Source organism: Lonchura striata, chromosome 1 (assembly GCF_046129695.1).
Source record: "Lonchura striata isolate bLonStr1 chromosome 1, bLonStr1.mat, whole genome shotgun sequence".
NCBI classification, from domain to species: Eukaryota; Metazoa; Chordata; class Aves; order Passeriformes; family Estrildidae; genus Lonchura; species Lonchura striata.
Genome location: NC_134603.1, coordinates 96820317 through 97080223, shown reverse-complemented (window position 1 = coordinate 97080223; position 259907 = coordinate 96820317). Strand labels below are relative to the sequence as shown.

At 39.7% G+C, this 259907-nt stretch overlaps 3 protein-coding genes across 8 annotated transcripts; 2 read left to right on the top strand and 1 right to left on the bottom strand.

Annotated features, from left to right (window-relative positions):
- Positions 1 to 29806: 29806 nt before the first annotated feature.
- On the bottom strand, positions 29807 to 126617 carry PIGN (phosphatidylinositol glycan anchor biosynthesis class N). Of its 4 annotated transcripts, XM_021552344.2 has the most exons (29): positions 126570 to 126617; positions 113292 to 113552; positions 109194 to 109315; positions 107989 to 108087; positions 103298 to 103404; positions 97452 to 97576; positions 96094 to 96224; positions 92216 to 92332; positions 88317 to 88357; positions 86739 to 86798; positions 85550 to 85642; positions 83619 to 83674; positions 69088 to 69166; positions 66831 to 67013; positions 63403 to 63539; positions 62334 to 62433; positions 62130 to 62222; positions 60985 to 61076; positions 59196 to 59307; positions 55186 to 55294; positions 52134 to 52236; positions 49733 to 49835; positions 47507 to 47593; positions 44786 to 44841; positions 44230 to 44305; positions 42887 to 42960; positions 40028 to 40070; positions 38248 to 38300; positions 29807 to 30202 (listed from the first exon to the last, which is right to left on the bottom strand). In XM_021552344.2, exons 2-29 carry the CDS (start codon positions 113516 to 113518, stop codon positions 30079 to 30081), a joined length of 2802 nt encoding a protein of 933 aa, XP_021408019.2. In that variant the 5' UTR covers positions 113519 to 113552; positions 126570 to 126617; the 3' UTR covers positions 29807 to 30078. The 4 variants fall into 4 exon arrangements, with proteins under 4 accessions (XP_021408019.2, XP_021408021.2, XP_021408023.2 ...); XM_021552348.2 differs by lacking the exon at positions 42887 to 42960 and having other exon boundaries at positions 30091 to 30202; XM_021552346.2 differs by lacking the exons at positions 38248 to 38300; positions 40028 to 40070; positions 42887 to 42960.
- A 383-nt stretch (positions 126618 to 127000) lies between these two features.
- On the top strand, positions 127001 to 203680 carry RELCH (RAB11 binding and LisH domain, coiled-coil and HEAT repeat containing). Of its 3 annotated transcripts, none has more exons than XM_077786085.1 (29): positions 127001 to 127499; positions 143524 to 143613; positions 151393 to 151464; positions 151574 to 151629; positions 151739 to 151852; positions 153783 to 153986; positions 154076 to 154167; positions 155141 to 155449; positions 159787 to 159862; positions 160249 to 160344; positions 168966 to 169011; positions 173065 to 173087; positions 176821 to 176892; positions 177663 to 177803; positions 178296 to 178460; positions 179136 to 179283; positions 181151 to 181307; positions 181851 to 181974; positions 182704 to 182752; positions 183139 to 183218; positions 183950 to 184056; positions 184625 to 184724; positions 188741 to 188823; positions 189744 to 189807; positions 191345 to 191483; positions 191834 to 191950; positions 192934 to 193022; positions 197765 to 197835; positions 201908 to 203680. In XM_077786085.1, exons 1-29 carry the CDS (start codon positions 127016 to 127018, stop codon positions 202026 to 202028), a joined length of 3489 nt encoding a protein of 1162 aa, XP_077642211.1. In that variant the 5' UTR covers positions 127001 to 127015; the 3' UTR covers positions 202029 to 203680. The 3 variants fall into 3 exon arrangements, with proteins under 3 accessions (XP_077642211.1, XP_031359797.2, XP_077642209.1); XM_031503937.2 differs by having other exon boundaries at positions 168966 to 169078; positions 172997 to 173087; XM_077786083.1 differs by lacking the exon at positions 151393 to 151464 and having other exon boundaries at positions 168966 to 169078; positions 172997 to 173087.
- Positions 203681 to 211274: 7594 nt separating this feature from the next.
- On the top strand, positions 211275 to 237193 carry TNFRSF11A (TNF receptor superfamily member 11a). Its single transcript, XM_021530548.2, has 10 exons — positions 211275 to 211556; positions 223801 to 223882; positions 224307 to 224432; positions 224982 to 225125; positions 226223 to 226316; positions 226663 to 226757; positions 227634 to 227741; positions 229589 to 229641; positions 231288 to 232140; positions 236293 to 237193. The coding sequence occupies exons 1-10, from the start codon at positions 211503 to 211505 to the stop codon at positions 236673 to 236675; spliced, it is 1992 nt and encodes a 663-aa protein (XP_021386223.2). The 5' UTR covers positions 211275 to 211502; the 3' UTR covers positions 236676 to 237193.
- The last annotated feature ends 22714 nt before the right edge of the window (positions 237194 to 259907 follow it).

Below are 259907 nucleotides of genomic sequence, written 5' to 3'. Positions count from 1 at the left end.
GAAGAGAAAGCGCAAAGGTGTGTCAATCCTCTTCCCTGGAAGCAGCTTCCATGGCAAGACTGGGAGCATGGCTGCAGTAAAAAGCACCAGCAAAGTAACTACTTCTTAAGCACTGTGATACCTGAGTGTGACTGAAATAACTGTGGACACCCTAAAATATTTCTAGTTTAATGCTTCCCAGAGCCACAGTTTTGGATTATGCTTGGAGGCTCTAGCTCAGGACAGGCTCGTGGCAACTCTGTGGCTTGGCTTGACCCTTGGCACTGATCTTTGGTCTCCATCAAGCAGGAGACCACACATCCTCCCTCGGTGCCCCAAAATGCCTGGGTGTTGGCTACAGGGACTGAACACAAAGCTGTGGGAATTGAGCAAATCCTCACTTCCAGCCTAGTTTACATTTGCAAAGGCAAAAATTACTGCAGTGGAATTGTTAGGCCATCAGCCTTCCAGGCTGAGGGTCATCTCTTTACATGGCCATTGGGGGACATAGGAAAAAGGTATTTTTCCGGCTGACCTGCTGTCTTCAGAGGTTTGCATTTTACCTTGCTCTCAGACTGATTTCTCACATTCCACATTAAATTATACATGAGCAACTGGTAACTTGTGTGCAGGGTGAGACAGACCCACAGCAGCAGTTCCCATGCTGAAGAACTGCTCATACACTTGCTTATTCTGTCAGAGGAGCTATGCTGAGATGGATATTTGTGTCCTCTGCAAAGGAAAAAACAGTGGTTGTAAACTGGTGCACAGGCACTTATTTGACTGACATACATCTAAACCCAGCTTCTTGGGGATTATTCCATGAGTAGCTCCTCTGAAACCATTTGGGTAGGCATGGAGGTGCAGCACGGTCCCATTTTGTGGGAACAGTACTGTTTGCACAGGCTCATCTGGACAACAGAGAAACTCAGCTTGCTTAGCTCATTTTAATATATTCAAGTAAAGGAAAGGAGTCTCAGCAATGCACAGGATAAGAATAAGTTCAGTCTTGGTCCAAAAGTGAAGTAGGGAGTAAAATTATTGCTCTTCTACGTGTCTTCTAACAGTTCACACTGAGCATCAAATCTGGACCTTATCTTGATTTCCAGCACATGCAGATTTTTTCCCCATTCACCAAAATATTTGCAGTCACAGGTAAAAGTACCTTTTATTGGTTTTACAGTCTCCTTATATTGCTGTAAAAGAAACAGGATTTGACTCAGTAGGAACTATGTGTTGCTGAGCACAGAGCAAATTCCCAGGGCTTTTTATTGGATTTCTCTATCTGGTACTAGGCAAATCCTCCAGGGGGATCAAAATTACTGCAAAGTCCAAGAGGAGCAAAAGTTTCACAATAAATAGCTGGCCCAGATCCAGCAGGCAGCATGGAAGGTTGCCAGGTGCTATGCCTGAAGTAAAGATGGCTGGAATCTGCAAGTCAGGTCCCAGCAGTGTGAGCAAATTCAGGGTGATTAGTTGGCAGGTCATTGCAGCATGCACTGGAGTCAGAGGGAAGTCACAGAGGTCTGCTGAGCAGGTGGCAGAAGGTCAGGGAGGAAGAGGACATCAAAAAGAGGTGAAGATAAAGTCTATCTGATCAATGCAGAGAAAAAAAGCCCCTTGCTGTTAGAGAAAATAGCATAAAGGCATGTGCAAGTACTTCATTAATCATCTGCCACATGCATAAATGGTGTCAACAGTATCTTGCTTTTAAAAAGGGCTGGAAAACCATTAAAAACATTTTTTAAAAAATCCACACACTTTAAAGTGTATCCTGTGTTGACAATAGCATGACCAGCAGGTCAAGGGAGGTGATTTTTCCCCTCTACTCTGCTCTTATGAGAACTTGCCTGGAGCACTGCGTCCAGCTCTGGGGCCTGCAATATAAGAAGGACAAGGATCTATTGGAGCAAGTCCGGAGGAGGAACATGAAGATGACCAGAGGGATGGAGGATTTCCTCCTCTGTGGAAAGGCTGAGAGGGGGGGGTTGTTCAACCAGAAGAAAAGTCTCCAGGGAGACCTTATAGCACCTTCCAGTACCTAAAGGAGGCCTGCAAGAAAGCGAGAGAAGAACTTTTGACAAGGTCATGTAGGGAGAGATGACCCTGCTCATGGCAGGGGGATTAGAATTTGGCAATCTTTAAGGTCCCTTCCAACCTAAACTATTCTTTGAAGATGCTATAAATTTGCTCTATAGTTAGAGAGGAAGTACAGAAAAGGAATTCTGCTGGAAAATTTCTGCAATATTTTCTGTGACTTATACCCAGTCCAGTTGCCTTTCCAAAGATGCTTTATGAAAAAAGTGGGGACAACCATTCTGTAATGCCTCAGCAATGAATGAGTGAGGCTCTGAAACCTGAGCAGCATGCATACTCTGAGAGAAACAATCATGCAGAGATTTGAGAGCAGCCGTAAATTCCGTACCCTGAACAACTGAGGCATTCTGCCCACGCTGCAGAACATCACTGTTAAGAACTTCCCCCCTCTGAAGGCAAGCCCCTGCTGCCAGCAAGGACAGCCTAAAAGGGCTATGGTAGAAGCTGCTTCTCCAATATGCTCCCTTTTCATAACACTGCTTTGGGGCCAACCCAGAAATCCTCACCCTCACCTGCAGGGCACACTAGGAACTACTATGAAATACAAGTTTATCAGTTCTAGAAATATGGCTGTCAAGTATGAGCATCTGGATCAAAGCAATTTGAGAGCAGATTCCTATGAACTGTACTGAGATATAAATCTTTTGATGGACAACCATTTCTGATAAGGCATTTCCTGAACAGGATGAGGAATCATGGTTAAATTCCTAGGAACTGATGAGCAGTTCTGGGGAATGGGAAAAAAGCATGGCAGGCCTGGACAAGGAGGGCAGCACTGTTTTTTCCTCAACATTTCTACAAACATTTCTGGGGATTAACAACATGACAGATATAACTGAAAACACTGGATGAGTAGATCAAACATATGGAAGAGCTATTTACATTAGGCTAATGCAAGTTTATGTTTTCAATCTGCATAATTTTGCTGTGGTTTTAAATCTCAGCAAATGGGCCTCTTCTCCTCCTCGACAGCTTCACAAAGTCATCTTATCCACCCTTCACTGCTGCATCTCTGTCTGTGATAATGAGATTAATAAGACTTGTAAAATAGCCTGTGATCTCTAGGTACAGGGTATCTCCACACCATAGAATTGCTGGCAAATAAACATGGCTTTTCTATCCCACTCACCCAAAGCTTCAGGTATGGATATCACGTTTGCATCAGGCACACCAAGCTCAGTTGCTTTTTTATCCTTCAGCCCAAGGAGCCACAGGGAGTGAATGACCTGGGTTTTACAGCTCAGGAGGTCATGACTGGGAAGAAGAGTAGAGAGCCTGTTCTCATGCTCAACTTAGATCTGCTGGAAATCACCCCTGCCCAAACGAGGCAGAGCTTTAGCCTCATCTGTGGCTCACATGGCCTTCACCAGGAGCCACATGCTGAGATGTCCAGACAAGTGCTAGGAGGAACATCCAGGGCTACAGTGCAGCAGCCTCTGCTGGGGCTCCTGCCATCCATCCTCAGACAGGAAAACATGCAGGAGGAGCAAAGGAGAGGAGGCATGACCTTCCAAAACACCCTGCAGAGGCAACTCCACACCAGCTCTTTGGAGAGAAATAGTTTTAGTCACCACAGATAGATGATGTGAGACAGGACTTCTACCTACTGCCACCACAGTGTAACTTGCAATAATGAGCAGTAAATGTAAACTGTGGAGTTTCCTACCACCTACAGGATATTTCTAGTATTAGGGAAGTGTGTGTTTGTGTTTCTGTGTGAGTTTGCATGTATATACAAGCTGATGTACTTAAATGATGTTGGTTATTCCTAGGAACATGGATGAAGACAAGCTCCATTTATCCTGCAAGATTTGTAACAAAGGAACAATTTAATCCCTACTTAGGCATCATGCAAGAGAATGGGACTGAGCAAAAAGGCAGCTCTGCCTAGGGTAGCTTGTGAAGACAGTTCAGGAAACCCCAGCAAATCAAATCAGAATGTGGGGATTCCTTTGAAAAGTCTGAGCTCAGTGCCTGCAGTGCCAAGCTACTTGTAGAGATAAGATATTGCTTTTGACAGATGAATTTTGCAGAACCTATTTCTTGATAACAAGTGACACCAGCAAAGCACAAAATGAGCAACCCTTTCTTTAATTCGTTAGCATCTTTGGAAAGTGCAAGAGCATTGTCTCATATGAGCATGGTTCCACCCAAGGAGACCATGAGATTTACAGTCTGCTGGCATGAGGATAACAAGGTCTAAATCTGACCTTGATGTTCATTAATTCAGGTCACATTCCTACCAGTGGCGCTCAAGTTCAAGTCCACCTCTTCCAACTTAGCAGAACACTATTATGCTGTCATGTTTCTACAATATCTGCTAAGAAGCAGATGCAGTGAGGTCATGGTAAGCTTTGGTCATGTGGGAGCAAAGTAAATTCTCAGAGCCTTTAAAAGGCAAGAAGAGATAAAAGAGAAGCAAGATTTCCTTGAGGAAGGGGTGATGCATGGATATTGCAGTGTCAGGCTTCGTAAACACAGCTGCAAATCTCCATGTAGAGTCAAGCTGCTTTATGGGGTGTTTATTACACATCTAGATGGATATCTCTTTATATATTTATAGAAAACAAATATCCACATAAAACACCCTTCTGCAAGCGCTACTCAGGCCTCTTCATTGCAAAGAAATTGTTACAAGTGGGATAAGGGAATACTGTGAAGCATTCAGATCAGAGCGGTGAGTACAGGTGAGCCATCCCAACGAGCTCAATGGCATTACAGTCCAGCACTCTGCAGTAACAACATCAAAACATCTTCTATAGTCCTGCAAGCACTGCCACCACTGAGTCTTTTAAAGCAGTTTGAGGCCATCAATCAGCTGCCAACATAGCATCAATGCAAGGAAGAGTCACCAAAATAGGCTGTAGCACTGCAGTATCATTGGACATACAATAGAAATTTGCTCTAAAAGAAATGCAGACATAAAACCGAATAAAATCAGTTGGCTCGGTGAGGGATCAGTCTGGTTTATCAAAACATTTGTGGACACAATACCTTAGTTTGCTTTCCTGCAGGCAGTCACCAGGAAAAGAAATATGGCTAGAGGGATACCTGACACTAGATTTGCACATTTATAGTAAGCTCTGCACAGATTGTTCTCAACTTATAACCAGCAGTGTAGCAGTTTGCTGGTTCTCATATCTATTTTCAACTAGATCAGCACCCAAATCTCCAGCTACATCTTCTTTTGTGTCAAAACAAAGAAGAGGGCAGGAACAAATAGCCAGTAAGAAAGGCATATCTCCTTTACAGTGTCTCTTCGCTGGCACAAGTTTTACAGCCAAACTTCCTGTTAAATTTCCTCCATACCTTGCATCACACCTATGAATTCCAATATCACCTGTATGTACCTTCTTTTCTCACCAAATTCTTCCAGATTTCTTTCAGAGGGGCTATATACCAGTCAGCAGAGACTAAGATAGAACTAGAAAAAAGAGCTAAAGAGCTGCGTATGGGGACTAGCTCCAGCTGAGAGAATGATGACAACTTCCAAAAGTGCCATCAAAGACTTCTCTACTCTAGGACTGACAGGTGCTGAGAAAAAGCTCTCTTGCTACCCCTTGGCCCCCTGGCACTGGAACAGTAGGACATGGAGGACTGAAGATACAGTGGTGTCTCTCTTGCTGGTGGAAACCCTTGATGTGGCTGGACAAGTATTGGTGCTAACCCAGCAAAACACAGATGCCACGCTCCTGACCACCTTTTAACTGCATTACACACCAATACATCAGAGCATGTTTCTTCAGTACAGGCACAGCTGAAAAATTTGGAAAATAAAATACCAAAATAGCTGAGAAGAATATCTGTAACCATCTATTGGAGGTAAACATGAGTGTGCATAAGTCCATGGGACCTGAGGGACCTGAGAGATGAAGTCACCAAGCCACCATCTGTCATTTTTGAAAAATTGTGGCAGTCAGGTGAAGTCCCTGATAACTGGAGAAAAGGAAATATAACTTCCATTCTTAAATATGGGCATGGCCTGCAGGTCAAAGGAGGTGATTCTCCACCTCTACTTTGCTCAGACTCCACCTGTGTGCATCCAGCTCTGAGGTTCCCAGCATAAAAAGGACACATAAATGTTGGAGCAAGTCCAGAGGAGCAACACAAAGCTGATGAGAGGACTGGAGCACCTTCCCTGTAAAGACAGGCTGAGAAAGCTGGGGCTGTTCAGCCTAGAGAAGAGAAATTGAATGGAGATCTCATAACCACTTTCAAGTAACTGAAGGGAACCTACAGGGAAGCCAGAGAGAGACTCTTCATCAGGAACTGTAGTGATAGGACAAGGAGCAATGGGCACAAATTGAAGAAGGGGAAATTTAGGTTAAATATTAGGAAGAGATTCTTGACTGTGAGGGTGGTGAGACACTGGATCAGGTTATCCAGAGAGGCTGTGGACACTTCAGTGTTCAAAGCCAGTCTGGATAAGACCTTGAGCAACCTGGTTTCGTGGGAGGCATCCCTGCCTATGTGGGAATAGATGATCTCTAAGGTCCATTCCAACCTCTTAACATTCTCTGATTGAAGTAGTTATGTAACATTTATTGCATAACTGTCAGATATTATGGCATCTGTGGGTAGCCTTTATTACTTCCAAATTTTCTTTCTGTATTTAAAAAAAAAAACAAAAAACAAAAAAACACAAACTTCCTAATCACACATCTTTTCCTCACAGTTGACTTCTCACTGTAGTGACTAACCAGATATACCAACCACCTCAACAGAGATTCTCTTAAATTGTGGCCCACACTTAATATTTTCAGCATAGCTGCAGCAAGAAGTTCCGTTTTATGATTTAGAAACTGAAGTTTTCGGTTGCAATAACAATTTTGCAGTCATTATGTATTTTGTTAAGGGAATTCTCATAAACTGCTCCTGCATCAGGAACACTTTACCAGCAAAGAGTTTCTGGTGGAGATGCCTGGCTCTAATAAAAATATTCCACTCTTCCAAAGATTATCTGATTAGATGGGAGGCTTTTTCCTTATTTATTTTTCTTCTGGGCAGGCTTAGTACCCAACAACCCAGAAACTCCTTCAAGGACAATACAAGGCACTCTGAATCATGGATGTCTCAGACACTCTCATGCCTGCATCCCCTCCCACTGAAGGAAAAGTAGAGAAGAGCAACTAAATCCTCCCCCAGCAAAACTGAGGGGTGACAGGCAACGTAAGCTGCTTCCTCCTGCTTTTCTCTCCCTCCATGTCCTCCCTCTGTGTGTGGCTCTGAGGAGGGTGGTAAAAGGTGCAAGTTGTCGTGGGTGAAGGAGAAGCAGCATTTCTCACAGCTGAATTTTTGCCAGCATGAGCTGTGGTTCATGAACTCAGCCTCTGGCCCAAGGCTAAGTTCAATTGTGTCTGAAGTCTGATGAAATGCTTTGCATTGCTCTAATATAATTTTTTATTTCAGCTGAGATTTTTTCCAAGGCAGGAGACAATTCCTCTGCCTGACTAAAATAAACAGGCTTTGAGTGCAGTTTGTAATGTATTAAAAGGGATTTGCTTTGTTAATTTTCACAAATACCAAGTCTATTCTGCAGGAATATAAAATGGACAGTAAAAAAATAGGTGATCCATCTAAGGATCACAGAGGTTCTCTTCTTCACATCATGTCCAATGGAGATGATCAAGATCCTGAACTTAAGGATTTTGTATTCATAGTGAAAACTTTGACTGTGAAAAGATATTTCTAATACTAAATGGCTCTTTATGAGACAAAAATGCAACAAGATCTAACGGCTGGAAACTTAGCTAAGAAGATATAATTAATTTTAATAATCACTAACCATTGAAAGTAATTAGCTGCTAGATCAAACTACTGAATAATGATAATTTTTAAAAATCTTAATTTCTGGCTTCATTTAATTGAAAGTACATGTTCCCTTATAAGGTACACAGTAGCTCAAACAGAAGTCACAGGGCTGAAGCAAAAATTACTCAGAAAGATGCTATGATCTGCATTAAACAGGTCAGGCTGGATGATCTAATAGTCCCTTCTGGCCCTAAATCCTATGAATTATGAATCTAGGGTGCTCTCCTTGGAGAGTTTGAAAATGCAAGGTTATAATCCACTGTCATACTGCAAGCCAACCACGGCATCACCTCAATGTCCAAAATCTGTTTTATGGCCATCTCTAAAGGGATAAACTTTACTATTAGGGTATTAAATATTTCAGAGGAATAGCTAGCAGATCTGATATGTGGAAAAATTCCCTTTAACAAAGGGAAAGCAGGATAGACATGCACTATGAAAGTCTCTGGTCCAAGGACCTCTGTCTGTCCAGTAGAAGCCCCATCTACTTCTAGACTCATGTCTTGATGTCACCCTAGCAGAGCCACAGAGACCTCAGCTGAGGATACAGGCTTTTCCTCACTGAAAGGGCAAATAACCTGACTGCCCATCTACCCCATCTCTCTGTATTATAGGCAAAATACAGGGATTAAGACTCTCCTACTCTAGGTACTGCTAAACAAGCAGTACAGCAAGGCAGTGCTTATGTGGACACACTGACACCAATATTAAAACACAGGTATGTGGATGCCCCATCCCTGGAGGTGGTCACAGTGAGGTTAGACAGGGGTTTGTCCCTGCCCATGGCAGGGGGTTGGAAGGACATTATATTTAAGGTCCCCTCCAACCCAAACCGTTCTATCATTCAATGATAACAAGGAATGAATTTTCAATAGGCAACTTTAAGCTATACAGGGGTTGCTTATTTTAGTTGCAGACTAACAAGACTGCAGGTTGCAATTGCCTCTATGAACTCAGCTCAGACTTTGGGAGACTTCTCTGCCCTGACACAGTAACACAATAAAGACTGGTTCCAAAGCAGCTCAGCTCCAGAAGATGTCCCACTTTTGTGTAACAGGAGCCCAAGCCAGCCAGCCAACCTGGCAAACACAGAGGAGTTCTTCCCTTGGCACCCTCCCACCACTGGCACAGCAAGATCCCTCCATACCCAGGGTGAGCCTATGCTCAGTAGCCTCACAGGTCTGGCTGGATCCAGACCATGCTGCCTGGTAGAGCAGATCTCCAGGGCTGCAGCATGGGGTGCTGAGCCATGATCCAGAGCTTTCCTGGACTTCCTAGTGCTACTGAGGGGAAGGATTTACTTCTGAGGATCAATAAAGTCTGGGAAGCCCAAAGATATCCACTGAAATAGCATTAACATGCCTGAACCCAAATGTCTCCTCTTTACAGAGGCAAGAAGAGCTTCAGAGGCCTTTCCTGTGTGGCTTATAGACAGAGGAGGGCTGACTGATCATGTACAAATGTTGATAGTGAAACAAGTGTGTGAACATAAAGGCTTGGAACAATTGTGACCATACAAACCTCTAAGGGAATCTAATCCCTGCAGTATCAGAACTGCTGAAGTGATGTTTGAGAGCAGAGCAGGGAATGACACCAGAGAGGATCATCCCAGGTTCCTGCTCTAACAGAGTGTGACCAGGCAGCTGCTCATGCCCATGTGACTTGTGTTAAGCCCCTTGAAGCATCCCTCCATTGCAATAGTCAAACCACAGAACTCTTACCCATAAAACTGCTATAGAATGAGCCTGAATGCTTTTCCTAAAAGCCTGATCCAAACCTGCTGAAGAAGATACTGCATTTAACTTCTGCAATCAAGCCTAACAGGTGTTTTTTAATATGCCACTGCATTACTCAGAATGCCCTTTCTCTCCCTTCACAGTCACATGGCTTTCCTACTGAGTTTTAGAGGCAGCATTTTCAGCAGGCACACATCATGTGAACAAACCAGAAAATTAACAGGTTGGTGATTTGCTGCTGCTGCTCTTGTTAAGTCAAACAGAGAGAGCACCCATGTCTTCATAAAGCCCTGCTACAAAATCTTCAGCCAGCGAGAAGTTAGGAAGTTGCTGCTCCAGTCAAATTACCCTGAGGTCTGCTTTGAACTATTCTGTAACCAAGGAAAAATGAGGGACCAAGGGTTTTCCTTCCTGGCCGAGTCTTTTTATCTGCTTTGGCCAAGAACTCTTTGCTTCTGGAAAGCTGGGTCCCATTCCTTAGATTGTGCTAGGGCTGTATGTGGGTATGAGGCAGGTGGGAGCTGTAAGCAGCAGAGCATTGACTGTCTCATCTGGGACAGGGATTAATGGTTTTGAATCACTGTGCTGAGGATCTTCAAGACTTGGGCAAATAGATTAAACATCATAATAAAACATATACTGAAACAAACATCCTTCTTTAAATGAGGAATAACCCCACTCCAAGTCTAACAAATGCATGTGCTTTGTCTGGGTTCCCTTTGTGTAAAGAGCGAGTTCACCAATATTGGTTCAGAGCAATGTGTTGAGCTACGGATTGTGAAAGGCACATCTACCACAATAATGGAGCTCTATAACAGCCTAAACTAAAAACACTTGGACAGACACATGTAGCTAAAGGACTTCATACTTCAGTGGGCAAAACCACAAAATACCAAAATAATTAAATTTGTCCCTCAGAAGCCTTGAAAATAATTAGGTCAAGTTTCCCTATTTCATCCCCTCCTATTTTATAAGATAATTATGAACAACTCAGTACACCCAGTTTTCTGGAAGCAAAATTCTGCACATTCTTCTTTTTCATTTCTGCTTCCAAAGAAACAAACAAAAGAAAGAACAACTGAGTCTGAGCACAGTTAGGTCTGCAATATGCCACTGGCTTTCCTCCACACAGCCCCCTTTCAGTTAAACCAGCTGATTAGCTCCGAGATGTCTGTCTCTGTAGAATCTCTCTTCCCAGAGCCAACAAGAAATGGAATTGTGGCTGCCTGAACCAGAACAGTGCTTCTGGGATTTTTTTCATACACTCACCCTGTGCAGAAGAGTCAACATAATAGTGCAACATGACAAGATGTTGAGCCACAGTGCCAAGACAACTTGCACACTTTGCATTTTTCCTATTAGAGATGCATCAGTGGTTCTGGAAGGGAAGAGAGAAAGAGGAAAAGAGAGAAAATACTGCAGAGGAATCAAGTCCAGCTCCAAAAGCCTTTGTGTTTTCATTTTCTATCAAGATGAGGTATGACAAGACACTGATGATTTGTAGATTTTAAGTACGGTACAAATTTGCTCTTTATTAAAACTGTTTTCCCAGGAAAAACCAAAAAGCAAAAAACAAAAACAAACAAACAAACAAACAAAAACACACAAAAAAAAAAAAAAAACAAACAAAAAACAACCAAAAAAAACCACAACCAAACACCAAAGCCAGGACCAAAAGAATAAAGGACCAGAATATTACAAACTACATAGCATCCTCAACTGCACACTTCATGCTAAGATGAGCAAACAGAGAAAAAACTAAAAGCAAAACCTTCTTTCTGAACCTTCCTCACAGTTTTTGTGGGAAATACTCCCCCGAGATCACACTACCAAAAAAAAATGTGAGTTCCATTTCTTCTCTTAATACCAGGAATCAAAAAATATGGAAAGTTTTGAATGCATTTTCCAATTTTCATTTTTGTTCCGAGACCTGGTTTTAGGCTGGTTTGTCCGGACATTTTTGATTTAAGGGAAAGAGGGTTTGTACGTTATCTCTGCACCCTTCCACACCAGGCTTCTCCCCAGTGCAAGTGCAGGGTGTGGCAGTGGCCAGAAGCTGGCCTTGTGCTGCAGCCGCCCCCCTTCAGCATCCCCCCAGATGGGTGCTGCTGGCATGGCCCTGGTCAGGACTCAGCCCTGCTCTGGCTGCCCCTCTCCAGCCCAGGGAGCTGTGTAGCAGGGAGCCTTTCAGCCCCCCCAAGCATCCAGGCTGCCTGCTCTGAACCTGAGCGAGTGAGCAGCACAACCCTGCTTGGGTTGTCACCCACTTGCCCAGGCTTAGTCCCCACAGCAGAGCACCAGGGCCACCACTGCCCTCGGGCCCATTTTTGCAGCCCATCCTATACCGTGACCTCATCTCACAAAGAGTCTGTGACTCCTCACAGCTCTCGAATCCTTTTAATTTGTCGTGACAGAGAAAGGGGTTGCCCATTGCTGTCTCTGTGCTGGAGGTATGCACATATCTGTTCAGTCATAAGGAGACAGCTGCTCATTTTCAGCCTTTTTCACTGTAAATATATTGGGAGATTATGGGGCAGGAGGGTAGTATAATTTCTAATGGAAATTACCTTAATTATAAATTAGAAACATTAAGAGGATTAGCCTCACAAAGGAAAGTATTATCTCATAATTGTTATAAAAAACCTACTGCTCTGCTGTTTTAACAGTCAGCTTAAAACCTGAAGGCTGATAAAAGAGTTCATTCTCAGTGTTCTTTTTTTCAAGTAAAGAGAAGATATTTGGATTGACTTCACTCCCCACCCCACCCCACTTCTAAAGTGTCTCTAAATTGCACCACAGCATTACTGATCCATGAGCTGTACTGTAGATGTTTGCTCTTAAAGGTCCACAAATCCCAACTGTTTGTTAGGTGACAACCTATGCCTAGGGCCCTGGCAGCCTGGCAGAGATTATTAACTTTACCGTTTAGTTGGCTTCCTGATAGAGATTTTTAATCATGTGAATTACTTTTAGAAGGGCTACATTAAGAATTTCAGAGCTGCTTTATTATCTATGAATCAAGCCTTGGCTGCACATTCAGAACATCATCCCTACTTGAGAAGAGCAAACATACGTATGCATAGGGATATAACAAATGAGTCCTTCAGACCCATCTTGACAATTAAGTTCATGGATTTACATCCATTCTAAAGATGCAGTAGAAAAAGGACAGAAGGTCACAAGTTTCTTTCCAATATAAAGCCAGAATTTAGCCCCAACACAGCTTTGCTCTATAGAAGTGTAAGCCTGAAATTTGCCAGACCTTAAGTAACAGAGGGTTATTTTTTCAGAAAAAAGAAAATTAACTGAAGATTTGTTTTTTCAAATATGGCTCAGCAAACAGTTACCTTCTGTTGAGACTCTGACTCCTGCACTGAACCAGTAACATTTCTGCACAGGAACTTTTCTGCAGGAGTAGTTTGTGCTCTGATAAAAATTTAAATATAGAAACTAGGCAAAGAAGAGCTACTTTTTTAGATAGAGATCACTTTTCAGGAAAACATTTGCTCTTTGGCATTGGCTTTCAGTTAAAAGTGCTTTCTACCTTTTTAAAGATCATAGCATGAACTCTGAAATATGGGGAAGGGCAAGGCTCTACATCAGACTTTCTTTATCCATCCATAGGGTCACATCCATAGGACTATTAGGCAAGTGCTACAGACACCTTTGGGAGCATGGAAGAGAGGGAGGTACACGCCAGATGTGCATCCTCACCCCCATCTCTGCATAAAGCTCATGCAGAAATAGGGCTGGCAAGCACAGCAAGCTCCTTCCTGCTCAGAAGAGCCCGTGCTGTCTCCTTGATGGTGGCAAAACGCCATTGTCTCGGCAGGAAGCACTGAGCCCTGACCACACCAGGGTGGAGTGCAGAAACTTCTCCTTAAGGCCACCAGCTAGGCACTGGAGGACCCTGGATTCCTTGGGCTTGCATCTGCCACAGACATTGATCTAGAAAATGGTTGCAAAACCAGCAACCTGCTGCCAAAAGAGGGAGAGCAAAAGGTATGGGATTTGCCCTTCACAGGCTATGGGAATTCCAGCATCTCTTCTGCAGCTCGTCGTGCTGGGAGTCCCAAAAACCTCACAAACTGGGAGCCGAGCACCCACCATGTACGTCCTCAGATCACCACTCGGTCATGTTTATACATTTAGGCTGTATGCAAATCTTGTGGCGAGCTATCAATTATAAATCCTCAAAGGCTTTTGCACTGTTATAAATGATATAGCATGAGAAATGTTATAGTCACGGCACAAGTGTTTTCCGAAGCAAAGGCATACAGCCCGGGGCCAGGAATGAGGTAATTACTTGTACAGTAGAAATGTAAATTCGGTAACCTGAAGCGGGGGTGGGGGAACACAGAAGCGATGCAAGTCCTTACAGAGCCAGGTCCCAGGGGTAAATCTCAGGCACCAAGACGCAAGCAGATAGGAGGAAGTTTTTCTGTGAAGGAATACGACAACCAGAATAGTCAGGTTTAAAATCAGAGGAAGAGGTAACAGAATATCCCAGCCCCAGTAGCGGCAGATAATGAACTACTCCAAAAAGCTAGCCGGTTGAAGGAATAGTCAGAAAAAAATAAATACTTAAAGCTAAGTAAAATATTAATAATTCTTTTATTTTATTAACTTTATTCTAGTACCACATCCCCTCAGGCCTAAGTAAACACCCTTTATTGTTCAGTCTCATCTAGTGAAAATGCTGACTGCCTAGAAACATAAAGCAGAGGGTTTCCAATCCTTCTGGGGTGGAATCAGATTAGTGTGCTTTAACAACAAACAACAGCTGAATTTAAAATAAAAAACATTCCTGGGATATCACAAACCTCCCCAGAGAGGAGGGAAGCTCCTTCAGGAGCAGCTGGGCATGGGAGCACTCTGATGTTCAGAAGGGGGTGGGTAGGACCCTGGGCACATTGGGTATGCAGCACAGATCCATGAACAGTGCTAGAAGACTCTCTGCCTTGACATAAAAACCATATGCCAAACTCCTACACAGAAGGAACTCAGGACACCCACCTGAAGGAATCCGAGGCAGGAGGAGGACCATTGGAACCATCAGGAAGACCCCAGCAACCCCACCTCTTGGGCTTAGCAGGAAAACCCTTATTTTCTAGCTGCTTCCCATCATTCTCCAGCCCCTCTGTCTGAACAAGTCAACTGAAACCCATAGCCCAGGGGCAGCTGTCCAAATGGAGAGGGATAAACCAGCTGTGTTTTGGCCAGACCTGATTGAAAACCCCAGTCCTACAGTCAGCAGTGCACCAGCTCATCAGCTGGTGAAAATCAGCTCCACATGCCCACCATAGGTGCAACTGTAGGAATTTGCATTCTGCAAGGCTCTGTTGAATGCATCCTGGCTTCCTTTTCAGTGTCAAAATAAAGCTTGTTATTTGCTGAGGTTTGGGATAGGGGGTGGGAACATGACAGCAAGATCCTGAAATGTTTAAATAAATAGAGGCAGCAGTGTTTTGAGGTACTGCTTGATCCTCTCGAGTCTTTGCCCAAAAAAAAAAAAAAAAAAAAAAAAAAAAAGGATAAAAAAGTGTGGCCTTGTGACTTTTTTATAAAACCCTGCTGTATCAGAAAGTTCAAAATATAAACAGCTGCTTTTACTGACTACATCAGTGCAGCTGGGCTGCCTAATCCTTGGGTAGCAGTGCTTATAAATACTGCTCAAACAGGCAGGTTAGATCAGATTTTCCCATGAGCTCACCCAGGATGGTTGGCTTTCATGGACAGGCACGCTGTTATCTCTTTTAGCAGCCAGTGTTTTAACAGCCTGCTTTTGAAAGCCAGCCACAGTTTTCAAAGAGTCAGTCCTGGGGAGGAGGAGAAGGAGGTGGCAGAGGAGAGTATCTTTCATCACAAAGCTGACACAGGAGAAGCTGTGCCTGGATTGATGCCACTGGAGAATGTATCACTCACTGTCAGGCAGAGCCAGGCCATTTCCAACAGGCAGCAACCAAGCTGCTGCAGAGCCCTGGGCTCTCCCCGCTGGGCACGGGCCTGTTGAGACCAAAGTGCCCCTGGAACACTGGAACCTGTTTTTGCCTGGGTGGTAAAGTGTAGAAACAAAGGATAAGGGTCTAACCTCCTCCCTCTGCATCCCTGAGAGCATCCCAGCACCTTGGTACTCAAGGGATGGGGTCTTCCCACTGTAGCCCCTCACCCTAGAAACACCAGTGGGGGAGGACAGAGAGATGGGACATGCATATTTCAATGAGGATTGTTCACCTTATCATACAAGCTGGGGTTTTAACATCAAAGGGCAGCAATGCTTCCAGCTGGACCTCCTGGCACTGTGGTTCCTGCCCCTCAGGGGTATTGATCCTAGTGGCATGGTCACCTCCATGAAGGGTGACACACTCTTAGCTAGAGGAAAGCATCTTGCAAAGAATGACTTATAGAAACAATAAAATGAAGATGCATTATCAGAAGAGCTTAAATTGTAGGAGGATGAGTAACCAGAGCCCAGCTTTGGATGGCCTCTGTGGCCTGTGCCTGGCAAGAAAGCGTTAACCCAAACCTCCTCAGCCAAGACACAGAAAATCACCTTCAGTTCCAATCAATCCTTTGAGCTGACCACTACAGAGGTGTTTCAGACCAGCAAACACAGGGCTGCAGCCCCAGGGAGAAATGAATCCATCAGGAATGAGAGGGAGCAGTCCCACGAGAAGAGCAGACTAAGGAGTGTTCTGAGGAGCACAGCAATGATGTCTGAGCCGCCTCGGCGCTCGCCCTGTGCCGTCCTCCATCCGCCACCGCAGCTGCGGGGCACGAGCTGCCCTTCCTGTCAAAAGCCATTCCATGGAAATCCTGCTCTGGGCGCTTGGCTGATGTGTCAGGAGAGCCCCCAGGAGATGAGGGAGGTGACATTATTGCTGCCGCGGAAGAAAAGTACAGATAATGAAAACTGTGGCTGTGTCAACAGTGCTGCTGAGGAAAGGCTTTTTCCTCTCTGTGTTTCTATTTCTTCAAAAAGAGAAGCAAATCTCCAAGTGCTGGCAAAAGAAAAAATTTTTTATGGGAGTCCACTAAAAAGTGCAGCCACATGAAGCCACTTGAGCTTGCTGGCTCCACTAGAGTTAAACCCAATGTGTCTGTCAGTGAAGGATGCAGGGCAGAAGGGCCCTCACCCACATTTCCTTGTCTGTCCTTATAGTGATCCCACTGGTGCCATCCCAGCTGAAAAAAAGAAGTTGAAAAATAGCCACCACATCTGCATGAACACTCAGGAGGGGCCAGTGCATAATAGCTCCCTGACAAGGGTCTGAGCTCCAGCCACAGACCCAGCCCAGCACAGACTTGCACCCAGCAACCCCACAGGGCACAGAAGCTCCCTTTTTTTTCCTGAACACCATCAAGACTGAGAAAAAAAAAGCCAGAGCTCAGGTCTTCATAGCAACCTTCCAACTTCAAGGAAGTCACTGGTGAAGAGTGGGACAGGGTTAGTTTTGGCTCATTTGGATCACAAAGTGCAGAGGTAAAAACCTCATTTGCTAAAAAATGGGTGATCCACCTAGATGATTTCTGCCAGAGGGCATGAGTTGCCTTGAATTTCCAAATGCCAAGGGCTGCAATAAGGGAGGGGAGACAAGGATGGTCACTGGGAGGCCAGTTATTAGCCTGTGTCCTTAGGAGAAAAGACTTCATCCCTCTCTGCCTCTCTCTCTCAGCCAATTTCAGCTGAATTCAAAGGAGTCTCAGAGGTGTAAGTCTCAAAAACAATTGAACTTCCACGTGACTGATGAGACATAGCAGTCTGAGAGAATAAGAGGTCCCAGGGAAAAGCACATGGCCAAGACCAGGCACAACTGGCCAGTGGGTCAACAATGCCATTTGTCTGAATGGCCCCTACCTGGACACTTGAGGAACATGGCCAGGCAGCCAGGGGAAGGGAGCAGAGGCACAGCCTTCCCAGGGTCCACTAAGACTTCTGCTCATGGGACATAACTTCAAACAATACAGGATATTGCTGGGGAGAGGAAACAATTTCAAAGTAATTTTCTGTTACTGCTTCCTTTGACAGGGCATTTCCATGCTTTAGCTAGAGACTCAGCATCAAATTCCTTGGCTGCAGTTTGGAGGCACATTATCTAGGTTGGAAACAATCTCCCTGTTTTCAGAGGTGATGGGGATTTGTCCTGTATGCTACATGAACACACCATTTCCAGCACAGGGTTGCACACCTTCCTGCAGCAAGATCCAGTAGGGCTGTAGGCTTCATACAGCAATATCTGGCAGCTGATCACACTGATCCTTTGAGCCTTAAAATTAATTAATGAAAAACTGAGAGTAAGCTAATCACTTTCAGATATAGTTATACCAGTTTCATATGATATCAGGATGAATACCTATCAGTTCAATGAGATTACAAGCAAAAAGTGGGGAAGAGAAGAAAAATAATTCCTTCACTTTTGCTTGTGTATCACAAAAAGGAGAAACAAAACAAACAGATGCAATCTCTTCTTTCACAGCCCATTATAGAGATTCCTGAAAAGAAAATACCCAGCCCTACATTAAAAGACAGATTCAGTTTCTGTCACTTCTGACATGGAAGTGCATGCAGAAGTAATGAAGATTTGTTTTCCTTACGGTTCTCTGTGCATAGATGCTGGTAATTGTTCTTACTGAGCAGTGGGGCATTCTTCTTTGTGGAAAAAAAATCAATAAATATTTAATTCATAAATGCAAGAGAGGTGATGAGCAAAATATACAACTAATAAAGATAAATGGCTTTCATACTCATGAAGAAGTCTCATAAAGAGTCAGTGGAAAAAGTATCCCTGCTGAGCAAAGAGAACAAAATAAATGGAAGATTATATACTGCAAACACTGCATTGAATTAAAAAACAACAAAAAAAACCACCCCACAAACAAACAAAAAAAACCAAAACCACAAGAGAAAACAAAATTAATGCATCATTAATGCTGAGTGTTTAAATCTACAGAAACCAGCACAACATAAAGGAAGATTCCTGAGGCAACATTAATTGGGACTTATTGTGGGCTCTGTTATTGATAATTGCATACATCCAAATGCATAAACAAATTGCCAAAGCTGTACACAACTGGAATGCAAATAAGGGATGTGCAGTCATGTGCTTTCTCCTACACTGAGACCCAGTAGGCAACACGTGCAGCAGGAACAACTTATGGGTCACACCTACAGATGCTCACACATGTATATATGTTCCACAGACCAGCACAAGGCAAAAATTCCACCCACAGTACCTTCAACATAAGTTATTTGTGTTTATTTATTTGCAAGCAAGTTAAAGATGGGGCTAACAATGCATTCTTTTAGTGCTTGCATAATTTAATTTGTTTCATCTGTTGTATCTGAAAATGCTGAGGCATGACAAGAATGCAACACTCCCTAAGTGGTAAAGTACTTCTATTTAGTCATTTCTATGGCCAAATGAAAACTTTGTGTTATTCATGTCCCATACTGCCAGTAAAACCGCAGCTGAGCTAACATGCTCCAATCCCTATGCCTGTTTTCCAAAGCACAAAATCCTGGGGACATGTTCTCTAAATTCCCTGCAAAGGCTTTGAACTACATGAATGCATCCCAGAGAAGGAGCCTCATCCATCAGTGGTGCTCTGCCAGAAAGGCCAGGGTCTCTCTTGGCTCCAATAAGGAACATTTTACCTTTTTGGCACCAGGCAGTCACAACTTGGTAAATGGCACTCAAGTTGATGCTGGAGGGGAGTATTATTTGCATCACTGAGATTCCCAGAAACCCCAAAGGAGATCAGATTCCTGCTGCAAATACAAAGGAAATGGCCCTTCACATCCAGGTAGGCCATTAAAACCTTTCAGAGAAGGGGTAAAGTGTGAGTGGGTCATTCTCTCAAGCAATTCCCATTTCACAGGGGAAAACCTGACCCTTCTACTGAATGCTGTGGACTGAAGAGGGAATTTTGGTGTTCTGACATTTTGTTAAAAATTAAATCAAGCTCAAAAAAGTGATCCCAAACACTTTATCAAGTTACCCAAAGTTACACACTGTGACAGAACCCAGAGGAGCCACTCTTCCCCACTGGCATTTCCCATGACTAGCCAGTCCCTCCCCACCTTTTGTGCCTCCTCTTTAATCAGAAAAACATAATGGAAGATGCAGTTTTGCATCTTCTTTCTACTTTTGCTTCCAGGCTCCCCCAGCATCTGAGTGTGGGGTGAACAGACAGGGGGGACATTCTGCTTAGATGATTTAACTAATCTCATTCAAATGTACTCAGCAGTCTTGGTACCCATTGTGTTTTCACCTACATAATGGCCAAGACAGCTGAATATAGCTTTTTCCAAGGATAATAGCATTTTAATGCATTATTCCTTAAAGCTTTTTGTGCTCACACACTGAAAAACAGCTCCAGCTGAGGAATAGCTGAAGTCAATATATTCAGTCTCTGTCCAGGGAATAATGCATCCTCCTCCCATGCTAGGTTAAGAAAATATGATAATGATATGACATCATTAACATGTCCATTTCCCCTCCCCCTTTTCTTACTTTCAGCACATGCAATGGAAGACTGCAGTTAAACATTTATTATCACATATTTTCTGGCATATATTGCCTACTTATCCTGCATTTGAGAAACAGGAAGGATTTTGCAGGCAAGACAAAACACAAAAGAACTGGTTTAAACCAGAAAACAATAAAGTTACCTCTTCTGAATTCATATGATTTACTGATTTCTTAATTGTCTGAGTCCAGAAGAAAAGGACAAAAAATCTCCCCCCGCCAAAAATATATAATATATATATATATGTCGTTTCCTTTAGTAATAGAAGTAAAAACCACTCAATAATGGTAATCGAAGAGTTGTCAGCTCCTCTTCCACATCCCTCACCAATTCTCAGGTTAATTTGCCAGTGATAAAATTCACCTCAATGTATCTTCTTCCCAAGGAACCAGGATTGGTAGTGAAAATTAATGTTAGTTGTTTTTCCCCTCTTCAGTTCTGACCAGGTGCTGCTCTTGCCCACACTCATGGGTTGACCAATGCACAAAGACTTTTGAGTAAATATTGGGATTTCAAATTTGAGACCAAGGGAACTGGAGGATTTGGTGGGTTGCATATGAGAAGACAATCAGCTTATGGCCACCTGACCCATTACCTAGAAAAGCTTCAGCAATGTGGCACCTGCAATAACATTCCAGAAAGCCAAAACTTCCATATAGGTCCAGCATATTAAACCTGGCTATAAAAAAGGAATGATAGCAAATTTACAAAAAATGCAAGCATTTGTATTTTGTAATAACCAGCCTTTAACTTGTGCTCCTGAGAGAGCACTTTGACTGTTGATCTATCTACAACTGACCTTTCAATCCATTGGCTTGCACAGGCTTGAGGAAATTCCTGTGGATTTTGACAGCTGTTGGCTTATATCCAAGGTCCATGCCTTACAGAAGCATAAAACCCATCTTGATGCTTTAAATAGATAGGGAGAAAGCTCCAGACCCACTCCCCCACCCCAACTATAAAAATATGACTGCTTTCATTGTAGTGTGTCTCATGCTGTTTGATCATTGTTCAGCATCTTTCAAATTACTTGAAAGATTAGGAGGAGAAATTGCTGAGGGATTCAGGTAATTTGATGTAAACCTGTTGATTTTAAAAAGAAATACAAAAGCCTTGAAGACAGTCTGAATCAAATCAGAGATAATTTCTCATTTTCTAGTCTGCACTCGTATTTTTTATTAGAATTTTCAGCCATCTCTCCAAATTGTGTTTCCAACTTTTTTTTTCTGTCTCAAGGACTTTTTAGATCCCATTTTTCCTGCTTATTCCCTGGCTATTCAGGCTGGCAACACACTCCAGTAACAGTATCTTATTGCTTAGATCTTAATTTGAGCCCTGGAAAAATATTTTCACCTTTTTGTTGTTAATTATCCAGAGTCTATATTTTGGGCACTGAATCCATTCACATTTATTCCAGAAAAGGAGATTATCATCTTCCTTCTTGTCTCCTGAATGAAAGACACCATCACACTGACACCAAGAACTTCTGATTTAAGAGAGATTATATCAGCAGAGATAAAAAAAAAAAAAAATTATAGAGCCAAAAAGCTTCTCAAAATGGAAAGAGTATGCAACAGCAGCATGTATCGCTCTGTGGTGACATGAAAGCCCGTAAGGATTGAGTGAATGCCTGGTGAATGTACAGGAGCCATTGCTCACAGGGATCTGCTGGAGGTGGGAGGGGTAATTTGAGGAGCAAGTCACTCTCACAGAAGATACAAGCCCAAATATTCTCCTTTAGAAGGGCTAAAAGAAGAAAGCAGTGGATTTCATTTGTAATACTCGCTTGGTAAATTTCACCCAGGTGCATGGAAACATTCCTGAATTGGTACATGGAGACCAAAACCAGCTGTATCACAATGACCCTCATTTGGGCCTTCAACTTCTGCTTAACACTTGTGCTTCAGAGCAGTTTCTTCAACCTCCAGCTTCAGGAACTTCCAAATAGAAACTGGCTTATGATGAAGCAAACTTACTAACAGGATCCTTGGTGGGTGCAAGATGAATGGTAGAGAAGAGTTTCAAATTACTGGAAAATTGAAATACTGTTGGGAAGTTGGGATTTTGTTTTCTGGGGCTTTTTGGTTTTTGTTTTTTTTTTTGGCCAAATCTTATTTTCAATTAAACCATTTAGTGAAAGCAACATTTGGCCAAAGCAGAGCGTGATTTTCACAGAACAGCAATAAAATATTTAGCATGTTTCTCTTCTCAAAAATTAAAAACAAACTAGAACAGAATGCACAAAACAAAACATTGTGCTGAAATGGGCAAACTAGATTAGTCTTTTGCTGCAATACCTCTGGTTTTGCCCATTGTCTGAGAAATGCTAGGCAACAGACAATTCCCACTTTATCAATAGGAGCTGGGGATGTTCCATCTGTGATGAGCTCTGATCTGTTTACAGTCCTGCTTACAGCTGCCATCCGGATTTAAAAGCATTATGTGAGAAAGTTTTTCCTGTTTACAAGCTCGCTTAGCCAGACTCCAGTCCTTCTGGTCACTTAAGCACACATTTAACCAAAGTGCAGGGGCAGATTCCCAAACTTAAGAGAGGCCCTGACACTGTGAGCAGGGCCAGATTGTTTGAAGTTAAGCACATGCTTAAGTGTTCTGCTGCATTTTCGCCCAAGCTGCCAATCTTTTATAGTTAATCATTTATCACCCCGCTTATATTCTGGTAGTTATGCTTCAGTGTGCAAATATGTAAATTGCTTTCATAAAGCTCCACACACTGAGCACAAATAATGCTTCCTCAGCCCTTTGCAGTTCTCCAGTCCTGTGACACCTCAGATAGATCAAGCGACACTTAGAACTGGCAAGAAAGTTATTTCTCCCTTAATTAAACAGAATCATTACTGCGTTCGTCTTCTTAATGGTGAGGCACATTCAAAGACTTGCAAAGCAAGCAAATAAATAATGCCAGTTAGCTCTAACCTGACAAGTATCACAAATTTTGCCTCTAGAAACATGTACACTGATCCATCTTCCTCCTCCACTCCCAGAGTGAGAAAGGGATCAAGCTGTCAAACATTATCATAAGCATATTTGCATAACTCTGGCACAGATTAAGTTAAATCACTGTCAACAAGGGTATTTGCAATGTATCACAAGGCAATTCCCCCAAACACTAGTGACCATTTTAATTTTTCTTTCCCTCCTGAGGTTAATTGCTGTGAACTACAGGGGAATGTCACCTCCACTTACCTGTGCTCTGTCGCTTTGTATTCAGAGCTGCTGTGATTTTTCACAAAGAATTAAAATTGCCACAAGGAGAGAAATATAGTTACCGCCATTCAGTTCCAATATATTTATTGGAATGATAGGCAGCAATAGTGCCTCACTGAAAGAGAGCCTTAAAACACAATTAGTTGCAGTTATATAAATTGCAGAGCCAGTTATTCTGCGCTCCTGCCCATGGGCCTTCCACACACCCACTAATGAAAAGGCTCCTTTTCCCCAGATGTCAGGTACTTTTGCAAGAAATGAGCAGCAGGAAGGGAAGATGACAGTCTGTTCCCTTGCTCTGTAGAGCAACTTTTTGTAAAAATTTATTCTCTGTCAAGCAAACTGCCTGAAAAAAAAACCCTCAGTCAGCTACATTTTCTAAGAGGAAGCTTGAACACTGCTCAGATTGAGTCATATTAAAACAAATTAATGCCGACAGCTGGTCTCACTATCATTACTTGAAAAAAACTAAACCTCAAACTTTAAGTGTAAATTAACAAAAAACCCAACTCCTAAACAAACAAAGAAGCAGCAAACTAACCAAATGGGCTCTCCCGTGATAGACTGGCTGCCATCATGACCCACTGAACAGGACAAAACTCATTTCCTGACTCTCCTGGGTTTGGGCACTGGCTGCAAAATGCTCCTAAGATTCTCCTGCAGAGTTGGGCTGGCAGATAAGGGCCTGGGCCACCCAGGACACAGACTGCTGGAGAAGAATAGGTAGGAAGGACTCTGAAGGGAAACCCTCATGCTTGGAAAAAAAAAAACTTAGGCAAGGTTCACTGCATGGTTGTTTGGGATTGGTGGAGAAATAAAGCCCCAGGAAATGAGGAGCCTCAGACAAATTTCAGAAAGCTTATATTCAGTTCAGGTCCTGGATGGAGATTTGGCCATCATCCCAAATACTAGGAGGTTTTCCTGTACTATGTAATTCTTTAAAAATTACACACATGTTAATTTCTTCTCTTGGTTGTAACTACCAGTTAATTATCAAGTTACATTAAAGCAAGTAAGTTTGTAGCATTTTAAAGGAAATATAATGTGTTACAGTAGATTAGGAAAGACACAGAAAGATACCACTTGTATGCAAAAATGCATGGTGATGAAACAGATATTTTCCTTTCACATTAGGTCAGATATAACAAGCCCTTGATGGAAAATATCCACTCACTTCTGGAGAGCTAGTGAGATGGAGACACAAATATCTGAGCAGCTAAATATAGTTCTGGATAGCAGTGCTTTGTACAGTAAGTTCTAGTGTCTCTTAACTTAATATGGAAATTGATACAAAAATATAATCACACATTTTCAGAGTCTGTCTCTGCTTGTGTGCTCACCGCAACTCACACTACCAAATTTCAGCCTCTGTTGAAATTACTCTGTAGTTTTTTGTCTTGCACTGCCTCACATGCCAAGAAGGTAGAATAAAGATGTCCATCACTGAAAGGCCACATCTATTGAGATATTAAAGGTTACCCCACAGAAAGTCAATATGAGAACTGCACTGAGAATGCATTGTCCTTCAGCATTTCCACAAGAGTGATAAGCTATGTTTAATTAGAGGAGTCTAGGTCTTGGTCAGAGGTTTCCCCAGCCCTAAATGCCAGTGGTTCAATTGTGCAATGTTTGTTACTGGACATGTGCCCTTTGGATCAGCTTGTGGTTGCTGAAGCTTAAAGCCAGGCTTGGGCAGGAACTGCTGGAGCTGCAAACCCCTGGAGAAGGAAGAGAAGGCAGTGGCAACAGTGAAGAGCTGTGACAGTGACACATGGCTTTCTCATATTTCTCCTACCTTCTCACTTTGAGGCTAAAACTTTAGGCTCAGGTGTGATTGCTTTTGCAGTGATTTCAATTTAAATTCCCCAGACCTGATTCTACACCACTCTGTCCCTTGTTTGACACTGGCCCCAGCATCAGGTGTGCAGGATAGGGTCCAATTCCTGACAGTGGACGGGCCTCCTTGCAGCAGAGGTGACACGTTGAGAAGGAAGGTGCAGATGGCAGGAAATTCAGAGCAGAAGTGGGCTCCATCCCTGGCTGCAGTCACAGATGGTTTGGGGGAATTGGTCTAGTGCTTTTTCTCCCCAGTGCAGAGAAAGCAGCTATTATTAACAGGTTTGTCAGCAGTATTGACCTGAGCAAAAGGTAAATCTTTAAGTCAACTTCACTTTATGTAACAGTAAAGGCATTTGCCCTTACAACTCACATGGAAAATAAAATGCAAACAAAACAAGGTGTGTTGTCATTGCCTTTACCATTATCCACCTTCAAAGTTAGAAAGTTATGCCAAGCATAAGTCAATAAATAAACAATGAAAATGTCAACAAGCTTGATTTCACAGGTTATGGGAAGAGGGAGAGTGCCATGCTTTCAGGCTTCTTCTTCCTCTTTTCAGTTCTCAAATACTACAATACTGTGTCCTGCCTTGGGCAGAGAAGGGAGCTCTTGCAGAAAGCAGCTGAATTTAGAGCCCCTATAAGCACATGAACTGGATTCTACACATTCTTATGAACATAACTAGTCCAAGAAGAACTGCAAATAATTTGATGACCACCAGCTGCTGTCATGGTCAGTCCCAGCTCACCACAAACCCTGCCTGATGGATGGATAACCATCAGGACTGATCTGGGGCTGTACCACATACCTCAGCTCTGCAAGACAGGTTCCCAGACCTTCCCCAGCCATAGAAGCTCACCAAGCAGCTTCCCAAAGACAACACACAGAGGACAGTTTTTCACCTTCAGGCTGGATGAAGGCGTCTGGAGATGTCCCACCACTGTGACACACAGCACACCCCCAAGCAGGTGCAAGACAGGAGTTCTTCCTTCTCTACCATAAAAATATTCTCTTCACAACTAGCTCCTGCTCACAGAGCCTCACATCTACCAGATGCAGAAGCATGGCACCCTCCACACTCTCATCCTTTTTGCAAAGACATCTGGGTGAAGTACCCCCACCACTCCAAAGCCACGGGAATAGGGACTGCAGGGTTCACACAAACAATCTGGAGAAGTGATGAGCATCACATCCTTACAACTTAGCTAGGATCGTAAGAGCTGAAAAAAACATTTGCATTGTGGCCTCTCTAAACCAGATACCACAGTTTAAGGTTTGGGTGAGACCATGAATGTTCATTCATATCATTGTTCTCATTCAAAAATGTGAAGACTGTACCAGGCTTACAACTAACAGGCACGGCATGCATTGAAATTGCCAAAGCTTGTAAAATCTGATTTACTCTGTAAGGGAGAAGGGGAAGTTATTTAGTTTGAGTCATAAGAAGTCTTGATACAATCTAAGCTTCATCATTTTTGAAGAAGCAGCTCACTCCCTGGGCAGATATCAAAAGGTTGCTGTGTGCAACTTTGATAACAAAAAAGGAGTTGAACAATTCATAGTGCTGAAGATTACAAGACCTTTCTATCAGCTGTTCTTCAGTATAGTTTCTCTTTCATTACACCACCTGATGGGCACTCAAGGGTTGTGCTTAGCTCTTCAGGGATCCATGGATCTGAAATCAGGAAGACAGAAGCTTTGCAGAGGGTTTTAATTAAAAAAAAAAAATTAAAACTGTGCCACCCTTGGCATGAATAACAACGTCCATCTACTTGCCTTTTCCAGTCTAAGGTTTTCACTCTCTGGAGCCTCACCTGCTCCAGTCAGAGATTGTGCAGCTCTGCTGCAGGTGAAAGAAGGCAGGCGGAAGGGCTTGGGATAAATTCTCTTTTCACATCCTTCATGTGTGCTGGAAGCCTCTGCTGGCTATAAACCCCCTTCTGTGGCCTGAATCCTGTTGAAACTCCATGAAGAGGGATAATGATGCTTGAAGACCCACAAGCAGAACAAAAGAAAGCTTAAACCCATCCAAACACAGAATTTTACTCCCTACCTTAGCTGCTAAGTTTGGGGAGGATGTTTTATTGCCAATGCCATTTGTTTCTGGAGAACACACATCTGTGAGAGGGAAGAGTCGACTTTGTCACACACCCCATGGGGCTGTGTAAAGTAGCTGAGTGGGAGAATTTTTGACACCTTTCCACGCTGGAGTCAACCCAGAAGTGTAGGCCAAAACTCCAGCAAGAGCCTCCCCTGGGGAGACACAAGAATAGCACAGCCAATCTTGCCTCTCCATGAGACCTGCTCTCCAGCATTCCCGTGGCCTCTGATAGAAACCGAATTCACAAATAGCACAGAAATGCAAGGAACCAGAGGGGGAAAGGGTAGCTGAGGTTGCTAGCACCATGGCCCAACCAGAGCAAATGGCAAACAAGAACAAACCCCTGCAGACCAGCACTGGGGAAAAACAACACGCATATTGCAAATATTCCCCAGTGCTCATTATCCCCTTTCTTCTCTTACAAGGAACAATGTAAGAAATAAAACTCACTTTGTAGAAAAAGGTGCTATGGAAACCATAAGCAGAAAGAGTAAGTGATGCAGGTTGCACTTTTCATGTTCATTTCCACTTGACTGCATACCAGAGTATATAGATTATTCCTACCACCACAGTTAAGCAGCACCAGACGCAGTGGGCCGAGATGCTGTTTTATTACCAGCCCCCTGTGGTAAAAAAAAAGGCATCAGGTTTGAGCTCCTCTGCATTCTCCCAGGCACCCTGCAGTGCCAGCAGTATGTACCTCCCAATAGGTAGGACATCTACTTTGTCTTGTCATAGATAACAAGCAGTTCTGATGAGCTTGCAGAAGGTGTGACTTATGGGTGGCAGCCCTGCAAGTCCCACATTCCCAATTTTTCAGTCAATTTCTTCACATCATATCAATGCCAGCTGTTCAGCTGCTCCCATGAGTGAATTTGTTCTACAAAGAGTAGTTCTGCAAAGCAGTCACTCCAGCAATGGAGACTGGGATGGTCAATGGCTTCGAGCTTTGTGTACTGAAGGGAAGCACTGTGGGCAGAGGTCTCAAGACATCAGCTAGGTCACAGAAAGCTGAGGATGCAGTAAGTGCCCACAATGATAGAGTGTGCTGTATCACACTTGTGGAGTGAGGCTGAGGTTGGGATAGCTCTTCACAGCAGACACTCACTGGATCCTGGAACAAGTGTGGCACCTTCCCATGCCTATATAGAGGCTTTGCCATAGTGGCAACTTTCCAGCTGCTCCTTGCCTTGGCTGTAGGGTACAACCACCAGCACCAGGCACACATCTATCTTGAGGTGTGCAGTCTGCAGGTACAGCCTGTAACAAATGCAAAATATCTGCGACTGAGGCCAACTGTGAGGCAGCATGCCAAATAAGACCACTAGACCACCACCTAGTGGAAAAAATTACTCCCTTAACAGTACCCAGCCACTCTCATGAGGTACTCTGAAGCTGCATGGATGACTGCAGGCCCGTGATGCCATTTTTTTCTAGTACCCAAGAAGCAGATGGAGGTTGCTAACCAGTTTTTTCCAGCCAAACTTCCTGCAGAGGGATGACCAGTTTTCAGAGTGTTTAACTGACACGTGACCAATGGCCAAATGCCAGATGGCTGGAAAGAGCATTGGAGAAGCCCCCATGATGCATGTCTAGCCTTGGCTGCCAGCATCATGCACCATATGTATCATCCCCCAGATTGAAAGGCCTAGCTGCTACTTTGGGAGTGTGACACTCACAAGTGAGTGAGATATTACACAGCACATTTTTAGTGATGCCATCACAGACTGGGCCAGAATGAACAACACTTTTTTCTTTTCCTTGCTTCTCACTTGTAATCAGTACACAGGGAATCTGCATTAGATTCATTTTGCAGCCATTACTGATGCTTGTAATCAGGAGCAGAACACAAGTGGAAAGAAAAACAAGCAAACAAAAAAAAAAGGCTCCACATAGCATCACTTTCTGAAAACCAGCCACTCCAGCTGCAGTTTCATGACCTCTTTATGCTGCTCTGGGCTGCTATGGAAACAATCAGCCCTAACCTTCCTGCCCACCCTGTCATGAGCTGGCCCAGGGAATTTGCCTGCTATTTTACCAGGTTCCTTTTCATTTGGATCAGCTGCCTGAGTGTCATACTGCTCAGCCTGCCCAAGCTCAGGAGGCAGCAGGAGAGCACAGTCAGCAGCAGCAATTCACAGCAGGATGAGCTGAAAGATGTTGTCTTACAGCAACAGCCTCACAGCACACCAGCCTTAACCTGCCTCAAGATATTCTCACACACACCTGACACAGCTTGCAAAAAGCACAGCCCGTTTTGGAGATATTCCAACACGTGTGCCACACCAGGTACAAACAAACCAGCGATCTGCCCAGACTGAATTCATTCATGCCTTCGTCTGGGAGGTGCTTATGCAAGACACGAAACAAAGCTAGAACTCTGCAGTCTCCTAATGAGAGTATGTATAAACAAACAGCTGGCAGCCCAGTTATAACAACAAAAAAAGAAAAAAAACCCACTTCCCCAAAAAGCACAAACCAAAAGACAGCTGTCTATGTATTTTAAAAACAATTTTGTTGCTGTTTTCATTTTCAAGAAATGTGTACGCTTCAAGATTAAACAGAGGCTTTTTTATTCCCATATTCCCATTGGTGTCTAAATGGCAATCCTCAAAAGCAAATTTCAGTCACGTGACAGCATTTAATCTGTATCAGCACAGCACTCTGATTGCTGGATGGGATTTTGGCGCTCTAGTCCATAAACCCTTATTTACATTCCAGAGCTGGAGGTTGGTTCAGAGGAAGTCTGAGGATGCTTCATCACATGGAATGGTGCTTATTCCTTCTGGGAAGTCCAAGTCTCTGTGTAGTTAACAGCTGGGCCAGTCCATTCATCACCATCATAAAAATGGTCAGTGACATCACCAGCACATAGTGGCTGATGCTGCAAGGAAGAGACAGATAAAAAAAGTGAGAGAAAAAAACAAATTTCCAGAGTAAAGAAAAAAAAAACAAACCCTGACATAAATAACCCTTTGAATATTTATTTTTTCAGTTTTAAGCAGGCCTAATTGTTCACCTAGGATGTAATTTTATATACACTGCTCCTAGAAGACAAGTATTATAGTAGTCCTGTCATTTAAAAATCCAAGTCTCTGACAAAATAAAATGGTGGGGACAACAGAAAACAGAACTGAACATACACCAAATGAATAAGAGTACCAGGTGTACTTTTCATTCAAATGGATAATTCAGTATATGTGAATGAAGCAACTGCAAAACTTTCATTTGCTGTCAACAATAGCACAGAATCTAGAGAGAACTTGCCATCAGGCAGATTCCTTGGTAGTAAGACAACTCGAATACTTATGTCAGATGAAGTGCAATTTTCTAGAGAAAACACTACCCCTAGTGACAAACAGCTTTAAGGAAAAAAAGCCAAAAACCAAAACCCCACTACTTTTTCACTAAACATTGCTAAAATCTGTAGAATTCTGTGCTGTGGTAGCACATGCAAAGAGATTAAAGAGATGAGTTCACGAGTGGCTAGTAAACACAATATGAAAATGCAGCTTCTGGGTTAGGATGCCCTGAAGCCACTAATGATTAAAAGTCTATCAAGCAGCAAGCTTGTTCTCCACTTGCTCAAATTCTGTTACCTGAGGTTCACTGGTGTTACAGATGGGCCATTTAGGGTCAGACTAAGATTCAGTCCAGGACATTCAGCATTCTGTATTCAATGGGTTCAAGGCCCATTTGGAATTAAATCTGGCTAAAAATGTCAAGAATAACAAGAACGGCTTCTTCAAAGACACCAATAACAAAAGGGAAACTATGGAAAATGTTGGCCTGCTACTGAATGGAGCAGGGACTTCTGCAAGAGAGACTGCAGAAAAGGCAGAGATACTGAATGCATTCAGCTTTCACTGCCAAGGCTAGCTCTCAAGAATCCCTGATCCAGGGGATCAGGGAGAAAGTCTGGAGGAAGGCAGACTTTCCCTTCATGTGGGAGAATTGGATTACAGACCATTCAGTCACACCTGACATCCACATGTGCAGGTGCCTCCCCAGCAAGTTCACTGATGTCACAAATCTGGGAGGAGTGGCCGATACCCCAGAGCGCTGTGCAGCCCCTCAGGGACCTCAACAGGTTGGGGAGATGGGCAGAGTGGAACCTTTTGGAATACAGCAAAGGCAAATACAGGGTCTTGCATCTAGGGAAGGATAACCCCATGGACCAGGACAGGCTGGAGACTGACCTGCTGGAAAGCAGCTCTGTAGAGAAGGACCTGGGGTTCCTGGTGGACAGCAAGCTGCCCATGAGCCAGCAGGGTGTCCTTGTGGCAGGGAAGGTCAAAGGTACCCTGGGGTATATTAGGAAGAGAATTGTTGCCAGTAGGTGGAGGGAGGTCGCCCAGCCCCTCTGCTCAGCCCTGGTGAGGCCACATCTGCAGTGCTGTGTCCAGTTCTAGGGTCCTCAGTACAAGAGAGACAGGGAGCTCCTGGAGCAGGTCTAGTGGAAGGCTAAGAATATGACCAAGGGACTAAGAGACTGGAGCATCTCTCTTACAAGGGAAGGCTGAGAGAGCTGAGCCTATTCAGTCTTGAGGAGAACCAAGTGAGAAGGGACCTCTTTAATGTCTATAAGCATCTGAAGGGAGGGTGTCAAGAGGATGGATGCAGGCTCTTCTCAGTGGTGCCAAGCAACAGAACAAGAGGCAATAGGCAAAAAATGGAACACAGTTCCACCTCAACATGAGAAAGCACTTTACTGTGCAGGTGACTGAGCACCGAAACAGGCTGCCCAGAGAGGCTGTGGAGTCCCTGAATAAAAGCCATCTGAGCACAATGCTGAGTAGTGTGTTCTGGGGGACCCTTCTTGACCAGGGAGTCTGGACTAGGTGACCTCCAGTGGTCCCTTCCCACCTCAAGCGTTTTATGATTCTGTAAGATCTGAATGGTACCATTAATGTAAACCACTAGTCATTCAGAAACCAGAAATCTTCCAAAACCAGTGACATTTCAAGTTAGAACTGCAGATGGAACACTACTGCACCCATGTCCATTATGCATCCACAGTAGCTTTGGTTTTTCTTGGGACTACTGAAGAAACTAGCCCACTGACATGAGACGTACCCATACCTGATGCACCCATACCTATTATTCCAATGTAGATGGCTCTTTAGGACAAACAGAGTAACTTCAGGCTCGATGAAGTCTGAGTTTAGTCAGGAATGCTTGCTGGCTTAATGACCTGGAATTTCTGCCAGAGGACTCATTCAGTTTGAGAGTGTAGCCACAGAAGAGCAGTAAAGCTCATAACGCCGATGCTATCAATCCTTACAACCCTGAGACTGTGACAACTCTGGCACTAGCCTAGCACATTAGACCTGTGAAGTGGAGAAGCACCAGCCCTCCACAAAGCTGGGCTGCTAACCAGTGTGAGAGAGAATAAAAGTAATCCAAAAAGTTTTTTCACAGCCAGGGTGCCAGCAACCAAAGGACCAAACATGGAGAACATGAAAACAGACTTGATGCATGCTGTAAGATTTTTCTGTTTCAGTTGAGTTTGACTAAAACATCTCACAAATGTCTTGCTCAAAATGCATAGCTTTAAGAAATCAATTAGAAAAATCCACCATCATAAAAGGGCTCAGACCTCAAGGAGCATAATCAGCAGCAGAGCAGCACATCTACAAGAGCCAAGCTCCTGTCCTGTTTCTGTGGGGAAGGTGTAAGAAGGGACACAGGGAGAGCACAAAGCCTTCTGTCACCTGGGCAATGCACTTTGGACTCCATAGTTCACAGCACATTTACAACAATAAAGATAAACTTCCTCAAGAGCTGCCTCTGAAAGATCAGCTGGGTGTGTTACAACTTCGGTTTCAGTTCTCTATGGGAAAGGACACATTGACAGATGAAACTCAAACTCTTGCTGCAGTTATCTTCATGGCATAATGTGGCCTTGGGGACTGTACATTCACCACAGGTAGATAAGGTTGCTGGCTCCTAAGGGAACAGCCAGTCTGGTAAATAGCTGGACACTCAGTATCTCCTGCCTTACTGGTAACACCTCAGCTTTCCTTCTCACCTGGCACCAGAATTCTAGTTTTTCATGTAAGCAGCAAACACTACTTTCCTTGTAACTTTCAAAGAACAATCACAAGCCAAATGAAGACCCTGCCTTTATTCCCATAGATACCCCAACACCATCACAAACATGCATGGTCCTCAGACAGGAATCTGAGTTCCTGTGCATCCCCCAAAAGGATCTCTTTCAGATGTGATCAGGATTTGGTGGGGCACAGGGAGAGGCTTTCTCAAAGCCAAAAGGTCTCTTCAAACTCTCCTTAGGCACCGGTCAGTTGAGGGACTGGGTCCTCCATACTTTTGTAAAGAAGACAGTGTTGCACACACTTCTCCCTTGCTATAGTCCACATGTCTGTATAGTTATGCTCCTTTAATAAAATATCAGATGTTCAAATATATATATATATATATATATAAATGCTACAGAAACCAATAAAAACAATTTTAATCTGTTCATCACATAATTACAAACAGCCAGCATCTTTGGGGATCTCAGCAACTGCACTGCCTGTGGGCAGCTCTGCCTGGTAAATTACTTCTGAGGCTTAGGGGTAATGCTGTATTTAAACAAAGAAAACCAGATTCTTACAGGTATATGCCACAACAGCAGTGTCAAATCTTGATCCCTATAAAATTCAGAACTTACACCCTTGACTGGATCTGTAGTTACAGTGAAGGAGGTAATTCTCAAAACAAGCTTTCTGCATCAGAAGTCAAATCTGAGCTAATGAGAAGGAGTGAGATTCTAGGATCCATGAAAATTAGATCCATGTGGAAGAAGAAGAGCCATTAAATAGGTACAAGAGAATAGCATAATGGGGCACAGTGGGGCAATGTTTATAAAGAATGAGACGGCAGAGGTAGCATATGTGGTGGATCATGGATGATCTACAGTAAGGCAGCGCTGTTCAGTGGAAAGGTAAAGTGCCCATGTATGGATCAATGCCAACAGGCAAAGCTGGTGGTAGGAAAATTTTTTATCAGGTAGCAAGACACCTGTTTCCGTGGCAAGGAACTACAAGGAGAACATATGAGGTACTACAACCTCCTGACTTTGTGACAGTGTATATTGGTAACAAAAAAAAAAAGAATCAAAGACAAGAAGAATCTAAGATATTAAAAAAATCAGGGCAATAAGGCAGTGGGAATCAATCTTGCTCCAAAACTAGGCTTTCTCCCAAGACAGGCTAATTCCTAAGATGACAGACCTGATTAGAAGCTGGAAAGACAAGAAGATGGAGTAAGTCACCATAGCAATTAAAACAATTAGGAACAAAATAAGTAAAACACAAACAACTTGTGCAAACACTTGGATGAGCACTCTCCAGAGACATTATTTCTTTGTGACATGCTCTTTGAACTGTCCCCAAGCACACACCAAGACCCCAGATTTAGATTCTGAATTTTAAGTTCCCTGCTTTTTCAGCCAGGATGCCACACCCTCTCTTCTCAATTTCACCAAAAACAAATCACAAATCTTTTGTTTTAACAGTTCAACCAAGAAGCCTCAGCATCCCAACCCTGAAATTGACTCCGTTATTCCTAAAACCTGAAAAAAGCAGTTTTGTGCTTTATATATGTCCCCTGACCTTTGAAACTGCAGAAGAACAGTTAAGATCATATCTTTATCTTCCAGTAGCTATAAAGAGAAGGAATAGTATAGTATTTGTCTGTATAAAGCTATATAATAGTCATATAAAGAACCTTTAAGGTTTATCTTTACTATCAGGTTATATAACCATTTACAAAGTGCATGCACTGTAAAGATATAGGAAGATTTCAAGGCTATTTCTCACTCTTTCTGGAAATATACAGACGGAGATAGATAAACACCTTTTAAGCTGCAGAGAAATTATTTTAGTGACAAAGAAGTTGAAAAGCTAGTTATTCCATTTGGCTGTTATTCAAAAATAAAAGGACCTGTCAGAACAAACTTCTCATGATCATGTATTACACACTGATACATCAAAAACACTAGGAAAATTACATTATTATTTTTAAGAAATTTAGTGGTGTGTTCTTCTGGGGCATATGATGCAATTCAGGTTACTTCAAGGTATGTAGGTAGAGGGCAAGGTTAAGCACACCTTCGAAGTTTGTGTATGCTGCTTTGAGTTCTGCATTCTCTGCAAGACTATTATCCCATTATTATACCAAAACAATGAAAAGCACTCTCTGAATGACAAGCTTACATTGATTTTGGCATCATCATTAAGAAAAGCGACTTTAAAACTTTCCAAAAAGCCATAAATATTTATGGTAAATGATAATTTACTGAGAGGAGGGAATCAGTGGTGCATTGATAATTTACTGAATGCAGTAATACAGGGACTATATGTTGGAGCTGTTGTTGATCAGCATTTCATTAACGAACTGGAAGAATGGAAGAGGTAGAAATCTGTTCCCATTCAAAGACAACACCTATGTCACCTGCTGAATTCCACTGGGAGAATAAAGACATCATATTGTTAAGGCAGATTTGAGGCATGGTAAAATGCCCTGTCATATGGTTAAGGCATAGCAGAATAGGATGTAAAAGCCAGGAATTAGGGGTGAAATTTTAAAAAATAGATAATATCAGTTCAGTAAACAAACCTTACTTCCAAACAATGAGATCCACTAGGAAAGAAAACATCAAGATGAAAAAGAAGTGAAGGTCTTTTTATTGCAAAGGATTTAAAGCCAGCTCATCTACATGAAACTCAGCTGTTGGAAAAACCAAGTATTGCCTACTAAGTCTCCTAGTCAACTCGCATATTCTTAGTAAGTGAGAGAAAATAGAGAACTTTTGAAGATGGTAATTATAAAATCTGTGGAAAGCCCATCACCACAAAACAGGATGAATACGAAAACACATCAAAGCTTTACAAATGTGGCACATACACCACTGGACTCTGAGAGACTTTAGAGGAATGAATCTCCAGCAAGCAAATAAGCTGCTAGTTTTCCACCTCTGATTTCACTGATGTGCTAAGCAGTAACGTAACACAAATCCAGATATTTTTGCTTACACATACATACACACTTCCTATCACTGTGACAAGAAAAAAAGAAAAATGTGAGAGCAGCTGTCCCTAAAGACTTCTCCTAGTCTCAGGAAAGCTTTGGCAACATGGAAAATGTTGCCTGTCGTAAGACAGGATATTTTCAGGCCTTGCTGTCTAAGCAGCAACAGACAACACTGCAGTAAGAATGCCACAGAGTAGTCACTGCACTTGCAACAAGAGGACTGGAAAGAGCTATGTTAGTATCCCACTCCCACTGGTTTTGGGAATCACCCAAAACCCCTTGAAGCTCATCTTCCATTTCAGGAACAAACAAAAAAATCTTCTGCTGTTACCTGCTAATTTTGCCAAGCCTGAGGATCACACATTAGAAATCTGCTCAGAGGAGAAAGTTCTGGTGCCAAAATAATGCTCATGTTAGATAAAGGAAGGACCATTTAGCTCTGCACCTATGGCTTCACTTCCTTTCTTAAGCAACCTAATTATTTTTCTTATCTGCATATATACACCTACATATAAGACATATATAAAGAGACTACAATAAAATAACATAGTTGGTAGAGTCAAGCACTCAAAAGTGAAGTAATGACAGAGGTTGCCTGAACATTATGAATGTCCATGTTAAAAATTAATCAAACTACTCTTTCAAAAGGCCTTTTTCAGGGCTTTCTTCAGTGATCAAAACACACACATGTAGAGGCAGAATTAGTGGTGCATAATGAGCTCTCCTAATCTCTTCAGAATAAGGCAGCCTTCCAGCTGAGATAGATCCAGCAATGCATTACTGTTGTAAAGCTCTAGCTGTGAAGACCATGTATCAGAGAGGAAGCTTTTGGGTACTTGTAAGAATTTATACTTTTGCTGCTAACTCCCAATTAAGAAACTTCTTGTCCAACAGAGCATAAATTTTCTGAGGGCTTTAATATCCTTATTAATCTGCAGAGGAATTCAAACCAAAAGGTGAAGCCCTCTGACTTACCATAAACTGACCATAGCAAAGAAGTGGGTAGCTAAAGTGAAATTTTCATTGTTTGATCTAAATGTACCTCTGCCTACTGTGAACCTTCAGAAGGTAAGGATGAGCAGGAATTGGAACCTCCAAATAACACGTGTGCACGTGTGCCCACACGCTGCTGGGAACAAAGGGCCTCGCAAAAGCAAAGCGCAGAGTACACGTAGACTAAACAGAATATTAACAATGGGTCACTATTCAGTTTCTGTTCAAATAACAGTGTCAAGTGACCAGATTGGCTGGATTAGTAACAACACATTCCCTACTAAGCTTACTACACCATTTTATCTATTTTCACAACTTGGGGAAGGTAAATCTGAAATGTGTATTCCTTGTATTTGAGGTTAATAGGACTCACAATGCAAAACAAATTCTCTCATTTTAGCTGAGATTGCTATGTTTAATGTTAAACTTCCACAGCTAGGGGGAGAATAAGTGCATGGGCCTTGGTAGCCACCAACATATTTACACATGGTTTCACAGTGAACTGTATATGGAGGTTTAACTAGAAACAAGGTAATTAACAACTTCAATAAATTGTTATTTTAACAGTGATTAAAACAAATTAAAATGCAAAACATTAATTAAAATAGTTTTTCTGTAATTACTCTTCAAACAGATCCTATTAACTGTATTTCTTGCCATGCTAGATTTACTTCTTATTCTGTGTTGCTCTGGCACAGATTTTAAGGCACAAGTTTTAGCTTGGGATATGTATATGTACATCTATGTGTGCACATGTGTTTAAAGTATGTGGAATATCCCTGAAACATTTGATTAAGCAGAGTAGTTGGAAAAAATGATAAGAATTCTGAGTAGATAAACAATAGTATGAACCCATGAAGCTTTAAAAATACAATGGAAGCAAAAAAGGTACTGTACCTTGTGCCAATATCCAGCCAGCTTCCATAATCTTTAACCAAAAAGAAAAAATGCTAGGAAATAAAACAACTTTGATTAGCACATCAACACTGCACAATTGGAAGAGAAAATTAAACCCAAATTTTTTTCAGGCTGCTTGCTCCAAATTTCTAATTCTTCACATAGAATCAGCATAACACCTTTCCAGAAATGATTATTTGGACCACAGCAAAGAATAGTCTAGGAACCAGAAATAGATTTAACATGGTATCAAACCAAAACATCAAGAGATGGACTAAGTTCTTTCTAGCTTGGCTTGCAAAAACCAGAGAAACACCAGAACTTGTTCAAAAAGAAGAGCCAAGCCACCTTATTGTTTGAAATAACACATGCCAAATAATGCATAGTGCCTAAAAGTTTTCATGGAATTTCAACACAAATATCTTCGGGCAACTCTGGCAGTTCTCCACCTGTAAAGCAGGAATTCTGGGAGAAGATAGTACTTACCTATTAGTGAATTCCCCTAATTCTACCTGGTGGCTCCATTGATTCAAGACTACAAACATGTTCTCTTTTTGGCCTGCTACTTTCTCTTTTCTTGACAGAGTTCCTACATATCTCCTACAAATCTCTTTGTTTTTTTGTTTTTTTTTTTTTTTTTTTTGTTTTTTTTTTTTTTTTGTTTTTTTGGTTTTTTTTGGTACACCAAGTACATTGTTTCAAAATACTTAAACCAAAATAGGAAAATATATGAGATGTAAGACCCAGATATACTGGGGCTTGCTACAGACCAGTAAGTGCCTGTAATCTTATTTTGGTTTAATTATACCCATTTTATTAGTGAAATGCTATGAATGTGATTTATTGGTATCCTATTTCTTTTCCTGTGGAAGTTACCCAAAAGCAAATTAGTCATACAGGCTTATTTGAAACTTACCACGGCCATACCTTCTTCTTTTCTCACTCTACATGCAAATTAGCAATTATTTGGTTTTTACTCACTGTTTTTCCTATCAGGTGATATTTACAGACCACATTCTACTAAGAAATAAGATCAGGAATGCTTATTCCAAGGGATAAAATGAAACCAGCACATATAAAGTGACAACACCAGCTCTACCTGCTGATTTGAAACTGTTTCTATTTACCTGTGGCACCACTTGCTGATTTGAAGACGGCTGGAGTGGGCAATGAAAACATACTTTTAATTTGCAAAAACTGTGTTGGGAGATTATTCAGCTTTGGGTTGTTTTGGCTAACTTGGTCTGTGGATGCAGGCTTTCTGAAGATAGCATTTCCTGACAGCTTATTACAAAAGGCACAAAGTGTATTTTTGGAAGTTGCTGATCTCCTGGATTCTGACAAAGCTAATGGAGCTGGTGGGTAAAGCATTTCTCCTTTTCCTCTCTTTTTCAAGAGAAGCTGGGGTGGGTAAAAAGTTTGGAATTCCTGAACAATTAACTAAACCTTGCACACAGCTAAAACTGATATTCTTGTTTAATTTTTTCCAAGAAATTTGATTTTAGAGCAAATGAGAAACTCCAAATGTTAACTTATTACTTCATTTTGTCTCTCATTATTATAAGAACATTGCTTCTTCAGAAGCATTAATTACATGAAATTCGAAAAGCAGTGATTGGAAGAATTTGATCTCTAAGTTATGCTAGGATTTCAGTCCAATTCTCTGCCCTAGTTAGAAAAACTTTGAAGTCTGAAACAAATTCAGATCTCTCTTGATGGAATTAGGAAAACTCTCTGCTTTCTTGATCTTATTTGAAGAGAGTGTGCAACAACAACTTACCAAAGCCATAATGTCCGAAATCACAAGGACAATGAGGAAAAGGCTACAAAGAAAAGAACCCAGCAAAGTCAGACCATCAACCTTACTTATGGACACGGCTATTAAAACAGCTTATTAAAACCCACAGAAAGAAATTAAATAAAGATATGACTTCTTACATTTGCCTTTCAAACACTCAGGTACATTTTAATCTACTAGACAACAATTAAAATACATGACTAGAACATCTGGCATTTATAATTTCATATTAATAGGGTTTCAGTTTTGCAACAGAGAAACCTAACATGAATCATTTTTTGGAGAACAAAAGAATCTTACAAAGAGCATCTGACCCATTCTTGATGCAGAGAGCTGTGTGCTGGTTGGACCACATAAAGCTGATTTGGAGCTTCATGATGGACTCAAGAGTCAGCAAAGCTGTTTGGCAGATACCTAAGCTGATCAGTCCCACCCTGCTGACAGCCATTCTGCTGGGTCAGAAGCTGCTAAAGGAGGTGCTTGCCCTCTTCCAAATCTCTGGATGCCCATAACATGTTCTGGGAACACCCAGAATTTTGGTGTTATGCTCCCAAACTGTGTGCCTCTTTACAGGTAGCAGTTAACTTCTGGAAGTTAGGCTTAGGCTAGTACAAGGAACCAGAAAGGAGGAGGCAGAGCTATTTTTCCCCCCCATTAACCTAATCTCCTTTTCCTCAAACTATGTAAATCCTAAATTACATGAAAGCAATTGCTGTAACTGGTTAAAACTGGTTTCTAAGTTAATGACACTGAAGTAATGTTGTAAACAGCTGACCCATTAACAAAAGTCTTTAACTAGAATACAGCTAATTTATCAGTACTACCATCATAAAGCTACAACTGTTTTTTTGGAAAATGTGTCCTGCTGCAGCATTGCACGAGCATGTACTGGGGAGATACCCATACCAATGCCTCTAAATGAGGAACTTGCTGATATTGCCTACATCAGTTGTGCTTCATTAGTAAATCAGGATGCAACAAACCAGCTGTATCTCAGACAGTGGGAAAGGCTTCTCTCTGGTAACCTATGGCTCAGATAGATAACATGTTACAGTAATAGTGCTTAGGAGGCACTCAGCTAGAGGGATATGTTTTTATAGGCAAGTTCCAAGAACATATTGGGACAGAATATTCCCCACTGGGAAAAAAAAAAAAAAAAAGTCTTTAATCTGTAATCAGGGACTTCAGGAGCAATTTGTCCAAATCACAAAAATCCACTTTTTGCCCTTCTGAACTGCAGGAAGCCTTTCTCAGCTGAAGGACAAGACTAATTTCAGGGCATGTTTATACACTGCAAAGACAAGATTGTTCCCCGTGACGGCTTAATTTATCTAGCAGGGGCAGCAACAGCAGTAAAAAGTGCAGCACAGACTTCAGGATGTGCTAACAATCAGAGCACAACCTCTCCGGGGATCCTGGGTGTGCCTTGTGGTTCCTGCCTTGTTCCCAGGCGGATGCCGTGGCACTGTCACTGCATTTGTTACCTGAGCTGTTGTTACCAGCCAAACGAAGCTGGCACAAACACCAGAGTTACAATCACAGTCTCATGAAGTGGCACAGAAATACTTGTGTCCCCTGGTTTATGAAGGCAGTATAATTTCCCCTCTCACACACTCAGATGCACATTCCATAAAAGTTTGCAATATCACCAGTGCTGCCAAGGCAAGCATTCACAAATTGGGAAATGCTGACCTTTATGATGCTTGAGCCCTAGAAATGGAAACCACTAGCTGGTCATCTGAGCAACCCCAGTGCAGCCCTACTGCAAGCCTTAGGGGATGAGGATGAACCCTTCCCTGGGGGTCCAAGGACGATGCAGGCACAGCGTGCACACAGCTAAGGCAGAGCAGGTAAAAGGGGTGGGGAGTGTCATGCTGCCTCTCCAACAGGGAGTCAGACTTTGGGCTGCCCACCTCTCTTTGGTAGTGGGTGGTGTTGTACAAGGACAGAACAGGCAGGGTGAAAGCAAACAGAAAAGCAGAGGACATCACAACAAGTGAAGACAGTTTCCTCACGCTCAGCTGAGCAATGCGCAGGAGAAAGTCCCTGAAGTCCTCCTGCCACACACAGGCAGGACTTTTGGTCAACCCCACACAACATCCCACAGTGACAAAATCACATGGCTGACAGGGACCTCCTCCATCTCAGCATCATCCATAATACCACACGATGAGTGGAGGATCCAGTCATGTGCACTGGGTCTGATGAATGGGGTGAACAGGGCTAACAAAATAAGTCTTGAGACAGGGAAAACATGTTTCAAGTCTGGATACAGTAATTTGTGAGGGTGGGCAGCATAGTCTGAAAAACCCTTAGAGATAGGGAAAGGACTGACAACCATCTTCTGCTGCAAAAAATATGTAATACTGAACACACATGGGAAGCACTGAAATGCAATGCAAGGACATCCAGTACCTTTTTTTTTTTTTAACGCTATTTGTGGTGAGGTCAGTGTTACAAAGCTATAAATTGGTTACATTACAAATGGGCTATTTAGAAAATACTATGCTATAGGCAGAGATACAGTATAAAGTAAAAATCAGACTTTAAATTCTGCTCATTTTTAACATTATGGAGGAAAAAGGGTCCTTCTGTGTATTGTCAATAAAGAATATTAAATATCTGATTGTTCCACTTCAATTTACACTCATTTTGTCACTAAGGAAAAAAACCCTGAACTTGCAGAAATCACTGAAGAAAACCCCAAGCCCTAATAACAAATAAAAGCAACGAGATCTAATAGTAATTTTTTTTAAATTTACACTGAGATTTGAAAATTCTGAATTCTTCCAAAATAGATTTGAAACCCTTTCTAATGCAGAAATACAGCATGTAATGTACCTCTTAGAAGACAGCTGTGTTGTGACTTGAACAGCTTCGAAAGCACATGATACCAGAACAAACGGGATTGCAACCTGTTCAAAACACAAGCTACATTTTGGCTTACAGTCATATTTACAAAAAGAACCTAGGCAGGTTGTGGAAATATTTTCCTGTTTTTGAAATTATCACAGAAGGGTATGTTACAAAATGAAATATTGGCTGGACAGGGTAGAAAATAATTTCGCAGGAAACTTCTTCAGTTAACTAGTAAAAACCCCCTTCCATGGTCATAGCTGAACTGCAGTGAAATAAGCCATGAGGTAATATTGAAAACTATAACTAAAACATATCCTCACTTCATTTATCCACTTTAGCACTAGTGATAAATACTTCAACAAGGCTTGAAGATAGAACTAATCAGATTCACCATCTCACATGACAGGCTGCAGGGTTTCAAGTGTGAAGGACAATCTCATCACAAGCACAAAAAAGTCTGAATACAGAAGGCATTCAATAAAGCAAGGGTCACACGGCCCCTCCAGAGCCAGGTCAAGTAAATGTAAATGGTTCAGTAAATTAAGAACAAAAACTAGAAAACATGAATGCTGCCTTTTGCTCTTTCCAAAGTTGATTTGCAATCCTCATATTAGCAGTGTATAAAGCCTGACTGCTGGCATCCAGCAGGTTTGCACTATTGATCTGTGTTCTGTAGGACAACATGCAGTGTACCTGTAACTTCAGTCTGCTTCCTCTGGGACAGAAGCAGCAAAAAAGCAGTGGTAGAAAATACTGCTTATTTTAGTAATAACCAATAGATTCAGCATCCTATTTCACCCCCTCTGTCAGATCCTTTACTCAAATACTAGAAAAGAGCTACCACACCTTGCCTGCAAACCAGAAGTGCAATGCAATCTCTGACAGACTATTAAAAAATACAGAAAATAATGACCATTATAAAATGATAACCTAATCAGTAGAACATTCAATACCTCTATTTAATGTAATAGAGATAGAGTTAATTATATATATCCTCAACATTTCTGTTGATATTATACTACGGGAAAAGCTTGTAACTTTAAAAATTATTGAAGTACTTTCAACATTTGAAATTTCCATTTTAATACAATAAACTGACCAAATGCTGTTAAATTACACTTACACACACTTTAACTTCTCTTTTGGGAAACAAAATGATCTCTATAGAAACACTACAAAGGCTGAAAGCTTCACATGTGGTTAAGCAGCCTAATGAAGCTCAAATATATATACACATGTTCTTTTGTGAATTGCAAAGTAACAACCATGTATGTTATTTATTCCACAGTTCTCTGAGAAAATTTTACCAAGTTAAGATTACTAACCTTCAGTAAAAGCAAGCCTCCCATCATGAAGGGACTGAACACAGTCAAGAAACAATAGACAGAAGCAGGATCAAAACTAGAGAAACACAAAAAAGACATTACATATCTTGGAAATGGCATTTTCCATTTAAAAAACCCCAGCCTTTAATTACCCTGTAACACACAGGGTTGTATATACATTTTTAAACAAGGCTTCCAATTTTATCTTCTCTTGATGAAATATTAAATCAGCAGGGACTGCCAACCTCACCTTTCTTTCTCTACAATTTCTCTCTGATTGTGTTTTTCAAGGTGCCATGCTGTTGGTGGGCAACCAGGCTCTCTCTGCTCATCCCGTCAATAACATCTAATGGAATTGAGACAGCCTCACAAACAACAAGCTCAGGCTCTTAGGGAAGATGTTACAGAGAGCAGAAACAAAATAAATTATTATCCTTCCACTGATTACTGCTTTGATTCTGCTGTCCTGATTTTGATAACTAAATTTACATTTAGTACGTCAACGGCAGGAAGAATTTTTTGTACTCTGTGTCTCAAATAAATTTAAAAAATTTACCTGTTAATAGAAGCTATGTTCCCAGTGCCAAAAAAGGCTGTCACTATGAAGAAAACCTAGAATGTATTTAAGGAAAATACACTACGGAAATGGCTGCAATAAAATAAAACTCATGTTTCTCCTCCTTCATTCCAATTTGCTTTCAAAATCTGTCATGAAACCACAAGAAACTGATCCACTGTTACAGGCTTACAGTGCATTAAGAAAGCCAAAGTATTTTTTAGCTAGATTTCACACACAACTATATCAATTTTAAAATGCACATACTGCCTAGGTAAGGTTTCAGAGCCTGCCTTGAGGCCCCTGTAAGAAAGCTGCAGCTGGCTTTTTGGGCCCCTGCCTAGCAAGATAGGAACATTCCTGGACCACAAGCCCAGCAATGCCCTCAAACACATGCTTTTGCAGAAAGTAAAGACACAGGCATATGTCCTGCACACCAAAAGAGATGGTTTTATTGAGGAACTGGCTCTTAAAAAAGGCTAGAGGCTCCTATGCTACTATAGATTTTTTTTGCCCAAAGATTATGCCGAGTCTACCCATGGCAATATGGGACTCCTGTTTTCTTCATCACTTGAGGGAGAATGACTCCAGCAGTATCTATACAGCTAAAAGTTTTTTGATAAATCCTACCTTTTTCATCTAGATACAACACTTACTACTACATGAGCCCATGAAAGTTATTTTCTTCCTCCTGAGCTCATTAGAGCCCATTATAGTTCACATGGTTTCAGTTGAAGAATGTTTTTTAACTTATTTTGCATAAGGCAGAGGGTCATAAGACAGTGAGGATGGGATGCTGTTGCCAGAGCTCCCACTGGTCCTTTTGCTACTGTTATGGCTCCCACACTGGATCATTTAAGTCTCTCCATAAACAATTTGTTACCAACTCTTCAGTAGAATCACTGGGATTCTGCATGCAATATTTTGGAAGGATTAGGTCAGCATAACTGAAGAAATCAGGCTTCCCAAGAGTATCACATAATTTCAAGTTTAGTAACACAGCAGTCTAACAGCCTAGCGCAGTTCTGCCAGTTGAGATTTATAAGAGGAACAGGTCTGCAATAAAACAAACAACAAAATACCAGTAACACAAAGGTCTAATCAAAATGCTAAGCATGAGCAATCTTCCTCAAAGACCAAACTCTGTGATTTCTCAGCAGATGTCAGCTACTGGGCCTGATACAGGAGACTTGGGAAAACCTTAAAACACACAGCTCACAGGGCTATAGCTGCAGTATAACTGCTCTAGCAGAAAAGGTTTCTCCTCTAATATCACTATTTCTAAACATTAAATAGCATCTAAATTTAAAAAAAGACACAACATGTTTTGAGCAGGCAAAGGAGATCTGCAAATTGGTTATTTTTTCCGGAGCTGAGCAAAACACATTCAAGTGTTTCAAAGTAGTGTGAGGAGAAGAAAAAGCCTCAACTCTGTGCAAACACTGAATTACCAACACTGTTGTCATCACAAATGCAAATGCAAAACATAGCTTCACACTAGCTACTATGAAGAAAATTAAGTATAGCCAAAACCAGCACAGTTGCGTTCCAGTGTTAAAGTAGTACTATGCTGGAGCTTTAAAAAATACAGTTGGATTAGTTGATTTTTTTTTTTTACTAGTACTTAGCAACTGACAGACAGTAGTACCTTTACTAAAGTTAGCATATTGTTTGTTAAAATAGCAAATGAAATGGATGCATTTATTGCAACGTCTCAGCTCTTTTTAGGTATACTAAAGCAAAGACAAACATCAAACATCTAGCAAATAGTTTTGCTTTCTTTCTTAGCATTAATCTGCCTTCTTAAATTGGTACCTGTTACACTCACTCTGCTGCAGGTTCCCAATGTCCAACAGCACAGTTCCAAATTCCAAAAGTGTGGACTCTGTGACTGTGACCCACCCTCTCAGATCTGGTTATCTGACAAACTGTAAAGCCTGGTTTTGTAGGAACCAGTATTGAGACAACTTCCTTCCCAGATACAGTAACTCACCTGCATGAAATTCCCCTGTATTCTAGACTAGCTCAATCTCTCTCCCGTTTGCCCATCCATCATCCTTGCTGCCAAATAGCTCTCACTTGATTGCAGTACCACAATGAAAGAGAAAAATGACAATGTTATAAATGTAGAGTATTAAAAAAAAATTCAGATGCAGCATCAGTTACAAGAACACAAACTAACTGCTATGTTCATGAACAAACAGCTCCTCGCTCCTAAGACCATATAATTTCTAACAGCAGAAATCACTTAAGATATAAATAATTCTAGGCCAGATTCTGGGAACACATTTCACTACAAGCCTGCAGGAACTTTCCTTCTTGTTTCATCTGCCTGCTACCTAACATCTGCTTCCTAACACACTGCCATGCTCTAAAAATGAGAATAATATCACCTATTTCAACTGATTTGTGAAGGCGAGCAAATTCCCTCCAGCCAAAATGTAGTCAAACAAAACCAAACTGAAAACAAAACTGCTCAGAAGAAAATTTACCTCAGCTGCAATGGTTGTAAGTGGGCAAGGAGCCAAATTCTAAAACCTCATTTTAACTACTTGATAAAATGCATAATGTACAAGACCATTGCCTTTTGAGCAATATGAGTCAAATTATCTTTACCAGCTCCTGTTCTCAGTGAGCACCAGACTACAGATTTTTGACTGCAGATCCTTTTGAAACAAACCCTTGTTTTGCCCTGGAGTGCAGCGACCAGCCAAAGGATACAAAGAAGAAGGACCTCCGGACATCATCCAGGTGGAGCTGTCGAAACTGAGTTATATCCGTAGTACAGGTGAAGTTGAAAACAGCAAGCTGGAAAGACAGCAGAAAGAATCAAAACCAAATATTAACTAATGGACTTTGACAGAGCCACCGTATTTTTACTGAAATGAATGAGAAAGAAACCTGCTTCCCTATTGCCTGTTATTACAGTATTATAATAAGGACTGCAAACATTTCCAATGTTTTCATTATACTTTAATGAACTAATGAATCTGCCAGAAAGACTGTACAAGTGAGATGATCAAATGAACAGTGAAGCTTCCACTGTTACCTACACTAAAAATGAACTACTATGCCTCAGACTCATAACCATCTTTTTTCATGAGAAACATTCCTCCTACACACATACTCTTCCACTGCTCACATGAGCATATGGGTAAAGATCCTCAGAAATAAAAGACTGCAATTATCCTGATTTGACTTATTTTGTGAGTGAAAATAGTAAAATACTCTCCATCTCCTTTACTCAGTCCTTAGCATAATATCACTTGACTTGAAGAGAAATCTTAAAGGAATTTAAGAGGTCAGTGAACACCTTTACACTGGGGGGAAAAAATCAAGTAATAGACATTCAAGACTGATAACATTTTATTTTAAAATAATCTCTCATCATCAGAGAATTGAGCTGCATTCTCTAATACATGATTTACTTTGCAGCATATATTAACAGGCATTCTAGGGATGATATCTTCGGATGTAAAAACAGGAAGAAGGGATAAGCATTACTGTTCTTTTCACTTGAAACCAAAAGGTTCAAGTAAATGTTGAGAAACAGTGAGGGACAACTTTAAACATAATTACAGCCTACCTATTTGCATTTGGTTAGTAAAGTGTACATCACTGTTTAATACTACTTTAACAGAATTTTATTTTACAATGAAGAAAACATCAGACTAACAGCAGACAGGCAAGCACCCCAGATGCCTTGAACAAGATGTGAAAGATCGAGTGGGTTCTAGAGTGGAAGAGAAAATTTATCCCCCACAGAGGCTAAACATCTTCAGCCACAATTGTGGCATCACACTAATTGTAGTTGTGATATTCAGATTCCATCCCTATTGCTTAAGATGCTACAAAACACAATCACACAAATTATCTTAAGTAAAGGTAGCATAAATAGAAAATGATGCCTGTTTTAGTTCTGTTTTTTAGCCTTGAATTGGTAAATCCTACTCTCTCAAATTTCAAAACTGTCTTGCTTGTAGGGAGTACCACAAAACCACAGTATGTGTCAGGTCCGCTCTGATCACTGTCTTGGCTCAGGTTTCAACCTCCAGGACTTCTCCCTAATTATTATGAGCTGCAAAAGGAAGGAAATATGTGTACCAACACTTCTCTTCAAGTGGCTCTGGCCACTCCCATGCATGTGTAGCCAGGAGGGCTCATCTGGGAGAAGCCAAGGAGAGCTGTGGTGCACAGTTAGCTGGCTCCAAGGACCCAAACCACTGTAACTGACACTTTGGATCTGACCAAAACAGTGGCACAGCCCCAGTTTGTTCAACCCTAGATCTAACCTAAGAGCTAAGTTGCTGTGTGAGCAGTATGGCCTTTGCAAATTGTTGACAATATACTAAATTTTAAGGTGGAAAAAGTTGCATTCATTACAAAATTCCCTTTTCTCCTCCAGGCAAATCTGAGAAGGTGCTAGTTCCAAGTTGGTCTCCAGTTACTTATCTAATCAGAAATAAGTCTCCATCCTTTGACAAAGAGAGGGTAAAGTCAATTTAAAATTTCTAGTATTTCCTATGGGTGTTTTCAGAAATCAAATAATTTCTTTTCAGCCTCTCACTCATGAGTCTGTGTTCAGACCAAAAAAGGTACTGCAACATTGTACTTTGAAGAGTTACTGCACCTTATGCCGAATTATCACTACACTTGACAGAGACAGCTCTGTAGCCTACAGACCACACCAGTGTGTCTTACTAAGTCAGACTGTCTTCCTGCATTACTAGAAATGGCTCTGATGTGCAACATCTTCAATAACATGAATTACAAATCTGACTTACAAAGTCATATTCCTAGCTCATGAAACAGCTAATACTGGCTTCCCAAACTGAAAAGGAAAACAAAGTGTTGTTCTCTGAAAACCACTCAAAATATTTATTACAGCCCCCCCCCCAAAAAAAAAAAGCTGTTAATTAAATTGATATACCTATCAAGAACTGTTACCTTTGGTTTGAGTGAAAGACCATAGTGCTGCAGTGCTTCTTGCTCCATATTTATCCACACAAACATCAAACCAAACAGTGCCAGTGGAAAAAGAGCTTCATATCTGAAAAGTAATATAATAATCATAGTAAGTGCAGTTGCTGACAACTAATTATCATCAAATGCTGACATGTTTCTTTTCTTTTTTATTCACACAAAGGCTATACCAAGACGTAGTGGCATTCTCCCCCCTTTTTTCCCCATTTCTGAATTTGGTTGAATTTTAAAGCCATAAAGTAGTAGAAACAGCTTGCTTCAGCTTTGTCATGTTTTGCATTTTTTTATTCAATGGCTACCACAATGTTGGATGAGTGCCCTTTTTAGTTTTAACAAAATTGTTAAATAAAGTTAATAGAAATAGGGAAAAAAAACCCTATTTGACATTAATTTTCTACAAAATGGAATATTTTTTCAATGAGAGCGACTTGGAACCGAGGGGTTACAGTTCAGCTTAAACAGCAGCTAGAGACTGTGCCTCTTTAGGACCTAATCATATAAACTCATTACGGTGATCTCAGTTTGGTTCTAAGGAAAGACACATCTGTATAATAAAAGAAGCATCACATTTCACTTCAGTGAAATGCGCTTTTCTTCACTGTATTCCAATCCTTTACAATAGTAGCATCAAGTCACACTCTAACCATGGTCACTAAGCTGTTCTTACACCCCCAATCTCTGAGGAGTACTCCTGGCTCCTAGAGCACTCAAATTCCAAAGTATAAGTGTATTTACATGAGGAATTAATACCCCCAGATAACATATGGGAGTAAAATGAAATTGGATAACATTTAGTTTCTCCAGTTGCACTTCATGGTACCTCCCAGGCTTTTTTCTGTCAGGATAAAATAATACTGATGCTGACTGTAATACTGATACTGACAAGACTGTAAATGTTTCCATTTTTATTTTTTCCTTCTTAGACAAATGCCTGTTTATCTAAAAAATAAGGAAATCATTGCAGTTAATCTTGGTATTGGTTCTGTTGGGCTACAAAGCAATTTCAAACTAGAACAAAAAATTTGTATAGACATTTCCATTTTAATTATCAGAACCACAGGCAGCTAAACACAAAGATGAAATAGTTATGTTGTCAGTAACAGAAACACTACAACCCTTATAATGGTCTATACTTGCCTTCAGATTAAATGCCTTCAACAGGGTCGGTGACAAGTGGTTGAGCTGGCTTTAGTATTTCCACTTAACTGCCCCTAGAGAGGTGCTGCAATTACCCAGGCAATGTGCTGGGTTACCAGTACATGACAGAAGAATGCACTGAGGAGAGAAACATTGGACACTTTTGGCATCAGTGCCTTGGGTTTTGTTTTCCCTTTTAAGAATTGTTCCAAACTTTTTTCATCTATTTGGACATTGTAGGAAGACAGCAGAGAGCTGTCAGCATTTATGTGGTCTGATGCAGGGCCAAAATACAAAGAGGGAGATTGCCAGCCTCAGAGAGAACAACATTTATGCTCTATACAATAGTCAGCACAGGCTAAGAAGGTTGAGTTAAGAATGTGTGTGCAGTCAGGAGTAATATTAGGATCAAAATCTTAATGGGGAAGTGGGAGGAAGGGGAGGCAAAAGACTGGAAAAAAAAAAAAGGAGATGCTTCAACTAAAATGAGAGTATCCACAGGAGGCAGCTATTGCAAAATGTCTGCTGCAAGATGTTTTATTCCACTTAATTTTCCAGTGTAATTAAATCCAGAGGATAAGTGGGAGGGGAGGCGGAAAGAACAGTTCCTATACTCCCCATTAATTATGCTCTTAAGAGCTACCAAGTCTGAGAAAAAAGAAAGGGTTGGCTGATGTAGTGTTTTCTTCATTTAAAACATCAGAGGAATTGACTTTTATCCAAAAAGAAGCAAGGTCTAGTCTTTATGGGAAAAACATCCCTTTGAAAAAAAAATTACTTCCACAAAAACCTCTGAGAATACAATTTTCCCTCATTTTAGGACTACCTGTTTCCTGGCACACATCATTTAAGCCATAACTAGATACCAGTGTTGAGCAGCTGGGAGAGATGCTATTTCCTTTTGTTTGTGAGCAGAAAAGCACATGTCAAAACAACAAAAGCCATAAACTAAATCAGACTTTCTTATTTTGGTGCAAGATTGTTTGAACACACATCCTTCCAGCCACTGCCTTGTCTAGTTGAAAGGAATGTCAACAAACTGTGTTTATAATACAAGGAAAATCATGAAAGTTCCCCTGAAATTTTATTTAGTAAACTAAACAAGAAGATAAATGCTGGAAGTACATGTTACACCTTTAAAAGAAATGGGCATGACATGAAGCAGTTTCACATGTAGTCATGGATTTTTGTATGTAAAACCAACTCAAATAGAGAAAGAATGAAGTACCCTGTGCTGAGGAGCAAGTAGGTGGACATCAGGGAGAGCAATATGCTGAACAGTCTCTCAAAGAGAAACGTGGGGCTCAGTAGCAGCAACACTGGGGAAAATACTGCAATAAGAAGATGAGATCCATTAGTCACATCATGCAAAACGTTTCATGATCAGTGACAAGGTAACTTTCCTCAAATATTGACATTTTATGTACAGAAATTTAATACATCATATATGACCCTCTATTTTCAAAAGTTACTTTTGCTAAAGAAAATACAATGTTTGGAATGTTTCACATTCATCAAAAGTAATTTCAGTTTTGTATAATTTTAATTTCCTGTCTTTCCATGTCACAGCCTTTATAATTTCTCATGAACCGTTGTTAATAAGTTTGTAAGATGATGCAGAAGCACTACCCTAAAATCCAGTCAAACTTGACTGTTCAATACTACTCTGAAAACCACTTACCATGGCCCTGAGGGCCTCTGGCAGCTCAAAAACTGCAGTGACAAAGCCACTGCTCCACTGGATTAGAACCACAGAAAGGCTTGTGTTGGAAGGGACCTTAAACATCACCTAGTTCCAAACCCCCTGCCATGGGCAGGGACACCTTCCACTAGGACCAGATTGCACAGAGCCCCATCCAACCTGGCCTTCTATTCTTTGTAATTAGATTAGGAACTGGGCTACCCCAAAAGTGAGTAAGGAGGAAGAAAAACAGGAAAGATGGCCAGTGCTTGAAGAAGGGAAAGTGGGAAGGACAAGGATTGCTGTGATCTAATCTTTAAAAAAGACCTGTAGGTTTCTGGCTACACAAACCTCTTTATATGACTCCTGCACACAGTTTTGACGCCAAATTCCTCAAAATTTAGCAAGTTTTTAATGATAAATTAACATAGGTGAAAATTTTAAGACATAATATACATTCATTTAGAAATATCTGCTAATATTAAGAAGGTTCTGAAGAACATGGGAAGCAGCTGAATTAACGTTACACCTCCTGGTTTTGCCTCTATGTTTGCAGTTAAATACACTGTATGAACCATACAGTGTTACAACTAAAGTTACTTGGACACAGGCCTGCAGGAACCCAGCCATCACTAATTCATTTTCCTGGTTCCTTAAATATCAGTGTTTCTCAAAAAAAAAAAAGTAGGTCAAAGTTAAAATTTAAACAGTTAGGCTTCATATTAATCAGGATAAATAGCTAAGAAGGGGGGAAAAATTTCCTAGAAAACTTCTGAAGTATTATTATGATCCTGACAAAAATAAAACAGTATTATTATGAATAAATACTGTTAACTGTGTTTCTAGCTCTATAAATAGACAGAGATGCAAAATGAGAGTTCACCAACAGTGCCATTCTTCCACAACTATGCAAAAAGACAACAAGGAGTTGGACCACCTGTAATCCCACCAACCTTGGAAAAGCTACAGTAGAGTTTGGTACCTTAATTCTTATGGTATCCCATTTGTGGTACACACTGGCAACAAGGCAGGTGCTAGTTGTAGTTATGGTAATGACATGGCATTTCTCTCCAAGAGAAGTATTGAGGATATGTTGGATGCCTTAGTGTTTTACCTGCTTATTTCTGTGTTTAATTATGGAAAGCAATTTCAGCAAGCACACAAAACTCCTATCTTGTATCCATTCACTTAGAATGATTACTTCCAGTCTGAAAGACTTTGCTAAAATATTCACTACTTCTGTGGCAGCAGGTAGGTATTTTGAGTACCTACAGTTTACTTCGCTCTTAGCTTTATTTTTATCATCACCCACAACAAAAAGAATTTCTAATATATTTTTCCCCCACAACTCTAAACCTCTTTGATTGCCTGAATCATCTGTTAGATGAAAAATGTTTCTCTTTCATCCTTACACAGGAGAGAAATATAACCTTTACAGTCAATTCCTGCTCCAGTAAGCCAAGCAGGACTTTATCGATTTCATTGACTTTACAGCTGCAAGAAATTCATCCACACAGAGATCCCCATTTAGCTTAGCAGGCTACAAAGAGTTAGGGGAGCATGATGGAAAGGAAAATGCTCTGAAAAAACGCATTACTAAGAAAGCATTGCTCACATACACTGCTCACAATCACTGAACTTAATCTTGAATCCATTTGCTCAAACAGAAGCAGGATTGCTAAAACTGACAAGATCTGCTTAAGTTAAAACAATGTCACCAGCATAGGAATGTACAAGACAACCAGCAAGAAGATAACATGGGCCAAAGTTCTTTCATTGAGCTATGTTTAAATTCCTGATCTCAACTTGTAGCAGAAAGCTGCTATCAAACTTTATATGGGATATGTTTAGCTCTAAAACAAATTCCACATTTCAGATCACTCAGGGATAAACAATGCTTAACATTTTCTAATGGAGCCCTATAGAAATTATTTTATATCTGAAATATGAAAGGTATTGCTTCACTGCATTCCAGAACTCCAGTAACAATTCCATTTGCTCTGTTTAATCACACTAAAATTTCCGAGTCGTAAAAAATTCAGAGACTTGCAAACCGCTCTTTAATAATTAGATACTAACTGATATCAAACATACTCTATCATCATTTCACAGGTATTTTGCAAGGCAGCTCTCAAAAATCACTCCCACAAGGGTCACTGCCATCTGCTGCAGCTTCAAGTTTAAACTGAATTACAGCAACAACCTTTAGTCATTTCCCTGTGCTGAACTGGATTGATGGCAGAACATCTCAGATCACCCATATCCGGCACCGAGTGAAACAAAAAGGAAATTTATGCCATTATATCCTAAAAATGGTCTTCAAAATATTCAGAACAGTCAAAATAAAAGATAAAGCTATTTGTTAATCAATGGTATTTTCATTTTATCACTAATTTACAAAGGAATAATATTTAGAAGAAGGAATAATATTTAGAACATTTCTCAAAAAAACTCACTTAGGAAAGCAAACACACAGAAGAATTATCAGCAGTCAGATAAAGGAAAATAAGATGTTAATGAAAAAGTGACATCATCCCCCACCCAATCCCAGACTCCACAAACTGCCAGCATAAAAGGCTGAGAGGGAAGATTTTCTTACCTAGTGTCATCCAGCTAATAATTTGATTCATTACAGGTAATCCCTGTTTGATCTTAAGACTGTCATGGGTACTGACCACAACATATGTCGAAAGTGCAACACTGAACATCTAGAAAGAAATCAGGCAACGAAACACAAAATTAATGTATGGATCTCTACCATTCCATCCTGAATATGTGACTATGCTTTAGAGTTGCATAAACACCTCATTTGAATCACCATAAGAACAGGAAGTCAAAGATAGTGTCAAAATTTATAACTTTTTATAACTTAAAATTACTGGCTTTTTAAAACTTCCCTCTAGATTACTTTTTATTAGCATTCTTGTTATTTATTTGTGCTATTTTAAAATAGTACACACAGGTGACCTGGATCACTGATTTGACATGCTATGCTCTTTGTCAAGAGTAACTATTTAAACACTCCTGCAAACCACAGAAAACACACTCCCCCAGTCCTTCAAGGGGCACTTGGCCTCAAACACAGCAGCCACAAAGAACAAGCAGAGCCTTTGGCTTTGCTGCAGAATCAGGTACAGGGAGAAGGGGAAGGCTCCTGGAAGAAGAAAAGCAGCAGCAGAACAAATTGGAGGCAGTTTTTAAGAGATGGAAAGAAGCTGTTGAGTTTTTTGCCTCTCAGCTGAATTGACTGAACCACTTCAAGCAGAGCCCTCTGCCTTGCAAAAGCAGAGAAGTTGGAGAGGTTTTTTTCTTTGACTAATTCAAGAGACATCATTCAGTCACCAAGTACGTGCAAAAAACCTTTCAAAAATTACCCTATGAGTCAGTTATTTTTGAAAGGTGACAATTATCCAAGAAAATGCTTGAGCCAAGTTTTCAATTACTGCTATTTATTCACAACTCCTCAGTTCCACTAAAAGGCAAATCAAGCATGCACAGTACTTTGCAAACATGCGCTTTAAGACTGCATTACAAGATGTAATTGCAGTCGTGGCTTTTTAGTGCACAGCAACTACACCATTCACATCCATTACTTTGTACCATATGAATAGCTGCTATTTGCCTGTTAGACTGCAGTGATACCTAGTGGGATCATACCAGACAAAACATTTAGCATCAGCATTCTTTTTTGACAGGTATCACAGGCGCTCAGTATCTGCTGCTCCTATGTGTACAAGAACATGTACTTTGTATTTCTCTGTGACATTAATAAACAAGGTCAAAACATTAGGCATCCAAAAGCTCAGGGAATAGGATCTTTTAGACTTCCAATGGTTTTTTTTGGATCTTTTGCTGTATTCGGGCCCTTTGATATATCTTATCGAGTTCATTTTGGTATAATGAACTCTGGTAATTCCTTCAATATCCCCTAGACACTGGTGAAGTCACTTTGCACTGACTTTGTGTCACCCTCCATAATATATCCTGTGCCTTGGAAGACTTGTCATGGCCTGGGATCATTAGTAAGCACAATGCTGCTAAATCCATGCCAGTGTCCAGGGAAGGGCTCAGCAGGTGCTTTTGAGAATCTGTGTTCACATTCAAACTGCTCTTGGCTTCCACCAACACCTCCAGGACTGTGGAACTGAGCAAAAGAAACTTGGAGAAGCAAGCAGAGATCTCCAGCTAAGATTCTGTCTCCCTTCATCCTTCACAACCCTCTCTGATGTTCAGAGATAATTCTTGAACAACTAAAGAGCAGGTCTCAGATATCTTTAGGTCACATCTACAAAGAAAAAACCAAGGGTGACACCTGCAGTCCCAACACTGCAGTAATTACACTGTGGTAATCTTGGCAGTGTTAGGTTAATAGCTGGACTTGATCTTACAGGTCTTTTCCAACCAACACTATTCTATAATTCTAATTTAGAGGAGGAAACTAATAAACTGACAACCTTGGACACCCATGAAGTCCAAGCATCCTGGGAATAATAACTCAGTCCAACATTATCAACCAATGAAAACAATGTCTTCAGTAGTGTGGCAGAAACTGGACATCATCTATGAAATGGATGGCAAAGAGAAACTGGTGCTCTCTGCAGCAAAAATTAAGTTATACAGTAAGCACTGCAGCAGTCTAGCTAATGGATTATGAATGACTCTTGTTTTCATCATTACTGAAGCCTTAATGACCTCTCAGAGATCACAGAATCAAAGAACTGTTTAGGCTGGCTTAGGCTTAACTCATCAGTGACCACAAACATTAAGTAACAGCATTGTCAGAGGAAGGCATAACCTTTGATGGCTGCCTCCAAACACCACTTATGGGGGACCTGCAAAACCTACTTTTAAGAAATACCTTTGCAGATGCAAAGCAGAAATCTAATAGAGCGTGCTTATCTATTTGAATGCCAGTGGCCTGATCACCATTTGTCACAGCAAAATAGGTATTTTTACCTGACTAGGGGATTCATCTCACCTTTAAAACTGTCTGGGAGGTGTAATCAAAATTCAGGATCTCAAAATGAGCATTTTTGAGGATTACCCTTTCCTGTTCCCACTGAAAAGTCCAACTTAAAGGAAAATGTAAAAGTAGAATTAGGGAATTCTATGTACTAGAAATACCATTATTCTGACAAGCATTTTCCTTTTGTATTCCTGTACATTTCAAAGCAACTAAATATAACCTAACCTCAAAACAAGATATTTATTTAGAAACACATATAATGTCTCTCTAATGGCCTTTTATCCCTCTACATCTCAATAATCGCACTTCCCAATCCTTTCCTTACCCAAAATGTGAAGGGTGGATCCCATATTTTCCATTCCCAATTAAGGTACTGAAACAAAAATCTAATAGGGACTAGTAATTAGATGTCACTGTTGCAAAATATCTAGTGATTAAGGGGCAATTTGAGGAACTTTATGATCTTCTTAAAAGTTGGGAGGAAAATTAAGATGTTACTTCTGGAATAAGCAGGCAGAACATTTTCATATAATTAAGTATCACTCTGTGAGAGAATTTCTTGATTCTTTAAGTATGTTCAAGAATAGTCTGGCCTTACTTTTTTACTACAGACTAATTTCTTCTTCATCATGAGATGCTGCAGCATTTGTGTGGTGAATTGAGGTAGGCCAGCCGCCTACTGGGCTGCTCCCTCACTTCCCACCCAGTGTAAGCTTTTTTCAGGCATTCCAGCAAGAAATCCATTGCCAAATGGTTACTGGGAATTTATGTTCTAAATGTTTAGGAATGGAACTGTCATCTCTTTTCCAAATGAAGGCTGAAAAAATTAAGAGACATTACCACCATATTTTACATGCATTCATGCTCAGCTAAAGCCATTTTAAGCATTCATTACTCTTTCCCTTCCTCTATTCAACCTATTTGAGCTCCATACCTAAATCACTGATATAATGAGTGCATTGCTTCACTCAGCAAGAAACTAAATCATAAAAGATAAAGCTGGTCCTGAAATAAAACTATTATCTTGTAATAGACGGGGGGGGGGGGGGGGGGGGAGGAGGAGAGAAAAAAAAAAAAAGAGGACAGCAGACATGCAAGGTATTATTAGAATCTTAAAGCTCTCTAGAACTTAATTAGCTCTAAGCATGAAAAAAACCTACCTATTTCACAAAGGTATAATTCACCTGAAAGAAGACTTGACCAACAGAAAACCAGCTCAGTATCAGTCTCACAGTGTTTTTCTACAGCCAGAAATTGGAACTAGTTCAGCCCCCTGAAACAGCAAGCCTTGGTGTGCATATGCAACTACTGCAAAGGTCACTGGAAGTGATATACACACAGCAAGGGCAGGACAAACTCTCAAACTCTCCAAGCAGAGTATCAAAATCTATATGCACATTGATATATCAAGCAATCTAATTATGCACAGGATGGCCTTTTGGGAACACAGCATGATGATGTTTAAATATGTGCACATGGTCCTCTTGAAATAGCCAAGGAGAAAACTCTTAGGAACATTCATTTTTTTCTTGAAAATTGTGGCCTTGGTAGAAATATATATTCTATATATTCTTAAAAAGTAAGTAAAAATTTGCACATAAAACCCCTCTAACATTCAAAATTACTGAAAAGTAACAACTGACCTGATAAAAATATACTTTCAGATCTTCATTATCTCTGTACTTATTTTCACTTTTACAAAAATATGCCAACAAGAACAAAGATATCAAGATGGTAAGCAAACCAGCTGCTATTCTGCAAAAACAAACAAAAGAACAATAAAATCTCAGAAAACATCATTAAAAATTTCTTTTGCTTCTGTATGCTGTTTTGTCGTGTTTTAACATCCCACACCAGATTCAACCCCAGGAGTTCTTTGGCTTTCCTAATCTATCCTGAATATTCAGTGTCTCCATGTTCCTCTTGGATTATCTAGCCCTGCTTTCACTCCCACGTTTCCTTTATGACTGAGCTGAGTCAGGAGCTCCCTGCTCCTACCATACAAGTTTTATTAATGTACTGAAAAGCCCTGACTTAACAGGACCACTGCCCAAGAACAGAAATACCTATTTCTCCGTGGATTTTTGATTTCTCCCTCTTGTATCTTCAAGCATCAACTTATCTGTAACATCCTGAAGTGTCACATATATTTTTAATTGCTGCTTCAAACCTTTTCAGCTTCAAAACTCCCTTGAAAAGTTTCAGACAAACAGTGTTTCAAAGGTACAATGTTTCATCAGAGGAATAAATAGAAAGTACAGCCTGGGCAAGGTGACTATAAAGAGGTGTCAGAGAGGAAGATCTGTAGGTAATTTAATTCCATGTTGATTTCTAAGCTGTGCACATATATTCTAAAGAAAAGAAAAACCTCAGTTTGGACCAGCAGAAATACATACATGTGTATATATCGCTGAAAGGCTGTAACACAGTCAACAAAAATCTGTGCTGAATATTTATAGTGTGCCCAAGAACACTATATGACTAAGAATGGTTTTCAAAAGACAGATTTAAAACACAGTGGAAAATACTGAGGCAGAATGTCAATAATCCTGGAAATATCTGGGCTCATAATTCTACCTGCTATCACATATTACTGCTCAAATCCCAAATTTCACTGAGGATTGGCTCTGTTGAGGCACAGCATCTTCTACCAGCCAACAAGAGCCATTGCACCCTAGGGTAAATTCACTTTTTCTGCAGTAACTACAAAGAGACCACAAGCCTACCCCTTCAGGCCAACCACCTGGATTGCATTCAGATATGAGAGAATGCTCCTATGACCAAAGAGTGGCTTACAAGTGGAAGGGGAGAGACAACAAAGATGTACTAGAAAAACAATAAAAAACAACAACTGTAGAAAATCAAACAATACCAGAAATGAAGAATCAGGACAGAGAAGCAGAAGTGGAAAAAGAAGAGACACAGGAAATATAGATGAAGAAGAGAGCTCTGCCTATCCTGTTTATTTCCCATTATATCCCATTAGGTACAGAGTGCTATTCAAAGACAGATTATTCAAAATTCGGTGGACAAATTCTGAAAGAGGCTGTTAAAAGTATATTGCTTTTGACTAAATTCTTATTCATGTAGGAGAGGTGACCATATTTGCACTCCACTCAAGCTTCTCCTTTAATGATCTCCTCTATTTTCCTGTAAAATGTGAAAATTTTTCAATTGTGAGAAATGTTTCTCTTGATGAGAAATTACAGAATAACACAAAGACCAAATGGATGTAGCAAAAGAATTAAAAGTCTATTCTCATTCTCATTAGTGAATAACTGAGGTCTCTATAATCATGTATTTAAACTCTGAATTTCAACTCCCATCTCAGCCAGTTTTCAATAATACAATTCCCCACAAATACCAAAAGGCAGCCTAAATTTTGAATCAAAGAGGGAATAAAAAATTTAAAGAACAAGATGAAATTCTTACACCAGAGGAATGTTTGGTTCTCTTCCTACAACAGGCATTAATGGAAATATTGCCAGGATCACACACATGAGAGTCCAGATCAATGCTTTTGTCTAGAAGAAGAAGGAGGTCATGTGGACAGAAAATTGTTAATCATAAAGAAATATTTCCATGAACTACTAACAGCTACTAGCATCTCCCAAACAGCAGTTAATTAATCAACGTTGAGAGAGAATACTCTGAGAATATGGCACCATTATCTAGTCTTTGCATTTATGAGCCATTTGATTTAGCCACCATAATCACCTAAGTAGTTCTTGAAACTTTTTGCTAGGAGGAAAAAAACAAAAAAACTATCCCAGGTGTTTTATTTAACTAAAAACATTATCAGCTGTATAATTTAAATTTTTCAAGCTCAAGTCAAATTCATATTCATGCTACAAAACATCATCTGTGCATACCCAGCTTTAAGACAAGTTACTTGATTTCTCAACTAGAACAAAAAATTGTAAAATACCAGCCTTCATCTTGGCAGCTCTTGGAGAGCAAGACTTAGCAATTTTACTCCTTTTCTCTATCCTAGAACCCTAGGTTTTCAGTATCCCCTGAAATAAGAGACGTTGGAATCAATTAATGGAAGAAATGTCTCTTAAAATTAAATATCATGCCACTTCATAAAAATGGAGGTCTTTTCCCTAGGAAAAACAATACAGCAAGTTGCCTCTGAGGAACAGTGTGTCCCAGCTGATAATGGCCCAGACAATAATGAGTTGACAACTGCCTTTCCATTATTGTCAATATTTTTTTTTAATAAATGATCAGATTAGTTAAACAGTGATACTTTCACCAATTGTACATGTCAACACTACAGTCACTCTAACAGTTTGATAAATAATGTACATTTCATATGATTGAGTCAAGTATTTTTTAATCATCAACAACAGAAAACTGATAGCTAATCCACAGATACCCCAAAACTCTTAAGCACTCATTACTTCTATATAACAGATCTAATCCAGATCATATTAAAGTCCCTTGCTTTGCTACAAGTGGCTTATGACAGAGATCGGAAAAAGAGCATAAATTAATAATAATCTAAAGCAGCATTCCAAAGCATCCCAACATCCTAAGATGCAATCCAGCTGTTCACCAAAGCAATACAATACCTTAGCTTGAATCCACAGCTGTGTGATCACTGGCCAGCCAGCAAACACAAGAAGGCCAACAGTAAGTGCAGAGCGGTAGAAAAAGCTGAAGACCTAATTAAAAAAAATCCAAGACAGGACCGAAAATCAAACACATTAATTCCTCAAACAGGTAGAGTACAATAAATGAGACACCCTGTTGATACATAAGAATAAAATACTTACTAGTATTTCAATTCCCAGTATACAAACCAAGAGGAATCCTATAAACTGACCAATATGAAGTAACAAAACATTTGTGACAAGGTCTTGAATGACAGGAATTCTGTTCAAAATGATGGAACAAGAAAACATGCATTAGAAAACCCCAGAAATAACATAGCATCTTACCTTTATGGGGCAAGGATGAGGTCAGAGCAGGAAAAAAGTTAGAGGTATTGCTGGTCCTGCCTAGACACCATGGCTGATGGCCAGATGATCCTTCTACCCAGTTTTACTTGGTAGAAAATCTACAATAAAATCCTCCAGCTTTTTTCCTCCCATATTTGGCACATCTTTGCCAATGTTTGTACAAGCTTCAGATTATTCACTACTCAAATTAACTCTGAGTATATGAATATTTTTAGTTATGTTCTGCTTAATGTCTGTCATAATGGATGAAACATTCAGAAGCTTTAGAGAGAGAAAACCCTTCCTTGTTAGCTTTTCCTGTGCTTTATGAGACAACTCATTATCTAACTGCAGTTGGTCTCATTTTCTCTGAATAATACTGAGTTGGTATCTACAGATTGCCAGTAGATCAGGATAGTAAGAATCAGAAGATAAAAAGTATTTTTGGGCTTGGAGTAAAAGGAGACCCAAACAAGACAAATATATTTCAATATGGGAGCACATTCCTCAACATGGCTAGCATGTGTTCTCCAAAAGTAGCTGGTGTTCAACAGACTTGACACTATGCAGGATCATTTTGCAAAGTAAGTCAGCTGCTACAGGTATTTGCAAAGATTTTGGCTCTTTTGCAACAGTTGCAAGAATGCTAAAATTATGTTTTCACGGAAATAGCTTAATTTATTTTTGCTAAAAGAAAAGAGATCTAGAATTGGCAACTGTATCAGCCAGTTTGGACACTACTCATTATATCAATTGAAATATAAACCAGAGCCCTTTGGAATGTCTCAGGAAACACTTAAGGAAGTTTTCTCCCAGATTTATGGGAAAAATTTAATTCTCTACAAGAAGGAAGTCCAGACATGGTCTTAAAAAACAGTAGTAATAAATTGCATTCTTTACTTACTCTTTCACAACTGCATACCATACTGGCACTGGCAAGAGACAGTATATATAGTATGTCCAAGGACATGCTTGAATCAACAGGAAAAAAGCTATTATCATTCCAGAAGAGACAAAACCATAGAAGAGAGCAGTAGATTTCTGAAACAGAAACATTTGGACAAACATTCTTTTAACAGCAATAAAATGTTTTAAATTACACTATTTATTTAAATTACTCTATTTTCAATTTGTTAGTTACACAAATTTGTTATGTGGCTGTGTTAAAATAGCATTTGTTAGTAAAACAAATGCTATTTTAACACAGCCACATAAGCTGCCATGTGTCTCTACATAACTCTAGACAAAGTTGTCAGCCAGATTAAAAAAAAAAAACAGTAGGATTTGTAGATCTAATTCTAAATGTCTCTCTTCATAAGGTCCTACAGTAAAATCTGCATGGGAAAGACATACTTGTACAATCTGGAAGCTCAATACATGCAATGCCATTCATGTTCAATGGATATTTGTAATCCATCTGAAGCCAGAGATGCTAAGGGGTTTGGGAAAAAGAAATCTCAAGTTTAGATTCTAGAAACAGACTTGGAATATAACCCAATGAGTTCAAGTTCATAGCCTTAGAGTCAAAGCATTTAATGAAAATTTCATCAGCACATTTCCTCCCCCTGCTTGAAATATTTGTAAAAGAACTAATTAAATTAAAATATTAACTCCTACCAGAAAATATCCCACTACTATTCAGGATCTAGGAACAGCTACAAAAGGAGGCTTGTGACCAACCTTCCACAGGAGAATCTTCCTTCCTCAAAGAACCCACCATTTCAAAACACAACAGAGGACCAGTGTTGCATGGTCCTAAAAGGTAGCATAGCTACAACTCTTAGGATATTTCATCTTGACCTACAGGTACTGCATTGGGCTTTTCTTAGAAAAAATAGATACAAGATTGGAATATTATGTACTCAAAGAAACACATTCTCAGACTGAGAACATTCTTAAGGAGAAACATCAAAGAGAAGAAAAACTTTCAAATGGGCTATCTCAGGCAAGTCAGTCCTTAATCATCAGCAGAAATTCCTTGTTTGTGCAATGAGAAGCATTAAACAGTCACTCTGCATCTGCCTTTTATCTGGTCATTGAACTATTCTTCCTTATTCAGGGACATTCAAATATCAGAAGAATTAGTGGTAAGGGAAGATTATGTACAAGTTTTAAATAAAGAATTTTATCTGTATATATTACAACTTGACATAGCAAAGGTAGCTTTAGTGTAGGTAATGACAGACACTGCTTTCTTCTGCAGAGATGCTAGTTTTTTGAAAGAGTTAGGTAGACAGATGCACACTGTGTTAAGTATGCTGAGAAGAAGAGACAATAAGCTCACAGTTCACCTAGATGGATTAACATCTTTTCTGGCTCCCCCTCCCTGTAACTGATGTACAACTGCCTTGATCTAAAATGACAGCAAATGCAAATTCTAAATTATTTTTAAAATAGTCTAATGTTATATCTTAGTAAAAGTTCTAAGAAAAGATATGTCATATAGAAAGCTGACCTAGGGCAATTTGGCTTTATTAGTTTTAAATTTTACATTTGCTGACATATAGACAGAATGAATATGCATATATATGATATGCCTGCAGTATAATTTATCACTGAATGAGTAAACACACACAATCAACATTTTATTCCATACAGCAACACAAATACTATAGAGTCCAATATAGTCAGTCATGCATTGAAAGTGGAAACGAGATTTGCAATTCTGTGAATATTTAAAATGAATTTAAAGGTTATATTTCTTGCTAGGCAAAACAACATCCTACACCAAAAGAAAAAAGTGTTTTTTCATGCGCAGCATAAGAAGCCAAAAACTTTTAAAGATGATATATACAGGATATGCAGTTTCATTACTCAGAGGCTTCTTGAGTTTATAAGGGTGTGCTTTGCAGGGGACTATTTGTCAGTGGTAGATTAGTCACTCAGCAAATTTCTTTAAGGTGCTCCAATATAAGCTATAAACCAAATAACTTCCATATATGAAGCATTAACCTCACATTGTGATTCTGTAAGTATTTAGGAAGACTAAAAAAGGTTCTTACAGAAAAGGGCCTCTTATGAAAACTGAAAAAAGATAAATTCTATAGACGAAGAACTAAGATACCCAAGTTTTTTTTCTGCCAGTGTCACTAGCATAAAATTTGTCTTCAAAAAGTAAAATGAATATATGAAATTAAAATCTATGTCAACTAAGAATTGTTCCTTAATGTAGTTATTAATATGCCTGATACTCAGCCTACTTATTGTAATTATTTTGTTTGTATCTAACATAACATGCATTCTGGATTATTTCCTCTCAGTTATTTGATGAAAGAACAACTAAATCATGCAGTACAGCACTTACGAATATTTTCCATTTTAATTTCGTTTGAGCATTTTCACTAAAGGTCAAGACTACCTCATTTCAGCCAGTAGTAAAAACCTCAAGACAGTATGATAGGAATTTTCTCAGAGTAATATACTGAAGGCAGTAAAGATGTTAAGTGAGCTCATTTTCACCTACATTACAAAATGAAACAATCCTTTTATTCTGAAACAAATTATTGAAGTTTGGGAGAATTTCCCCTTCCCACAAATGCTTTATCCCTTTTCTAGTGAAATGCTAGCCTTTTGCCTATTCACCTTTTTGAGGTCCCTCTTTTCCTGAAGAATGACTGAAAATAAATTCTTAGGATTTTATACTTTGTGAAGAATCAAACCATAAAAATCTAGTCAAAAAGAGCTTCCTTCATCTTTAATGTCTTCTGCACACTTGCAAATCACAAAGAGCAAGGGAGCACACTGTTCTGTGAAACCATAGCTCACCTTCTATCAAAACAGGCTATACAATTTAAAAATGCCATGATTGGACTGCATGGTTTCTGAGAACAGATGTAAAATTACCAAAGAAGGCAGGAATAAAATTATTTACATGCTGGGGTTTTTTTTTTTTTGACCTTACAGTGAAGAGACATCAATGAAACTGAAAGCCTGAAATGTGAATTCTTCCAAACAATTATTATTGCAACAATGCTGTTAATACTGAAAATTAAACCTGGTTAAACTAAACCCAGTTAAAGACAGACCCTTTAATAGTCTTCAATCACTATGTTTTCTCACTCTTGCATTAGCATCTCAAATTAACAGCTGTAGGAATTAAAACTGAAGAAGCACAATATTGCACACTCAGACTTACACATCTTAGGAATTCTGATCCTAATCAATGGACTTAACAGCAACAACACACAGGATAACAGCAGCTGGAAAACTCAACAGCTTGCCAGTTTCCACATTAAGTCAAAGGAAGAATAAAGTATTCAATTTATCCTGCACAGCATGCATGTAATACTGAGAACTGATACAATAAAAAATAATTGAATGCTTCCAACCTACCTTTTTATTACCTGAGACAGTTTTGGTCAAATTGGTATGGGCCTTGATAATGACCAAAATCACATAAGTCGTCCAGCCCACAAAACTCACTGCAATACTCAGGCCCAGGAATAATCTATCGTACGTGTGGTAGTAAGACAAGCCTTCCAAGGCAAGGTTAATCAAGGTTTTGCACAGGGATACCTGGAGGCAGACAAAATATTTAAGCAATGTATTAGAATGTGAGCTCCCCATTCCATAAATCAACCTGACAGCAACTGGAGCTCAAGCAGCTCCATTACCCCTGGCATGTGTCCTCTCCGTGCTCAGAGACAGTTTTGCCCAGCAAAATGTGCTAGAGTGCACATTGCTTGGGACTCCTGCTGGATATCAAGTCAACCATCACCTGGCTCCTTCACCATCCTCCCTGGCCACGACAGAAGGTGAATGCCACACAGATAGCACACCTTGAACACCACCTGCTACCAAGCATTCAATTTGGTTTTCCCACAAGCATTTGACTGTACACATTCCAGTGTAAGTTACTCCCTTAAAAAACAGTCATGTGCTCCTGAAGGTACATTTACACAGGGGGAGGATTATGGATGCAGCTGAAATATGGTCACTCGCCACAGCCTGAAGTATTCCCTGCCTGGGTTTTGATGTCCTCCACTCCAGTAAGTACCTGATACCACAAGCACCAGCAGTGAATTCAGAGACTAAACTGGAGTCCCAGATGCATTTACAGAGCAGCTGCTTATAGCTCTCAGGACGTGAATCATTTGGAAACAGGAAGGGCTGTACCCAGTCTAATCACAGGTCACCTCACTTAATACCTCCACTGGGGAGACACCATGATACAGACCATGGGTTTTCCCACCATGCCATTTGGGTGTGTTGTGATTTACCCAAAGATGGGAAGCTCATCTGTGTGATTTGGAAGAGTACAGTAACAAGGTGAACATACACAACAAAGCTCTTTTATATGTGCATGTATCCAGTTGGCATTCAACAACAAACCCAGGAAAAGGGACAGCAATTACTGAAGAGATTACAAGTCTGCCCGTGGGCAAACTCACCCCAAAAGACATCTATTCTGTACAATTATGAGAGCATATTTGCAATGCAAAGAGTTGCAAGGTTCAGGCAAACAATCATCCACACCCCAGGTTCTGGGAATGGAAGAACCCTTCTGCATTGCAATACAGAAAGCTGAGGATAACCAAGGCACAGGCACAGGTCTGACGTGTGAGTGAACAAGAGTGAACTTGAACATCTGGAGCACTCAAGCAAACAAGGAGTAAAATTTACATATAAGCAACAATACAAAAATCACAAGTTCTACTCCTGAAATACATAAAATGTCTCCTATCGGTAAACGTGACAGCTAAGTAGAAGCATTAGGAAACCAAAAAGAAAACCTTCTCCCATAGCAAAATAGATCAATTTATTTAAGCTGAACGGTTTCCAATTTACAACAAAGAAAGTAAAAAGGCATAAAATAGATTTAGTTGTCCTGTGCACAAAATAGTAATTTATTACTCTAAGAATCACATGAGGAAAAGATAACTGAACCCTAACACATAATGGAAGTCCTCCATGCACCTGGCAGGTTAAATATAATCTCACATATTCAGTATTTTCATACTTTTTAACACAGAAGTCAATGACCAAACTAGATCTGTTAAAATGAAAGACTTCTTGGTATAATTTAGCTCTACAAATTCTTTCTGTGGACATCAGAATACAAGCATTGGTGAACTGCATCCATCAAGTACCCCATCACACAGTGAGTGTTAGCAAATGCTTAGGAAAGTAATACTGGAACTGAGAAGCATAATTCCATGTTTGGCTCCCAGTTTGACACACTGAAATGTGAAAGCACAGCTAGTTCAGGTAGAAAAAAAAGGATCAGGTAAAGCAGGATCCATGATGGAGCAAGATACCACACCTTTTTTTCATGCAACTAGCAGTCTAAGTGCAAATATGAACTACATTCCTCAGTTTATCTCTCAATTTACCCTTTTCTAGTGTGGAAAATAAAAACACACATTGTGTGTCATTAGACTACGAAATAGTAACAAACAGTTTAAGTAGTATGAGAAAAAATACAGCAAGTCAGTAGTATTTATTAGAATTTATATGAAAATGTAAAATTTTGAAGACTTACAGTGGGGTTTTGAGTTAGTGAGATGTGTATCGTAAGGAAGGAAAAAAGTTTTATTTCTCAGTTACTTTAAATAAAAAAAATATTTACATATAGCAAAAACAGACTTACCGCTTCATCGTACTTCTGCTGCTCAATATATAATCTTATTTTTTTTAAAATGTTGATCTGTTCAGAAGCAGAAAGTGGTCTGTACAACAATATAAAGAGATATTAACATTTCTCCTTTTCACCAGCAGAAAAAATTAACTTTGCAATTAAAATAATTATTCTGTAATGAAACCAAAATATTCTGAACTTCATTAGAAGCAATTAGGTAATTGAGACTAATCAATTCCTCTGCATTCATCTTCACATGTGTCAACACAGCTGCTTTTTAACTTATCTCAAAATTGCTACATTAATAGACATTTCTTTTATGTAGCTGATCCCATCTAATACTGCTGAGAATCATCTCCCTTGTGATTATTGACCATTGCTCTGGACAGGAAGCATGGAACATAGAAAAATTAAGAAATTTAATTTTTTAGAATATGGCTGTAAGCAGTTGATAATGATTTGTTCACATTCCACATTAACAGTAGATGATGCTTAAAAATCTTCTCTGAGAAAAGTATGACCGTGTCTCCTGTTACTCAAGAAGCTATTAGCTGAGTTCCCAGAGCAGGGAATAACACAGTTACCTGGCTACACTGAGGTCAGTGAAAAAAATCTCTTCAATTCTAATGAACCTGATCATCAATACTAACTGCTACCATCATTCCCTTACAGAAAGCAGTAACCAGGACAAACAAGGCAGTCAACCAAACTCCACCAAATCAAGGGAGAAAGGAGCTGCTTCTCCTGTACCATTTTCTTTCCACGTTTAGGGACAGCAGCAGGTCTGAGAATCCCAGGCTTACCCTGGATAACTTATAAGCCATGACACAGTCCCTGTTGCTCTTGGCACCACAACAAACCACAGCTCTCTGACAACCAGGGAAATTATACTGCAGTTTCCTTCACACCTTCCAGAATCTGGCAGTGGCACAGCACCAGCTCTCAGCATCCACAGGACAAGATAGCCCAGCTGCACGCATGCCTGCCTACCTCTCTCCAGCTCCTTTACATTCACAACCGATCTCATGTTTCAGGCAGTGCCAAATCAGGTCACTCCCACCATTTAAATCAGCAGCAGCTGCCCATCTGGTCACTCAGCTGAACCACAGGGGCAAGTATGGATTTCATGCAGTTGCTGCATGGAAATGCTCATTCCTGCAGCTCCCAAACAGCCGAGAATCACTTTTGCCTACAACCCAGTCGATAGGCTGTTACAGCACTTAACAGATACATCAGCAAGAGATACACGCCATCCTTTGAGCCGTGAAGTATATTGCAAGTATTCTGTGCCTGAACAATCTGAATTTTTATTAGTAGTAACATTCTGGTATATTTTGATGCTATTTCATTAAGTTCAGAGCAGAGCAGTATCATGCAGGAGTTTTCCAAAACACTGAATAATTGGAACAGCAATTAATCTTACTTTTGGGAAGAGTATTATCTGTAGAGTAGTACCTGTATTAAGAAACTGTATCTCTTTTCAATCTAGAGAAGCATTGAAGGGTGATATTTATAAAGAAGTAGGAAGAAAGAGGTCCCATGGAAAAGGAAAAAGGGAGAAAAAGATAATCACAAGGTCATGGTAAGAGTTTGATCACCTTAACTTTAAGGGGAAAACAGATGATTTTAGAAACCAGACTTGAAAAATAGTAAAGTGAATGTTGATTGTTTCTGCACCTTCATGATATGTCTCTTTGGAAGCCAACAGTACATCTCCACAGGCTGAGGGCTACAATTAGAAACAATTCTTAAAGGACACAAACCAGACCCCAAGCACTGCCTCAAGGAAATCTGTGGCTTTCAGATTCTGTTGTTTGGTAAATGAAAGGGAACAAAACATGCACTCAAGGTGGAAGTTGCACCACGTGTAATAATAGGAGGAGGGAAAAAAAAGGAGGAGAAAAAAAAGATAGCCTTTAAGTAAGGATTTAAAAAAATCTGGAATAAATATTCATAAGCTTTATTTAGGACTTCAACACATTCAAGATGCTCCTATGTTCCCTGTCATATTTTTATTGTTTTACACATACTGTTTTCTCTGAATTGTATGCTTGTCATATTCAATGCAAATTTCTTCCAAGCCAAAATCATATTTTACTTCATATCTTTAGTCATTTAGCTACAACCCACTAATTATCTTTTTATTCTCACTGAATCATTGTATTACTAATGAACAATAGTCTTCACCTATTACTTCTTAGAAGACAGCACCTAGGATCTCTATACATGAATGGTGTAACAGAATAAAAGGGGTTTTCAAACAGTAAAATTTTGAGCAAGTCAAACACTGAAAGCAATTATTTTGTCAAACTGGGTTACTATTGGCAGGTGCATTTTCAATAGCTAACATTATACATATATTACCCTTACTTCCATATATATAATTTTCAAGAGGTTGAATTTACAATTGTCTAAGAATTGTTTTTGTAAAATTTATTAATTTCACCAGAAACTAAGGACTATTCATATTTAACTATGAAAATGTAAGGAATTATCATTATCTTAACATATTTTTTATCTCTGTATTAAGCAAAGAAGTGATTAAAGAATTTTTGTATTTTATACCAGTCTAAAAAGGTTACCAAATATGCTGATAATCCCTCAATTCAAGAATGGGCATAGTTCACCATAAGCAATTTAACATCCATTGAGGACACTGATTCATTTTCTGAAGCTGACAAAGTAGATGAGAGATTTAAAAGAAATCTAAACGTAGCAGAAAGCATAAAGAGACAAAGATGAGCCATGAAGAGAAGTGGAAAGTTGCCTATGAAAAAAACACCATGGACTTTATAAATGCTGCTTCTATAAAATCTACAAGAATTACTAAAAACCAAAACCACATGGAAAATTTCCATCTGAGAATTAAAGCTTGAACTGTTCATAGCACAACTTGTTTTTAACTTAAACTATTTTAATGGTCTCCAGCAGAAGACATTGTTAGGAAATAATAAACTGATCAGAACTGTGTTCTACTATACAGCATCCCAGAGGCACTAGCAAAAGTCAATGTATTCTTATGGTCACTTAATACACACATCCATGCAATTAATATTAATAGTAATTAAGTGAATTTACTGATCATTATTAGACAGATTCTCAACTCTAGAAGGAAAACTAGGGGGTGTGTGTATATGCTCTTGCCAGCTATCTACCACCAAAATCCAATTCTAACAAATTCAAAAATGAATAGTCTTGCTTCGTAAAATCTGTGGTCTTTTTCCTTAACACAAAAATACCTGTCCTATTAAGAGGCACACACAAAGAGAATTCAGTCAGTGGACTCTATCCTTCTATTCTTAAAAGTATTGCAAAACACATGCACTGAAAAGGGTAGTACTCAGAGGTTTAACTTGAAAGAAGAAAACAAGAACTCCATGATCACATAGATTATAAACACACATGCATTCACAATACCATAAGGATTCTAAAGACTTAAGATTACATTCTTCACAGAAAACTGTGGTGGTCCTGGAAGAGTAATTTTATTTTCCATTATGGCTATCAGAAATTACCTTCCTGGTTCCACAGAGAAATCACAGCTTCAACCATGAATAAACATTATTAATTATGAAACAAGATGATTGGGCTAATCATGCAAGTGCTTGTAAACTCTCCCTTCTGAGATGTTAGTTACCCTTGTCATAGGTATACCTGACAAAATTAATCTTTCCAGCACATCATTCATGCTTCATATAAGCTAAGCTATTTGACAGCAATTCACAACAAGACTGTGATGAAGTACATTCACCATAGCAATGTCAAAGGGATCTCTCTTTGGCCAATGAGTCTTGTTTATCATCACACTACAGAAATTACCATCCCCAATGGCATAGGTAGCATGCTGCAGACAAATCAGGAAATAAAAAAAACTCAGAACAGAAGGAGATGCCTTGCAAACACATCTGTATCCACCACTAGTTTAATTTTATTATGCCTGGTTATTTGGGTAAAGATTTATGGTAATTTTATTGCACAGTAGATTTTCCAGAATTCTGCTATAAAAAGTAACCCCTTCGTGTCTGTATTAATTGAACACTTAAAATGCTGCAGATTTAATAATGAAAATCAAGGAAGCACCACAGACCTGTAGATAAAATGTACAAAGAGAAAGACCGAGATCTTTGCCTAGCTCATTGTCAGATGAAAACAAATTAATTTCAGCTGCTTATCTACACAGACTTACAAACCCCATGTACCTATGTCAGCTCATGCATATCTACACCCTTTTATCACTGCCATTTCACTCTCTCCATCAGAAAAAAAAAGAAAATACCATGCATCCTACAACTCTTTGAGAGTGGCAAGATTTGCAAAAGACAGTGATCCCATTTTTATGACCCTTATCCAGCAGCAAATCAGAAGTAGCTGTTCAGCAGTCTTTTAACTTTTTCATATTGGCTATGTGGGAAATGGGGAGGAAAGCACCTGCTCCTCCTGTTGATGCAAAACTAAAAAGCTAAAGGATTTGGACACATATCCCTAGACTCCTGTGACAGCCTCATGATGGAGCAAGGCCATTTAAATATAGCATGATAGGATTTTGTATAGGTGACCTTCTTTTGAACACCACATAAAGCAGAGCTTCTCACAAGCTTTGCTACGAAATTTCTAACTCCAGAATTGTTCGCAGCAAAAGAGCCATCAGACTGACACTGTCCAAACAACTCCAGCAACATCTGCCAAAATGATGAATAATTATGGGGTTTTGTCCTCTTCTCTCAGATACTCCTGGTACCTGAGTAACTTACAACCTGAAATAAATCACCCAGGATAAAGTTGCCCATCACTATGGGCACCACCTCCACCCTGCAGAGCATCCGAGGCCTCTGCTATCCAGATACTGCGGAGGGGCAGGTGCCAGAGTGCCTCTCCACTCTCTCCCCATGGGACAAAATTGCCAGCAACACAATCAGCTGAGTATCTTGCAACTGTGAGAGGGCCATCTACAGAGCAGAGATGCCTTCCACTCCAGCAGTTCTGCAAGCAGCTGAAATAGTACTTACAGGAACCACTATTACTGCTTTGATCCTCAAAGCAATAATTTGATCCACTGCTGGCAAAATGTCACCTGGAAAATGCAGAGGGAAGATTGGCCTGATGTTTTTGAAGGGCTGATATTTAAAAGCAACTGAGCCAGTGCAACAACATGCTTCCAAAATGCAGTCTCCCATGAGAGCTGCCTTCAAACATTCCCATTGCAGAACAGGACAGTACCTGAGAAAGCATCAGACAGGTTATGGGAGAGTAGAGACACAGATCTGTCTGCATTCAGCACTATTGATGTGGCAGAAACACTTATTTCTGTTCACTCCAGTTAGCAACCCATGAGTGCAGAGACTTAATATTGGTGACAGTGCAACACAAACAAACCCAACTTTGTCATTCTCCTGTTTCTTATTTACTTTTCAAAGTAAAAGTCCTACAGTCTTGTAGGAGCAGAATAAAATGCATAAGAGAAAACCTTCCCACTTCATCAATAGCACAGGAAAATCACAAAGACAATGAATGACAAGTGGTGCAAAGACTTGAGTTCATTCAACAAAACATGAAAAAAATTGACCAAATAAATATTTCAAAAATCTAAGTCTGGAACCATGATATTTCTGTTCTTTTACATTTGCTGTGCAATACAGAGTACATGATGTTACCTGGGGCAATGATCAGGAAAAAGAAACCTATTACAGTTCTGTGGACCTCACCAAATTACCTATTTACATGAATTTTAATGTCCAGAAGCCAATTTTTTCTCATTTTCAAAATGCAATCAATTCCAGTTCTTTAGAGTGCCTTTTCAGAAGAAAGAACTGTTTTACAGTATCTGCCAAAGACAGACTGAAAGCACATACTATGAGATAAAGAGACAATCCTTTGCATACATTTTAGTTTTGATCAAAGAGTGAAGCTTCAAAGATTAAACAATTTGATGGGTAACTCAGTGCTCCTTAATCTGCTTAGATGGCCTTAATTTTACTTGTTTACTAAAATATTGTCAGGTAAGTTGCTAAAAGAGGCAAGTCCTAAAAAACTTCTTTTCACCATTAGAAGATGTATGTTGATTACAGATTTTAAAAATTACAGCCATAGTTCTAGAATACTGAAGTTATGCTTTTTAAAAGAAAATGTGCTCTACATAAACCTACACTAAAGGTTTTATTACACCTTCACAAAGCCCAGAACCCACAATATTCCCTTTCCCAACTTAATCTAATCTCTTTGTTCCTGCTGTTCCACTGCCAGGACTTTCAGTTTTGGAGGGTCTAAATTTCAAGTGGCTATTTGTGTTTCGGGATTTTCTGACTACTGTGTTAAATTTCCAGTCAGGTAGTCTAGTTGTAGTGTCGTAGTAAGTTATCTTTGCAACTCAGTTATCCTTTTTCTTTTAGGAAGCATTAAAAAGCACTGCTGGAACCCCAAAAGAAAGAAAAGGATTATGAAAGTCAATAAGAGGCTCCAGTTGTTAAGTTCTGAGGTTTTTGTTCTTTAAAGCACAATGAAATGAAAGGAAGACACACACTTCCACAGGCCAAAGGGAGCAAAATGTATATTTACTGACACACTGCAGAAGCCTGTCGGTACATCTATGCTTTTGTATTCATCAGATTCACAAACATGCAGAGGAGGACAGCGGGACACCAGCGAAGCCGCAGGAAATGGTCTGACTGCTAATGCTCTAACCCTGGACTGTCAAGTCTCAGAAATTAAAACAGCCTTTAATATTCACAAATCAGAATCCCTGATGTAGCATATTCAACAGCATAATGCCTTAGGATGTTTATGTAAATCCCTTAGATAACAAAGATGAGAGAAAAAGGAGCTGACAACTAAACTGCCAGCTGCCAATTCACTGAACAGAGAAGCAATTAAGGTAACTCGGCTGCACACAGCATATTTTGCATATAAACTACTATGGCAAGAGCTTCAGAGAACCAGAGGCCAGAAGGGAGAAGACCACACTCCAAAACTGTCCGTCTGGCCCCCTTAAAGCAGAACAGAGAAGCTGGATACAGGGATCTGCCAGGGGCAGGGGTTTTGTCCAGAAAGCCATAGCAGGACACGACACAGCAGCCTTGGAAACTGCTTTTCAGGGAAGGTGGAAAATCCTTGAAGGACAAGAAAGGCACCATTTTTGAAGTCTCTTCTATTTTAGTACTACAGGGGAGGGATATGTTCTGAGTGCACATAACAACACCCTGCCAATGCTGCAAGTGAGTCCTCACCTCTGCAAGATACATGATGATTTATGTCAATGACTTATGTACGATTTATGACAATGAGCTGGATCTAGGTATATGCAGTGTTGTGGCTATATAGTATTATACCACAGCTTCTCTTCTGCTCCATAATCCTACATGGCCACCTTAAACCCTAGTGACCATTTTTCAAGCAGCTGTATCCAGAGCAGGCAGCTTGTGCTGTGCTGAGCAAATACCTACTGGCAAGGCCCCATGGCCACCAAAACATGGGACACCACCCATACTAATCCTAATCAGGAGACCATTGCACATCAAGGAGTCAATGATCCACATACCCTATGCAGGCTCAGGCCTTGGCCAAGGGACAGACCCGGTCAGCTGATAGGAACAGAGGAGTCTGCAGGCAAGTCCCACTCCGTAACAGGGATTACACTGCCTGCCTGTCCTCATCTATGTAAGAGCTGCAAGAAGTTCTCATGTGAACCTCCTTTCTGTCTGACAATAGAAATTATCACCAGGGTTGATTTCTTGATAGAAAATAATATAGCAGCTTGAATGACCAAAACAAGGGAATGCCTCCACAGCCAGCATCATTGTGGCACCATCAGAAAAGTGATCCCATGCTCCACAAACACAGGGTGCCCAGCATCTGAAGGGACGTACAATTTACTCACTATCTGTTTTCTGCAATTCATTTCCTATTATTACAACAGCCATTTTATTAAGCTATTGTTATTGGGCTTTTCTTACTGGGATCCAGACAGAGCCCTGTACTCTGCCCCTTACCTCATACCCCAGAGCAGAGCATTCTCTCTCCATCCCCTTCTACCACCTGCTGTAAATCCTCCCTCACCCTCATTGCACAAAGCCTCACAAGTTCCACGGAAAGGCCAAAAGGATTTATAATACAAAGAAATAGAGAAATATACATTAATCTTGTGATATTTTATCTTATACACCAGCCTTTTAGCTCCTACTAAAGACCTCACCTACTTCCTACTTGAGAGTAAATCCAATTACATCAAGTCCTCCTGCGCAGAAGCTGCTGCCAGTTAGCTTTTCATGTACAAACTAAAAGCTCTTGAGTGCACTGCTGAAACTCGAGACCAGCAGGATGTCTACCTTCTAAGAGGATTGCATCCTCTCTGAGCAGCAGTGTGCTTCAGACATGGCCCATTCAGTGAGAGAGAAGCTAACATTTTTTGCCAAAGAACAGGCATTGATTTCTCCCTGAAAAGATAATACCTTAACTACTTAAACAGGAAGGCTTTTCCTAAAAAATAATACAAAGCCATTTTTTTCATTTGAGCACTTTGTCTCTACAGCACTGCAATTCTGTTTTTTGATACATATACACATGTCCTTAAAGCCAAGGGTGGAGGGGCTCTAGAGGGCTGCCAGTCTGCCTCCCAACACCAGCAGGCTAAAGGTGCCCACATGCCTAGAGTCACACCTTATAACACAATGGGGACAAAGCGGAGAAAGGAAAAGGCTGGCTGCCTTTCCAGGGTTTACTTGGAATTGATAGAAGCTGCTGGTCCTTCATTCTTGACCAAAGGACAAAGGGGCTGGAATCTCTGCAGATTAATCAGTGCCCCTGCTAAATACAAGATCCTCTGAAGACACAAAGCATTCCAACAAACATGCAGGGAGAATAGTCACTATTAGACCATCCTTCCCTACTGCAATATTTTCACCCTTTCCTCTTGGCATCCAATGCTTAATGTTTGCTCTTGCAAGCATTATCACGTGTATCACAAATATCTTACATATTATTATTACCAGGTTTTAAATAAAAGTAATTTATTTAAACAAAACAAGAATAGTGTACTGACATCTTAAGGAATCCTGCCTTGCTCAGTGATGGAAAAGAAATCACTTGCTTCACTTTGATCCAAATGTCAATTTTGTGGGAATTTCTATTATTTAAGTTTTGAAAGGCCATCAGACAGAGGGAACAATGTAGTACTGTATCTCCAGTCATCAGAGAAAGGAAGAAAAGAGAAGTATTTGTGCACATGGCAGTTTTTTGAAGTTTCTGTAATCTTCAAAGACACTCCACACTTTATTTTCTTTTCTATCACTGACAAAATACATAATGGCCAATTATGTGGAAAGACTCAGTCTCTACATGATTGATACTTCCTTGCACCAAGTCCATACAAATGTTTAAGGGAGTTATATCTCAATTCACACTAGACGATAGAGCAAAGGAAGAGTCACATTTTCATATGGTGAGAAGTACATTTTTATTTAATAAATGTACACTGCACATAAAAAATGCAGTGACTGTCTATATAAATATGCAAGTTATAACTTGATTATGCACACAAAAATAATTATTTGGTATGATTAATATGCAGTATTCAGACAATTAGGTTACTTTAAAAAGGCAGCATAAGGTGGTATGGGATTTTTCATATATGAGAAGATAGCTCAAGTATCTTATTTAAAGTCAAGTTTCTATTTCCTGCTAAAAAAATACCAACCATTATCAATAAAAACTTCAAGACATTCAATAAACAAGCACAGCTAGTGGTAAGCAAGCACTGATTATACTTTAGCTGTTCATCTCTTGGATTTTCTTCTGTATGGTGGTTCTTAAGCTACTGCTCCTGCCATCTTACTGTGAGGCACCAGAACCTGACCAGCTGGAAGCACAGCCATCCTTGAAAGCATTGGATACACCAGGACTATGCAAAAGGACTCCTGTGCTTTTGTGTAATTTATTATCTTAAATCTCTTGTATCTGTTGGGACAATAAAATTGCACTAATTGGTTACGCAGATTTTAGGGCAACTCTGATGCACCATTTACTCACCAGACCACCCTGTCCTTCTGACACTTCTTGTAGGATTACTTCTACAGGCCAGAGATGCCAACTTTGGGAATGATTTTGCAATAGTAGCATCTGGCCCCTTGGCACACTCATCTTTGAGCTGTGCCAGCTTGGCAGTTGCCCTAAGGTACATCAAATGGTCAGAAAGCTAAGATAGTTCACTATCCTGGACATCAGTTTTCCTCTGTCAGCAATCTTCAGATTTGTCCTCTCACTTCCTTCAAAGCATCTGGTATCTTGGCACCTCCTTTTCTTACACATAAAGGTCAAAGCATTGTGCTTTTCTTCTCAGAAGTCTGAGAAAAGCCTCTGATTTTGCTAAGTAAATGGTTTTTGAAATATGTCTTTTGTAGATGGGTAAAAAAAGGTAGGGAGAGAGAGGAAGTGGGAAGGAAACAAATTTCAGAGAGTAACTTCTTTCATATATCCAACTAGAACTGCAGGTAAGTGTTCAGTATAAGGAAGTGATACCGCACCTTGCCTTGCAGAATAAATTAGAATAAAATGTAGAATTGGAGCTGAGTTTCTGAAATGTTGAGAACAACAGTTTCACAAGTTTCACAAGTAGCTTTAAGACACACTTTTACCCAGATATGTTCTTTGATGAAGGCACTTCCATAAAACAAAAATAGCATTACTGGCAGCCAGATACATCCTTATTAATAGACAGAGCTATCCAAACTCTAACCCACCTCAAGTCTGGTCAAGTAGACACTACTGAAGTTTCTATCACATAGCAAAATTATCAGCTCCATCCTCCTCCTTCTCATCATTATACACCTGACAGATGGATTTCAGAGAGATGTAATTTAGATCCAAGTAGGAAAGGGCACATATCTACTGGCCTCCTTCATTTCCTGTCCACTGTGCCAGCCACACTTTTGCTAGGGATGAGATTCCCTGTGGAAATCAGAAGCTTTGTATCAATTCAATATTCTTCCTCTGTTGCCAACACTTTCAAAATAGGCTTATTTTATCCATAAATATATATGTGTATACTAGCTTAATGCTTTTGGTGCAATATATTCAACATACAACTCAAACACTAGCTTTTGAATTGTTGCAGCAGAAGGTCATTAACAGTTTTCTACAAACTCAGTAAAAAAACACCTGAAAATCAAATGAGAAAACAGGATTTTTTTCCCTCAGAATATAAAAACAATCATTTTAATGCTATTTCTGACTGAAAAAATTAAGTCCAGGTTAAGTTTCTGTTAACCTGCAATTTCTACAGAGCACATTGTTTGTGAATATATCTTTTCCTCTCTCCTACTCTGAAAATATCGTATTCATTAGTACTTGCACCTTCAAAAACAGAATGCCTCAATCTGAAATTCTAAACTCAAGATTTCTTCTGGAGCTCATATCTACATTTCTATTATACAGACTTTATTCAACTACATCTTTAAATAATTTAAGAAATTCAGTTCTCAGAGATATGCTTGTTCATTTTCAGGTCACCAAGTTGCTGAAATAGCACAAAATCTGTAACAGTCGCAAAAAAGAAAGCATTTAAAATTTTCTACATAACTCCATGATTCCAAAGCACTTCAGACATGAATTACACTTCACTAACCTCCAATAAACTATGAAGGAAAAAAGCATTATATGCTGGAGCACACACTTTCTGAGCTTCAAGTTACATATTTCAGTCACTAGAAGGATTAAAAAAAAGAGTATAACTCCTTTGTACAGCAACTGAAAATGAACAGAGGTGGAAGAAGTTATTTGTGTCTGAATGAAAGGACAGCAGTGCAGACACACGGCACAGAACTGTGCTCAGCTGCAGCAGCAGCTAAGGCCAACCATAGGTTAATACATATCAGGGGTCAAACCTGACATTAAACCTGGGCTGACAACTCCCAAGAGCATACAGCTCTGCAGAAGCACAACCTCCATACAGCTACCAACAACTCTGAAACACAGCACAGCACACCAAGACTTCTCTTGCTCTGGACAGGAGGTAGGTGTCCCCACCTCTGCATTTTTTAACTTCTCCTGAAAAGGTAACTATACCCTTCTACACCCTTTCATCTACCACCAAGAAAGTGTCTCAGCAAAGACAGTAGAAGGGGATGTATGCCTTTGCCTCTCTATCGCATTCAGATTCAAGCATCATTTGTGTGAAGAACAGATCTAGTTTGCATTATACTAATTCATCAGATCATGCAACTGCAGCAGAAGTTCAGGCTTGTGTTCATTGCACACACAGGATGGATGTATAGACAGGTCATGCCTAAAACTACCTTCAGTCTTCCTTTGGTTCCTGCAACCTGGAACACTAGGAAGTTACTCATCTAAAAATAAGTTTGTGTTCAACCACTTCATTCCAGCTATTAATAAAAGGTTGGACAAGACCCCTTGGTAGCTTCCCAGACATAAGCCAAGTTTTGAAAGTCAAAAAGAGCTGTGAAGACTAATCAGAATTTTGCCAAACTACTCCCAGCACACTGTGGGTGAGTATTTATATTAGTGTATGACCATCCATGGTATGAATCTTTTTCTGCTTTCCTAGTATGAATAAACAGCATCATTTCAAGCAACAAATAAAGTCTTCATCCCCACAACATTCCTGTAAGGCATTTCGCTGTGGTAATGGATTCCCTTGCTCCCCTACCCACACTGGCTGCTCCTCAAGGCTGACAGATGCCTTGCCACAACAGATCTTTGGCAGGTGATTAACAGCATGCCAAACTTAGGATCTTAGCTAACTAACACAAAGTTTTGTGCATGTATATTCCTTTAGACACAAACCACCGACCAAGTCTGTAACTAATTCTGGACCCAGCTGCATCTAAACTCCCTCTGAGAAGGAGGTTAGAATGTAAGGGGTTCTTCTCTGTATCTCATAACTCAACAGGAGGGTCTCCATGACAGCTTTTTCTGACCCATCCTCTATCCAGTAAATAATCAAGTGTACTTTGTCACTAAATCGTGCTAACCACTGTCCTATTTACTATCAAACATTGTGAAACAATTATCACTTCTCTCTGATGAGTGAGGTGCATCACTCCATCCATGACATTCACACATCAAAGGAATTATTTTGGTCTCAAATAAAAACATTTCCTAGAACAACTATTAACCAAAATTTTGATTCAGAAAAAAATCATGGAGTATATAAAGAAAATAAACTTATTTTTGCAGTGGACCATATCAAAGTAACAATATGTTTATACCAAGTTTTAGTTGTATTTTCAAAGTGATAAATGTTTCTGGCATTTCCACTTAAAACGATCCAACATATCATAAAACAGAAAGACAGCAATGCATAAAGCAATTGGTAATACTTAGATACATAGAAGACAAATATAGCATTAAGAAAAACACATCCTATTTAATAGACTCAGTCTCATTTCTCAAGGAAAGGTAAAATTGAAAGAGCTGCAAAATTAAACTAGTAGTCATTTATCAAAGAGGACTGTCCATCTTTTCCATATGGGCATTTTATTTCATACAGATCAGTAAATTCTTTGATAATGCAGCTGTCATTCTTATTCAGAATTTGTTCTAAAGGATTCATTATGTGCCCAAGATTAACTTGACTTTTGTCTCACAGACTTTCTTGAACCTTTCCCTTTGAAGGAGCTAGAGGTATAAAATAACACAGCAATTGTCTGTTCAGAGAGACAGAAATCATCTTTAACAATAAATATATTTCACAGGAAGCAGCTCAAGTACGCTTTACTGCTGCTATGATTTAAAGATCTTAATTAACATTGCTCTATTTCCCAAAGGAAAACAGCTGCTCTTGGTGACAAGGCATTTTTGGAGCACTTCACAAACTGCGAGCAGAACTGAACACTGTCACGTACATCCATGGCAAAGCTTTTAAAAACCTTTACAGAAGAAAGGAAAAAGAAAAAGCAGCTTTAATTAGATAAGACAGAAGAGTGAGGGGAGCAGTAACTGTTTGATACATTAGAATAGAGTTCCCAGATACACAAATCACTACAAAGACTCCTTCACAGCCTGGAAACACTAAGACCAGGCAACACAAATGCTAAACACTGTAAGGTTCTTTTCTGGATGCAAAGCATTTTATTTATTCTTTGTTAGCATTTAAATCACAGAAGAAACAATTCTTACTTCAACTTTTATATATATATATATATATAAATTAACAGATTGAACTTCCTGATCTATAGAGACTAGTATCTCCCAAAGAATGCTGAATAAACCATAGCAAGAAAAAAAAAAATCAGTGTAATTTCTATAGCTATAGCATAAAAAAAAAAACTTAGATAAATAACCCTTAATGGAAAATAAAATGTAAGGAAGAGATTTAAAAAAATAAATCTATCTTAACATGAGATAAGAAGCAGTTATTGGTGAGAAGAAGCAGTTAACTGCATAGAGTTCTAGGGCAAAGTTTCAAAGTCAGATAAAAACTACCATCTAAAAAAGATTTAAATTACTGAATGTGTTGTTGCAGCTCACCGAAATACCAAAGTAAGTGGTAAGACAACCAATCAGGTAAAATTTACATAGTTTTTACAGACACTTACTTGAATGGTGTGAACAGAATTGACAATGTAGTTTCCTTTTTCTGACTCATCTTAACCTGCATAAAAGAGCATTAAATCATTATATGCAAGTGGCAACAAATAAAAAATTGTATCAAGAATTAAACTACAAAAGATTACAGAAAATTTCTAAGACTTTGGAAAAGGAATGAAATCACACTATCAATATGCTGTCCATGAAACTGGGTGTTATACTCAAGTATGCAAAACTCCTCTGAGTTCCTGGAAACAGACCCACTCTAAAGTAAATAAAATAAGCCATGCTCCAGCCATTACTTTTCTCAAAAGGCCTTCTACAGTTTGCAGGATAAAAGGAAGACATGGCTAGAAGTGTTACCAGGCTTCAGTGACAACCACCCTCAATGAAACCAGCACCATTTATGCCAGACAGGCACCAGTACACTGCACAAACATCACTAAAGCAATGCTGTAAATCAATTAACCTGCACATGGACAAAAATGGAAAATTTTGGTGCCATCAGAGCCACTTTGTCCAAGGTCTTCCAAAACATCTTCAAGGTCTCCTGCAGCTGCCTGAGTCAAGTCTGACAGCTGGCATAATGTGTAGTCAGGAACTTCCTAAGCACCCTACTTGTAAAACCTGACAGCTGGAAGTAGCAACCACACATTTTATCCTATCCATCCAAGGCAACATCATCCCCAGGGAGCACAAACTATGGTCAGGTCAGCCCATCACAGCAAAAGTAAAAATCCACTTGGCATGTCTAAGTCAGTCTGCTTCTGCTTCAGCAGAGAAAAAGGAAATTCAAAGGAAATGCAGACAGGATCATTCCAATACAATGCTAAAAACGAGCCACCACCACCAACAACAACCCAGCACTACAGAACAAAAGAACAAAGTAAGCTCAAAGGAAAGGAGAAGCATGACTACTTTGATTTTTAAATAATCTCCAAGATACCAATTTAACTGAAAAATATCTGAGTCATCCTTAATTCTTAAAGCATAGGTCTTCCAACTGCAGAGGTGGTATCAGCATGCTTCAAACTTCACACCCAACCCCACCAGTTACTTTCCCTGTTAACATGCCAGCTCTCCATCATATTTTTAAAGTGATTCTTGCTGCTGACACTGCCACCCTGGTATCCACAACTTTGTGAACCTGCCATGCCTGAAGGTGCTAATCTCATGCAAGTCATCTCATGCTAGTTCATTGTTTCACTATCATGACATGAATTTCCAGACAGGATAACAGTTCTTTTGTTATCAGCTCTTTTGTGTCTCAGCTGGTATCTGTGGAGGATGGTTTCCCCTCAGAGCATTTCTATGTCTTGCCAAAACTAGGATTTTGGAAAGCTTCTCACTCCACTGGTTAGTGAAACAGAACCTTTTTTATTTGGACCACTCATGTGTAATATCCAATAATGTAATGTAATATCCAATATTAAATGAATCAAGACAGAGAAGCCAGAGATGAACACTTGCAAAGCAAAACAACAGACACAACAGCATTAGCTAAAAGTTAATTAGGCCACTAATTTAATTTCTTTAATGCACAGGAGGCTATTACCTTTCTGATCTGTTTGTGTACTGACCCTTGATTTAAGGCCTTGTCTTCCAGCCCCCATTGCAAAGGCATTATTTCCCTTCTCTGGTACCAGTATTCCACCTACATACTGCAAGTAGGTTTACTTTAACACCAATAAACATTACCATTTTTGATAAGAAGAAAGAAAAAAGCTATTCTCCTTAGAAAAAAACAACCAAACTTCCTTATTAAAGTCTTTCAAGCTTCTTCAGATAAGTCTCACAGCTATTCAATCAAATGAATGCACATTCAATTTTAATCCTTTCAACTTAGCATACTATGTATAGGATAAGTCATACAATTATTTTACACATAGCAACAGCTATTATTCAAATAAATTGGGCTTTTTCACCATATGTTTAGTACCTTAAATTGCTCAAGAATCTGAATAGCATTGGTAAACATGCTCTCTGCTTTGAAAAGAGCACTAGTGTTCAGATACTCCAGAGGTAGAGTTCCCTGAGGAAGAAAAATACAGATAATAAGTAAAAAAAAAAAAAATTAAATAACAGGAATTTCTCTTAACTGAATTGCTGGCCAAATAAGCAGTAAGAACACTTCAAATTAGTGCTGAAATAACTCATGTAACTACTTTGAAAATATTCTTCTCACACAGATTTGCAACATCATAGGGATTGTTTGTAATATCTCAGCTTCTACAGGAATGCAAAAAACATAAACAACAGAAGGTGTTACTAAACTATATAGTGTAAAATAATATAAACTCAACCTCTAATCAGAAGCCATTTTTGATAACCCTAACAGTCTTCTACCCAAAGCCTCACCTGGGCCTGACTCAATCCAGTACTTGTGGTAGGAAAGTGAGAAGTTCCCATGCCACCCTGTGTTGGGCAGCTTTCCTCACACAACCAGCAGTGAGTGCAAGACAGGGGGACAATCCCTGGGACAGAGACTCCAGAAGACATAATTCAAAAAATATGCTGTAAATAGGTGTTTTATATATGGAACTAGCAGTGTGGCAGCACACTAATGAAATGCTAATTGTCAATTCGATATTTATGAGGCAACTTTTGGACTATGTAATAATACATGAGAGAAACTAAAAGTAAAAGCCATCTCACTGAACAGATGTTATCTTCTGCCTCTAAATTGGAGGCAGAAGATAACATCTGAAGAAAGTACACTAGTTTAATCAAGAAATAATTGAACATTAAATTGCAAGAACTGGCTTGTTTACAGGCTTAGCTTTCATGATCACAATCATGTGTTATTCAAACCATATTTCATTTTTACCATCCCTGAAAACAAAGCAACAAAAAACTTTTATATAGTCAAGAGTATAAAGTTGCAGATTACAAAAGGACCAGCTGCCTCTCCAATTAAAAGCCCTATACAATAAATTAAAAACATTTAAATTTGTACTCTAAACTAAAGATACACACATAAAATTAAAACTACAAACAGTCTTCACACCCTATAGCACTTTTACAAATCTGTAATCCTTCTCCTCACACACCTCAAGTCTTGTCCCCAACACCTCTTCCTTTATGGTGAACAGATTTTTATAACATAGAAAAACATTTGTACTTCTTACCACAGAGTTCAGAGGGAAAGGCACACCAATAAGGGAAGCCATCAGTGGTGCAATATCAGCCTGTGCAAACAGAAGCATTCCCATTTTAACATAGCCTCTAGAGATAATAAATTCAGCTTAATTTTAATGTGCCTGCATATGCAAAAGATAATTATGTAATATTGCCAAGTTGTTATACATATATCTCTCCTTTACAGTACTTTGGTTTTTTAGTATCTAGTAGCCATGGCATGATTAGATTCAAAATGTGAAGCTTCGCTGCTGAATGAGCTTGAAAAAATACATTTCATTTGAAAAGCAAATATAACCACCCCAGTATTTATTTGCAGAAATTCAGCACCTCCTTTACTTCACTCAGAGAGGCATACCACTTTTTACAACTATTTATATGACCAAAAGAACTAATTTAATACTTAGTTTTAAGCAGTATACTGGATATACTGCTTTTCACAATATTCTTTATCCCATGCCTCCACAGCGCAGATTACTCACCTTCTCCCCTTCAGAGGGAGTTTCTGCAGTTTTTTAATGTCCAATCAGCCCTCAGAAAGGGCCTTTAATCTACACCAAGGCATCTCATAAAAAAAGTTACCATTTCCTTCTATTTGTGATAATAAACACTGCCTCATACCAGGTTTATATTCTACCTTAATATAAAACTCCACACCAAAATTCTTTGTTTCTCCAGCGTAAATCTGAAGAAATTGCACTGAAACCACTCCAGCCTCAAATCTACTGGGCAGATTCCAAACCATTATTTGTGGAGAAAAATACACCTGGAGTGTAATGATAATTAGAAGTTTCATTTGCTATTTTTACCCCTAGTCCCATGTGTACTACAGGACAAAAGCTCTGTCTTTGGGAACTCAATTATCCAGGACAAAGTAAGACTCTTCTTCACAGTCTCAAAACAACAATGCCGTAACTCCTACCAGCCTTGAGAGGAAAACTAATATTTTTTTGTAGTATCATACCAGTGCTTTGATGAAAGCAACTGATCCAGAACATTCCCAATTTGAACCTTCTAGCATGAGATTATTTCCCTTGTTTGTGTAGGTTTGGAGTCTGTTATTCATATAGGTTTAACATATATTCATAGGTTTTTGTAGGATGATGAAGCACCACAGTTTTAAAAAGCTTGACTGATTTAGGATCAAAGGAAAAGCAGTTCACATTCTTTTCTTCCTTCACAGTACTAATTGTCTAAACTGCAAAATATTTGGGCCACAATCACAGATGAAAAAATCCCACAGTTTACCACTATAGCAAGAAATGGTTTTGATTTAGTAACAGCAGCTTGGGGGACCTGGTATATTGTACTGCATTCTTCCTACAGCTGTGTGGGATTCCTTAAATAAATGGTGCAATAATGCATCTTCAGGAGTTGTTGTATGTGCAGCTGTCACATGTCAACAGCAATTTGAACTTATCCTCATAATGTTATTGTGGTTTCTGTTTTAAGGGAAATGGTACACTGGTGTAATCATTCATTTAAATTAAGTAAATTACTTTAAATCACACAAAACTTATAATTTAAGGTGAAAACTTAGGAACTATTAAATTAAGTATGCTTGATACCTGATTGACATCAAGCCTCTTCAAGTTCTCCAGTTTCCATTCTGCAAAAAAAAACCCAAAAAAACCAGAGCATCTGAACAGCTAATCTACACAGATTTCAAAGGACACTTCAAGTTCAGTTGACATTTAATATCTTGTTGCCATTTTCTGTAGTGTTGGTACTAAAGAAAATTATGATTTTACATGAGGATGCTAACCCAAGAAGGGTTACAGATGGAACTCAACAGGCAGAAACAACAAAGTGCATTCATTTCAGTTCATATTTTCTTTTATCCAGCAGGATAAATTGCTGCCTGCAATTGTGACCTAGATCAGTAGAAAAAAGGCCAAGGCTTTTTTTTTTTTTCCTGTGCCAACTAAAAGAATCAAACTCGGATTTAGGAAATGTATAGTATCTCTTCAATGGTTTGTAAAAAAGGCTAACCCAAGGTCCTAAATGCATTGGTACAAACATTAGATCCTAAAGCTTTGGCACATCATACAAAAATTTGGTTGAAAATTATATTCTCCTGCTCTATGCTGGCCTGCAAGGAAATAAAGAGAAAACTGCCTGCTTTCTTTGGGGGTGGAGAGTTACTTAAAAACAGAGTTTAGGAAGGTTTGGTTTTGTTTTTTTCTTTCATACATCTACAGTATTGCATACACCAAACTCATTTTTAGCAATTAGTTCATACCACTGCTACCCTGGGGGGTCTGAGTACAAGCACCCCAAAGAGCAGACTTGTACTTTAACAGTAGTGAGACAGCTACCATGGCAACACAGGAGAAGTATTAGCAGCATTAATCACCAGTTCTGTTAAACTCACACCAAAAGGTACAAGTTTGCTTCCTTTTGCTTCCCAGAAAAGGAAATGGATTTATATTTCTAGAAATAGACTCTTACCCATATTTCTATTACATAAATAAATTGCCCGTTTTCCTTTTAAATACAATTTTCCAAAGAAAAACATTGAAAAACTGTCTATGCACACATAAAATATGCCTAAGGTAGGAAGAAACTGTATCTCTGCTAGAGAAAACGTCTCTTTTTGTCAGAAGTTTTTTCATCTCATGAGCCCTACTCATACATTCTAAAATGCAGAATTGAAGACATCTGCTTTGGACCAGGAGCCACAGGACACTGAGCCCAGGAGTTCCTAAGGACTAGGACACACCTACAGACTGCCCAGTCTAGGCTGTACTTCCAGGAGTGAGGCATCTTGGCTGCCCACACTGGTTTATGATTCCAGCTCACTGTCTAGGTTTCCTGTACAGTGCTCAGCAGTTTTCCACCCACTTTACAGAGGGGTTTTTTTTTGCCTTTATCCTGCCCTGCTTTTACTGCAGCCCGCTGGGCTGTCAGATGCAAACAGTCTGGGGAAACAGCAGGGAAGTGCCAGTTCAAAAAGAGGCTGAGGATGAGGCTACATGAACCAAAGAAAATCTCACATAAAACCTCACAGAAGCCAAACTAGTGGAGGTTACACTGAGCTCCCTCAGTTGTGGCAAAGCAGGCTGAGCCCCCTACAAAGCAGGCTTGTATCAAGCACCCCACGCCCTGATGCTGCAGGAGGTTGTGCCTTCAGTCACAAGCTCCTCTGGGCTTGTGCCCCAGGGCCAACCATCAGCCCCTGAGGAGCTAGAGAGCAGTTCTGTAATCTCCTTCCTTCTGAAGAAGGGTCAAATCAGTGGCCAAATGGGTAATACCATATGTCGCCCACAGGATGCAAGGCTGCCATAACAAATCTTTCCAAGAGGATTGAATGAGCAGGCCTGGGGGAAGGCAGAGCACAGGTGACAAAACTGCTGAGGAGAAGGCTGCCAACCCAGAGCAGACTCTCTGCCCTTCTGGCCACCCAAGGAACACATTCATCTCTCTGTGATAGACTGGACAGGCTAAATCCTGCCTGTTGGCACTGCCTTTGGGGGGTATGACCCTCCATGGCAACAATGAGAAGAAAGACAGTTCACTGAGCTGCCTACAGCCTGCTTGCACTGATCATAAGAAGTTTGTCAGCATTAGAAACATTCTGTCAGTATTTCCATAAACACTTGCAGAAATTAGAAAGAATTGTCAATAGATGAAAGAACTTGAACATTGGAGCATGCAACTAGAAATGTAAGCCTGACACCTGCATACATCAGTGATACAGCAGTCTTGAAAACACTCTCCTGCCCTGCACACAGTCACAGCTGCAGCTGTGACTGTGCAGGAAAGACAGATTCAAAGAACATTTCAAGAGAATTCTTTTAAACAGCTTTTCTTTTATACATCAACTTTGTGAAAATATCTGGGATTGTAACAATGGAGTAGCTGAACTGTATTGATCTGTGCAAGTGCCAAGCTCCATTTCAACAATTCTGTCTTCTAAGCTATGTAACCTACTAGAAGCTCTGATGTACTGCCATAGAGAGAACAGTCCCTTTTAAGGAAGATAATTTATTACTCAAATAGGAATTCAAACTCCCAAGATACTCGGAGTGTCTCAAATCTCCAAGAGAGATTATCCTTGCCAATTAAGAATCTGTAAGGTCTAAACAAAGCAACAACATGCTTGACAGATGCAAAGCTAGTAAAAAATGAATGGAGGAATTTCTGACGTTTGCTTTGGTGTACTTGGTTTTTTGTGTGGTTATTTGGTTTGCTGGTTTTTTTAACCTTTAGAAGGAAAATATGAAGCAGGCATAGCAGGGTGCAGACAAATGTCATCCTTTAAGTAAATACATATTGCCTAATAGATGAGGGCCATATAGCTTTCCCTACTGTGCACCTCAGCTCAATGCTCATCTTTTTTGAAATCTCTCACATAATCTTCATCATGACTTGAAGTCAGACGTTGAGGTTTGTGCTAAAGCTGCTGGCAATCACGGAAACTGACAGATGTAAAATTCAACTATTCCAGATCAACCCTTAGATATCAAATGTCCTTAAAAGTCTAGCAGATCAGCCATCATAAACATCAAAATCAGTTGTTTTATTCTGCTTTCTATTTTTTTCCTACAACTCATTTTCAGTTTTATCACAGATGTCATCGTTTTATAGCAGCAGTTAGGTGCGAAGAGTGAAAAGTTAGCACTATTTCTAAAATTACCTAAGCTGTTTCCAAACACCTTCTCAATAGCAGGACAGAGTTAAAACCTCAGGACTGAAGTAATTTTTGCCTGTTTTCTCTAACGTACCTTGACAAACAATCCAATAAAATAGAAAGTCATTACCTCATTGATCATGAGCAACAACCCAAGACTGAAGGTACCTTAAGAAACAGAGCAGGTCACAAGAATGGGGCACATCAAAGAGGAACAGCTTGAACAATTTAATCACATGTTAAAGACTCTCTAACCCCATTGATATTTCAGTAAGACAGCGTTTATTGCATTATGTATGTGAAATAATAAAAACTCATTCCTTTTAAAAAAGGTTTACTCTTAAATAAATTAGAAAAGGGAAAAATAACAGTGAAGAATCACATTTTTCATTGAAAAAGCAGTCTACATTTGCACAACAGCTGCAAGGATGCAAATGAGACAAGACGGCCCCTGGAAAGTCCACAGGGTTGTGCTGTGAAGTTAGAAAGGTGTCTTTGAACTTGCCAACTTATGTTTCTGTACTAATAGCATTCAGCCTCTGGGAGTTAAAAATTAAGTCTCCTGGAATGAAGTTTTAGGAGCATGAATAGCCTCCTGTCAACAAAGAGAGAACGGTTTCAATTCTATGATTAGAAAAGAAAAGTGACTGATGTTATTTACCTGATTTTGCAGTAGCTTCCTTAGACATATCCTGTCATCTTTTCCTTACACATCACACAAAACAAATCACACTTACTGAAATTGAACAGATGTTAGCAAAGCTCAGCGGGTGTAATAGTTAAAAACATCTGTTTCCAGCACAATCTTTCACCTAAGTCTTATATTTTACCTACCTTTCAAAAAATTGTCTTCAAATAACTGGGTTGTAACTTTCTGAGGATAATTTACCCCAGCACCCCAAACAATCAGTGGTGTTAAAGTTTCTGAGGGATGACCAGCTCCATGAGATCCTAAGAAGAAAAACAGAAACAACCAAACAAGAAAAATAGAAACTTTAAGACATGTGCTGTAAAAACAAACAAAATCTATGTTCAATAAAAATATGCACACATGTACTAAGCTCTTGATACAGACATACTAAAAGCCTGTTACGGACAACCTATTCCAGCTTCATAGCTTATTTTTATGTCACTAACAATAAGGGCTACATTCAATTTTCAAGTTGGGAAATCAGTACAAGTTAAGTCAAGACTAAATAGACAGAACTTTTTATACTAAAATCCGCACATTTTTAACATACAGAAAATAAAGCCATAATATTTTTAAAGCCTCAACATATGGTGGAGTTACCAGCTCAAAACACGTACACGTGCTTATCCTGAGCATCTCAACTAAACCAAGAATGCCTGATTTCAGTAACAATAGGCACACATGAAAAAAAAAATCATACAGAACTGACCTCTGAATAAGAATTAGACTTCCACTTTGAGACAAGGAAGCAATATTCATTGGAACTGTCATCACATTCCAACAGTGATAGAAGTTCATTTTTAAGGTTTTAAAGTCTAGTAGCACACTCCTTAAAAATTGATAAAACATTATTTTCTTCCCTGGGAAAATTGATTCCCTCCAGATTAACACATCAGCCACCAAAAAGCAGGAAGGTTGAAAATGACATCTCAGCAGCAGCTGTATTAAAGCAGGAGCCACACGAGCTCGAAAGAAATGCTGGTCATTGAACCCGGTGGGTGAGGTACCGGAGCAATGAGATTACCCAGCCTCAAAGGGAAGGACTTTGTTATACAAGCCCTATGTGGGTCTCTGCATGGTCTACAAGATTACACATTTTCCTTATATTTGCATAGACATGATTTTCCCTGTCTATAAATATATATTTTAATGAATACAAAGAACAGACAAAGCACACTGTTGTGCAACCTCAAGGCTATTCCAAACATCATACCCAATTCTGTCCTTAAAACAATCTGTGGCACAGCTGAATAGCCAACTTTGCTTATTTTAAACAACCCAAAGTTTATGAACACACTGGTCTGGGAATTAGATTTCTGATGTTTTCTTGGTAGGCACCCTCTGGGTTCAAAAAACAGCAACAACTGCTTTCCTTTGAAGAACTTGGGAAAAGAGCTTATGGAGAGACCACTTCCTGTATCTTCCAGGGACCAGAGATTATTTCTTATATCCATTATATTCTTATTACTGCAGGAGGAAAATTTAGCCAAGCCACCAGCTCCATCAGCATTTCACTGAGATTCTACCTCTATGAATACTTTAAGATAGATAGAGCTGAGAAAGACAGCTGTACACACTCCCTCCCTGTTATAAAGAACTGTTTCAGTTCTGATTTGAATAACAAGAGGGGAAGAAAAGTAATTCTTTTCAGCTGGGTCAGTTCCTGGTTCCACCTCCAGCACTCTCCAAATAGACTTCTTCAGGGAAAAGAGGGAAAACGGGTGCTGTTGTTTAGCTGTCTGTTCCATAGTCCAGCATACTACACAGGTACTTGTGCCAGGATGGTAGCAGGAACAAGAGACCAAGGTGAGGGTGGGTATGGAACACCCTGTGTTGGTGGTCAGCAATTCTATCTGACATCAATTAAAGCAAAATCATGGGGCCAGACTGAGAAAACAAGTGACACCATTGGCTTTTGCCAGCAACCACAAAGTCTTTGATAATTTCTAATTCAGATAATATTTCTTTCCTTAACAGGCCTCTCCATCCTTCCAATGTTTAATATGTTTTAAAACTGGTGCACAACCCATTATGCAAATAACCACTGAAAGGCTGCAGCAGGGGCTGATATTACCAACCAGCCCAAATAAAAACTCCTGAACTATCCTTCAGACAGCTCACAATGGGCCTGAGCAAAACCCCTGGGTTTGCTCTCATATTCACTAAAGTCAACTTCAAAGTTATTAACACTTCTGGCACAAGATCAAGCTCTTCCTTCAAGACAAAGAGATGACAGAAAACTATGACAGACAAGTGGTTTTCAAAGCCTCAATAAGTTACTGCTAACACCTTTTATTCCCCCTGCAAACAATCCAATACATAATGAGAAGACCCCTGCAGCTCACTTTGGCAGTGAAGAAGGCCAATACACCAAAGGCAGTGTTAACAGGAGAATGGCACAGGGAAAGGATTGTTCTCCTCTGTTCAGTACCTGTGAGACAACCCATAGACACTGGATCCAGTTTTGGGCTCCTTTGGTACCAGAAAGACACCCATCATCTGGAATGGTCTCAGTGAAGAGTACTTGCCCTGTGAGAAGCAGCTGAGGGGACTTGTTCAGCCTAGAGAAGAAACAGCTTTGGGGAGAAGATAGCAGAGCAGCCTGCCTGTACCCCCTGTGAGGGGGGCTCGAGAAAGGATGGAGCCAGACTGTCACTGTGGCACACGGTGGGAGTATGACAGAACAGCCATAATTTGATACAAAGGAAGTTCAGATTGTAGATAAAGAAAACTTGTCCCCCTCCATCAGGGCAGGCAAGCAGCAGAGCAGCCTGTCCAAAAGGGTAGCATAGGTGTCATCCCTTTGAGGTTTTAAGGATCCTGCTGAATAAAGCCCTAGCATCTGTGTCTGATTCAAAAGCTGAGCCTGCCTTGGGCAGGTGTTGGACCTCCTGAGATCCCTATGATCATACATATAAATAAATAAATAAATAAATAAATAAATAAATATACACACCCCTTCCTTATAAAAAAAATATGAAAAAATTTCTTGAAACATACAGAAAAAATCCAGCAGAATTAAAATTTTATGGCAAGTGGCAGTCAGCTCAACAGTAAATATTATTCAAAATTGACTATTTTGCAAATGAACAGATGGTAAGTAGGCTGATTGAATAAATATACAAATATTTTTGTTATCCCTGATGACAGAAAAAATCTGCATCTCTTCAATTGAAAAACTTTAGGATTTCACACACAGAGTAAGATGCTGACTGTTGTTTTGCCACGACCATGCCTGGAGCAGCCTAGGTTCAAAAGTATCATAGTTAGTAGCTGCAAACCCACAGCATTGGAAGAGAGACTTATCATTTTCACTGGCTGCACACAAGGACAGGAGTGTTCTTAAGATTCTTGAAAGAAGAAAAAATTAGGGAAAAATGTCTAAATGAGCTTAGCACAGCAAACTTTTCTCATCTGCCCTCAAAGCATTTGGCCACTGTTGCCACTCTTCACTAGTCTCCTCTGTGGGGATCAGTACAGTTGGCCGTACTCATTCTTCTCTCTGTACTCTCAGCTCCTTCACCTATCTCTAGCACCAACCTCCTCTAGAAATATCACACAGCAGTGTATAAAAGGCCAAAATAAGCAAAAAGATGCTGCACCCCTCCCAATACCTCTCTCTGTACGGTTTTTCACCAGCTCCTGGACAGATTTCCAACTTTTTCCAGGTGCTTTAGAGCACCAAAGTGAAAACTGTATCTCCCAGGGGGGCTGGAACAAGACCACATTTGCTGCTGGCAGCCAAATAACACCATCTCCTCCTGCTTGAGTTGTTTTTCTGCAGCAATCTTTCTATCCCCACTAGCAGTCACTGAGGAAATTAAGCTTTAACTTAATGTCTTTTTTTCTGACCAGACATGGAATGCAGCTGTCACAGCAATTTGCATGGATTTTCATACACAAGCAACACTTAGGATGCCAAATCAAAGCAGGGGTTCCAAAGCTTCTCATGGGACAGAGCTCTTTAATCACACACCAGATGCCCATAAACTCAACTGACTCAATATTTAAAAATACTCACCCCAATCTGTCATTCCATGGTCAGAAGTCAAAATAAATGCAGTCTTTCCATCATTTCCATAGAAATTGTCAATCAATGAAGCAATTTCTTTCACACCCTCATCAACTTGTTTAATATTCTCCTGGTATTCCCTTGAAAAATAGGAGAAAAAGGTTACATTCCAGGTGGTGCTCACAACTTGGTATAAAGCAACTTATCCATGGCCATAAAGCCCAGTCCTTTGAGTACAGACAGCTTTAACCTCAAATGAACAGCAAGCTAACAAAAGGCTTCCTAGATGTAAAAACCTCTCCTCCTCTGAGTCTTACTGAGATATTAAATCGTTGCAGCACAGTTTGAAGATTACTGAAACCACAGTTTCAAAAGGATTTATATTTCAAATCGGACCTGTCCTTGACATAAGACTATTATTTTACTACTCACAGCTGCCAGGCAAGTTAAGCAGAATGCCAAAACTAAGGAATTTTTAAAAACTCAAACACCTTAAACAGTAAGTTGCAAAAATTACTTTAAGCTGGTAACTAAATAACATAGAAAAATCTCACCAGGCAGTCAGTGTTTTGAGATGATTCATAGATCAGGACAGACCCTAGTTTTCTGGAATAGAAGCTAAATAAAAAATTTGTATATTTTTAGAAAAAGTGATTGACCATGATTGACTTTCAGACAACTAATTTCCTATCTGTTGCTAAAGCCAGTTTTAAAACCCTGTCTTTAAAAAATCATAATAAATGAGCATTAAACAAACAGCAAGTATGAACTTTAGAATGATGTAGGAAATCAGAGAATTTTAAAAGTATGCAAGGATTAAGAGAAAAACGTAAAATCCTGCAAAGCAGGATGTAAAGAAATTAAAAGAAAGTTCTCAAATAATGCATTTCAAGATGAATTGGTGTTGAGAACTGTTAATCTAAATTCTACTCTTTTTTCAAGTGTAATAAAGAAAGCCAAAACATAATGCTGAAGTTTGCCATTATTGCTGAGCATATTGCTGTCTATAAACTCAATGATATCACTTCAGCATTGGGGTATCTGAAAACTGTATCCATTTTATATTTAAAACTACATTTCCTACATATCCTCTAGATTATGTGTTGGCTGTAACTAAGAAAATTTCTAAAATCAGACTTGACAGGAGTATAACCTGACGTACTGTAGAGAGCAAAAATCTGTCATTTGTATAGATGGTGCCTTAAAAAACAAAATAACCCCAAAAGTTCAGAATGTATGTGATCATGGTGACATATATGACCCCCAACACTATAAATTTTGTTTATGACTTGATAAATTGCACTGTTAAAAAAGTTACTATATGCATTTAAAACTAGTAAGAAAGATATGCTTAATATCTCAATTACCTTGAGTTTGGCCGATGGGCATGTCCATTGGTGTCTATGCCTAGCAAATGCAGGAACAGAACCACTTTATCTTCATTCAGTGCAGAGAACAAAGTTTGATTGCTTCTGGAAGAATTAAAGAAGCTCTGTATGGAATAAGCCATTAACATATTAATCTGAGAAAATGGAAGAAGATAAGCATCTTACTAGAACTAAACCACTGCTGTTTCCTTGTCAAAATACTAGTAGTTATTAGCATTTTAAAAGAGGAAAAATAATGACTTCCCAATTTACAGCTTGGAGGACAACTACTATCAGTAAGGTCAGTCCAAATTTTCAGCTTATCTAAGACAGCATTTACATTGAAGTATTCTTTTGTTGTCTGGGGGGCTTTTTTTATTGGTTTTTTATTTGTTGGTTTATTTTGGTTTTTACGGGGTTTTTTTTGAGTTTGCCTAGGCAAAATACATCACTTCTTCTTTGCCTCCTGTATAAACAAATTGATGAACCATTCCTGAATGCCACTTATGGCTCACATTTCTATTGATTTACTGAATTTAAATTGGAAGCAAAGATCTCAAATATTCTTGCTTTGGAAGCAGGTTCTGCAGGACTGAGATACCAAGCTACAACTTGTTTGCAGAAACTAAATAAAAACAGTACAAAACTGACATGCTTTGCATATACATGAACTACATCTGCCTTGCACATATTATACTTAAGCATCCCTGAGGCAGATGCCAGGGGAGGATTTTCCCCTTGGACTGAATGAGTCTTGACATGGCTATTCTGTGTTAGACCAGCTGCACTGCAGCAATGCAAAATGCAGCCAGACAGCTATTCCAGCATCAGCTCCTTAGAAACAGCACTGCCCAAGGAAACAAAGTTGGGTAGGGTCTTAGTTCAAAACAGCATCTAGAGAACCTTCCAGTACACTAACATAAGTGTCTTTGAACTTCGTGCAGGAGTCCAGGGAAAATGCTGGTAGAGGCAGGGAAGCATTTCTGCCACCGAAGGACAGGGCAGTCCACCACACAGCTGTGATAGTGATGGAGCTCTTAAAATCTAAAGCTCCTACCTTGTATAAACAAAAGTCAGTGTACCCAGAGGAAGACCAAAGTGGCAGCAAAGATTTCACAAGTGAGCTGTGCCAGGAAACCATGGCACTATGCAATTCCACTTTTCTAACTCCCTGAGTACACACAAGCCGCATGGACTAATATTTGCGTGCACTCAGCTTTAGCTCTTGTACAAACAAAATCATGACCAAAGTCCAGAGATATTTTAAATAAAGATACAAGAACAAAATCCGATTACATTAAATAGCAATATAATTATTTTTAAGGAGATTTTCATTTCCCGCAGAGATCCGCCCACCAGCATGTATTTGACCACAGACCTGAGAAGCTTTCCAGAGCACACCAGTAATTTGCAGGATAAAATAAAACAGTTTCCTTAATTTTAATTAAATAAAAGAACATCAAAACAAAGTATATCAAAAGAGATAAACAGGAAAACTCCCAAAATTACATCTTAAAATGTAGATCAATATTAGAAGGCATATGTTTTTCTATCACAGAATGATTAAGCAAAAGAAATCATTCAGAGGAAGGGAAGGCCTGAGCTTCTCTCCCACCAGACGAGTCCCCATGATACACCAAAAGCATCCCACTTTCCCAGTACCAGCCACCTCATAAGTCAGAGCAGCAGCAGCCAAAAAAGTTGCCCAAATTCTGGCCAATTACAAACAAGAAGACAAAAGGAAGATGAGTGCAACCCAAGATGTGACATCTTTCTCAGAACAAACAGCAGACTTTATCCCATGAAACTTGAACAAAAATGGTTTACTGAAAAAAATCCCCAAAAACAACAGGAAGCTCACCACAAGGACTGATGGCTGATAAAGGTGGTGAGTTGGCAAGCAGGTACCAAACACACTAAGAGCAAAAATCACTTCACCTTGCTCTGTATGTCACTGAACCGTTTGTTCAGAAGTATCCTTCTATCTCCCTACAACCTGCCACAGGCCCTTTCTTTTTGGTACTCAGTGATCACAAACCTTGAGTCCTACCTCTACTCAACACTAGCTTCCAACCCATCACTTGATTGAGCCAGACTGATCAGAGGGACTCGGAGATTATACAGAGGGAAACTCACAATTTGGGGTGTGAAAAATTGCAGTAAGACACAGAGACTCTTAAAAATTATTTGGTAAACCATAACTATAGCCAGAGATCACAACAGCTATTTAAAGAGGCTTGCACTTGGCGATGCTCAAAACTTGACCAGGCAATGCATGAGGACATTGTCCTAACTGAACCTCCCTCATGAAGAGAGCTGGACTCAAGATGGTTATAGCTTCCTTTCACCTTTCTTTTTAAATTATTCTGGCAACTTTTGTTTTATTTTCTTGCAACTAACAACAAAATAATGCACTGGTTATAACTGATATGCAACTTAATGAGATGAACACAATGTTCTCCATTAAAACATTCACAGCAAGCTGTGAACTTAATTATAATGTAATACTAAGTAAACTACTACAACAGAACTTTAGTTATAACAATATGAAATCTTGATCTAATCATCTCCCTCCTCTGATGGGAGAAAGCAAAGAAATAAAGATTACTTAGAAGGTCTAACAAATTATTCACAGATGTCTGAACAAAATATGAACTTTAAAATGTTAAATATCTAAGTAATTGGGGACTTTTTGTTCCCTCAAACAGTGTCTTCCATGGAAGCATGATTCTTTAGTAAAGCTGATAAACTGTTGATGACTGCATGCACTAGAAAGACCAAACAAACTTTTTCCTTTCACAAAGCTCCTTAATCTAGGACAAGTTAATTTAATTGGCTGCTTAAAGCCATGCACACTGATTTGTGCTGATGGGAGAGTTTAAATAGTTATGCCAGTTTTCAGATATAAAACAAAAGTACAAAGGCAGGACAAACATATATGCCAAGTTTAGACCCCTTGAGCATAATCATGCACAAGACACTAACACATTTTAAATGAATCATAAAACCACTGTACTGCTAATTAGAGTAGAGCTATCCGTATTGAAATCCACTGGCACAAATCAACATCCAGTCACAGCACTGTCTGCAGAGCTCCAAAGTTTAACATAATTCAGCTCTGGACTCTATCCACCATCCTGCACAGAAGGGACAGTCTGAAGGCTTGGGTGGCCTTTCTTCAGCAGAAAGCAGACAAAGGAAGAATGGAATACTGTGTTCAAAATGAGAAAAGAATAAAGGAAAAAACCCACAATTTTTGGCCATCTGTATCTACATGTCCTTTTTAATGAGAAGACATTAACTGAACATCGTATCCTTTGATCATAATAAATTGTGGTTATGCCACTCATCTCCAAGACTGAGTTCCTGGAATTTTATATTTTTTACTCTTTGACTCTTCCAAAACTATTTTCCACTAAATATTTTCAAAAATCAGAAATGCATCAATAAGCTCTTTTTTTTCCCATCAGTTGATCTAGACTCCCAGTATTTTGCTCCTTAGTTTCTTAGCACAGACTCAAACTATGGTTTAGGAAAAAGCTATTTTACTGAGAATCATTGAACCCCATTACAGTGATTAAATTCCACTCCTAATTATTCTGACGGCTTCTTAAAAAACAAAACAAAACACAAACACACCAAAAGAAGCCCCAAACAAGCCAAAAATCAGAAAGAAACTAGAGTCCACCAACTCCATGCCCATCTGGATCCAAACCACTACCAATTTATTACTGCACATTAGTATTGCTGGATTTTCACACTGCTATAGATAAAAAAAACCCACACAGACTAGTCTGTGGTGTATTTTCTGTCTCAAGAAAGGGTTATGATCACCTTGTATCACAAGGGGACAGGACAAGAACTACCAAGTGTCATACATTTTTTTTCTTCTACTCATGATTTAAGCATAGATACAAATAAAAAGTAGAGTTTACCATCTCCTAATGGTAAGTTACTGTTAGTTAGCATTTTTAAAGAGAACAAGCAATTTCAGAGTGCCAGCACTAGCAGCCCAAACGTGAGTTAGCCATTGTTCATTTTATCCCCATCATTTTTTGGGGCAGAGGAAGTGGCTCCAAACAAGCGGCCCTCACAATGGAGAGGACCTGTGGACTGCAGAGTAGAGAGGAAGTGCATTTGGTATCTTTTGTTTCCTAAAAAGGCAGAAACCAGGGACCACATTGGACAACATATGAGTTAAACAATATATTGTTAAATACTTGAGATAAAATATAAAAGGAGGGGAAAAACGTAGGCAAAGCAGAATTTCGGTTCCAGCATACTGTCATTCCTACTTATACATAATCTCACCAGCACAGCTGAAAGTTGCTTGAGATATAAGAGCAGAGTGACCTTGGTCTCAGTAAGCCTCAAGTTTCACACTCCTGAAGCAATTGTTGATGTGCAGTTGAAGAGATGATTAATGGAATGTGTGGCTTATGCCAGTCAATCAAGTCCTATCCATCCACAGCATGGAATTTAGATGGGCTAAATAAGTCTTAAAAATAATGATGCTGGCTCCAAGGAAAAAGTAATCAGTAATGACATATATATTTAAAACATACCATTATAGCTTGAAAGGATAAATGCCATTAGGTGTTCTGAAGCAAAAGAAAGGTAGTACCACCCTCATATACTTGTGTAGCTCCAAATGACAGCAGGGTGCAACTTTATGACAACAGCTATTCACGTGTAACTGACAGCCTAATTTGATTTGTATTATTCATATGCATTACAACACACAACATGGCACAAGTGCACATTCAGGGTGACGATGACACTTAGCAAAAATACCTTTTCACCTGTAAACTCAGCAAATCACTTCCTTTGAAAATTAGCAAACTATAATGAAGTTTCCACCCTATGTCACTGTTTAAAGCAGAACCATCTTTCATTTCCTAAATAGATGATGATTTGGTTTATTAATTTATTTTATTTTTTGTTTGATTTCTTTTATGCTGGTTAGCTATACTAATGCATACAGCCCAGAGATCTTGTGCAAAAAGTTTTAAGTCTGAAATTCCATTAACATTGTTATAAGATCCAGAAAGTAACTCACTTAATTGCTTCAGTGATACAGCAATGCCCATTACCAGCATTTTTTAAATCCAGAGCAAGTGAGGTAGCATGGGATAACATAAATACAAGAATTAAAGAATAATCCAAAATCATGTGCCTTGGAGTATTAAAATGGTGAGAGTTGTCACAGAAAACAACAGTCATGAACCAGCACTGACCCAAGTCAGCTGAGCAGAGCACCACATCAACAAATTCTACAGCTCTGGGTCCTAAGCTGCCCTGTCCACCTCGCCCTGTCCCTCAAAACAAACTGTGCCTGCTCTAGCAGCCACAGCATATTGTGAACCACAGCAGAAAATTAGAAGCCAGCTACATCTATCAGGAAAAGCCACACAGCTTGACAAAAAATAAGTCCATAATATTGCTTATTTTGCTTTCATAACAAAGATTTATCAATTCTATCATGCTGCAACAGCTGTTATAAAATCCTTAACTAATTGCATTCAAGATCTTAAAGGGTCTATAGTACTCCAAGACAGGTTTCACATTATAGGCAAACAAAACAAAGCCAAGAATGTTTTTACAGGGTACTTTTATTAGTGTTAATTTTTTAATTAGCATTGAATGACAAATACTTCCTTTAAGCATCTATTACACTTGTCATGAAAGTTGACTCAAGAAATTTTTACTTATGACCCCAAGTGATAGACCTTTCAAAACTTTCCTGCTTTCTGGATCTATGATAAAGTGTTAACAGGTTCTGTGATAAAGTTAACATGCAACTGTGCTTTTTATAAACAGGTACCATAAAAAGATTCTCTGCTTACCTTAACATGATCAAAAACCCATATGTCAAGCTTGGCTGCATCTTCTGCTCCGAAGTCTTCACTTTCTGCTGCATAACAAAATGTATAAACATGATCTCCAGTAGCACCTGCCAAAACAATATAGATGGCATATGAGATACAAGATTTTTCCTTTCTCATAGTCAAAAATACCTTCATGCACAGGAGTAGAAACCTACCAAAAATTATGATCCTGAAAGAAGTCAAAGAAATTTTATCTTTATTTTAAATTTTCCCATAACTAATCCTTTTTGGAAGCCTGGATAACATTTTACCTCATTAGCTTATCAGCACCTCAGAGGAATGAGAAACAATGTTATCCAGTATGCTCAGGCAAGGAAATAAAATGTGGAAAAGTAGATAGGAGAAAACCAAATCCCAGTTTAAGCAAATTAAACAGAATTTGGTTTTGAAAAAAGAATTTGATGGAGAAACTTCTAACCAAAGAAGATACATATTCATAGTCTTATCTGAACACATGTTTTGGGGGCAGGCTGTTTAAGAAAAATATGCTCAGCTTTTGGTAGTTCAACTGAATCATACAAGATAATGCCTTATCTATGAGGTCTCTTCCACAGGGAAACATATCACATATAACAAAGGCATCAGGAGGGTTAGTATATTTCAATTCCAGCTACCAAAGGCCCAGTGGACAACTTCAGGGGGACAATATTCAAAGTCTGCATCTTTAAGTGAAGCATCCAAAACAGAAAAGGGAGAACTACTCGACTATGTTTAGTCAAAGTACAGCACAAGGGCCACTGATGTGCAAACACAGCACCTGGACAAGGCAACTCCATTCTCTCCTCACTGTCAAGGGAGCAAAGCAGAGAAGGGAGGGGGTGGGGGGAAGACAAAGACTGGCAAGAAATTAAACTTCAGAAATCCTGAACAGATTTGAAGCTAGGTGAAGTTTAATTAAACAATCCCATCAATAGCAGAGCTGTTACAGCTCAGGGGTGCCATTGATACTATGACTATATAAACTCCCAGAGTGGAAAATGTTCTTCGATCAGCTGATGACCAGAGAGAATACATCTGATCTGCTGTATGTCACAATTATATAATGCAGTTGTGTAAGCTTCCAGGCTTGTGAATGAACTAACATCCCAGGATAAGGCAGCTGCTCAACAAAGATTATGTGGAAACCCACACAGGGGGATGCAGGTATTTCAGGCCAAGAAGATGAAAGCTGGCACAGATTTTGTGATGCAGCTCTCCCCTGTGCCTCTGGAGATGTTACTACTACTTATACCACAGAACACTCACTGCAGTTCTCAGTCTAAAAGAAAAGGAAGAAAATACTGACAGGCATTAAAAGTGAATGCAGGAATTCCAATTGGTGGATAAATGAGTTCAAAAGAAGAAATAAGTCCTGTCCATCACTGCCAGGATGACTGATAGTCTAAGAGGATAGAATGCTGTAGTGTTTTTCCACAGTGTCACACTAAACCTGAGAAGTCCTTCTTTGAGAAGTGCCACAGCAAAGAAGCCAAATGACAGCAGAGTTTGCAGACAAACAAAGGAACACTTACTCATTTCTAATTTCTACCAAAGCAAAATAAAACAAGCCACACAACCCTGCACTGCTATAAAGAGAAATGGTGGCAAAATGTCATACCAGGACAGTTTCGAAAGTACCCGCATGGCTTATAAAATAATTGATTCTTTTCTTCTTTTTTTTTTTTTTTTAGTAAGAACTTCTACATTCAAAATATTAGAAAATATTATTTTAGTTCTATTGGCTGAGGGGCAGGGGGCCAGGCAACAGTATGCCAATACTTTATTTTTAAGTCTGGGAATGAGGAAGCAAAGATGGGATAGAGAAGTAGAAGAAAGCCAGGGATTAAAACATCTTTTAGTAGGACAGAGCTCTGCTGGGTTTCATGATGCCATTACGCTACAGGAAATAACTGGAGGTACCAGAAACTCCAAAACAAGATACCACCTATTGCTTTTGCTCTCTTCTCTGCCACTGTATCTCACACTCAGCATCAATATTCAAATATTAGTATCAGGGATGCAGTTACCACCCTCTTGCAATAAGATTTAGGTCCCACATAAAGTGAATGTCTCGCTCTGCTAGTGGGGCAGGTTGTGCCTCTGACAAGTCTGTCATGGGTCAGAGTCCAGAGCATCAGGAGAATTTGCCAGCAAATTTTGCAGGCACAAAAGAGGGCAAAAAATAATGAATACGCAAAGACAGTCAGACACTGAGCAGGACAGAGTGTGGCCATCAGAGAGCTGTCATCAAACACAGCCATGTGATATGAGAAATTCTGCATTGTTTAACAATAAGAGAGAGGTCTGTCTGTCCAGAATAATCCTGGCAATGGTTTGTCCTAGTTATTCCCATGATCTTGATGATACCTTTCTTCATACTCAAGGTAAAACAATGATCCTAGCCTTTCTGGAAGCTTCCAAAAAAGAGAAGGGGAACCCATGAAACAAAGGGCAATCTAGATGCAACAAATTAGTATCTACTTCCCCTTAGAGAAGCAACAGTCTCAGCTCCTTTTTCAGCATGACACTGTAATATACTCCAACCCCACACCACAGACAGACCAGGATAGGGCTGGACTTTTCAGGTCAAACCTCAAATCCTGGCAAGTCTAGAAGAGAAACTCAAAGTTTTAAGGAAACAAAATAGGTATTTTCAAATCCTGTTATTGTTAGATAATTTCAAGGTTATAATCTAAAAACATCATAGAAAATAAGGTTAAAATTAGCACAGTGACTTTGTATATCTTAAGTGAGTTTAACTATTAGAAACAAATAGCTTTTAACCCTACTCAAGATACAAAGGTACTTCAGACATTTTCTCAGGCTGAAATACTAATCACACAGTCATTAAAACTTTGCCAAATTTCGATTTCATGTATATCTATTTTCATATTTTAAAAAAATCTGTGAGCATTTTTTTATTCCTTATAGAATTCTCAACCATTTTCTTGAAATATATATTTTATTACAAGAAAAGCACCTAGAGAAAATAGATAATGACAGGAAACAAAGGATTTTTCTATCCTTCCTAAAAAGCAGGAGGTGTCATACAGTCTTTATGCATCATCCAATGCAAGTGGTGAAACAGTAAAATTTGGAACATATTGGTATGATAAAATATCCACAAGAAGAGTCTTGTGGCCACACTAATTTGCAATATGAAAAGAAAGGGGCACTTAGTTCAATTTCTCTCCATCTCCTTCTTGGCTTTTTTGTAAAAGTAAAGATAAAGAACAAACACTTGATTCCTTTGCCTTCCGTACTATAAAACTTGGCCTTGTTCAAAGAAAGGGAACTATCTTTTTCTAAAGGAAATTAATCTTTCTATCATGAGAAATCATGATTCATGTTCTGACACAGCATGTACTTCTTGGATACATTAAACTTCACCATCTTCAGGGATTTTCTTCCCCTCTGCAAAAAGAAGCTGCATTGTTGATACCACTCAGAACAAGCCATATAGAAAGTATTATCCTTGCACATCTATCCAGATAACATCAAAGCTGCTCACAAGTCCTCTGCTTATCATCTTACTCAAACAAAACCAGTAGAAGGACACGGCTCTGGGAAATTCTTGAATTCCCCAAATATTTTCCCAAGAACATATCCCTAAAAACACAAACAATATGTGCAAGGGCAACTACCTTCCCCTCTCCCCACCACCATCACACTATTTCCAAATACAAGCTGTAATCTGAGGTCATGGGAAATTATCAGGAGATATTTTTACAGCTCATCATAAATTTATGAGGCTTAAGCAAAGAGCAGAAAAGAGGGGCGTGGGGGGAATGTCAGGATGTGAGGGGGAAGAGACATGAGTTCAGAAAAAGTTCAAGAATCATAATGAGAAATATGATGTATACTTTCTCTAAACCAATATTACATTCCACTCCTATCCTGCTATCCCATTCTTCTTATACCAATGCCTAGATCAGAACAGCAGCACATGCCCTCAGCTTGCCCCCTTTTCACTTGAGTCTGTTTATTCTGAGATTATGTGAAAGGGTGCATATGTACTTATTCTTCCAAGAAAATAACACTATTAAACTTGGAGAACCTTTAAATGTTTGAAGTGTTACTCAGTAATCTCTGCAAGCTCAAACACCAACTGCACTGGGCTGACAAGACTTTAACACATACATAGCACAGGCAAAAGACCTCAGCTTCAAGAATAGCATCAGGAAGTTCTTGCTTGCATACAATTCTTCGCTTTACAGATTAATGTTCTGAGTAGAAGCAAGATAACCCACAATAACCAACTTCTTCAGCTCCGACACTGAAAAAGTATGGCTGCAGTTCTACCTCCCAGCTCACTGGAAGCTGCAGGCTTGAAGAAAAATCTCAGCTGCAGGCTTGCAAAACAAGAGTCCTAAACCTCACCAAAGAAAAAAATACTATGTCCTTATAACTAAAGGTGTGTTCTTTTAATGTATTCACAGAATTACCTAAGGTCTATTTAAATAAATGAGTAATAAACAATGATAGCCTCATCAAAAGCCTGATTCTTTTCCTCCACTCCATCTTCATTTCACAAATTAGAAATCGAGTATACAGAAATACACAAACTGAACATACTTTTTTCACCTTCTGCTCTAACTCAAAAATGCTAAGTGTCTATATTTTACTACCTGATAACTATGTGTTATAAGATTCATAAAATTAAATCTTACCTTTTGCAAACATTGGCAAAATATCCGGGCTTCCCCAGCTCCAGGTATATTTACTTTCATTGAAAACAGAGTCAAATTCCACTGGATTCTCCTTCCATCCTGTTAAACAAACACACCTGCATTTAAATGGCATTGCCAGAAGATCTCATTGACTGCAAAAATTGATAGCCCATGCAAAATGTTGTGGGTTTTTTTTTAAAGTTTCCCCTAAATTATTTCACAATTAACTCCAATTTGTGTATCTTGATTTTAATTCAATTTAAACATCAATTATAATTACTCCCCCATTCATTATGAAGTGAGCTAAAAACCCAGGTTAATCTCATTATGCAGAGTTTAAAACAGGCAAAGCACACAGCTGGTTTGCCTTCTAAACAGGTAACAGTTCCCTGAATTCTGCATCTCCTATTGCTTGAACTCAGTTTTTGGCATTTCAGGCAATAAGAGACACACTTATATACTTCCAGAAGTCATGTTGTACTTCCTTACAATAAAATCTTCAAGATTTTCTGTTTCCATGAAGACACTTCACAAAAATATGGAATTGCTCTTAACTAGGTATCCCTGCCAATCCAGCATTTGTAGTGACTGTCAGAAGGAAGAACCTTTTAATCAGGAACATGGACCAGATCAAGTAATTCCTCTAACCTCCCCTGTCCAAAACCAACATACATAACTAATGGTCAGGCCTGGAAAGCTGGGGGTAGGTAGTGGAGCACACAAAAGATATAGACATAGCAAAGGGTTGTTCTGCATAAATGAGCCCCAAACACTCAGTAAAAGCTCTGGACAAAACACGGGCTTGAGGCTTTTACTTAATTTTGCTCCTGATTCTCCAATTCAAGCTCGCAATAGTTCAGCTGAGATACTGCAGTTCATTTCTTGTTTGCAACATCTACATATCCTAGTACATCCCAAATGACAATTGAAAACTCTGTTACATGAAGAGGTGAATCCATAAGATACTTCTGCTTTTAGGTTCAGGCTGCCAAATGCAACCATATTAAAAAATATTCATTTATCTAAGCTATTTTCCTAGCCATCAATATTAGGAGCAGAAAATCCATCCAAAATTACTGTTTTCCATATCATCTTGGCATATAAACTACAACACAGGCATTTATCAATAATCATACAGAAATCCAGCACATGACTGAAACACTGTACTTTGGAGGACAACATTCAAAACTTTAGGACCAGCCTACCTTTAGCAACTGCACTGACATCTTCATAAAATCCAGCAATAAGTGCAACGTGCCCCGGCCTGGATTCTGTTGGGACTCGGGTATGAGAGATTCCCCAGCTGCCATTATTCTCTAGAATACCCCTGAAAAAAGGATTCAAGGCAGTTAACATTCATGACTTGTCAAAGTACAACAAATTGCAGATAAAAAGACTGACAGGTAGATGTGATGCAGGAAATGCAAAAAAAGCCCCAAATCCAAACTAAAGCAGATTTTCACTACCACCTGCTGTGCAGTAAAACAAGCAGAACATTAACCTGCAAGTAGTTCTATATTGCAACACCACAAAGAGAACATTAGTATTGTGGCCCATCAGCACTGCAAACAGATGAATTCACCTGGTGTTCTAATACACTTTAAATTAACATACTATTTTTTTTTCTGCTGCTTTCCTCTTTAGCTTTTCCCCCCCAACAGACTGTTTCTGCCTGGTGTTACTCTTCTTTTTTCTTTCCATTTAGCCTGAAAGTGTCTAGTTCAACCTTATCTTACTCTTTAAATACACCCAATTATAATTAGCTCCTGTGACCATGTCTGCCTTTATCTGTGCTGAATCTTGAAAGCAACATTAAGAGAATTTGAACCCCACATAAATCTAAGGTGCAAATAATCTTGGCAATAAGAAGAAAATTTAAGTAAACCTTGCATCTTTTGCAATTACACTGAAGTGAAGGAGAATGCATTCTCACACATGCACAGAAACACATCAAATGTTTAGGGCTTATGCACATACAGTAAATAGTTACAACAGATAAAAAGCAAAGAAAACAGAGGAAAAAGCCAAAGCGTAAGAAACAGCCTCATAAACTATTCTCATCTGACAAAGATCTGAACAGCTGGAGCCTGTCAGGAAGAAAGAGGCAAGTGTTATCATATACTGTTTTCTTGTCTCCATCTTCTGGAAGAACAGGAAGATTCACTGCTCACTGTCAGAGCATGGGAAAAAAGAAAACATAACAGGATATATCTTTTACTGATTTTTAGGAAAAAACAGCAAAATCTTCTGAAAAAATTCAAAGTAGTTTTTAACAGTCAAGTTACCAGGAAATTAAAATTTTGTTGTTCATGATATAAGATACCAAATTTGCTATATTTATGTGTTTTAGTCCAAGTAAATTCTAAGTTTGTGCCTTTAAGCACCCTAAAATTTCAGGCTCCACTCGCAGCTTTCAGCATTCACCATTTGTTTGTTGGGTTTTTTTTAAACTCATCTTAGACCTCACATCCTCAGACTTACTTGAAAGCTCACAGAACTACTTGGAATAGCCCAAATACTACAGTGAGGAATATAAAGGTATATAGAGACATAGCTCTCTAATATGTTATTCCTATTCTCATCTCAGGAGATGATGCAAGTTGTACTGAAAAAAGTAATTAGAAAAAAGGATTTATGTATTAGTCAAAGTGGTTTCCTATTTTTCAAACTACAGACTGATTGGGATGTATTGCACTAACATTCACTAAGGATTTAAAACAAAAATAAAACACGTGCAGCTCTCCTCAAACTTACATTGTAACAAGTAGAAAATTGATTTAATTAGAATTTTGATTGAATTGGAAAGTAATTCTTTACCTTTGCTTGTCAACAATACAATGAATTCAGGATATGAAGCCAACAATAACATACCAGGCAGAAAAAAATGACATATAAATTTGTGATTTACCTACTCAAAATTCATTTAGATACTCTGAATGACTTTAATGACTTTCACTCAGAAGAACCATTGAAAAAAATTAATTTCCATGACAGCATAAACATTAGCTACCCATAATAATAATGGTAAGTATTAATATGATACAGTAATATGGCTGATACATGACAGACAAGGAAGAAAACATCTTCCTTGAAATCACCATTGCAGCAATTCCGATCACTTACAGGCCCTCACAGCTATGACAACACTGCTGAAAATCAGATTTTTCATTAATAGTGTGGAAGACTAGGTACTTGGCATACATGTATTATCCAACAATCTGCTTCAAGCCTAATGGATATTTATTTTTATTTCCATGTACCTACTAAAACTTTCCTTCTTTTAATAGCACATTGCTACAAGAATGGCTCTTACTAATTTAAAGACAATCTTTCCACATTAACAATGCAGTAGTTCCCCAGGTACTCCACTTGGATAAGACTAATAATCTGGCTGTTATGTTGCCCACTACTATAAAGTGGGTAAGGGACTGAACATTTGGAACTTAAGAATGAACATGCAAAAAAGTAAAATTTATATTAAATTGCATATACCTTGAGTTAATATTATTGAAAAAGGAATGTTCAGACAGCAACAACTTCACAGAATAAAAAAGGAAACACTTCCAGAAACTAACACATGATCTTGTCAGCCTGTTTACAAAGTTAACTTATGGAAGTTGCGTAGCTCAAAGATTCAGGGAGAAAACACTGAACCTGTTGCTTCAAAATTGTGGCAGCTCATGTAATAGACCTGAAGATGTGCTCTGGGCTGCCTGATCCTCCACATTTCAAAAGGCACAGCATGCTGCATGTTTTCTTCTTTTCATCATCATATACAACATATACAACATATGTACATATACAACATATACACTCACACACACACACGTACTTCTATGCAGAATGAGAGATGAAAGAAATACAGATGGCATTTCACACCTCTACTGGCATTTTCTCCAACTCAGCAACCTACCAGCATCTTTGCTTGTTACAAGGCAGTTCTTCCATTCACCCATGTATTTTCAGCACCAGTGACAATGCTTTACTTCTACAGATTTTGAAATAGAAAGTCCCTAACTCCACTATCATGGTCAAGCAGAGAAAGCAAAAGTGACAATTTTCCAGCAGTAGACAAGCTAGTACACAATTTAAATTTTTCTATATAGGCATGATAATCCTGAGTGGCTAAAACCTCGAATCACTTAGTAAAAAAAAAAAAAATACCCATTATAACTTTTTCCTAGCCACTACTCACCCCTGCTCCTAGTGATAGGGCCATTACAGCATTCACACCTTGATGGTGTTTGTTGGTGGTCCAAAAGACCAACAGTTTTACTGCTAAGAAAAGAAACTGCTCTGGGGTAGTGTGTAGTCCACTGCTAGAAGACAACATGGTAAAGTCACACTGATGTAGCAGACACCTGCCAGTGGCAGACAGCACCTTACAAAAACAGTAACAGCAGCAGAAGTAGGTACAAGTAAGCCCATATGGGCTGGCAAGCAATGTAGCAAGGACTCCTCATATTTCTGTACTACTTTTGCAGCAGTGGACTGCAAAAGCCCTAAGAGCTTCAAATGACTGATTATTTAGATTTGCTCTGATATTCAAGCCTGACCAATTCAATGATCACACAAAAGTAGTCTTATTTAATATCATCTCTTTCTTCAATCTAGGAAATTAATTGTCTTATGCTCAAATAATTACCTTGACATAAGGAGACAGGAAAGGTCTCTGTCTGTTAACAAAAATTAGTTCTAAGCACACAAGGATATGACTTTAAACACCTTTTTAGAAGGACTAGTTTTTCACAGCCTTAAACTAAATCATTCCTTTAAGCAATTAGACACACACTGTAGAGAGTACAAGGGAGGCAGCAGGGTCATGCACACAAGAAGGGTGGAATGAAGAGGAAGTGGCAGCCTGCTGCTAGATCTATTCAGGACATCTCTTTTAATCCCTCCTTAAAATGTTTTGTCAGTAGCTTAGAATTAGAAGACAAGCACATTAATATACTACTACTCTTAAACTGCTCATCCAGGAAGAAGTTTAAATTAGTGACTGCCAGCCTTCAGAACTGATACCATGCTGATGTGAATGGAGAAAGTTCACTCCCCTCTCAGTTACTGGCTATCTGTAGAGTTCAGGGGACAATATGGACTCAATTTACACTGTCCTAGTTTTAGTAGCTTTCCTGACAAGGGACACCAACCCAAGCCTACACATTTCTGCACAGTGTAACTCTGCAAAGTTGGTTACTTCGAGGGCAGAAGGAAGGCAGTAGTCAAGCCACCACAATTCTCAACATTGCATAGAGCTGAACCCAGAAGCAAAACCTTGTAGGTCAGTAGAGTTTTGGGCTTACCGTAGGTAAGGTGCCCGGGGCGTGCCATTGCTGTCCAATTCATACAAAGAATCTGCTCGCAGCCCATCAGCAACAAAAAGCACAAGGCGCTTTGCCGGAGGGGGCAGTGGAGTCTGCTGAGGAGTCATTCCATGGACGAGGGGAGAGCTGAAGTAGATGTCAAAAATGGAGACCAGGAACACACAATGCACAAGGAGCCCCGCAAGAATGAAGATTGGTATACCCATGGCAGCAGCCGGCTGGCAAAGGCAAAGTACAACACTAAGAGAGAGTAAGAAAAGTAAAGTTAGGCAGATGAGACTTATCAGAATCAATATTTATTTCATTTGCTATGGAATGGGAGCAACAACCACAGACATCCCCAGAATGCATAATCAATTCCGGCTTCCAACAAGCTTTTTTCCCTAGAAGTCCTGGTCAGAGTCACTGCATGACTAATTCAGACTTTCGATAACCATTATGTCTCAGCAACTCATCTCTGGTGTTCAGGGGTTTGTTAGATGGCTCCAAAAGAGACCACTGAATCAATCCAGTTGCTTTGTGAGCTACATTTGTGACAGAAGACTCAGACAACGCAATGTCTCCATGAACATACTACCCTCTACTGGCTGGCTGCATGACAGAGTTGAAGTCTGCTCAGGCAAATACAAGCCAGACAGCTAAGAGAAAACCATCCTATAATAAACATCCATTCAACACTGCTTTTTTTTCCCTCCAAGTTTGCCATCAAATCTGGGCTCATTATACTCTGTCTAGAAACCAAAACCTTGTTTTAAAAGAACAAAGATGCTGTGCTGACCACAGAATGCTATTCCTCTTCTAAAACAAGTGGCAAAAGCACAATAGTTGAAGAATTATGTTTCAGGAATTATTATATTCCCTTTTTGAGTGGATTTTTCCCTCTCTGTCATCCTCTGATGTCATATTAGAGATACAAATATGCTTAATAACAGGTACACTAGAAAATGTCCATGTTTGTCAAGCATGCTGTCGGGTTCATGCAATGCATCCTCAGTAAATATATAATTATTTAAGTAAAGTAGGAAGTAAATATGAATATTGGCTGAGGTAAATGTAGGACCTCAGCCTGAATGAGGCCCAGTTCTGACAAAGGACTATTAGTGCTGTCCAAGCTGCTTGATAATTTAAATATTAGCCAATTATCCACCTTACCCAAACATCAGCTCCATTCACCAATTAAGAAACAGATGCTTTAACAGCCTGGAAGGTTCAGACTACCTATGTAAATACACATCTCTCTCTAAAAGAAACAGTTTGTTTAAGAATCTAGTTAGAGCTTCTAAACGACAATATATCTATTAAGTTTATCGTGTTACTTTCAGAATTCCAGTAGCTGAACAGACACAGGCAGCCACCATATGGTAAATCTACCACTCTTAGCAAATAAGAATAAAAGGCTTCACTACCACATAACCTTAGCTCAGATCAAAACTCTGAAAGATGTTTTTTAAAACAAAAACTTACAAGGCCATGAAAAACAGAGATAAAAAAGAAACACGCCAAAAAATATTTAAAAGATAACACACAATATTACTTATTAACCCAAAGAAACTTCAGCTCTGCATTCAATTTAAACATAATTTCCAATTCCAACCATTTTCCTTACTGAAACACAGATGCAACAACTCTAAATCTCATCTGAAACATTGCTATAGCAATGTCTCATTTGAGATATATGGAGAGAAAATTAAATAAAAAATTGAGATAAGGAAATACTCAAACACTTCAAAGAGATACGTAGTAGTCACATTAAAATGAACAAAAACTTTTTGTTAATCAGGAACTTACAAGCTTTTAGGTCTACAAGTCAGATTCCAAGACATTTGGAATATCTGTAAATATCAGTTTGTTTATTTTTTATTTTTAAGTATTCAGAGTTCCTGCATCTATTTAAATACATGAAATTACAATCACAGAAATACCACTAAGTTCAGTGCCAGAGCTCATTTTAGTAGATCAGTTTTATTTTCCACAGGGCTTTTTCTTTTGATGCAGTTGTGCTTGATAAGAGAATATGAACTACTCATGCCTTAAACTGATGAGACTAAACACTCTACTAAAGAAAGCAGTTACTTCTACTTGTTGCATGCTCCCAGTGCTACAATTCTATAGCTTAACATATTCTATGTTCTTCTAATTAAAATATTAGTAACCTAATCTGTCTTCTGCACTAGCTAATTCCCTTTGCTTTAAACTCTCCCCAGGCCTCAGTCTTTGCAAACAGAAAAGAAGAGTTCAATCAACACAATTCAAATGTAATGCTTAGACTATAGTATCTATAGAATTAGCAAGAAAAGAAAAAAAGAAAAGAAAAATTTCATTTGCAACCAGTTTGATTGCATCACACTAAATGATTTATCTGGGCCCAACATATCCTACTGCTCAACACTATCACATGGTTTCCAGACAGGCAGCTCCTAAAGCACCTGCTCCTGCCACATCCCTCACAGCCATTCCTTCTACCTCTACTTTAGCTTACACTGCTCCTTGAATGCAGGACTTTGTCTATCATCACTGAGACACAACGTTGTGATAAATATTCTGTCCTCAAGCTTACAAATACTTTCCCACAGGTACAGAGGCTTTGGAAAGCTCCTAATTGCACTCAGTTGAATGCAAATTTCTCTACAGAGCCTGGTGCTCAACTGTTCAAGACAGCTCGAAAGGCATGGAAACAATAAGGATAACAATTTCAATAACAATTTCTTCCTCACAAGGAAAAAATAACCAGTGCATTAAGCACTAGCTTATAAGAAAAAGCAAAAGGCACAGCCTGTTGAGAGAAGAAAAATAGAAATGCATTAAGCATACACACTTTTGAGGATGAGAAGCCATATCTAAGTATTTACTACTAGTGCAAAAACATCTCTGCCCTCAGGTGCCTGGCTATCCAAAATGTGGATAAACTGTTACTTGAAAATACTTAAATCTTTCTGTGAAGAAAACTTGAGCCAAAGTTATCTCAATATTTTTGTGTCCTGTGATATTTTCTCAGGCAATCCCTTCATGCAGTATCTTCCACAGTCCTTGTTTTCACAGGACAAAACACGTTTGCTCAAATTCTGACCGCATTACTCTACTTTCTTCTGTTAAGTCATTGCCCATCACACCAAGAGGAAGGAAAGACAGACACTCTGAGTCTTGTAGATAAGAAAAGCATGTTACAACTTATTTGCTACATGTCATTTCTTACTGCCCACACAAACACATTACTTGTTACAATTGAATCTTAACACAGCCTCTATAGACTCAGCTGAACTAGTAAGCGATATATCAGACTCCAATTTATTCTTTTCTCTACATTTTCCCCCTTCTGTCACCATCTCCTCAACTATACAGAGCCAATAATGACACTGTCCAATCCCCCCTATACCAGACTTTAAACTATACCAATAAAATATTTTTGTTCAAATTTGGAATCAAAGTCACAAAGCTGGTGTGGTCTCTTAAACAATGACCATTTTCAGATCTTTAACCCTTGACCCTGACTTGTGAAAACTGGTAGGATGTGTTTTATTAGACACTGTCAGGCTGACATTCTTTCCCCAAAAGTGTCCCATAAAGCTTTTAATATGAAGAATTTGTCTACAAAATCTCCAAGCAGGTTAAGATGAAAAAACAGTGACAGGAAAACATTCTTGTTTTATTCAAGAATGCAGAAATCTGAGGGAATCTGCTACTTTTGGTGGTACAAAAAATAATTAAACAGTCCATATTAAGATGAAAAAAATATACAGTATCACAGTGATGTTTGAAGAAGACTAGCTGGTAGAGTATTGCTGAATGATTTAGAATTCAAGAAACATGCAACAGGATTTGTAGATACCTCCTGAGACCAGGCATAGGTTCTCCAAATGCTGTTACCCAGTGAAATAATTGACAACAAGATCACTCAGCATTTTCTTGTTGTTGGGTTTTGTTTTTTGCGAGTTCTGAATTTTTAGCTGCATGCATCCTGAGTGAATGTAATGCTGAATTTATACTCCATATTTTGCCTCCACTTGGCTAACAAGCAGTACTGAAGGGTGGTGGTCTTGTTTTCTCTTTCATGCCTCAAAATAGTAATTGTTTCTTAATGAAGTGTTCTTCTTCTCTTTATCACTGCTATCCAGTTGTCAGTATTGTTCTCAGGGTTTTTTTCCTTGGGAAACTTGTGGATACAATTTCCCGTGTTTAAGGATAATTGAGAGAAAATTGCGTAAGTTGACACTGGGGTGACTGATTTGCAGTGTGTTCAAGTATTGGAACACTTGATGTTTCATTGGTACTTTGTAGGCCATAGTGAAATTTCTCCCTGAAAAATTCTGGCAAAAGAGACTTTTCTTGGCAGGCAGAGTAATTTTGATTATCAAGTGATGCTAAAAAGAAAATTAAGTATTCTTTTAGCTCTTTGCCTCAGGTTTGGATGTGCTTTACTGAACCACATTTAAAATTTAAAACAGTTGTCATTTGTTATTATAATCCTTAAAATGCTCAGTGAAGATGTTGAACATAAAATAATTTTAAACAGATGGTTTGAATTACAAAAGCCACTTCAGTGCCAGAGGAAGTGGAAATACTGTAGTTGCAGTTTAATTGCCTGGCAGAGTATGCTATACTTCAATAGAGAAAGAAAATGAAAATTTATCATTTTCACCCTTCATACATGATGAAGTTAAGATGAGGATTTGGGGTCTCCTATGTTTAAGTAGTGGGTGAAGACATGCAAGTTACTCAGAATTGGCTGGAACATCTCTTATATAAATTACAGCCTTGTGCTGTCATTAGGTGTGGGCTGTGACAGCAGGAATGACTTGAGTGCATTTCCTGACCAGTGTAGTTCTTCAAAAGTCTAAATTAGCAAAAGAATAGGGTAGGGATTGCTAGCACCATCTTAGATGTAGAGCTGCCATATCATTTGTACAGTATGAAAAGTACTGTCAGACCACCCAACTTCCATTTGCTCTTTTGCCCTCAGAAAAGGATTTTTTTTATGTGTAGACAAATTGTACAGTCACTACTTTGACAGTTAAATTACACAATACACAACAGTGTCTAATTTAAAAATATTAGCCAGAAGCATAGCAAACATTCTTGTCTATTTTTTCTATACAGATAAGGCCATTCATGCTTATTAAAAATGCATTTCCAATGGATTTTCTTCATTTTAATCAACAGACTTGATGGTATTAGTGAAGCATGGTCCCTCTAAAAGAAATTACTAATGTACCTTGAGCTCCTTGTTTTGACACTTCACTGTCCTTAAGAGAATACTCCTGCCAATCGGGCATATTCCATGCAGTACTTTGTGCATGTTTTATTGCATATTCAGAGAAAGAAAAATATAAAAGGGAAATGTTACATTTCATATGAAGAACTATACTGTGTTGCAGTACAAGTATGGTTTTCCATGCTTTATAAATAATGCTGAGAGATTTTAACTTCAGAGGCAATGCAACTTAGATGTAAATCACTTGGGAAAAATGAGTGCTGCATTTACTTATGCCAGACTTCCTGTTAATTGTTTAGGGACCTGATCCAGCCTGGTGCTGTGGATGTAGCTCCTATGTCATCAAAAAGAAGGTTTGGAAAAGCCAGTCTTGTCAACAAATTACATCTACTTGAAAAGCTGGGAAAGCTCATGTGAAGAAGGGTTGCACTTGGGTGGCTCATTGCAACTGTCTTGCTCCCCTGCCACCAATACAATCTGGGTGTTTTAGTCTTTGCACTGATGTGGCTGCTGGAGAGGAACTTGTGGCTAAGAGCAGGATTTTTTGGTATTGTTTTGATTGGTATGAATACAAAGAAAGAAAGGGTCTCTTAATCCTGCCACCAGCTGGGAGCTTAACTTTCTCCCTGAGAATTCAGAGTGAGGGGAGAGAACCACCAAAAAACCTTCTCTAATCTGCATGTATCACTTTATTCTGGAAAAGTAATTAATTGCAGTCAGAAGGTCCTTGCTGCTTTTCTTTCTTTAATCTCCAGACTTTAGGGAAGGTGTCTGCTAGTTCTACCTTGCTGTCTCAGATCGATCTCAGCTGTGCATCTTCTCACTCTCTTCTCTGCTCAAGTACAACATCTAAAGAAGTGAGAAGCTCTGAAGTCCCCTGGAGCCCCCTGCATCACCTTGGCACTGCTCATTTTCTATTTGCTCCATGTGAACAACTCACATTTAACAGGTGGCAGTGAGTAGCTTAGTGGATCCCTAGTACTTTCCCTCAGATTTCTGTATTCTTGAATAAAACGAGAATGTTTTCCTGTCACTGTTTTTTTTTTTTCTTAACCTTCTTGGAGATTTTGTAGACAAATTCTTCATATTAAAAGTTTTATGGGACACTTTTGGGGAAAGAACATCAGCCTGACAGTGTCTAATAAAACACATCCTACCAGTTTTCACAAGTCAGGGTCAAGGGACAAGTGGCACTTAAGAGAAGACAAGCACATGGAAGGCAGCTTGCCACAGCAGTCTTCTGTCCATCTGGAGCCCTCCCTCACAAACCAAGGCTGAAGGCTCCCTGGGGTATTTTTAAAGCCATTTGCAATAAAACTACACAATTAAGCAGAAGTACCAATACAAGCATGACAGTTCTGCCCTTTAACAACAAAAGGAGCAAGGATCATACTTTAAAGTCATACAACAAATATGAATGTAGAACACACAGGGAAAGATGAAAAAAAAACTAACTTTCAGCTGCACTCTTGCAAAATTAGCTTGCAAATGTGTTTTATATATACACACAGAGGAAAAAAAATACCCTTTAACAAAAAAAAAAAAACCCGAAACAAATAGTACTTGACCTATGTTCTACAGAAGCTAGAATGAATAAGGAAGATTTTAAAAAGTTGGCAGAAGTTATTTTGCTTCTATTAAGTCACTTATTAAGTTACTTACTGAGAGCAACCATTACAAAGAAACAAGAAGTATGTCATATAGCAACAAACACATCTGTTGGATCTTATACATAAGCCTCTGAATGCAAATTTACCAAAAGCTTCAGTTTGAAGGAAAAAAAAGACCACAACCTTCCAAGCATAGCGTAATACTTTAATAAAAGGCAGTCAAATAATAAATTTGTAGTTTCTCGCCTTTTCAAAAGTTGTGTTTGTTGGGTTTTTTTTTGTTTGTTTTTTTTTTTAGAAAAAGACTTCGGGTTCAAAAGTACTACTTAGTTATGCTAGCAAGCTGACTAGAATGTGTAGCTGAATACTATTCAACCGGCTAGCATAATCTACGTTATTATATACCTTTACCTTCCGTTCCAAACAAGGCTGGCAGAGGCAGAGGATGGTTAAGCTCCCCAGTGAGAACAAAACTCACCGAAGGCTGAGGTGGGCAGGGAGCAGGAGGGCGAGCCCGGCTCGGAGCAGCGGAGGGCCGGGGCGATGCGCTCCCAGCGCCGGGCTCTCTCCAGGGTCCTGCACTGCGCCCCGCACCACGGCACACCCGGGAACCCAGTATTTGTGCAAGGATACTTTGAGGTCCAGTAAGAAATCCCTACGCAAAGGAATCACCTTCTCTTTCACTCTTCCACCAGCAGCCACGCTTGCAAGCTGTTCACAAAAGAAGCTGAGCTCCCTAAGCTCTGGACTCAAAAAGTCACTGAACTTATCAATTACTGCAGCCTGAAATATTGGCCTTTGCTTTAGAACAAAGTTCTCTGTGTTCCTACGTCGGTCTTGACTAATCAGGTAGTTAACATTTATTAGCATTTATGATATATCAACAAACACCCTCTGAAGAGGCCCTGCGAGCTTGTATTTGTTTTTATTACAAAGCCAAGCCACTTCTCATTTATATAAGACACCTTTATTTTTCAGCTGCTGACTCAGTCTAATAATTAATGGAGACAGAAAATTATTCCTGAAAACAATCACCGTTCTGCTTCTTTGCAATATGAGGAACTGCTGATTTAAAATAAAAACCTCCCAGCACTCAAACCCTTTTGGCAAATGAACAGCAATAGAGTCACTGTAGACAAAAAAAAAGAGCTCAGAAAACAAACCAAAAACTGCTAGGGAGAAACCCACAAACCTGGAGAATACAGATGGGCAACAACTCCCCAGTTGTCATATTTGAGGTGATCTGGGTATCAGTTATTCACTTGTACCCTGCCACCTATAGAAACTTGCTTGTAACTAAAAGCATATTTTCCAAAATACTTGGGACCAGCAAGGCAAATATATTTTATCAAGTGTTTTATACAAAATCAGCTGTCATGGGGGTAGCAGTTAGCAGAACAAGAGGCTTTCAGAGTTAACAAACACTCCAAGAAAAACCAAGCCAGTACATCTGCATAGAGCTGTCCCGTCTGCTCTGCTCCTGCCCACTTATTCCCAAGCCAAATCTCTTCCTTGGGCTGGCACAGCCAGGTGTACAACTGGATAGTTAAGCATTCTAGAGAATGAATTCAATTGAAAATAACCTCAAGGGGAAAAAAAAAAAAAGGCAGCAGGAAGAAGGAAGAATAAAGATGATTTTGCTGTAGGTTAGTGGGTAGTTCCCTGAATTCCCAACATAAACTTCTGTGTTGGCAGCAGGACAGGATGCCATCTCCTTCTAACAAAAGATCTAACTCAGCATGTTCAAAGCATGTCCTCAGACTCCTTCGCTCTCTGAAGCCTATATCCCACATTAGTCATAATCAGCAGGCCATATAAGGAAAAAATACTGATTTCTTTTGTTCAAAACTGTGCAAATTGAAGAGGAATAACATGAAGCAGACAGCAAAAGCACAGAGCATCTTTCCTTCCCTACCTCCAGTGTCCCTCACAACAGTGAGGCAGGGTAAGGCACCCATCTGAGAGCCTCTGCAATACCTTTCTGGGCAGCCTACAGCCTACAGGCAACGTGCTCCATCTTGCAGACTGCGGTGAACAAGGCCCAAGTAATTCAATACTCAAGTGTTTGCAGTGTAGAAAAAGGTCACATCTTTGATTCACAATTTATATTTCTTCACTCAACTGTAAGAGCAATTTTTCCTTACATATTCATTCTCACAAAGCCATAAATATAAACATAATAAAGCCTGAACAAGTTTTCTAAAATACTCCTTAGGCTCTTAGTGTGTTTGATGTCTTTTTTTGATGGTAGGCTTCCAAATACCCACTGTTTACAGTAACACTTCAAAACAGCAGTTCTGGAGGTAGAAAAACACAGTCAAACTTGAATTTAAAAGAATTTGGGGGGTTGTTTTATTTAATTCAGGTCTTCACCTGATTTCATGGGACATTATCACATTTTTGGTGACACTGAAAATATTTCAGTTCACACTGAAATATTTAGCACTGCTGTACTACCTTTACTTAAAATCCCAATTTAACAAATCCTTATAAAGGAGGGTTCTCTGGACAAAGCTACATCTGAATGTAACATGCAAGTAACCGTTAACTACTGATAGTTACAGGCTGTTCTCATTAAAAAACATTCCCTCGAAACTGGATTATACAGATACAATTTCAGAGACATGGCAGAGGTCTTTAAGCACAAGCTATCAACACTATGCATCTCAATATTTGCATTATTTGTCTCCCACAAAACATAAAAATATTTTAGAGGTTAGACTTAACAAAGCACTAAAATTCATTTTTAAGGCCTAAAAGCAAACATAAAACTCATAATTGCCCTCAAGTTACTTTTGAAAGGAAATAAAAGTCAGCCTTCAATAAACATATATAGACAAAGATTCTTTCAGGCAGCTCGCTTTTAGATGAAAACTTAAGCAAGAGTTGGTAGAACTCCCAGAGCAGCATTATTTTAAAGCAGAAATCAGATTTGCTTCAGATAGATCTCCATTATTTTTTTCCCTGTGCCCTAATTGGGATCCCAATCAGATTAAAAAAAGCTACCCTATTTCCTTATAGGACTCACTAGAACACATTAAGCCATATACTTCAAGTATTCAGCACAGAAAAAAGCCCCAATATGTACCTAATAGAATTAACTTCTTCGAATGAAATTAACCTTGTGTGTGGGAGCTGAAACAGAAACCCCCTTAAAGCTTGACTTAAATGCTGTGTTCAGTGGCTGTGAGAATGGCTGAGGCTGCACCTGAGCAGTGTTGAAAGAAAGAATACTTTACACACCCATGACCCCACCAAACAACAGACGGAACCTGAAACTGGTCATATGTTTCAGTTCATTAAACTCTCAGGCATTAGCTCGAGATTTAACACTCCTACCAAAATCAACACAGTAAAACCAAAGCTTTTTCTACTCATTTTTCATCTCAAGGACCATAAATTTACAAGTTCATGAAACAAAACATGCATAGACTGAAAAATATTGTTTACACCACCCCCTCAAAAAAAAAACTCTTCAGATTTTTTTGTACAAGCCCATGTATTTTGGATTCTCAGCTTTCTGAGATGTATTTAGATATGTTGTTCTTCAGACATAGAACTCATATACTTTAAAAGTTAGAAGGAGACAGCAACTCCAGTAAGAGACAAAGAAGCTTGACGAACAATCTGCCTCTCTTAGAATGATTACTGAATAATTAACTTGCAGCTGTCTGCCTCAAGTAGACCTATATAATGCTCCATTTCCAGAACTCATGCAGCTTTCTGTGCAACACATCCTCTGAGGCACTATTAGGTTTTCTTCTCTGGTTTCTCAAAACAATACCCCTTTGGCACATGAGAAACTCTTTTAAGCATATTGGTTACAAGCACATTTTTCTACCTACACTCTTCAGTTCTGGAAGAGACATTTCAGTGAAGATAGCTTTTTCCCAGCCATCTATAAATTATTTTGGAGCAACTGAGTGACATCTGTAAATATTTAATTTCGTTTCACAAACCCGAACAAACCTCTTCGAAAGCACTGAAACAATGGAACGCTTTTACATTGATTTTCGGCGTGGAAGAGTGGGAAAAGCTATTCCTTACTGGAAGTGGGCAGAAATGAGTTTCTGACGCCAAAGGCGGATGCGAGCGCCGGGAGCCCTTCCCAGGCGCTGCAATACCCGCGCACGGCCACCAGAGGCCGCTGCAGCACCCCGGCAGGGCTCCAGAGCCGGCCTGCAACAAACTCACCCCGACACACGCCAACCCTCCGCAAAGCGAAGAGGAAGGGAAAAAGCAGAAGGTTTCCTTAAAGGTTCTCAATTCCACCAAACCAGCAACACTAAAATGTTCTTGTCCCTACTTTTATTGTGATCCCACTGGAATTTTTAAGCATCCGAAGTTTACTATAGGACAGAAAGCTAAATTGAGTATAAAATTTGCAGAAAAGTTATGCAAATCCAAAACTGGAAAGAACAGTCTTGTACAGCATACCACCATGTGAATGGGAGAGTTTGGAGTGAGTACGCCAGAGTGCTTTTAGATCTCCGTGTCACTGTCAAACATTCACATTATTCTATTACCAAGAGTTCAGCCCCAATATGCAGGTCCTAGCAGATCAGCTTTACACAGAGCTTCCATTGGTGGGAATGAAACAACATTTTCAATGAAATTAAACAGAAACCAATGCTGGCCCCGGTTTGCACAGTTTCCAGTGAGCTGACCTTCCTTCAGTAGCACTCACTACCTGCTGCTATATTCTAGCTTCAGGTTTTTTTGCCAGGTAACACACAAAGCAACCACTTTGCATCATGTTTTTAAAAGTGATAACTTTACGCTTCCAGATGCATAAATTCATGGACTCATAATTGTTAAGGTTGGAAAAGACCTTGAAAGTCATTGACTCCAGCTGTTAATACAGCACTGACAAGTCCACTGCTAAAATCCATTCCTAAGTACCACATTCACATGTCTTTTGAATATTTCTAGGGATGGTGATCCCATCACTTTCCTGTGTAGCCTGTTCCAATGCCTGACTACCCTTTCATTTAATAAATTTTTACTAATATCCAATCTCATGCATATTAGGAAAAAATTCAATGGCACAACTTGAGTAATTTCTTTTCCTCCTCTCACTTGTTAGCTGGGAGAGGAGATCAACCTCTGCCTTGCTACAGCCTCCTTTCAGGTGGTTGTAGAGAACAGGAAGGTGCCCCCTATACTTCCTTTTCTCCAGGCTAAATGACCCAGTTCCTGAAGTCATTCCTCATAAAACGTGTGCTCCACTGCTCTCTTCTGGACACACTCCAGCACCTCAATGTCCTTCTTATAGTGAGGAGCCCAAAACTGGACACAGGATTCAAGGTGCAGCCTCACAAGTGCTGGGTACAGGGGGATGATCACTGTCCTGGTCCTGCTGGCCACACTAGTGCTGATACAGGCCATTGGCAATGGCCTTCTTGGCCACCTGAGCACATTGCTGGATCATCTTCAGGCAACAGTCAATCAGCACACCCAGGTCCTTTCCTGGTGGGCCAGCTTCCAGACACTTTTCCCGCAGTCTGTAGCAGTGCCTGATGTAACTTGCCCAGATCCCTTGGCAGAGCCTTCTCACCCCCTGACCCAACGGGAGTATCATTCTATTCCCTGTTCCCTTTATCTGGCTAAGGGGTGTACATGATCGTAACTGGCTTTGTCATTAAAGACTGAGAAAAAGAAGACATTTTGTACCACAGCCTTTTCCTCTTGCATTCCACAAAAGGATAAACACTCTCCTTAGCTCTCCTTTTGCTGTTGATGTATCTGCAAATACATTTTGTTGTCTTTTACAGCAGTAGTCAGATTAAGATCTAGATGGGTTTCGGCCCTTCTAATTTTCTCTCAGCATAACCTTACAACATCCCTGTAGTCCCCTTGAGTTGCCTGACCCTTTTTCCAGAGACATCAACTTACTATCCACCTGTACTTGTGCCCTCCCTAATCACAGCAACACTTGATGCTGGGACATGACACACACCCACCAGGAACGCAGAGTTACAGAACCACCTTGGTTGGAAAAGGCCTCCGAGATGATGACATCGAGCCCAACCCATGACCAAACCCATGTCACCTAGGCCATGGCACCGAGTGCTGTGTCCAGTCTTCCCTCAAGCACCTCCGGGGACAGTGACTCCACCAGCTCCTTCGGCAGCCCAATGTCCATCTGCCCTGGGGCCCTCGCAGGGCGCTGCTTTCCCCGGGAAGCCCTACCCTGGCCCAGCCAACACAACCCGGCGAGGGTCCGAGCCCCCGGCCAAGCCGAGTCCCGCATCCCTCCCGTCCCAGCAGCGCCGCGAGGCTGTGCGGGCTGGCGGCCGCCGTGGAGGCTGCGGAGCGAAGCAGGCTCTGCGGAAGCGGGAAGGCGCAGCCCGTGCCCACCCCCTTCCCGGTGCCGCAGCGCCAGGATCGGCCCTCCTCCCCGCGGGAAGCGCTGGGCGCCACCGCGCCAGAACTCACTCCTCGTCCCCGCCGCGGCCGCTTCCGCTTCCGCTTCCGCCTCCGCTTCCGCCCGCGGCTGCCGCGCCCCGCCCAGGCCCCGCCCCTTCCCGCGCCACACCCCTGCGCGCGGCCCCGCCCTCGCGCCGCTGCCGCCCCTCGGGCCCCGCCCCGCGTGCCGGGCGCCGCTCGTGGTTGGCCGCGGGAGCTCTCGCGAGAGCGCCGATCCGGAAGCGGCAGCAGGGCGGGTGGGAGGCCGCCGGGGAGGCGGCGGCGGGGAGTCGCTGTGGCCGCAGGTGGCGGCAGCATCATCATCATCATCATCGGCACCATCATCGGTACCATCGCAGGGGCCTGGCAGCGGCTCGGGCCCCGGCCCCGCCGGGAGGGCTGTCTGCCGCGGCGTCTGCGCGCAGGCTTTGCCGCGGTAGCGCCCGGGCAGCGGTCGCGCCGCGCCGGGCTGTAAGATGGCGGCGGCGGCGGCCGGCGGGGGCGGCAGTGTGAACCCCTTCCTCAGCGACTCGGAGGAGGACGAGCCCGAGGAGTCCCGGCCCGGCGGCGGCGGCAGCAGCAGCAGCACCGAGCCGGGCGGGCCGGCGTACGCGCAGCAGCAGCCGGAGGCGGCGGCGGGGAGCCCCGAGGAGCTGCCGGGTCTGCGAGCGGCGGCGCCCGGCGATGCCGCCGCGGGGGCAGGGGAGCTGCCGCGGGTGCCGATGGACGCGATAGCGGCGCAGCTGCTGCGGGACCAGTTCCTGCTGACGGCGCTGGAGCTGCACACGGAGCTGCTGGAGAGCGGCCGGGAGCTGCCCCGGCTCCGCGATTTCTTCTCCAACCCGGGCAACTTCGAGCGGCAGAGCGGCACGCCGCCCGCCGGCGGGGCCCTGGGCAGCCTGGGCGGCAGCAGCGGGCTCGGGGGAGCCGGCGGCAGGGAGCCCGGGGCCGGGCAGCTCAGTAAGTGACCCTGGCTCGGGGCCGGGGGGGCTCCGGGAGGCGGGGACAGCCGCCGGTGAGAGCAGGGGCTGGGCGGGGATGGCTCTCGGTGTCGCTGGGCGGCCGGGAGAGGCGTTTGGCATCACTCCTTGTTCCAGACATTCCTTGCTGTCGCTAACCTGCGCGGGACTGGCGGAGGCTGTAGGATTGGGGCACAGGGGGCTGAGGAGGTGGGCTGCCAGATCCGGCGTTACCCCGGTCCCACAGCGTAGGTTCATCGAGCTTCAGTATCCCTGCGAACGTCACGGGTATTTGTCAAATGTGGAGGAAATTATTTCCAGCAGCGTCCTTAGTGTTCACTGCCAAGAGACAAGTCGTTCGGTGCTAGGAGAAAGAATAGGGTGTTAAGCCATGAGTGCCACATGTAAAGTCTAAAAGCTGTTCAGAAATGGGGTATAACGAGCCAGGGTGTTATTTCTGCTGGTTCACCTAAAGATAGGTCTGAGTTTCACAGCTCTTACACAACTAATACAGTGCTTCCTATAATTAACGCTACCATGTTTACCAAGTGTCTGTAATCTAGCCAAGGAGATGGGGAACAGTAAATCTACTGAGTTGGTAAAAGTTCAGGGAGCAAAAGGAGTGCAGATATTTGGACAGTTGTCACACAGCTGGTTTTAACAGCTTTTGAGTTTTAAAAGTAGCACATATGGCTTAGAATAAAATCACTTCTGTGCCTCATCAGTGTTATTGTCAAGACACATAAGGTTCTACAAAGGAGTTGGTCTGTGGAAGTGGCTTTGGGAAAGAGAAGCTGACCAGCTGACTTTTAAGGACTGAATGAACTCGTGGGACAGTAATGAAAGGAATTGTGGGTAGCAGACAGGTGAAAGACATAATTATTGCTTACCAAGATACCTAAAGGCACTTTGTGAATAGTTCTGTATTTTCATTTCTTTTAAGAGTTTCTGATGTTGCAAAGACATGAAGTTAAACTTTAAATTTGGAAATAACTAGTAGCATCTGGATGGCTGGGATAATAGAAACATCTAAACTTCAACTTGTTAGTGCATTTCAAGATCTTTTTAAAAATGTTTGGCTTCTTTCGAAATTCCTGCTGTGTTGTTTATGTTCTACTTGTCTTGTTTGTGAATAATTAGAATTTCATACTTCTCTTTGTCCAACTAAGAGCTTTAGTGTGGTGTTCTTCATCATATGATTAGTGAATGTTGGAAAAACTTGTGCTTCAGGCATTGAAGTGATAAAAATTTCTGTTTCATCTCCAAGCTGCTTCCTTGGGGATTCCAGTCAATTAATCTGATTAAATATTCTCTTTGTTATCATAGAATGTTGTTTCCAGTTATTGATACTGCACATACTCCAGAATTAGAAAAACAGCAGCCTGTGTAGCTGTGTTGCTATGCACAGGAAAAAAAAAAAAAAAGACCTCTTGCAGTCTTAGAGCAATGTGCACTTATGTAAGAACATCTTAATTATTATTTTGCTGACTTGCTAATTGATAGATACCTGTGGGATGTCTCTATTTAAAAAAGGAGGGAGGAGGCTGTAGCAGTGAGGAGAGAGAGGAGGGACTAACACTTAGTTTGGACAAGTTTAATAATACTGAAGTGCTGAAATTAAATATCATGCTAGACCTTATGCTAAAGGTGTGTCTTGAAATCTGATATCTACAATAGGTTAGAGAGTGCATTTCAAAAGATTTTTTTTGTCTCAACAGTGATTCAAAAGGCGTTTCACATTAAGTAATATTGAAAGTTGACAGATGCAGAACAATTAAAAAATATTTTTATATAGCTCAAGTAGCTTTTTTAACTTGGTGCCATCAGACTTCCTTGCAGTCTGGTGCCTAGCATTGAGCTTGCAATTGTGACAGTGCTGTTCAGACTGATTCTGATTGAACAAGAGCTGATAGTCTCATGCCTCTGTAGTTATGTCATTTTCCAAATACTAAAATGTAGATTGCAGAAGACTCTGATAGGGTGAAAATCATGGTCTTTGGAAGAGTTCCCTCACTTTTTTCCTAAGCATCTGATATTACTTCTTTTTAGGTATGTGACTGAGCTATAGTTCAGATCCAAGAATAAGTGAAGTTTCCTAAGTTAGTCAGAATGTCCAGCTTTGTTGAGAGATCCAGTCTGTTGTACCTGCCTTTATAAGAGAGTTGTGCATGTACCTTCTCTTGCTTTAACATGCCCAAAGGTATTTGAGAATGAACTACTAGTTTTCTTTACTATTGATGTAGAAAGTAGTGCAGATGATTGCCATTTCAAGGTCATGTGAATTTTACGCTTCAGTGAAAAAAAAACTAAAACATCATTAAAAAAATTATTGATACTGATTTCTGAAGTCAGAATTTGTTCTCAGTGCTTTGTACCTGCTCCTCCCAGCCTCCAAAGTGGATTAATTTCTCTGGCTTTATTCTGAGGTTTTTCATAATTGGAGTGGATGCAGAAAAAGTATGAGTGGCAATTCTTATTGAATGTGAAGCGTGTTTGGAATGCTGCCTGAGGATTTCCACTGAGCAACAGAAAGCTTTCATACTTTGCGTGCTGTACAGAATGGGAGAATTTCAGTACGAGTGTTCATTGCCTAAAAGAACTCCGAGAAGTGCCAGTCTAAACTCGATGAGTGTGTGCTGGAATTTATTTTGGTGTGGTTTTATTTCTTCTCTTTGGCTTCAAAGACTGTTACAAAAAGATTCTGCTGAAGTGTCATTGGATTAAAACAACCAGCATCATGTGGTCAGCAAGTGACTTAGAAGCTTGCAACAGCAAATGACAGTCAGATGACTGGGATTTCTTAGTTCTTTGCAAAAACACCCTTCCTTTTTCCAGCAGCAGCATCACCACATCTACAAATTGACATTAAGATATATTGTAATGAAAAATGTAGAAATGTTTCTTGCATCTAGCAACTTTGCTTTTCTAGTTTGAAGCATGTGAAGGAGGTAACGCTGTTCTTTTAGGTGCTCAGGACTGTGTACAGTCATCCTTCATGTCCTGTATCTCAGCTAGGCGTCCCCAGACTTCTGAGAGCTTCTTCCATTGGTTTCAATAGCAATAGTTTCATGTCTGCTAGAGCATTGAATACCACTTTTCTAATGCTACTCATGTGGGCAATATGGTTTGGAAGTCTCTCCTTATTATTGTATTCCAGATCTTTTACAAGGTTTAGTCAGCACCTACACATTAAATATAAATTTTTGTCCCTATCATTTTTGCATAAGAAGGTATAGTGCAAGTTGAGACACTCAACATTAGAAATAAAACTGTGGCTCAAATGTCTAATCTGTGTTCCTAGACCATAAATGTGTTCATTATACCCATGACCATAATTCAAGCTTGTCCATAGTGGGTGAAGAAAATTTCTTTTTAATGTGATTGGTATGATGCCGTTTGGTTGCTATGTTTGATGAATGCCCTTTCCTGATGGAATGCAGCTTATACTGGTAGGACTAGTGTTAGTCTTAAAAATTGCCATTTATTTTTTTCTTTATTACTACAAAAGTGCAACATTTCCAAAATTTGAAATAGCTTTATTGAAAATCATAAGGGGTTTGAGCATTTATGTTACATTTGTGGTTTTCAGGATATAATTTTTTTCTAGTTACTGCCATAATAAAATTGTTTATAGGTTTCTGGGGATTTGATTCCAGTTATATTAAACTAATCCATACGTACAAAGATATAAAGTTGCTGCTTCTACATAGTAAGCACCAGGCTTTGTTTATCATTTGGGGTATTTAATTTTCCTTTGGGGGTTTCTTTTGGGGGCGATGTGGAATATTGTAATGCATTGGTCGTTTTACTTGTAGCCTTTGAAATTCAGATGGATCCTACTGGAAAAAGCAAAGTGGGAAGAGTATGCAGATTCTACCTTTGTGACAGCGGAGAGGTAGTGTCTTGGCTCTTCTCAGTCCTGAATCACAAATACTGTAATTTTATGTGGAGCTTTGCCATGGTTCAACTGATTTTTGTTCTGAATGAAAATATAGTAGAACAGGGATACTTCCAAATAGCTAAAGTTCATTATACCTCAGTTTAAATAGCAGTCTAAATAAAACAGGAAATTGAAAAGATGGCAAATAATTTTTGTTCTAATGACTACTTCTTTGATGTTATGGTGTTGTCAGCTCAAGTCTTTGGCTTGTTACTATATGAAAGCAAGCAAAAAACACCTAGTCCTGTTGGCAGAATCTGCAGATAATGGGAGGTAGACTGGCAACTTGTGAGTAAGAGTGGTTTTACTACCTGATTTGGAGTATGTGCTCCCCTGAGAAAGGATGGGATGAAAAGGTGCAGATAAATAGGTAATCAAAGCTGCTGGTAATCAACAGATGGAAGAGGATGATTGTTGTCACTTTTAACGAAGTACAGAAAACATTTGAAAGAGTTGAGGTTTGTATGTAATGCTGAAATAAAAGGAAGCAGAGTTTGCTTCAAATCTGGCAGAAAAGAGCAATGCCTGGAGGAAATCTGAGAGGTTTGATAGTGCGCTGATCTTGGCTTCACTGACAGAGAAGCCAGGTGAACTTTTCTTATTGTGACTGCTTAAAATCCACTTCATTTTACTGACACTGGTGTTTCTGACAGGTTTTCAGTAACATGCAGTTCATAGCTTACAAGCTGCTTATGTTAAGGCTTTTGCAACTGTTGGACTTGTCAAATTACTAAAACTGGGTGTGCTGCAAGCTGTCCCTGATAGATGAGTCTAAGCTTTGGCTGATGTCTGTGTTGCGCTGATTTGGGACGTAATGGTAGATGGTTCAGGAGATAGGTTAGTCCCTGTAAGTATATGTAACCATGCAAAGAAGTAACAGGAAAAGATAGCATGATAAGCATGACAATTATGGACAGAGGAGGATAGAGTAGAAGCCTCTATTATTAGGCAGGTAATATCATCCACTCAGTAGCAAGTGACTGTGATGACTATGTTGTATTTTCCCATGTCATAACTTAGTGCAGGTGGTGATTCTTTTAGGATCCTCAGGGCTATGAGATGGGGAATTTAATTGATTCTGTCCTGGCTTCTGTTCTGTTTCTGTGCTAGAGTTCCTGTTACTTTTTGATGTTGCGGAAAGCAGAAGTGAACTTCTCTATATATGCACTGTAGCTTGTTCAGTTATGTGTGTATTTAACCATCCTGTGGCTGAAAGCTTCAGCAAAACAAGCTGGATTTGTGCTGAAGCAGCACACCATTCTTCTGATGGTTTTGCTCTTTAGGGAAAGAAGAGATTGGTTTTTGGATTTTGGGTAAAAGAAAAGAAGGAAATTAGAATGTTGAGCTAGAGCTTTGCATTTCAGAACCAACCGTTGGCAACTTTTCTAAGTTCTCCCATACGTAATTTCAATCCTGTGTAAGTTATATCAAATTTCCTCTAGCTTTTTTCCTCTGAGAATTATCTTTTTCTAAACTGAAGATGTGAATCATAAATTCTGTCCAGCTGAGAGAATGCTTGATGAAAATTTTACACGAGTTTCATTACCTGATAAAAAAAGTGTCTAGTATTTGCCAGAAATTTATTATCAAGTAGCTATTGATATCAGCTATGTTGGAAGCTGATTTGTGTGCAGTCCGTCTCTGTTAATTGAAAATTTGTAAATACTGGAGTTCTGTGTTCTGTAAACACAGAAATAATGAAAATATGGGAAAAACAATCTTTCAGGATTACACTTCTCAACTAAATTAAGATTTTCTACAAAATCTGAGTTAGGCAACTTATATCTATGGAGCCCTCTAAAATATAGCATGAGGAGTCTTATTTTTTTTAATGAGAAGTCAAGTCCTGAAACCTTCTACTGCTGAGTTCAAACAGACAGCTCCTTGCCTTCAAGGTGTGACTTGTATTTGGTTTTTTAGTGTATTGTAAAGTTGCAGATTTGAGAAACTGAGTTGAAACCTCCTCTAGCACAGGCTAAAACATGGAGTAATTCAATAAAGTTTGTAGGCCTTATATATTTATCTGTGATGTAAATGCCCGAGACATGCTACAAAGTATATTGAGTGTGTTGGACAAATAGTTAAAAAAAGTGTTTTGTTGTTTTTTTTAAGACAGACCAAGTTGAAAAGGCTTTTAAGAAATAGCGAACCGTTTCTTCCAATGCACTGTAGGGTAGAGGCAATTTTCTTCCTCCCTTCCTGCAATATAATTCTTCATGATAGTGATGCAACTGATTACTTTGTTGTTGAATTGAAGGAAATACTGTTATGTAAAAACTCACAGAACAAGAATTTCATATTTATATAACAAGTACTTTTTCATCTTGTTTGATGTTAGAGGAGAGAGAAAGCTATGAGCTGCTTTGTCATTTGAAAAAAACTTTTGGAGTAAGGGAAATCATGGCAAGAATAATCTCAGACTCACAGCATGGCAGAGGTGGGAAGGGACCTCTGGTGATATCTGGTCCATCCTCCTCCTCTAGCAGAACTACTGTGACCTACACATGGTTTCCCAGGCTCATGACCAAATGGCCTTTTAAGTATCTCCAGGGACAGAGACTGTATCACCCCCCTGGGTAATCTCTGCCAGTGCTCCATCACCCTTATAGTAGAAACGGTTCCTGATGTTTCAAAGGAACCTCCTGAGTTTCAGTTTGTGCCCACTGTCTATGGTCTGTCACAGGTCACCACTGAGAAGAGCCTGCCTCTGTCCTCTTTGTGGCCTCCCTTCAATTATTTATACATGTCATGAGACTCCTCCTGAGCCTTCTCTCCATGCTGAACAGCTTCATCTTTCTCAGCCTTTTTTTTATAGGAGAAATGCTTTGGTCTCCAGTTGCTAGTTGTTTTTTTTATTCTGTAGGAACCATATGGACACAAGTTTTAACTGGAAAATTTACTACTGTCCTAATATAAATGTAGAAAGTGGGCAAATGAGAACTTACTGAAATGTAAATATGAAAAAAACTGAGGCAATACAGTGCTTGAGAATAAAGATAGATATTATCCATACACTTCAAGTAGTCCTTCAGCAAGGAGAACCATTTAAGGACTAAAGTGAGACAATTTTGCTTGATGTTAGCCTTTAACAGAGAGCTGGGTTACTGCGACAAATGGAAAAATCCTTGTGGTACAAGTTAATGGATGCATTTTGGACAGTGCAGTCCCACAGCATCAAGCATATGGAGTTAATTTGATGCTGGTGAAGCTTTCTGATTTCTGCTAAAACCAGCTGAGGTCATGAGCTTGAAGGACTACCTCCATGCTGTGCTTCACCCTTAGCTGTTCTGTTTTGGGAAAGTCTGCTTGCTCAAGAGCACTGCAGCTTGAGCTACTCCTTGCACATGTGTAGGGGGTCAGGCCGGGTTTGGTGATTTTTCCTAAGGTCACACCCCTCTGGACCTCAGTGTTCACTGCAGCAGCATCCAAATGTTTTGTGCAGGGTTGACTTGATTCTTTCAAACTCAACTAATTTGGATGCTGCCCGAGAGTGCCTATGCAATAAGCCTCTCTCCAAAAACAGCCTGGTTTTGGTATCTCAGGATATCAGCCCAGGTGCATGTCTATCATAACCCAGTTCTCTGAGCATGTTATTTCTGTGCTAGGGTATACAATTTTACCTATTTTTTACTTGTAATTTAATCTTTCTGATGAGCTTGTGCAGTGTGCCTGTCATGGGAGTGAGAGTAATACTTTTTTATTGCAATGTGTCTGCAGAATATTTGCTTTACTTATCTGGTGGTTGGGTTTTTTCTGTTGGTTGGTTAGTGGGTGGGATTTTGTTGGTTTTGGGTTTTTTCTTTTCTTGGCCAGCAAGAATAGGTTAGTTTTCTCTAACCAGCTTTAGAGGTTTACCCTCATATGCTTCCTATGACTTTTTATAACTTGCTATAAATATAAAGTAGGAAAGTATATTAATCATCTGTTTTCAATCTGGCTTGTATTGCCCATCATGAAATAGTACTGAATGTCTGTTCTTGGTAATTGGTAAGTAGATTGTTCTGAGAGCTTGGAAGTTAATTTTATTCTAGTAACTTTGCTTAACTAAGTTTTCATTTGATGAGGGTCTGAAGTTTTCAGAACATATGAATTTGGAAAATTCTTCAGGTCTCATTGATTGAAAACATCTGGGAGAGAGCAAAAGAGGCACTTGAGTGGCAAAGCAAGGTTGGTAGGTCAGGTGCTTACAGATTAGTGTCTGATGCAATGAATTAATTTAAGGCTTTTTGTTCCATCCCTGAGTTACTCTAGCAATGTGGAATGTGTTGATCTGGTAAAATTTACTCTACAAGTTCAAGTTGGTTTAAAAAATTGTTATATAAGTCTGTTTCTACTGTAAAGGTTGTATGCTAGATCGCATGTCTGCTGCAATGGATCAAGTTTGCTTTGCTGAGAGATCCAGCATCGGTAAGCTTGGAACAAGTTGAAACATAACAGAAATTTTAAATGCAGCAGACTTTTAAAACTTTTCAAAGTAATATGGCTTCAGAGATGTCTTATGAAATGTGGTACAGTTAAATTAAATTTCTAGTTTTACTTATTGGGAATTAAATTGTTTAATTCATTTATTCATATGTATTGCACAACATATTTCAGTTGCTATATAAGGTAGTCACAAATACAAACTCTGAATTGAGGATCACTTATTAAAGAGTTAATGATTCCTGATTGATTTAATGTGGAAAGGACTTCATTACAACTCTTTGGGTTTTCACATTATCCCACATCTTCTGTCACACATGCTTGCTCTCTCTCACAATTTGGTTTATTCACATATGCACGTGTGTGGTTCAGTAGTAATACGGGGCTTAAGCATGTACAAAAAAGTACAAGAGGAAATTTGTTCTTTTTCCCAGTTAACCTCCATTCCCTGTTTCCTTGGCTTCTGCTATTTTCTGCCTGTGATATTGTGCAGGTTAGCTGAAAACACAAGTTTATTTGAGGACATGCTTTTTCAGACCAGTAGCTCTAGAAAAGAACAGACCATCTGCTGCATTACTCTGCTGGCTAGTTTACTCTAGTTCTGTTTAGAGGAAACTGGCTAGTTTACTCTAGGAATGTTTAAGGTAGGTAAAGTACCTCACTTGAAGACTTGTTTACTGCTAGCAGAAATAGATCTAAAATGTGTATTTATACATCTGCATTCCCTTAGGTTTGAATTTCAATAGTTCTTTTATTGTATCTGTAGCACAGAGAAGAAAGGGGGAAAGTGTCAGACCTGAATAATTGTCATAGAAGCTTCTATTGTTGGGATCTGTTATGAGAATATTTGCTAGTTTGCCTGTATCTCTGCATTGAAAAATTAGGTTGGGTGCCCTGAAAGTAAAGATAATCTATACCCTATAAAATATGGGTACTGTTGTCCTTTGCAGATGTCTATGAAATTTTTTTCAACCTTTGGTTTGCAGACATCTTTAAGTTTTGGCTTTGATCTCTTCATTACATCATTTACTTTTAGATGGAGGGGTTCCTCCATGCTAGAAGGGGTTTATGTGTATAAAGGGAGGAGGGACAGGTTAACTCATAGGAATAGCACAGCTCATCAGGAAAAAGTTGTGTGTTTCCTAAAGTTACATGGAACTATATGGTTATTTTAAAGCTTGTCTTAGTTATAATCCATGGCTTGTTGGTCAAAAAACATTGCAGTAGGGGGCTTTTATAGCTTCTCACTTTTCCGAGATCTGAAAGAGTATCTCAGCATAAGTAGGGGGTTTTTCCACCTAGAGCTGTAATTGCATGCTTTTCTGACATTTATAGTCCCCAACAACTTTCTTTGTATGATAGCATACAAATTTTTTGAGTCTAATTTGTTGCTGTGTGTTAAATATAGCATATTTGTTGGTTGAATAATCCTGTTTTGCTTTGGGTTTTAATTCATAATAAAATCAAACCTTAGCAATTTCCTATTTTAATAATTTTGTTCTACAAAATAGATTTTCAGTGCCCAGTTCAAGAATGAAGTGCAACTTATTTCTATTGCTGCAGAGAATTGTATTCTAGAGTCATATTGGGTTTTTTCTTACCTGAAGTAGCTATCAAATGATGATGCTGAAGGAATAATTTTTGATAGCGTCAGTCATTTACTTATGTAACTTTCAACGTCTGGTTTTATTCAGGGTAAGCTAGAAGGCATTAACCTGAGATGGCTTCTATGTAGGGTTGTACCTGATACTGAACTGGCAGGCCTTGTTTAATGTTTGTCCCTAGTGAAATCCTATGTGGTGAAAATTTAATTTAGTGAACAGAGTGTATTATTATCAAATAAAATTACTACTGGTGGATTAAGTTGCTTGTACGATAATTCTAACACTAATGTTAAAACATTTTAACTTTGCCTAAAGTAAAAGAAAAAGACTGCATGAAATAAAAATTCAGTGCTTCTGCAAGCAGAGCTGTGCTTGGATGAGTATTCAAAGTTCTTGATATAAATCTTTATAGTATCCAGTAGCATACATAATGTTTTTAGAATCTTTTCCAAGCCTTTATTATGTTGTGTGTTCCTGTTTGATAATGCTACAGTAAATTACAAATACAATTGCATTAACCAATTGGGTAGAATCTATTCAGAGTGTTCTTTTGCTTGGTTTTGGGTTTTTTTTTCAATGCCAAGTCATGTTTGGTTTTTCTTCTCTAAATAGTGATGTGTGAGGGTGGAGGTTGGAGTCCACCTGATGGCCCTGATAGCATTATAGGTATAAGTTACTATCCAGACCTTTACTATCTCAAAAAAACTCAAAAAGGTTCTGTGTCCCTGTGAGATGTGTGAGCTATCTGCCTTCAGCTGTTTCATCCTCCACAGAACCACATAATTCATATAAAGCCTGGCTTAAACTGGGAAATGTGTTGTCCTAGTACATGCAATATCCAGTGGGAAGCTGCTCTGATCCAGCCTGGAAAGGATTCACTTTTAGTTCCATTTGTATGTTAACCAAAATTCTAGATCCAGTGACCAGTTATTTCTCCAATCACTATAAAATGTGGTTAGCCAGCTTTCACTCAGCAGTTTAAAATATGGCAATAGTCTGGTTTCAGGTTACAGATATTTTTCAATACAAGTGAACACTTAGCTAAGTGAATCTGTCATGTACAAGCATAGTAGCATTTCTTCTTTTTGAATTTCAAGGAAAAATTGTGGATTTCTGGGTCTTAATAGGTTCCATTTGATTAATTGTTAGTACATATATTATGATTTCCTGTGATCTTAGAGGAATTGTGACAACTGGGCTGCTTTATCAATGAGTAATTTTTAAAATAAATTTGGATGTTTGCAAAATAAATTCAAATAGCTTCTAAAACATTAATTTTTTAAATATTTTTTCTTGTGCCTCCTATCAATAAGTAATGCCACTTAATTTGTCTGTGCTTTTGGCTGATTTACAGTGTCATGAACATGTAAAGATTATTTAATGAGATTTTGTAGAAGACTGCAACTTATTTATACTTAATGTACATAATGTGGCAATATGGCTAATATGATCATTCTTGGTGTTCTTTAGGTAAACTGGTAAAAATAATTTCCTTTTATCATCAGAATGAATGAAACAACCTTTTTCATATTATGTATGCCAGTGAAGGGGGATGTATCACTTTGAAATTCCCTTACATTTTCCTACTTTGGTGGTTATGCTTAACTTTCAGGGAGAGCTGAATATATGCCATGGTAACAGAAGCTGTCAGCAGAAATCTGCATGTCATTTGGTGCCAGTTCTGGGAATAAGAAGAGAATTAAAATTCCTTTCCTCTAGAATGAAGCAATATTTTTAAAGACTGTATAAGTTAATAGGCAAAATGTGATGTTGAACCCATTTTTTTCACTTCAAAAATGAAGTTAAATGCATTGCATTTTTTAAGCGATTAAAAATCTTCTTATCTTTGAGTATATGAATGTTGGCATTCTGATTTTGCTCATCCTTTTCCAGTGGTAAAGGTAAGAGACAAGAACTGTGCCCAGGCTCTCCTTTATTATCCCAGTATGTCTCCTGGCATTTCTCTGGTATGAATTATGAAAACTCTAAGCCTGTTTCACTGCTTCTCTATGCACTGTCTTGTTCCATATTGAGGTGATGCATGTTCTGCAGTTGTTTCTATCTGCTTGTCAAAACTGTTCCTGTTACTTTGCTTTTACCATTTCTGCAACATGAAGCTGACAGCAATTATCTTGTGAGTATTCACTAGGAAAGCTTTTAGCAAAAGAGAATTGCTAATTATAAAGTGTTTTAATTCAGAGAAAGAAGCTAAAATCGATGCTCAGGAGACTGTTGATAAAAACGCACATACCAGGACAACAAAATGGGTTCCCACTGCTGTGGCAGGTTGGGTTTCTTTTTGAGAAAGAAGCAGATTTCAGCCAAGGTGTACTTTTCCTTATCAGTGGATTCTCCACAAAAAATTGCTTTGATATTGTTTGCCAAATCACTTGAGTCTAAAATTTTTACTTTTATTTTAAAAATTATGTGTTTTCTTCTAAGAAATTGTTGTGGGTTTTTTTTTTTTCTTTTTAACTTTCAGTTCAGAAAATAGTTCTCTTTCTGACTGCTGTGGTTGAAATGCTTCCACTCAGTGTCCTGAAGTACAACTGTTTGTACTTCAGACAAATGCTGTTTCAGATTCCTCAGGTGAGCTGTGTGACTGAGCACAGCCCTTCCCTTTGATTCCTTTCCTTCAAACAGCCCTGCCCATTTTCCAAACGAGGCTATTGTGCTGCCAGCAGGGAGGTACCTTTTACACCCTCTTGATCCTTTGCGGAACAGCTATGTCCTTTATGGAAGTGTAAAATACGAGGTTATGTTATTCCATTTTTGAGACAGTGGCATGTGGCAAGCACATTTCTTTCCCTCTCAGGATTTTTCATAGAGATGCACAGAGAGAAATGAAACAATTTCTATTTTTGCTCCTTGTTTTTCCTATGTGGAATGTGTGTAGAGAATTACTTACCTGGAGTGATTGCTTGATTGGATTCTGGTGAGGATTGTTTGAGCCTGATGGCCAATCCAATCCACCTGTGTGTGGACACTCGAGAGAGGTTAGAGATAGAATCAGAGAAAGTACTATGTAGTTTTAGTATCCTCCTTTTATATAGTATATTAATGTATTTTAGCATAGTTACAATAAATAAATAATTCAGCCTTCTGAATTGAGTCAGACGTCCTCATTTCTTCCCACTGGGTTCGCCTACATTTCTTCCCATTGGGTTCGCCTGCATTTACAATAGTGGCATTAGTTTTAGGAGTTAAACCTCTGCTGATGCCTGCCTACAGAGAAAGTGGTAAGTAGCAAGGCCACAGATGCAATTTCCCCACGGTGACATTTAGGCAGGTAGGTGAAGGCACAGCCCTGCTGCTCTTCACTGTGGGCAGTGTTCATTAGTGCCTGTGTGCCCTGACTGCTGCTAATGACACATCTTGGCTTAGGGGGTGTGCTAATGGGTGTGGGCTTTTGTAATGGGCAGGAGGATCAGCATTACTGGTAGAGTGAAATAATGGTGTCAGGAAACAGGCCATGAGGGCTGGTGTTCCTTAGCAGATCTTCCTTGGTTTCATCAACCTGAATCTAGTTGTTTGTACATCTTCCCAGTGTCGGCCTCTATGAAAAGGAAGTCAGATGTTTGCTTTTATTATGAACACGGTAATGATAAAGCAAAGTCAAAATGGTGAATGCTCAAGTTTCAACCCTGTAAATTGCTGCTGTGCATGTAGGGTGGTGCTTAAGGCAGTTTCTGGGTGTTGAAATCATAAACCCCCTTGGTGTTGCTTGTTCCTGTAGGACCATTAAGGTTGTAGAAGTGATTGATATTGTGAGTTGTTGGACTCACTGTTGCTGGTATGATCTTAAACAGCTTCTGTTGTCTAAATCCTGACAAATATTGTGATTACCCCCTGCTTTTTTTTATAGGCATCTGGGTTTTGGTTGTTTGGGGTTTTTTTCAATAAGTTTCTGGCTTTGCCAAATAAGTTTGTGTTTTATGCCTGTATTTATCAGTTCTCAGGGGAGAACCTTGGCCTCTGAAGTGCACCACTAGTCATATAAAGAAAAAGTTGTGTTGCATATGGCTTTGGATGCTTCAGTAATTGTGATGTGGTTGGCTTAAGTTGAAATTTGAGCATTGTTTCTCTGATGATACTTCGCTTCTGTTCACAGATCAATTAGAAAATTGATCTATGAACGTGGCAAGACTGCAGAGAGAAACAGTTTTATTTCTGTATTTGCCATAGTGATGCTGTGTGTGAGACTTAGTTGTTTCTCTTCAGCATCAGCTTTTCATTGAAATCTCCATTTAAATATTGTCTTGAATTTGATTTCAAAAAATGATCTTGTAGCTCCTAATGAAATAAGTTGGAGCAGTATCTACTCTTCAAGGTGCTGGGTGTTCTGAAAAGTCAATTCTAAAAACTCTCATACTGCATAAATTCATGTTTACTTTTGAACTTAATCTCTTCAAATGTGATTCCCACTGGTTTATTTTCATAACAGTCCATTTTCCAAAGATGCTGTAAAAAGAGAAGTTTGTACTGTACTAAGCTATTTAGAACAGCCTACAGAGAATTACTAAATCAGACTAATATCTGAAAAAATTGCAGAGGATAAGACTGGAAGCTGCATATGAGCAATGAGGTTTAAAACCAATGACTGAGTAGAGACTCACTGAAGTGCAACAGCCTGTTTCATTGTTTGGATAAGAAAGCATTGTAACAGGAAAAAACCTTTTGGTAGATATAAACTGTATACTCAGATGTACTTTATATCCATGGAAAAGACAGGTTAAGGTTTTCAGGCAAGTCTTGATGTTGTAGAACTCAGCTATAGTTGCTAACTTTAGTACCTCTGTATCTTTTAAATGTAAATGCTTTAATCAGTCTTAATTCAGGTGTTATTATTTGAGTGCAATGCTGGTCTACACATATAAAGGATGTCACAAGGCCTTACAGTACAATTAAGCACAAATATACAAAGAAAGTTGTTAATAGATTTTTTGTTTGTTTTTTATTTTTTTATATAATGCAAAATGGGAGGAGATGTTAAATACTTAATGATGTTAGTCATGACAGAGTTTGATTGACAAGTGATGAAATTGCTTCTATTTCCACTGACAGATAAGTGTTTTTTTGACAGCTCTGTGGAGTTTGTTCTTTGTTAATGTGACAACAGTTCTAATGTAATTAAAATTACTTTTGGAGTGCTACATAGAAATTAATTTCAAAAGGAGAGGAAAGATATGAAGGTACTTAATATAATTTCTGCATGTTCAATTGTGCTAAGAACCTGTTCCATTTATTTTAAGTTCTGTTACCATGTAATTTTTGCGTTTTTATAAAAAAAAGGTGAGTATGTGCTTCAACAGACTTATCAAAATTGCATTTTGGTTGATGGTTTTCTCTTTGCCGTTCCTGTGAAATGAAAAATATCAAGATTGGATCCAAACACTATGCTAGTTACTGAATTTCTTTTTTTTTTTCTTTTTGAAATTCAGAATTTAATTGTAGAGTGTGAATAATATATCTGCAATAGCATGAACTGTGCTTCCTTTGCTTTTGTTAGATATTTCATTCTTCAAAAACTGTTAATTAAGTGGGTATGTACTGAAGTTAAAAGCAAGATCAGGAGATATGTAAAAAAGTATTTGGTCACAATGACATGCCTTAAAATACTAAAAATGGGAAAAGGAAGTAAAGTGAGGCAGTTACAGGTTTCTGCTAAAAGGGAACTGCTTGAAACTTGTCACAGTTTGGTTTCTTTTACATTCTTACCTGTGTATCCTAGCCAAAGTCCTTGGCACTTGTGGAAAAGGAGAAGTGCTACAATGCATAGCTCCTCATCTGCTGTGGACAGGCTAGAAATGCCATCTTTTAGGGGGAGCAAAAATATCTTGCAGTCTGCTCAATGAACTTGCTGTAGTGCTGCATTTTTGGTTCAAGTTTACTGAGGTACTCTCTATTTAGAGAGCTTCAGGAAATGCATTACAACTTGAGTCTTGCAGAGCATGTCACCTCCAATTTATAGTTTCTGAAATGAGATGCTCTTTTGACTTTATAAAAGACAGGCAGCTCTTCAGGATTCTGTCTGACTTTTGTTTTTCCTACACCTTTAGATCGTGCTGGAAGCATCAGTACTCTTGATTCTTTAGATTTTGCAAGATACTCTGATGATGGCAATAGAGAAACAGATGAAAGAGTAGCAGGTAAGTGTTCTATATGTTTTAGGAATCACAGAATGTTAATTTTACTGTTTAACCTGTTGTCTCTAGCATAAATATAAATAAATATAAATATATAAATGAATATTTCTGAAGATGACAAGATTTCACTGAGGTGATTTAACTATTAGCTTGATGATAGCATCATGCTTTAAACACTTCTGCTGCATTTACTGTAAATATTCAGGCAGGTGTACTTGTGTATGATTCCAGATGTCACCAGTGCAGAAACATGCAGTATGCTTGAAAATTGTGCCCAGCCTTTGACAACAGAACTGTATCCTAGTATTATCTACTGACTACTACTGTTAAGCTGAAACATTCACTAAATTACTCTACATGGTGGTCTGTTACTGCTGTGTGGGTAAGACCTTTCTGACGTAAAGTTCTGTTGCAAGTCATCTCTTAAATATAGCTTTCATTGAGATCAAATGAGTACTTCAAAACCCAGAGCAAATTTTGGGTGTACTCAGTTCCATAAATGTTCTTTGCTACAAATCTTAATTGTAGTGCTTTTCTCTCCTATTTGTTTCTTTGATTATATCATGGGGGTTTTGCCTTTTGTTCTAAATCTTCAGCACTTTTAGTTTCAGGATCTATTACATTACCAAAGGCTTTCCCTTCTGTTTGAAATTATTTTAGTAACCACTTTTGCATGTGAGCTGTATTTTACTATCCAGGTCTTTTTCCAAGTTTAAATATGAAGTTATTCACAGCTTCCACAGAGAAACCCATAAAAGCTCTCTAGAAAGGGCTACAGAGCTTTGTTTACTTCTTGTCAGTTAGTACTGTTCAATATCCCGAGCTCATGGAAGTTGTCCATGCTGTGACTTCTGGTCACATGGTTAAGCTTTATGAAACCTGATCTGATGCAAGCTGCCATGTTTCTCTTCCATCCTATTGTCTCTACTCTGAACCACCAAGCAAGGAAAAGGCTGACAAAACATAGTTCTGTAAAGGATCTTCATGATTCTTACTGCTATTCTTACTTCTGGATTCTTACTGTTATTTAGCTACTCTCTTTTTCAATATATATAGTCCTTTTTAAGGAGGCAATAGTTGTAAATAGAAAACTAATATTCTAAACAAATTGTGTTTAAGAAGCCCAAGTCTTTGTGAATTGTGTCCTGGAATGCAAGGAACAAACAAGCAAAATCTCAATATTTTATTTATTTTCATTATTGTAGTAGATTTTTCCTGGTTCTAGTCAGTATTTCTTGGCAATAGCATTACTGAGAGAGCTAGTTTGATTCTTGCTTGGAGCTGTCCTTAGAATTGGATTAGAGATAATTACAGAAAAGACAGACCAGTCAGAATTGACATCCAGTAGAAGCAGTTATCTTCTGACAAAACATTAATAACAAAATATTGATTACTTCCACTAAGAAATTAATTTAGCATAAAATTAAGTATTAAGTTTAAGTAAATAGTAAAATTGATCAATATTTTTGATAATTACTATGTAGTGATTGACTGCTGTCATATGTTATTGATGAGGGAATTGTATGTCAGGATATTTACAGTTGTGCATTCCTTTAGAGATGTTTTTCAAAGAGTTCTTAAAAAGTAACCTAAGAACTTGAATGAAGTAAGACTGAATATTATTTCTGGATATTTTTAAAGACTGGAAGTTTTAAAAAATATTTAGTTTCTAGTTAAAATTATGGTTCACTCATAATTGCTTAAAATATTTTTCCTCAATCACATTTAAAGCTATCTTCCCAAGTAATTTCAAAAGCTGATAAGTATTTATTTTGCACATAAAAAAATTATGTCAACAGAGATTTCAAGAATTTTGATAATCCAGTTCCTTCTTTAAATAATCTCTGGATTACAATCTCAGCTTTTGAAGTTGTTTTTAGTGCAAATACAGTTTGAAACCTAACTGGAAGTCCATTTTGCTTATTTCTTCTAAAATTCTTTCTTTTCTGTTAAGAGCTTTGATGCTTAGGAGATTAAAATTGTAAGATGTTGTGAGAACTTGGGGCCATGATCTAATAGTCATGTTTTTCTTCTGATAGTTCTGAAGATGAGGTTTGAATTATTTCTCATTGTAAATGCCTTTCTTATGCTCCTATCCTTGTTCTTTACTATTTGGACAGAACACATGATTTCCATATCAGTTCCTTGTCATACTAAGTGAAAGATAGGACATAAATGCACATCAGTCACTAAATGAAACTGGTTCCGAGTCAGAAGGATGTTAAAACAGAGGTTGTAACATAACCACTTTCCAAATACTTTTCTATCTTGGCTATGTTAGAAAGCCCCAAACCAAAAAATGCTTACATATATATCATCATCCAAAGCCACCATATTCTATTTGCCCCTTATGAGTAGTGGTAGACTTAACTGCCTTTTTTTGTTTGTTTGTTTTAACAGTCAAAAACATTCCTGGAAATAACTGTATCAACTCCTGTTTGATTTCAGTATTTAAAAGCTATTAGCCCACATCATTCCATCTGGAATTAGAATCAAAATTTGGCCTAGAAGCAAACATATTATAGAGTCCCTTCTATAATATTATCTGCTTGACTGGAAATATGCAAGTCACAGAAGTCAGTCAGGATGTGCATAAGTTTGACAAAACTATCTGCAGTTTAGAAAACATAAATTTTCTTCTTTATCTACCTAATCTTAATGAAATTGAGAGCTATGTAACAACTTGGATAATACAATTGTAATCCACTAAGATTACAATGCATCCTTACATCTTACAATTTTTACTAAGTGGAAACAGCATGTTCTCTAAGACCAGTAAGTTCTGAATCCAAAGTCATGTATTAAGTGCTTGAAATAATTGCTGCTAGGATAAACTCAGTACTCAAGGATTTGTTAGGAGTAGTAGACCTCCTCCAAATATTCATAATTTCCAGAAAGCAGCTAGAGAATGGAAAACCTGCTACCTTCCTGTGTAATAAGGGTACACCTAACTTGAATACTCAGAGGACTTGTTCAAAATAAGTTGCCTGACATTCAGTCTAAGGAACTGAATCTTCTGCCACATCTTAAATTTGCCATGGTCTAAACCCCCTACTTTGAATAATTCAAAATGTTTATTATTGCTAACCTGCCTTTGACATTAATTGTTTTGAGAATCTAATAATTTTAAAAACACATGCTGTGTTTTCAAAGATGATTAAATTAATTCTTATAATCAAACTCCATTTCAATCATATGTATTCTCAGATTTCCCTGTATTTGCATTGATTTCAAGCTAGTCTGTGTCTCTGATTGGAAGAGTAAGATTTGAAAGGAAGAGACCAGTTTAAAAAACACTTATTTTTGAGAATTTCATTTATCTAGACTCAGTTTCACAGTTTCTGCTTTTTACAGAGCCCTTTTTTGGTTTTTTTTAGTAGGCATTATTAAATTGTGCACACCAAAATCAGAGGAAAATCTTTTAAAAAATCAAACAAAACTTAAAAACAGACACAAAAGGCATCTGTAGTACAACAGTCACTTGCTAACATTGTGTCTGTACTTTGTTCATCCTGAAAGCAAATCTGGTTTTGTCTTCCCATTACCTGTCTTAAGCTTGTGAAGGAGTTGTAAGCCTCTAGATTTCCTTTCAGGTTGAAGGTCTCCAGGGGTTGAAGTTGAACACAAGTCTGCTGTAGTTGAAGCCTTCTCTGTAGGTGGTCCTGTCTCATTAACTTCAAAGCATTAATGATGCTACTGAGTCAAGTGTTGGCCTCCCACTTTTATAGTGACAAGATTTCTGTTACTTGCTCTTGAACCCTCTGCTGGTCTTAATTTTTGTACTATGGTAGTCATCTCTTGTACTGAACTACAGCTTTCTGATTTGCAGCTATTTGTGTTATGAGCTGAAGTGTTTCACATTTCAAGGCTGTCTTTTTTCTTAATATTTCCATCAGGAAAGGGAATTGGGAAACCTCAGGTCCTGAAGTATGTTAGGGACAGTGGCTTCATTGCTACCTGTTGTCAGAGAATTTAAATTTCTTCTGATTGATTCAAAATGTATGTACAGATTCATCAACTATAATGGGATGTCATCCATGTTTTAGAGGGCATGATTTAGGGCACCTGGAGTTCTGCATTTACTGGGCAAGGAGGAAGGACTCAAAATGGCAGTTAAGGAACAACAGACCTTGTAACAGTATGAAAGTGAGGAAAGCTGGGTAAGCACTGGAGCCCTTGATACTTCAGCGAAGAACTACTTTTAAAAGAAAATGTCCAAATGCCATATAGTGGCTTCACAACACAGAACTACCCTTCTACCATTATCTGAAGTACTGGGTACTTCATAGTGAAGTATGCAAAAATCTGACAAGGTATTCTAAATGTAGATTATAAAATTCTAATATAATTGGAAATACTACTGCTTACATAACAGAAATGCTGGATGATTTTAGAAGTACTGCTTATTTCCTCAACTTTTTGGTCTTGGCTCAGCAAGACTGCTGTTCATGTAGATCTCAACTAGTTCAGTCCCAATTGTAAGTGCTCCTTTGTAGATTCTTTGTACGTATCTATGATCCAATAACTTACGAAGTCAGTAACAAATATAAATCAATAGAATAAGATCCTTGAGAAAGCTTAATTTTGAAATTTCAAAGCTCAACAGAGAAGCTACTCGTTCCTAATATGCACTTCTCTTTTAAGGTGTATTATATTAGCTGCATGAAAACTGAAACATTTAAAAATTGCTGATCTGAAAACCTTGGTCCAATGCATCATTGCCTGCTTGAAATATTCACCCATTTAAGTCAGGCTTTGTAATTTTTTTCAGGATGGTAACTGTAGTGATTAGAAACTTTTAATAATGAAAAAGCCATTTAAAAGCCATCATTTTTAATAAAAAGAGCCATTGTAATTTGGATAGTTTTCTCCCCTAAGGCAAACTAAATTGTTCAGAAATTTAGTAGGAACTGTAGGAAGATTACCCAAACTTGTAGGAAGATTACCCAACCTCAAGGCTCTAAATTTATATTCTTTGCTTTCCTGGTGCAGAGGAATATCTGATTCTTTCCTTTCTTAGGCTGTCTGCAGCAAAACTTTTGTTCATTATTCTTAAGTAGTGCCAGCTCTTTCACCATTTGCTGGGAGTTGTCAGCCTAGTTAAGCATGAAGTTAAATTTTGGCTTGGCTTGTCAATGCTTCTGAAGGTGTAGCTTCAGCTTTGTAACAGGAGAGGGGGAGAGGCATCAGGTAATTTATATTAGAAGTCAATAGTTCATAATGGTTACAAATAAAGGGGTTAAAAGGTTACCTTTTTATGTAAGAGAATGCTATAGAATCAACAAATGGGGATTATTAGTGTTGATTTCATTGGTAGACATCTTGAATTAAAAATCATTATGTGTTTTGGCAGAAGATGACATTTCAGTATAACTTAAAGAGCTTTTAATCACAGTTTAACATTTGACTGAAGTTAATTTTATAGCTATTTACGTGTATAACTGTATAAACACCTATAAACTTCTTCAAATAAAAGCTACATTTGTGACTGACTTGAAAGCATCAAGGTTTGTATGATGGCAATTATCATGGTACCATTAGTAAGATTAGATGAGGTACAACTGTAACAATGCTGTGTTGTGGTGGGATTATGTGGCTGTTTTGACATGCTACCAATGACAGCTTCTCGAATATACTATGTCTAGAATCTTCTACTATGTAACAGAAACATGCAGCAGAGTAATCTACTTTTAAGGTTGAATGGGTAAAGTCCTAATGGCTTCTAAGAATTGTCAGCATCGTCACAGTTCACTAAAAATCAGTTCTTGCCGTCTGACATGGGTTTTTCTGACATGAGATTTTTGGTTTTCTACGCCTTCAGACATGTCTTACTTCTACTTTCCTTAATTAGATTCCTGAGTTTTTATAGTTTTCATTGTTTTTCTAACTTTTTTTATTATTTATATCATTCTAGTGCAGGGCACTCCTGATCTGCAACTGTTCTGGTCTTTGCAAATATTTTTCAAGAGTAAAATGTTAACACGTAGTCATTTCCGTAAGAAAAATTACTTAATTTGTGTTCTTTTAAATTTTCAAAAAGTAACAAATTAGCATCTTACAACTGTTCAAATGCAAGGAAGTGCTAAAATTAGGTACTTGCTTTATGATGAGAATGTTTTCTAACTTTGTTGCACAGAAGTATTTGCAGATCAGCATTGCTGAATACTAGAGAGATTTTACATATTTTATTCATTGTATCCTCAGTTGCGCTTTTGTATTGCTGCAGTAAAATTCTGTGCATCAAACAAGTTACTTTCATGTAGCAAATGTGGTGTACTGTAGTAACTCCTTCAGTTTTTATGCAGAACTGCAAACTGAGTGAATCTTTTTTCCATGAGTGCTAATTACCAAGAGTCTTAGTTAGAGATGCTCAAAAGAGGAACTGGTTTTATTTGCAGCCTTCAGTAACATTTTTTTTACCAGCAAAGGACAATGCAGTGTTTCTGCTGTGCATTTTGTTCTGTGTAAATATTTCAAAATGCCATATTAAATTGTTTCCAGGCAGTGATTAAAGATCTCATGGAAACTTTCTTGTTAAAAGTCACTACATTTTTCCTTTTGTTTGGGAATAAAGTAGATAATAAACTATTCTAAATAGGTCATCTAACACTTCAATGTGGTAGGTGTTCTGTGCTCATCTCTCCTAGTTAAGAATCCTGTGTTCTGGTAACTATATTTTAGTGTGATTAGATTAATCTGAGAATTAGTGAAATGCATGTATTTATCTGGTAATCTCTTAAATAGGTTTCCTTAGATGTTCTACCTGTAAATGGCTATTAAAAGAACATTTACTATATGTTTTGCAAAGGTCCATGGGGTTAAAATTTGAAGCCACCATATACATATGACCTCAGCATCAAAACACATGAAATCCCAGTGTGCACAAATCACCACTGGCCCTTTTTGGAGGAAACATTGGAACATGAGAAACAAATGAGAGTGACTAGGGGAGTGAAAAGGTGAATTAAGAGTGGAGAACTAGAATTAAGTATTTTTGAATGTAAAGCTGACTCTTGGTCTTTGAAAATCGGTGCAAATTTTCAAGAGTAATGCTGCAAAGACTTTTTTCCTTTCAAGTTTTTTTTTTTTTAAGTACTGCAGAAGAGCTGCATTTTTTGGGTGTTTTTGGTCTTACGCATCTCTCTTCATTTGAATTCAGTGAACTGAATTCAAAATCCTAATTGACTGTAGGGCATTCCTAAAACTTCACTATTTTTAAATAGAAATTTAAAATTACTTTTTTTTCTAGTAAGATAAAGTACCTTTCAAGATCTCACATTTAAATTACTAAGATTTTGGTGTATGATTTTATTTTCCAAAAAAAGTCTGGTGTCAATGGGACTGTACATTCACTTCATGGTTTAAGCTTTGCTACATGGAGACAGCTTCCTCTGCCTGCTACAACATACTTGTTTCATTTAGATCTGTGTTCTTATTGCCCACATACTCCTGTTGCCCCCCCCCCCCCCCCCAAAAACCAAAACATTTGACAGCATCAGCTCCCAAATACTTTTCCTAAAACCTTACAGCAAGTCCTTGTCAGACAGCTTGAAATTTTGACTTAGCTAACCCAAGGCCAATGAAACTATGGAAAATGTTCACCAGTTTGCTTTCAAACCAACTCTGCTGCATGTGTTCATAAGTTCCATAAAGATTGCATGCTTTACGTTTAATACAAACGGTATCTTTTTTTTCACACCCATCCTTGCTTTTTATATTTTATTTTTGTTTCCCTTGCCTTGGTTGGATGCCTGTGTGTGTTTAATCCAAATCCCTGTCCAGTCCTGGAGTTTGAACTACGGAAAGCCAAGGAGACCATACAGGCCCTTCGAGCCAACCTGACTCAGGCTGCAGGTGGTGTACATAAACCTTTTCTTAAGTCTCTACTTTAAACAATGTAGAAGTAGCTGACCTCATCCTCTGTGAGAGAGTAAAATTTAGTTACTTATTTTTTCCTCCCCAGAAAATGAAGTTCCTTTGCAGGAACGAAAAAATTATAAATCAAGTCCTGAAATTCAGGTAGGTGGCTGGTGATAAATGAACTTTGCATGGATTTTAGTATCAATATGCTTCCATAGCTGGAAGGGAGGATAAACCAAAGATCTAGTGCCTTTTTTTTTTTCCCCAGGAGCCAATCAGACCTCTTGAGAAAAGAGCTCTAAACTTCCTAGTTAATGAATTTTTATTGAAGAATAGTTACAAGCTTACATCAATAACATTTTCAGATGAAAATCATGATCAGGTAAAGTTTCCTTGTGGGTTTGTTTGGGGTTTTTTGCGCGTCTGCTTTCAATATTCTGATCTTGTAATAAACTCAAATGAACTTAAGTGATTTTTCCTGTGCATGCAGTTTGCTTCATGTATATGAATACTCTAAAAGTTAAATATGCTAGTTAGCATTTTCATATATAAACCATGGTTTGAAAACACAGCATTTTGAGCAGTAGTTTCCCAAAATTTGTAGGAAGGAGACAGAGTGTTTGCATTCTTTAAAGGAAGCAAAACGAGAAGTGAAATATTGAGTTAGATATTTCCTTGTATTCTGGTGTGACGCACATTCAGTTCAACTCAAGAATCTGGATCTCAAACTTAATTTTTTCCTTAGATCCTACTCAGTCAACTTGTGCAGGATATACAATTTACTCATTGGTTGTTTTTTGGAAATGCATATGTGAGAGTACTTAATCACCTATGGCATTTCAATAAGCTCTTGGTAATAAGGTGTTACCTTGGCTCTTTCCCAACTTGCCTGTGCTTTGATGCAGTTTTCTTAAGATGATCAGTTTTATATGTCTCTTTTGGCTTACAATTGATGGGAAGAAATATCTTGAGAAGAATGTTTGGAAGGTTCTAATTACATTGTAACTGTTTCTGGGTAGACAAAACACCCAGTAACATCAATACTCAATATGTATTTATCACAAAACAGAAGTATTGCCAGAAGAATTAAATATAGAATTTAATCCAGTTTTATCTGTAACTGGTCCTCCTATACTTTTCCTATATTTCATCTCCTAATCTGTAAAGCAAACATGTTGTTAATTAGAATTTCTGAATCATTCACTTCTACTGAATATTTACGCTTAACGTCCAAATACTGGTGACAATACAGCCCCCTAAAGAGAAAAGATGAATAGTTTATCCTATTCGTGTTCTCAAATGAGAATGTTTTGTGTTGTGAGACAATTAGCAAAAAAGAGCTACATTCTTAATTCTAAAAGGTTAATATAAACATACTGCTATTACTGTGTAGTCAGCACATTTTTTTCTACGTTATTCACATAATTCTTTGAGAAAATAATCTTTCCGGACTATGGAAAAAATATAGTGAAGACTGGGAACAATATGAAAAAAAGTTTAAACCAATACTGAAAGTTAATGTCATTAAAGGCCCCATCACAACTCCTGTGTAAATGTGCACAGACTTATTTGTATATACAAACATGGAATATTCTTGTATTAAGAGGATTAAAAGATGTAAATGAGAAAAGGAAGAAGACAGAGTGATGGTTTGAGACAGGAGGCCCTTGTATTGTTTGCACCTTGCTGTCAGTCTTGTACCGAGCTGTTTAAGCTGTATTAGATATCAGGAGGAAATTCTTCATGGAGTTAAACATTGGAATGGACTTCCCAGAGAGGTGGTGGAGTCACTGTCCTTGGAGGTGTTCAAGAAATGACTGGATGTTGTACTTAGTGCTCTTGTTTACATGGTGTTGATCAGTCAAAGATTGGACTTGATCTCGGAGGTCTTGTCCAACCTAAATGATTCTGTGATACTGTGCCTGTCTTCCACCTGCACTTGTGAGTGAAATGGGAACAAAACCAGTATTTCTGCCTTGTGTCAACTGCATTGGCTTCTGCTACAATTTGAGCAATATTATTTCTGATTCTAAAAAGTGTTCATGTCTTAGCAAAAAAAAAAATTAGCCTATGTGGTTGGAAAGGTAGTCTCTCTAGTATGTTACCTAGAGCTGCCTTTGTGGTGAAACTGCTTTCACAAAGTAGATCCTTCCTCTACTATTCTTTCTTGCTGAGTTAAGCTTCTATCTGATTTACTACAGTGCAGTCTTGATGTGATTATTTTGCTATTGCATCACCTGTGGTCAAATGAGGAAGAGAAAAGAAAATAAAAGGAAGTATATTGTATGCTTTAGTTTTTTATTCTTTTGAAGGATTTTGAACTTTGGGATGATGTAGGATTGAACATTCCAAAGCCTCCTGACCTGTTACAACTCTACCGTGACTTTGGAAACCATCATGTTGCTTCAAGAGATGTCGTGGATGCATCAGTTGGTGTAGAAGATGATGAGTTAGAGGCTGATACTCCTATACTTGGGACCGTCCCTGTGTTTGAAACAGCACCACAGTCAATAGAAGTAAGACTGTACAGAAGAAATGTTACAGCTCTCTGATGTACTGCTTAACTTTATTGTACTAAACTCTTCTGTTTCTGTCTTGTGTTTAGCAATGTTTAATAGTGCAAAAATTAGAAGATCAAATTAGTGTGTTAAACAGTGAGAAATGGTCATTGATGGAACAAATCCAAAGACTTGAAAGGTAAGTTCTTATCAACCCATTTGACTCTTGATAAATGTTGGATAACTTTTCAGTGTTTTTCTAACACATATGTGGAACCATAACTTGGATGTAGGAAATGACTGGGAATTCTTCAGGGCAGGGCAGTCTTTCCTCTTCAATATATAGTATTTGATTTAGGAAAAGGAAGATACTTCAAACTATTTCCCTATATTACCTGTAATTTTGTAACCAGTTTTGTTCTTTCAATATAACTTCTTTATTTGTTTGAAAACAATCACTCTGATCTGTTTTACATAGGTTTTGTCTTCAGTTAGCTTTATGTCACTCCTTAGCACGTAAAGCTTGCAAACACTGTCAGAAAGATGCTTGTTTTAACATCTGATGTCAATGTAGTTTTTCTTTCTGAAGAGCAAGACTAGTAAACATGATGATACCTTTAATAACAGCAAAAAAAAAAAAGTACTTAAAAGGTTCGCCAAAACATGTCATTCTGTAAGTCCTAAGATATCATTCCTCTTAAGAGGTGTACTAATGCAGTGTGTGGGAAAGTGCATAAATTTTAAATGGCTTCGTTGACTTGCATAGTTACCATTTCAAAGCCAGATAGGATAGTACATATTGATTCACCACTCCAGTATTTTATGTTTTGCATCCTAGATAGTGTTCTATCTTGTGACAGTTTGTGTCTCAGCACTTGCATTTCAACCAGAAGGAGATAAAGATGTTGTTACTTGTTTCATTGACTCACTCACTCTTAGTGCAACATTTTTCCTGCTACTAATTATTTACTAAAGTGCTCAGTGAAACTAGTGCTTATTTGAACAGTTTGTGTCATGAAAGTTATTTCTGTTATAGGAGTTCTTAAACATACATGAATTGAAGAGTATGTTGAGCTCTTCAGTATGTTGTCTTTATTTCTGTGCTGCAGTAGTGTGATTTGAACAGCATTTGCATGAAGGCTACAAAAATATTTCATATTTTGATTTTTCAGTGAAATAGATGTTCTCAAGAATGAAAGCTTTTCTGTGTCAACTGTTTATGGTGTAGCTCCCCATCCTTCTTTAAAACAAGTGCCTCTCAGAGTCTCAGAGGACAATGGACGGTACTTGGATATCAAGAGCTCTGAGAATGACAGTAAACATGGCGACATTGAGGAAACAAGCCTTGCTTTATCAGCTGAAGTGGATTCAAGGACTTCTAAAGATGATATGCTAAATTCTGTGTCCTCGAAAGAGACAGAGAAACTGTCCTCATGTGCTCCATCATCTAAAGCTGCAGTCCACTTTGATAAACCTAATAGGTTAGTGATAAGTTGTAAACTGCATGATATTATTAAAAATTCTTGTAATGTGAGTAGATATTTTTCTAACAGTGAAATTCTGCCAAGTGAATAGATCATTTGTGTTTTGAAAGCAAATAAAAGACTTAACATACCTCTAGGGTACAGTGCTGATATTTTTATATTGTTCCTAATCTCTTTAGGAAGGAGTACATATGACAAACCTACAGTTTTAGTGTCAAGTTTCAGAAATTCTTTTACTTCCTACTTGTTTCTAAACCCAGCCCTGTTTGTTCCAAAAAAAAAAAAAATAGTTAAAATCAGAATAATGAATGGGAAGACAAGGGAGTTCTGTTCTCTTTTAAGTTTTAATTTAGTAATTCTCTTCTACTTGAAGAGTTGGGAAAAATTTCTGCTTTTTCTGTGTAGGTGTTTATAACTTTCCTAGAGAGCAGTACTATTTTTCATTTACTTATTTTATAATTATCAGAAAGGTATCTTATGGCGTACTGCTTTTTTGAGTTTTGATTTTGGGGCAAACCTTCACTAGGTAGTTATGATTCTTTTAATTAAATTAGGGTGTTTGTGTTGTGTTACTACTTGGAGACTGAGTTTGTGCTTGTAAGGATTCTTGAGAAAGCCCTTTCAACCTATACAAGTGTTTTTATAATGAAAAGGAGAATTGATCTGTTCATTAAGTAGTAGATAAACCACTGTAGTCATCAGGAGTAACACGGACTACAAACATAATGAGGGTATGTACAACTTGTAATTGCTACCACTGTGGACAAAGATATGCAAGTAGCTCACCCTTTGATCTTACTGTTGCTGTTTGTAGGGAAGCAGGCAGCCATCCTGCTTTGTCTTTTGTCCCTTAGTGAGCCCTTGCTGGTGATACTGTAATTTGTTTCTAGAGTTATCTTTCCATCTGAAAATACCAGGTAGAAATCTGTGTAACATTCTGTGCAGATGGAAAAATAAATGCAAGCTTGTAGTGGGGGGGGAGAAGAGGAACACCCAAAAAAAAAAGGAGCTGCTAACCCTGCTAATAGTAACCTTTTCTTGCAAACACTAACAATCCTGCTTTTTCTGTGTTTTCTGTACTTCTTGCACTAACTTATAGGGTCAGGGCTACTTTTTCAGTGATATCTCAGCTTTTAGAATTGAACAGGAGGAAAGATTTCTGAATATAATACTCTGGAGTCTCATAATAAATTTCTTCTCTCTTAGTTGACTATATCGTTGTTTAACAGGAAAGTAGAACAGCTTAGATTTTTCTAGAAAATGGTCAGTGGTTTGGTTTAAGCTTTCCAGATTTTTTTCTTTTTAAGTTTCTTTCATAATCTAGCTAAAAGTCTAGACTATGTAGTAATCAAAACTTCAAGCTGTTGTGCATTGATTGCTGTGTACTTGTCTGCCTACTTTCATTTGGCTTGTTGCAAGTTTATTCTTCCTCAGACTAATGGTGAGTGCTGGGTGGCATTAAGTGCATAAATATTAGATTGATAGGATTAAATCACTGAGGAAGGAATTTCCAGTAGAATTTATGAAAATTTCCAGTGTATTTCCAGTAGAATTTATGAAAATAGAGACTAGAAGAACATAGTTTGTTTTGCTGCTCACAGTTGTTTTAACTATAACTGCACATAGATTTATTTGAAAAGTGGTTCTTTGAATGAAACCGTGAATTCCCGTTGAGTTAAATTCACAAGTCCCCTCAAATACAGTTCACTGCAAAGATAAATAATGCATGTGTAATATGTAGCTATTTTTGTACTCCACTTTGGGCTTAATATGTCAGCAAAGAGTCAAAGCAACGCATATTTGATACAGTGTTTTATAGCCCAGTATCTAGTACTAAATTTTCTTCCTGGATTATGCCTTAGGTTTGTAATAATGCAGTAATTTTTTTTCACTAAAAGAATTGATTATTTGTTAAATGTTTTGGGATCTGCAGGAGAGGCAGCACAGTGGAAATATTGGATATTTATTGATTTCAAACCAAGTTTATTTATAGAAGACAATTACTATCATTTATTCAGAATGTACTAAGAAGGGTTAAAAACTAAGACTATCATAAAAGGCAAGATCACTACTACTGTATCTATAGAGTGTTTTCTTGGCATAAATCTTGCCCAGATGGGAAGAGAGAAGAGGAAGTGAGCCTGCTTTGTGTGACTGCACTTAGAGCAGCTGTGTGTGCATGCTGGCAAATGAGGACATAGCCATCATTGGAAAAATGCCTCAGTTAACAGATGGCAGTGCAAAGCACTAGCAGTGGTTTACACAGACTACAGCACATGTGTTTATTCAACTAATTTGAGGTGTGTGGTAATTTGCACCAAATACAAGGTGCTTTCTGTATATAGCAGTCTCAGCTTTTTGAATGAATTGATTCTAATGTCCCAGTTATATGGAATAGAATAGTAGTGCTTGGGCTCTTTATTGCTTGGGCTGTACTTTCTTATATCCAAACGTCTTCAGTACTTACATCTGTTGGTCCTTGAACAGACTTGCCACTGACCTGTATGCAAGAGGCCTTGGTCTTTCATTGGTTTTGTTCAGCATAGCCATCAAGGATTTTGTTAGACTTCATTAAGAGAAAAGCTTTCTGGACTCCAAGTATAGCCAGCAATTGTAAGAGGATCCAAACTGCCCAGAGCTTGCTGTTATTTAACTCACAGGGAAATTTAGTGACAAACTGTCATACTTACTTCTAACTCTCTGCAAAGTGGGAATGGAACTTTGCCCTTATGTAGGATTTTAATTAGGATTCCAAGTGGGAAATGATCTGATTTTCTTAGAATGAATGCCAGAATGAAGGACAGTCTGGGCAAAGGGCTGGCCAAGGCCTTGCCCCTCTGTGTTGATGTTAAGCAGCTGCTTTGCAATGCTTGCTTATATGCTCTCAGTGTAAAAAAACTCGACACTCTTGAGTAGAGCCTGTAAATCTGTCACTCAAGAATATTTTACAGCATAAGGACTAACATATTGTGAAAGAGGTCTTTTACAACTAGCTACTGTTCAAGTAGTTTAGTAACTTTTTTAAAGTGAACCTTGCACAAAACCAAGGTGAACAGAATTAAAACAAGCTCCCTCCATTAAAATTTAAAATGTACTTCAAAAATCCATACTCTTAAGAAAAAAAATTTTAAGCAATAAATAAAAATTCCTATTTATCATAATTTTTAAATAGTGAAAAGAGGAAAACTGGTATATTTATGTCCTCTTTAATTAGTTTAAGTAATTGTAAGTAGGAGCTTTGATCCTTAATCAGCTTTTTCAGTTAGAAAAGGGTAAATGATGGTGTATTTACTGTAAGAAGTATTATGTTTCAGTCTTTTATGTAAAATGTATGTCCATGCACATAACCATTTGTGTGTTGGATTTTGTGTGCTCGTGTGTATTTTTGAGGGTTCAAAGGTGTTACCGATTTCCACATAAAAAATAGGAGTTGCCTCCTCTCAGTGTTACTAGAGGACTCAAACAGCAGATGATGGAAATAGGTGAGATGCTTTCTGTGCATGTTTTGGAAGACAAATGTTGTCTGTCTTCTTTGAACATAGTGTTTGAAGCAGTGTTAGATTAGCATCTAAGTACAAGGCTTCAGATAAGGCAGAGGAAGTTGTCATTATTGGGAAGAATAGGGTGCTGCCTGTTTAATGTAGTGGTCAGTAATTGTTTTCTGAGAACATTTCTGCCAAATTACCCTCTTCAGACATGGCTGTTTTGAAGCTTTTATCAGAGTTTGATATGGATGCTTAAGGCGTTTAGTAGCTCAGCTGCATTGGCTGGTGCTGGATGTGGTCATGAGGCAGTGCTTGTGCAGATGCAGCCAGTACAAGGGCTTAGACAGCAGTTTAAGATTGATTTTGAGGTTCTGGCAGCATTTGAATACCAAGTTAGATCCCAAAATGGCAGTTGAGCAAACTTTATTTAACCCTGAAGCTCATAACTTGACTGACTACTCAAATGCTTTTATGCAATTTGCAGAATCAGAGCATTAAGCAAAAATACTGTTTCACGTGATTTCTGTGCCCACCCTGCCCTGTTTGCATAATTGTATGCTTCCTCTTGTATTGCCTAAACTTCCTTTTCTTCATGCTTTAGTCCTATTTTTGTCTGTACAGCAGTTTGAAAGATGTTATGTTTTTTTGAACTAAAACTAACTTCTTAATTAGGACACTCAAGGTTTTTTCTTACTACAAACGATACACCCTGAAAGTCAAAGATAATCACTTAAACATGCTTTCTGGGTGTCATTTTACCTAGTTGATTAAACCAGAGTGAAAGGACTCACTTTATCACCTTTCTGATTTATACTGTCTTCCCCCTCTCCCTTTTTGATGATATTTCAGGAAATTGTCACCAGCTTTCCATCAAGCACTTCTGTCTTTCTGTCGGATGTCAGCAGACAGCCGTTTGGGATCAGAGGTATATTTCCAGTTGACATAAACTAAAAGATCTTCATTTTGCATGGCAGCAATAGTTAAACAAGCAATAATTGCTTTGAAACAAGATATGGAAAGATGACTCTATGTGCATGAAAGTTAAGAAATAAAGATATGTTCTCAGATTTTATGGTAAATATGAAACCTAGTGATAGAGGTGTAATTATGGGAACTTTTGAGTTTCTCCAAGTGGATTCATGCTTTTGGAATTACTGACACATCAAAAACTTACAGCTTGATGTATGGGAATAAATTAAATACTTTCCTGGTAAGTTACCAGCCTGCTGCAATTTTTATTATTCCTTTCAAATGGTATTTTTCTGTTCCTATACTTCTTAAAAAAAGCAAACAAGCAACTTGGTTTTCTAGGTATCTCGGATTGCAGACAGCGAGAGAAGTGTCATGTTAATGTTGGGACGCTGCCTGCCTCATATTGTTCCTAACGTGCTGCTTGCAAAACGAGAGGTGAGGAACCCGGAAATATTACATTTTATTTTTATCACGATATGTTGTTGTTCATTTTGAAAATGTTGTGTCTAACTTCATGAAAGTCTATTACTTGCAATCATGTTCTTACTTTTGTGCATGCATCTCTGCTCCTAGAAAATGGTTTTACACCTCTGTCAGGTGAGTTCAGTAAACCTGCATGGTATGCTAATATCCTTCCTCTGCTTAAGGCACCCATTAGCATTCAGCAAGACTGTTACTGTAGGTCCATCTGTTTGTGGTAGCACTGTTTTTGTTAGGGAAGACTATATCAATGTGCATTGTAAAAACAGGGGCTGTAAGTTCAAACATAGTTTGGTTTATTTAATTTATCAGTTTAAATAAGAAATAATATTCAGGTTCTTTTGCAGCACAACATCCTTCAACAAAAATAATTTTCAACAAACAAATTATTTTAATATCGTTTCTTGGAAGCTCCATGTATCAGCCAAGCAAAGGTTCATCAAAAATACCCCTTCATAAGGAAATGAGCAATTTTGCTTATATGTTTTCCTTAACTTTAAAATGAGAATGACTAAAAATTATGAACATATAATGTGTATTTCGAATGTAACTGAACGTGATGGTTTGTGTAATAATTCATGCTGTATAGCATACAAAAGGAAGGGGAAAAAAGTGACTGGTTTTGTTTTGCTTTGTGTAAATATTTCACATTACCAAATATGTAAAAAAAACCCAAAAACTGAAGCAGTATCAAACAAAACTTCAGTGTCTTTGTAGTTGACACTGAAATAAAGGGTTTGAAGTAGCATATCTTGTTGAGCAAGTTTTAGTCCTTGTTGACAGGACCTACAGTATGGTAGACTTAGTAATGTGTTTTGCAAAATTTCATTTTAAGGCTTTGAAAATTCCTCAAGAAATTTGTACTGATCCCATAATCTAAAATTTTTTATCATACAAGTAATTATTAGTCACTGACATGGTGAACTTGAGATTTGAGAACTTGAAAATTCACGAAAGACTTTATTTTTGAAGGGATGGAGGTGTTAACTGGGTGCTCTGGAAATGCTTCTGTCTTTCACAATAATTTGTGAATGTTCCTGGATCAGTGCTTAATTTCTGATTTCTTATTTATTCCTTTCCTTCCTTCTGCTTGGCAGGATGTGGTATTTTGGCTCCTTTTCACAGCTTTTAGCATAATCTGTATAATGTATTGATTAGTCTGTTTCCTGCGTGGTTCCTTCCTAGGTTATTTTACAGTGGAAGCTACATTTGATTACATGTATTTTTTCCTTAAATTATTTGCTTCCGTTTAATTGAAAAAGCCGTGAATCACGATTGAGTAATTGGATTACATGGGATGCTTAATGTTGCAGTAATTGAAGTTTGTTTTAAAAATACCTTCTTTTAGTTCCCTGACACCTTCTGCTATAACTATTTTAATGTCCTTTCTGATGTAGTCATGGAACTTGAAGAAAAAGTTGGGTAGACCATCTGTCAGTATTTATCCTAATCAAATTATGGAAGGCTAACCTAAGAACTAGGCTGGCTTCAACAAAGTATAACTTTGAGTCTTGTCTTTAAAAACCTTATAATGTTTTGCACAGATAAGTGGTGTAAAAATATACATAAAGATCACTAATTTGAGAAAGATGTGTAACAGGTTCAGATCACAATGCAAAGTTCTTGCCAGAGTGTTCTGAAACAACAACAATAGTAGTATTTAAGATCTTACACTATCAGTGTAATGGGATGAGAGTTAAACGTAATTTTGTGATGACTCCCTGAAATGTCTTTGTTCTTTAAACATCCGTCATGTTGAAATTGCTTGCAAAATCTTAAGCTTGAAATTACATGTTATGCATCCTCATTTCGGAGAAACTGAGTTTGCAGACGTTAACAATCTCTCAGTAGCTGTTGTCCTTTAGCAGAGATTCAGAAACCATTTTTCCTATGCTTTTTAGGCATCTTAAGGTCAGTAGCAGTCTGCCTGATACAGTAGTAAGTGTTCCAGCAAATATTATAGTTGACATTTCTGAAATTATTTATTTTTGTATACTGGTGCAGCTTTAATTGTTCTTCAGGGCCTGTAGTTTAGGTTCCAATGGAAGGTATCAAAGAAGGAAAGACACAGTATTGAGTAGGGTGGCTGAAGCAATAATTTTAATTGTTGCTAAAAAAAGCAGTTCAACTGTGTAAAATGAATAATGCATCATACAGGAAAATTGCCTCAAAGCAATTCATAATCATCAAAATTCATGTAACAACATATAAATTTAATTTTGTTTCCATTTCAAGCATCTAGGTTATCTTAACTCCCTGAAAACATGTACATCAATATTTAGATTTGTATATTAATGCAGTCACAAGTAAAGGAGATATTGCAATCCAAGTAACAGTTAAGTGGAATGACCAGTAACAAATTGCTAAAAACCAATACCTAAAAAAACAGCCCATTGTTTGGGATGCAGTCTGTGATAATACTTCTTGAAAATTAGCAGTTTGGGTTCATAAAAACTGATCTATATTGGAATCTGCTTTCTCAATTGTCATTTTACCACTTAAAATATATTACCATTCCAAAAATTTCAAAAGTAAAATCAGCCACCTTCTATTTGTTAACAGATACACCACAGAAAAAATCCTTCGGCTAAAATGTAATTAGAGAGAAGCCGTCTTTTAAATTTTTTGTAATAGCTAATCAGTGCAATACTCATTTTTCACACTTGCTAAAATGTAATAGTCAATGGTTTTTTGTCAGGAAACAAGAGTAACCTTGTTTCTATGTACAACTTCCATACTCTGCAGTATATAATCCTTTAATGGAGTTTGGCCCAGAGTAAACTTTTTGCTTAATATCTTAATGTTCTTAATCAGCACTTGTATTTAATTATTTACATATTTCATCTTGCCCAATATTCCAGTCTTAGTCTTTAGCTTCTTTTGTGTTATGCAAACTCAGCAAAATCATGATAGTAGTGGTCTACTGAATATGCATGACTAAATAGTTATACTGAGAAACTGTTATTTATAGATAGTTCAACATGTTAAGAATAGAGTTTTGCTTTTATTTGTTTGTAAAGTTGAAGCAAAGGTAATATTACATCTTCAGGCTCTGAATTGATGCCATTCTCCACTCCACTAGATCTCCACTGTAGATTGAAAGTAATCACATTAATGTGTGGTAACTGCACATAAAAATCACCAAGGCATTTTAATTCTCTGGCATGTCTCTTAAAACACAGTAGAGTTCAATATCTTACTATAAATTTTCATCTCAGTCTTATGCTTTAAAAGCCATAAAATATTGGCTTTCCTAAGAAATGCAAAAGAAGACACTGTTAGATCTTGGCAGTATACTTAATTGTTTGCTTCCAGGGGTTGTATCTAGCAGATTTCATTATGGTTGGATATGCATAAAGGTACATAAACCTGGATTGCTGGGCATAAAAATTGGCAGTTGTCAATATCTTCTAGATGACCACTTTAATTTCACATTATAGGGGAGAATAAAGAAATCTAAATGAACAATTACAATACTTTGTTACTCTGTCAAACTTCAATTGCAGTAGACTTCTATAGATTATGTTTCTAAAAAACAGGGTTAGTGTTGATTACAGCCTGTTTGCTGGTTCTTTTCTGGTACACATGCAGTGTTGGTTTTGGCTTGCAGGGCTGTTTTGTTCAGGGGGTGAGGATGCACATGAGACATAACCATTTTTAAGTCCTTTAGTTCCCTTCTCCTCAGTAGGAGGGCCTAATGCAGTTTGCTTAAAGTAAAATACTTCAGTCTCATAGAGTATCCTTTTCATCTCTAGTCTGAAAGCCAATGTCTTTCAACACTTCGTGAAGCTTAGACAGTTCATGGATGCAAGGAGCTGAATTTGATGTTTATTAATTGAATTACCAGATTTTGTTATATCACACACTTTTTTTGTCTGTTTTCAAATAAACAGTAGATACAGATAAGGAAGTACAAAGTTTTTTTACACCCACACCCTACTGTTGATTCCTATGCAAAAGCATCCCGTTGGGATCTCTGAGAGGCTTACTTTGGATCCTGGAATAATAGTCTCACCCTATGAGAGGTAATTAGAGCTGTGATTTTAATATTGGTAAGATTAGTAGCACAAAGTTTTGAGTCATGTATTTAATTTAATCCTATGATTAATTTTTTTTCATTTTAAAATGAAAATATTCTGTTTGTAACTCTAAATACATTCTTGCCCAAGACAGTCTCTATCAGTGGTTTGTTGGTACCTGCAGCTATTTCAGTTGCAGCCAATAAGATTATTTCATTTTATTTGCTTGTTGCCAGAGGCTAAGTTACTGAATAATTTTAACACAGTATTGGTTCACAGTATAAGCATTGACTATTAAAGAAGATTAAAAATCACACATTAACAAAATCGATCATGTCATCCTGGTTGCTATATTGTTGCCTGCAATATTAATACATTAATATTTGGAGTAACAAAAAATACTATTATTTGAACCTACTGAAGTAACCACTCTTGACACTTAACACTAGTTAAATGTATTCTTTGAGATAATTATTTTGCTTATGAACGTTCCAACAAGAAGACAGTAATTAGTGAGAGCAATAAGATGTAGAAGACTTGTTGGAATGTTTAGCAAAACATTGTTATTGTTAACAACACTGACAGAAAATTCCTTGCTACCTTCTGAGATTCTCACTATATGATGCACTTAGAAAAAAACAAAGTTCAATATTTTGTTGTAATACTTTTAATATGTAGGAGGAGCTGTAGGCATATAGTTTAGATGGTACTAATTATTATTAAAGACCCATGTTCTTTTGACCATAATGAAGAGAGCTACTCCATGTGACCATGTAAATGTTGCCTTTATTAATAATTCAAATAGTGAATCCCTTTCAAAGATAATGGAACAAGTTGTTGTAAGTTAGGAGGAAGTTGTCCAGAGATACTATGATGAGAAAAATGTGAGTTTTTCTTTGGAGACACCTACATGGAGAGTTACAGAGAAGTAGAGCAGAAGGAAGATGGGCTGTTTCAGTTCTCCTGTGTTAGGTCAGCCTCATAGCATTGTCCGTCAGTCACCTGTATGTAGCTTCTCTTACAGTAAAACCAAAATTACTTCTTTCTCTCCATTCTGCATCTGGGTAGCTCACATATATAAACTGCATCAGATATGAATTTGGCTTTTCAATGGTAGAGGTGGGACCTATGACGCATAATGTGTTATTGCATCTAGCTGCAAGTGCCGACAACGTTATGATGTCAGTCTGCTTGGAATCTAATGGGAAAACAGTATCAAAGCTCTGAAGTCACTCTTCTTGCTATGGTCATGAGTCACTAGTTGCTGCTGTTGACTAACACCAACACGAACTATCAAAACTCACGTTCTGAATTCAAAGGCGGAAGAGAAAATAAGGACTTGGGGATGAACAGGATCTTTAGGAAGGATTCCAAATTAAATAGAGGGAGAGTTGTTGGGTTTTTTTGAACCTTAAGTTCTTGCTTTATGACTGTCAGCACAAGTGGTATTCCTTCCCAAGGAATGCAGAGTGTTTCAAATAGCACTGGAAGTCCACACCTTGATTATTAATAATTATGTAGAGTCTCCACAACCATGATGTGAACTTTTCTCTTGAATCTAAACCACCAAATACTAGTCTTGCTGTGTTTTATTAGAAAATTGCTATTTCTATAGCTTCTCTGCTGCCTTCAAGAATGAAAAATCTGAGATTTGTAAAACAAATCTACTTCAAAGGCGTGACTCTTAGCAACGGGAAGAAATGAGCTCAAATGTACCTGTAGGTTGGTTTTTTTCCTTAATGCTCCTGAATGTCCTGAGAAGAATCTGCCCTTTACAAGTCTTTGGGAGACTTCCCTTGACCTGTTTCATTCCTCTGTAGAGCAGTTTTGTTCTTCTTGTGCCACAGTCCCCTTTGCTTCCAATTTTACCTTCCTGTCCCTGAGGGCTTTAGGGAGCACAGAAAACACCGTTCAAGACTTCTCACTGTTTCTCCACTCCCATTAATAGAAGGAACTGTAGAAGCCCTGATGCAGCAATGAAGAGAGCACTCTCTTCTCCCATAGTATGCATGAGAGAATGTGACCAATGGACAAGAAAATACAGCTAATTCCGTCAGCTATAATAACCATCTTTCTACAAGGTAAAGAACCAGCCTTGTATCTGCCCCATGTCAATGCTGTTAGGTTATTCATTAGCCTTTCAGACACAAGGCAGTAGTTTCTAGGTGAATATTCTCAGGTGTTTTCCTTTCACACAGACTCAGCTGATAAAAGACAATGTTAACTTCCTTAAATTCCATAAGAAGCTTAAAAAAAACCCACCTCATGGTATTGCTTTAAAATCTAGCAGTAGTTCTGAGTAAGCAGTTGAGATTTTTTGAATAGGTACTCAAACATACTAAGGAAGTGAAATCAATGTGTTGGTTTCAACACATGAAACAAAAATCCCATAAAGCTCCCATTTAATGGAGTTTATTCTTTGTAAAGGTTTTTATAGGGGTATTCAAGAATACTTGCAAGAGCAGTTGCATAATGTGAATTTAGAGTAGATTTCCAAAAGTTAGATTTCACTAAAGTAACACGTATATTTAGTTTTAAGTTTTTAAGTAAGCTTTATTCTTTATGGTATGAATTTTGTTCTGTATCTACAAATTGCAATCAGATTTCCTATTTAAAATATTTTAGTTTAATGTGTAATGTGTAAGTAGTGGTATTTAGAGTGGTGTAGAGGTGGTATTATTTTAATAATATTCTTTCAAATCTTTTTAATTAAAGCAGTGTTTGCAGGAGAGAAAACTCTATGCAGTCCAAAAAAATAAGTTAAAACCTCTGACTTTTCATAACTTTAAATGGACAAAAATCTTAAGTAACCAAAAAAAAATCAGATCTGACATGCAGGTTCTAGAGGGAAAGAAGCTCTACACTGAAGGAAGTTATTTAGTTCTTCATGCAGTTTAATTTGTAAAGTTTCTTTAATGCAGGTCTTCAGTTCATGTTATTTTGTGTTGTGCTACACTTATTTCAAAACAATTCCAGTTACCCTTAAAAGATTTTAAAAATGGAAATCTTCAAAGTATTAAAATTTATTTTTCATTTATCCTTTCCTTTTAGATTTTTTTTTAAGTGACAGGTAGGATATTTCCATGTTGTCTCCTCTGTCATAAATTCCCTAATCTGTATCATAATTGAGTTAAATATTGCCAATATATATTCCAGAATCACAGAATGTTAAAATACAGTTTAGGTTGTGTCTCAGTCGTCTTTGGAGATGGAAAACATCACATCAAGTAAAATTTTTGTAAAATTAAAAAAAAAAGCTGGTCAGGAGTTGACTAACTTAGGCACTGCTCTAAAATTGAGTCTTGTTCTATGTCTAATATAAATAGAGCTACTGCTGTTTAGGAAAATACAGGTTGAGGAGTGAGGATGTTGTGAGTGGTGTTTCCACATGTCCACAAGAACATCATGATTAGGTGTCTTTGAATATCTGCAAGAATAAATTTGCACCTCCCTATAAAGTCATTCTAAGCAACCACAGATTTTTCCAGGTTTTGTATTAATTTCTCCTACTAACATTAGATGCATTTCCCACTGTCACTTGCTTATTTGTCACAACTTAATAATTCACAAAAAGTCTTTTTGTTGAAAATTACTCCAAAGTACACAGCAGGTGTGCAAGGTAATCTCCAGATTACTTGCCCATGTTTTTTTCCAGACACTGAGGTTTTTCTTGTTCTTTTCTTCCTGACCTCCCAGTGTGATGTTTCTGTTCCTAAGATATTAAATCACTTTAAAACTCTCTGGCTTCCAAATTCTGTTGGAGTAAAAGCTCACATCAGCAAGGTCAAGGGAAGGGACTTCCAGACAATGTTTTAGAAACATTTGTTTCTTCTGGGAATGAACACCATGAACTTTGTGGTCATATTTAGAAAGGAGGAGGCCTTCACTATGAAGATCCTTATATTTTGTGTATGTGTTTTACACAGTATTTTCTTTGTAATTTCTTCCTTTAATGGCTTTTTAATTGCTCCAAATAGAAAATTCAGCTTCAGAGAATGTTTTCATATGGGAAAAAAAAACATCATAGAACCTTTACAGAAATCAGATAATTGTCAGTCAACACAAAATCTGGCTGCATTCACCTTTATCAATGTATGTTTCTCAATGTTAATTTTTTCAGACATGTGCACAAAACTGTATGGATGCTTAATTGGAAATTTTAATCTTTAACTCTGTGGCATTTTTTCATAGGAGATTTATTCCATAGTTGTCTGTGGAGCTTCAGTTCAGTAGGTAGTGAAAACAATTGAAACCATGATTGTCCTCTAATTCTGGTTACAGGTGACCTGCATATGTTAATTGTAATCTTTGAAGAGCTTTTCATATTATGTGCTGATTCTTCCCTGATTTTTCCTAGCAGGAAAATAATTCTAACTTTTGTAGACCTTAACTTTCCTTAAGTCACTTAATAAGACATCAGGACTCCAAAGTATCTTTTCTAACTGTAGTGATGTTATGTGATTTTAGATTTTTCTTCTTAGTTTCTTTTGCAGTAAATGAATATATGCCCAAAGCAATTTTACTTTGTTTGGTTTTCCCCTACCCACAACTTTTTAGGAATTGATTCCACTCATACTGTGTACAGCCTGCCTCCATCCTGAACCCAAAGAGAGAGATCAGCTTCTGCACATACTGTTCAATTTGATCAAACGACCAGACGATGAGCAAAGGTGTGTTTGCGCTTGTGTGATATGGGACAAGCAGGAACTTTTTTCTCTGTGCAAGCAGCAGATCTAGTAAAAATTGGATATTATTGAGTGGTATTAAACAAGTTGTGTTTTGCTTATATAGTGTTGAAAAAATTTATGCCAAGTTCAGGACTTTCCATTTCCGTAACCTATACTTCCTAGTTAGTGAAATGTAAGAATGTGCTTGTAAGCTACAGTGTAATTTCAGTTCCTTTTTCTGTTTAAAGATGAATTTAAACTGTTTTGTTAAAATGATCTTTAAAATCATAATTCTTAGCACTGGTTGATGTGGAAATCAAAATAGCTTTTTTAAACCTGTCTTAGTGATCTACATGTGTTCAGATGACCACCACATTTCTTTGGGGAAAACAGTGCTCTTTCTAGGTTTGGCTCATTACTATGGTAGCAATAAAAAATTCAGAAGAATGTAGCAGTGATCTAGGTCTGACAAGTGTTAAGGACTTGGTTTCATTTTGGTTAAGCTTCTGAAACAAATTACACCTTTTGTTCTATAAAATTAATTCTTCCTTAGTGCTCAGGAAATCTGACGTTGTACTGATCTTGATGAGAATATCCTTAAGGTTGAAAGACAGTACCCAAACTGGTATGTTTCTTTCTCTTAGCTGTGGAACGACTTTTCATGTTTGATCTGTAGCTCTTCCATTATTTTCATTAGAGATGTTTTGGAAAGCATCTGTATCTATTGTTGCTCTAGGCTGTCTTCAGACAAAATAGGCTTTATGAAATAGGTGAAAAGCATTTCTTTTGGAGATTCTCCAAAACTGAAGTGTTCAGGCATCATTCATGCCTTTGGAGACCAAAAAAAAAAAAAAAAAAGCTTAAATAAACAAAAGCAACTTGTAGCATAGTGGCACCTTGCAGATTGAAATTACAGAGATGCAGTCTTGGTTCTACTTCAGAGTCATTAGAAATCTGCTTCTGAAATGTTTTGAATATCCCATGTGGATTGAGAAGCTAAAGTAATTTGTGGCTGAAGGGGAGGGAAATTGCATGTCACTTGGAGTCTCTTGTGATTAATTTGTTACAGGATTGGTGGCTTATCAAGTAGACTTTTCATATCCCCCTATAGGTACATTAGGTATGTCTTTTCCATCAGTTAAGAAAGAAGAAAAAGCTTTTTTCCTTGAATTTGTTCAATTTTTAGTGTGAATTAGAGATTGATATATAAAAATTAATTGTTTCCATGAGAAATCTGGGAAAAATAGTCTGCCATAAACTCTAGGACAAAGCATGCATATGCATAATATACATTTGCATACATAGAAGTAATAGTTGCTTTTAAAGGTGCCATAACCTGATGGAAAACAAATTAAGATTTCATTAAATGAAAGATATTCTGAATAGTAATTAAATAGAACATACTTTTGCAGAATTAAAGGGGGGGTTATATTTATAGATTTGTATAGATGTGTATTGTACATGCTTTGTTTTTGTCTAAGTACCTTTAAATAATATTTTAGCAGTCTTGAGCAATACGAAGTGAGCAAAGACATTCAGGTTTAGTCACCAGAATGGTGATGTAAATTATCACTTGTTTACCTTCTACTGTACTGTACAGGCCTACTACATTGTACCTTGATGTAGCAGCTGATTAGTTGACATTTTTAATTTACTAAATGCAAGAGACTGAAATGTGACATTGCATTTTTAAGAATGAACCTATTAAAATAATTAAATTGTTTTGCAATATCAAATATCTGAAGTTGTCAATAATTAAGCAGAAAGCCTGGATTGTACCTCTTGCCCATGGGAGATGCTTTTTGGTGCTTGGCATATTTCTGTAGTCTTGTACACTAACATGATATTTAACAATTACACTTGTATCCTCATGGCTTTTCTCATTAATGTCCCATTCAACTTTTAAACGTGCCTATCAAATTCTCTTCTGCAAAGGAAAAAAATGTGTTCACATAACCTCCTTTTTGTACAATTTTATTAGTTTTTGAGGCTAGGAGTCATGAAGAAGTGAGATTAATGTTTGACTCCAGTAGGAAAAGATTAAAATGTTGCTTCAAACACCTCTTATTCAGATCCCTACACCGTTCCTTTTCCTGAAATGCTGACTGTTGTCATATGCTGTTAAAATGGCTGCAGTAGAATATTTAAAACCTTATTTTAAAATATTTTTGAAATATCTTCAAATTCTCATCTTGGTAGGCAGGGCAAAAAGAAATCTGACTTAATTTTGAGATTTCATTAAACTTTTAAAAAAATATTTTATTTAAGAAAACATATTTGTTTTATCCTATTTATAATGCAGAAAACTTCAAGTGATTACTGTGTTCTGCTATTTTCTAATGTCTTAAAAATATATATTCTCTTGTCCAGTTCTGTGATTAGGTGCAGTGTACAGAACCAAAGACAGTAATTCAAATGCCTGTTTTGTTTGCAGTAGAACTGAGAATCACCACAGGCTTTTGTCTCTATATTGCTATCAGCTGTTGATTTCTTGAATCTTATCTAAGCATTTTTGTTTTCTCGCTACTTTTTTACCTTAATCAAAGGCTTAGTTCTCTGAATGTGGTAGAAAGGTAAAAAATCCAAACACACAACACAAAAGAGCTTGCTCTGATTGTTGGCATAAAGAATGCTGGGATTAAAAAAATCCTTTCTGATAGGATTTTTTCCTAAAAAATTCTTAAAGTGAACGAGTCTTTTTTTTTTTTTTGATGGAGCATGTTCCCTAAGAGGTTAAAAGATAACCAGCAGAATCTCTGCCTTTCAACCTTAAGGGGATGCTATTGGTACAGAAAATATTTAGGAGTCTAGACATGACACTAAAATGGTAACCAATGAATTCTGGCTTACATTTGGCAGAGGAATAATAATAAACTCTGAGCGGTGTCCTAATCTTACTGAGGAGGTTATGAAATTGAATCCATGTCTATGCATTGTCATTTGAAACTGAGTATTTAATAATTCATGTAGGCTCATGAAGGTAAATAGAAATGGTGAATTGCATGCAAATTTGGTACTATTCCAAACCTATCAACAGGAAAAATAGAAGTTAAAACATCTTAGCAAGATAGACAGTCATTAAAAAAATATAATAAATGACAATTTAGTACAATCTTAGTGAAATTTTATATATACCTCTGTGCCTATAAAATTGGTGCTATAATGGCAATTTCTTGCAAACGTTAATGAAAGGTAAAAAAGTATAAGAATATGAATATGAATACAAATAATGGGTGATCATAGATCCTACTGGTTGATTATTTGTTTTCATTTTTTAGTGGGCTTTAGAAGATTTCTCACAAGAGTGAAGTCCAGTATTTTGTGAGAGATGACAGTAACTTGTATGTTAGAATGTTGCAAAACTATATCAGAAAAGAAATAATCTGCTCTGAAGAAAGTTCATTAAATCTCACAAATGCTTCTAAATAAAATCAATTTACTTCAGAGAAATACTGATGGTATGATAGTATTAGGTAAATATGGTGGTAATTAGGTAAACTTTTACTGCATGATAGTATTCAATACTAAGAAGTAAATGAGAGATTTAATCAGAGACTCCCAATCTCAGCCTTTAGAAAATCAGAAATACTCAAATCGGAGATTCTCAGACTGGTTTATGGAGTTGAGATCTGCAAGATTTTTGGAAAAGTCATTCTGAATATAAAAGTAAAATGATAGAATAGTTTGGGTTTGAATGGATGTTTGAAGGTTGTGGAAGCAAATCCCCACCCTGCAATGTACAGGGATATTAATGGCTTTCAGTTTACTATTTAGTCTTTAAGTCAATATGTATGGTGTGAAATCTTGGCTGCAGACAACTACCTATTGCCTGTTAGCTTGTGCTTTCCCTAACTTAAAGAATATATGTTATATTTTATAAAACGTTATAAACAGATTAAAGCTTTACATTTATATTTTCAGACAGATGATACTGACTGGGTGCGTGGCATTTGCCCGACATGTTGGACCAACACGTGTAGAAGCTGAACTTTTACCACAGTGTTGGGAACAGGTAACTGATCAGTGTTTGCTTTATACTCCAAAATCAGTTAAAAGTTCATAAATTTGAGTTTTACTTGTTAGAGGGGGAGGGTTTGGGATGGATTTTCAGAAAGATATTGGGATGCTCTTTGTTCTCATCATATATATTTTTATCTAACATAAAAACACCTCAGAAGCAGAAACCTTACTAAAGACTATCTGGAGAGATTTTAGTTACCTGCTTGTACCTGAATAAGCTTGTTTTATTGAAGTGTAGATAAGCACATGTTCATCATTAGTGTTGTGTAACATATTGCTAGGTGGGTACCTTTATAATTTTTACTCTGCCTTCCAGCCTGTTGGAAATCCATTTTCATTTAAAGATTATATTTGCTGATTTTTTTTTTTTTATGTTGTATTAAGTCCCTGGAGCAGTGTCCACACCAGCTAGTTTTAATTCTTAAACAGAAAATCAAAGACCAAAGCACTCATAAGCAAGTCTCTCATAGATGGGCACATGTGAGATGAGCCTGAAGTTTACGTGTCACTTGTAGAAGTGGAGTGATCTTTTTCATAGTACTCCAAATGAATAGAAATAACTGAACAACCAAATGGAAATGCTTTTGCTGTTCCATCTGATGTATGGAAGCAGAGCATGAGTTCAGGTGAAAATCTATTGTATTTCCTACCACATTGAAGGAAAGGGAGTTCATCATTGCCTGAAAAGACAATGAATAACTAAGCCATGACGGAGTGGGAATGCCTGCTCTGATGGCAGAGTCTTTCTGGTCTGGTAGTTTTCTACTGTTCCTTGCATAATACAGCAATCTGTGTTTCATAACAAAGTCTAAGCTTTAATAGACTTAATGCTTTCTGGCAGTCGAAGTGCAAATTATATGCGCATTTGTGCTTGTTGTGAATGACTGATGTATCTCTTGATTAAGTGATGGTCTCATGACAGTAGTAGTTTGAAAGGAGCCATACAAAGAATTCTGTATTTTTGCCTAATTTTGTAAGCAATATTTTGTTTTCTTAGTCCTCATGAAACTGTGCTTGAAAAAAAACTATCTCACCTCAGTAAGACCACATTTTTATCATCCACTTCTTGCTAATTGCTGATGCAAAAGAGAAATGAGTCCAATTGTACAAGTACAGCATATCAGACTGCCAAGTCATATGACATAGTGCACTTAATGCAGTTTGCCAGACTTTGTTTGGCAGTACTGGAACCAGGTCATTATTTTCTCCAGCGAAATACCAGCTGAATCTTACTGTCACAAGTCTTGAGTTTGTAGAAGGAACTCTAGACATAATTTTCTACTTTTTGCAGTAGATGTATAAATCATTAAAAGGATTCATGCTTTTGGCCTCCAACGAAAATCTGTTCACAGTTGCAAAGGACTGGACTCTCAGGAAATTCATAGTTTTCATTGATACATTGTGGAGCTCAGTTCTCAGGCTAGTCTTTTTAAACTCTATACCTGTTCTATTGTAGATAAAATTTGGTAACTGGCTCAGTTTAGTTGAAGACTCTGTGAATGCTAAAAGGGTCACTCACAACTAGTGACCAGTTCCTGGCTTCCAAAATTGGAATACTGCTTACTAAAGACAAAAGGAAAGTAAATCACAATAAACATTTTAGTTACATTTAGTTTCTAAGGGCTACTCATCTTCTGTGAACAGAAGCCTGACAGAAATTTCAGTCTTTTTTCCTCCAGTATGTCTTTGCAATATCGAGGGTGACATTTATATTGCCATACCAGATCACCTAAGCCAGCTGAAATTAGTCATTGCTGTTTCCCTCATGTAGGCAGAGCTCCAGAAGATGTGTGTGTCTCTGCTGCCAGTGTGGAATTTGCATTTGAAAAGATGGCACATAAGTAAAAGATTTTACAGAATAATAAAGAAAGTTAGGGTTGGAAGGGACCTTAAAGACCATTAGCTCCAAGCCCCATCCAACCTGGCCTTGAACACTTCCTGGGATGGGGCATCCACAGCTTCTCTGGGTACCTTGTTCCAGTGCCTCGGCACATTCACAGCCGAGTAGGTTTTTAAGCAGGCTCTTACTTGTCCATAATATTTTTCATCTATGAAATCTCCACATTTACAAAAATTATTGAAGGTGCTCTGCTGATGAATGAATGCACCTTATAATGATAGACAGACTCAAAGAACATTCTCCCATGCTTGAGACTTCTGTTTAGTCCTGAAGCTTATGATTTGTTAATTAAAGTCTCTTTGAAATCATCTTTTCCACAATTGATTCTTAAGAGTTCTCAGTAATCTCATACCAAAACAGTCAGTCAGGTATCATTGTTGAGTGTGCTGATCCAGTCATCCCAGAAAGTTGTCAGGTTGGTTGTGTCATTTTTATTATGCAAATACATGCTGGCTATTTCCAGCCACCTCCTTGTCCTTCAGATTTTTGGAAATACTCTGTAAGGCCGATTGCTCCAATACCTTCCCAGGAACTGGTGTGAGGCAGACTGGCCTGTGTTTTGCTGAGTTGTCTGTCTTGCCTTTTCCTGAGGATAGCAGTGATATTTGCTTTCTTCCAGTCCTCAGGAACTACCCCCATTGCCACAACATTTTGTTAATTGTGAAGAGTGTTCTTGGAATGACATCAGCCAGATCCCTGAGCACTCATGGGTACATCCCCATCAGGGCCCACAAACTAATTAATGTATGTCTAATTTCTTCAAATATTTCCCGGCCAACTAGTTTCTGCCCAAGGTCCTCCTTGTGCCAAATTTGGCATGGATTTTAGGGACCTCAGACTACTGAAGGCAAGTCTTTCAAGACTGAGACAAAGAAGGCAGTGACTACTTTGGTCTTTTTTCATGGTAAGATGGCTGCCTCACCAAGGCTATGCACTATATAGCAGGAAAGAAAAAATTATATCAAATGCTAAAATCCTATTTTATCTGACAGCATCAAAAAATTCACATTTTACTCTCAGCATGTTACCGTAGCCTTTTTTATTCACAAAGTATTGAAATACTTCATTGTTTCATTGTGCAACTATTACACAAACTGCTAAATCTGGCTCCACCAGAATGTGTACTTGATACTGAAGTGTCAATAATAAATATTAGATTTGTAAGGCAGAATTTTCAAGCAACTTTTGAGTAGAAAGGGGAAATATCACAGGATCAAGACATTCTTGGTAATGTGAATTGTTTTTAGAGGTGTGACATATTTATGCTGGACTTGAGAGTAGAACTTTAACAGAATGCAAATGCATTTAGGCTTCTACAGGTGTCTTATTGCTCAGCAAGACCTGGGCAGCTCTGCTACACTGCTTGGCTCAGAGCACTAGAGGGCACTTGTGCAGCTCTTGGAGAAACAGTGCTCCTGAAAGGCTTCATAAGACAAAATATTTCATGTCATGCCAGTTCAGGAGTTATGCAGATTCTTTAGAGTACAGCAGGCCACACGCTGCTTTCCTTTCTTTTCCTTTCTATTGTGTGTGTGTGTGTGTGTGTATATATATATATATATATATGCTTCTCATATACATATGGGCTTCTCTGACTCCCTACTATAAGCTATGTCTTACAGGACAGCTGCCTTACTTGCACTTCACAGTGCAAGAATTTGAGGCTGCCTAGTACCCAGGTGCAACTTCTGTGAGCTCAATCAGTGTTTATTGAGGAGGTGCAGACACACCTCTCTAACAGGGTGTGCATCCCCGTGCAGCTCATTCTAAGCATTTGAATCCTAGTTACTGCAAAGCAAATAGGCCATCTGTTTCTCTTTACCAGATTAACCACAAATACCCAGAGCGACGGCTACTGGTAGCAGAATCCTGTGGAGCTCTAGCACCTTACCTTCCAGTAAGTATTAACAGACTCCAAATACCTGCTAGGGAAAGCAAGGGAAAAATCTGATGCATGGTGTAAGCATCCTCTGTAATTTTAAATATTACCAAGTGTGTATGTTATGCATAGACAGTCACATTGTCTCACATATGAGATAGATAAAAAGGAGATAGTTTGTTATGAAGAAATACAGGTTAATCTAGCTATAAAATGTTTCTAAAAACAATTTTAATATTTATTTCAGTAAAAATTAGGTCAAGAAAAGATAGGACCAATTAAGGAAACAATCCATGAGAAAGGAATTGGCACCCAACTGTAGCATTCTTCAGACACTGTGGAATGTTATATCAAGCATGCTGCTAGTTAGAAGAAGCTGTGAAATTATGTCAGTGGTAAACTAGAATTTGAAGCTTCAGAGAAAGGGCAGGGGGAGGGACATTAAATTAAAACCCAATTTCTCCAATTTAGCAATGCAGTTGTTACTTAAAGTCTAGGCCTATAGTAGTTTTACTGCTGTTAGTTATTTTTGGTTCCATGCGAATGAAAGGACCTTAGTTCAGTGCTTAGTAGGACAAACACCTTTCTAATGAAGCTACTGACATTTTCTATTCATTCATCTTCTGTTGTGAAAGCTGAACATGTAATATTCATAAAGGAGTTTGTGGTTGGAGGAAGGGATTTTGTTTTGAGCACTAACAGAAGTGGAAACTTTTCATTACAGTTGATACAAACCCACATTTATTGTTTCATGTGCTTTAACAAATGTTTTTCTCATTTACAAACAGAAAGAAATTCGTAGTTCATTAGTACTTTCCATGCTGCAACAAATGCTAATGGAAGATAAGGCAGATCTGGTACGAGAAGCTGTGATCAAAAGCCTTGGCATCATTATGGGCTATATTGATGATCCAGATAAATATCAACAGGTATAATTTAGTTTGGGTTCTGTATGTGCAAAATGCTTTCTATAGATATTTCATAAATAATGAAAGGAGTTGTATAATAATAGCGGGTTGTTTCAATTCCTGCATTTTTATTAATTCTTTCCAAATACTTTTAAAAATTTATTATTTTATATGTATGTTGATTTTACTATATCACCAAAACAAAACAGAAAAACAAGTAGCCTTAGAATTTCAGGTGTAAACCCTATACAGAAACTGCTCTATTAGTTCATAATTTGCCTTTAAGAACATACCACTTCACTGCCCATCTGATATTATTAGCCAGTTTGGCATCATCACCTACTAACACAGATGCATTTGCTACAACAAAGCCTATGTATAGTTCAGCTGCCCAATAATGTTTCAGATAAGCGAAAATAAAGAACTTTTCTCTTTGAGTTTATGAAGGCAGAGTGGTAAAATGTGTGTATCAGTTTTTGGGAAATAATTGCATTCTTTACTGTCTTTTACCAGGGTTTTGAACTGCTGCTTTCAGCTTTAGGAGACCCTTCAGAGCGTGTGGTTAGTGCAACGCATCAGGTATTTTTACCTGCTTACGCTGCCTGGACAACAGAACTGGGGAATTTACAGTTCCATCTTATACCAACACTGCTTAATAAAATTGAAAAATTGCTCAGGGTATGTCCTCAGCTATTTCTGCATTGGAGAATTTACTTTGTGTTCTTTACTTGTACTTTGGAAGAAGGAAAAAAAGAAAAAACACCAAACCTCCCACAAGCTAAGCACATTCCTCTTTAATACTGTTTTGCTTTATAGCCTGATAGCATTTGCCCCATGTTTAAATTGTGTAGGTTTTGTTAAACTGTAATTTTTATTAAATAAGCAAGAAAAGTAGATTTGAATGGTTAACTTAGGTAATTTCAGTTATGATCCAGTTTGCACATTTCATTTGATAGATATCTCAAAAGTTTTGGAAAAATTTTGTGCCTCATAACTAACACACTAAAAGAAAGTACTTGCTCTCAGAGTACAGGTGACTTGTTTATTCAGTTTAGATTCTTTGGTCTCTGAGGCAAAGAATCCACATTTCCAAAATGTGCTGAAAAATGTTCTTTCAAAATATCAGTCTGTTCATCAGCATGAGCTGCTAAATGCCAAGGCTATATTGCCTGAATCTTTTGAGTAGTGGTGACTTAAGCAAAATATGCTTATGATTAAGCTAAATTGCTTTATAATTAGTGTGTCTGGGGAGAAGCTCATCACAGATGTGTTGATGCCTTGCCAGGGAATGCATGCCTAAGTAACTTGGAAGCTTTCAGTTTGGATGACCTGTTCATGCCCTGTTTGTTTCAGGAAGGAGAACATGGCTTGGATGAACATAAGCTCCACATGTATCTCTCCGCCCTGCAGTCATTGATTCCTTCGCTGTTTGCACTGGTGCTGCAGAATGCACCTTTTACAAGCAAGGCTAAACTTCAGGGAGAAGTACCACAAATAGAAGGTATATTTTTAATTTCTGTTATGTTGATTTTTTTATATTGGTCTGCCTTAGTGAATTCTTAAGTAATGCTTCCTTCTTTCATCCCTTGCTATGCTTGAGATACCTGATTATCACAATAAATGTCTGTTTTTCTCTACTTCTTATAAGAAGCTTTTAGGAAGCAAAGCAGTTGTAATTGTGCTTCTTAAGGGTTTCTAAAGAATTGATTTTCATTAGTAGCCAATAATAGCTCAGGAAGGCTGGCCTCAGAATCAGTTAATTCTTACAAATTTATGGAGTGGGAAAAACACAGCATAATGCAGCAGCATCACCATCTGTTATCTATCTGTGTAATATCCTAGAAGACCATCCCATTCCTGGAAGTTTTCAAGGGCCAGGTTGGGTGGAACTTTGAGCAACCTGGTCTAGTGGAAAGTGTCCCTGCCCATGGTAGTAGAGTTGGAACTAAGTGATCTTTAAGATGCCTTCCAAACCATTCTAGGACTGAATGGCCTCATGGTGAAGTTGTCCTTAGATCAGCAAGCCTAGCCTTTGGAGTATTTTGTACTGTTGCAAATTCTTTTAAAAATGTTATTGGTAACACCTACTACATGCTGATAATAGTGCTGTGTGTGAAGATGCAAAGAAAGGGTAGCAAAGGAGAATTTGGAAAGTAGCTAGTGGTACCATGCTGTCTGATACTTCTTTGAAAATGGATGCCGTGGTAAGGCTCATCTATCTGACTTGAGTAATTTGAAGATGAGCACTTTTTCACTGAGTGGTTACTACTTAAATAACAAATTCAAAAATTTCAGGTTTCAGCCTAGTCTTCTCCAGGCTGAACAAGCGCAGCTCTTTCAGCCTTTCTGCTGAAGGTACTCTATTTTGTTCACACTTTTGTAGCCATCTCTGGGACTTGTTCCAGTAGGTCTATGTCTTTCCTGTGCTGGGGAGCCCAGAGTTGGATGCAGCACTCCAAGTGGAGTCTCATGAGAGAGAAGCAAAGGGTTAGACTCACCTGCTGGCCACGCTGTTTTGGGTGCAGCACAGGCTAGTGTTGGTTTTCTGGTCTGCGAGGAAATATTGCTAGGTCATGTCCAGTTTTATCATTGACCAGCACCCCCAGGTCTGCTCTCAATCCCTTCATATCCCCCAAACTCTATTGCCCTGACCCAGGTACAGCACCTTGTACTTGGCCTTGTTGAGCCTCATGAGATTGCCATTTCTCAAGCTTGTCTGGCCCCTTTGGATGGCATCCTGTCCCTTAGGTGTGTCACTGCACCACTAGCTTGGTGTCATCTGCAAACTTGCCAAAGGTGCACTCAATCCCTTTGTCCATGTCATTAGTGAAGAGAGTGAACACTACTGCTCCCAGTATGGACCCCTGAGAGGCACAATTTGTCACTGATATCTGATGATATTAAGACACTGACCACTATCCTCAAGGTGTGAGCATCCAGTTAATTCCTCATTCACTGAAAAGCTGATCCATTGAATTTGTATTTCTCCAGTATAGAGAGGATGCTTTGGGAGACTGTCAGAGGCCTTGGAGCAGTCCAGATAGGTGATATCTGTAGCTCTTCCCTGTTCACAGATGTAGTCACTCCATCCTAGAGGACCACTTGGTTGGTCAGGCAGGGTTTGACCTTGGTCAAGCTATTCTGGCAATAATAATAACATCATCTCCTTGTATTTTCTCTTTTTAACTGAGGGTTACACAATCTCTTCAGAGATTATTTTAACTCACTGAGTTTTAAAAATCAAATTGATAACCTTATAGAGAAGGCACTTAATGAGTTTCACAGTTTCTCAGCTGTTGATTCTGACATCACCTCCATGGTATTTTCATCTTCTTTCATTCATGGTTGCTTCTTCTCTGCTGTTACAGTCACTAGGTTTCCCCGACCTGTGTCGCCTCTTCAGGACGTCGCTGTCATCATTGGAAGCCGTGAACAATTGGCAGTGCTGTTGCAACTGTACGATCATCAACTAGAACATGAAGGCACCACAGGCTGGGAGACTCTGCTATGGGTAGTCAATCAGCTGTGAGTTAATTTGTGTCTTAGGATACCTAATTTTAAAATGTGTCAAAATTAATAGCTCTTAAGCATGGTCATGTTTGACAATTACTGAATATAAGAATGCTAAGAGTGATTGCATTTGAGAATAACTAAAGAGGAAAACTTAATTTATTTTAGGCATTTTAATTTTCATGCTGAATTGCCTTTGATTTTATTCAGGAAATAATCAAGTCTAAGAGAACATGTAAGTAACTATTTGCTCTGAGAAGTTTTTTATTTTTGCATTGGTATAGTTAATTCTCTTGTGAAGTAAAGATTGTTGTATTCTGACTATCTCGTGATAGCAACAGATGTTTGAAAATATGGGTCAGACTTTTCTGGCACTTAAACCTTTGCTTTCTTCATGGGTCAGGAATTGTACAGAACACGTAGCTAATTTTATTAGAAGCAGTAGTGCTCTGTGTGTGCATGTATTTATTAATATAATAATAAATATATACAAATGTAAATGGACAAAGGCAAAAAGTTAGAGTAGTATTTAATATCCTTTTGTTTCCTGATTTTTAGGCTACCACAGCTTATAGAAATAGTTGGCAAGATCAATGTAGCATCAACTGCCTGTGTCCATGAATTCTCTAGATTTTTCTGGAGACTTTGTAGGACATTTGGGAAAATTTTTACAAACACTAAGGTAAGATATTACTTTAAATATTCTACATACTTGGTAACATATATTCTTTATATTTACAGTATGTTGGAACAGCCACAGTTTGTGACCATTTATATTTTCATGTCACATTGATGTTTTTCCATAAGTACATTTAAACCTGCTATTTTCAGAGCTCTCTTTGTGTCCTTTTTTGATTTCGTAATTTTGGAATTGCCTTCTCATCTTGCCCAACCAGGGACAATTTTTTTTTAAACTATATTCTTCATATTTCCTTTGTGAATGACAGAGAGAGTAGGAGACCGTGTCCTGATTCTGGTAATTTAACAACTTTCTTTCTTCAAAGCAGCATACTGTTCACTTTTTGCAGTGTACATAAGTTCTCCAGCTTTACTTGATGAAAAAATTTGAAGTTGATGCCTTCCCAGCCTGAAATATTTTCTGTAGGTGTTATCTATCTAAACCTAACATTTTTATCAAGGAATTATATAATTTTTCTCAATAAAATGACTTCTGAATAAAATTTAAAAATAAGTTCAAGGGCAATTGTCAAACACGAGAGGATTACCTAAAGATAAAACTCTGTTAGCAGTACATGCTACCTCCAGAGAAGGGATTGTTGTTGTTTTGTTTTGATGATTTCTTTTTTTGTCTGTTTTGCAATTCTTTTTATTTTTCTGAGTTTATTGATACTGGTAACAGGTGAATTACCATTGACCAATTCTTACATGGGATTCGTCATCCTTTGCATAGGTAAAACCACAGTTCCAGGAAATCTTAAGACTGTCTGAGGAAAACATAGGTAAGTAGCTTTTTACTGAAATACATTGATCTTAACTGCAACAGGAAAAAACTTCTATTCCCTTGTTCAAGTAGCATTGTTAGGCTGCAGTTCTCAAATTTGTTATCTTTGTGAAATGTTGAAAAATCTCGTCTTAATCTGAATGCAACACTCTGAAGTTGTAGATTGTGTGTAAGGTAAAAAAAAAATATCTCAAATCTAAATACCTCTTGAATATTGTTTAAGCATGTTTCGGTATATATAAATATAAATTCTTCATGTATATATAAAGAGGTCATTGAATCTATAATACTTAAATGTACATGTTTAAGTCTACTATATATAATATATATGTTTTATACTCATATGTATCTATGAAACCTCAATTCTTCACTGTGTTTCATTAGATTCCACAGCAGGTAATGGAGTGCTAACAAAAGCCACAGTTCCCATCTATGCAACAGGGGTCCTTACATGTTATATTCAGGTAGGTTCGGGTTTCTGTTTTAAAAAAATACTTAAACATTACTGTGTTCATTGAAAACTTACTGTTCTTGTGCATTGAAGATAGGTAGATGAATGGGCAGCTGTAAATACATCTACAAGCAAAGTTTTCTAGTCAGGTGGTGATGCACATTTAGATCATGTGTTACCATGCCCCTCCATCAAAACTCTATTAATGTTATTCCTGAAACGGGTTCTCAGCCATTTAGCTGTGAACAGACATCGTGGTGCAAAATTTACTGAAATAGGTAAATTGCCATTTGAAGCCTAGTTGGAGTCTTAAAATTTTAATGTTACCTAGTACTAAAACAGGCACACTATCTTACCTAATCCTCCAGCAATGAGCAGTCAAGTTCTAGTATATACATATCTTACAGGAAAAAAAATAATTTCCTCATAATCTTACAAATGTTTAGTGGATTATGACTTACAAACCTTCAGGAGTGCTTAAGTATTGTTCTTAGAAGTTTCTTTAAGAAAAGAATTTATGCATGAGTATGTGCTTAGTAGATGAAACACAATCTCTTCATGTGTTTGCTTTGAAAGGCTCTTGTTCTTTAAATACATTTTTGAAGTTCCTAAGAAAACTGTTAAATGCTTAATCTCGTTAGTTCTTTTTCATAGTTTGTCTCCTCTGCAGCTGTAGGTTGCCATCATAACCTCAGCAATCCTTCCAGCAATTCATCACCGTACTCCCTTCTTCCCTTCTTCCAGGAAGAAGACCGCAAGCTGTTAGTTGGATTCCTAGAAGATGTAATGACCATGCTTTCACTGTCCCATGCTCCTCTTGATAGCCTGAAAGCTTCCTTTGTGGAACTAGGGTAAAGAATATACCTTGGGGTTGACTACATCGAAATACATTAGAAGCTTTTATTAAAAGCTGCTAATCTATTTGTAATTTTAAATAAGTGTGATGCTTTGGGTGAGTAAAGGGTATACTTGCTTTTTTCCCCTGGTGTAAATGTAATTTCTAGGTTAAAAATGTAGCAGTTAAAAAAAAAATCTGAAGTGTAAAAGAGGAGCACCAAAATCCAAACAAGATTTCAAAAATAACTCATTGAGACTACAATGGAAATTAATTTTGTATTTACTATACTATTGTCATTTGTTCTAGATATGTATTTGCATTCAATATAATTAATAGAAAATTATGTTCTTAAAGTTGAGTTTGGGGTTCTTTTAATATGAAGAAGGAACATATTTTCTAGACTGCAGCATGCTGCGAGTCTTTCAGAAAGAGATAAATTTTGTATCCTTCAGAAAGGATAAATGCTGGAGTTTTAGATTTGTTGAAGAAGGAATTCTTAAGAGTGCATTTTTTAGTTAAAGAACACATCCAGGGCTTGGTAGTATTTTTGTTTGATGAATTGCTCAACTGTTTTGTTCTAGTGCAAACCCAGCTTATCATGAGCTATTATTAACTGTTTTGTGGTATGGAGTTGTGCATACTTCTGCTCTTGTTCGGTGTACAGCTGCTAGAATGTTTGAGGTAAGTGTTGGTCAAACTATTTTTCACTTTTTTAAAACTAGACTTTATTTTTTAAAACAGGGATCAATCAGACAATGTTGCTTCATTCTTTATAATTACAAACAAATTAACTGTGCACTGTGTGATGGAGCAGGAGGTTGTTGTTCAGTTGTTTCTGTATCTGTTCTCTGTTCAACAGCATGTCTTTCTGTAGGTCTGTAGTTGAATATAAGCATCTCTGAGTTTTAACTTCTGCTATTCAGGACATCATCAGTAGTCTAATATACAACTTACCATTTTCAGGAGGTCTTGTGTATACGCATATAGTGCACTTGCATTGTAATTCAAACTAGCTTTCTTTGTGGTAGATGTGGTGAAGGCACACATATAACCAAATCTGTATTTTTTGTAGAAATTAAAATAATTTTAAAAGAATTTGCAGTCATTTTACTTCCCTCATCATGACAGCTTCATTTTTCCCTTAGCATTTACAAATTTTGGTCAGAATAAAGACTGAAACACATACCTTTTATTTTATTTTTACTTTTATTTTTGCTTTTATTTTCACATCATGCCTTTGTTTCATCAAATGTTCTTTTTAAAAGGCATATGCAAAATCTCTGGGACATACTCCGTTGGCTGAACAAAGAGAGAACTTTGTCCTTTGAGTGTTAGAAACACATATTTCTAATCACCATTCCTTTTTCCTTCTTTTTTCTGTGCATTTCTTCCATATATGTCTTGTTTGGATAGCTTTGGAGGGGACCTCTAGCTGAACCTGACATCTTGTATCCATTTGCAAAAACAAATCTGAAGGCTGCCTCAGAAAAAAAGAGCACTTAACATACACAACAGCTTTCTTTAGTGACACTCTGCAAGTCAGAGCAGAAAGAGCTGAAAACAACCACAACAAGCTCCATCCTCAGACTTCAATTGAAAACATGCAACAATGTCCTTTTTTGCTGGTTTGTTTTGTTTTGTTTTGTTGGGGGGGGGGGGGCGGGGTGGGGTTGTTTGTGGGGATTTTGTGTTTTTTTGGTTTGGTTTTTTTTGGGGTTTTTTTTGCCTCTCCTTTTAAAAAGGAAATGGTAATTTTTGGACATTGTTACAATCTATTTGCATATTTTCCCTCTCACAAAAGTGTTTTTTATAACCTATTTGTAATAAGCAGCTCTTTTTCCCTAATAAGTATTAGCCAAACATATGAAACACCTCAGTTACAACAGGCTGTTGTCTTGGTTGCAGCTTCTTTTCAAATGCAGCTGCATGTTGATTATTTTCAGGCAGTCTATGCATGCTATTTAATATCTTGTTTCTTAGCATATTTCGATTTTTACCAAAGCCTAGGCAGCTTTCTTTTAAATGTTTCTCTTACTTGAAAATAGTAGCATATTGCTATTTCCTGGATAACCATGGTATACATATTTATACATGGTATTATGTAAATTTGGGAAGTCACCTGTGCAAAGAGGTAGTAATAGTTGGTTTCACTGCTGGAAAATTCCATCACTCAAGGAATTTCTGTAACCTCAGAGGCTGCTGAATGGTAAAGCCTGGTGATTAGATAATATGAGGAAGAGTATGTGACCTGCAGGACAGCTGTATAAGAACAGTGAAGATTCTGAGCAGCACAGAGACCTGCAAGCCCAACTGCTTTACCAAACCTTTACAGTCTGTTAAGGGATGGAAGGACACAGAAGTTATGTGGGGCCTTTCCACTCCCTTGCTCCATTGGGACTGGAAGCTTTGTGCTATCATTTTTAAGCTGTAGCATGTATAAGTAATTATCTAGAGGAATCAAAAAAAGATAACAATTTGCATTGTCTGTCTCACTCTAACCTTACATGCTGCTACACAGCTTTGCCCACCCAGCTGTTCCTATTGCTTCTATATTATGTTTGTAGTCAGCAGCTTCCCATTTGGATGTTGATGCAAACAGATTTGATTGCTCTGATTTGAACGTGAATAAGTATAAGTTGACTTATACATAAACTTTGCTGGTCTGTTTGGGTTCAGGGCTAGGGACACATCTTCACAATGACACTTGTATTATAAAGCATGTTTTATTTTCTGTAGATGGAATGCATCTGTTCACCTTGCTTTACCATACTTTAAAATGTGGCAGACCAGACAGGAATGAAGCTGAGATCATTCCAAATTATTTGCTAATTATACAAATCCCAAGCATTTGGGGTTTTTTTCAAAGCATTGTGTAACTGCTAGACTTTTCTCTAAATGAAGGTTCTAAAGAAAGCTCAAGTCTCTGTAAATCCAAGATTGAAAATTATAAGCATTCTCTATTTTAATAGATGTAAAAATTAATAAAGCTGTATATGAGAGTAAAACCATCATAAGCAATCTGAGCTATGTCCTAACAGCTGTTTGAAGAGTAGCCCATGAACTCAACAGATTGGCACTTGGAGTTGTTGCCAATGTAAATAGTTGTGAAATGCATTAATGTTAAAATGTTGTAGTTGAACTGACATCCTAATACTTTCTGAATAATAAGTATAGGATGTTGCAACTTTGCTATTCCAGGTGCTTTGCAGCAATAGCGTCTTATGTTCTTACACAGCTTCTTCCCGTTCTTCCTTCTCCAGTAATTTTTTGTGAGTCCACACTCTGTTCTATGTCTGTGTGCACTTATGCATGTACACACATACATGCACACAAATGTTGCTTAGTAGGAGCAAATTGCTTTATATAGAAGCTTCTGAAAAGTCAGATTCCTTCCAATATTTTACAGCTTACTTTAGTTTAAATTCAGAGTTGGTAAAGCAGGAACGCTCTAACAAATAGCAGATTGTAAAATCTTCTCTAGTTAGAGGATGTAAATACTGACTGGTTTTGATACTGATATACTGACAGCTACTGCTTTTCCCAGGGGAATAGCTTAGAATTTAATTTGTGTTCATTATGCAATATGAGTAATCAGAATATAGCTAAATATTAAAAAGACATTTCATATTTCTCATATAAACTTACTGATAAGATTTTTGTATTCATCTCCTAAAACCAGCAAATACATTCAGACCTTCTTACATGAGACACTAAATGGAAATATCTAATCTTTCCTCTTTTTTATTAATGAAGACAAAACCTACCTTTTTGTTGATTATTTTAAAAGTTCGCAACTTGGTTTGAAAATTAGTAGGCTTTCATATGAAGAAAGCATGTAAAGGGCATTTGCAACATATGCAGCAAATGCTTGTGTATAACTACAAAGGTAATGTAAAAAATCTACTGGGAGCATCTGGATTCAAACAACTTTGTTGTGTTCATGAGTAATGAGTTTTACTCTGATTTCAAGCTTTCAACGTTTGGGATGCAGTGCAATAAATATATCTGTTCCTTGGTTTGCAAAAAGACTCGAGGAAATACATTTAATGGATAGTTCAAGGATTCTCCATTTTGTCCCTGCACAGACCAGCATGCATACTGCTTAGATGGTAGTTAAATATCAAGGAGTCCTGAATGACTTTCAGGAAAACATTTTGGCATCTGGGAAGGTGCTGTTTGTATCATTTTAAAAGGTGTGAGATGTATCACTCAGTGTGGGAAAATGTACACACATTTGGCCTAGTCAAGACTTCTCTGTTGGATGTGACAGCCACCTAATATGATAAATACTGCCGTGTTGAGTTAGTAACAGCATTTACACGAAATCATCAAATTCAAATTGACATTGCTTTAGTACTTAATTATGCATAAATTTATTAATAGTTATAATTGCATCTGAAATAAAGATTCAATTACTTGCTAAAGGTTTGAGTTCAAGTTTTAAAATACCTGAAAATTAAGAAAACATTGTATTGTTGAATTAGTCATGTTTGTGCTGATTGCCAGACTACTTTAGCTTTCTTCATGCCTTTGCATTTATGAAGCTCTAGTGTAGTGGTATTTGCTTAGCTTCTAATTTTGGTTTGCTTTTTGTGTTTTTTCTTTCTCTCTCTTGGTTGTGCCATTCTTCTTCCCATGATACTGTGCTCGCTCTTTCCGTGCATCACCTGTGATACCCCCCTGCTCCGACCATTCAGCTATTGGTGAAGGGGGTACATGAAACTCTGGTAGCTCAGAGAGTTGTTCCTGCTCTCATTACTCTCTCCAGTGACCCTGAAATGTAAGTTCCATGTCTGTCTTATATACCTAGCATCCCTCTTAATACTTAGAAAGAAATAGCCATCAGTTGTGTCTCTTAATCTAGCTGAATAAAAATTTAATTACTTTTAAAGGAAAGTAACCTTTAAATCCCTTATTTCTAAATAAAAATGTTTACTAAAACACATAGAATTAAATTGTATAAAAATGCTGAATAAACTTTAAATACAAAACTTAAATCCATGTAATTGAATTTTTGTTTATATTTAATCATGTTCTCAGTTTTCAAATTTGCTTACATAATTTCTGGCAGAAAGCTGAATACTACTATTCTGTAATGCTATCAGCTTTGCTACTGCAAAATTAAGCATCATCTGCATTAATGAAATGCAGAGTTGTTTTGGCTGCATCTCATTTCTGATAGACAACTGTGGCACTTGATTTTATGGACATTTTGATGTGGTATTTCTTTCAAGCTAAGACGGGATGCTTTGCTGATCTCACTAACAACTTGTTACTAACAGATGCTCCAGCATGAATAGAGTCTTAGTGGCTTTAATGTCTTGTGTGGGTGACTAAACCAAGAACAACCCCAAGAGTCTGCCTGCCCATCCTCAGTCACAGCTAACCCAGTTCTTCACATTTACCAAAGCGTTTTTTATTGCATGTTGACTGGTTTACAGCTGACTCTTCGAGGCATGAGTGAAGCATTAGTTGACAAGCGGGTTGCTCCGGCCCTTGTTACCTTGTCCAGTGATCCTGAATTGTGAGTTTCGGACTGAGACCTTGAGATAATCCTGTCTTTTTCCTGGTCTGCTTTTTTTTTCCCTTTGTCATTGCTAGAACTAATGTAAATTAAAAGTACTAATTTTTTAATTTTTATATAAGTAGTTTTGTTCTTGTTGTTGAATACATCTTAAAGACCCTATTCTTCCATTGTAGTTCAGTAAGGATTGCTACAATCCCTGCTTTTGGGACCATCATGGAAACTGTTACTCAGAGAGAGGTAAGACACCTGTTGTCACCTGTGATTTTGTATAATAAAGAAGAGGATAATTTTTTAATAAATCCAGAAGAAAAGAAAGGGCAAGTCATAAATTCTTTCTTTCTTTCTTTCTTTGTTATATTCTCTTCCAAAGTTCTTTCTGGTTTTGCAATGGGCTTTTTTTTTTTTCTGTCTAAACAAACCAACCCTTGTAACTAATAAAAACATTTCCTTCTAAATCTCAACCAAACATAAACAAACAGAGACAGATAAGTAGAGGGGAGGCCTGTACCAGAAGATGGGAAACCCCATGCTCAAAATGTTTTCTAAAACCTTCTCCAGTACAGTTATAAAATCTAACTCCATTATTTCCAAATGAAATATTTCTATTTTAAAATGGTGACCAAAAACATCCACATATTGTACTATTGTATATTATACTTTTTTTAGGTGCTTTAGGGTATCCTGCTTGGCTCCCAAATACTTTAGAAGAACACAAGACTCTTGTTGTTCCAGTCATATCTGCTAGTTTAGCCCTTGGTGTCCAAGATGGCACTAAAAGACATAATGATATTAGCGAAGTATTCCTTGAAGATAATGCAGGGATGCAATTCCTCCTCATTTTTTTAAGGATGATACCATGGTAATAGATAAGAATTCTGAAGACAGGATTCTACTGTAAACAGTCGAAAACTGAATTTTGTTTCATATAACAACTGTGCAGTCTGTAAGTCGTTGCAGCTTTTTGCAGAGCTTGCATTCTTCCCGTAATTTCAACATATTCTAAAAGAATGTGTTTGAGGAAATGTGAGTAATGTGAGTCAAGTCAGTGATGACTCACACGTACTTGGACGATGGAAAAGTTAGAATTTTGCAGCTTGGAATGCATGCCTGTAATCAGTTGGGAAGAATATTGTTTTGTTCAGAAATTACTGCATCCATTGCACTAATTATAATAGCCCTTACAGTACAAGGGTGATAGCACCTTCCAAAATGTATCATAAAATGTTCCTTCTTTCAAGTTTGAATCCAAATTAAATACTGATCTCATGATTGGTTTTCTAGCCTTTAGTTGAAGAAATCTTTTTAATTCCACTGACTTTATGAAGGTTACTTTTGCATCTCTGTCCTCTGCAAAAAAAATGTCAACCTATTCATTGAAATACATTACCAAAAAATGCTATTATTTGATTTCTAATTAAACAGGAAAACTCTGTAGTTATTAGTTATTAAGTAAAAGGGAAACTGTTATATCAGTTAAAAAAAAGGGAGTATCAGACTCAAGGAAACCTCAGGAGGAAAGATCAGCTATATGCAGGGACCACCTGTCTGTTGTTAAAAGACCCGTCAGATTTAAACCCTGGTAACAGTCTTTAAAACATAGAGGTGCATCAAAGAGTTTGAAACATCCTCTTGGAAAAAAATCTATAAATTAGAAGAAAGTCCAAGATCTGTCATCTGAAATGCAAAAGATTGTAAACATAATCTGAACTGATCAGAACAATTTCTAGCATCTTCATTCTTTTGTGTTCTTTCTATTTCTCTGGGAATTTTTAAGCTTCTGGAGAGAGTAAAAATGCAGCTAGCATCTTTCCTGGAGGACCCTCAGTATCAAGACCAACATTCATTACATACAGAAATCATAAAAACATTTGGAAGAGTTGGACCTAACGCTGAGCCCAGATTTAGAGACGAATGTAAGTTGCATCCATGGGAAGATGCAGTCTTCTCTCTGTCCAAAAGCTAATAGGTATGCTGGTTACATTGATGGGGGTTTTCTTTCTTTTCTGTAAACTGTTATTATTTCAAGGGCACTCCAGGCTACCTTTTTATTTTAGGTGGTGCTACCACAAATTTTTATTTCAAGTTTGATTCAATCCATTAGATGTTCAAGGACAATCCCATCAAAAGCAATTGATTGGAATTCTAATTCCATGCTGATGTGTGAAGTTTCAAATGCCTGCAGTTGCCACATAGCACCTGTTTAATGCTAAACAAGTCTGTGGAAAGCAGTTTCAAATACTTATTCCTGTATTTACTTTTCCAGTTGTTATTCCACACTTGCACAAGTTAGCCTTGGTCAACAACCAGCAGTCTGTTGATTCTAAGAGATTGGATATCGCTACCCACCTGTTTGAGTCCTACAGTGCTCTTTCCTGTTGTTGTATCCTTTTTTCAGAGGAAGTCTAGCTGTTATTTCTCTGGTGGTGAGAGAAGTTTAATATTAGAGAAATAATTACGTTTGTATTTGAATCTGTGATATAAAACATGATCTATTCAATGTAAGGGGGAGGTTTTATAAGATGATGAATATCATGGAGTATCTGGACACCAGGTACCCACCAAACCACTCTCGTTCCCCTCCTCAGCAGGATGGGTAAGGGTGGGGGAGAAAATCGGATGGAGGAAAAACTCGTGTCAAAATAAAGGCAGTTTAGTAAAGCATAAGCTATGCATGGAAGCAAAGCAAAACAGAAGATTTATTCTCTACTTTCCGGCTATTTTCCAGGAAGCAGGGCTTCAGCACATTTAGCAGTCACTCCAGAACACACACTTCATAATAGCAAATGGTCCTGCCCTTCCACCACCAGTTTCTCTTAGTTTTTATATCTGAATAAGCATCATATGGTGTGGAACATCCCTCTGGTCAGTTTGGGTCAGCTGTCCAGGCTGTGTGCCCTCCCCCAGCCTACTGATGGGGGGAATGTTTAGAGAGAGCGCTGATGCTGTGCCAGTGCTGCTCAGCAGTAGCCTAAGCACTGGTGTGTTGCCAACACCTTTCTAGGTACCAGTGCAAAGCACTGCACTGAGGACTGCTGTGCAGAAAATGAACTCCCGCTCAACCAGTTCCCCATATGGTAGAACTGATAAATGCTTCAAAAAACAAAGCTAAAAAAACAAAACTCTTCATCTTAATAAACGAGGAAAAAATCTTAAAATAATTATATGGATGTATGAAATACATGATTTTAAATATGTTTAAGATCTTTTTTCCTTTTTATTAGTCGTGAAGTGTCAAATGCTGTTCCATTTTCTTAGTTTTGCTGCTTCCCTTGTGTTCCATAAAACAACATTTTCAGAAGACAGAAAAAAAAAGTGTATTTTCAAAAGGCAATCCTTACAATACCTTAACACCCTGGATTTTAGTTATTTCAGAGGATTTAATGGTCAATCACTTTTTACCAGGACTGAAGTGTTTACGAACCGACATGGAACATCTCTCTCCAGAACATGAGGTGAGCAGTAAACTTTGTTTACCGAGTATGAGATGTAGGTGGCAGAAGTTAAAATGTGATGGCATTTAAAACCAGAAGTTAAGGAGAACTGCTCATAAGTGGTTTCAAAACATGACATTGAGGAGGTTTCTTTGGTAAAGAATAGGCCACATGATTTCAAAAACAGTAAAATCTTGTAAAATATCATTCTGAGTGAGGATCTCTGGAGAAAATACTCAGCCATCAGAAATGCATGTCAAAACACAGATCTTGCTAGACTGAAGAAAAAGGAAATGCTTTTGTTTATATTTTTGGTTTTGTTTATGTTACTCAAACCAAGGATGCACTAAAATCATTGGCTACAATATATCCAAGGAAATTTAGATTAAAATTGTGGAGTGATGGAAAGAAACTATTAAGAATTATTAGGGAAGTAGAGTCATAAAATACCTGGGGTACAATTTGTATCTGGATTACTGTGTCCAGTTCTGGGCTCCCCAGTACAAAAGCATGGACTTAGTGGAGAGATTCCTGTGAAGGGTTGGAGGAGAAAATGAGGGATCTGGGACTGTTAAGCCTCAAGAAGAGAAGGCTTGGGTGAATTTTATCAGTACCTGAAGAAAAGGTCCAAAGAGGACAGAGCCAGGCTCTTCTCAGTGGTGCTCAGTGACAAGACCAGAGAACCATGGGCAAAGCTGGGTTTTTTGGGTTTTTTTGGGGTTTTTTTTGTGAGAATGACAGAGCAGTGGCCCACATTGTCCAAAGAGGTTGTGGAGCCTAAATGCTTGGATTCAAAAAAGCCATCTGGACGTGTTCTTCCTCGGCATTTGGCTTCAGGTCACCCTGCTTGAGCAGGGGGTTGGACCAGATAATCCTCCAGGGGTCCCTTCCAGACTCAACCACTCTGTGATTCTGTGAATTGTAAAGTGCAGATTAAGAGAAGCAGACAGGACAACATGGGAGTGAACAATACCTTCTCTGGTATGAGGAGCTTATAGAAAGCATCAAAAAACCCAAAAAAGTTAGCAGAAGAAGGCAGCTTAAATAACTTGAAAATCTTGGCCATATGCACCTTTTTGGTCAGTACTTGAAGAGGATGAATACTAACAGATATTGAAACAAAGAGATCTTAAGTCAGTAGTAGAAATAAAAGAGATGTTGTTTTGTTGCATGTTGGGGAAAATCTTAAAAGGATTAACATTTCAAGGGATGGAGGAAAAGATTTAATCAGAATGTATGGAAGAGTACTGTTGTAGTCTTTAAAGATTAATACTGCACTTTCGTGAATTACTTTGTATGTGAGAAAATTATTTTATTTTCCTTGTATGTGCAAAAGTGACTGAATTGAGATGACTGTATTCTCTAGGAGTCCTAAGTTCTTATATTCAGTAACAAAGCTCCTTCTTCCACTTACATTTGCCATCTAAAAGCCTGTAGTATCAATCTTTTATTTTCTATGTATTATTACTGGAGGAACTTTTCAACCTGAAAGAACTTGAGTTCAGAAGGCTGAGTCAGAAGAAACAGCATCACTCAAAGGCAACAGAATTGTGTTCCATACCACATGCAACACTGGAGGTCTGGCAATGATAGATATTCTGTGTTCAAAGAGAGGTAGAAGATGGATTGGGAGGTCTTAAACATAGATCTGAAAGCTGCAAGTTAGGCAAAAGTTTCATTTTCTTTCACCAGTGGGATAACTGATTTAATACTGCTACTTCATTTTTGTAGTTAACGTAACTTCTAAGGTTTAAAGACATAGTCAGTTCAAAAGATACCCTGAATTAGAACAAGGGGTTTGATTGAGTTTGAATTTTGTAGTCAGAGAAGGAAGTAAAGACTGGAATAGGATTTAAAATAAATCAGTAAGTAAAGACAGCTCTCAATCCTCCATTACCACATTCTACATTACTGTGCTTAAGTAACTTCAGTCATGATGCCAAGTGCTTTGGCTTTTTAGCCAAAGAGCAATATAAAATTAAAAATATTTACTCCTGCTCCAGTGGGTTAGAAAACTCACTACAGGCTTTACAATTTTTATCGCTTTTTTTGTAGAAATAGATATCTAGTGCTTGATCAGCTTTCACTTCAATAGGATGTTTGTAGGCATCATGATAGAGGCTTCTGAGATACAGTGAGTTCCAGTGTCTGTCTTGGAAGCCTTCTATCTGAAAATCATGTTTTCTGAAATGAATGTCATTTACTGTCTCAAATTAATTAAACATTTGCATAAACAGAATTAAGCCTCTTTTCATTATTTTGGCCTCTATGGTGTTATTCATGATTCAGTGGTGTATCAATTGACAAACACACATTTTCTAAATGACAGAGCCTTAGCTCTAATGGCTTTAACATCAGTACAGAGTTTATGCTCATCTTGAAAGGGTAACATTGTGGAATTGGCTTGTGTGGTGCTGTCTGGCAGAATTTACCACTCATACCTCATACTTGTTTTCCTTTCTTTCATATAAATAAAAGTGTAAGTTGGGCATTTAGGTCAGACTTTCTAATCTTTGAAGGAAACATTTCACCTTGTGCAGTCATTCAGGTACTTTACCAGCATCTCTAGTTCAATGTCAAGTCCCTTCTTCCTCATTTTCCACTTGCCTTCTATGGGTTTTCAAAGTGGATTTGAGTTGCACGATAGTGAGTCAGTACTTGGTAAAAATATTTAGTCCATATACTGCAGTATTGTTTATAAGATTTCAGCATGTTAAGTCTCTTAAGTGTCTCTATATTTAGAGTTAGTGCTCTAAAATATTTCTCTTTAAGGACATGTGATTTCATAATCAGTCCTATGACCAAACAAGGAGAACCCAAGGGAATAGGTCTGAGCGCTATGTGCAAAGCCATAATGTAGAAATTTAGAAATTAAGTTTTAGAAGATGCAAGAATCGCTCCAATTCATCCAAGAATTACAACGCCTTCCCAGAACGAGCTGTGCAATGGATGGGAAAGCCATCCTGTTATTGAAATGATCCTGGGTCCTTGATTAATTATTCTCCCCTTTGATAAAGGCTTCATATTGTTGATATTTAGAACATCTGGATTCAGATGTATAAAAATGTAGGAAAGCTCCAGTGCACAGGTGGAAATTAAAAGTAATAAAAATTATGGTGGCTGTGCTTGAAAATTTCGGGGCTTTTTTGATACAGAACAAAAAGCTTGTTTTTTCACTAGAATTCTGAATGTATTTCTCTTGTACCTCAGTACTCTTGAGCCTAAATATTTGTATAACATTTTATGCAAATGGGGGACAGCAAATGTAGCAGGAAGAGTTGTAGTCCTGTTTGAATGCCACTCTCTGAAACACTCAAGGGTGTGTAACACCTGCTACCTAAAATGTTTCAAATGCTGAAGTAATTCTGGATAAATAGAGTGAGCAGTGGCACAGGTCTGCAGACCAGGCCACATCTTATCAGTGTAATTAAAGGTTGTGCTGCAGACTTGACAGAAACTAGAATTTTAATTGTAGCAAATACATTTCAAAATAGTTATCAGTTGGTAGTAACCCCATTAGTGACTCATCTGTATTTCAGAGATTGAAAATAGGTTTTTTCCTTTCTTGTATATATTCAGGTTTGGTAAGACAGTACTAATTTTAATTGCTTGTGGCTTTGAGATTTTAAGTTTAGTGTCTCAAAAAAGTATTTTGCTTTCTTCTGAGCTGTGGCAGAGGAAGTTTCCATTTATGCAGTGTGTGTATATATATGTGTATTTGTATATATTCATAGTTTCATACTTTGCATTCTAACTTTTTTACCTAAATGTTTCAAAACATGTCTTGGTTTGAAAAAACATGTGTCTGCTAAGGAAAGCAGGAGCCTCTCTTGAAATGGAAAATGTAACCTCTCTCCCTCTGTTGTAATTTTGAAATTAAGGGGCTCTCAGGCAAAGATATGAGAGTAAAAACAACAGCTCTTTATTAGGAAAAGTAAGAATAAAAATGCAGTAATACAAAACAACACTGTCAGAGTCAGAATTCTACCTTGACACCCTGTGGGTCAGGGTGTTGGTAGCAGTCCAAATAGAATGGTGGCTGCAGTCCTGCTGGAGTGGCAGATGCGGTTCTTTGAAGCAGTGAGCCTGTAGAAGGGTGTGGTTTTTCTTCTGAAAAATGTAATGAACAGGGCAGGGACTCATTTATCTGTCCCATGAATTAACTGTATGATTTTGTTGCAAAGCCTCCTATTGGGAATAATTTCCTTATTTTTGGAAAAGTGTAAAAATGTCAGTGCGGAGGTGTCTTCAGTCTTAAATACTCTGCAGAAGCGTTCAACACTGTAATTGCTTAAATAGAAGGAAAAAGCCATGAATCAAGGAACTCTAGAAGATGTCAGGGGAATGGTATCAGGTTGAAGTTAGCACTTCCTTCCATTAAGATACTGTCTTAGGATACTGTCAAACTTTTTTCTTTCCTTGCTTTTTCTTTCATGCATAATGTTCATGAAGATATAGTGTGTCACAGATGTGGGTTTGTTTTAGTGCTGTTTTTGAAAGCTTAGGGCAAAAGGACAGAGTCCTGAACTTCTGTAACTATTTGGAAAACATTTTCTTCCTTAAGTTATTTTGAACATTTTTGTTGTTTCTAACCACAAGGCATTATCAGATAACTGGAACTCAAAGGCACTTGAAAAAAAAGAAACAGGGAAATGTTTTAAACAATTCTGCTAATGGCAGAATTACTTGCAGAGTGGATTTCATAAGAAGTGTTAAAGGAAAAATGTCAAATGTCATGTATCTCTCTTCCTTATGTGTCTTAGGTTATTTTGAGCTCCATGATAAAAGAATGTGAACAGAAAGTGGAAAACAAGACCGTCCAAGAACCGCAAGGGTAAGACTTCCACTTCCCGTTTTCTATGTGCCTCCAGAGTATTGTTCTGCAGAGTGTATTCCATAATGCTGTCCAAGGTTTGGGACCTGAAATCCTGCACTGACATATGCTGTATTTGAAAACAGATTTTGGAAACTTTAATACAGTGGTTGTTTCTGTCTCCAGTATAAAACATGAGACAACAGTTATTTTTATAGGAATGTTGTTCTTAGTTCTTAATTTTTTGTTCATTTAAAGCTGTATTTAAATTTCTGTCCTGAATCTGAGAAATAAGGGAGTGCCTGGCCTAAGTGCTTAGAGCAATATATGGAGCAGATACTTTGTCACCTGCGGGGGTGACAACCTGCAGGCTGAGGGAATTGTTCTGGTCCTGGGAATGACTTTGTTCAGGCTGGTTTGCACAGGACTGGTGCACACAAGAACAGTTTCTCCAGTGTATAAACTGACCCCTATGTAAGTGTGCTGGTTAGGCAGTAGGCTGACTTTGGGAAAATGCCACCTGTGTTGCACTTTTGTAAAACACCTTTTCCACAAACACAGAATAAACCCAGCTCTCAGCAGCAGACACACAGTGCACATGCATCCATTTACTTCACATGTAGAGATGGTATCATTTGTGTGTACTTCCTGATAACAAAAGTAACCAACAGACCCACGTTGGATGTGGAAATTTGGAATGTTCAATGTCATTATGATGAGTTGTATGTGCTCTGTTGCCTGCTTGTTGCCTGGAATGGCCTGCCAGCAGGTAAATTCTTGTGGATTATTATATAATTTAACAAATCCTTAGCAGTGTTGCCAAGGATGTGATAAGATATCTGAAAAGAGAATCTGTTCTCCATCCCGATGCTTTGTCATGAGAATTGAGGCAATTACTGAAGCCTGTTCATGTCATGCTTCCTTATCTGTAAAAAAAAAAAAGATAGAATTTACTTTTTGAAAGAGGTCACACATGGTCCTGAAGTTTGAGAATGACTAAAATAAGAAAGGTGTACAAGAACTCAACAGAAGAAATGCAAAGCAGAAAAAGGGTCAGTCTCTGCTGCACCAAGTAAAAAACTTCAGGCTTTACTAGTAGTAAATACTTTGAAATGACAGTCAATCCTATTAAGCCATTACAGAAACATAAATGCAAACATCATACAACATCTAATGCATTTTCTTTAAGAATGCAACTGCTGAAAACTAAGATATGGAAAGGATAAGTCTTTGCAGTCTGTTCCTTTGTTCTTTAATTAGCCTTCTCCTTTCTTATTTAATGTTAGGCTATGGTTGTAGTCTTGTACTGTACAAAATCAACAAGAAATATTTTACCACTGAAGAAATGACCTTTTCATATACAGAAATATCTCTTGTTTTCTTACTAAGTGCTTGCTAATTTCAGTTCCTAATTTCAATGACAAATACATATTTGACAAAGGATTTAAATAAAACTGGGATATAAATTACTGGGGTTTGTTAATAGCGTGGCAGTGCACACACAGAAATCAAAGTGAGTGCAAAAGCAATCTTCTGATGTTCTTAAGATATCTTGTCTTTTCCCCTTCCTGTTAGAAAAGCTTGGTCAAATAATACAGGACCAAAGAAATTGTTTTTTCAGAAGATTAAACTCTACATTTTTAAATATTGGATGGATAGCCACTTTTGTTAAACATTTTGTTTAGCAATTAACAAGGTATTTTAATAATGGGTAACACATTACAAACTGATTGCTATAATATGTCCATTAGGAATGTTTATTTTGGCCTAAAGCTTCCCCATAAAACAGGCAGAACTCTGTGTAGCATCTGATTCATTTGTCACCAGGAAAAATTTGATGTTTAAGCATTATTTTTATTTGTTGGTTGGGTTTTGTTTTGGTTTTTAAATAATGGATTGTTTTAAACAAAGTATACTATTGCTTTGTTGGGTTCTTTGATTACTTCTTAAAGATGAGAGACTCAAATTATTTGATTTGATATTAATTTTTGCTATGTTTAAATATTCAGTTTGTATAGCAATGGAAGTACTTTGGAGGCTATTTATTTTGGATATTTAAACTTTTAACTATTCAGGATGCTGTGGATTATGTTTCTCTTTCCAGTAACAGTATTAGAAAACATGAACTTCGAGGCTCTGTAGTTGCTACTGTTTAATTTTTGACATCAGATACCTGATATCCCCCAAACTTTTTCAAGAACTTATGGAACACTTCCTTGTTTTCCTCAGTCTTATTCAGGATCATTAGACTAATGAAAGCACAGTTTGTTTAGAACTACAGGTTTGTCACCAGTTGCTAAGCTTTCTTTTCTGAAGTGAGCAGTTTTATTTTCGTAATACTGCTAATGCTTGGAATGTACAGTATTTCCCAAATAAGTTTTTGTAACTACACACAACTCTAGGCTACCTCATAGTCTGAGATAACTTCTTGTCCTTAACTAGCTGACAGTGAGTGCAAACTGTTACTTACATAATTTATATGCCCTTGCTTTATCATTAAATCAAAGGAAATTGCAAAAGGCATCCATCTTATTGTAGCAGTAATTTCCCAGCTGAGTTTTATCAGCTGGAAATATGTGATTCATTAGTTGACTGGAGATGTTTAATCAAGCCAAAGATGTCTGGCTACATGACTGTGCCTGAAATAAATATTTTACTTTAAAAGTTTATAATTAAACTATTTGCAAATCCACAATACAGCTTTAGTGAGAAGCTTCCCTTTTATTTTTAAGGTACTTTAAAAAGATCCAGAAATCATTATTACTAAGCACCTTTTTTCTGTAGTGTGAAATGGGAGACAGTAATGGGTACATCCCTTCTACCTTTGAAGAAATCATTCAAGCTCTGTTGAAACAATTCAGCGTTAAGTTTTATCTCCTTGATGCAAGTGCGTCTAACAGAACTGTTTATAACTTTTCACACTGAAAAGTCAGTTCCTGGAATCTGGCCTTTGCCAGTAAGACAGATTTTGTGGTCTTAGTTATAATTTTGAAATGCAGAGTCCACACTGAGTTCACAAAGGAGAATTTATTTGGTAACGGTTTCTAAAATTGTCCTTGTCCAATGTTGAAAAACACTTGCCATTTTGACTACAAATATAGGAAGTATGGAATATTTGTTAATATTCTTGCTATGTACACTTACTCTGTCTTGAGACAGACGACTCCTATTGTGCTAAACAGTTATATAAATCTGAAGTTAAGCTCACTGATATGTTGTTAATTTAAAAAAAAATTAAATCTGCTAATTTCATGTAATAGGGGTAATTTCTTATATTTCTTATATTATTCGAAGCTTAGCATCCTGTAGTTTCAGCATTGATTGGATTGTTCCTTCCAGTCCAGTTTGTGGGAAACCTATGAACTCTCCATTGTCCTGTCTAGTATGTCTCAGTTAGGAACATCCAAGCACAGGTGACAAAAGCCACATTCACAACCAGAAGAAGCAGATCCTTACCCAGCAAGGGGCTGACCAGTAGGGCTCAGGGTGGCGTTTGCAAGAAATTTATAAGGAGATCAAAGGAAATCTGATAAAGTAATATAAAATAAAGATTTATTGAGAGTTACTATGTTGACAATCCTCACAGTTTTTAACTCTGCTCAAGTGAAAGTAGTTCGAAAAGAAAGAGTTGAAAATTAAGGAGACGGGTCATTCTTTTGTACTTACCTTGCTTTTGTTCTTCTCTACACATCTGCTAATGTCGCTGTTAGAGGCAGGTTACTTGGGTTAGAACGGTCTGTGTCTGGACTCGTACTGGTGAACTTACACTAAATAAACACAAGGATTGACATTTCTGGTGAGAAGGCAAAGCCAGTCTTTCACAGGGGTATTTGTCACTACAGCAATTCCCTAGTAGGTAGCAAATACTAATGTGGTGACATCCAAAGGTACAAAGGCACTGTGAGCATATTATAATAAATTTAACAGTGTATATATGGACTAGATAGTGATGGGTTTTTAATTTTTCTTCACAGACTGGTCTTTTTTTGTTGAAATCTACAAAACACAATGACAGTTTAGCTGCTTAATAAATAACAATATAATGTTCTTTTTAATTTGTAGTCTCATGCCACTAAATATTTTCCTTTCCTAGCTCGATGTCAATTGCAGCGAGCCTGGTAAGTGAAGATACAAAGACCAAGTTTTTGAACAAAATGGGCCAGCTGACTACATCAGGTGCAATGTTGGCTAATGTGTTCCAGAGGAAGAAGTAAGATGGGAAAAGGAACTCCCAGCTAACACTAAGGTGGACCTCACAGAGACTGGTTCCTGTACTTGAAGTACTTGCCTTTTAATTTCTTCTGTCTTATGTTCTTGTAGTATAATTTTATTCTAACCTCCAAAGATATTTGCACTGCTTTTGAATATCGCTGTGTATCTGTTAATTTTGGGTTAACTGTGGTTGATATAAAACTGAAATCATAGTCTGTACCAAGTCCCTGTTCTGTGTTCTTGTCTTTCCAGCATATTTTTTTTATATAGTGGAAGGTTTTGGTTTTTTTTATTTTCTGACAGGATATCAGCAAATATCTGTATTATACATGGAGCTATTCTGACGGTACTTAAAATAATGTAAATTTGAAGTCATTGTCATGAAGTAATAAAAGTGGAGATTACTTATGTATTTAAATTATGAGAGAGTAATGCAGATTTTTTAATTATGTTTCTAAAAAGAAGAGGAGGAGCCACCAGCATTTGTCTGTGCTTCTAGGGTTGTTTTTGTAAGTATTGTGCATCTTGAATCCAGAGGAATTGCAGTATCTAATGTATGAGACTGCTTGCACTGCATCAGTCTGCAGGGAATGCTCATGTTTCACATGCTTTATGCTGACATTGTAAATGCTGTACAAAGTCCTTCAGATAAAATTCTCGCATCTGTGTGGTTTTTTGAGGGATTTTTTTCTTTTGTAGGAATTTTTGTTTTATTTTAAAGCACTTTACAAGTCTACACATCCACAGGCACAACCACTAAGTAAAGGAAATACATGATAAATTAATAAATGTGTAAGCTACTACACAGGGTCCCCACTACAGTTCTGCAGGCAGAGGAAACCTTATGCAGGAGAGAGACAGCTTTCGTCTTGCACTCAGTGTGCAGTTCTGTGGACTGTAAAAACTAAAGATATTTTGTTATTTAGATTGAATTTCAGTTCGAATTTAATTTTGTAGTGTTTGAAATTATTCTGAGTTTGGTGTGCAGTTTCTTTAAAATGTTAAGTAGACTGCCTACCTACTATTTGAAGATGACATTACAGGGAGTATATTCAACTACCAAATATTTTTCTTAGCAAGGAAGCATTAACAACTAAATCCTTTTCTTCTTATACAGCACTTTCTTCCCCCCTCTTTATGTCAATGTAAGCCTCTGAAAGTAAACTCAAGTGCATACATGAACGGGTATGAGGTAGCAAAATATAAAAGCTCAGGCCTTCTCTGACATGGTACCAGTTCAGCTGGAAGTATGGGCATCCTTGAGGACAGGGAAAGCAAAAAAGAGCAAGGGAATAAAGTACTCCCCCCTGAAACAGAATATGGATGGAATAACAGGTCGAGTATCACCCTTAGATGGAGATAACTTGAGGCTTCTGCCTGCTTCATGTCTGTGCCCGTTGGCTCCGCATACACTGTTCCTGCCACGGTTGTGTTGTGACAGGGCCTGCTGCTCACGTGCACGCCATCGGTCCCCTTGCACTGCACTGATGGAACATTTCTCTGGAGGTTACAGACAGCTCCATGCCTTCGTGTTGCTCGTTACCATGAAATTATGCTTTTAACAGACTGTGAAATGGAGACATTCCTGAGGAATGGGAAGTGGTGACGTTCCTCTCTATTGTTCTGTTGTCAATAAAAAGTTTTGTATACCTGCCTTGTCTTGTTACTTCTGCTCTTCTCTGGAAAAGATAATCACATCAACAGAGCTGTTACAGGAGAGACATTTAATGTACAGAAATTGTTTAGCCTTAACTCTTTTTACGTAGCAGGTGGTAGACTGAACTTGCTCAATTTCCTTTGCTCCTAGACCTGTGGTTTTACTGCCATTTTCATTCAGGGTCTCCTCCTGTGTCTCCTGTGCCACAGTTTTGCTTTGGATTTTTCTTCTCCTCTTTTCTGACTTCTTGGGCAGTTGTTGTGCCAGAGACAACTCTGTAGCCTGAGACTGAAAATAACAGGTCCATGGTTAAGCTGCTGCTTTCTAAAGCAGGGCAGCTGCCTGTGAGAGTGGCTGCTCACCTACACTGAACTTCATCCACTGTTTGGAAAACTTGTGAATTCACATGAGCCAAAAAACTGACAGCAATTTAACTGTGGAAAAAGTGGGATGAGACTCTTTAGTTTGTTAATATAAGTGTATCATCTTTACCCCCATAGGGTAATAGGTTCAGTCTCTCCAGTCCCTTGAAAAGTAGTTTTTGCTACTCACGATTCTACTTCACACCGGTTGTAGGAATTTGAGCAAGGATCGCAGGAAGACCAGCACAGTAACTACTGAGGTGAGAAAATTACTGTGTAGGCAGCAAACTTCCAATGCAGGCTGTCTTCATGAGTTTTGCCTCCTAAATTTCAGGTCTCTGTTAGTATATGTTGGTTGCAGGTTGTTGGTTTTTCAGTGTTTATTAGTTTTCAAATATGAACGGACTTTCAAGATTGCAAGAAGTTGTTCCGTATGGGGGGCTTGGTGATATTTGGGCTTTTTTCTGGTTATTCCTCCTAACTGTCACTGTAGCATTCAGAACTGGAAAATAAAAAAGAGACCTATTTAATGAAAAGTATTACCAGAACATTTTAAATTAACCTTCCTCCCCACCTTTCCTCTTACTATTTAAAATAAGTTAATCTTTTGGGAGAAAATGTTTTGTTAAAAGAAAGCAGTTCATCCCCTAAGGGTTGTCTTCAATTGCTTATGGTTCTGCCTGAGTAAGGATTCTGTAAAAAACCTAAATGTTTGCTTTATTTACATTGCCTGAACCTCTTCAACTTGTTAGCTTTAAATGTCGAAGGTCTTATGGTGCCCCTGGTGAAATTTCAGACAAAATCTTAGCATCTTTATTTTAAATATTGACTCTTGTGTTCTTAAACAAAAGTGATCAGTGGGCTGAAAGCACCTGGCTGCCTCAATGTGTTTTCTGTAGATTAAGCATAAAGCTAATTGGTATTATGCCTATATTTGGTTCTGAAAGATAGTTTTCTAGCACTCTATATTAGGCAACTTGCTCTTTTTGTGTCTTCTCAACAAGGTGAATAAAGGGAGCTCCATAAGAAAAGCTGCTCAGTCTTCTGTTAGTATCTTCCTATTCCCCTACTGCATCAAGAAGAAAAACAATCCTGCTATTACTGTACATGAAAGTATAGTTTGGTTAGGAGAACTAAAAGCAGTGTTTGCATGGATTTGGGGCTAGAAAAGGTAAGGAAGCTGATGGATTGAAAGATTAAAAATTGTCCATGAAAAACATCTGTTGTGAAGAACAAGGAGTTTTTGTAATATATGGTGGGAATTTATTGCTACATAGGGATGATAAGATGATTTTGCAGAAAATTAGATCTGTGGCATTTTTTACACTCTCTGTTGTGACACTGTTAATGTCATTTCTCTGTTCCAGGAGTCAGTGGCTCTGTATTTTAGTGCATTTATGAATGTGAGTATAATGCATTTCAAATGTTTAAAGTAATTTCCCATATGGAACTTACTGATGATGATATTTAAGTGAACCATGAAGCACCAGCACAGGTTTATGGAGCAGAAAGTCACTGACGTGTTGATACAGCAAAGTGATTGGCATGGAACTGATCTGAGGTGGAATCACAAAAGTTCCTGCATCAAATGTAAGTGCTGATGAATAACAGGAATGAAGGCAACAAGATTTCAAGGAATCTAGTTCACTGCTTTTCTGAGTGCATTTTACTAATATTACTAGTAAATACATTTGGATCCATAGCTAATTTGGTTTAGACTATGAAATTGGTCAATGGAGGCCCAGAGGACCATGGCTGTTGAATAAAGCTGTTTGGGTCCTGGATGTCAGTGGTGTACACTGATCTATCATGTATTAACTAACCCAGGTGAGTAACCATGAATAAGTAATCATTTTTCCAGAGAAGCTGTTTCTAAGGTTTAGCTTACAAGCTGTTTTAAGGTTTCCTTAGGTTTAATGCTGGTCAGTTTTCATCCATACAGGTAAGCTATAGGAAAAGATGATTCTGCTTATAGTTAGTAACAATCAAGTCAGTGGCAAAACACCTTTGTCTTTGGAGGCATCTGCGCTGTGTGCTGAGCTTGAATGTGTATCACACTTCCAGTCTGGTGAAAGACTTCCTTAGGCTGAAGATTTCCATTTCCTAGAAACTTCTGAGCATGAGCAGTTCTACTGCAGAAGTCAGTGACTTGAAACAGTGACTCACCACTTGGTGTCAAGGGCCAACACCATGGCAGGGGTCAGTCTGGTTCCTTTCCCAGCTCTGGGATTGCATGTGCTTGCCACTGCCTCCCTCAGTCACCCCATTTCAGGCTGGTCTGCACCCTCTTTTAGTTCACCATCCCACAGAAGCAGAGGGCTGTTTGTTCTACCATTTAAATACTGTTTGTAAATAGGGCTGTCTGCTGTGTATTTGAATATTGCCATTCTCAGAACTGTTGTGACTGTGGCCTTATGCTGCTGCTCCTTGTCCTGCACTTTTACAGTTTTTTCCCATTCTGTAACACCTGAGAGGCCTCTTCAGGCGATGGAGGCAGTACAGTGGAGTCCTGCTGAAGTGACAGCAGCTGTAAAAGAGCATGTGCCTTGTAGGATCATGTGGGTCGTTCTGTCAGGCATTTGCACCTTCCCTTTAAATAGCTGCAAGGGGAGGGGAAGTGGTGATGGGGAAGAAGCAGCTGCAATGTTTAACGGGCAGTAAGGGCTCATGTAGGTTTGATGCCTTGCTGGCAGATGAATGCACTCCATTGATCTAGGTATGAGTCATCTCAATCAGGTGAGTTTTCAAAGGAGTTTGGGATCATTAAGTGTGCTATTAAATAAAATGGCAGGGTGGCTCTGAGGAGCTGGTAATGCGGTATTGCCAAGGGGTTAGGGTCTCAGTCCCCCTGTTGGTGGGTGTTTGCCAGCCTTAAAGACTCATCTCCAGGGATTGAGGAGTATCCTGGGCAGAGCAAGCTCCCCAGGCCATGCCAGTATTGCCCTTGTCCCAAGGATGAATATATGACTCAAGTCTTAGAGGTCAACAGGTATCTTACAAACATCAAAGTTAAAAATTCACCATGACTTTGTATTTCCTCCCTGGAGTATGCAGGCATAGCTGTTGCCACAGTGGCTGGTGATAACCTATCAGCTCAATGTCTGCTTGCACGTACTTCAAATATCTGACGTACTAGCGGTGGGTGGTTGGGAGCATTTTTCTTTTGAATGCTGTGGACTTGAGGTTTTTAGACAGGCATTTAGCAGTGGTACATTTTTGTGGGATTGTAAAAGGTGTGTTGTGTAAACCACACCAGTGTGACTAAGGAGCTTTATTATAGTTGCTCTGTCATGGGAAATACTTGTGTGTTTGAAAATTTCAAGGAGTCTGGGCAAAAGAATGCTATGGAAACTTGCCTTTCACAGGAAGAAAAGAATTTCAAGTTGACAACTTTTTTTTTTTTTTTTTTTTTGTGTATGAATTGGGGTTTTTTGTAAATAATAGAACTTCTTAAAATTAATTTATTTTAATAGCTAGCTTTCTCAAATAAAACTAGAGCCTCCTGTGCTAAAATGTGCAGATATTTTTCTAACTTTTTTCTCCAAGTGTAGAAAGCTCCACATGCTGGGTCATACAGTAGGGCTCCCTCCCTGCAGTGGGTGATGAGGCAGCTGAAAGCAGCCTTTTTCCCTGGTCCCATGGCAGACTCTGCATGGATTGCTGGTACTCCAGAAGCTGTCCTGTGAGCCACCTGCCCCGCAGGGCATCCCTCTGGTTTAGAGGGATCTTTCCCAGAGCTCTGACTTCGCACTGCACTGCCTTTCTTGCTCACCTGCTGAGAGGCAGGTGCTCATATTTACACAATCTGTATTTAGTCCACAGACTGAAACCCCAGATAGCCTTTGTGACACATAATGAAAGAAATGAAAGAAAACCATTGGTCGTGATCATGCCTTCATCTCATCTTTTATCCCTCGGCAGCATGTGAGAGGCTAGGGAATGCCTTCACAGCCTTCCTGCACATGAGAAAAAGTTTCCTAGGGTGCAACCATCTGCTTTTCAGTGTTGCTTCTCTACCTGAGTTTCTGTCACCTCACTTGGAAGACCTGGATTTAACACAGAGCCTCCTGGTTCTCCCTCCTGGGGAAAGGGGCATCACAAGGTGTTGGTGTCCTTATGCAAGTAAGGGGAGCTCAGTGGCATGGATAAAGTAAAGAACAGCTAGGGACATAAACATGAGTGTACAGGTGCTGCTCAGATGCTCTGGAGTGTCCACCATACCATTCCTGACCTTTGTTTCTTGGGTTGAAAGTTTTGGAAAGATGGGAGACAAATTCGGGCATTGGCTGGGACTGAGTTGCCATTTATCCAAGCTCCTGTAGTTTTTACACTGATGCTGAAGGGGTTTAATTTTCACACAGCTACAAAACTTGCAGTGTTACATTGATGTAGATAGCAACTTTTAGAATAGCATTTAGCAGGTAATACCCACTTTTCTCTCTCTAGGAAGGAAGTAAGAAGAGATCCATACTGACCGCAGCCCTGCTAAGCGGTTAGCCAGGCTCACGGTTTGTTTTCCATGGCAGGCATCACCAAAGAAGGGATCCTGGAATTATCCAAGCTATTATTTTCATTCTGTCCACTGCTAAGGCTGCACAGGGTTTTCCATCTTTCATAAGAGCTTCCCAAATACTAATCCAGTTTATGCTTGTGTGCCACAGTGGTGAACAGAAACAAGAGGCACCCAAATGCCACCGTTAAGTTTGAAACCTTAATATTTCAAGCATTTTGGTTTTATTCAAAACAGGTGCTTTGCAAAGGTAGCTGACAAAATAATGTTGTGTAAGATTAAAAAAAATAAATTCTAGAACAGATGGACAAACCAGTTTTGGTATAAATGTTTAGGTTTTATCTGAGCTACATAGAATAATATATGTGTAATTGTGAGAGAATTGACAGTGCCACACGTTCCCTGGTTCATATTTTACAGCATTCACATTTTAGTTTCTAACAATCTACTGCAATCCATAATTAAGACTGTAAAGCACCCAGTAGTGGCTTCTGTGGGTTTTGGCTCAGAAACATAAAATTTAACTTGGAGGAAAATGTCTGAGCTTTCAAAAAGACGCTGTTTTCACATAGTGATAGAAAATGAGAAATTTCAGCCCAAACAAGAAATATTTCAGGTAGGATCAGGGGTGAGAATGCAAAAGTAATTGAGCTGATGTGCAGTACCGACTGCTCTGGAGCTCCTGAGCTGTACAGGGCTTGGCTTTACTCGATGCCTTCAAAGTCTTCACTTGTCACCTTCAGAGCAAGATGATAACACATCTAACTGCTCATGAGAGTGTGAGTTTGCTCTTGTTAATCTCTGGTTAGAAGGAGCAGTTGGTAAATAAACAGAGTCTATAGCCTTGGTGTTGTGCTAAATGTGAAAAGGGGAAGAGACTTAACAGACTGTTCTGTTTAAAAAGAAACATTTCCTTGTACCATAAACACAAGCATTTTAAAACATCCCTGCTGGCACAGAGCTGCATGTTTTCAGCAATGAGTGGACAAGGCTCTGGCAGAAGGATCTTGCCCCGGTGCTGTCCCTCCCTCTCAATGGGCTCCCTCCAGGACCAACCAGGGCTAGCAATGCTGCCAGCAGCCGGGCACACACCTTTGCACATGTCACACCTTACCTTGCAAAGCCCTGGTGAAGTCGGCTTCTGGGTGCTGTGGCCATCCCTCCTACTCCTCACTCCCAACGCAGTTCTGTTCTGGACCAGCAGCCTGTCCAGTCCAAGTATGGTGAGACCCTGACTCCTCAAGTGGGGTGACAGGGCTCTAACACTGCACTTACAAGCTTGATCAGCATTATCCTTGCCCAGTCACCTCCAGAAGAGCGAGGGCATCAGAAGCAGCTGCTGGCCCTGCACCAGGCATGTCATGCAGTGCTCCTTTGAGCCACAGCCCACTGTGAAGCATCAAACCAGGGGCCACCAGTGCCCAAATAGCCATGTGGTGTCAGAGAACAAGGCCAGGACAGGCAGGAGCACAAGGACCTCAAACAGGACCTGCTGCAGCACAGATCAGGCGGGGCCCAATGCTTGCTGAGCACATTGAGGGGGTCAAGCAACTTTAGGGAGATTAAAAAGGCTTTATGGCCCCTGGAAACTATCTGAGGGTGAAGGTTGCTGTGCAGGCAGGCCCTCCGCTAGCTACAGGAAAAAAGCTCAGCTGCTGTTTCTGTCCTTGAGTGTATCATTCCTCTGAGCAGAAATCAGACAATGGCACCACCGAGGAAGGATGAGATTTTAATATTCTCTTCATCTTTTGTGTTTGAATGTATTTACTTATTTGAAAACATAGAGAAACTCTAGGTTTGGTTTTTTTTTTTTTTTTTCCTGGTCAAGGGTTAAATCTAAATACATAAGTGAAAGAACAACTTCCTTCTTTGCCTAAGTCAGAAACATGCTCCCAAGCTTGTTTCTCAGAATGCGAGCACAAAGGGCAGGTTTTGTGTTCACGGGGTCAGCTCCGCTGGATCCTCAGCCTGTGTAAACAGCCGGGCCCCGTCCTGCCGCAGCACAGAGGATTCCTGACCCTCTGCGAGCGCAGGCACACGGCGGGCTGCCGGCACACGGCGGGCTGCCCGGGCTGCCGGGCACACGGCGGACTGCCGGGCACGCCAGCAGCCGCAGCCCAGGCTGGCGGCGGAGGCTCCGCTGCGGGTCAAGGGGCCGCCGTGCAGCGTTCCGAGCCAGCTCGCAGGGCCCGGAGCGCTCTGGGAGAGCTCCCAAAGCACATCTTCCGCTGCTCTTCTGCTCTTGGCCGCAATCCCGTCCGCCAGCTCCCGACAGCGACTGAAGTTCGTGGAGGGGGAAGGGAGGGGGACTCGAGCAGCGCCAGGAGGCCGAGGCGGGCACCCACGTGCTGCACGGGAAGGGATGGGACAGGAGCTTTCCTCAGGGCCGGGGGCACACCCAGCGACACGGGGGGCGAGTGGGAGGCTGCCTGAGGCCCAAGATGTCCTCTGACAGTGACAGGCGATACCTGGGGGCGTGAGGAGAAGGCAGCAATTCCAGGGGAGACTGACAGCGAGGAAAGCTGCTGGGGGCTGGAGCGGGAGGACGCAGAGGCGGGAGCAGGTGGATGCCGAGAACTGACCGGGAATGCAATCCCCACCGGCCGGAGGAGGGACGTGGGCATGGTGACTAAACTTCTTGTAAAAAGGGGTGGAGAAAGGAAAGGGAGGGACAAGAAGCGAGGGGAAAAAAAAAAAAAAAAAAAAAAAGTCCTGCATGTCAAGGCTGAGGAAATGCTGTGGGAACTACAGCCAGAAGCCTTTTTTTTTTTTTCTTCTCCCTTCTCCCCTCGTGTAGCTGAGAGGAAGGAAAGGAAGAAAGAGAAGTAGTCAGCTCAAATGTGCCTCGCTGCGCTGCCGCGGCGCGGGGGCTTGGCTGGAAGGATCTAGTTTCCCTTCGGTGGCAGGAAAAGGAGCCACGGGAGGAGGCAGAGACGCACACCCAGACATGCCCGTCCCGTCAGGCTGCTGGCTCCTTCTCCTGTGCCTCGCTGGCAGACAGGTAAGGCTGGGAGCCGGCGGGGGGAGTGGGCGCCGCGTCCCGCCCGCGGGCTGTTCGCTCGGCCCGCTGCCGGCGGCGGTCGGCGCGGTCGGAGCCCGCGGCGCCCCGCGGGGCCGGGCAGGGCAGCTAAGCCTGCCTTGCCCCCCGCTCTGCTTCTTCGGGTTTTGGTTTTGTTTTTATCCCAGCAGCTCATAAGCTTCTCTCGCTTCTCTCAGGTCAAAGTAGCCCAAACCCAAAGTTGTAAAGGAAGCCAGGGGTTCTGCAGGGAAAACAGCAGGGTGTGAGAAACCAGAAAATATTTGCAGTGGGGTTGTTGAGGGATATAATTTGCATGTGGAGTAAAAATAAGGCAGACTCCACCCTACCGAACAGATTTATTCGAGAGAGCGTGGGCACACTTGTCCCTCAGGCATGGGACGCGGTGTTTTCGCAGCCCAGGTTCAGCTTTCCAGCTTCCCACCAGGATGAGTCCCGTCATGCTGTGGCCATGCCGTCGTCCGGAATGTTGGCAGCCCCGGGACGTGGGACGGCGTGTGACCCCGGTCCCCGGGTGCGAGGGGCTGGGGCTCCGAGCGGCCGCGCAACTCGCTCGGAGGTTGATGTGCTGCTCATGGCTGAGCCAGGAACCCCGTCCCGGTGCCAGGTCTGCTGCCCCAAAGGGCAGCCCTTTCCTCTGACCGGGGAGATCCGAGCGAGGTTTGGCTCTGCGGTTGTTTGCAAACACAGCGTGCTCTGGTCGCAGCTCTGTGCGATGCCAGGTGGCTGCTGCTCAGCGCGGTACACTTGGGATCGCGGCTGGTCGGAAAGGGCATTTTCTACAGCCAGCTCTTGCTCATCCTTGTCAGTGGCGTCCGTCGCGTTACCTCCAGCAGTTTACATCGGCAGAAGCTTGCTTTGCTCTTTCTAATTATACAGCTTAAAAATTATCCTTCTCCCTTGTGGTTGTTTAGACCCTCAGAGACTGGCAAGATTTACCAATAACATGCTACCAATTATTTACACTTTATTTCCTCCGTTAATCAATATTTGGCAGCCTCGCTACCATTTCTTTTTCTTTCATTTGAACTTCTTGTATTTTTTCTATGTGTCATTATTCTTGATGAGTTATGTAACTTAAAGTGCTTCCCTCAGCATGGGGCTGTAACCGGGCCATGGCTGGGTTCCCTGAAAGCAAGGTGCAGCTTCAAGAAAATAAAAAAGATAAAACCCAAACCAAAACAGAAAACCCTCTGCTGTCTACAGCTTACAATTTAATGTCTGGCCACACTGTCCTGAGAGCCTTTCCTTTGGATCCCTGGTCCTAAATATGTTGCGTAAAACCACACAGGCCTTTTTTTTTTCTTCTAAAACATACGTTTCGTTTTGTCCACCCTCACTCTCAGGCTTCTCTCAAATCACTGCTTTCCAGGTGTCCTCCATATGTATGTGAATGAGCCTAAAAGTTTCAAAACTGGCTTTTACATCACAGCTTTCAGAGGGTTTTCCCTGTCCCTCAGTATCCTCTGTGTCTCTCTTTTTTCTGCCCTGGTGCTCAGGACTGATCAATGCAGCAGGAAGAGCAGACCTCAGTGCTCTTCATACCTTTACTTCAGGTCAGTAACCATTACATGTCTGCTTCCTTCTGGAGCCATTCGAGTTTAGTGCAGATTTTCCCTTTGGAATAGCCTCATTGCCTGGCTATTTAGCTCATTGCCTTGGCTCAGCTTTTGACCAAACCTTGGAAATTCAGATTTCCGTGGTATAGCTCCAGGCATGTTTCAGGTACCGTGATGTAGGAGCCAGAGCTCCTCATCATTTCTCACCTCTTGATTCATAGCCTTTCACAGGACACAGAACAAGGAACTTGTATTTATTTTGGGCTGATGTGTAAAGTCTTTCCACTGCCTCCAACACATGCTTAATTCTGAGTCTGTGTTTGTACAGGGTGCAACTTTGCATCACTGTTGCTCTGGACAAGTAGCAGCAAAAAACTGTAGGAAGCTCCAGGAAAGCTGTAGCATAAAGATAAGGATAAAACAATTTGTCAAAAAGCCCATTAATTTAATATTCTGGTTTCAAGAGTGAGCAGAACCTATAAGAATGTGAAAGGCAAGCTTAGAGAGGTACTGCTCTGGAACAGCTTTTCAGTTTCTCCTTTATCTGACTGATTTGAGCAGTGGTTTCTTAGAAGAGTGTTGTTTTCTGATGGAACAAATGTGAGAATACCTGTGGGAGGGTTGAGGTTTTTCTGATTCATTTGTGTTTAGACTGGTTAATAGGGTGTAATAGTGCTCGAACTGTGATATTTGCAATGTATTTCCTGCAAAGAATTAGAAGCATTTGGAAATGTAAGTTATTGCATACTCACTCATAATTCTGCTGAGAATAGACATGATCATTGTCATCATTTTCACCAAAGAGGAAAAGGGAACAGAGAATTTGTGACTTGCTCTAGGTCACACACCAATCATGGAACAGAACTTCTGGGAACAGAGCTCAGCCCTACTTATCTTGTGCTTCAGCCACAAGATGATATTTCCAAGTGATTTGTTTTGGGCACCTGTCAGAGGTATTTTGCTCTCTGGGGCGTGATCTTGCTCAGCTTCTTTGCACAGAATAGCTACATCCCTTTCCTTGCTTAATATCAGTAAAGAGAGTCAGTGTTACTACCAGATAGTCTCTGAGAATGTGCACTTGCAACTGTGCAATAAATCAGTTGCACCACAGATATATTTCACCTTGTGTGGCATGGAATGGGTCCTTCTACTACTCTGTAACATCTACTTCATAGTTAAAGCTTGGTCATTGCAAACATTTGGAATTCTTTGCAATGTAGAAAAGTTTTGGCCAAAATATCGTTTTTCTCTAACTTCCTAAAATGCACAGTCTCTATGATGAGAGAGGGGAAAAAAGAGCGTAACAGTGACTATACTGTGTTACACTGTGGGCTCTCCTGGTCCATTATTCCTGCTCTGATCAGGGCCAAAGGAACCATTCAGAAGAGCAAAACTTCTACAATATCTAATCTAGACTCCTGGATATATTCTACCATTAACAGCATGGGCTTCAAAGCCGCTGTAATTCAATTAGTTCATTTGTCAGAATTCCCTTGCAGCAATGGCTCCCCTGAGGAACACTGGCAAGCCTTCCATTGTTTTGCAGTTTCCTCCAGAACATGTGAAAAATCTTACAGCACCTCATGTCAACAGAATATAATGTATGCAAAACTACATCAACCCACAATTTAAGAGATCTGTCCCACTTCTCTTTTCATGTTAAGCATCATCTGCCCGATGTAATTTCTTCTTTCCCACCAGCAGGACCAAAACAAATCTTTGCCACGTTTCACAAATTGGTAGAATTCAAAGCTTATCAGACATCTTGAGGGTACTGACCAATGTCATCTAGGTCACAGGGCTTTCTTCATACTGTGCCAGAAGGAAGAAAAAACCAAAAGAAACAGGTCAAGCAGAGAGATTAACTGCATCCCTAAGGATCTGTTTTTGTTTCTAGTGCCCATTACTGTCTATAACCCTCAAGCTCAGAAAAGTGGAATGTAACTTGACAGCTGGGCAAGAACCAGTACAGATGGTAAAAGGAATGCATCACTTAACATTATTTAACACACCCTTAACAATATTTAGAGGAATCATACTTGAGTCACTTTGCTATGTTTTTCCATCTGTCCCTAGGAGTTCAAGTGATGAAAGGCTCTCCTGTAGTAGGTACATGCGCAGATGCAAGGAAAAGACAATGCTTGCTGCCAGGTTGTCCTGCTTCTCCCTGCCCACTTCCTTTCTGTATGGCCAGGTCTCCAAGAAGTTTTTGTGGTGACCAGAGCCAGGAGAGTTCCTGCCTCCACATGCCGTTACCACAGAATTCAGATCTCCTTCCATCCTGTGCCCCATGCTGCAGGGGGCTGCTCTGCAGCAAAGGCTGCTGGACACTTGGAGGAGATGGTTGCTTTGGAAGCTGGTTGAGCTTACACAGGAGGGAAGAGGAAAACAGAGATAGCTGGTTCATCATGTCATCCGTGTCAGCTCTGCTCCTTGCATAGACTGTCCCCTTCCTTTCCATGGAAACTCAGCTTGAAAGGCAGCACTGGTTTCTGCTGCAGCCACACACCCCTGTTTTTAAGGATGCCTTTGTTGGTGTTGCTTACATGGAGAAGCAGCTGTTCTGAGAATGGCTCATTATTGCTGATGGAAAACGCAAAGGCAAATATTTGTGTGTTATAAATGCAAGATAAAAATTAAGTGATGTTTAACCAGGTTGCACTCTGGACTTGAGCAGGCCTTGGTGTGTGCGACACAATAGCCTGCCTGCAAGAACTTGCCCCTTTTTATGACTTAGTCTTCTTTGAAAATGGTCCAAAGTTCATGTAGTAGAAGAAAAACTCCACAAGCAGCAATGGCTGGAAGGCACAAGGTGGGCTGCAGGGAATCCAGCTGCACTGGTGCTCAGGGCAGCCTGCTGTTGTGTCTGCCCTGTGCGAGCAGGACTTGGTGTGATGCTTTGGCACTCTGGAAAGAAGATTTCCTGATTTGTCCCAGTCTGTGTATCACCACAGTGTGCCATCATATTTGTGATGGGGTGCCTTCTGAAGGGCTCAGCACTGCACAGCAGAAGCAATTCTGACATCACCCTGCCACTCCAGGACATCCTGGTTTATGTCTCGTACCTGTGTAGCCACCTCAGCTGCTTTGTTCAGGGCTTCCAGTGGTTACCTCTTTTGTTTGCCTTCTCAGGCTGTGGGTTCTCTGGGCATGGCATTCTTTGGTGTTTGTGCAGAGCCCAGGATGTCATGGCTGCAGATGAAACCAAAGAATCATAAATCACCTTGGGATAGTGCCCCATCTGTTTCTCACCAAAGTCACAGGGAGGTCTGCCCACGCAGGCCCAGGAAGGGAGTGGATACATTGCCCTGGCTGGATGCCATAGTGTAGGCTGCAGCATCCAACCCTCACCCTTGTTCTCTGGATCTTTTTCTGCCCAGGACCTCAGCAACATCCCCACAGCAGAGGCATGTTCCCCACACCACTTGAGCAGATGTGTTTGTGCTGCCTCCCTGCAGCATTCCCAAAGGAGTGCCTGGAGCAGGGGCTCTGGCAAGGAATAGCAGCACAGTGGGCAGGCAGAGAGCTGAGACCCAGGGTTGCTTCTCAGCCTCTGCAGAACTCTCTGGCTGCCTCCCTTCTTAAAATCTAGATAAAAGAGACCAGAAAAAGCTGTGTTTTGGTAAAAGAGCTAAGCTGGCCAGTTTAATCCACCCTGCAAGAGCCAATTAGCCAAGGAGGGGGAAAAAAATGAGGTCATTCACCCTCACCACTTTGTGGCTACTCCAAAAGAAAAAAAAGTATAAAGGGTCTGTTCAAGAATGGCGAAGAACAACATTTGTGACTGCAGATGGACGCAGAGTATATTTAGTCAGTGGTCAAAGTGGAGGGAAAAGAAAAGAATCTTGTATGGAAATAAAAATACTGTGAAGTTTTGTTAGGCAACCCATTAATCTGGAATGCAGAAATACAGATAGGGAAAAATGTGCAACTAGGTTCATATGAAGTCCTAAAATTGCTTATGTAGCACACAAGAAAATCTATTTTGAGTGCATTATTTTGCCACAGCGAAGTGTTTTGCCTTAGGAGCAACATATGCTCCAGTAACTTAGCATTGTTTGGTAGCAAGGATGAGATGGTTCCTTGAATCTGATCTCACAGGAAGAAAAGCTCTCCCCTGCAATACCACATGTTGTAAAACAGCCTGCTTATGGAAAGCAGCCAGGACCTCTTCAAATCAGGGAAGAATATTTCCATAGACATTACTGGCCGCAGCCACCGGCAGAGCTGGTTCCTCATGATGACACTTAAAGAGTGAATTAATCCATTCTCAGCCCAGTCCTGAGCCCTTTAATAAAGGCCGCAATTCCTTCACAACGGAGAAGGTGCAGATCAGTCATGCAGTCCTCCCTCTAACTCACACCGAGGCAGAATGGTGTGTGGGTGTTGCATGCATCCCCCCAGACAGCTATCATCCCAAGCAAGGGCTGCAGCCCCAGCTTTGCCCTTCATGTTTCTGCCTGCAGAATATTCAGCAGTTGTTCCATGGACAGTGCTAAAATCCAGGAGAAGGAAGCCAAAGCAGAGCATCAGGTGGTGAAAGCAAGCTTCCTCTCTTCTACAAGCTTTCTGTTCAGCAGCTCAGCTAGGATTGTGGGCTCTTGCCTCACATCATAAGAGATGTGATGTGCCTGCATCATTAGCATGTTATGTTCCACTCTGAGGGCGTGCTGGAAGGAATGGGTACATAAATATACAGATTTTAAGCATAGAAAGTCCACTTTGGACTCCTAACCTGGCATCCAGCCCAAGAAATCTGTCATGGTCATTTCTTCATTAAGATTCAGCTTCAGCTGATGAAGCATAGAAAAATGATCTCCTGAACTAAAATGCAAGCGGAGCATGCTCCCCCTAAATCATTGTGGCTTTACTGGCTTTTTAAATTTTTTTAATTAAGCATGAATGGGTGTAGAGTTACTCATGATGAGTCATTGAGACTGTACCTGGAGTGGTAAGGCTACTAAACTTTTCTTTGGAGCACTGCTCTCACACCTGTTTAATCTAGAAGAGATTTGCCTCTGCAGGCCTTACCACAAGCATACCTAGGTATTAGCATTGATAATGTCATTATTCTGCAACCTTTATTTCTGCTTGTTATGGACTGTTGGTCTTGCTGTCAAGCCTTTTTATGTTAAATATTTTGGTTTGGTTAGCTTTTGGGTTCTCAGTCTCTGATTCACCTTCAGAGTGTTCTACCTAGTAGCTGTTAGTCTTTGAATTGCTGCAGCTGTGGGTGCACGTAGGTTAAAGCAGGAGGTTTTGCAGCGAAGTGTAGGCAATGTGCAGGCACTACTGACTGCCCAGGCAGTGAATATGTTACGTGTGCCACTCTGGCTGCGGTGGGGACATGACTTCGTCTCTGAATGACAAATATTGTGCACGTGATGGCAAGTCTTCAGCCCGGGGAAGCAGGCTGCCTGATTCAGAGCTTCAGTCAGTCCCTGTTTCAGCCCTGCTGTCTCTCACCCCCATTGTGTCCCACTCGATATATCTGATATACCTGAGGTTCCTGTCTGCCTGCGCCCACCCCACCGTGAGAGCCGTCAGTGCAGCACTTCTCCTTTGCGTAGCTGCTGGCCAGAAATAGCTCTGGTGGGTTTGAGATTGAGGAATGCTCCTTCCCACGGTGGAGCAGCACCAGGTGCTCAGGTGTTTGCTTTTGGCTGCACACTGGAACAGAGGGATAAGGGGAATAGGCAGGACCGAATTTGTGCCACCATTTGCCCAAGTCCTGGCTGCACATTACAGTTTTCTCTTCACCTCTTCATTATTGATTTTATCCCTTAAGCTCTTTCTGGCCTTTTCAAGCATTCAGGCTCTAGCAGGGTTTTAAGGACCTATTTTTAAAAGTGAAATAATATTTAGTTTAAGCTGTTGCCATTTCCCGGCTCTATTTTACCACGTGGTGGTAGTGCTGTGATGTGGTGTACTGGTCACTGGAAAATTGACATCACCAAAAGCATTTCATTCACAATCTAAGATTTTTGTGGAGCAAAAGACCTGCGAGCCAATAACTGCAATTGCAAAGCTGTGACTTGGGTGCTGCTTTGATTTAATTTTTATCAAGTGAAGACTATCCATGAAGGAACTGTTGGATGCAACGTGATTATGATTAAGTCTTTAATACAGGGCTCCTCTTTCCCCCTGTACACCCACAACTGTAAAATTTTCCAGAGTTGTTACTATTATGTGCCTCAACAGAATGCCTGGGCGCACCGGCCACAGCAGTGCTCATCAAGAACCAGATCCTATTTTTACTCTTAAATAATTTTTAGGCAAGCCTCTGAAACTGGCAATGGGCTGAAGAAATCTGGGGTCTGGTTAGCTGTACTGCCAACCCAAATCAGGTAGAAGGCTGGAAGGCTGTGGGCACAATTGGTACCTGTGAGGGCAGAGGCAGTGGCTCATATTTGAAGAAGCAGCAGCAGATGACTGCAGAAGCCCTCTTAACTGTGCTTGCAGGGGCTACTTCAGTTCAGGAAATATTGCTCAAAGCTCACTCCTGTTGACAAAGGAGCCCCAAGAAAAGCCCCAAATCCACAGATTTTTTTTCAGTTTTGTAGCAAGCAAGTCTAAAGACCTCAAACCAAGTGGTTTCAATAAACCTGGGCTCCAAAGTATGAAGAAGAAGTGGTGTGTGCAAGGCGGACAGACCATAGTTGTCTTTCCCATAGGTACTTTGATGCTGTAATAATAAATGGAGAAAAAAATATGCTTTGCTCAGTGAAACAATGACAGATGACTTGAATACTCTCCAGAAACAACTACACTGATCAAGAAGGTGTCATCTTAAAAGACAGCTACCCCTTGACATGTCTTTTTACATCTCAGTTTTTGCAAAACTGAGATTATCGCTAATGAGCAATCCTCATTGAGGCCTCAGGTTCTTGTTCAAAAGTGTCATGGGAAGAAGATTGTGGAAACCCCCAGCCTTGTTCTTCCAGATTTTTTCTTTTAAAGGAAAGAGGCCCATGCAACTCTATCTTTTCTGAAATGTGAAGAGCAAGAAAAGTAATTTTAGCATCCATGACACACAGTTTCTACTGCCCTCTGATTGCTCAAGGGCACAAAGAATAAATATTTCTTTAAGCCTGAGGACAGGAATCTGAATGCTGCTGATTCTCCCCTTTAGAAGCACCTGTGTGGGTGTTTTTTTAAGGTGTGAGTAACACAGTGTTGCTTTGTAGTGCTGTCGTTGATGTTCTCCAATCCTAAAAACACAAGCACACTCTTGCTTTGTGTCCTTTTCAACAAATAAGCAGAAAAAATCCCAAACCCAAAACTGAAAAGTCTGCCTGCAGCTCAACACCAGAACACAATCTTTCTGCAAACCTTGATCTAAGCATGCCTGTTCCAAAGAAGTCAATTGTGGTAATCATGTGCTTAAAGGTAAGCAGGTGTTGGTATGCTTTACTAAACTGGATCTACCAAGCCCGGAGGAGGTTTGTCTTTTTCACCTGGCTTCTTCCCCTGTCAGATATACTTGTTCTGAAGTAATATTGATCAAATGGGAAAGCTGCCTGCTTTTTTAGGAACTGGTGCAAATCTGGGTGCTTTGCACACTTTTGAAGTGACAAATTAAACTTACACAGGATACCTAGAGCTCTCTGAAGCACTTATTTACACATGGTGGTGGGATTTAATCAGCAGCTTCATCAATAGCAAGACCATTAAAGGAATGACCATGCTGGGTTTTTTTTCATTTAAGCATTTCAGAGGAAGTTGGCACTTTCTTTCTCTAGATAAGAGCTTGGTGGTGTCCAAATCACTCTGACCCACAGGCCAGCATCTGAGGAGAGGAAGGATGTTCCAGGGGTTACGGAGCAGACTTGAGCCTTGGGAGACTTGGTTTGGTTTCCTGTCACCTCTGTAAAGCCAGATGGCCTCCTGGTACAAGTTCCTCCTCTACAAATGAATTGCACTTCCCTGTCTCAGAAGGACACATTGGCAGGAATGTGCTGGTGATGGTGAAGCATCAGGTCATCGTGCTGCCAGCAGCACAAATACTTCTCATCCTCCGAAGGAAGTTAATGTACAGTTTGAGGCAGACACATCTGCCTGGCAGAGGGATTAACATGGGATAGCCTGACATCAACAAAGCTGTGGTAGCAAAACGTCTTAAGTTTGGCTTCCACCATAAGAAAATTCCAGGTTGCTTTGGTTTCCCTTCCTGACCACTCTTGCACCATCTTTCATGCTCGGCAGGTCCAACCAGTCCATACTAGTCTAGAATCCCTCATCTTCACCTGGGGGTTAGCTCCATGAGAGCCTTGTCTTTGTACCACTGGGCACAAATCAAAAGAGGGAGTATTGCAGTTTATGAATGCCTTGGTTTGTGTGAAAAGGGGAAGGACACAGACACAGAAGAGGCTGCTTATTGATGGAGAGCACAGGTTAATGCAGCTGCGACCTATTCCATAACAACAGCCCTCATTGTGTCATAAAACCTGGTGGTATAAAATTATGTCAGAAAGGTGGCTGAGCAATTAGCCTGCTCCCTTCACCTTGGTTCCAGGGTCCTGCTGCTTCTCCTCAGGCTGACTTGTGATTCTCAGAAATTACTCCAGACCCTTTAGCTGAATGCTCCTTAGCAGATTTGCATATCCTTCCGCAAAAAGGATGACTTTGCCCTTGTTTGACACTTCAGTAATTTTTTTAGTCTCTTTGTCTAAAGAGGAACTATTAAGCAGGGGCAAACGAGGAAGAAGAGGATATTCTGTAACACAAAGCAAGTGGCTGGACCTGCTTTTGGTCTCACCACGAGAGACCTTGTTACCTTTGTGGATGGCTGGGTAGAGAATCAATTGCTCAAGACGCTCTTTGTGCTTGGTTCCACATCATCACCTCCACCCTTTGCTGGCCATCTCAGTGTTTTAGCCTGAAGTGCATTACAGAAAACAAGCTCTTTCAAGTATAGGGGTTACTGAGCTGTGTCACTGTTCAGCTGCCAGGCTGGCCCAACTTTCCTTTTCCTAGATTGCCTCTTCTCTCACCAGCACTGGCTGTTATCCTGTGTCCTCCTTGGAGGTGCTGTGTAAACAGAGAATGCAGTGTTTGTTCCAAAAAGGTATTATCTAATCGCAGGAAAGGTACTGATAATGAATGCAAAGAAAGACACAAGGAAACAATGAGACAACAGAAGACTAGACTCTTAATTTAACCTGAGATTGCTGTGATGATTAAAAAAAGGCTGTATATGTTGTTTATACCCTGGAAAAATACGAGAACTCAAGACCTCTGACTTGTGCTACTTTTTGTGTTCCAGACACAGCTAGTACAGTTCTGATAAACACAAGTCATGCACCAACCCATGGCTCAAACTCCAAGCCAAAAGGTGGTGTTTAAGAACAATTTCAATGTTTTTTTGTCACCTTTAATATATAAGACCCTTCCCAGCATTAGAAGAGGGCAAGGTGCTTAGGGAAAATTATTTCTTTTTAAAGAGGTTGCTATTGCTTAAACTAGAAAAGGAAGAAAGAGAAGCTATAAAGACTTGGTGGAAACAAGGGGAGAATGCTAAGTGGGAACCAGCACCAGCAGATATAGGGTTGTCATGTGCTATTAGATGGCAAAAGCTCCCTTTAACTAGCAGAAGAAGCTTTATTGCACCTTTGTCCAAGTAAATGCAGTTTTCAGGTCTGTATCCAAGAGTGAATAATTCCTTGCTATGGGCTCAATTTTGAATCACCTTATCTAATTTCAAGATCAACAAGTGTGAGGTGTTGAGTTTGCCATGAGGACTCTGGGCTGCCAAAGCAGGGTCGGAGAAGGGCTGGGCACAATGCTTGGCTGGCCAGGATCCCCAGCATAAGCCATGCCCTCAAGCCTGGGCTCTGGGTGCAACCACTGTGTGTACAGACAGCTGAGAGCTGGGAGGCAATGCAAAGGCCCATGAGGCCAGAAGCAACTCTGCTGCCCACTTTGCAGATGCCCTGCCATGTACCCATTTCAGCTGGGGAAGAGGGGCTGCTTTGTGTAGATTTGTGTTGGTTTTGGTTTGGGTTTTTTTGAGACACAAAAAGCTGTTATCTTAATTGCATCACCTTTCTGGATGGCTGTCTCAGTTCCGTGAGATCACCTCTGCAGGACACAGTGGGAGCTATAAAAAGCTGCAAAATTTAAGCCCAGTATTTTATGTGACTAGCCAGGAGCATTTTGTATCCCAGTGGGAAGCTGGGACTTCTTTTTCAGGAATATAAATCATTCACTTTGCTTGTTTGCTTAATGCGCTACATTAAAACTGGCAGTTTCCCAGGTCTTGATCTGAGGTAATTTCTGTGGGATTACAGAGGTATCTCTATGCCTTTTCTTGTCTTTACAATTGTTTTAAAGTAGTAGATTTTAAATAAAAGAGGAATGTAAAAAAAGCCTATGTAGCAGGCCAAAAGTTCATGGCAAATTGCAAGATGGGTTATTTGTCACCTGGCTCTATTAAAAATCCCTGTGTGTACATCATCAAGTGCATCCCCTTAGCATGTCTATAAAGCACCTTTGAAGTCACAAATGTTGGGTAAGTTTTATTGCTTGTCTATCCATAATGCTGTACAGATGGAACATCTTCCTTCTCTCTGCCAGCATTGGGACTGGGTAGGTCTGGAGCTCTCCAGGTGTATTGGTTCTCATGTCCTCTCTTTCCTTCCCTTCTCCAGCTGTCACTACAAATCACTCCACCGTGTGAGAGCGAACAACACTATGAGTACTCTGGACGGTGCTGCAGGAAGTGTGAGCCAGGTATGTGAGCACTGCCTGGGCTGTGAGGCTGAGAGGCTCCTCAGCAGCTGCTCTATGGGTGGCTGGTGAGGCAGCCAGCTCTCCTGCCTGCTGATGGATCGGCACGTGCCCTGCAGGTGCCGGATCTCAAGTGCCTTCCTAGGGCAGGAGTGGTCCTGCTGGCCTCAGCAAAGGCCACAGCAGCTGTTTTGTTGGGCTAGCACTTAACCACTGTGGGAGACAGAACACAGCTCGATTCTTGTGCTCCCAGGCTGCCCACTTCACAGATGTTTCAGTGCCACACTGAAATGGGGACCAGATTGACAAACTAAAAGGGTGCAGGAAGAAATTATTGTTAGCACCCAACATCTTATTTTTCTCTAACCTCCTTAGACAGCTGCTCTGCAGCTTCAAGATGACCTACTTGTCCTTTTCTCAATCACAGGGAAGTATTTGTCTGCTAGATGCACTGCTACTTCTGATAGCGTGTGCCAGCCATGTGGCCCGAACGAGTATATGGATGTCTGGAATGAAGAAGATAAATGTTTACTACATAAAATATGTGATCAAGGTGAGCTGTTCATACTGCAGAACCTTTTAATCCAAATTAGTGAAGCATGAAGATGGGAAAGTGGATCTAGGGAAGTTGCTTTGTTCAGGTGCCCAACACTGGAGGCTGAGCTTTCAGAAGAGCCTGGCAGAGAGGGAGGTCCCCAGACAGAAGAGATCCTGTGCTGTGCAGAGCACCATGACTGCAGTCTCTGTGCTGCTGCTGCTGATTATCTTCACTGTGGCCATTCACCCCTGTGAGCTGATTTTAGAAGTTGTCCTTTTGCCCAGCACACTGCATTCACTTCCCTTAATGTGTTTGTCTCACCCTTGCAAATGGTGTGTTTATTTTCTACAAGAGCCACAAGGAAATGTATTGTTTAGGAGTGCAGTGGGCGAGGAGTCCCATGCTGATCAAGGGTCTTCCATGCTTCCTGAAAGACACCATTTCCTCGAACATGAATGGTTTTGCTTCTGCCATTCAAGGAAAGCAAGTAGATAGAATGGGAGGTTCAGAAACTTGAGGCTTGTTATCAGAGAGATTTTTACTCTCATCGGCTTTCTCTTTTAGGGAAGGCTTTGAGAGAAGTGAACCCAGGGAACAGCACGTTCCAGCGGCAGTGTGCTTGTACGATGGGCTACCACTGGAACGAGGACTGCGACTGCTGTCAGCGAAATACCATGTGTGCTCCTGGACTGGGAGTCAAGCCTCCTGGTAAGATACAGAAAGGGGATGTACAAAGTGAAATGTACAGCTCAGGCCTACTGGATGAGGCCAACATTGTGTGGGTTGTAGCATTAGGGAGGGTCCTTTAGACTCTCAGATGACTGTCAACAGAAGATGCATATCTGAGTTGTCATTGCTAGTGCATGTAATCCTTAGACTGTTCAGATTTTGAAGGCTTCTGGCTCCATAGTTTAAATAGTATCTTGGATCAAGTGACTTCTGCAAGCTATCACGTGGATATGGCAGTAGTTGCAAGGTGTCCAGTAGATTTCTAATGTTTGCTGAGGTGTCTGACTGTGAGTCAGTAGGTCATGTGTTGCTCCTGTATTCAGAGAAGCACTCTTTTGGGGATTGTTCCTGAGGTCAGATTTGCAGTCTGGTTTTGTGCAATGACTTTGTTTGCTACTTTTTAATGTCACAAACAAGTTAAAAGTGATTAACACTTTTCAGGTGGCTCGTGTATTCTGTTCTGGATGGCTAGTAGTGCAAAGGTTTATTACAGACATTTAATTTTAGTCTAATTAAAACCAGATGCAGGTGTTTTGTGTGTGGAAAACAGTTAAGTTCAGAGTGAACCATGGGAACAGCTTCACCAGGCATAAGGAGCCCCAAAAAAGCCACAAGTAATAGAGTAGTGGAGGAAGAAATGCTTCATGTGTCTGGAGGACAGTTGCTGTTTTTTCTCCAGCTTAACAAATTCTGATACAGCATTTTGTTCACTGTGGCTTCATAGAAGTGACAATACCAGTCAGCATCACTGTCTGTGGCACAGCATCATCATGAGGGAATAAATAGAAGGGGAAGGATGTAACAGCTGTGTGTTATTTTTCAGTAAATCACACAGATGGCTCCTGGTCATTTCTCATTTTGATCATGTAGAGAAGTGCCCAGGTGAGACTTTCTGGGGCTTACATGGGGCTGTCATTGCTGCCCTAGTATAACCTAAGACTCCACTCTTTATGAAAGCTTTCAGGGGGATTGTGCGAGGAGAGTGGAGCAGGAGGATGGGGAGCATAGTCAACTTCTTCTCGCTTGGAAGGAACCCACAGAAACTCATCTATGACATTTTTCCTTCCTACACACAGTGCGACAAGACAGGGACACAATGTGCATACCGTGTCCCAGAGGCTACTTCTCAAAGGTCTCTTCATCCACCGACGAGTGTAAATCCTGGACCAAGTAAGTCCTGGGGTATTGCAAATAGACCACACCAGCCAGAAGGCAGGGAGAAGCTTGGGCAAAAGCATTTCTCAGTGAGGTGTTCCAGATTGCCTGTAGAGCACTTGGAGCATCAGCATTGGCTGTGCAGTGATGAAGGCATTGTCAGGCTGAAGCTTGAATTCTCCTTAGAGGAGAACAAGAGAGAGCAGTGACAACAGAACTGCGGAGCCAAAAATAAAGTATCTGAGGTTCTTAGGGGTGGAGAAATGTCGTATTTTACAACAGAAAGTACTGCTCTGCTTAAGTGTAGGAGGCACAACAAGCTTCCTTGAGAGAACCTAGGCTCTTTGTCTTTCTTTTTTAGCTGTACAGCTCTAGGAATGGAAGAAAGTGTGCCTGGGACTGACAAGTCTGATGCAGTTTGTAAAGAACGGAAGATGCCTGAGCCATCAGAAGATGGTTTGTGTCCTCATAGGGGTTTGACAATTGGAAAGTAGCAGGGAGGAGGAGGGATGTGATTATTAGAGATTTGGGCTGGCTTAAATCCATTCTCATTGACTCTAGCAGCTGTAGACCAAGACAGTGCTCTTGAAAAATCCCATCTTTAAAAATTGTTTCAGGCATGGTGCCTCTAGGGCCTATGTCCACTATTAAACTGAGTTGGATACCTCCCATTAAAACTGCATGGCAGCATTGCTGCTATAGCCATGTTATACCCACGACTCCATCACATTTACAGCTTGTTCATTTTCATGTGCTTTCAACACACACATTACATGTATAAAGACGAGCAGCTCTTCTCCTTCCTTATTTTATAGCAATGGATACAGTCTCAGCCTGATCGCTCTCAGGTATCCCTTCATGCCCACTGTCCATTTCCTTCAGTGTGGATATGGTACCAAGGAGGTTGCTTGCCTGACATGCAGCAATCCATCATAACCTGAGATAAAGGACAGATTTTTCCACCTGTATCTATATAGTCTCCATGAAATGTGTATCCTCTGTCCCCTGAGTGAGATCAAGCTCAGCTCAGCCCAGTGGCCTGATGGCAGCTTGCAAGGGAGCCTTGAGAGAAGCCTGACCAGAGAACATTGCACTGTAACATCAAGATTCTGGTTTTTATGGAAATGTCTTGGTACCAGGTACTATCAGTGTGGCTGCATGTCACAGAACTGCATGAGAGCTAGAGTTACTGTTCTTATTATAGAAACTAAAGATCAAATATGAAGGATAAACAACCCTCTCCCATAGAAGAGTGGGTAAAATGAGCAAGGATTGTCCTACTGCTGAATGCAGGCTGTGTGTTGATGGTACTATCTCTTTTACACCCTGCAGGAACAAACAGAATCCTGTACGTGTTGATTGTCATCTTGTTTTTCGTGACACTAATTGGCATTGTCATCTTCATTGTATACTACAAGAAGAAGGGGAAAAAGCTGACAGGTACATCGTAGCTAATGGTATTCATGGGTGTGACAACTGTGGCCCTCTGTGCGCTCTGATTTCATGGGTAACCAACAGATTAAGAAGCCCAGGAATTACATTGGAAGTTCTGTGCCATCCCTATGTCTGTCCATCTGCATACACTTTATCTAGCACAAAGCCAGGCTAAGAATTCCCTTCCTCTAGGCAGGCAGTAATTTACAGTGTATTACACGTGACCCATGTAGTGACCATCCTCAGAGCAGACATGACTGTGGATGGAGGAGGAGGGCTGGTGCTGGGGGTTTTTGTAGCAGCCTGGCTGCTCTGCAGCACCTGGCACAGCTGACCCCTTGACTGAAGGGAAGCAGGGACAGACAGAAGTCCTGTCTTCTTCACCTTACTTTCCCTCCCACTCAAAAACCTGCATCTGGACAGGCTAAAATATGGATTTCAAGACACAAGCCTGATGTGTATTTGAGAATATGATGGAAACAATGCTTTTAGCTGAAGACTGAAGTTCTGAGTAGGTATTGAAAAAGTACTAGAAGGCAATAGTGTGAATAGTTTAAGCAGAAAAATAGAAAATTTCTAGCCAAAGGCATACTGGATAACATTGGGATACTGAGTTTATTATTGATAGAATATTAATACCTTCATATTCCTCCACTGTATGTTAAGCCCTGGGTCTCTTTAGTGAAGGACATACAGAGGTATTGTTCTGTTGGTTCTTAATTTTTTTCCCCTACACATGGAAAGCTTTTTCCACCATTTCATTTTCCAAGTGCTAGCAATTTATGAAAAGTTTTGGGAGCAGTGGAAAGGAAGACAGAACTCACTTCTTGTAAAGTATATTTCAGCCCGTGTTTTAGAAATAGGCTGCCTCTGCCACACTAAACATGGGTTGTGCTAAATCTGGAATTTCTGGGATGGGCTGGAGGAAATGGTGACTCTGCTCACAAACCAAACACTTGCAATGCAGAGCAGGTTACGGGGGAAATGCAATTTCTTTGACTTTTTTTATTGCCCTGCTGCTCTGCAGTGACAGTCCCTCGTTGCCTTTGCATGGGGAATCCTGCTCACCCAGCCTGGGAGAATTGCAGTCTCAGGAAGAAGCCCTTCCTGCTTGTTGTGGGTACTGATGGTAAATCAACATCAGAGCAACAGAGTTAATTGCTGGGAACTGACAGTGGCTGCACAGCTCATCTATCTTCAGCCATGCAAAACCATTGTAAACTTCAAATGTACACAGGACTTGAGCCCTGCAAATTCTTCCGAATTTACAAACACAAACTAAGAATTGCTCATTGTGTCAGTTGTTGCCCTAAAGGATGTTGGACTTAAAGCTTTTCCTTGGGAGGTATTCCAAAGAAATTGGAATTAATTTCCCCATTAAGCATACCCTGATTAGGTAGAGTATGCTATACTTGAGCCTGCCATCCTGTGGTTTCAGTGGCTTAACCGCTTCTCTCCAGGCTTCTCACTCCTGTCTGGGAAGGGCCTTTGGGCCATCCATGTGACTTCTCTTGAAATAGACCATTTCTGCTGTGAGCAGGTCGTCGTTGGGCCAGTCATAGCTTGATGTGACATATGACCAGGAAAGAAACCCCATTTGATGTGGAACACAGTTTGACCGTGGTCTATTTTGGGAATTTGGAAACATTTGTTCCACAGAAATACATCCCTGTTCCAGTTACAATGAATCCTCAGCTAGACCGATGCTGGGACACTTGAGCAGGCAGTAAAAACAGGCTTGCTGGTTTTATTTAATATGATATTGCGGGTTGTGAATGACTGTGGGTGTTTAGGTCTGTGGTTAACTTAAGTGCCTGCTATATGTTACAGCTACTCCTTTGTTTTCCCTACAGCAGATCTACAGAACTGGGCTAATGATGTGTGCAGCCAAATAAAAGGGACAAAGGTAAAATCAAAGATGGTAGCATTTCTCTTTGTTTTGGGTTTTCCTCATGGCATTCATGACACCCCTTCTGAAGCAGACTCCATAGTAATGAAAATAAATTTTGAGTTCCTCAAAAATTGCTCACAACTCTGGCTTTTTCAGTGTGGTTTTCTGTAAATGTGAGGCATGTGAAATCACCATTCACAAATAGCTTCTGAACTTTAGCTATTCTGCTTTCTGGTTTCAGCCAGTTTTAATAGAGATAAAGGTCTCGTGATTACTTAATGTTTATGATGAGAAAGTTAATCATGAACCCACTGGTCACTGAACACCTGTCTAGGAGACTGCCCAGGAGAGAGCCTTTTTAAATCCTGAGTGCAGGAAAATCTTCACCTGAGTTTGCCCCTTGTTACATACCGGAGTACTCACAGGGAAGAAACTTGGATTTGAGTCATGCCAAAAATGCCAGGCATGCAAGGGATTAAACACAGAACTGTCAACTAAAGAAACTGTTTGACTCCTTAATTCTAGGGAGGAAAAAATCCTGCTTGTGCATTCTGATATTAAATAAATAAGAGCTTTTGCTCTGGAAGAACACCAGCCCCATGCTTGAAACAGATGGTAGCACTGGTTCAAGTTCATGTGCACAGCCTGCTTAACACTGTGGATGTGGACTGAGGTGTCCCAAATGTCCCATCATCCCTTCTAGGAGCTGTGATATGCTTAGCTGTTGAAAGACTCCAATTTCATTGCTTAAAAGAAAAAACAAACCTACCAAAAGAACCCACCTTTCTGAGAAGGCAGTTCCTCTTTTGTCTCATAAGTCTTCATGCAACCTCCTGTCTTGGCAGCTGCTCAGGTCCTCTGGGACAGAGGAGTGAATCAACAGCAATTAGTGGCTGGCAGCACTTACACTCTCTTTTCTATCCTTGAAGATCTGAACAGATGCTAGAAATTAAAGGTATCCATTCCCAAACACACATTTTTAAAGCACAACTTGTACAAACTGAAGAAAACCCCTGAAGTATTTCCCAACCCTTTTTTTGGAGCTGCTACCAAAAATGTAGCTTTACTTTGTCAAGTACTGTGACAACAGGATGTCATAGGCCTTTGCATTTTTTTTGTCCTAACCTTTCAGGTTAATACAACCTTGCTTGTATTTTCTTTTAGCTTGTCTCAGAACTTCTGAATCAATCCAGGTTCTTTGTTCAGTCATTGCTGATATTAAAAACTCAGCCCCCAGTAAGGCCCTCACAGATCAATATCCCTTTGGACACATGGGAGTGTTTCCAAAACCTAATAAGCAGTTTTGTGGGTCTTACTAATGGTCCATAAGGAGCAGCAGAATCCAACAACTCTTCTAGGTTTATTAACTCTTCTTGAGTGGCCTCAAAGAAAAAGCTAGGGATAGGTGTCTCACAAGATTGAATGTTTTTACTCCCCAGGCCACCAGATTCCATTCTCAACACCTGCTGAGCCCAGCATCACCAGTCACAGTTTCACAGCAGAGTAGAATTGCACATCAAGACTGAAATATAGCAGCACTGCTCAACCTGAGCAGCTCCACACAGAGGAAGGACAATAATCCGCCTTTTCCTTCTTTGTCTGAAAAATAACTTCATGTTGATCTATTTGTTAAAGACGTTTTTACTTTTAATTTCTTTCAGGAACCCCCCAGAGATGCACTTGTTACGGTGAACATCACAAATGCCCCTGTCCCCCAGACCACTGAAGGCACATGTCTCCTGGTCCCCTCGGGCTCTCCTGTTCCTGGAAAATTGTGCTGCACCTCTGGTCACACTCCTTGCAGGAATGAGAGCCCCAGAACAGAGCCTTGTGAGGCAGGAGAGTTTTCTGTGGTAACAGAGACTGATGATTACCAATTCCCACCAGTTCCCACGGAAGACGAGTACATGGATAAGGATCTCAATAACACTGATTATTTATCTTCACTAAGTCAGACTGCCAGTAAAACTGTGTCATCACTTTCAGAACCAATGGAGGCAGGGGAGAATGACAGCTTGAACCAGTACTTTTCAGGTATTGGGAGCACAGAGGATGTATCAGTCTCTCAAGGCTTTCACCCTCCCTCCAACACAGATGGAGCACACATTGTCACGGACCAGCTTCTACAGAAATCTTGTCAACATGCCCATAGTTGCCTGAAGGAAACAGGCAACAAAGACACAGATAATTTTGCAACAAACTGTGACTCAGAGAAGATCTGTGTGAGGTGTGGCGTTTTGTACAGAGAATCTCCCCAAAAGTGTTACAAACCCTGTCATGCTGCAGCTGACAGCACCTCCACCTCCCCAGAAACTGGTTCCTGTGCCCAGTGCACCTGTGGTTTGAATTTTCTCTCTGCTGGTCAGAGCACTCTAGCAAACAATCTTGGTATGGAAGATGCACCTTCAGATAGTACCAATGTGAAGTACCAGAACACAAACAGAAGCACTTCAGGGACACACAGAAGCACTTCAGGGACAAACAGCAGCACTTCAGACCTCCCTCCAGCATCTGGTAAGCCCATTACACTCCACCCAGACACAGTTGTACAGGATTTTTCTCTTTGCTAGCTCAGTAATATTCAGAGGATCTGATTTAGAAGAAGAAAATTATGCTTTCCCACTTAATTGCCCTGAAGCTAGTCTGAAAAAAAATCTGAAACTGTCAGGCCATTTGGTTTGTATTGAATTCTGCAAGAAATGAGCCCAGCAGGGGACCACTGTCCCACCCTGATCTAACCAGCAGGGCAGAACCCACCTTCTGGCTGTCACTGCAGAGGCCAGGCAGTTCTGTTAGCAGAACACAATGTCAGGACCTAGAGGTTGAGCTAAGGAAGGATGCATAATGCTCAGGCAGATACTTTTCACTCACCAGTGTGCACACATATTTTTGCCATTAGATTTAAGTCCAGTTACATTTATACAGTGGTCAGTGAAGCTCCAGCTGGAGCTGTAAGATGGTGGCTGTGACTGGGTCAAATGATTATCTAAAATTTCCTGCTTATAGCTCTTTCTCTTTGTTTTTATTTGCTAGCATATAAAACGACATAAAATGGTTTCATACAGACACTGTTTCTCCATACACATATGCTTTGTTCCCTAAACAGCTCTGAAACACTAATTAGTTTACTAATTGTCTACCTATTTATTAATTGAGTAAATACAGCAAAATTGTCAAATGAAAACAGAGAAAAAAAAGCAATGAAGCAAAACCAGCAGAAGGGAAGTTACATGCCTTCTCTGGATGAAACCTTTCTTCCCCAGACATTTTTTCAGTATAAAAGTCTGCAATCTGCCTGTCATATGTTATTAGTCATTTTAGATTATAATCTCATAAAGCTGGATGGTCTATTTTTATTTATATCAGTGCACTGCCAAGCATAATGAGACCTTAGTGTTGAGTGGGACATCTAAGTATTACTGTAATACCCACAGCAGTTGTAAGCTGTTGCCCTTCTTTAAAACCATGTCATGCCTTAAAATTTCTTGCAGAGACATTCTTGTCAGGCTGCCAAAGCCCCAAAACAACACACTTGAAGGTCCTTCCTCTCTCAACATGCATTCCATATGGGAATCTGAAAGTGTGTAGCATTCATCTTCTGAAGAGCAGAAACTTTCTGCTGCTTCAGTTTCCTGAAATCTTGATGCAGTTTTACTGTCTGGTCTATACAAAGTGCAGCAGGAGTAAAGAGAACACGAATTATCTTTTTTGTTATTGTTGGACTTTTGAGGTACAACTGAAAGCCAAGTTATATTTGGCACTGCTTTTCATTCTAAATATGACACAAAGAGAAAGAGAAAATATTAAGGAACACTAGAGCAAATGGGAGAGCTTGGATATAAGCGCTGTGCTAGCAATCTTAGCCATCTTAGATCTGCAGCACAATTCTTTATATGAGATTTTAATTGTGTCTGTGACTTTGGATATGTACATGCTATAGTGCCATCTGGTGAAACCTGAGCACAGATACCATCTTCCTAATTTGCCAGTTTTTATGCATGACTACAGGAAGATTCTGACAGAGCTGTGGGCAGTATCAGAGTGTGGGTTAGTTGATCTGTGGGTAACCTGGCTTGTTGGCAGAGTAAGTTTTCTGCCCACAGAATGGCCATGCCCCCCCTGGCCGTGCCTGGTTGCATGAGGACTGGGACAAGGCTTAGCCACAGGTTCTTCACTGAAGCAGCCCAGGCACGCCAGGGCTGCACATGTTGGTGCATCAGCATCTGTCATTTTGCTAGGCCTTATGAAATGCCCAGATGGAATAAGTGTGCATGTAAAATAATTTTCTGTAAAGCTTATCAAAGCAACTGAAGCCACCAGGCCTTGCACACAGTTATACTAAAACAGAATGGTACAAAAAAGGGTGGGTGAAAAATGGGAAGAAAAAGACTGTGAGAAATTCCATGAAGTTTGGTCTTGGTTCACTAACACTCAAAATGACAACAGAACTGGTAAACTCTGTCCCTCCTGTGAAACAATCCTAGAGGACCAAAGTGAACCTCTGGACAGGTGCCCCTTCCAGGGCTCACCACTGGAAATGGAGGTAAACCTTCAAGCAGTTCTTCAAACCCCAGAAGCCTGGAGGCAGTCAGAACATGAAGGATCAGTTCAGGCCCACCTCAAAGCCTGTGCAGGGCTACAGCATAACACATGACTGCAGGAAAACTTAGCTGACTCATAACTGTGACTGGTTTTGCAAAGCCTTTCACTTCCAGATCCCAAAACAGCTTGGTTTGGCAGTGACAAACAGTTCTCACCACCTAGAGGCCATTAAATGTCTCAGTGAAAATTATTTGCCTGCGTTTTTCCAGCTCATGGTGAACAATTACCACAAAAATTAATTTGTCTTTGTTATTAATATCAGATAGTCTGAAGAGATCAAAAGGCTGAAACACAGCATAGAACAATGCCTTCACTCTGAATGTGTCTCTTATGCTTTTCAGGTTGGAATCACTCTTCTTGCACAGTGTAGGAAGCTCTTGTGTCCATTTTCTGTGTTTTCAGGCCTTAAATATCCTTTTGTTTAGCATGGTTTCTTCAGAAAGCACAGAAAGTTTGCCAGCCACATTCAGCTAAGCATTACAAATGTGTTAATCTGCCTTTTTTTTCCGTCCCCACTGTCACATATATTTCTAAATTTTTTATCTCGTGCTGGCCACTGGTAACTTTATTCACAGCACCTTTTGCAAGTGACAGGCAATCTGTTTAAAGACAAACAGTTATTTTTCTACTGCAGTTATGCCCAAGACTTTCGTTCATGGCAAACAGCCACGCTGAATCAAACACCAGCAGGTGTTTGGAAAGAACCAGCAGGGAAAAACTCCTCCAGAGAAAACTCTTATGGACATCTCATGTTAATCAACAGCACTTGGGGAGAAAGCGAAGAGTTAGCAATGCAATGGTTTAGGTGAAATAAATAAGATTGCTTAAGGGGGCCCTATTAAAGAGACACTTGAGTGCTGCTCAGACTCAGCTGCAAGCAGGCACAGATCCTCATTCCACACAGCTGGAGACCAGTGCCGAGTGCTGGTGTGCAAACAGTTGCACCCGTGGCCACTGGAAAAATAGCATTTCTCTGGGCTGGGCCACGTTTATCTGCAAGGAAAATGGGAATGTCTCAGGTGTTGAGGATTGTCATGAAGAAAGCACAAAATTGCTAAAAGGAGTTGGACAGTCTGCAAGTAATGATGAAGCACAGTAGCAAAAGCATCTCTTACTAAGGCTGTTGACAGGCTAGGAAAATTTTGTTTGTTTCTTCATTTGTTTAATTTTCAAACTTTAGCAAGCTTGTTAGTTTGATGTTGGAAGTTTGTTCTCAGTTATTTTCTTTCTGCTCTGAGGAAATTTCATTAATTCCCAGAGCCTGGTCCTGCTGTCACTTAGGTCAGCAGCCCAGTCCTTGAATAGCAGAAAGATTGCATTTGTACTGAAAAATCTCTAACCTCATGCAGACAGACTGAAACCATAACTCTGTTAAGCTGCTATAATATAGACTCTGTCTCTTCAATGGCATCAGTCTATATCCAGCTAAATCCGTGCAGAGGCTAGGTGAGTGCCAGAGTGTACCTACATGGAGGATCTGGACTATATAACACAATTGTATAAGTTTCGTGTTTTTTGGACACTGTGTGACTGTGTGATCTGATGTTAAGTCTTTGAGTATTTTTTCAGTAAGCCTGCTATCTAACCCAAATAGTAGGATTGATTGGGGGTTTATTGCCTCTTTGGTAAACAGTGTGATTTCTGGGACTCTAGGACTCTAGGAAAAAATAAATCTCATCATCAGAAATAATTAGCATTTCCTCACAAACTGCAGGCAGAGGCATATTGGACACAGCTTTGTGCATCAGGCAGCAGAGGGAACATGAGATTGTCACCCTCTCTCTGGCTTCCCAGATCACAGCTCAGAGGGAAAATATTTCCAACCCTTCCAGACAGGCTCCTTGCATATGACAGACTTGGTCCTGAGAAGGCAAAAATGGAAATAATGAAAAGATTCAGTGGAAGGCATTGATTATAAGAGCATCCTCATGTCACGGGGGAAAAAATAATGGAACAAGAACAAAGCCACCCCAGCAGATTAAGTTCACTGCACTAAGTGTCCACCTTGTGAGGGGAAAATATTAATCATGTGTGTCTTCTTTTCTTCCCCCCCTCCTTCCTTAGGAAATGTGACTGGAAACAGTAACTCCACCTTTATTTCAAGTGGACAAGTAATGAATTTCAAGGGTGACATCATTGTTGTCTACCTTAGCCAAAACTCTCAGGAGGGGACAGCAGCCTCCTCGGGGCTGAGCGAGGAGAACGTGGGCAGCCCCGTGCAGGAGGAGAACCTCAGCCGCTGCGAGACTTTTGCCGGCAATGCCCAGCACTACAAGGAGAAGTGTGCGGAGCTGCAGGGCGCCCGCCCGGCCCCAGGGAGCGGGGGGCCACGGTGGCCTGGTGGAGCCCTGGCCCAGGAGTGGGGCCCATCCTGTGGTGGACAAGCCTCCCAGCCTGTGCAGGAGGAAGGAAAGCTGGGACACTCCTCGGAGAAGGTGTTGAATTGAAGGGATATGGTGTCCTTGCTGGAGGCTAGGGCACTGGCACACAGCCCCTGACAGGGTGTGGGTCTGCTGCTGTGCTGCCAGAATCCTGGGTGTCACGACAGACTGGGAGACTGTTGCTGCCTCTGGTGTCTCCTGGGAAATTTTACAGCTGGAAGGACCCTCATGGTGCACATGTCGGTGGTGGTGGTGGTGGTGGTGCTCTGAGTGGAGGCCAATGAGGAGGGGCACACATGTGAAGCCAGGTGTGCTGTCTCTGTTGCATAAGCAGCAGCAGGGCTTTCTCCTCTCCCCTGCAGGGATTTGGGCTCCCTGCCTGCCTCCATTCCCTGCCACCTCTCCCTGGCAAGTGGCAAAAGGGAACTGAGATCCATTGACCTGGGGACTCTGTGAGGAGGAGAGCACTGCTGGCCAGGCGGGCAGGATGCTGCTGGAGAGGGGACGGTGTGGCCGTGGACCGGACTCATGGGAGCTCCTGAGCTCTGCCTCGGGTTTTCTTTTTTGCAACTAAGCTGTACCCATTTTGCCATGGTGCTGCTGCAGCCTTTGCCTCCCTGTGGTGATGTGGCAGGTGGCATCATCCCATCTTTCCCCAAGGAAGCAGACACTCCTGTCCCAAATCAGTGCCAGAGCCAAGGTCCTGGGCTGCCCCTTACTGACATGTGGGTATAAATAGGTGTGTGTAATGCTGCCGCAAGAGGATTATAACATGCAAAATACAGCTGATATGCCTTAAAAGCATATCAGATTAATCTTGAGTAAAGAGCATTTATAGTGACCCTGATTCACCTCTGCCATATTGCACCTCTCCAGAGTTCAAATCTCTGGAGATGAGAGTGGTATGTGCCTGGTACACTGCTGCAGGAATAACATCACTATAGTTTAAGACAAAGAGCTGCTAGCCGAAAGAGAGAAAGGAGAAAGGGTCTGTGACAACCAGCTGTGGATATTTCCAGGAGTTACAGGAGAGGTAGGGATTACCCAAAGATGGAGAATTTGGTCAAACACTCATTCTTTTTTATCTGCCCAAACAATTTTGTCATTCCCTTTGCTATTTTCATTAATAGGCAAAGATTTACTTAGATAGCATGAAGCTGTTTCCAGAACTTGGCCTGTGTGAGCTGAAGTCAGACTGTAGCCTCTGTCACACTGACAGCTGATAAGCAATGGGACCAAAGGTTTGGCATTAAAGAATAACAGTAGTTGCATTTATTATGGAATCTTGGAACTGGTTTTGGTTCATGTCCAATATCCTGCAGCCTTCTCCAACAGCCACTGTGGAGAGAAAGATGAAGGGAGCAGAGACTCAAGGACTTCCCAAAAGAAGGGACAAGGGATATCTCCTGATGAAGGATAATTTTCTGACATTATCCTGCAGGTGTAAGTCCTGCAGGAATCTATCTGCAGCTGGAGCCTTCAGGAGGGCAAGTGCTCTTTTTCCTGCCAGACAGCAAAGGGATCTCTTACCTAGTGTAGCTTTGGCTTCCCTGTTGGAAAAGGTCTCTGGCTGGGAGGGCTTCTTCCCAGGAAGGTTTTAAAGCTGAAGGGTTCACTGCTGTTTGCAGTAGTACTGCTCTGTGGGAAAAGAGTACCTATAAAGCTGACAAGGTGATCACTGTGTCACAAAGAGCTTCTCGTGCATAAAACAAAAGGATGAGCTTAGCCACCCTCACCTCTCAGGAGAATAATTGTGCACTGTTTATATATCTGGGATGTAAAGTTCAGTACAAATGTGCAAGACTCTCTCTTGGGTGACTAGCAGAAAGGGCAAATGAGCAACCAGTCTCACTTCCACCTCTACGTGGCCTTCAAAAAACCAGATCACTCTAGCCTAGACTCAGGCAGGTAGGGTGTCCCATTCAGTGATAGCCCAAGCTACCTCTGCCTCTCTGAAGGTGTGTAGCTGAGGCTCTCTTGTCTATGGGATTCTTTTGTCTTTCCTGTTGGATCTTTTACAACCTCTTTCTAGTCTCTTCTGGAGTAGTTCTGTATCCCCTTGGCACTGGTACAACAGGGACAAGGAAGCAGAACCACCGTCACCTTCAAGGCAAGGTGCTATAGATATTTTCCCACTTCATCTTAATTTTTTCAGTTGCTTTTTTTCTGGAAGGCATTCTCCAGGACATCAGTCCTGCTGGAAAACATCCAACTAGCCCCATTCACAGGGCAGACAGGACTGAATTCTTGCACTCATCTGTGGGTAAATTACCCTGGGCTGTCTTTTTCTCCTTCTGAACCTTCTTTCTCCCCTTGGTTTGTAACTGCCACCAGAGAGCAGAATCAAAATCCTGGTTTGAAGGGACATAATGGCAATTTACTGTGTGTCCTCAGTGAGGATGCATTTTTCACTTGTTGAATTTCAGGTTCCTACTGAGCAAGGATTGAAACTAGGAATATCAGCAAGCATGAAGAAATGAATCCCACATGGGAAATATGATGCACCAACAGACTCAGTTCTTTTTCTTCCTCCAGAGTCTATTCCAAAGTGAAAAAACAATATCACACCCATTATCATGCTGCATGTTCCCTGGGTCTCTGCCTGACTCCTTAGACAAGGATCCCAAAGGGACTTCTTCATCCTCATTATTTCATTTGTCATCAGTTTGGAGCTGGGAGTGGTTTTTATCTGTTTGTACAACAGGGACCTGTGCATTGGGCACTAATTTGGAGGCTTCTGGCTGCTATTGTAATACACATAATTAATGATAATAAAAATCTGAAATACCTATTTGAGAAAAGGTGTAGGTTTTATTTTAATAAATAGGGAAAATAAAATACATTAATATATGCCTGTGCCTGTTTAAAGAAAAAGAAAAAAGAGCAAAATGTGAGTATAATTACATTCCTAGTTAGGCTTTTGTAACCCTTTTTGTATGTTGAATTGTTTTAACAAGAAGTGTTTACCTTCCACAGTGTGTTCTGCAATGCATATTCTGCACCTGCACTGAGCCTGATAGGAGCTCTCATAGACCTGATGTGATAATGCTTTACTGCTGAGAACTAGGCAGTGATTCCAACTTATTCCTGAAGTTTCCTCCTGCACAGCATGCATTTTTGCAAGTTTTTTAGTTTGAGGAGTCTCATGAATTATCCTTGGTGAATATACTAGGTGTTCTAGAAAGTCAGCTACTTTCATACCTGGCAGGACAGGAGTTATTCTGGATACAACTGTGGGAAAACAAGAACACTGGAGCAGCCCTTCTTATTCCCACATTACACAAGATGGTATTGCAGGTCAATGTAGGCAGTAATGGCTGTTAATCTGTGTACTTTGCTACATGTTCACACAGACATGGGAAGTGTCTCTGCAAGGCTTACAGCATACCTGGGAGTAACACCACTAAAATGGCATTTCTACTTGTCCATTCAGGATTCCTCCTTTTTATCATGTTGATGGTATCTAAGCAATTACACCCCTGTGTCTATCATAAAACAGAACCCTGCTGAAAGATATCTTCGTGCTTATCAGGTATTTAATAGCACTCTCATTTTATCAGATACCTACATACACATTAGGCAGCAATGCCCCTGTAAAAATAATCTACCATGACTGGAGAATTCACTTCTACAGCACCTTGGCAGACCCCAACATATACCCCTGTTTCCCACTGCTCTCACTTTGATAGTGTAGTTGCTTGGTTTTTCCTTCCACCAGGCATCCAAGTTGGTTGTGGCCTCCAAGATGATTGTGTTGTCTCTGCAGCAGGTGTTGCTCCAGTCTTGCCTTCAGGCCCTCCAGCTGACTTGTCAAATTGTTAAACATCTATTGTGTTGTAAAATGTGAGCATTCATAAGCCTGAACTTTGTGAAAACATGCTTTATTACAAGTCTCTCTGGCTTTTGAACAAGGCAATGACCGCATAACATTAAGGAACCCTGTTGCGGTAGGTGAGGCTGCCAGAGTGTCCTGTCGGGTGTCTTTTAACACTGCTTTTTTATTTCTTCTTTTTCTTCTGGCTAGTTGGTTTATGGTTTCTTTGTTTTGGCTGAGGATTACCACAGCTCTTCTGGTTCATTTCTTAGCCTGCCTCACCACTTGGTCCATCCCTGGGTGTTCCACCGGTTTTTACTGGCATCAAAGTTGACAAGTCTGTTCTATCATGTTTCTATTGCTGGTCTCACATTTCTATACAATATATACCGATGGTCATCCATTCAATTACTTCTATTCCAGCTTCACAGAAAACTGTTGGAAAGGTTTCCAAGGAGAGCAAAGGAGCTCAGGAGTGTTTGAGACCACCTGTACAAGTGGGACATACACAAATCAATGGAACTTTGCAGAACACAGTCAAGGCTGCTGGGAGGGCTTGCCAGCATCATTGCAGAGGCACACTGCAACATCTTTGACAGGTCATGGAGCTTGGGGGACGTCCCAGCTGACTGGGAAAGGGCAAATACTACATCCATCTATAAAAACAGAAAAAGAGATTTGGGAAATTACAGATAAGTCAACCTAACTTGAGTACCTTGAAAAATTATGGAGTGGGCTCTCCTAGAAGCTGTTTCTGGGCTTGAAGAAGAAGGCAGCAACACATTCCTCAGCTAATTTAGTTTATTCCAACTGTCAGCAGTTTGTTATTTGCTTCCTCATTGATTCCATAGAGACTTGGAAGCATAACCTTCCTCATGAAGATCAAGGCAAAGAAGGCATAAAGGAAAATCTTCAGGTCTCCTTCTGTCATTTGTAATTAACTGGCCAACCCCACTCAACAGTGTACCTACCTTTTTCTTGTCCTGCTTGCTAACACACAATACAGGATGTTAGTTCTTGCTATTCTTGACATCTTTTGCCAGCTCAGTCTAGGGCTGGACTTTAACCTTTCCCTCTGCATCTCTGCATGCCTGAGTGATATTTCTGTATTCTTCTTTGGAAGCCTGTTCCTTTTTCCATCACTCTCATGTTCCTTTTTTTTTTTTTTTTTTTTTTTTTTTTTTTTTTTTTTTCCATCTGAGCTCTTTCAGTATCTCATTGTTTAACCAGGCTGGTTTCTTGCTGTGCCTGCTCAGTTGGATAGACTGTTCTTGTGCATGTCTGAGAATGTCTGAGAATGCTGTCTGAAAGTCTCCCAATGCTCCTGAACACCTTTGGCTTTCTTCGGGGATACTTCCTGACAGCTCCCTGGGTGAGATAAAGTCTGTTCTTATGAAGGTCTGAGGCTTTACTCTGCCAGTCACCTTCTTCACATTCCCTAGGATAATCTTAACAGTGCAACCAAGGCTGCCACTGCCAGTCTTCAATTGTTTGAAGAAGATTTCATCTGTTCCCACATCAGGTCTTCCATAGCAGACAGCTACCACAAGCACTTCCTTGATGTGTGACTCCTCTGATTTTAACCCAAAGACACCCAGCCGATCTGTCCTCTTGCCCATGTCTCAAATCACTCTTTTACATAGAGTACAATCCCTCCTCCTCTTCCACCTTTTCTATTTTCCCTCAAAAGCTTGGAAGCTGTTGGGTTTTTTTCTAATAGAGCTATTTCCTTAGCTGGTTTCTAAACTTACAGAAAAACCTTTCACCAAGTTCCCTGCTGTTGTGTCTTTGTGTGATTATAGGTCAATAAATTTTATCTCATGCCTGGGAATGGGCCTTCAAATTTCCCACCTGTAAGAAAGGGAGGATGAAGAGCAAGGGCTGGAGCTGGTGTGAGGAGCAGAGACTGAAAGATGTGTTCCCTCTTCACACTGCCCTGTAGTGACGTGGGGAGAAGACAGCAATTTGCTGCTGCTGGAAATGACAGCGTGGCCAGCAGCATCCTGGTGGCTTTGTCAATCCCATACCAGGTGTTATCCGATGAAACCTCAGTCTCCTCTAAGAAGCAGCTGGCACCCAGGGTTTCCATCAGATGAAATCAGGCCTGTGTGTGTTTCTCTCAAATAAAATCAGTGTATACAAAATGAACTGAAATTTGCCATAAGCAGCACCTGAGGACAAACTATTTCAAATGCAGAAACCACTGCATCAATAGGCTGTTACTATTGATCATCACTGGATTATAATGGAAGGCTATTTATACAAAGTCTCAATTACTTGAAGCACCTCAAATGAGTATCTAGAAGGTGTTTTTTAGCATGCAGGCCTGCCATTACAGTTCTCAATTACATATTCTTAGGAAGCAGCTTACTTTCTTTATTCTCTCTGGTTTTGTTCAGCTCTAACATTCATTTATCTCCCTCTTAGTGTTGTAGGCACCACTCAAGTACAAAAATCCTTGCTCCCTGTGGGAAATACAAAACAATTTCCCCAGGGGACTGGGAAAATGATGCCTTTTGTATCATTTCAGTTCCTTGTTGGGTTTTTTGCAAGCTTAGCTGGTCATAAATGAGCTAGACAACAGATGGCAGAGCTCATGCTAGAGCACAGAAAATTTTAATTTAACAGAGGTTTCCCCTTAAAAATACAGCTGTCCACTCGTACACAGCCAAATTTTCTTCTGAGACCACACTTTGAATGTATTGGAGAATGGGATGGATGCAAGTAGCTCTAATGATTGTGTCAGCAGGCTGCTCACAAATGTTTCCTGCAACCCCTGTTCTTTTCATCCACAGCCCAAAGAACCAACCCGTCTGTTGGATGGGCTACACTTCAGGGATGCATTAGAAACCTGTCCAGTTCATTGTCTTACACTAACACAAAACAATCCTTGTCAGGATTTTGTCCCCTTTGTCTGAAGGGATGCTCCAAGTATGACAGAGGCATAAATAATAAATCCGCTTAAATGCTTGGGTTTTCTCAGTCAGGCTGGCCTACTGTATTTAAATATTGATACCCTTTGGGTCTGTTCTCTTCAAAGTCATGTTCTTTGACAGGTCCCATTTGGGTCCACTGCATTAGACTTCATTCTGCCCTGTAGGAAGTGCTACAGCTGGTGGTTTGTTGGTGAAAAATACTAGAAATCAGCTTAGTATTTTTTTGTTCTTACTTAGGAGGAGATGGAAAAACACATTCAAGAATTCTGTCCCATTAATAATTTTTGAAGTCTTGTAAGGTTTGTTTCCTTTTGGATCTTCATATTTTGGTTACTTTGACAGTAATAACTCTTCTGTGCCAGCATTTTTTTCCCTCACAGGATAACTCTGTGTGGCTGAGGGGCCAGGATTGCTCTAAATTAAAGATGGACTCTATTTCTAAGTGAAATATCTCTCATTATTCCTTTACTGGATGAATGGACACAAAAAGCTTTGCCTTGCTTTACTGTGACCAGAATATGCCTGCTGCAGGGACTGCAGAGCTGTTGACACCATTCCCTTGGAGTTCATGCAGATATACTAAACAAACCAAATCACAGCCACAACTTCTTTAGCTTGCATGTGAATAACATCAGCTGACTGTGTTTCAAAGAGCAAAGATATGCCTGGGTTTGGGTGTTTTATGGGGTTTTGGCTTTTTTTTTTTCATTTCCTCTACTTTTCTTTCCCTGTCCTAAGCTTATCATTCCTTTTTCGGTGTAAATACAAAGGTCATGGTTTCAGTACAGTGGATGACTCATTCTCATGTTTGAGCAATGTGATCAAAATGGAAACTCAGAATTCCCAGTGTGGTGTGTGTCCCATGCCGCCAGTGTGCATGAAGAATGCCTTTGTGGATGCTGGCTCTCCTGAAGGGAGCCGGTGTCCTGTGTGTGATAACTTGAGCGCGAGATCGGAGCAGATGCTTTTAACCCAACAGCGCTGCGTAGAAAAATAAGGCAGATCGCTTTTTGCTGTGGTGTAGGTGCATGTGACAGGTTTAGCAGCCGTGTGTCTGTGTGTGTCTGTGTGAGTGTGTCTGTGTGAGTGTGTCTCTGTGTCTGCGTGTCTGTGTGTGTGCGTGTCTGTGTGTGCGTGCCTGTGATTGTCTGTGTGTGTCTGTGTGTCTGTGTGTGTCTGTGTGTGTCTGGAGGTGTATCTGTGTGTGTCTGGGGGTGTTCTGGGTGTGTTCTGGGGGTGCGTGTGTGTCTGTGTGTCAGCCTGCGCCCAGCGCTGTGTGCAGGGCAGGGCAGGGCAGGGCTCCCCCTGACCCGGCCGGGCCGGGCTCCCCCGGGCAGGGCAGGGCCGGGCCGGGCAGGGCAGGGCAGGGCAGGGCCGGGCTCCCCCGGGCAGGGCAGGGCAGGGCCGGGCTCCCCCGGGCCGGGCCGCCCCGCGCGGTCCCGCGGGCGCCGCGGCAGCCCCGTCCCGCCGTGCCGCGCGGGGCCGCGCGGGGGCGCCGCAGGGCAGCCGCGCCCTCAGGAGGCGGCGGCGGCCGGAGCGGGGCCGAGGGGGCGCGGCTCGCAGTTGGCGGTTCGCTGCCAGCCCCTCTCTCCAGAGGTTGCTGTGTCCCCCGGGCACGGCTTCTCCCAGCTGCCCGGCCAGCGAAGCGAGGCGCAGGCTGCGGAGCGCGGCCGGCAGCCCTGAGCTCCTGGCAGGCCCTCCCTGCCCTCGGTGCCCTCAGCAGCCCTGGCCTGGCCTCACCGCCGGCAGCGCTTTGCCTGCGGGCTGTATCGAACTGCAGAGCCGCAAGGCCAGAGGGCTCCTGAAGAGCCAGCCTGAAAGGAGACGCGGCTGCATATCAAATACCATATAACCTACCCCTAAAGTCATAGAACCAGAGAATAGCTTGGGTTGGAAGGGCTCTTTAAGGTCATTTAGTTTCAGCCCCTCTGCCATGGACGGGGACATCTTCCACTAGATCAGGTTGCTCGGAGGCTCATACACCTGGCCTAGGATACTTCAGAGATGGGGCATCCACAATTTATCTAACACCTGTTCCTCACCACCCTCACCATGAAGAATTTTTTCCTAATATTTAACCTAAACCTACTCTCAGTTTAAATCCATTCTCCCTTATCCTGCCACTACATGCTCTTGTAAAAAGTCCCTCTCCATCTTGTAAACTCCCTTAGATACTGGAAGGCCACAACCCCAAGCCTTCTCTTCTCCAGGCTGAATAACCAAAACTCTCTCAGCCTTTCCTCATAGTAAAGGTGCTCCAGCCCTCTAATCATCTTGGTGGCCTCCTCTGGATTCATTCCAACAGATCAATGTCCTTCCCTCCTGTTGAGGACCTGAGAGATGGATGCCCCACTCCAGGAGGGGTCTCACCAGGGTGGAGTAGAGGGATAGAATCACCTGCCTTGATCTGCTGGCCGCACTGCTTTTGAAGATGGAAACATTGCAGCATCCTGTGGCAGCGTAGTCCTATTTGTCACTTCCTCTATGGCCAAATAATTCTTCCCACTGTTTAAATTAGATCACCGCTGCCACAGTTTGAGTCTGTAGTCTCGTTTTCAGACCACTATATAGAAAGAGAATATACTATTCCTGTGCTCTTCAAATACGTATTTTAGCCTGTGTCACCCATTGACCAATCCTTAAGTGAAATGTATAAATGTTGTACCCAAAGCCCACAGGATTGCTGTCACACAGCTTAACAAAGGTCTATAAATAGGGTAACCGGGGTTCTTCAAGGAAATGTAAGTATGGACTCAAATTGGAAAATTTATCTAAATCTCTGAAGCTGCTTTGAAATCCTTAACCAACAAGGATAAACAGCCACAACAAATAACATAACTGAAATCTGAATGGGAGGCATAATAACTTATGAACAGATGCTGATGGTCTTAAAATGAGATCTTATCAGCTGACAAAGTCAGTGGGACCTTGGGCTCCATGCACACAATGCACATAATTATGTATTTTGCCAAATGGATAAACTCAGGAGCTCAGCGAGCTGGGCTGCAGCCAGCACTGTGTGCCACTCACTAGCTTGCTTTACAAGAACAGACATTCAATTAGTAGAAAACATAATCTAAAGAGGAAATTATTGGGTTTTTTGGTCCTGTGCCAGCTAGAAATTAAACCTTTGAAGTCAAAGACTGTTTTATACTAGAATTAAAGCTTTCTTATCTGACTCTTGTACTGGGACAAGGAGTTGCCTCCATTTGAAATAATTTCCTAGAAGTCTTCTCAATTCTGAGCTGCCTTTGAGAGTAGAAATTCTGAAAAAAACCATCCCTTTCTTAATAAAGAAAAAGATCCCTTAAAATTTACTCTATTGAAAACTACTATATAGAAGAATTTTTTTTTTCCTGCTGAGTCTAACCCAGGCCTACTTTCTTGAATTAAGAATTGCATTAATGAACTCAGCACAAAGAAAATTATTCCTTTTGTGACTACTATAACCTCTGCACTTTTGAGTCTGAATGACACTTAGGGTTTTAAAGATTAAATATATCCGTGTGGTTTTTATCCCATTGCCATTTCTGTAGAACGTGATGTATGGCTAAAATCTGGCTTACATGTGAAGAGCATATATATATATATATATATATATATATATATTAAAAAGGAAAACATTTATGAACAAGGACTACATATTGCAGCCAAAAAAAAAAGAAAAAAACATGGAAATGAAACACAGCTACTACAAAAACTTACAGTTTTAAAGCAAATATTGATAGCCTAGTAATATCCTGATAATCTTTCATTACACTAATAGCAATCACACACTGTTAAAAAATAGTAGAATATTTGTGAACAGGTTCAGACTTTATTGAAAACAACACAAAGAGATTTGGGATTGCTTTTAACAAAGCAGACTCATTATGTGGTTGGTTAAAGAGTTAATGTTGTATTGCAATGCTGATTAGTAATATTAATAGTATATAGGAAATACATGGTATACAACAACTCTAAAGAAAAAGCATTTATTCTGAAAGACCTTTTTTCTCTGTTTTCCCCAAAGTTGCATGTGTACAGATTTAAAGACAAAAGTGCCAGAAAGATTTTCTGGCTGAACATCTTTTCTCACTACCTGGCTTACCTGAGGTGAAGCATTTGGTGTCTCACAGGAGGCTGGTGAGCCTCAGAATCTTAGTGGCCATGGAGGAGTCTGCTTGGTTTCTTTGTGTTCAAACCAGTCTCAATAATCCAGTCCTATAAAACACAGGTACCATCACATAAAGCACAGGCTGCTTTTCTGCCTTTGTAGACTTAAGCAGGGCTTAATGTCCCAAATATCAGGGAATGACCAAAGGTAGGTAGAGTTCAAACCACTCTGTATGGCACTATAAAGAAGAGCCTAACCTTGGGGTTATAGCTTTACTTCACCCTGCTACTTGAGAGGGTTTAAGGATGGGTGGACCTTATTCACTCCATTTTGAGTAGACTTAGGCCTTCTTCTGCCTGTCCTCATTGTAGTTTTCAAGTCAGCTGTGAAATCTTGGCTTTTTTCTCAAAAGTTTTTGCCATAGGCTCCAGTGGCAACAAATTAAGTAATCGTGGTTCTGCTACAGAGAAAAGAATCAATGTCAATTTTCAGACTGACAGCGAGAAAGACACGTGTCTGCAAAGAGCAAGACTTGAAGGGTCTCTTTTCCTTCCTGAAAGGGATGTCTGATTAGAGCAGCTTATACCCTCTAAGGCTGTCAAAGTAAAACGTTAGGTGCAACATGGGACTCCTGGATTCTGTAAGAAGCCCAAACATGACTTTCCCATTGGATTCATAAGGGATCCTGCACCTAGGAGTACTGCTTGTGTGACTTGTCCACACATAAATAAAAGGCACATGTGGAGAAAAATGTTCTCGGAAAGGCCTCATAAAATTGAAGCCTGTATTTTGCTTTCTGAGTTGAAGTCATAAAGTTTCCTCACCTGATATTTTTGTTCCTCCCCCAAGCACCTCCTTTGCTAGCAGCCCTTTTACTCCTCCTGCCCACATAAGAAAACCTGCCCTTGCCAGTCCTCTGCAATATTAACAGGCAATTTGGTGATGGTGAGGCAATCACCTCCAACAGTTTTACAGGGAATAAAGCTCTAAAGATGGGTTTGACTTACCAAAAGGGAACTTCTCCACAGGTAAAAAGCTATTTGACTTCTGAGTAATTTCTGTCTGACATTAGATTGCTTCTCTGTTTTCTATTTAACACATGTTGAGGCTCACTGTTTAACATACACACACCCCTGTTTAGCACACAGTGATGCACCAGTATCCTGCTGGATCGTGTCCCACAAAACAATGACTTGCTCCTCTATGCCAAACTATGGTGTTGTGACCCCATTCCTCTACTTACCCTCCCATTTCAAATACACCCCAGGTAACAGTGTCTGAACAGCACACTGCAGAAGTGACACCGCTGCAACACCGCTGTTGAAAGTTCCTGGAACTATGTTGCCTGCTGGGTGGAAAAAGATTGCACTTTTCCTAAAGTTTCAGAAAAGGTCACTGTGTTTTCAGAAGGTCTTGCTGCTTAGTCCCATTTGCATCTATGTGGAAAGAGATAAATTCTCTATCAGTTAATTTGGGTGAACTCCTAGGGCTCTGGTTACCCACACAACTTGTAATCCTGCTTGAATCTGATTATGTTTTTGACATTCACACTTCCTCTGTAGATTAAGGTTTTGTAGCTCTGACCTATATTTGCTGAGCCAGCAGCTGCAGCTCTGTTTCATCACATACTTGTTACGGCCTCTCTATTGCTGGCTTTCAGTCCCATAATGAAGTGGAGTGGAGTGTGTGCCCCAGCTCCCAGCTGCCAGACCTCATACATCTTGCTACGTGGCCATTTTCATTCAGGTTTCTTTCAGGGTAAGGTTTCAGCTGGTGATGGGGGGGTGACAAGAGAGCCAGTGTCTGCAGTGCAGGTACAAAATAGGAAAGAATTTCCAGTCAGTAACCTCCTAGACTGCTTTCACAGCAATTTCCACAGCATTTTAAAATGTAAGGACTATGTAAAAGTGTTTCCTTCTTGATATTCTGAACTTCCCATCTTCTAATTTGCTGAATATCCTGTCTTTTTATTACAGAGAAGGGAAAGGAGAGGCTCTTGATATCTCCAGATCATTTCTCATTCCCCGTGCTTGCTCTCAGGCCCCCACCTAGTTTTCTGCTTCCTAAAGAATATAGTCGCAGTCCTTCAGATTGTTCTTTAATTGGAAAGATTTCATATTTCCTATTCTTTATGAACTCTTGTGGTACTTCTTCTGAAATATTTTAATCAGTAAATACACAATATTATACCACAGTCTGCCCCGTGCTCAGTCATTTGAAATGGTTTTAAAGGATTTTCTTTTTTTCTTTCTTTCTTTTTTTTTTTCACTTGCAGCCCATTCTTTAAGCTATCTCATATATTGTCAACATTTTTGATTGCATGGTAAGTAATGACTTTCACTTAGCTATGCATTGCCACCTGGGTTGCTTTATGAAATTGCGGTTGTTAGTTTAGAGCCCTTATGGTGCTTGAAAATGCACTCGCTACTCCTCCAGCATGTATTACTTTACATTTACCGAGACTGAATCTCATTTCTGTTCATCTAGCCAGTTCTCATCTCTGAAGATAGATAGCAAAGAATTCCAAGAGGGCAATCTGCTGGGAAAAATACAAACTTATGTTAGTTACCAACTAGCCTGTTTAATGAGGAAAACATCCTAAGGGAAGCAAAACTCTGTGCAGACTTCCCTCGAGCAGCCTGCTGAGGTGAAAAGGTGGGAACTTTCTAGTTTAGACACTTGGATTTCATATGTAAACAATATTATAAGGCAGTTTCTTTTGTGGTCTGGAATATAGTGTTGCCAGGATTAGTGAATGATGCTTTTCATTTGCAGAACCGGGGCTGGTTGGCTATTGTAACACCCTGATCTTAGAGATATTTTTAATGAAATGCATCAGATGAAACAGTGGTACTGGCTTCTTTCAGTAAATGTCTGTAGTTTTGAGTCAAATATGAAATGAAGGCTTCATCCTAGGTATGTAGGGAAAATTTCTGTGCATGAATAATCCTGGTGAAGGATATTCAGACAGCACATGGATCCAGCTTTTCAGGCAATCCTTTATTCAGGATTTATTAACACAGCTTTTCCTGCAAGCCAAGGAAAAAAAAAAAAAAAGTCAGACAGACATTTCGGGCGCAAACATGTCTTTCTGGCAGTCTTGGATGGTTCACTTTCAAATCTGGGAACACCCACTCCTCCCTACCGTCTGGAGCAAGGAGGTCACTGGGGTGTTTCAGTGCACTTTAATGACTTTCTGAAGGGAAGACAGCCCACCCTGAAAGCTGCTAACCTTCCAACAGATTAACTAATTATTCTGAAAAGCACTAAAATTATTAGTTCATGAGAACTGTGCATCATTTTATGATCTGTTTTTTGTACTACAGTACATTACATCACCCAGGCATGGTGTCAGTTGTGCTATTAAACTGTTGATATTAGGACATGTGTTCAGGCTCACAATGATTTTGGTCATTACAGCTTTTCACCTCGTATATCCCTCCTTTATTTAGAAATCCATGGAGAACAACTAGTACTTCCCAACACCTTCTTTGTTTTTGAGGGGAGAGGTTTGGGGAGGGTAGGGTGGTGGGGATGGAATGACTTAAAGTGAAGATAGCTCCAATATAAATACTGGGCAACCCCCTTGAGCATCCCAAGTATTTTGATACTCTGGCCAGTAATCCTGCTGCAAGGAGATCTAAAGAGAATGCATCCAGATGCTTAAGCAGCCTAATGCCAGGGTGTTGTCCTGCTGTGGCCACCTTTGCCTTTCATTGCCCCTGTTGTACCCTCTGCACCTGCCTCTGCTTTACAGAAAAGCTATTTTAGAGCCTGCCAAATTCAGTAATGTTGATCTATTTCTTATCCCTCTCCCTGTAATAACTAGTTGCCGTAGTTACCTCATGTATCTAAGGCAACCAGATGTTACAGACGGAGGCACTGAAATAGCATCAACAAGTACAAAAATTAAATGGTTCAACTATTTTGCCTGAGTTAAGCTACTCAGGGCTCTTTCCTTCTTGGCTCTGGAATTTGCTACTTCCTCTGATCAAAACTGCTGGCCTTTTCCCACCTTTCTACTGCAGCTTTTTGGAGCTGTAGACATCCCAGTGTCTGGCATAGAAGGAAGTGATTCCTCACTCCCCTTCCCCCAGGACTGATGGCCATTGGACTGCTTGACTTTTCTATCAAGGACATAGTTCTGGGCTCACAACATATTGAAAATGTGGTGTTGGGAGAGTGAGGGGTAATTACAGTTAGTGTAGACCTGGAAGCAATGACCTGATTTGCTTCCATTTGGGAAAAATCTACTCACAGAATGAGGAGGATTTATCTCATTATTGGTTGGGGTTTTTTTAAATAAGAAAATGCTTGCAGGACTGTCAGGTGGTTTCTGGTTTCTAAGTACTGCCCCATGGAGAACCAGTGACTTCTGAGACATCAACTGTGGTGCTGTTTTCACACCAAGTTGGTCAAACTCAAAACACTAAGTGGCTGATCCTTGTTCCCACTTTTCTAAGGAGCTCGCTGAGCTAGCAAAGAGTAAATTGGTTCTTACATATAATTATTTTCCTTTATAAAGTCGCCCGAAGATTTGGATTCTGGAATAAGTCTTCCTTCAGGTGCAGTACAGCTCATGGGGAATTGGAAATACAGCATTGAAAATGTAGGAAGCACAAGGTGCTGCAAGAAATAAGAATGGTAGTGCATGCACATGTTGAAAATCCCTGTTCTAGGATAACTGCTCTGGGTGAGTAATATTTACAAGCTGTGAGATAGTCCCAACAGGAGTTAACTTCCCGATGGCTGTGCACAAGTTACAGAACTTTTAAAGACTGGTGAGCAGGAATGGTTATGTCTCCCCTCCATGCCCTTCCAAAAAGGTCATGAGATAGATGGAGAGGGACCTGCAGGCCAGGCCAGTTAGGAGAGGAAGGAACATGCACTTTGCCACACAATTCAAGCAAAGGTAGTGTATCACCAGACTGCAGTTGAAGGTGTTCCCAGAAACCCTTTTGGGGCATGTGGTCCCCTAAAGAATTTTTCTCCAGCTGCAATGCTGTATGGGTGGCTTTTCTTGTGTTCCCAAGCTGCATGCACAGGCAGGGCTGCTGCTTAGCTGGTGACAGCCATGCTTGGACAAAGGGTACTAGAGGAGGAGGATGGCTCTGTGCCACACAGGTACCCCAGAAAAGAGAGAGACACACTTCCTTGGAGAGTGCAAGATGGGGGTAGGCTGGGTGAGGTTTGTTAGTCCTGAGCTTGTACAGATTTTTGTGTATCTTAACTAGTTTTGTTTAAACATGAAAAAAAAAAAAAAAAAAGTAATCCAGACTGGAAAAGTTTTGAGGTTTTGAAAAAAAATTGCAATGGAAAAGGAAGGGTTAAGTAGGGATGCCAAGCAGGGATGCATTACAGGGAAAAGTAAAATTAATTCAGTAAGGTGCTGCCTTTATTCTATCATGGGTTTCATCTTACAGCTGTTGTCTTTTCACTCCCTCATTTTTTCAAAAGCTCAAATTTCCATGTGAGAGCCCAGGGAGGGCACCTAACCAATTAATTTCACATGGTAAAAGCACCTTCCTCTCAAGGTTGTAAAAGCAGAAATTAGACATAACACCCTTCTAAAGCATCTTTCTCAGGCTGGAAGGAAGCAGGTGTTTAGTGTTACATTAATTTTAAACCCATAATTAGTGTAACTTGAGTCCTGGACCTCATCCAGTTTAATTCATTGTATTCCTGCAAACAAGACTCCCCTGCTGATTTTATGTGAATGCAGCAGGCCAGGTCTTCAGCTACCCAAGCCTTTCCTTAGGATGTTCAGGGTGCAGGAAATGAGGTGTCAGGGAGGTACCATATGGGTTTCTATATGGCCTTTGCAACAGAACTGTGGTTGACACAGGCTGTGCTCCAGCTGCTTGGTGGCCATGAAAAGGGTGTTGGTGGCCCACAGGTGATGGATATAAGAGAGCTGCCTTTGGCTCCTCTCACTGCTCAATGCCCTCCAAGATACAAGATCATCAGAAGTTCCTTAATGAGGTTTTTGCTGCATGCCTTATTTGTTCTCAATCAAATGGATCCCCTTTGGAGTGCTTATGTTTGATGAAGGATTTTTCATTTCCCACTCTATCTTGTGCAGCTGTGCTGGTGGGGTTGCTCCTGCTGGAATGGAAGCTATAGCTGTTGGCAGGGAGGAGGCATTGCAAGCACCTCTAATTTTATCTAGTTTGGAGAAATAAAACACCAGGATGAGCACTAAATAAAGCAAGTTGGACTGCTATAACAAATGGCATAAGGGATTGCTTTTGTTTGCCCTCTTGGAAGCAAATTGATATCACTGGGAAGTACTTCATATTGGAAGATACAAAGCACACTGGCTCAGCCCGGGGTGAGGCAGGGAAGAGGGTGCAACCAAGCCATACCTTGACTAGCTGTTGATAGCCACAGAGCTTTTGAAGTAACTGTTATTAAGCAAAGAGTGATTTGCACCTTATGTGTGTGTTTCCTCTGTGGAAAGTTGCAAGGAATTACAAGGGGTACTCTGGAGGAGTGGTACCTGCCCAGGGACTAGCCGTGGTGTTGTGGCTCTGGCACTGTGATACAAGATCACAGCCTAGTTGTGAAGCCAGTCAGTGTGGGTCAAACCTGCCTCTGGCTTTGCTAAGTTGAGGCTAAATATGAGCTACCTGATTTAACTCTCGATTTGTACAGCTGCTGCTTGGCAGAAAATATCTGGGACAGGAGCAGAACTAGGGGAGAATGAGAGGATATGTGGGTGGGGAAAAGAAATTGTATGTTTCAGGCAGGATTTTAATTTATCTGAGCACTCAATTGACATGAAAGAGACAGAAATGCCATTGTGCCAAAATTGCTTGAGAGCTCACTCTCCTTCCGGAAGAAAGCCCTGAGGTCAAAGTGAGGGAAATGAGGGCCTGCAGGAGAGTTTCAGAGGGAGATCACGGTGCTGGAATCTACAGTCAGACGCAGCATAGAAAGTGTGAAGTGCCACGACTACTGGGTATTTAGCGAGTTTGGTAGGATATCTGTTAGCCCTGTGTGAGCAATTAGTGCTGATTAGCAGTTCCCTCTGCTGGCTGAGCTAACGAAGTTATCCCTTCGGCTCTGTAAGAGTGCTCCTGCTGCTTCAAGGGTGCATTAGCTTTGAGCAGTGGGGTATCTCCACTCGTGAATTAACGACATAAGGCAGTACCTCAGGGCAACTATGCAATTATACTGCCACCAAAGTCTTCTCTGATAATTAAAAGAGCAGAGCAGCCACAGTCTCTTTTTCTAGGAGTGATTTTGACAAGTATTTCCCTCAGAGCCATTGCTGATGTTTGCATTCATTTGGCCACTGCATTATTTTGTGGAGTTTTTTGCTCTGTGTGTGTGTGGTATGTGCTGTGTGTTAAGCGGCTTTGAGCAAGGACATGTCTACTCGGTTTTTTTTATAAAAATAGTGGGTTTGATACTCCATTTTTGAAACAGATCAAAATATTTTTTGTTTTTCTTCAAGGAACAATAAAGCAGAGCACTCATTTGACTTCTACATCTCTTAGACAAAATGGAGATGTGGTGACTTACTACCACATCATTAACAAGTTGTGATCTAACTGATACAGACCTCTGAAGGATTATGTCACCCTGAAATAAGAAATGAAGTCAGGTTCTCAGCATCTAAGCCATCTTCCCTTCTGCCCAAATGACTCTTTTTATGTGGTTCCCCAGGGCAGGAGAGCTTGTGGCAAAGTTGCTGTCTGCTCACAGACTTAAACAACATCAGCTGCAGTTACAGCTCAGTGATCCTATGAGAACAATTTTACAGACAGATGTGCTTTTGTTACCTTTCATGTATTTAATATTATTTTTTTCATTTTATTTTTTTCCCAAGCATGGCCTGTGAATGAGAGGCCTCTGCTTCTTTACATTTTTGTCATTAATTTGCCAGGTGCTTTTAGACACATCTGCCCACCTCTGTTCTCTGTGGAGGGTGGTTAATGTTAACTCACCTCTCGCGAAGTGCTTTACAAATGACCATAAAGAAGGCTATGAAACTGTTAAGTAGCTGTTTCCACTTCCAGGGTACCTGGCCCAAGCCCAGTGTCTTAGGCAGCCGAAGGCTTTCCACGAGGAGATTCCTGTGGGTTTCTGTGAAGAGCCCACCTCCCCTTGCCACCAGCCCCCACCATCCAGCCAGGAGACAGGCCCGAGGCAAAAACACTGCCTTGCTCCTCCTGCCAGAGAAATCCTGTTTCACTCTGGCCCCGGCCGAAAGCTGAAATATGTGCTTCCCGTGCCGCGGCTCGGGCTCCTCAGGAAAACTTCAGCTGCGTCCAAATTAATAACTGAACGCAAGCATCCCAGCCTAAGACAGACCAGGCTTACTGTGGGAACGACTGGATGCTGGCAGCGAGATTGGCTGCCGCGGGAGGTGAGGACGGCCAAGCTAAACAACTGCCGTCTGGTCCCATCTCCTCCTCCTCCTCCTCGGGAGCAGCAGCCTTTCCACTGCTCACCATGAGGCCGGGATTGGGGTGTCCTGGTCACTGGCCTCGCTGGCCAAGAGGTGAGGGAGCCCTTTGCACACCTGGCTGTGCCGGGACCTTGGGATCTGACGTGCCGCAGAGACACGATACTCAATGCACCTGGCTGCGTGTACTATCAGTCACTTTCGCTTTCTTACTCGAGCTGTGGGAATTTGCATACAAAAAGCCCAATTAGGTCCCATCAAAGGATATTTAGGTTGCTGGTGTTAAATTAGCAGAAGCAGACAGTTTAGTTCTGAGTAGAAACTTTCCCACTTAAAAGTGAAACGGTGTCATAGGAAGGTTTTCTAACCTGTTAATAACAGCTGTACTGCTTTGCTTGCTGGGTCTTCACCACAATGTTTCTGTCAGAAATTGAATTTCTGTAATGACAGGAGGTTGAGTGTCAGGAATGGTAGATTTTCATGCCTTTTTTAAATTTTTTTTTAGTGTTAAATATTTTTACATAAGGTGTTGAGCATTATTTATAGGTGCATTGTTTCGCCATAACCAAGTGAAATATATTTGTTTTATGCCACGAATAATATTAACCAGCCAGACGATAATAGCAACAGAGCTTCAAGAAGAATCACTTCTCTACAACTTCATATCCCTTTTGTGGTTCAAGATACTGGCTCCAATGAGGTAAAGACTATGTCATAGTTAATTACTTTCAACAAACTCCTGTTTCAGCAAACTTAATCGAGGTTCAAGTCACCCCTTATTTTATATGCTGGGCTGTTTGAACCACGAATATGTAGCCCTCCTGGCTTACATGGGCTAAATGGAAGCTTCATTGCAGGTAAGAAAAGCACTCAAATGGAGCAGGCACAGGTACAAATATATTCTTGACATGCATTTCCTCTGGCTTGTACCTGTGCTTTTCGTGCCTTAGTCACAGGTGAAATTCAGACATCGTTGTTTGAAAACTCAGAAGTATTGGTATGCAAATAGTGAAGTGTGATTAAGTAGTCTCATTGCTCCCACTATTTCACATGAAAAGTGCTAGGAGTGACAATGCAAATGTGGCATGCTCTGTATGCCCTATCAAGGCATTTCAACCCCTGACTGTGTGTTTGGGGTATATGGATGCATCAAATCTAAGGTAAGAAAAACACTTTTCCTTAATTAAACGTTTAAATTGGTTGCTCCTTGGGATTTCCTACTAGATTAATTCTTATGATGTAAAAGGGATTTTCAGCTCCTCAGGTTGAATGAGAGCTGCCTCTGAGATGCTTTCTGTCAGAAAAAAATACACAACTGTACACAGGTAGGCTCAGGAGGAAATAAGCTGGGAAAAGCATCCTAGGAAAAGGTATTCAGCAGCAGCAGCAAACCAGAGGTGGCCTAGGAGCCCACAAAGTCCTGCTGAAAACCACTGTGGGGTTTCTGGGACACTGGTAAGGTCCTCACAGGTGTGTTCGGAGTGGTTCTGTCCCATGCTGGGGATGTGTAAATCTGGGCACATGAAGATGACCATGCCAACAGGGTGATGGAGGAAGGTTTTGGTCTGGAAACAGGAGACAAAGGAGAGAGCAGGCAGGTGGGGAGACAATTGGCCAAGAAAGAGCAGAGAAGGGATTCACAATAAGGTGCAGTAAGAAACGTGCTGGATTTCAGACAACGACACATGCTGTCAATAAACTTGTGAGTTTTAGACAGAAAAGGAATGAAAATTCATTTTGAAGACCCTAAAAAAGAATAACTCTTTTGTAGCAAAGCTGTATTTAATTTGGTTATAATCCACTGAATTGAGATATATTTCAACTTGACTGAAGACTCCCAAGCACGGCTCATAGGAAACCAGATCACTTCTGGCAGAGGGAAGAAAAATTGTCTGTTAGAACTAACTTCTCTCAGCTGGCATGTTTATTGCCAGAGATCAATGAAAACCAGAGGATAAATAAAAGCAGATTTTGAAACTGAACCAATAGACATTCAGGCACCAAAAATACATTTCTTTTTCTGTGTGTCTTATTTTTCTTCACTGTAGAAAATCAGATTGAAACATGTTTTATTGATAAGCATGTATCTTATTTGCACATTTGCAAGACCAATAAACAAGTGGCCCAGTGTCATGTAGGTCTCAGATTTGCTGCCCCTTCAGACCTATTAGTTTGTGGAAACTTGGATGTGGTATGTCTTTCAAGGTGGGACACAGTGTTCTGCTTTAACAGGAAGCACGTGGCCCAGCTTTAACCACATAGCAGGACTTAGATGGGAATAAAACTACCAAGCAGCATGCTGATGATTTTACAAAAGCTTAACTGTATTTCCCCAGGGTGCCTTGGTATTTCTAAGGGAAAGAGAGAGTAAACAGTATGTTTGTGTTAATATCAGAGATACAGGGATGAGAGCATCCCACATAGACATAGCTGTATTTCTCCCAGGATCTTATGCAATGTAGAAGCATCCATGATTAGTGCCCTTGCACACATCTTACTGTGTGCCTTTCTTTGCTTTAGATTCAAATGTATTGGAAGAGTTGAGCTTCTATTCAGTATCTGCCCCACCTGACCTCTCTCCTCTGTGCTCTTTGCCCTCTATTAAACAACACAGCATTATGTTTCCATCCCTGCAATATTATTGCCATATGTTGTCTGTCTTCCATGTCTCCAACTGCTCCCACTTGGCCTTCCTCCCTGAATTTGATTCTGGGCTCCTTTTCCCCTTCTTTCTGCCTTTTTCAATGCCCATGCTCTGTGTAACACCATCCCTGTCCCCGCCAAAATGGACAGCCCCTTGAGGTGATCTTCCTATGACCCTGCACTGTCTCCACTTTGTGAACAGCTAAGGAAATTAAAGACACCAGGTTTTCTCTGACACCACTTTTCCTGCTTTAATGGAGTTTACTGAAGGCGTACAAAAGGCTTTTATTAACTGGTTTCACTAGCAAACTTACAGAAACCTGCTTTTTTATGGTGCTGATGAAAGAAGAGAAAAGGGCTAATCCACCAGGGTGCTGAGACCAGGACATTGTACATAGATCAGTATGATTTCATTGGTTCCATATATTTGCCCATTTATTGTCCACTCCATCTGGCCTTTTATCTGTGCTGTGAACTCTCCATCCTTTTGTTCTGGATTTGTGCTGAGTACAACGGGATCCACACCCTTGATTAAGATTCCAAAGGCTTTCTACTTTCTATAACAAAATATTTAAGAAGAGGAAGAGTAGTTGAAATTTATCTGTTACCAACTGTTGTTATGGCTGGAGTTAGACTGTAATATAGAATTCAAACAGGGAAGTCTTTTATTTACAGACTATTCCTGTGCTTTTTGTATATAAACATGTGTTTTACAGTGAGTTATTTTAATCTAAGTAGCTTTGAATCTGTATTCCTTTAGAGAAACAGCAAAGCAAGAAAAAATATGACCAATATGGAAAGGTGGAAAGGTGTTTTTGTCAAACACTGTATTTGAACTAAAGCCTCTATGATAGCTGCTATGCAGTACTCAAACATCCTGGCTGCATGAGAGAGGTCACCATGCCTGTCCATCTCTTGATCTTATTTTATTTTTTTCTTTCTTTCCTACAAAGAGCACCACTAAAGTCCTTAGATATTTGTAGAAAGGTGTAATACAGGGGGGAAATGAGGTTGGATGAAACAAAGGCTTGATTCAGTGAAGTGTCATGACAGAAGAGAAGTAATATTTTTTCTGGTTAAAAGAAAGAATCTTATCAAGACTGTCTCTTTGATTTGCCCATACTATTTGAAGCAGATTCCTGGCATTTAATGAGCTGCAAGCACAATGACAGCTAAAATTTGGCTAATTGAAAGCGACAGGCAAGGATTCTTTCTCAAAGGCAGGAAAAACCCTACTCATTTCTCTTAATAGTTGGTTGGCCAGTCTGGATCTTCTCACCATCACAATCTGGTGAAGTACTTCTTGAGCCAGGTCAGTGCCTGGGCCTTTTTCTGAGAGTGCATCCTGGCCAAGAGACAAATTGTCGTGCAGAGACCCACGAGGCAGCGATGCCTT

Coding starts and splice junctions, on each gene's coding strand:
- TNFRSF11A (XM_021530548.2), top strand. CDS start 211,503: ATGCCCGTCCCGTCAGGCTGCTGGCTCCTTCTCCTGTGCCTCGCTGGC. Junction 223,883..224,306: donor CTGCAGGAAGTGTGAGCCAG/GTATGTGAGCAC, acceptor TCTCAATCACAG/GGAAGTATTTGTCTGCTAGA. Junction 226,317..226,662: donor GAGTGTAAATCCTGGACCAA/GTAAGTCCTGGG, acceptor TTTCTTTTTTAG/CTGTACAGCTCTAGGAATGG.
- RELCH (XM_031503937.2), top strand. CDS start 127,016: ATGGCGGCGGCGGCGGCCGGCGGGGGCGGCAGTGTGAACCCCTTCCTC. Junction 189,808..191,344: donor AAACTGTTACTCAGAGAGAG/GTAAGACACCTG, acceptor GGAATTTTTAAG/CTTCTGGAGAGAGTAAAAAT. Junction 193,023..197,764: donor ATCTCTCTCCAGAACATGAG/GTGAGCAGTAAA, acceptor TATGTGTCTTAG/GTTATTTTGAGCTCCATGAT.
- PIGN (XM_021552344.2), bottom strand. CDS start 113,518: ATGGGTATACCAATCTTCATTCTTGCGGGGCTCCTTGTGCATTGTGTG. Junction 86,799..88,316: donor AGAGGCTTGATGTCAATCAG/GTATCAAGCATA, acceptor CTGTTTGCACAG/GCTGATATTGCACCACTGAT. Junction 52,237..55,185: donor TATTAGCTGGATGACACTAG/GTAAGAAAATCT, acceptor TTCTTATTGCAG/TATTTTCCCCAGTGTTGCTG.